The 288,358-nt window shown below is 42.2% G+C and overlaps 2 protein-coding genes and 1 long non-coding RNA gene across 3 annotated transcripts; 2 read left to right on the forward strand and 1 right to left on the reverse strand.

The window, feature by feature from the left end:
- The first annotated feature begins 40,904 nt into the window (after positions 1-40,904).
- On the forward strand, positions 40,905-203,530 carry Nubpl (NUBP iron-sulfur cluster assembly factor, mitochondrial). Its single transcript, XM_051145960.1, has 11 exons — positions 40,905-41,035; positions 41,475-41,622; positions 43,859-43,893; positions 81,331-81,421; positions 97,756-97,795; positions 97,883-97,973; positions 163,329-163,422; positions 177,480-177,565; positions 194,376-194,496; positions 198,670-198,752; positions 203,352-203,530. The coding sequence occupies exons 1-11, from the start codon at positions 40,928-40,930 to the stop codon at positions 203,412-203,414; spliced, it is 960 nt and encodes a 319-aa protein (XP_051001917.1). The 5' UTR covers positions 40,905-40,927; the 3' UTR covers positions 203,415-203,530.
- LOC127189271 (uncharacterized) lies at positions 118,757-120,511 on the reverse strand. The gene is made up of 4 exons (XR_007830642.1): positions 120,226-120,511; positions 119,736-119,910; positions 119,631-119,700; positions 118,757-119,490 (listed from the first exon to the last, which is right to left on the reverse strand). It is a non-coding gene; the product is annotated as an uncharacterized LOC127189271 (long non-coding RNA).
- Positions 203,531-207,562: 4,032 nt separating the features above from the next.
- Positions 207,563-208,033, forward strand: LOC127189245 (NADH dehydrogenase [ubiquinone] iron-sulfur protein 6, mitochondrial). Its single transcript, XM_051145937.1, has one exon. It carries the CDS (start codon positions 207,563-207,565, stop codon positions 207,911-207,913), a length of 351 nt encoding a protein of 116 aa, XP_051001894.1. The 3' UTR covers positions 207,914-208,033.
- The last annotated feature ends 80,325 nt before the right edge of the window (positions 208,034-288,358 follow it).

Raw genomic sequence — 288,358 nt, forward strand, 5'->3', positions numbered from 1 at the left:
AACCTGAGGATTGATACATCTAGCTGGTAGAGATAAAGAAAGTCAACTCACACACACACACACACACACACACACACACACACACACACACACACACACATTACAACAGATACCAGTATTCAGAAAATCCTAAAGACATACCTTGAAAACAGATTTTCCAAATTGGAAAGCTAAAGGAAATGGATAAAATTGTAAATGGATATGGTCTACCAAATAAACCAAGATCCGTAACAAATAAACAGTTTAAATACGTCTATAACAAGCAATGTGATTGAAGCAATAATAATATAAAAAAAAAAAGACAGCTTTCCGCTAAAATTGCCCAGGCCAGATGGAGTCACTGAAGAATTCTACTAGAACTTTAAGGAGAAAATAAAACCAATGTTTCTTAAATTATTCTGTGTGGTAGTTTAAGTGAGAATGGCTCCCAAAGGACTATATATTTGAATACTTGGTCCCCCCTAATTGGTGGCACTGTTTGGGAAGGATTAGGAGGTGTGGCTTTGTTGGAGGAAGTGTGTCATTGAAGGTGGGCTTTGAGATTTCAAAGGCCCACATGATGTTCCAGTTAGCTCTCTCTCCTTCACTGTTGTGTCTCAAAGTGTACGCTCTCAACTACTTTTTGCTTCCATACTCCTCGCCATGGCTGTCATGGACACTGTCTGCAACTGTAAGCCTCAAACTCTTTCTTCTGTAAGTTGCCTTGGTTATGGCATCTTATCATAACCACAGAAAAGTGACTAATACATTCTGTAAACTAGAAAAAGACGGAACCGTTCTGCTCGTGTCCTACAAAGCCAGCATGACACTGAGAGCGAAACTAGATTGAGACACAGACAGTAACCAAAGCCGTAAGATAATCTTCTTGATGAACATTAACATAAAAATTCTCCATAAAATACCTGCAAACCAGATTCACAAAGACATCAAGGACACAGGGAGATAATTCAGCTGGTAAAAAGCACTTGCTGTGTGTCTTAGTCAGGGTTTCCATTGCTGTGACGAAACACCATGACCACAAAGGAAGTTGGGGAGGAAAGGGTTTATTTGGCTTATGCTTTCATATTGCTGTTCATCATTGAAGGAAGTCAGGACAGGAACTCAAACAGGACAGGAACCTGGAGGCAGGAGCTGATGCAGAGGCTGCGGAGGGGTGCTGCTTTCTGACTTGCTCCTTATGGCTTCCTTATTCTGCTTTCTAACACAACCCAATATTCCTGTTTACACTGCCCATGGTGGGCTGCCCTCCCCCAACATGCTTTAATCAAGAAAATGCCTACAGACCTGCCCACAGGCCAGTTTGTTGGAAACATATTCTGAAGTTTCCTCTTCCCAGATGGCCCTGGCTTGTGTCAAGATGACAAAAATTGTCTAGGATAGGGAAAAACCTATGTGATAAAAACCTTAAAACACTGAAGAAATTAAGGAAGACACTAGGACATGGAAAGACATCCAATGCTCATATAAATAATTATTGTGAAAACAGCCATTCCACTTAAAGTAATCTATAGGTTTGTGCAATCCCAATAAAAATTTCAGGGCTGTTCTTTACAAAATTAATAACAGCAATCTTAAAATTCATGTGGAAGCACAAAATATTTCATTGATAGCCAAAGTAACCCTGAGCAGAAAGAAAAATGTTGGAGATATGACCACACCTGATTTTAAGTTATATTACAAAGACACAGTAGTAAAACAGCATGGCATCCACGGGCTCCCCAACAGATATGTAGGTCAGTGAGATAGATAGCTCAGGGAACCCACATAGAAGCCAATGAAACTCCAGTCATTTTTAAAAACTTAATTTATTCTTTGACTATTTCCTGGGTCTAGGAATTGAATCTAGGACCTCAGGCATGATCTACAGCTGCTCCCCCCTGTCCTACAGCCCCATTCTCCTCTTTGGCAATTTCATACATAGATACAACACATTCTGATCACACTTATCCCCCTAACATCTTTTAGTCTTCTCACCCTCCCACCAACCTCTCTTCTTTCCTCCCAGTCTTTTAAGTCTTGTTGTTGTTGTTCTTTTGTCTTTGCTGTGACACAGTGGGTTTAACAGCGGCATTTGTCTGAGCACAAGCATGAAGGATAAATCCACTCAAGCATGGCTGACTCACTAGCAGCTACCTGATTTTTTGACATGGTGCTAAAATATACATTGTGGAAAAGAGCATCTTCGGGAGGGAGGGAGGAATGGGAGGATGCATGGGATGGGATAGCAAATGAGATGTAATATGAATTATTTTATTTTTCAGTAAAAATGTGTTTAAATAAAAAAAAAAAAAAAAAAGAAAAGAGCATCTTCAGCAAAGGTTGCTGGGAAAACTAGATGTCTGCAAGAAGAAGAATGACTCTAGATTCTTATCTCTTGCTCTGAACAAAACCGAACTCTAAATTGGTGAAAGACTTCAATGTAAATCCTGAAACTGCTAGAGATAAATGTAGGGTGTGCACAGCCACACAACAGGCACAGGACTTTCTAAATAGAATCCTGTTCATCTAGAACATAAGGCCAACGATTGAGAAATGGGATCTTGGGATGGTGAAAATTTTCTGTACAGCAAAGGAAACTATCAATAGAGTGAAGAGAGGCATCCCAAGAATGGGAGGAAATCTTCTCATCTATATGTTTACGTTAGTTAGGGTTCTCTAAAGGATCAAAACTGATTGAAAGTATATATGATTTATTGGAGTGGCTTTTAGCATGTGGTCTGGGATAGTTCAACAATGGCGGTCTTATGACAGAAAGGCCAAGAATCCAGTTGTTTCTTGGTCCACCAGGCTGGACGTCTCTGCAGTCCCACTCTGGTGCTTGAGTCCTGTAGGATCCCCGGACAGATGCTAGTCTTTGGTCTGTAGTGGAATTCTGACAAAGCTGGATTAAGACCAGCTGCAGCAACATGTGTGGGAGTAAGTAGGCAAAAAAGCCTGCTTTTATATGGGCTGTGGTCTAGATTTAGGGTAGGCCTTTCTTTTTCTAATAATCTGATTAAGAAAATCTCTTTGAGGTGTGCCCACCAGTTTGGATTTTTGGTTGATTGTAGATGTAGTCAAGTTGATCAGGATTATAGTATCTGACAGAGGAATGGAATCTAGGAAAAACAAACAACTGAAGAAAAAGAGACATCAAGAAAACAGCACATCAAACTGAAGTTCCAGAAATAATCCCACACACCTATGGACACTTGATTTTTGACAAAGAAGCCAAATCCATACAGTAGAAAAAAGATAGCATCTTCAACAAATGGTGCTGGCTTAACTGGATGTCTATGCAAAGAGATCCATATTTATCACCCTGCACAAAAGTCCAAGTGGATTAAAGACCTCAACATAAAACCAGACACACTAAATCTGTTAGAAGAAAAAGTGAGGAAGAGCCTTGAGCTCATTTGCCCAGGAGACAACTTCCTGAATAGAACTCCAACAGCTCAGGCTCTAAGGTCAACAATCAATAAATATGACCTCATGAAACTAAAAAGCTTTTGTAAGGCAAAGGACACTGTCAACCGAACAAAACAACAGCCTACAGACTGGGAGAAGATCTTCACCAACCCTACATCCAACAAAGGGCTAATATCCAAACATAAAGAGCTCAAGAAATTAAATACTATGAAACCAAATTTTCCAATTAAAAATGGGGTACAGAGTTAAGCACAGAATTCTCAACAGAGGAACATCAAGTGGCTAAGAAACACAAAGAAATGCTCAACGTCCTTAGTTATCAGGAAAATGCAAATCAAAACGACTCTGAGATTCCATCTTATACCTACTGGAATGGCTAAGATAAAAAAATTCAAGTGAGAGCACGTGCTGGTGAAGATGTAGAGAAAGGGGAATACTCTATTGCTGGTGGAAGTAAAAACTTGTCCAACCACTTTGGTAATCAATCTGGCGCTGTCTCAGAAAATTGGGAATAGTGCTACCACAAAATACAGCTTTACCACTTCTGGGCATATACCCGAAAGATGCTCCACCATACAACAAGGACATTTGCTCAACTATGTTCATAACAGCTTTATTCATAATAGCCAGAATCTGGAAAAAACCTACATGTCCATCAACCGAAGAATAGGTAAAGAAACTGAGGCACATTACACAATGGGCTACTATTCAGCTATTAAAAACAAAGAAATCTTGAAATTTGCAGGCAAATGGATAGAACTAGAAAAGATCATCTCAGTGAGGTAACTCAGACCCAGAAAGATGTGTATGGTATGTACTCACTTATAAGTAAATATTAGCCCAACATAGATGTCCTCTGAGAGACTCCACCCAGCAGGGGGATTGGAACAGGTGCTGGGACTCGCTGCTGGACTCTGGGTGGAATTCTGAGAGTGGTATGGAAGAATGGGGGAATGGAAGGACCCAGAGGGTTCAGGAGCCCCACAAGGAGACCATCAAGACTGTCAGGTCTAGACCGAGGGCTCCTGCACAAACTGTTGCACCAACCAAGGACAATGCATGCAGAGAACCCCCTGTTCAGAGCTAGCCAATGGAGAGCTCATTCTCCACAGTTGTCGGGGGAGCGGTGACTGCCTCTGACATGACATGAATTCTGGTGCTCCTGATTTGATCACCCTTCCCTTGGTGGGGGAAACCATGCAGGCACACAGAGGAAGGGGATGCAGGTTATCCAGATGAGACCTGATAGGCTGTGTGTGTGTGTGGGGGGGGTGGGGAGAGAGAGGGAGAGAGGTAAAACAACACGCGATATGAAAGCGAGCAAATACTAGATGTAGAAATAGTTAAATGAAAATGAATTGTGAGCTTAGGGAATGGTGGACATGCAGGGGAGGTTAAGCAAAACTAAGGATGTTGAAAAAGCCATATCAAAGCTTATAACTTTATATGCTAACTAGACTTTTTTTTTTTTTTTTTTTAAAGAGCTTGACTAGAGTTATTCTGCATGGTTAGATTATGTTCTTCCAGAAGCCATAGTATTTTAAATGAAAACCCTGGTGCCAGATATGGATTATTTCCATATGTGTGACTGGCCAGAGGCTTGCAAACCAAGACAAGCTATTGCTGTCATTCCTGGCTGCCCACTAGAACTAGACGGCAAAGCCCCATTGCTAAAGACCCAGAGAAATCAAGCTGGAACTGAGCTGGAAAGCCCCGCCCCCTACCACTAGTATTGATAGTGCTGGAAGTTGCCTTGCAGTGGTCTCACCCATTGGTGGTCTCTTCACACTGCGATACCAATCTGCTGGGCAAGATAGGCTCACTGGTGCAACCTCGGTGTCGTTTCTGATTGGGTTTGAGGCCCACCTCATTGGAGGGAAGACATTCCTGGTACTTATAAACAAGATCAAAATCCCATGTTAAGGTGGTCACAGGGCCTAGCAGATAATTTACTGCGGATGCTTTGCTAAATGGACTTGTTGTCAAACTGCCTCCTCAATGTTAATGCTTACACTCACAGCCTCCCTTTGTCAGAGAAGCTTCTTTTTGCAATGCGTTATTATTGCAGATACTTAGAACTGGTCATAGCGCCGAGACCAAGTGACTGTTGTGTGCTCAGCCTGAAATGTGATACTGAGATCATCCCCTCCAGGGCCAATGAAACACTGTGCAGAAGGAGGCGAAAAGTTGTAAGAGCTGCAGAATTGAGATAGTACTGTAAAATGCTGTCTTTTGGATGTGACATGGTGGTTGCAGTCATGAACACACATCTGTCCCGTCCAGCAGGACCAGTAATTACGGGGTCGCGAGGGGAGCCATACCTGAAATGATGGGATGGGAAAGAAAGAGGCGAGACCAAGTAGCGTTCCTATCAAGGTCCGTTTATTGAATCAAAAGCAAAAGCTTATATGGGGTGGAGGCACGAACTAAGCAGCAGGAGGGGCCCGAGAATGTCTCCAGATAATACCATCAGGTCAGGGGAACAGTTTCTATCTTATCTTAGCTAACTATCTCTTGGGAAGTCCCGAGCTAACCTGCTAAACAACATCTGCAGAAGCTGAAAGGAGGAAGTTATGCAGAGGCTAAAAGAAGGAAGTTATGCAGAGGCTGAAAGAAGGAAGTTATGCAGAGGCTGAAAGGAAGAAGTTAGCTCTGGAACGGGGCATCATAGCCAGTAGACTCTTTTAGCCTTGAATGACCCTGGGCTGGCTCCGAACACACATCAGCTGTGGCTCCCTGCACAAGACATCAAAGTAGGAGAAGAATACGTTGGGAAGCCACAGCAGGCCAGCAGGAGTCGAGGATCATGGACGGGGGGGGGGGAGGGGGGAGGGGGGGGGGTGGGGGTAATGGAGGACAACTATAATCACAATGCAGTATAAATGTATAAAATGTACATATTTGCTCCTAAATATTTTGTTTTGATTTTTCCTGCTGTTAATTTACAAGTATGGCCTAATAAATATTTATATTAGGCTAACTATTATTATTGGTAAAAGATTTATTTATTTATTATTTATGTATACAGAGCTCTGCCTGCATGTACATCTGTAGGTCAGAGGAGGGCGTCAGATCTCATTATAGATGGTTGTGAGCCACCGTGTGGTTGCTGGGAATTGAGCTCATGACCTCTGGAAGAACAGTCAGTGCTCTTAACCGCTGAGCCATCTCTCCAGCCCTAGGTTAACTATTATTACAGTGGTATTTTTTTTTTCTTTTTGTTTTGTTTTGTTAGCTGTGGCTGTCCTGGACTCGCTTTGTAGACCAGGCTGGCCTCGAACTCACAGCGATCCGCCTGCCTCTGCCTCCTGAGTGTCGGTGGTATTTTCTAACCTGCTAGCAACCCAATGAGAACACACACATCTGTTATATTTTAAAATAGCCTTGGTTTACCTGGGCCAGGGCACATATTAATTCCCCAAACTACCTCCCCTATCTATTGCCCCAATCCCATGCTATCTGATTCTAATAATTTCTATCTGGGCCACCTCCCATCCATAATCCCAAAGTACTTGCTAATGTTCTGCATCTCTTTCCATGTGAAACTTCAGAGTCCCCTCTCTGCGCCACATGGTTCTATTCCCATCCTATGGTGATTCTCCTTCTCCTCCTCCTCCTCCTCCCTCGGTCCTGTTTCTTCTTCTTCCCAGTATCCTCTCTGCCCAAAGCCTGAGGAACCTTCATTCCATCTCTTCCTTCTGCCTTGACCAGGCGTATTTAATTCAGCCAATCAGAGAGGCAAGGTTCAGAGCAGTAACAAGATCTTGTGAACCAGAAATTAGCATCAGAATACATCAGACCAATCCCCAATAGCTGCTATTATAAATGAAGTTAAAATTTGTCATTGTCCATTGTTAGCACACAGCAGTTTTGCTTATTATTGATTGGTGAGAGACAGGCCTTGCTATGTGGCACATACTGGCCTTGGTCTCATAATCATCCTGTCTCATATTCCATATACCAGGAGTGTGGGCTACATTTTCGCTTTATTTATTTATTTTGCACAGGGATTGTACACAGGGAGCTTGTGCACGCTAGGCAAACAGTACTATTGATTTTTCTATATTGATCTTATTGCTGACATCTTGCTGAAAGGCTTGACTAGCTGTAGGAGTTTTTAGTGGATTTCTTATGATTTCCTAGACATGAGCTCGTGCTATCTGCTAACAGAAATAGTCTCATTTCTTCTTTTTCAATAGAAATTATTACTGATCTTGTTCTTGATCTTGGGGGAAATAAAAGTTTGTGTTAAATTGTATACACACACACATGCGCGCATGCACACACACACACATACATGTACACACAAGTGCACACACACACACGTGCACACACACACATGCCCACACACGAGTGCACACATGTACACACACACGTGCACATGAGCACGATTGCAAACACACACACACACACACACACACACACACACACACGTTACGGTTTTCTCATGTAGTCCAGGCTATCCTTGATCTTGTGATTCTCCTATGTAAACCTCCTGGGGTTGGAATTTCAGGTGTGAGCCTGAATAATAGTGTTAGTATTATTACCTGGATAATAGTGGTAGTTTTCAAGACCGGGTCTCACTATGTTGTCTATGGTGATCTGAAACTCATGGCTGCAGTCCTCTTGCCTCAGCCTCTTGAGAGCTGCGAGTACAAGTGTCAGGCACCACACCTGCATCTAAATTATTTTTATTTCTTGTTCACGGTCTAGGGAAGTGATGGTCTATATTTCACCCCATAAGCATTATGTCAGCTGTGGCTTTACCATAGATTTCCTTTACAAGGGTGTCTGAGAAAGGCAAGACAGAACAGAAGCAATGAAAAAAATGGCCGCTTTCTCTCCGGAGGTTCTTTGGCCCACTCTTGGACAAAGTGCCAAAGGAAATGTGTACCTGATGGCTGTTCAGGTTACCCAAGCAGACAGCCAGATGGTGCCAAGTCCATAAAGGCAGATTAGGCTTCAAAGTAGAAACAAACCTGATTTGTAGGAAAGTAAAATTGTTTTTCTTGCTCACTGAAAAGGTAAGCTGAAATTGTTAATCATAGTTGTAATTAATCAACAAATGGCCTTTTAATTATGGTTTGTTTCTTTTATAAGATAACCAGCAATGAACACATACAGTAAGTTTCCATATTGATTTTTCGGGTGTCTGTTCTGCTCAAGAAGAATCAATTTAGTATTAAAAAGCGAGTGAATTTTAAAATGCTAAAATATTTTTGAATTAACATTGATTTTGGGAGCCTCTTATGGATATGCTGGAGAATCCCTAATTGATTTGGAGTCAATAGTTCATGGAAAAGACAATGCCATTGTATATGGAAATCAATTATATTTTCCTGTGTAAATACTTTTGGAAGGCTGATTGAAAAATTGAGCCTCGAAAAATCCCCTTTACACATTAACATAAACATTTACTCACCTATATGAAATTAAAATTATAATTTTGTATATCATAGAACTATTATAGTAGAAGTAATATATCATACAGTCTTCAGATACACATTATGAGCTTTCTAGGGACAAAATTACTATGCCACATCCTAATTTTCATTATTTTTAATTTTTACATTTTAGAACAAGGTCTTAAGTATCCCAGGCTAGCCTTGAACTTGGTATTTGGCTGAGGCTGCCTTTGAACTCCTGATCCTACTGCCTTTCAAGTGTTGTGGTTGCAGATGTGTACCATAATGTCTGGCATGCATTTTAATTTTTTAAAAGCACATTTAAGTTCTTGAATTTGGCCTTAAAATTCAAAACAAAATTATTTTCTTTTCTACATTTTCAAAATGTTGTTCATTTTGAACTCCATATTTCTTTGTCTCCATGGAGAGGTTACTTCTTTCTTCTTGGAAACTTAAAAAACTGGGGAAAAGTACATTCTTGGAACCAGCGGAACATGATCCTGGCTAGACATTAGAACACACTGAGTTGCTTTTAAAAAATTGACGAACATTGGAGGCTATTCTAGACATTGATATTATCCAATTTCCCTACCTTCTATTCTGTGACCAGCAGGCAGGGAAAAATATATATCTGGTTTTGCCCTAGATTCCAACATAATGTTTTAAAAGATATTTTTTATTCCTAGACAGTTTCTCTCTCTCTCTCTCTCACACACACACACACACACACACACACATATATATATATATTCTCACCCACTCAATTGTCTTTTATAATCCCTGCTTTTCTCCTGAAATCTTTCTCAGTAAACTCCTTGATGTCGTTTTTAAAAATCTCATTGGATTTAATGAGATTTAATGGTTGCTTGTATGAGCAAGAGTGTGGGTTTTTTTTTTTTCTTTTTGATTCTTCAGTCTTTTCCCCCCTTCAAGACAGGGTTTCTCTGTGTAGCCTTTGCTGTCTTGTCTGGATTCGAACTCACAGAGATCTGCCTCCCTCTGCCTCCACAAGTGATGAGATTACAGGCTTGTGCCACGATGCCCTGCTGATCTTCAGTCTTAAAGTTGTCTTCTTATGCTCAGAGCATTTTGTTTCCAACTACTGTTGTAACATCACTGTGTTGGCTGTGTATGCCACCCTGACATATGCTGGTGTCATTTTGGAAGAGGGAACTTCAACTGAAAAAAAAAAATGTCCCCACTCTTGGGCAAGCCTGTGGTGTAAGTTTTTGCTTGATGGTTGGAGGAGGCCCCAGCTTACTATGGGTGGCGCCCCTGCTGGGCTGATGGGCATGGGTGCTAAAATAAAGCAGGCTGAGCAAATCATGGAAAGAAAGCCAGTGAGCCGCGTTTCTCCACCATCTCTACATCACTTCCTGTCTCTAGGTACCTGCCTTGAGATCCTGCCCAGACCTCCTTTGACGATGGATTGGAAGTGCAGCAAAATAAACCCCAACTTGCTTATGGCCTTTGTGTTTTTATCACAGCAATAGAAACCCTAACTAAGACAGAAATTGGTGCTAGGCCATGGGGCATTGCTGTGACAGCCTGACCTGTGTTTTGGGAGGATTGTGGTGGCATTTGAACTTCGGGCTGGAAAAGCCATTGAGTGCTTAGAGCGCAGTGGGCTGTTGAGTGGAGCTTGGGAAACAAGCATGTTGAAATCAATGTATGTTATGGAAGCCTGGCTTGTGAAGTTTCAGAGCAAAGTTTGGAGTCTCTTGAAGATGTGGTTGGGGCTGTTGATATTTTGAATAGAAAATTCTGCTTTGCGGGGACAATTGCTGTCAGCTGGGGCTGAGGAATCAGCTGCGACCAGGAGGCTCAGGCCAGCACAGGACCCACCTTGCCCTGTGGCTGCCTGCTAGGATGGTGACACCACTCGGCCTGAAGGCCCAGTTTGGGGCTTGGAGCCACCACAGCTGCAGCTGCTCCTGCTGAGGCTCATTGGCTCTCCGTGCTGTGGGAAGGAGAGCATGGGATTGTGACCGCACTACCCTCAGCTCCAAACACAAAGGTCATGCCAGAGGTATCCGCAGGGCTGTCAACACCAAGGGCAGGGTGGTGCGCAGCAGCCTGGAGCTCGCAAAGGTCCTGCTCCTGGACACACTGCCCAGCCGCACAATCACCCTGGCTCTGAGCAACAAGCTATCCAAAATGAAGAATGGTTCACTTTCTGGATTGGGCCTCCTCCAGTCGGACACCGGAGGCCATGCTTTCTTCGAGGTCTGTGCTATCGCGGGCTGCTATGGGCAAGGAAGCTTCTTTTGCAGGGCTACCGATGACTGCAGACTCATAACTGAGAATGAGAGACATTGAAGGCTTTGGTAACAACCTCTCCCCCCGCCAGCACCCCCAAAAAGAAACAGTCCAGATGGGAAGTTATTGAAGAGAGTTCTTAAAAATTGAATAAAGATGCTGAAGTGTACCTGTTTGCAGTTCATGGCTTCTGGTAGAGAGATGGGGAAAGACCCAGTTTATGTTAAGGGGCGGGCCACTGGGAATTCGACCATGCTCCAGTGAAAACATGGGCAATACAAGCTGGACTTGGTGTTTTTGTTTATTTTATTTTATTTTTTTTGTTTTGGGGGAGGGCACAAAGATGGGAGGGTGGGCCTGGGAGAAACGGGAAGTGAGTATGATCAGGGCGCATTGAATGAAATTCCCAAATAATTAATAAAAAAGATTATGTCGGGAGAAAAAGAACACATGAATATCATTGAGGTAAAAATCTTCTAGGAAGTGTTTCCTTGGAGCCAGCATACAGAAGATGTGGTTCAGACGATGCCAAGGCTGCACCTTGTGCTGGCAGCCAACCTTGGTAATGTGCCAGGGTCTCCAGGTGGCACTGGTCTTGAGGTCATGGAGACCAGCTGAGGCTTGATGATGGGAGAGGCCTGGAGAGGCCGTTGGTACAGATACAGCCCCGGCTACAATAGAAGGCCCAGGAATAAAAGGTCCATGGAGAGAATTTGAAGCCTGGTACCACTTGCCATGGTCTGAGTCCCCTGAGAGAGATAAAGAAAGGCTATTGGTGAAAGTACACCCACCCTGGACACCTCCCATGCAGCAGGAGACCCCACCATTTTGGAGATGCCAGTGTCATTGATGACTGACAAAGACAGCAGTGGCCATGGAGTGGAGCCAGCTTGAGCCTAGGAGATGAACTGTGTGTGCTGAACAGAGCAGACAGGGAGAAGAGATCTTTGGAGGAGCTCAGAGGTCATGAGTGGATCCCCAGACACTGGGCACCGAGCAATTTACACTGTTAGAGTTTGCCTTTGCTCTGTGTAGACAGTGACTTTGCCCTGGCTCTTCCTTCTTGTAGAAGGTATTTAATTCAGCCGGGCGTGGTGGCGCACACCTTTAATCCCAGCACTCGGGAGGCAGAGGCAGATGGATCGCTGTGAGTTTGAGGCCAGCCTGGTCTACAAAGTGAGTCCAGGACAGCTAAGGCTAACACAGAGAGACCCTGTCTCAAAAAACAAAACAAAACAAAAAAAAGGATTTAATTTAAAAAAAAATTTTTTTTAATAGGATCTCAGTCCAGAGAATTTGAAATTTTTGAGAGACTTTGGGTATCTTAGAGAAACTTTGAACTTTGAAAGAGACATTGACATTTTTAAGGGGACAATTTTTGAAGTGTTTTAATTTGTAAAGACTGTGGGGCATTTAAAGTTTGCAATATATTTTATATTGTGATACTGATACCAATAAAATATCTTGAAGACTACAAGAAAAGAAAGGTTATGTTTTAATAGTGATGTGTGTACCAAGTTGACAAGGAGTCAATTAATTTCACATCAAGTTGACACAAGTTAAAGTCACTTTGGTAGAGGGAATCTCAAATGAGAAAATGCTTTCATTAGATTGCTTTGTGGGCAAGTCTGTGTTGCATTTTCTTGATTGATGATTGATGAGGAGGTCCCTGCTTACTGTGGGCAGTGCTGACTCTGGGCTGATGGTCCTGGATGCTATAAGAAAGCAGGCAAACCAAGCCATGGAGAACAGGCAAGGAAGCAGTGTTCTCCCATGCCTTCTACATCACTTCCTGCCTTTAGGTATCCACCTTGAGTTCCTGCCCAGACTTCTGTGGGTGACGGACTGAAATGTAGATGTGTACGGGAAACAAAGCATTTCCTCTCCAAGGTGCTTATGGTCTTGGTGTTTAATGCCTAACTGAGACCTTTGTAGGAGTACCTTTTACTCCACCCTCTAGTTTCTCTGCCTCAGGAGTGTCTCCTGTGTGGACAGCTGCCTCCATCCTTGGCTTTTTGTTCGGTTTGGTCACTACAGAGCAGGCAGAGGTCTAAGAGAGAGAAGTGAAGTGGCTGCTGTGCCTTTTAACTCTGCGCAGTGCCCTTCAAACAGCTAACCATTCTCACTGAGGTGGGCTCTGCTTCACGACCCCTCATTTACTGCTTCTTCCGTTCTTGTGAGCATCAAGGCCAACTCTGGATCCCTTGGCTTTTCTCCCAAGCTGCCCATATCTCTGTGACTAACCGTCTGTAAAGAAGCCCTGCTTATTCTTTTAACTTGAGTGTATTATCTGCTGCTTTCTATTGGGATTTGACTGACAGATTTATTCATTTCATCACCCCAATTTAGTTATATTACAAGTTTTGGTTAAATAAACATTGCCGATCATAATATAACATAATACCCAGCATAGTGTCCCTAGTAAATTTCATTTCTGATATGGCCTTTGGTTTTTTTTTTTTTTTTTCATAAATAAGTTATTTTTCCTCCATCTACTTATTTTGCTTTGTAACTTTTTTTTTCAAGATTTATTTATTTGTACAGTATTCTGTCTGCATGTATGCCTGCATGGCAAAAGAGGGCATTGGAACTCATTATAGATGGTTGTGAGCCACCATGTGATTCCTGGGAATTGAACTCAAGACCTTTGGAAGAAGAGCCAGTGTTCTTAACCTCTGAGCCATCTCTCCAGCCTTTTGTAACACACACACACACACACACACACACACACACACACATTTAAATTTTTTTTACTTCTTCCCAGGAAGATAATGGAGCAAACAGACACTATATAAAATGTATTTCTTCATGGAAACCTTCCTTCTGGGATGATGGTAGTTTTTCAAAATCTTTAGACATAGTCTAGACTTTCACTCAGTATCTTTGGAGTCTTACGACTTAAGCTACCTTATTCCTTCACTCTGCTGCAGCACATGCTTGAGGAATTTCCCAAAGCATGGCACCCTGGTGGTAAATTTTGATTCCTTGAGTATTTCAAATTGTTTTTGAAGATTGGAGTTACAGAAACTGGACTGAACATAAATTTCCTTTATAGTTTTGAAGGCATAGCTTCATTGATTTCTAATGTACTGTTTTAAGTTTAGAGGTGCAGTGTCTCTGTGTTGAACAGGCTAGCCTTGCTTACAAGCCTCCTGCCTCCATCTCCTGAGTGGCCAGGACTGGAGATGACCCCACTTTCCTTGGCTTTGGTCCTATATTTTTTTTTTGCAAAGTACAATGCTGCTCTAAATTCCTAACTTTTGAATGTATCATTCAAGAAAATTTTATCTTTAAAACTTCGTCATTGTTTTTATTATGTACTAGGGCATTGGACTCTCAATACTGAAGTTATAATATCGAGCCCCACCCTCTGCTGAGAGTATCTAAGTAGTCAGCGGTTGCTGGGCGGGGGGTGACTGTGAGAGGCATGATCTTCAGATGTGCAGCCAGTTGGAAAAGTAACCTTAGTTAAACTCATGCCCTTCAAGCTCTACATGGGTGGAATGGTTTCTTTCTGGGGGGAATAGATGGTTGTTCATCTTCCTGAGAGAAGTTCACGCATGTTGCGATTGGCCTTTGACACACTCTTTCATTCTGAATATTCATGACCTTCATTCTGACATTTTCTTTGCATTAGTATAGAAGATACTTTTGTTAACTTCCTAAGCGTGTAACATGTATCTGAGACAATCAGTTTATGGAGAGGAAAGGTTTGCTTGGCGCAGAGCTGTGGAGGTTTCAGCTCCTAGTTAACGAGCCTGGTGTGACAACACTCTGTGGTGGAGAGTGCGTGCTCCATCTGCTCATTTTGTTGACAAGAGGGAGAGAGGAAGAGCAAACTCCTGGTATACCACCGTCTCCTCCGAGAGCACCATTTAATGACTGGAAAAGCCACTGTGCCCTCAGCCTTCCAGTGTTGTCATCCTGGGTCCTAAGTCTTAGACAAGACCCCTCAAAGGGATGTGGGCAGATACATGCAAAAATTCTAGAAGCAGGGTGGGGGAACGTGACTAGGAGTCCTGCCATTCGCTGCCTAGGCTCTCACCGTGTCCTGTCCAGTGAAGGCCAGCTGCCCAAGGGAACAACTACAGCAGCAAAACCTCACCTGATGCTTAGAACTGGCCAATGTATGTCACATAAATATTCCCATGGTCATTTCTGAACTGCTGAAACAATGTCAATGTGGAATAGAGAAGATACGTATATACAGTGTTATTATGTATGGTGTTTCCACCACACATGTGTAATATCGAAATATAGTTTAAGATATAGCTTTAAAAAATCAGAAGCTGTGTGTCCTGAGTGCCTGTTGTTTCTGTTTTTAATATATTTATTTGAAGTTTTTAATTATCTCTATTATCAGAGTGCCCGGCTAGCAATCTAGCATGATGCAGACACTTGTTATATTTTAAAACAGCCTTAGATAACTTGCCGCAGGGCAGATATCAATCCTCTAAATTACTTCCCATGGTGGGGATCCCCATATGGGATACCTGCCCCAATCCCATGCCATCTGCTTCTAATAACTTCTATCAGGCTATCTCCCATCCATAATCCCATATACTTGCTAACGTTTTTCATCTGGGCCAGATTCTCCATCCACATCGGCCATGTGCTTCTCCTCTATCTAACCCATGGCAGCCTTCTCCTCATCCTCAGGACCCTGTCCTCAGGTCTCTCCCTTCTGTTATTCTTCTTCCCAGGATTCCTCTCTCTAAGCCTGGGAACCTTAGCCACACCTATCTCCTCTGCCCTGCCTAGGTGAGATGGCTTTTTATTAATTAGCATCAAAATACATCAGACCAACATTTATTTAGTAGCATGCTCATGTTATCTGCTTTTAAGATGTGGCTATGTTCAACAGCTGCCTTACAGAATCTGTGGAGGACCAGCTTTTGGTTCTTGTAAAGACCTCTAGAGCATCACTGCTGTTTCTGGGTGATCTTGACCTTGCTGCGTCTGCCTGTCCTTATTACAGGACTTCTATTGCTAATTTTCTCCTAAGACAACAGTTCTGACTTCCTGCAGGAGGCAGGGTGATGCAGGATAAAGATGTCTGTTCAGGACATTGCAGATTGAAGCCATAACAGCGATGGCATAAATGCGCAAAGTAGAGTAAATGTAGAATCTACAGGTGCCTAGCTGGGTTTGGGCAAATCTCTGGATTTTCAAGTCGCATGCCTTAAACTTTTGCACCCCTCTAATGTTTCATGCTACAGATTTCTCCTCTCTTTGCTTCTGCTGTGAAGGAAGTGTCCCTGCTGGCCCCTAAGAGTAGTCCCCGCCGGCCCTTGAGCTGCTACAGTTATCCTTGCGCCCTAACAAGAGAACTTGTTGGTTATCTTCTTTCTCACTCTCTTCGCCTTTATCAGTTTATATCTTTCACATTTCTTTTATCTACTTTAGTGGCAGGAGAGAAATGAGCTGTTCAGTTAGGTTTCTTTAACTGGGAGGTTGCTCAAAAAATACTGTATTTAAAACTTGTTGAATTGATCTAGGATTCCTGAGTGCTAGTACCAGCAGCAATTAAATCCAGTCAATTAACAGGCACCTGATCCTGGCTTATTTTGTATACGACAGGGGCCTGGACCATAAACTGTTTCCTTTATGTTCCTTTAAAAAAGTAAATTTTGAAATTTTACTCTTATAGAAAATATACAAAAACACAGAATATTTTCATATTCCTTCACTAATATTCCTTATTTCTTTAGTAAATCATATTTGCAACAACAAATGAACCCTTATTTATTTATTATTAGTCAAAGTTCCTATTTGATTTTAGTCTCCTTAGTTTTTTCCTGTGTCCTTTCACTGTTTCAGAACCCAATCTCAGTCCCATTTAATTATTGTGTCTCTCTAGCTAGTTCTCAACTGAGACAATCTTCAGACTTCCAGACTTCCTGTTTCTGATGACTTTGACAGTTATAAGGAGTAATGGTCATGTATAGCATGACCCTCCCTCAACTAAAATTCTTCTTGTTTTATGCATCATTAGACTGGGGGTCATACATTTTTGGAGAGATTACAGAGATACAATACTTTTCGCATTATCATTTGGGCACTGAAATGCCACTGTACAATTCTAATGCAAGCCTCATGGAGTTAGTGTAGACACTAGCCTGGTCTCCAACAAGACTGGCTTCACTTTAGTTTCCATAATTTTGTAGCTCCAGGCCACCCATGCTTTTCTTCAGTTAGATGAAAATTAAGGATTTCCTCAAGCCTGTAGTATAGAGGAATCTTAATTTAGAACATGGCTGTTCTGGCAAGAGATCACAGCCAAAGACCTCCTAAGTCTGTGTGATCCAACAGGAATACAAACATGCCTTTAATCCAGGAGACAGAGGCAAACAGATCTGAGTTAAAGGCCAGCCTGGTATAGAGCAAGTATCAGATAAAGAAAAGCTTAGGACCATGTGTAGTGGTACATGCCTTTGATCCCAAAGGAAGGTAAAGTTAGTTTGTAGAAGGAAGCACCCATGTTTGAAAGTGATGTCTAATTGAGTGGCAGAAAGGTGATGAATCAGAGGAGATTTGATAGAATAGGATATGCCCAGTTCTCCCAAGAAGAGAGTAGAAAGAGAAGCCACTTAAGAGGCGGTTTTACAGGGGGAGGAGGCAGTTTTTACCAGGACAGTAATAGAGAGATCCGTTGTAGAGAGAGAACTCATGTAAAGATGGAACGGGCCAGAGAATGAGAGAAGCCAGAAGATTAGAGCAGATTGCTGAGTTACTTTGAGGCCAAGCAGAGCAATTCCAGACACAGAGAGAAGCCAGATTAAATAAGTCAGCTGGGAGAAGAATTTGAGCCAGAACAGATGAGTTGAACCAGCGAGCCCAGAGCACTGACATCCCTTGCCTCGGAGTTCCCAGCCTTCTGATCCGTGATGCCTCACCCCTGCTGCCTGATACTTCTACCATAGGCAGCCTCCATCCTCAGCCATCTTGGTACAAACTCAGATGTGGTCTGAGAGGTTTATGAATGACAAAACAACTCCCATTTCTTGGAAAATTTCAAGGGCTTCACCTCTTTCCCAGGAACCAGGAATGAAGGCTAGCCAAATTCTTTGCTAGAAATAGGTTTGTGCTATCACCCTGACTTGTCGCTGTCGAGGTTACCCTTGATTTCCTGGTTGGGGTAATACCCATCAGGTTTTCTCTGCAAAGTTGTCACTTTTCTACACTTTACACACTCTGCTCTTCTGAGGCTCATTGCTGTGGGCATATAGGACACAGGAAGTTATGGCCAATCTCCTTTGATAGAGAGGAATCTACATTCACCTTTTGAGAGAAAGATTTATTTATTTATGTCACTATAGATATGTGCACATTTTATTCATGGTGTTATAATGTAAGAGAACTGTTACAATAAATTTGTATCAGTTTGGCCTAAGAAGGCTAAATAATGACAAGGAGTCTGAAGCATACTTTTAAACTGTCAGCACTACGTGATGGGCAGAATCTAACTAAAACAAATCTTCCCCTAAAATAAACAAACTACTCAAAACCTCTTAACGTACATATACCCCAAGCACTTGCCACTATGATGGTGCTAGGCAATTTCTCTCTTCATCCTTGTCTACCTCCCTCTCTTCCCCTAACAGGCACACTTTTCCTCCCTTCTCCCCAGAAGTCCCGCCTTCCACTTCCTGTCATTCTGCCCAGCTGATTGGCTAAACAGTGCTTTATTGACAGTTGTTACATCCACTCAGCATTCCTCCACAGAGAACTTTGTTTTGTTGTAAATGTGGGTCCTAGTCTTGGGCACTGTGAGCTTTATCAGATGGAACCCCTTACATCATTGTGTTTGGTTTTGGTTTTCATTTCACTTTTTTTTTTTCAGTTTATTTTCTGTATATATGTTTGTGCGCCACATGCGTGCAGTGCCTGCAGAAGCCAGAGAGGGCACTATACCCTCAGGACTGGAGTTAATAGTTGTGTGTGTATATATGCTAGGAATCAAACCTCGTCTTCTGAAAGAGCAGTTATTGCTCTTAACCATGGAGCCACCTTGCCAGCTCCTGTTTTTTTTTTTTTTTAAATAATTTTTCCTTTGCTAATGTATGAATATTATCACTCATTTTTCCCAAAATTTTCTTTCTTTAGTCCTTTCTTCCTTTAAGGAAATTGGGGAATGGTATTATTCTCATCATTTCAAAGGCCCCCCTTTTCTACATAATTTTTATTTTATTTTATTTTTGGAGGTAATATTTCTAGTCAGTGCTTATTCCCATCCATATTTGGATGTGATTATCAAGATATATAATCTGTAAATCAGAGTCTGTTTTTTCTTCTGAGAGGGAGAGAAAAGAAGAACTTTAAGTAGAAATTGCAGTTTCAAGGATCCAGAGTGTTTCTCTTTTGATAACACTCAAAATCCCTGAAAGTAGTGAAGTTTTTATGTGAAATAGAGAAACACAACCCAAGCATTTGTAAGATGAATCTATGGCAAGGAACTAGAAAAACATGATTTGGAGCCCATGGATTTCATTGCTCTCATTTTAAAAGTCTGTTTCACTCTATGACCTAGGATGTCCTTGACCTCCCAAGCATTCTGAATTTTCAAGTGTGCCCTGCCATCTCTGATTTTACTCAGATTTTTCTAAGACCTATAATTGCAGTTCCATTTTTGTGAGAATTATCTCTTACTTATCATGAAAATGAAACAAATAACAAATTTGAAAGAATTTAACTAAAGTAATTTAACAATGAAATCCATTCACACTACCTGGGGGTTTTGTTAAGGTTTTAAAAAAGAATTTCTTCTCTCTCTCTCTCCCCCCCCCCCCTTGTGTATGTGTATGTGTGTGTGTGTGTGCGTGTGCGTCTGTGTGTCTGTGTGCATGCTCATGTGCAGATGGATGTCTATGGAAGCCAGAAGAGGCCATTGTATCTTTTGGATCTGGAGTTACAGGTGGTTGTGAATCAGCCAGTATAGATGCTGGGAAATGAACTCAGGTCCTCTGTAAGAGCAGGAAGTACTTAACTGCAAAGCCATTTCTGCACACTTAAGTTTGTTTGTTTGTTTATGGTGAAAAAAGTGTGTATTTAGAATTAACCAGCTGGACTCAGTTTAGATGATCCCAATCTTGTTGGCAACATCCAGAGCATCGTAATCAGGAGCCTTCTTCTCTCCATCAGGCCTTATCAGGCTGTCGACTTTGGCTACATCAATGTCATAGAGTTTCTTCACGGCCTGTTTGAGCTGGTGCTTGTTAGCCTTGACATCCACAGTGAACACTAGTGTGTCATTGTCCTCTATTTTCTTCATGGCTGACTCAGTGGTCAGGGGGAATTTGATAATGGCATAGTGGTCAAATGGTCAAGCTTGTTTCTCCTGGGTGCGCTCTTTCGTGGGTATGTGGGCTGCCTCCGGAGCCGCAGGGTCTTGGGCTGCTGGAAGGTGGGTGACACATGCGGATCTTCTTTTTCTTGTGGCTGTGGATGCCTTTCAGCACTGCTTTCTTAGCTTTTAAGGCCTTTGCTTTGGCTTCGGCTTTGGACGGGGCCGGAGCTTCCTTCTTCGCTTTCGGCACCATCTTGGCGAAAGGTTACACTTAAGTATTATTCACTATTTACTCCATCACTCTCATATGATTGTCTATCAGTTTATCCCTTTATCAATTTTTAATTGATCAAATATTGATGACTTTTTAAATTCCAGGCATCAGACAGTTTCCCTTAAATACTTTTTTTTTTTTTTTTTTTTTTTTTTTAGAATTTACTTATTTATGTACATGGGTACTGTATTTGCACGTATGCCTGCATGACAGAAGACAGCATCATGTGAGCCACAATGTGGTTGCTGGGAATTGAACTCAGGACCTCTGGAAGAGTAGTCAGTGCTCTTAACCGATGAGCTATCTCTCCAGTCCCCTTCCCTTAAATACTTTAATCACCGAAGTTCAATATAACATATTTATTTATAGCTGTTAAAAAATTAAATTTTCATACTTGAACTGTGAAAATATGTGTCTTGGTGTATTTTAACAAGTACATATTTATGGGCAATTCAAGCTGTAGTGATGGTTCAAAGCATTGTCCTAACTTGAGAGCTCACCTCTCCTCTTTTCAAATAATTCCTGCTCCCCACCTTCTCCAAAAGATACTGCTGATTTCCTTTTCTGCAGTGAGTTAGTTTTGCCTTTTGTAGAACTTTACAGAAAGGGAATCATGTTGTATATTTTCATAGCTGTTAGGTTTCTCTCACGCGTTTTTTACATTCATGGTGCGTTGCGTCACTATCCTTTTTAGTGCCTTTTACTTGCAGAATACACTAAAACTTTCATCCATTCTTCTATTTGGTTGACCTCTCATTTGTTTTTTAATTTGGGACTACTATAAAGAAAGCTATCACAACTATTTTCATTTAGTCTTGTGAGTCATAAGTTTTCATTTCTTTCAGGCAAATGTCTGGGATTGAATTACTAGGTACCAGGTAAAGTATATATTTCAGTCTTATAACACCAAGGCATTTTCCAAACTGTGTTGTTTTAAATTTCCCCCATAATTGTATGACAGTTCCAGTTACTCTATAACCTTGTCAACATTTGATTTCGTCACTGCGTAAACTTTAGCTATTCTGGTGAGCTAAATAGCGATCTATTATTGCACTTTCCCATCTGGCTAGTGAATTTGAATTCCTAAGTTTCTGTTTGGCACTCACGTAGTTTCACTTTTTGGAGTTGTTTTAAGAACCTTTTACTGGGACAATGTGATGGCTCAGTGGTTACAAGCACTTGCCATTCAAGCTTCACAAACAGAGTTCAATCCCTAGAGTCTACAGTGGAGGAAAAGAACCGACTCCTGAGGGCTGCCACTAGTCTCTACATATATACCATGGTTGGTGTACCTGCAGCCATGAACCTCTCTCTCTCTCAGACACACATAAACACAAACACACACACACACTCACATGAACACACACTACTGATAATAAATGTAAAATAAAAAGAAAGTGTTATGGATGAGCATGGTGGCGCACACCTTTAATCCCAGCACTAAGGAGGTAGGGGTCAGTGGATCTCTGAGCTCAAGGTCAGCCTTCCTGGCCTACAGAGTGAGTTCTTGGTCTTCTAGAGTAACACAGTGAGATCATGGCTCAACAAAGAAAAAAGAAGTGGAGTTACTTCAAGGCCAGCAAGAGCAAAAGGAGACCCTTCTCTCAAAAACAAACAAAACAGAAACAACTTTAGAAACTTGTATTTATTTCTTTAGTTGTATTTCAAAATGTGATTTCTAGTGTCTTTTTCTTTATATTCTAGGTCAGGGACATCTAATATTTTTTTTTTCCCTACATGGCTATCATTCAGAAAACATGGTTATTATCAAATTTGCCTAGAATAAATTAGGAGCTGAGATTTGAACTGCAAATAACTATATGGTGAAATAGTTATATTGGTAGCAGATTGTATAATACAGGCCTAGATGTTTGTCTTTTAGGGGGCATGTTTTATGAATATTTTCTTCCAATCCTGGCTTGCCTATTTGTGTTACTTAAAAAATATATTTATTTTTTAAAACTTAGTTTTTGTGTGTGTATGTGTGTGTGTGTGTGTATGCTGTGTGTGTGTGCATGTGAGTGTGAGTGTATGTATAAAACATGTAAGCCGGGCGTGGTGGCGCATGCCTTTAATCCCAGCACTCGGGAGGCAGAGGCAGGCGGATCACTGAGAGTTCGAGGCCAGCCTGGTCTACAAAGTGAGTCCAGGATGGCCAAGGCTACACAGAGAAAACACTGTCTCGAAAAACGAAAAAAAAAAAAAAAAACCAAAAAAAAAAAACCAAAAAAAACATGTAAGCAGGAACACTCTGAGGCTGGGGTATTGGAACTGAGTGACAGGAACCATTTCTTCAGATACTATTTACATTCTTGCATTTTTTAGTTTGTTGTTTGTTTGTTTTTTTGAGACAGGGTTTCTCTGGGTAGTCTTGACTGTCCTGGACTCGCTTTGTAGACCAGGCTGGCCTTGAACTCACAGTGATCTACCTGTTTGTGCTTCCGAGTACTGGGATTAAAGACATATGCCACCTTGCTTGGCTGTTTGTTTGTTTTTTGAGACTGGGTTTCTCTGTGTAGACTTGGTTATCCTGGACTCACTTAGTAGACCAGTTGACTTTGAACTCAGAGATTCACCTGCTTCTGCCTCCCAAGTGCTGGAATTAAGGGCGTGTGCTACAATGCCCAGCTCCTATTCGTATTCTTAGTGGACTATTTTCCTGAGCAGACATTTCAAGTTTTGATCGAGACTAATTTTTCTGTCTTTCTTTAATTGTTATGTTCTGTGGCACTCGAACAATTTTTTTTTTCCTGCTAAATCAGGAGTAAATCTTCCTGTTTCACTGTTTTTCAAGACTGTTGTTTTAGATGCTATAGGTCCTTTGAATTTGTGAGTTCTATATATAAATCAGAACTGAGATTTTTTGTGGGTTTATAGATATAATTATGGAAGTATCAGTGTTTATTATTAAAATTTGAGATATTTTTAAGATGCACTTGTTTGTGTTTGCTGTGTGTCATGCATGCGTGCAAGTGTGTGCAGGTCAAGGTCTGGCGTCCTCCTCTGTTGCTCTCCACCTTATTTTTGAGAGGCTCTCTCGCTGAACCTGGAGCTCACCACATTGACTTGGCTAGACCAGCTGTGGAAGGAGCTTTGGGGATCCTCCTGCCCCTGCCCCCAAGCATGGCAGTGATGCATGCTTCCACATGGTACTTACTGGGTGTCAGAACGCAGGGCCTCATGAGTGTACACCGAGCGCTTCCCCCTCAGAGTCATCTCCTCAGCTTCCCAGAAAGGATTTTGGTTTATCTTTCTAAGGTTTACCCATTTTAATACTTTGTCATGAAAAGAAAGTCTTCTGTTTTTAACAAAATCTCAAATGTTTGATTTTAACAATAATGACTTGAGAGCCAGATGCTGGGGTAAAATCTTAATAGCTTAGAGAGGCAGAGAAAGCGCCCAGCTGACCTTCCTTCTCAGTCGACGTCCCAGGAGGAGCTCTCCTCCACAATGCCCCCCAAACCCCTCAAACTGAATGTATATCCTTTCTACTTCCTGTGCCTCTCTCTATCCATCCTCTTGACTTCCTCTTACTCTCTATGTGTTTCCTATGTTCACTTCCTGTCAGCTGGTTGCTTGCTCCTCTTGACCTATGGTTGACTTTATTTAATCTGCTTAATTAATAAGCAGAAAGCTCTTGGATTAAAGGTGTGTGCGAGGGCTGAGCCACACCACAACTAGGAGCAAGTGTTTCAGTCAAACAACACAATCTTGGGGTTCACAGTGTGATCAAATATTTCTGCAATAATATTCTATGTTTTAGGATAAGGAGAGGTTATAATAGTGTTTCTTTCATTGTATGTTGCCTATTCAGAAAGGATTTGGGATTATAAGTTCTTTTCAAAATTATTTTAAATTAATTGGATTTGCCATGCATGGTGGCACACACCTTTAATCCCAATCCCAGCCCTCAGGAGGCAGAAGCAGGCAGATCTTGGTGACTATGAGGACAGCAGGTTTCAGGCATCAAGGGATACATAATGACACGCTGTCTCAAAACAATTATTTGAAAGGACACATTAGACTTAAGAATGACACATATTAATGGTGTCACATTGCATGATATTTAAACCTGTTTCCTCAAATATATCTTTATGGTTAAAACATGGGAAATCTGTTACAGTATTTTATATCCGTTTGGCCTACAAAGCAAATGACTGACACAGGGAGACTGAAACGTACTTTAAAGCTGCCAGCACTTCGCCGGGCAGTCTGAACTGATTCTAATCTACTCGTAAACTAAACAAACTACTCTAAACCTTATAACATACATGTATTCCAAATACTTGCCACTGAAATCTTGTCTCCTCAAACATTTCTTCATGCTTAAGCCATGCAAAACCATGTTCTTGTGTTTGAACTCTCAGATCACCTTATTGTGCACCCCAGAATGTCTTGCTCCTATCTAACTGGGATTAATATCTGTTGATGAAGCTTCCTCTCCCTCCTCCCCCTCCCACCTTTCTCAGCCTCTGGCAACACCACTCTGCTTTCACTTTCCAGGAGACCAACGTTTTTAGGTTCTATGTATGAAAGAGAGATGCGGTGGTTGGTTTTTTTTCTACCTGCCTCAGTTTCCTTAACACAGTGATCTCTAATTCCACCTGGGTAGTTGCAAATGACAAGACTGTTTTTAAATGGTAGAACAGTATTCGATTGTGATATGTACCACATTTCTTTCGCCCGTTTGTCTGTTGATGGATACCTAGGATGTTGCATCCACGTCTTGGCTACTATGGAGGGAGTATGGCTGTCTCACTGATATTCATGCTGTTTCCTTTGCATATATACATTTGTCACTGGGGCTGCTGGATTACATGGCATCTGAGTTATGGTTTCTGTTACTGTGATGAAACATCATGACCAAAAGCAATTTGGTGAGAAAGGGGTTTATTCGGCTTACACTTCCCTATCACAGTACATCATCAAAGGCAGTCAGCGAAGGAACTCAAACAGAAAACCCAACGGCAGACTAATGCGGAGGCTGGGAAAGGCTGCTGCCTGCAGGCTTGCTTCTCATGGTTTGCTCAGGCTGCGTTTTGATGGTACCCAGGACCAACAATCAACACGGTGGGCTGAGCCCTCCCACGTCAATCACTAATTAAGAAAAAGCCCTACAGGCTGCGCAGAGCCCGATCATACGGAGGCATTTTCTCAATTCCGGTTTCCTCTCCTCAGGTGGTTCCAGCTTGCGTCAAGTTGACATAGAACTGGGCACCACACATGCTGTTTGTACACTGACATTTTGGAGGAGCTTTCATACTGCTTCTTATTAATCCTCACACCCAACTATTGCTCCGTTCAGGGAGTCCTGCCTTGTTCCCCATTTCCTTGCCAACACTTATTTTTTGTATTTTTGAAAATAGCGATTCTCAATGGAGTGAAATGTATTTCATTGTGGCTTTACCTTGCATTTCACTAGAGATTAGGGATGTTGACTATTTTTTAAACATGTTTTTGACAATTTGCATGCTTTCCTTTGAGAAATGCTTATTTAGATCTATTGCATATTTTTAAATTACTTATTTAATTTTGTGACAAGGCCATATGAAGCCCAGGCTGGCTTTGAACTCACCATGTGCTGTGATGACTAATCCTGGTTGTCAACTTGACTGGATCTGGTCAATTAAAAGGCGTCACTGGGAACTCCTGTCAAGAACTTTCTTGATCAGATTATTTAACGTGGGAAGACTCACCCTTCCTGTTGATGGAAGGCCAGATAGAAGGAGCTGGAAGACGGAAGCTTTGCTTTTGCCTGCTTGTCTTCCTGGTTAATGGCATGTTCATCGATCCTGTTGCTTCTGTATTTATTTATACCTTCATCAGGCTTCCCACATGGGCTGTAGACCAGTGGCTTTCCAGGAATCCTTCAGGCTTTCTGTGACACATTAGTCCGTTGAAGCCTCCAGCCTTGACTCAACAACTACTGGGTTTTTGTCCTCTTCCATGTGCCGGGTCTCCTACGCTGGCAGGTACCCGCAGTTTCCTCTCCCTGGGGGCTGAGTGGGATGGTGAGTGTGCCCGGAGGCGAGAGTCTCGTTGAAGCAAGGTCTCAACTTTATTGTGGTGGGTTTCTCTTATATAGAGTATAGGGAGTGGGCGGGGCATAAGGTATGGGACCAATCAGTTCGTGCTTTGTGGCTGTTGGTAGGGAGGGTTTGCACCAGGATGTGCCCAGATGGACCATGCTGAGTCATTCCTATGCGGAAGTACCCAGCAGAGACTGATGCTGAAAACCAGGCCAGGCTGAGTTTTATCCTCAAGGCCTCAGACAGCTGACAGATTCGGCCATGGGGGTCCAACATCCATGTGGAGCAGCCACCGTTGGATTAGACAGACCATATCATGTAAGCTGACCTAATAAATCCCCCTTTAATATGCGTTCTGTTCTCCTATGGAATATTGACTAATGCAGAAGCCAAGTATGACCTTGAACTCCTGATTGGTCTCCTTCTCCACGGTCTGAGATCACAGGCCTGCGTTCCCATGCCTAGCTTTTAAACTTATGTCCTTATTGGTGTATATATGCACTGTACAGTGTCCTGCCTGTCCTTTTCTCAACTTGGCACAAACTAGAGTTATCTGGGAAGAGGAACCTCAACTAAGAGAACGCTTCCATCTGATTGCTTGTAGATCATTTTTAAAAATTAGATTTATGTAGAGGGGATCTTGTCTGAAGTTTTATTGGGGAATATTATCACTCACTTTAAAGTGTGTTATTTATTTATTTTTGCTATTGAGGTTGTAGAGTCCTTGCATTTTCTGGTATGCAGTTCTCATCAGAGTGTAGTTTGCAATTTTTTCTCTCAGTTCTTTTATACAGATGATTGTTCTCTTTGTTGTATATATGAGCCCTGAGTTTGACGTAACTTCCTTTCAATCTTTGTGTTGCTGTTGTTGTTGTTGTTTGAGACAGGGTTTCTTCATGTTAATCTTGGCTGTCCTGAACTCATTTTGTAGACCAGACTGGCCTCAAATTCACAATGATTCACCTGCCTCTGCCTCCGGAGTGCTCGGATTAAAAGCGTGTGCCACTACGCCCAGCCCTTTTAAATCTATTTTTGCTTTTATTTTCTGTACTTTGTTGAAAAAGCATTATGCTTTTTAAAGAAGTAATTTCAGTTTCAGGTCTTATATTTAAGCCTCCAGGACATTTTTAGAGTGACTTTTATTTTTTGAGGCAGGGTCTCACGTAGCCCAGGCTGACCTTGCACTTGATTTGTGTCCAAAAATAGCTCTGAATGTGGTGGGCAGTCAAGGATGGCCTTGAACATTTTCTGCTCCCACCTCCAAGGAGCTGGGGTTGCAGGCCAGTGCTGCGATACCTTGTTTGAGAGTTGAGTTTTGTAACTGGGGAGAGAAAAGGTCTAATTCTATCGCATGTGGCTACCCTGTTGTCCTGCTCATTTATTGAAAAGGCTGTGTTTTCTCCAGTAGTTTTAATGCTTTCGTCGAGAATCATTTGGGTATAAAGGTCCCTGGCTGAATCCGGGGTCACAGGTGCACACTACTTGGATCACGAAAAGGCACGTCCTAAAAGACAGAACAGAAAAGTGTTTCTGAGATTAACCAATTATGATAAAAGGGAAAAGCCATACACAATATTTGATCCGTGTCCTATTGAATCAAGGCATCTTGTTCCCTTCCTAGTTGGAACCTTTTTGAAACTACTTAGCCAGTTCTTTCTCAAATTTACTTTAGGGGGCAGTGAGCCATACAAGCTTGCTCTCTCACACCTCGTTTTTATTGAATATGAGAAGAGAAATCTACAGGTTATTTAGCAGAATATTTCTTTCTTGTATGGAATAGATAACTGTATAGAGTTATCTGATTTGTCTAGCGCTTTAGCAACATGACAGGCGATGTAGCCTCTTTATGCCACTAGCACTTTCACTAAGTAATATTGGCCCAGTGGCTAGCCTGTCATGAACTTCTGAGCCCTTACAACATGTTTCAGCACTGCTATACGAGTAGATGGCACAAATTATCACTGTAACAATCTCTAGCCATTCAATACCACAGAGTCCTGTGTTAGACAATTAGAAAACAGCAAGAATAGTATATAACAAAGTTAAAGATTAGATAGAATTAATGGTGAACGATATGGATGATTATATTATAGACATAATATTGCACACCATTTTAAAGAAGCCTGTCTGGATGATGACAATATTGACTTGTGACTGAAAATACATCGTATAAGACAGGGAGTAGCAAACTAGCTTAAATGTGGAAAATAAAAGCAGTCCAATGACTGACAGTTAAATCTATGCTCAATTATGAAAATATTAAAGGTTATTACAGAAGGTGAAAAGCAATAGCTGATGAAAGACCCAGAGAAGTCTTTTTGGGAATAGAAACATTGGAGACAGAATTTCAAAGAATGTTAAGTTAGGGATGGTAGAAACTACCACAATCACGACATAAGCAACATTTTAATAAAAAATTTGAATACCTTATAAATTAAAACACAGTCCCAATGTAGTTCAAAGGAAGCCATTAAACATGTTTCTGTACCTCTGAAATAAATTGCTGTTATCTAAAACTAATAAAACCCAAATTTACCCAAGTGCTTAGATGTGGAAATATGCACTGCATGAAGCAGAGGGGCAGGTATCCAGATTTCATTTTGCTGTAGATGAATCTGTTTCTTCTAAGTGATTTTCTGGTGGTGGCCACTCCAAATGGACTACCCTTTCTTAGTATCATGTATTCGTTTGTATGAGGATTAAGAAACCTATTTGCAGCCAGGTGTGGTGGTGCATGCCTTTAATCCCAGCACTCAGGAGGCCGAGGCAGGCGGAGTTTGAGGCCAGCCTGGTCTACAAAGTGAGTTCAGGACAGCCAAGGCTACACAGAGAGACCCGTCTTGGAAAACAAACAAACAAACCCCAACAAAAACGAAAAAGAAAGAAAGAAAGAAATCTGTTTGCTTTTAACAAATTGTCATAAAATAAGTTAGCTAGCCACTCTGATCATTAAGAATAGGCTGTCAAGCATTGCCCCGAGGGCTTAAGGTGATGGCTCAATGAATCAGGATACCTACTAACATGAGAACCCAAATTTGAATTCCCAGAACTCACAGAAAAGTTGGGCACAGAAACTGGGCGTGGTGGCGCATTCCTTTAATCCCAGTACTCGGGAGGCAGAGTTAGGCAGATCACTGTGAGTTCAAAGCCAGCCTCATCTACAAAGCAAGTCCAGGACAGATAAGGCTACACAGAGAAACCCTGTCTTGAAAAAACACAAAACAAAACAACTGGGTAAAGTTATGCATGACTGTTACCCTGAGTTCCAGGCAATGGAGAAAGGCCGATCTCAAAAGTGCACTGGCCAGCTAGCCAAGCCAAAATGGTGAGTTTCAGGTTTAGAGAGACATTGTCTCTAGGGAACACCTAATATTATCCTATGGTCTCCACATTACATATGTACAGATACTTACACACACACACACACACACACACACACACACACACACACACACACAGCCCTGCTGATATCACAGCATGGATAAACCTGAATATATATATATATATATATATATATATATATATATATATATATATGATTATTATGTTTCAATTAAACTTGAAGAAAGTGATTTGTGAAGATTATGGACCAATAAAATTTCTAGCAGGTATTATCATGAGTAGGTCCTGCGACGTTTTCCACAGCATTGTATTGGGGTTATCTCCAATGATCCTAACAGGCATTATTCTGTCCTTGCACAGCTGTAGCTAACTGTACAATGTGTGTACAACATGATCGAATGAGTGTTTTGTATGCACTGAATCATCAGAATAGCCTTCTGTTATCTATGCTGACATATGCATGATGTTGTTACTTAGGTGTCACTCGAAAATCTTGTATTATTTTTATTTATATACTAAATATAAAGGTTTTGATTTATTTTTATAAATTTTGAACTTATTTTAAAATTTTTATTATTTTTATGTTTTGTGTATATGGGTGTTTTACCTGGGTGTACGTATGTGCACCATATGCATGCACTGCCAGCAGTGACTGGAAGAGGGAGCCAGATCCCCAGGAACTGGAGTTAATGGCCAGTTGTGATCTGCCGTGGGTGCTTCATGACAGAGATTATCTGCCCACTACTTCCATGTTGTTATCCCATAGTGGATAGTACTAAAATATAATGTGTAAGGCTTGATAATTAATATAAAATGAAATAATTATTGATAGCATTTATGTGAGGGTTTGCGCTACATAAAGGATTTAAGTTCTTTACAAAACACGTTATTTTTTAAAAAATGACAAATTTTCAAAAAGAATTATCCACAGGAAACTATATCTTGGCTAAAATCTGGGTTACTAAGTGTCTTAGCCAGTGTTCTATTGCTGTGAAGAGGCACCATGGTCATGGCAACTCTTATAAAGGAAAGCATTTAATTGGGGAATTGGTTCGAGTTTCAGCGGCTCAGTCTGTTATCATGGCAGAGAGCATGGCAGCATGCGTGGTGCTGGAGCAGTAGCTGAGAGGCCCATCCTCAGGGACACACTTCCTCCAATAAGGCCACACCTCCTAATCCTTCTAATCCTTTCAAGCAGTTCTACTCCCCTGGTGACTGAGCACGCAAACATTTGAGCCTGTGGGAGCCATTCTTATTCACACAGTCACAGTGAGTATTAGGTCATTTGTTGCTGCAGAACAAGCCACCACACAATTAGTGGTTTAAAATATTTGTTGTCACAGACTTCGTGGGTCAGGAGACTGGGTTCAGTTTAGCTGAGACCTTTGCTTTATGATTTTTCTCACACACAAGGCTCCTATCAAGGTTGGTCAGCCAGGGCTGCGGTTTGAAATTTCATTTCCCCACTCCACTCTCATGGGATTGTTAGCCGAATTCAGGGCCTTAAAGGTGGTTAGACTGAGGCCTTAACACTTTGCTGCCCAGGAGGTTATTCCTTGCTACCTATAGTTTTTCCACAGTGTGGTTTGCTTTATCTAAGCTAGCAGGGAATCTCCTAGCAAGAAAAATGTAGACTTGTCGATTAAAATTGCAGGAGACAACTGTCAGCTGTGATATGTTTGCTTTGTTTGAGGCAAGTCCTAGGTCCGGTTCATTCTTACTGTAGGCAGTTACACAAAGGTAAGGGTGCCCAAGGCATTATTGAGGCCAGTTTAGAGCCTGCTGGGACATTTGTGATTGATTTGACACACATGATAGCTTGTCTAAAAATTAGCTACCTGGCAACAAGTCATACCCAGTGAAGTCTGTAATCAGCAGGAATCAAGGGCAAACACATCAATAGTGTGAAAACTGGGATGAAAGCAACATTGAGTGGAAATTTCACAGCGAGGGGCCTTAGGGCCAGGACTCACGCAGCGTTCTGACATCTGGAAGACTGGAGCGAGTGAACAGTTAAAGTGTGCCTCAAGGTATACCCGGCAAGAGGTTCAAGATATCTGTCAAGAGGAAGTGAGCGTTTCCATCCTGTTTACACATTCTTTCCCTTTGTTCACTGATCACTGTCTCTAGGCCCTGTTTCTCCTCAGCTCGTCCTTCTCACCTTTAGTAGTCCTGAAGGGTCTTGCTCTCCCTACCTCCTTTGAAACACAGACTCAGACCCACGGAGCCCTGACTTGCAACTCTAAGACTCCAAATAAACGCCCTTTTACTATCGTGCTGTCTGAGTCAACCATGCAGATCACAAGCAAGTACAAGCTACCAGATCCTGTGCTACTGTGGTTTCCTCTAACTCTATCAGCGACAAGAAGAGAAAAGCACTACACCAGACCTTGGCAAAACATCAGAGCCACATTTAGAGAGTCATTTAAGAAAAACACAGTGCTTTAAAACGAGTACGCCCCGTGTGTGAGTTTCATTAGCAAATGTGGTTGAACTTGTTAGACTGGTAACTGGAATCTTTTAGAAATGACATATCAGTGAACAGATTGCCAGCACATTCCTCTGCAAAAATTGCTCTGGTTAAAGAGCAAATGTTGTATGTGGTTAGACATTTGCATAGGAATTTAAATATGTAATTGTATAACAAAGTCCTTGACTTTCATTAATAGGCAAAACCTTTGTAGAGTATCTGAGGTTAGTTTTGTTTGTGTGTGTTCTTAACAGCTATCAAAATATACAGAACAAGGCCTGTGTGCACACCTTTGATCCCAGCAGGTGGATCTCTGTGAGTTCAAGGCCAGCCTGAAGCACAAAGTGAGTACAGGATAGCCAGGACTATTACACAGAGAAGTCCTGTCTTGGGGGGAAACAATTACACAGAACAAGAAGGCCCATCCTAACATTTTTCTTATCTAAAACTGTTTTAACTGTTTGGAAGACTTGCAAAAACTAAAAAAAAGTGGTAAATGGGAGGGGTTGGTGATGGCTTCGGTTATATGTGAAATTTCGAGTTATGGTTAGTGGGTGGGTTTTTATATTACACTAGTGATTAATCCTATAATGGGGTGGGAGTAACTTCACTAACTTATATCATGGTGAACAAACAAATCCTATTTTCAAAATGTAATTTATTTGGGTTGTAGAAGTTACCGTAGGAAATGCGCCCAAATTATGCCTGTAATTGCACTTAGAGATAAATGGATGAAAAGGATAAACTTCATCCGTCTCTTTTCTTTTTTGTGAGTGTGAGGGACTGAACTTAGAGTCTCAGTCACAGGGCAGGTCACTACCCCTGAGCCGCAGTCCTAGCTCTAAATGCTATACTTCCATCAGTCTATCCAAGAATGCCATAATCCTTAGGATTGGTGTTGCTTTTCTATTACTCTAAATCACAATATGTAATATATTTTGAGAGATTATTGTGATGTGTAGGAATTCTTCACTGATATAAAAGTATCAGATAATACGTGGATCTATTGTATTTATGCATCTAAATATCTTTGTGAATGGTTAACAAATCCCACATAGAAAGGGTTAATAAATGCAGCAACTAGATTGGGTACCAGGACACCAAATAGATAAAGATATCATCCAAGCCTCATGACTGTAAAGGGCATCTCATGCCTTCTGTCAGCAGTTCAAAGCAGACAAAACTACAGAAAGTAGAACTGCATATTCCCTCACGTGAAGAGTTGGCGTCTTGATAGTCTTTGTCGCTGTCCTTGGTACGTCCTCTAGAATGAGGCTGTGAGAATTCTCTTCTGAATGCACAGTGAAGCAGGCTTTTAGTCAAAATTTGTGGACACTCTAATCTCTAAGAATGGATGACTAGGAAGGGCTTGGGCGCGTGCGCACGCACACACACACACACACACACACACACACACACGCCCCTACATGCGTGTTCTGTACTAAAGAAAACAAAAGAAGAAAAGCATGGGTGTACTGAGGTCCTGTGCACAGCAGTGTTTGCCTTGAGTGACAACAATCCTTCCAGATTCTAATTGCATGGTTTCTGTTTTAAGAAAGGCTCACCTTTGAAGCTTTAAACACAACTCATAAGATGGTATTAAGCTCTGAAGCAAGGCTGTGACCTTTGCCTAAGGTTTTACTTTAGTCTGAGAAATCATAGATGCAAATGTCAAGTCAACTATGATTTATCTGGCTTCAGATATTTGCATTTAAAAAAGCATCTTGTCACATTTTTGAGGCAGATTTAGTCATTTGAACCCACATTTTCAGAAATCCAGCCAGCCTAATTACATATCTTTAAATTTTTTAATGAATAGAATTAGGAACGTTTTTGCTAAGGATAGCTCATGTGAACTATGGTGCTGAAAGGCCAGCAAAGTTTTTGATATGCAAAAATACACAAACTTCCTGGGCTAGATTTTCCACAAAGGGTCAGGTTCATTGGAAAGCTGTTTATTTAAACATACTTATTCTAGATTTTAGTGTGTATATCTATATTAGATTCAGCCAGGCCAGGTTTATGCTTAGAGTTACAAACAAAGGTGTTTGGAAACAAATCACACGTAGTCAAAGTGAGTCAGTTAATAAGGATGCCACTTGCGCCAACCCCCTGGCTGTGGAGAACTGTGTTTTGGTGAGTATGTGGGCAGCATTAGACGTCTTCTTATGAACCAGGCCGGGTGGCTCATGCCTGTAATCCCACCAATGGGACTGGCAGAGCTTCTGAGCTTCAGTCAGTATACTCAATAGAGATAGGAAACTGTCTTTAACATTCTATTCTTTTGTTGTTGTCTGAGGCATGGTCTCAGATAACCCAGGCTAGCCTTAAACTCACTATGTGGCTAAGGATGACCTTGAGCTCCTGACTCTCCTGCTTGCTCCTCTTGAGTGTGTGACACCATATTCTTTCCTAGGGAGCTAAGCCATGGAGTGAGGAGCAGGGTCTCAGTTGCCACCGAGGCACACCTAAGCTTGCAGACAGAATGAGGCTCATTCCTCATCTATGGAAGCACCTGAACTTCCTTGATCTCTTAACAAGGATTCCTTTAAAGAACCCGGGGACAGTTCCAGCCTAGAAGGCTCAACTGTTTCCTTCCTGGAAAATAGTGTAAGATATTACCAGAAGCACAGGCTGGAGGCCATTTTGAAGACTTCTCTCTTGTGATCAGTATCTATCTATCATCTATCTATCTATCTATCATCTATCTATCAATCAAACTCCTGTCAAAACTGTGGAAGCTTAAATCTTGTGCTCTGCAGGTTCTGCCTGGCTTGTAGTTAGGTTTAGGGAGTCTCTGTAATACCCAGATGTTAGCACGATGCGGTGAATTCATCCCCGAGGTCTTCAATTCATACTATGGAAATGCCACCTGCCTAATCATTCCAGTCTGTTCCGTAGACTCTGAGGTCTCCTCAGCATCAGCTTGCCTTCAGCCGGCTGACAGAGCAGCCCAACAGAACACCAAGGGATTTGTTTGCTGGCACGTTTGAACTCAGGGCGGCTGTGATCAAAGCCTCTACAACTGTGTTTCCCTCAGCATCCTGTCATGGCTAAGGAAAAAGCTCACTTCTCCCTGAGGATTTATACACTGTTAGTAATGATTTAGGGGAAGGGAGAGCTATTTTCTTTAGTGGTATAGCCACTTGTGAAGTGCCAATGTTTCTATAAATATTCCCAATGAAACTCACTGGGTCATTAAAAAAAAAAAAAGACGTGAAAGCAGCTGGGGAAGATTAAAGAGATCAGTGGGAGTGGGTAGGGGCAAAAGAGGGATAAAGGATGGTGGTAAATGTGATCAAAATAAGTTATATATATATGCAAATTCCATAGTGAAACTCATTATATGTAATTAACATATGCTAATGGAACACACACACACAAAAAGAATTTGTTTTCCTGCCCTACTTCCACTTCGTTATCCTAGGATACCGGCTTTTGCCACTGTGTTTGCTATCATCCTGTTCTTCAAGATGACTGCCACATTGCTAGGCAAAATATCCACGGTCAAAGTAGAATAATAGTAACAGTAGCACCAACTTTAGTTCATTTTACCAGAAAGGCAAGTGCTTTCCCAGAAGCCTCCAGAAGCTGTTCTTTGACTCACATCAGCTGAATTTGTGCTTAAATTTGCACAGAAGATTGTGCAGTAAGTAAACGTCTTTCTGGGCGGTACAGTCGAACATAGCAAGGAAGGGTAGCTGCTTCCTCTGGTGCAGACATGACTGTCACTGTTTTGAAGGAGAGCAGCCACTGTCACCTGCACAAGGTCCTCACTCTGTCTGGTTTCTCAAGTTCCCTCCTCTGCAGCCTGTCTGAGATGTCAAGTGCTGCTATGTAAAAGGCAAACAGTTGACCGGAGTGAGACTTCTCCAGTGAGACTTCTGGGTGAGGCTGCTGTCAGCAAGTCACCCAGGGGACTTCCCAGTATGTCTGCCTGTGAGTTACCTAGGCTCCTGAACTGACTCTTTGCCTCACCAAGCTGGACTTAGTTGGAACCCTTTGCTCTGTGGGTGCCTTCCATATACAGAGTGCATAGAGAGCTATTTCCTTATTTCTCCCATGAAAGCCAGCAGAAAACCGAGACTATAAAAACACCCAGTTTTTGCCTAGCTCCCCCCACCCCGCGCCACGTTCTGATGAAGTTTCTAGAACAAGTTCTCATTTATTTCACTCACTATTCATCTCTGGTCACCTCCTCCACTGTCTGTTTTAGATTAGACACATCAAAATATGGGACGTTGCAGCTTCTTTTGCACTGATGAGTGGCCATATGATCTTGTTCCATCCAGTTTGAGGTTGCAAATGTGCTTGTGTGTACACTCACGTGTGACTTCTTTTCCTAAGTAAAAGGTAGAGAATCTCACTGAGGAAAATTCTTCACGTCTCTCATGCTCTTCTCTTCCTTTATGAGGCATAGTCTTGCTTCCTGCGGCCACCATGGCCACTCTGAGGCTGTCAGGGGATGGAAGTGAAGACAGCAAAGTCACGTCACTAAAAGAATTGACTTGGCGCATGATGACCCTGTGGATGCATTTCCTCTGGTCTGGAGAGCCTACCTCTGAGCTTTTTGGATAGAATCAGCACGCTCCTATTTGTTCAATGCTTCTTGCAACAAAATGTAACCCAATAAAGGCAAGAGGCTTCAGTTTCGTGTGATCATTTAGATTTTTTTCCACATCTGTTGTTTTTGCCAGCACCACTCCCGTTCAAAGGCAGGGAAATTATCTTTCTCCCTTACATTTTGCGGAGTCAGAAAATGGTGCCACAGTCTCTCTCCAGATCAAGGAAGGCCTGTATGAAGTAGAATTACAGAGAGAAAAATTCTGATATAAAAAAGGTATCTCACTGTAGTTGTAAGCAGACAGTGATCTACCCAAAGTAGCTCAAGACCCAGAGACAATATACTCGGTGGAGGAGAATATATCTGAAGGATGTTAGGAAGCTACTCAGAGGTTCTCCCTCACTCTGTCTCTCATCATCTCCTCTGTCATATTATGTAGGACGTATTTTCTTTCAATGATGGCCATTGGCTTTTACTGCTTGCCTGTTGTACTTAGAGTCATTTAGGCTCTATCAAGTCAAGTGCAAATTTAAACTTAGTAACATTTCTTACTTTGAGTTTCCAAGTTCTCTGGCAGAAAACTCTGACTGGTTCAAGGTTTTTCCCCATCAATATTTCAGCAAGGTATTGATATGGGAATTAAGCCAAACAATGTAGCTCTCTTAGGTAAGGGAGAGTATATTTTGAGAAGGGAGTATGGGTGTGCCTGTGAGAAGAGTGGCTGTTGTAGAAGAAATAGTGATCATCTCCACTCCCTTTCTGAAGATTTACTAGGCTTAACAGTAATTCATTAATGCCTTTGTGTTCAAGTATATCTTGTGGTTTGACCAGACTCACTTTCCAGAACCCGCCCACATCTCCCTTCTCTCTCTTGCTCATCATATTGTCTTCCTCAATACTCCCTTCCTATGTTCGTGTCATATGTGTACTTGGCTCCTTATATGAGAAAAAACCATTCTGGTTCCATCCTCATAATGGTATTTCTAAAACACGAATCCGATCACCTCCTCTGAATCCCACTGAATCCCAGCTAGCCACGCTTTTCATCTCAGCATTCAGGAGGCAGAGGCAAGTGGGTCTCTGAGATGGAGTCCAACATGCCCTAAAGAACGAGTTACAGGAGCCAGAGCTACACAGAGAAACCCTACCTTGAAAAACCACAACCAAACCAAACCCCCAAAGCCTCCTCCACCCCTTACTCAAACACACCACCACCACCACCTCCACCTCCATCACCTCCATCACCACCTCCACCACCTCCACCACCACCTCCACTACCACCTCCACCACCACCACCCACCACCACCACCTCCACCACCCACCACCAACCACCACCACCTCCACCACCACCACCTCCACCACCACCACCACCACCACCTCCACCACCCACCACCAACCACCACCACCTCCACCACCACCCACCACCACCACCACCACCACCACCCACCACCACCATCACCACCAAACCTGTTATATCTGTCCATGTACATCCATCCCTTCAGTCACTCTATCCTAAAAAAATTGCTAAGATTATTTGTAATTCTTGATTTTTGTTCGTTTTATGTCTTTTTGTTTTGTTTTGCTTTGTTTTGTTTGGTTTTTCGAGACAGGTTTTCTCTGTGTAGCACTGGCTGTCCTGGACTCACTCTGTAGACCAGGCTGGCCTCAAACTCACAGAGATCTGCATGCCTCTGCCTCCCAAGTGCTGGGGTTAAAGGTATGCACCACCACACCCAACTTATGCCTTTTATTTTTAATTGACACAAAAACTATACATTTTTGTGAGTGTAAAAATTTTAAAATTTAATTACTTTTTCACTTTATGTCTTGATCATAGCCCCCTCCCTCCTCTCCTCCTGGTCCCACCCTCCCTCTCTCTTCCCCCCACTCCCCCCTCCCCTTCTCCTCAGTCACCCCAGCACATCAAGTTGCATCAGGACTGAGCACATCCTTTTCACCTGTGGCCTAGGGGAAAGTAATTAAAAAAAAAAAAAAAGTAGGCCACAGAGTCCATGTCAGAGATAGCACCAGGTCCCCCTACTGGGGGACCCATATGAAGCCTGAGCTGCCCATTGGGTACATCTGTGTAAGGGGGCCTACATAGACCATGTATTGGCAGTTCTTAACAGTCCATTTGCTGTCTTTGTATATCAACCCCAGAGCTGTTCTTCCAGATAGCTCCCATTTTTTCCCCCTGCCACTCAGGATTCATCCCAGTAGTTTCTTCATCCAGGACATCTCCTTAATTAACTAGGCGCCTCTTGCAGTGCTCAGCATTTTTTTAATATCATCTCACACCATACCATAATTGTCCTTTGTTTTCTCTGGACTATATCTTTTTGGCAGGGATGTCATATTCGATGCACTGTAGAATACTCCAGATGAGTATATCCATTTGGCATACAATGCGTGCTTATAATAAGTAAGCATTTGATTGTGAACAGATTATAGTGATGGCTTATTGTTTTTTTAAAATTACTTTTTGCTTATCATTTATACAAACTAGCTGGAAATAAACCTAAAATTATTTGAGGAAATGTACCACAAAAGAATATGTGAGAGAAGACAAAATGAAGGTGTCAAGACTAGTGTAAGGTAGAAAAAAAGAAATAAAACAAGAACACAAGTTTGAGAGGGAGTAAGTAAGAAGCTGGAGGCCTTTTCAGAACTTACATAGTGGAATACACCTCACTGGTAACATTTAATCCTTAAGGCAATTCTTTGATGCTCTTAAGCCTATAATACAGAGATTAAAATTAAGAATTAGATCAGAGAGAAATAAACTGATTTTGAATCTTTGATATGATAAATACAAATAAGAAGCAAATGAAAGAAATAACAACTCTCCCAAGCAAGTCTTCTGAAGATTATTAAAGGCAAACTGCAACCATATATGCCTCTGGCCCTCTTTGACTGGGTCTGGTTTCTGGGTAAGCTTGTGAGTTATATTTATTAAAGTGATTTCTCCCCATTCTTTCCTCTGTCTTGGATATAGTGATGCATATCTAAATCTATAAGTGCACATTCTTACTTCCACCAGGATAAATCCTACCTCTTTCCTCCCCCAAGCTCTGTTCTTACTCCATTCCCCTTGCAGATGATTGAACCCAGGGGTTGAAAAGAAAGAAGGGGCGTATGAAAATATATAGGGATGATAGAATAAGGAAAACTTAATCTTCAAGTTCCAACATTTCTGTTTTCTGCTAAAATGGGATGTCTTATTAAAATTTCTAAATCTTGCCAGGTGTGGTGGCACATGCCTTTAATCCTAGCACCTGGGAGGCAGAGGCAAGTGGATTGTTGTGAGTTCGAGGCTAGCCTAGTTTACAAAGTGAGTCCTGGATAGATAAGGATACATAGAAAAACCCTGTCTCGAAAATCCAAACAAAGCAAAAGAAACAAATAAAAAAGGTCTAAGTCTCAGTTTTTAAATTAATAAAGAGGATTGGCTTTGTAGCTGTTTGGTAGTGTGCTTGCCTAGTGTGAATGGGTCCATCCCCAGCATAAAGCCACCCTCCAAACATTAAAAAAAAACAAAACAACCAATCAAACCAAACCAAACCAAAAAAAAAAAAAAAAAAAAAAAAAAAAAAAAAAAAACAAAAAAACAAAAAAACAAAAACAAAAACCCTAATAATTCTCCTTGCCTACTCTAGAAGAATAAAATGAAATGTTATATATGAAAAGGCTTTGAGACTATCTGGTCAAATGCTGCAAAAATGTTTGTAGTTGGTGATAATCAGAATTAAAACAAATAGGAGTGCCTAAGCTGAAGAAACACCAATCAGCCTCATCTCTAGGCGGGGAAAGTCTTGGGTTGCCACGTGACGTCATTACTCCGCGCCTGGCGGGAAGTGCTTTGACCCCGGCCCGGGGAAGAGCTGCACGCCATGGGGACCTGGCGGCGTTTGCAGCTCCTTGGCGGGGCGACACTCTGGGGTGGTAGCGGAGCCGCTGTCCCTCTCCTGGGGTGCCGAGCTTTGGGCTGTGGGCGCCAGGTGTGTGCCGAGCGCGGGCGGGGATGGTGCGGCCGGACCGCAGGCGCCTGCGCGCTCCCGCCAGCGGGTCCCCTAGGAGGTGGCTGGGGCTGGTGGTCCCCAGACTGTCTTGAGTATCCAAGTATGGCGTGCACACTTCTCTCTTGGCTTGGGGTTAGTTAGTGAAGGAAAAGTTAAAGAGAAGGAAAATATGCGCAGGGCTTAACTCGGTAAAAACATCCTCACTTGTCCTAGAAGACAAATTTCAGCTTAAACAATTTATCTTTTCAGTTGAGATTTGCAGTCGATAAGTAGCACTTAAAGGCTAAATTAGTGTCGACGAACAGAATAACAAAAGAAAGCCCTGTTAAACCCAGACTCTGGATTGTTTTCACCTGTACAGCATAGTAATCCAGTAATGAGGATGATTGATTTAAATCACTTTTTTTTTTTTTAAAAGTTATTAGGCGCAGAGAGTGAGGCCTTGAAACAAAGAAGAACACAGATCATGTCCCGAGGACTCCCTAAGCAGAAGCCCATAAAAGGTGTTAGAGAAGTGATTGTTGTGGCCTCCGGAAAGGGTGGAGTTGGAAAGTCTACCACGGCAGGTATCGTAAGGCCTTGTTCCCCTCCTGAGGAAGAACTTGTGCTAGCTGTCAACTGCACAGTGATCATTTTTCAGGCTTAGTATTTGTGATGCTTCTGACATGCGGTTCCTTAGTGTTAGGATTTGATAACGGGTGGGAGCCGAACTAAACTCCTTACCAGATTGTCTACTCAATAGAGCAAAAAATAGTTAGCTTGTCTACGATATTCTCTTCACTTAAATTGGGATTCGGAGATAAGCCTTTTCAGAGTACGATATACAAACGACACTAACCACTTAGCCCGGTATCTTTTCCATAGACAGGCTCGGCTACTTTTAGAACACCTAGTAATTGTACACTAAATTGTTTCTGTTCTTTCCCAGTCTATCAGTGTACACATGGATGTATATTTGCGATGAGAATATGTGTTATTGTGTTTATTTTCTATTTATTCACATCGTTTGTACCATTTATAAACTCACCAAAAGTTAATAATCTTTTAAAAATGCTTGAGAAAGTTTAACATTGTTTTAGTGTGTGTGTCTATGATGGAAATCTGTTATCTAGTATCTAAAAATGTTATCTAGTATTTTGGTGTGTGGGTGTTTATATGTGTGCATGTTCCTATGTTCAGGTGCATGTGTATGGCAGGCAGAGGGTAACATTGGGTGTCCTTAGTGTTTTCCGTCTTTTCTGAGTAGCTGACCAGCCATCAAAGTGTTAGGATCTGCCTGTCCCTTTCCTGGCCCTTCCCAGTGCTGTGGTCACACTCAGCTCCTTATGCTTGTGTGACAAGTATTTTACCTGTTTGGAGCCGTCTCCCCACCGAGTCATCCAATCTTCATTTCCTCTGTATCAGTATACTAGTGATGGAGAACCTTTTTTGGTGATTGTAATTTGTCACTAAGATGGTATTTTAGTACCAAATATTATGGGTTCTAAAATAGAATTAACACTCAAGACTAACAGTTATTTCCAAAGGAAATCTTTTATTTCTAAAGAGCTTATAAGGAATAATAACATGAGGAACTTCTTGCAGCCCTACCCAATAAAAGCCCTTTATTGACTTCTTCAGTCTTATTGAGCTATGTTGGCAAGTAAATATTATTTATTGGAAGGTCCCAGCGACACACAGCTCTGTACTGTCAACCTCAGCAGCCTGAGGAGTCCCCTTAAAAAAAAAAAAAAAAAAAGAAAGAAATAAGTCAGATGATTAACCTATTATGTACCTGGAATTCAAAATTATCTTGTAATATATAAGTGGATTTATAAGTACCATGCCCTAGATTAAATACTTTATATACAGTATTCTTTTAATTCTGACAGCAGCTATAAAAGTAGGAGATACTGTTATATTATAGAGGAGGAGTCAGGATTAAACAGTGATAGAAGGTGGCAGAGCTGGGTTCGCCAGATCTGCTTTGCAGTTCATGCTTGCAACTACTTCTGCAAGGAAATGGGACTCACATTACGGAAAACGGGCAGTATGAGAGCCTTCTTATTTATTGGTCTTGCGAACAGTACTTTCTTTCTGTTCTCAGCTGTAGCGTGGCTGCAGAGCTGGCTACTTACGTTTTTGGGATAGTACTTTCTTCTCTTTGTGTCTAGAATCACTGACATAGGCAGTGTGGCTAACGTAGCTTACCCCTCAGTGTTCATCTTCTTCACCTCCTTCTGTGCATTGTCCCAGCTTGTGTATACTTGCGTATGTGTGAGTTAGGTACCCAGATAGCTGTAACAGTGTTTACCTTCAAAAGAAAATGGGTTATATCTATTAGTTATCAAATAGTTAAGTTTTGAAAAAATGAAAGTTGAAAGTAAACTATATATTTCATTAGCATTACTTTAAGAAAACAAATATTTGGTCAGGTGTGGTGGCGCACACCTTTAATCCCAGCACTCAGGAGACAGAGGCAGGCGGATTGCTGTGAGTTCAAGGCCAGCCTGGTCTACAAAGTGAGTCCAGGACAGCCAAGGCTACACAGAGAAACCCTGTCTCGAAAACAAAACAAAACAAAACGAAACAAGAAAAGACATATTTGAACAAAACTGTAACAGACAATAACAATAAATGTTCTATTTAAAATGTTCAGTGTGGTGAAGGCATCTGTTGGTAGATGCAAAATTCTTTTTTTGTTCCTTTGCCTTTGGCGTTCTCTCCTCATCCTTATTCTTTACAAGTGAGGGAGATGCTGAAAGGTAAGGCAGTTTTCACAGAAGGAAAGCTACTAAACTGAATTCTTTCTGTTTCTTTCAGTGAACCTTGCTCTTGCACTGGCAGCGAACGATTCGGTAGGTATTCATCTCTGGAACGTCTTTAAGGCAGTGATGAAGTGTTGTTGCCTGAAGCTGTATAGTCTAGTTTCAGTCAGTTGCACATTTTTAAGGGACTAAAAAGTCTGCCATTAGTACTGCTCCACTTAGTAGCAGTGGTGTTGCAATTAAATGTCGACCGTGTAGCGCACGGTGGGCTCTCATGTCCTTGCACAGAGGCCATCTTTTTAAAATAACAATTCATTGCTGCAGTCTGGATCTGTGGTAGTAGTGTTCTGGATCCAGCTCTGTTTTTTGAGGCTAGGGCCATAGTATGAATCCCAGGCTTGCCTGGAACTTAACTTTGCAGCCCAAGCCAGCTCAGAACCCTTCTGCTTCATCTCCAAAGGCCCTAAGATCACAGACATGTGCTCCTATGCCTGCTTAGTTCAGCAGGAATACGTTTTAACTTATTTAACTCGATAAGAAAGGTTAAAAGATATTCTAAAAGTAGTGTTAGTCATTTGGAGCGGAACTTGAATGGATACGTGTATAATGTAAGACTGAAGGACTGTTCATGCTCTTTCATCCCAAACGGTTAACTGTAGGATGGTTTTGTATGTATATATTCAGCTTTTCATCTCTTCAGATAAATGCAGACTCACACACGCATGCATATTAAGTGACAGCCTTCATCTTTTTTTTTTTTTTTAAGGTTTGTAGTTTATTTCTATGTTTATTTACATGAGTTTATGTCATGTGTGAGTTTGTGTGTGCAGAAGCCTGAGGAGGCCAGATCTCTAGAATTGGAGTTGCATGCAGTTGTGAGCTGCCATGTTGGCTCTGGGAACATAATTTGGGTCCTCTGCAAAAGCAGCAGCTCTCTTGACTGCTGAGTCGTCTCTCCAGCCCTGTGCCTCATGTTTTGGCTGCTGCTTTCCTGATTGATTACTTTTCTTTTGAGTGAATCTTTAGATTGTTTCCCCCCTTTCATACTTATTCCAATTAAAGGACAATAGGATTTACTTTTTTTTTTTTTTTAAAGACAGGGTTTCTCTGTGTAGCTTTGGCTGTCCTGGACTGGCTTTGTAGAGCAGGCTGGCCTCGAACTCACAGAAATCCACATGCCTCTGCCTCCCAAGTGCTGGGATTAAAGGCGTGTGCCACTACCACCTGGCAGGATTTACTTTTTCATGTGAGGTGGAGTCTAGGATTTCATTCATTCTAGGCTGGTGCTCTACCACTGCTCTCCCTAGCCTACTACATTGGCATTGTTCTTTATTAAAAATGTTCAAATAGCAATTTTCATCATATTTTTTCCCTCCACCAACTCCTCTCAGATTCTCTCCATCTCCCTAACTACTCAACTTCATGTTCTCTCTGAAAAAACAAAAACAGGAAGAAAAAAACAAAACAAAACAAAACCAAAGAAACAATGACACTCTACTGAGGAAAACTGATGTTTTTGTTTACAGTGGCAGGTAGCTTCCTGGTTAGGGGTGGGACTTTGTGTCCTCTTCCCTTACTCAGTGCTGGTACTGTGCCTGTTTTTAACTTGTGCAGGATCTTTTTGAGTATTAGCCCTGTTGTGTCTGGAATGCTATGTTTTTGGAGTTATTCATGGAATGGATCTGGCTCTTAGAGTCTTTCTGCCTCCTCTTCTGTGTAGATCCCTGACTCTTAAGGGGAGGGGATTGATGAAGACATCTCATTTATGGCTGAATACTTCAAAGTCTCCCACTCTGCACATTAGCCAATGTGGGTCTCTGTGCTGCTTCCCATCAATTGCAGGAAGAAGCTTGTCTGATGAGGGCTGAGTGATGCATTGACTTGTGGGTGTAGCAGTACACCATTAGGAGTTCTTTCATTGCTGTGTTCCTTTAGCAGAAGAATAGTATTAGGTTTCTCCTAGGTCTATGATCTGTATAGTCTTAGGTTGTTGGCCACTTCAGCAGGATCACGGATGGGTTCCATTTCATGGAGTAGTCCTAATCCAATCAAAAAGTGCTTGGTAACTGTTGTAACATTTATGCCTCTAATGCACCAGTATATCTTCAGGCAGGAGTAGGTCTCAGGATTCATAACTCAGTGAAATTGATGATTGCTTTTCTTCTCTGGTAGTGTGCAAAGTATTTCCCAGTACCATGAACTCCAGTCAGGAGGAGTGACGTTTCTGTTTGGCACCAGTTCTCTTTCTTTCATGTTGAGTGGCATAAGTAAGTGTTGTCTTTGGCCTTAGCTTCAAGCAATGGAGAGTAACTAGTAGCCTTGGCAATAGCCTGTGGTGTTTGAAGGTGTGTGTCTGCGTGTCTGTGTGTCTGTGGGACATCTTTGGCCAACTACTCAGCAAGATGTTACCTGTTCCTGGATCTGTAGGTGGCGTAAAATGTTTAGTTTGGATATTGCCTCCCACATTATATGGTAACTCATTTAAATTCCACATATATTCATATATATGTATATATATACACAGATACATACATACATGTGTACGTATCTGTTCTAGGAAGCTTCTGGAGTAGTAGGTTTCCATATGATTTTTCAAATATTTAGGTTAGCTACTCCTTTTCCACTTTTTTCAATCAAAGTACATTGAATTTCTTTCTGGGACTGGGAGATTGAACCTAGGGCCTCATGCTCTCTAGGCCTCATGCTCTACCACTGAGCCACCTCCTCAGCCCACCACAGCGACATCCATTTATTCCTTTAAGTTGTATTTACTATTATTGTGCGTGTGTGTATGTGCATGTGTGTGCGAACACCATGCATACCATGGGTGTGGAGGTCAAAGGACTTTTGGGAGTTGGATTCCTTCCTCGTTTTTGAGACAGGGTCTCTGTCTCTCTCTCTCTCTTTCTTTCTCTCTCTCTCTCTCTCCCTCCCTCCCTCCCTCCCCACTCCTCCTTTGTGCTGTGCTGCTACATGCTTCAGGCTAGGTGGTTTGCATCCCTGGGGCATTTTCTTGTTTGCCTCCCACCTTACAGTGGGAGTCCTGGGGTTACAGATAGACCCACCATTTTGGTGTTTCATGAGGATTCTGGCATCATTCAGGCTGTGAGGCTCATGTGACAAGTGCTTTTACTGGCTGCGTCAATTTGCTGGCCCTACAATACAGTTGTCCATAGTGTTCTTACATAGTAAGTAAGCTTCTATCTATCTACCTATCTATCTATCTGTTCTCCAGAAATATGCTTTGTCTTTTATTTTAGCTATATTTATAGGAATAAATATATTCTTATTTATGATAGGTGTTATTTGTGTCTTACATATTAAAAATAAAAATGAAAATGAACATTGAATATATTATGTAACCCTGTGAGTTATTAGTTAATAACACATATGTATTTCATAATTTAATTTCTCTTTGATACATATATATGTATAAAATATATTTTCATATGGTTTCTTATTTTCAATTTACTAGTTTAAAAATGTTCTAACATATTTCATATTTACATATGAAATACATATATAAATAAATGTGTGAATATATAAGGTATACATTTATATATGAAATACTGGTAAGAATGATTAATGTGTTTAGTTGTGGCTGTACTTTTCACTTATTTTCTGTCATGCAGTTTTAGTTCCCTGTGGACAGCATATATAGAAAAAATGATGTGTTATGTAAGTGTATTGCTGAGATAGGGATCCAGAATTATCTAGAATGCAGAGCTAAGCATGTTCATGTCTTAAGATTTTGGCTCTTGTTTCTGAAAATGTGAGGATGCTTCACATTCAGGGCCTCTGTCTAAATTTCATTCACTATAGGACCAAGTATCTGGAACTGGGTGTGCAGAGAACAAATAGTGTTTTTTTTTTTAATTTTATTTTTTATTGTTTTGGTTTTTCGAGACAGCGTTTCCCTGTGTAGCCTTGGCTGTCCTGGACTCACTTTGTAGACCAGGTTGGCCTCGAACTCACAGTGATCTGCCTGCCTCTGCCTCCCGAGTGCTGGGATTAAAGGCGTGGACCACCACGCCCTGTTGTCAGTTTTTTTTAAAGTTGCGCTCCTGTAAAGAGGAAATTCTACCATCAAGTCAAAAAACAAAAACAAAAACAAAACCCAAAAATCCATTTCCTTACCGTTCTTTTCCTTGTGAGGGCCATGCTCTCTTGCAGCCCATCAGTCTCGTCTTTTTTCTTGAATTCCTTTTTTGTTTTTCTGGCTCCATCCTTGAATTCTTCTGTTGTTTGGTGGGCAGATTAATAGCTAAAAGCATCTCCATCTTACTTTATGAACCCCCGCCTCTAATGGCAAAAGAGAGTTGGTGGCATAATTAAGGCAACGGTCCTGAGGTAGGAGGGATACTTTAGATTTTCAGCTTAATCACAGAGAAGGCGGGCCAAGAGGCAGACACCCGTGTGAGGAGGACGCTGTTCTGCCTGCACCACAGCTGTCACCCGGTGATGCCCATTGGACTCCTGTGATACTTTCTCAGGAAAGCAGTAGCAGAAGAGTTTGTATAGGAAGTTAGCTCTCCTAGTACATCAAATTCTGAATATATTTCTATATTTGATAATTTAAATGAAGATGTAGTTGTCAAGGCTCAAAGTCACTTTTTGAACTCTGAAAACAATATTCCATTTTCTTCTGAAATGCTAATGAAAATGCCAGCTGCTTTTCTGATCCAGATTACTCTGTAATAGCGTCTTGTTTTCCCCTCAAAGCTTTTAAGGTGTTCTTTATGGCTTTTAAAGTTTAGAATTGTCACAAATATGTGTCAGGTTGTTGGCCTTAAAAGCTGTTGCATGCTTGGAAATTGGCCTTGAGTGTTTTCAGTTTAGTGGGAGCTTCTCTTGAGTGATGTGCTTGCTCTGACTGTGGAAACCCGGCAGGGAGGTTCTGACCCCCACGCAGTTCCTCGCCTCCTGCTCGGTGGCTGTGTTTCCTCTGTGTTTCCTGAGAGTCCTTAGGCTTCTTTGCATACTTCTCTATTCGGTTACAGTGATTTAGCCCTTCTGGATTTTTTAAGTTTGGAGATCACTTTTTCCAATTTTTCTAGACTGTTTCTGCCTTTTAATTTAATGTTTCTTTTAAGGGGTGGTGGTGGCCATAGCATTTTCTTGACTCTGAGTGTGATAATTAGAGTTAATTAAGACAAATATGGCTAGTTTCTTTTTCTTCTCTTTTTGGTCTCCGTTTATTTAGGATAGTAGGATAGTTGCTTTCGTAATGCCCTCTGACCAGCAGAATCAGCACATACACAGTTCAGCCCTACCTCAGACCTTACAAAATCAGGAATCCTGGCTGCAGGAGAGCACCGTCCCATCTGTTTTAACCACCTGCTTGCTTCAGGGCTGAAGTCTGAAATCATGGATCTAGAGATGTGCAGTTTTCTTAAAGACATCTAATCTGCTAATAGCCCCATTTCTGTTTTAATTTTAAAGAAAGGACAGTTTAGTTTAGTTTTCTTGGTTTGTTTATTTTTTAGTTTTTTGAGGTAAGATCTCTCTATGCCTGGTCTTGCTTTGTAAACCAGGCTGGTGTTGAACTCACAGAGGGATAGCTTAGTTTTAAATGACTTTTCCCCTTGTCATTTCAGTGGAGTTTGGAAGAAAAGGAAAATCATCAGTATGTTTAGGTAGATGTATTGAGGTAATAGCCAGTGAGGTAGCTAGCTAATTTATTTATTTATTTATTTATTTAAGAGGATCTTGCTATGTAGCACAGGCTGACCTGGAACTTGTTTTGTAGCCCAGGCTGGCCTTTGAACTCACAATCCTTCTGCCTCAGCTTTCCAAGTGCTATATTACAGGTGTGTACTACATGTTACACTAGTGATATGTTTAAACAATTGTGTGTGTGTGTGTGTGTGTGTGTGTGTGTGGTGCTCAAATGTGTTCATATGTCAAACAGTGGAAATCAAGCTCTGGCCCTTCCTCTCTAACTTTACCTTATATATTACTGACCATGAATATTGAAGATCATTTCTTGATTTTTCTTCTATTGTTTTAAATTATTTTTATTATGGGTTTTATTCTTTTAAAATATGATTTTTAAAAAGTCTTTAAAGCACTGTTTATTTATTATTTTTATGTATATGGGTGTTTTGTCCACCTTTATATCTTTGTATCACATGGATATAGTTAATATCCAGGGATACCATAGAGGGTGTTAGATCCCCTGGCACTAGAGACACAGACAGTTGTGAACTGCCATGTGAATGCTTAGAATCGATCCTGGATCCTCTGCAACAGCAGCTAGATGCTCTTACCTGCTGAGCTATCTTCCCAGCCCTACCTTATAGTCTCAATGCACACTGGGAAAGAGCACTGGTCTGAGAGAAGGAAACACAAGAGCTATCAGAAGCTGCTGCCACGCTCTGTGAGTTTCCTGAGACAATTCATTTGATTTCAGCAAATGTATGGAGTACCTGTAACAGTTACTGCCAGACTCCCTGGGAACATAAAAGAATAAATGCACTGTAGCCTGCCAAGATTACATTTATAAAAGTATATTGTAATACTATATCAATACACTATAAATATATTTATATATGTACACACACAGATCTATCTATCTATCTATCTATCTATCTGTATCTGTATCTATGTAGCCACCTTAGCTCTATCTATTTATTTGTCTTTGTGGGTAGGAATTGAACCCAGGGTCTATTGTGTGCAGCCAGTGCTCTACCACTGAGCTATGTTTTCAGCTCTAGCTATATTTTTTGATGGTGTACAGTTGAAATTATTTTTATAACAGTTTCTTTTGTGAATGAGAAAGTGTTAATCAAAACTATTAGTAAGATTTTATTTTATGAAAAATACTCTATTTTTTGTTTTGTAATAGTAGAAACATTGTGTAATCTTAAAGCTTTATTAAAAAAAAAAACAGCAGGATAAAAGGGAGACAAATGCCTTAAAATGATGAACTAGATCCAAGGGCAAACATGGCAGTGAATACCAGGGAGCAGCTTTTATTTCAGACAGAAGCAGTTTCCCCTTGCAGAGTGTTCTCATGAGTGGAGCTGTGTTTGCTTCTCATGGAAAGAGGTCCTGAAGACTATGCTATGCTGATCAGTTTTACAGTCTTTATTGACTGTACTTTGTCCTGGCTGCATTTTCTCAGCCAGCTCATATCCTTGTCTCAGTTTTGTCTAGTAGGTATCTGTTTCTACTGTTCCCATTGTAATGACAGCTGCTTTTGGCCCGTTAATTCATCCTTCAATTCCTGAGTGCCTACTCCATCTCAGATACTGTGTTTGGATGCTGTAGATATGGACAAGACGCAGCCTTTGCCTTTGGGGAGTCATAGACTAGCACACCATGGTGTGACCCACTTCCTACCTGTGTTCCAATTCCTCCAGTATACCCTGCCAGATCATCATAGCTGGTATGCTCAGATTTTATCCCTCAAACCCTTTGCTGCTGTTCAAGCATTCTATCCTTTTGTAACCTTCTACATTTCCACAGAATGGTCTATGCAATTTTCTACCTATATTCCTATACTGGTTATATTCTGTACAAGGGTGTGGGTAGATGGGGAATCAAGTGCTTATAAAAGTTCAGTTACTGTCTTAATGTGCATCTGTGGGCGGCTTTTAGTGTACACACAGATAATTTATCAGTTAGCCTTTCTCTGAGGGAAGCTCTGTAAAGCTTTCTATGAATCCCCTCCAAGTAAGGGAGGGAAATTCAATGTGTTATGAAATTCAATGATACTTATTATTATTATTATTATTATTATTATTATTATTGTATTCATGTGGTCATTCTATTTTTTTTTTTTATAATAACTAACACTTACTGAACACTTACTTGTACCATTCTTGGTCTAAGGCTCTCCTTCCCACATTGGTGTCCAGTCATGGTCTCTAGGCCCTAAGTCTCTTAATAAACCACATTTTCTAAAGTGAATTATGTGCCAGCTCCTTTCTTGGGCTGGCTGCTGGTGCTTTAGTCTCTTCATTGTTATTTTTAACAGCTACTATTACAATCTCCATTGTAGACAGGAAGTAAAAGTGCATAGAAATTAAGTGACCTGTTCAGAGTCACCAAGGAAGAAAAGAACAGAACTATAATTGGATGACACCTAGATCGATCACTTTTATCCTAGTGCTTCTATTATGCTTTGATTCTTAGCACTAAGAACTGGATTGAAGAGATGGCCTGGTGGTTAAGAGGGAGTACTGCTCTTGCAGAGGACTTGAATTTGTGTGGCTCACAATCATTTGTAATTCTAACCTCAGAGGACTCTGAAGCCTCTGGCCTCTAATGGCACCTGTACTCACATGTACACATCATATACATAATTAAACATAAATCTTGAAAAAGAACACCTGTTATAGCCAATGTAACAACAGTGAAACTCATGTGGCCTGTGCCTGTAGTGTCAGCCATTAGAAGTGCTGAGGCAAGCTGTTTATTGTAGCCATGCATTTGAGGCCAGCCTGGGCAACATACTGAGATGCTATTTTAACCAACCAATCAACCAGCCAACCAGCCAGCCAGCCAGCTAGCCAACCAACTAGCCAGCCAGCCAGCCAGTCAGCCAACCAACTAGCCAGCAAGCCAGCCCGCCAGCCAGCCAAACAGCTAGCGAATCAACCAACCAACCAACCAACCAACCAGCCAACCAACCAACCAGCCAACCAACTAGCCAGCTAGCCAACTAGGCAGGCAGCCAGCCAGCCAGCCAACCAAATGAACATCCACTCTCCCCTATCCCAACTTGGTTGTCTCTAGTCTTGGCTACCTCCAGTCACAGCTAGTATCATGCTCCTGGCTTAGGTGACACAAAGTACATCATCATTGTGTGCTTGAATTGAGTGTGTAGTTAGATTTTGTAGTGTGTACATACACAGCTTTTTTCAGAAGTGATGTGGGATGAGAACATCGGTGATAACTTAATGGCTGTGATGGTTAGTGTTAATTTTCACGTTGGCAGGATCTGGACTCAACAGACAAGGCTCTGGGCACAACCAGGAGGGGTTGTTTAGCCTCTGGACATGCCAGGCTGGGTTTGAACTTGCTGTCTAGCCAAGGATGACCATGAACTTCTGTTTTGGCTGCGTCTACCTCCCAAGTGCTGACTCTTGATTGGTGAATAATGGCCTTGGCAAGAGTTCAGTAAAGAGTGTGCTGCTCCAGCACAAAATGTCCACGGAGGCAAGTGCTGAGGAAGCTCCCTATAGTATGGTCACTATAAATTGTGTGTGTTTTTTTTCTTTTTACTTTTATTGAATGTCTATGATTTACATGTCATGCACCAAAATCCCTCTACTCCCTCCAGTAAAATAAAACAAACAGACAAAAAAATCTTGTCACAGAAGCGGTAGTGTATCACGCAGTATAGCCTTTTGTCCACATATGTTCACTTTCAAATGTTCGTTGCTAGAGTCCTGGGTCTGGCTGGAGGCCTACACCATCGTTACTGCGCCCTCACTGGGACTGCTGTCGGATATCCCGTTGTTGCTGTGTGTCGAGGAGATTCTTCATCTTTGAATCTGCAGGTCCGGCCCCTTCATGTGTTCCAGCAGGTCACATTTGGGGTAGATGCTGGGGTGAGGTTCACCCAGAGCCCTGGATCAGGGCCAGCTCCCTTGTCCTCAGGGCAGGGCCTGCTCTCTTGCTCCCGTGCCATCAAGGCAGGGCCAGCTCTCCTGCTCCAGTGTCATCATGGCAGGGCCTATAAATTGTACTTTTATTTACTGCAAAAAACAAATAATTAAAACCAAAATGAGGTAATACATATAAAATACTTAGCACAATGTCTATTGTATAGTAAGTTGCAAACAGATTTTTAGTATTAACAGATTGACACTCTCTGTAAACAATATTTTAAAGTAAAAGTGTATATTTTACTTGACTATTTTAGCAAAACTCTTAATTTTAAGTTCTTACATTCTATTTTTAGAATGACTCATTAAATCCAATTTTAAATTGGATTTCAAAATGAAAAAGGAAGCAATATTATCTTCAAAGAGTTTGTGTTTTTTGGTTATTTTTTCCATTGATGTTTATCTCAAAATATTTGTCTTTTCCTGTGATCACATAATGCTTTACACGCATTCTCTCCAGATGTACTGCCTTTTTCACAAATGTCCTTTCATTGTGACTAATATTATCCTAAGCCTTTGAAGTTCTGTGATTCTATTAGGATGGACTTGGAAATTTTAGCTCAGGAGTCAGGTTTTGGCTGGGTATGGTGGCACATGCTTATAATCCTAGGAAGTAGAGGCAGGAGGATTAGGAATTTAAGGTCACCCTCACCACCTAGCAGGTTCCACTCCAAGGCCTGCCTGGATTAACATGAGACCCTTTTTCAAATAAACAAATCCCTTAGTTTTGGGGGTTGGGAGAGTTGACCATATTTAATGTCACTCCACTCACAGCAGTAGGTTCTGTATTAACTAGTTCACAGTCTGGCTTTTTGCTCTCAGGCAGTGCTGGGCTGGTTCCTGGCTCTGACTCTCGTACACTGAGTGGCTTTTGCCTCTCCCTTCCTCACAGAGTTGTGTAGTAAGACAGCGCATGCAGAATGCTCACATGCTGTGTAGTACACGGTCCGTGCTCACAACGCTAAGATGAGCTCCTTGTCCTTGCTGTTTAGGGCTGCAGGTGCTAGCCGGACACCCCATCATTTGTACCACAGATGGTGTGGATGTGGACTGGAAGGGTGCTTCTCACAAGTTCACGTGGGAAATCCTGATGCGACCACTTAGTTGAAGTTCAGGAAGTTTGTTTCGTCTTTTCTTTAGCGTCAGTACTGTAAGAGGACTACATTCTGGTTTGTTAACTTATATTTCATGTTTCCATTATAGCAAGGATTTCTGAATGAAAACATTTTGTTTCGGCATCATGTATTCAGTAAGCTATTGTAGAGGAAGGATAACACTGTTTATGTTTAATCTGTAGTTATTTCAAAAGTAGAGGGGAAGCTGTGTCAAGAGACCCAATCCTGGAGGAGCAATTGCAAAAACACTACTTTTGCTTCTTAAATTCAAAGGTAATTCTTGATAAGAAGTGATTTATACTTATAAATTCAGTGAAATTCACAATTATCTACATTTACTGAGAGATTCAGAAAATATTTTTATAATTAGAAGAGTCTTTACAAAAACTGACATACTTTTAGGATAAAAATAGACATTAATCATAACTTTATTTCCTGCAAATATTTGATATTTGTCATAGCTATGCATGCATTCATACATAGTGCATTTCTGATGAGTAACTTTCTCTTATTCTTTAGTAAGTCAGCTTTTTCATGTCTTTAGGGCCTAAAGTCTCCTAGGTTTGGCTCAGCATGGTGCTTACACAACTGAAAAAAATCTTGCTCTTCATCACTTTAGTCAGTTTATAGCCTGCGGGACTATTTAGTAGATTCTCGTTCGCAGTTTACATTGGCTTTCTCCTTGATTTTGACTTGTCTCAAGTTACCCTGTCCACCCCCACCTCCAATGCCTTTTTCTTTCTTTATACTGAGTTTCTCTTTGTCGCCCAGGCTGGCTTTGTGATTCTCCTTTCTTGGCCTCCAAGTGCTAGAACTGTATGTGTGGCCACACTTAGGCCGCCTCGCCTGGGCCCTTGCTTCTCTTGGTGCCACTGATGTTCTTCCCGTCTTTCCTGCTCACAGATCTTCTGTCCCATTCTAGTTGCTTCTTTTCCAGCACATGCCCCTGCTTCCTGCTTCACTGAAAAGAGGCCTTTTATCATAGCCTCTCTCATGTTCTTACCATTAAATCTCTCTTTCTTCAATCATCATTACATCCTCTCCTTTCTGCCTCAGAGAGAGATGTCAGTCCTGATCTTTCTACTTTTGTTCTTTTTTTTTTTTAAATATTTATTTATTATGTATACAGTATTATGCCTGCATGTACTGCATGCCAGAAGAGGGCACTACTTCTCATTGTGGATGGTTGTGAGCCACCATGTGGTTGCTGGGAATTGAACTCATGACCTCTGGAAGAGCAGTCAGTGCTCTTAACCGCCGAGCCATCTCTCCAGCCCTCTACTTTTGTTCTTGATGCTTCATTTGATTCCTCTTTTAGGGGTTTGGACTTGGGACTGTCTGCTGGTCATCCTCACCCTGTCGTTACTAATTCTTTCCCTTAGGACTACTCATACACACAGAATGTATGTGCAGGTAAGTGAATGCTTGCACACACACACAGACACACAGACATACACAGACACACACACAGACACACACAGACACACACACACAGACACACATAGACACACACACAGACACACAGACATACACAGACATACACACACAAACACACATAGACACACACACACAGACACACACACAGACACACACAAACACACATAGACACACACACACAGACACACACACAGACACACACACAGACACACACAGACACACATACACACACACACACACAGACACACACACACAGACACACAGACATACACAGACACACACACACCAGGCACACATAGACACACAACACAGACACACAGACACACATAGACACACACACACAGACACACAGACATATACAGACACACACACAGACACACAGACACCCACAGACACACACACAGACACACATAGACACACACACACAGACACACCATCAAATTTCAAGTAAACTTACAGTTTCGGGTGGACCACTCATAGTTCTCAGCTGTATTTGGCCCTTGGGCCACCAGTTGCACAGCCTATTTCATTTTCATTTGCTTTTCAGTTTGTTTGGATTGGGTCATTTTATACTATTAGGTTTCTGTTCCGTACCCACCAGCAATCTGTCAACTATATCTGTTCTCTTTCTCTCTTGATTCTTGGACTCCTGCTGCATTTGGTAATGTCCACCACAGGGGCCAACACTTGAGAAGGATCTTTATTTCCTGGCCTTCCCAGCATTATGCTTTTCTTGGTTTTTCTTTCTCTGACCCTTTTAGTTTCTCCTCCTTCATACTACTTCATTAAAAAAATATACATTAAATTTTTTTTTTGTTTCCCACACATGTTCCCTTGTTTTAGAAATACCGTTTCTTCAGTCAACATCCATTTAAAAACAAAAGAAAACAAATTCTTTATGTGGTTTATTCATCATCATCTGATTTCCAATAGAGAGATCATATTTCAATAATGTAAATGGAGCCCAAATCATGATCGTTTCTAGAATCTTCTGTCCATGTATTCTATAGTAATTAGCTTACATCTTGCCACGGCCTGTTTGAGTTAATGGTGTGTATCTAGCCTTACTCAGTAAAGCTACAGCCGCTTTAGCGCTCTTACAGTTCCTATGGCCTGGGGATTTGGACAGAGCAGCAGGAATGGTTGGTCATTCTACCATGCTGTAGCTTCAGCGGGGAAGACCCGAATGCTTACTTCTTCATCCTCGAGCTAGGTACTGTCTGCGGTAGCCTGAAGGCTGAGTGCTCCAGGGCTGTTGTTGGGAGTTACGTTCACATACTTCCTACCTATTACCTCGTCTTTCGCAGAGCTTGGCAACTTCAGTGTAGTCGAACCTTTGGCTGGTGAATAAGTGCTCGTCAAGTTGGCGTCCTGGTCATTAAAAAGGAAGCTCTATGGCCTTTTGTGTCCTAGCCGGGTTAGTCAGCCCAGTTGAAACTGACAAGTGCTTTCTCAGGTCGAAGGAGAGGGAACATAGAATTCACATCTAACAGAAGGAGCATCAAACCCTCCCAACGTTCACATTGTCCTCATCTCGCCCAGCCATTCTCACTCCATTCTCACCTGCCTGTCACTAACTGTTGGCCTTTTTAACTGGAAAAAGACCTCATTTCTCTGCTGTTATGAATCTGGGTAAAACTTTAAAATTTTTTCCATGTGCAGAGGCATACACCTACAACTCTACACTTTGGGAGGTAGAGGCAGGGGTCTCAGGGGTTGAAGGTCATTCTCATCTACATATCAGGTTTGAGTCCAGCTTCGGTCACATGAGGCCATGTCTCAACCAAAACAAAACAAAACAGCCCCTCTCTTTTACTTTGGTCTCTTTCATCTCCCTCACCTTGAATTAAATGATGACTTCTCACATTGCTTGTAGAAGTGTTCTTGTTGCATCCTGGTCTCTGCCCAAGTTGTGCAGCTCGGTTCCTAGCTTGGTTAGACTCAGTTTCCACTCTGAACGTGGCTTGTCCTCCCTCTCTGCACTGACTGGATCTTTCTTGCCTTCTTTGCCAGGTCCTGCTGTTGCTCATTGCCCTTGTTGGAGGTTTCAGATCACATCACTTCCTCTTTGTCTCTTCATACGTTCACCTGTCATTAGAGGACCCTGGTGTCAGGGCTGCATCTCAATGAACTGCCACTACTGCCTGGCCCATTGCTACATACCCGGTAAACTCTTGCTGACTGATTAAAAATAGATTACATTTGCTGGACATTTCCAAAGCTTTCAATGAGTTCCAAGGCTTTCTCAAAGCCCATAAATTGTTGATGATCATTTTTGCCTTAGGAGAGAAGCTCATGTGTTTTAGCACCTTTAATTGTCAGTTAAAACATACACAGCAAACTCTCAAAAATTATGTATGATGGTATATGCTTTGATAAGATTAAAGGCTAGGAAAATATATCTGAATTCTGAATGGTATTGTGTTAGGCAGTGGCATTATAAAGCTTTAATTTTGGCCATGGACTATTTCACATGATGGATTTTGTTTCAGCCTGTTTCTTTTTGCTCAGGACATGTACTCCTTCACTTTTGGCAGATGCACTGTGTGAAAGGGCTGGGGTCAGCACTGCCATGCAGAAGTGGGCTAGAGCTCTTAGATGAAGGGGAAGCAGTCTTAAAGAGCCTTTATTTATCGTTGGCACGATCAGACAAAAATAATTATGCACATGAACCTCTGGCCCATGTCTTGCATCCTTTTCCATCTCTCATAGGCTTTGCCAAATTAACCACATCAACCAGTTTTACAAAAAAAATAGGATTGTTGTTTTAAATAGTTCTTTTAGATTCTTAAGAAGCGTCTTGAGAAAGCTGTTCTCTTCACTTGCCAGTTAGAGAGGAGGAGGCATGGTCTGCGCCAAAGAGCCATAAAGTGCAGCCCCTTTCCAGCAGAGCGGGGAGCCCCGTTCCACTGCTGCTGGAAAAGGAGACTCTGTTACCTGGGGACATAACACTAGGTGTTGCTAAGAGCAATAATGACAAGTTGGATTATTGCCTGTGGCTCCTAAACAAAGGAACATTGTTGAAGTAAGGGAGGAAAGTCCTCAGGTGGTCTCAGAGGGCTGCTCTGATCCCTTACAGGGGGATAGGCTGCTCTCTGTCAACAAAACAGAAACCATAAGACTTCTTCAAGCCTTGGAACAACTCTGGCCTTACATCTGTACTGGAATATTATCTGCAGTGTGATGGGGCTCTTTGCTAGTCACCATGGAAACTGATGGAGGTGCTAGTCTTGTCCTGTGGATTCCTTGGGGTGGCTTAAATTAAAAAAAAAAAAAAAAAAAAAAAGAAGAAGAAAACTGATCCTGTTCTTCAGATTTGCATTTTCTTTAGGAATGATTAAAAGGCAGGACCCTTAACCAAGAGTAACTATCTGTACCATGTTTCTAATAGGCTGCTTCCAACGTTCTATGCAGCTGAGGAGTCTCTGGGTGAAGAAATGTGAGTGGAAATTTTTGTTGTATATGAGCATAATTCCTTTGACTTGTGATTTTTATCTGTTGAGCTCTGTGCTTCCATCTGCAAAAGATAGAGGATTTGCCCTAGAAATTATGGCATAGCTCCTGTTTTGTTACATCACTGCCAAAGAAGGTAGTTTAAACAATGATAGAGACATTAAAGCAAAAAGCATCTAAGCAATTAAATATTCATCTCTCTCTCTCTCTCTCTCTCTCTCTCTCTCTCTCTCTCTCTGTCTTTTGGGTTTTTCGAGACGAGGTTTCTCTGTGTGGCCTTGGCTGCCCTGGACTCACTTTGTAGACCAGGCTGGCGTTGAACTCACAGCGATCCACCTGCCTCTGCCTCTCTGAGTGCTGGGATTAAAGGTGAATGCCACCATGCCTGGCTAGATATTCAGATCTTATAGACATTCAGTAAGACATCTTTAAAAAGACCTGTCTGTAGCTAAACGATGAAAGGGTCTATGGTGATTATCTTTGGGAGTGAACTCTGACCATCCCTCTCATTTCCTGTGAGGAACTGGTGAACAGGGATTCTTTCTGAGCAGACCTGGTGCCGGCAGGAGGAAGTGTTTCACTTAGGTAATTTTAAACATTGACACTGCTGTCATGAAAGCAGAGATGTCTTGGTTTGCTTACTGATCAAAGCTTGGATGACTGAGGTTTCAGCTTGCTTTTTCAAATAACATGCTTTCCTTCATGTTCAAAAAAGTCCATGTCTTGAAATGGAAAATCAAAGCAATAGAATGTAGCGCATCTACAGATGAAGCCAATTGTGTTCATCTGGTCATTCCAGGAATTATAGGTACTTAGCATGTTCTAGGCAGTTTCTGGAATCTGCATGTACACAGTGGTCCTCTGTCTTAAGGATCTTACAGTCTAGTGGGAGAGGCGCAATGAATGACTGTTTAGTGGTTATGAGAGTTATGAGGGGAAGGAACGCAGTGTGGTGCTCGGAGATACTCCTTTCTGTGGGGTGTCTGAGGCTAGATCTCTAAAGACAAATTTTGAACAGAGAAATGAATGGAGATTCTGAGATACAAGAAGAGCAAACTTCCCTTATCTTGGAATATTTGAGGAGCAGGAGGAATGTCATGCGAGTAGAATGAACTGGAGGAAAGGCCAGTGGGTGCATGTCTAAAAAGCAATGTAATCAATAGTGGGGATTTTAATTTTGTTTCCTCTCAAGTATGTCTTTTAACCAGGGTTTTTGACATGATTTATTGCCTTTCTTTAAAGGATTCAACCATGATGCATAGAATAGACTTAGGGAAAACAGGAAGACTAGCCAGTGGTTAAGGCAGGAGTCCAGGCTGAAGCTAGTGGCTTGGAATGTGATGATAAAGACATGGTAAGCTGATAGGCTCCACAAATACCTTGAAGGTAGGGCTTGCTGCTAGTAGGCCGAGAATTCGAAGGCAGAGGTAAAGGGGGGGGGCTATCTGATAACATCTCTTTTCTTTAACATAGTAACATACAGATAACATATATTTACCCCTTTCCACGTATAGTTCACTGGCACCAGCTACGTTATATGGCTATGTAACCATCGCCTCCTTCTTTAGCCCAGTCTTTACCATAATCCCCAACTGAAGCCCAGTATGCTTTAGCAGTAACCCTCCTGGCTCCTGGTATTGGCCCATCTGCTTTCTTTCTCTGTGAATTTGATCTCTCTGTATACCTCACACAAATGGAATCATAGAACATTTGGCCTTTTGTGTCTGGGTTATTTCACGAGCAGAATGGTTTCAATGTCATTTATGTTGAATTTAGTTTCTTTTTAGGATTGTTGACCTACTTTTAGCAGCTGTGTGAATGCTAATGATCTTTCTAAGATAGAGACAATTTATGAAGGAGAGACTGAGGATTGAAGTCACTTCTCTCACATGCACCTGAGTGTATGGAGGATGTTCAGAGCTGGTGGGGGTGGGGTGGGGTGGGGTGGCTGGGGTTGTTGGTTGGTGGTGGTGGGGAGGATGGGGGGATGGAGGGTGGGGTGGGGAGTGTCACAGTGGATTTACATGTGTGTGCCATTAAAGTGTAGGTAGCATTTAAGATGACTTAGAAGGAGGAACAGATTTGAGAAAATGGTCTTTTAGCTGTGTCTGTACTCTGAGGATGTGGTGCAGGAACATGTCTATTCTAAGATTCAGCCAAGTTATTAATGAGTTAAAAATGACATTGGTTTTAACCATTCGAATGGCTTTTAGGCAGTTGTTTTCATTATTATTACTTTTTTTAATTCCCTTGCTTTCTTTGGCTTCAAACAGTGGCTAGCTTTGTTCTTTGAGATCTTCTTTGAGGAATTAAAGTTTCAGGATGAATTGGGTGTTGACTAGAGGGATTATTCCCTGATGGTACACAGACTAGAAATACTATCCTGGCAGAGACACTTTGAAAGTTAATAGACGCCAGTGCTACTAGGATAGAAGTGCCTTGTTCATGTGCAGAGTATTGTAGTGAGTGAACCAGCTGCTCACAACTCAAGGTGGCTTCTGTCCAGGGCAGGGCGTTTGGGGAGAAGTTGTGTGCTTGTTCTTTTCTTCACCAGCGACCCTTTAAGTTAGATTCCTTGTGTCTTTCCTATTCCAGAAGATTACGTTTCAGAAGAAAGACTGCAGCACCCTGGTGGGTGGGGCAGGGTGGAGGGTGTGCAAATGCTAGGAAGGACACCGGAGACACTAGCTCTTCGGCTTGTGACCGAGGACTTAGTATTACTTGTTTTTATCCCACTGGTAAAAATCATCTTGATTAGCTCTCAATTTTGTCTTTACAACCTCCATTCCATGGGGCTTGTGAATTCAGGTCTCTAAAAAGTTTGCTCCACTTTCCCCGTTTGTGTATCAAGCCATTGTAAATGCAGTCCAGGAGAGCAGTTATTTACCGTATTAGGGACAGACACAAGGGGTGTGGTTTCATGTTGCTAAGAGGGCATTATGATCAAAGGAAGGGAAATTTGAAAATCGGAGTCTACTAAATGCCAGTGTTTTCAAAGAGGAAATGAAGTCAGGAAAGAAAGGCCCTGTTTGAAAGCAAGTCCTATAAATGACTCACGAGGAGCTAACATCTGCTTCTGACAAGACTGCAAGGCTGGTGCTGCTCGTCCTTGAGCTAGGGCTCTGACATTTCACATGTACTATGAAAATGACTGATAATATAGATTGTGTTTTGTTTTTATACCAATCAGACAGGGGCGATGGGAGGCAGCTGTTAAGTGTGTCTCGAGAGGCTCTGCAGGAACCGTGACAGAAGCCATAGTACTCCAGGGTGGTGGAGCAGGGGAGGCTAGATGACCCTTTTGTTTCTCCTGGTGACTGTTGCTTAGCCCACTCCATCCCACAACCTGACTCACTTTGTGAAACTGAACCAACAAGGGCATTCCTGTAACTGTGTTAGTGACTAGCTGAAGTCTGTCAGACCCTGACGTGGGAATTACAGTGCAGTGGAGAAAAAAGCCACCTGAGCTGCTCACTGAGGTTGGGGTAAGTGTTACAGAAGAGAAGTTCTCCTGTTAGGGAAGCATACAAGACAAACTGACCCTAACCTAGCGTTCAGACACGTGCTGCCCGGGGGAATAATCCCATTACATTCGCCATTGCTTTCTCTCAGAATGCCACTGTGCTTTCCAGGATCTAATTCCTGTCCCCTTCTCTGATTATTTATTTATATGTTACTCAGCTCCTTTCATGTTTCTCCCTAGTTTGAATGAAAACTTTGGGAAGATAGTATTTCTGAATTGGAATTTAGAGTTTCTGTTTTCATAGATTTGACCTTATTTAGGGATGGGGAGTGTGTTTTTGTTTGTTTTGTTTTGAGACAGGGTCTTACTAAGAAGCTCAGGTTGGCCTTGAACTTGTTATATAGCCTCAGAAAGGTTTTGAACTTCTGTTCCTCTCAAGAACCTCAACCTCCTCTATGCTTTGATTATAGTGTCTTTATCTGTCTATTTTAATTTTTATTCTGCATGTATGGGCATGCAGTACTTGTGGAGGACAGAAGAAGGTTCTGGATTAATGGTGACTGTAAGTCATCATGTGGGTGATGGGAATTAAACCTGACTTCTCTGCTCGTGCTCTTAACAGCTAAGCCTATTTGCCTATTTTATGTTTGGTTGTGAGCCTAGCCTTTAATGGCTGAGCCATCTCTCCAGCCCAAATTTGCCTATTTTAGATGTTATACAAAATGGAATTATTTTAGGGTTGGGCTAGTGTAACATATCATAGCGTGAGTGGCTTAGGCAGCACACATTTATTAATTATCATTTTGAAGGCTGGAAGGGCGAAGGCCAAGGTGCCAGCAGATTTAGTAGTTTGCTTAAGGGCTTGCTTCCTGTTCTGCATATTACTTTCTCCTTGTAGCAGATTGGGGGGGCAGCAAGGGAGGAGGGAAGAAGGGAGGAGGAGAGGGAAGGAGGGGAAAGGAAGAAGAAGAAGAAGAGGAAGAAGAAGAAGAAGAAGAAGAAGAAGAAGAAGAAGAAGAAGAAGAAAGGGGGGGGAGAGAGAATGTTCTAGATTCCTTTTCTAGGGGGGGTAATCCAACCCATGGAGCCTCCATTCTCAGGGCCTAAATGTTTCTCAAAAGCCCCCCTCCCCTAAGGGTCTTCACATTGGACCTTTAGGATTTCACCGCATGACGCTGGGGAGAGGGGAGCAAGCATTCAGTCTAACTCAAGAATCGCTGTTTTCAGTTAGTATGACTTTTTATACACTGTGACATAACCTTTGTAGTTTGAGTTTACAGCATCAAAACTGGCTTGAGTTCTTCTTCTCATCCCTACAACTTCAAGGTTAAACAGTTTGTGACCATTTTTTCCCTTTCACATTTATGCCTGAAGGAAGGACGATCAGCTTTGCTGTCCTGTGCTTGGGGACCAAGCACAGGCCCTGTGGTGCTGCCGCAGGTGACCTGATGATAACTGCATCACTGTCCAGTGCCTGCTGGATGCACAGCGTGGTCACAGAGGGCAGAGGGATGGTTCTTGTCCCAGGTGGGTCTGGGTGGGAGGAAGCCACATGGAATGTGATTTTATCATGATGTTCAGATAGTGTGCAGTTTAAAACCTATGAATTATTTGTTTAGAGAATTTTCTATTTACTAGATTTTCTAAGTGTGGTTGACCATGAGTAATTGAAAATATGGAAAGTGAAACCAGGGATTAAAGGGAAATTGCTATAGATGTTAGTATCCCATTTCTTTTTTATTAAGTAAGTGTGTGTGTGTGTGTGTGTGTGTGTGTGTGTGTGTGTGTGTGTGTGTGTTTGTGCAAATGGAATTACAGGAGGTGCTGGGGGCTGAATCCTGGTCCTCTGCAAGGGCAGCAAGTGCACTTAACTGATGAGCTGTCTTTCAGTACCCCTCCCCTCCCCCCTCTTTTTTTTCTTGACCATTTCTGACCTGAGCTTGTTAGGCAACCGGGTGGTGCCCCACTCTCGGGAGATCACCATATTGATGTGGAACTCAATGGGGACACTTGGTTGGTATAGTGCACTGCAGCCCAGAACTCCTGGACTCGAGCAGTCCTCCTGCCTCAGCCTGCCTAGTAACTGGGGCTATAGGTGTGTGCCTGGCTCCTCTTTTCTTTATAGCTATTTTTGTGGGTATGAAGTGGTACCTTAGCATTTTGATTTGCAGGCCCCAGCAGTAGTTTTAATGTGCTAAATAGAGATAGGATTGAAGCAGGGAAGCATATTGGTTAGCGTAGCAGGAATTCATGAGAGTAGAGATTACTGGGCGCATACATATTTTCCAGAGTTGTGTAAGTCTTTCAGTTGTCTTTGTGAATGTCAGTCTTTATGTCTTTATGGTCAGATCTCATTTTCTGCCTATGTTCAATAAGTTTAAGGTACCTCAAAACAATTTCTCCAAGCCCTAAGTATTTTTGTTATGGTTTGTCTATTTTATTGTTTCCTTATTTGCTTATTTGTGTGGTATGTGTACACGTGTGTATACTGTGGGCCCACATATGTGTGTGTGTGCAGGCCCGAAATTGACATTAGGTGTCTTCTTTCATAGTTCTCAACTTTGTTTATTAAGTCAGAATCTCTTAGTTAACCCAGAGCTCAGCAGTTCCTGCCTGTCTAGCTAGGCAGCTTACCCCAGGATTTCTTGTCTCTGCCTCCCAAGTGCTAGGATTCTAGGACACACAAGGCCGCAGGCTTTGCTGTGGGCTCTGGGAATCTCCACTCTGGTCCTCGGGCTTCTGTGGCAAGTGTCTGAACTACGGCTCCGTCTCCCCAGCTCCTGTCTGTCTTTAAGGGACAGTGGCTATTGTTGGCCCTTAAACAACACAGAGAACATCTGAATGGCCATGGACAGAACAAGGCACGGGCCATCTCATGATGGAGACTGTTTAACCATGGAGGTGACTTCCTGTTTGGTTTGCATGCTTCTTTTCTCTTTTAGTGTGTGTGTGCATGTGCACACCATGGTGCATGTGTGGAGGTCAGAAGACAACTGTAGGCGTCAGTTCGCTCCTACCATGTGGATTCTGGGCATTAAACTCAGGTCACCAGGCCTGGTGGCAAATTCCTTTACCCACTGAACCACCTTGCCAGTCTGGATATGACTTTCATAAAACTGCTAGCTATGTGGGAAAGCTGATGCCTATTTGATATAAGAAAGACTGTGGAAAGTGTAGCAGTTGATGAATACAGATTATGCTAATAACAGATCAAGGCAAAATTAATTCTAGTCCTTTGAAGGCTAGGCAGCTTTGTTGGCAGAAAAATAGGTTGAAGAGCTATGTGAGCAAAGCCATAGCAGGAGCTCAGGAGGTGTTTGGGATGGACAGTGCTTCTGTAGCTTTAGGATGGGAGTATCAGGACCAGAGGCCTGGGGCAGAATCCATCTGAACATAGATTGGTGCCAGAATATATGTAGGGTGTTGGATTTTGAATTGTGATAGTAGGGTACCTTAGAAAGTTTTCTACTATTGCAGAGCTCATGCTAGAAACAGGTTCCATTTATTTATTTATTTGTTTGTTTGTTTGTTTAGACAGGGTTTCTCTGTAGCCTTGGCTGTCCTGGACTCACTTTTGTAGACCAGGCTGGCCTTGAACTCACAGAGATCTGCCTGCCTCTGCCTTCCAAGTGCTGGGATTAAAGGCATGTGCCACCACACCTGGCAAACATGTGCTTTTCAAAATTAAGATTTATAATGATACTGAAAACATATGAGACACAAGCACTGGGATTTCTGAGACAGGCAGAGCAAGAATTGAGTTAAAATATTTTAAAAAGTAGGGTATATTATTTCACATCAGAAGTCTGGAAGTCACAGCCTTGTTATTTTCTTTGTGTGTGTGTGTGTGTGTGTGTGTGTGTGTGTGTGAGAGAGAGAGAGAGAAAGAGAGAGAGAGAGAGAGAGGAGAGAGAGAGAGAGAGAGGAGAGAGAGAGAGAGAGAGAGAGAGAGAGAGAGAGAGATGGGGATTGTTGGGGAGTGGGGGAGAATCTGAGAGGAGTTGCGGGAGGGGAACCATAGTCAGAATCTATTGTGTGAAAAAAAAAACATCTCAAGTATATCACGGTTCTGGAGTAGCTTCCTACATTTTTTCTAAGGTAGTTGTTGCAGTCAGTTGCAAAGGAGAAGAGAAAAGGTGTGTCCCCCTGTGGTTGGTTTTGTTGTTATGGAGGAAAATTTTCATTGGTCCTTTCTAGCTTCACTGACTATGACTGATTTTTATGACCATCTTTTAGCTGCAAGAGAGGCTAGGCAAGTACAGAACCCAGTGTTTTTAAAGAAGTAAACTCTGTATGAAAAGGTGCAGGTGGGAGCTGGGGCTGGGGTGGTTTGAATGAAGACGGCCCACATAGGTCATAGATTTGAATGCTTTGTCATTGTTTGGAAAGGATTAGGATGTTGGAAGAGGTGTGTTACTGGGATGGGCTTATGCCATTCTTAGCTTTCTCCTGCTCTCTCACCAGCACCTCCACCTCACGTTTGTGAACCAGTATGTAAGCTCAGCTCCTGCTCCAACATCATGCCTGGCTTCCTGTTGCCATGCCCCTACCATGATTGCCGTGGCCGGTAACCCTCTGAAATCATAGCCTCAAATTAAATGCTTCCTTATAAGTTACCTTGGCAGAAAAGGAACTATGACAGGGACGTTGAATCTAAAGGTAACCACAGATGGCCATATCTCGTTAGAAACAGAATGGCCAGGAAGGAGTTCTATTTAAGACATAGAGAAGAAAGGACAGAGTTATTGAGGACGATTTCAGGTTTTAGAGACGAATGACAGATCATAATGTCACTTACCAAAATGCATTTCAAGTGTGAGGTTGAATTGGTTTCTTCCTCCCTTCCTTGAACCACGTACTCACTTGAGTCTAAACCTTGATGCCTAGGACCTTATGACCTCACTTTCAAATCACCAAACCTAATAGAAAACGGAGGAGGTGGGCTGGAATCAATTTTGAGGGATTTAATACTACTTCTATGACCAGGGCTTGCTGGCTGTATAAGTATCACCTGGGAGCTTGTTAGATAAGTCAGAATCTCTGGGAATTGGCATTTTTAGGTCTGGGACATGCCCATCAATTTTGCTAACAAGCTCCCAGGTGATTTGGTACAGCTAGCTTCTTTGGGGTACTATTGGTAGGAAAGCAATGGCCTCTGGATTCTGATCAACCCAAATTCTGTATGCCAGCTTTTCACTTACTAGCTGCATGAACTTGGGCAGAGAACTTGACTTCTCAGAACTCAGGTTCCTCATCTTGGAAATTAGCAACAACAATAATAAAAATAATCACAATCACAGAATAACAGGTCCTCTGCTGAGATCTGTGAAATGCAGAGACAGCATGTAGTTGATGCTACTGGAATAATATCTAGAGGTAGTCGTGTGGTTCAATAAATGGTAGCTTTTGAATATTTTGTATTTGATTTAGTATAGAAACACTGTATTTTGTACAATTACAAGAGAATAAGTAGTGGCCTATTGTAAATGCATCTCTCGTGGCTTAGTATCTGTTGTAATCAACAGCTTATTTCCTGTTGGCTTAGCTAAACATCCTTTTGCTTCAGATTATGGCTTCTTAAAAATTTCATTAACTGTATTTTTGACTGTATCTGTTCCATGTAATCTAAGTATGCACTTTAAAATTGGCTAACATAATAAAACTCTCTAAACTCAGTTTGTATAAAATGTTACTTATTATTTAATGGAGACTACTTTCCATATCCGTCTCAAAGCTTCAAAGTAGGCATGATTTTTGCTCTTAAAATGGACAATATCAATTCAGATAAAAATAGTATGTGCACTTTAAGGATCATGTTGCTGTTTTCAAGGTCTATGTTGTATATTTTGCGAGTTAGTAGTTGGGATGTTATGTGGGATGGTAGTTTTGTGTGGAAAATAACCACTTGCTGACAGTGAGTGCTTATTTCCCTCCAGTACATAAAGAAGTCTTGGTTGAAGGGAGACATACAGTAACACCATGTCTGTACTTTTGTGAGGACTTTGACTTAGTTTTTCTCTGGAGAGAAGTAGCATGTTGTGGTGGTTACCTGCAGACTCTGAGTGTATGCTGTTTGGGTTCTTACTGTCCCTTCTGGCTGCTGCCTGACCTTGGGAATTACTAATCAGTATGTGGCCTGGTTTCTTCAGACTTACTCTACACCCACTTCATAGAATTGTTATCAGAATTAAACACATTTATATGTGAACAGTTGACATTGCCATTGGTTGCTCACCAGAACTTGATGGTAAAACCCTCTTGGTGAGACACCATAGACTTTGGTCATAACACATGGAGAAATCAACTTCGTACTGACCGAGAGTCTTCCTCCCTGATGTGGCTTTTATACCACTTGATGGAGCTGTGTAGGTGCTGGAAGAAAAAAAAAAAGTTATTAACAGTCTCACTCAGCTGTGAACTATAAAAGTGGCCAGCATGGCAAGATATGCCCAATAGGTGCAACAGTGGTGTGGCTGTTACGGGACCAACCAACCACGTTCTGATTTGATTTAAGGCCCATTTCATAGGAAGAAACACTATCTCGTACTTTAATTCTGGCCAAGAACTAGAATCTCATAGGCCTGGTCTTGAGTCCAGGACAGCCAAGGCTACACTGAGAAACACTGTCTCGAAACACACACACACACACACACACACACACACACACACACACACACACGATAATTAACTATTTCAACTTTAACTAGGTGTTGTTTTTAATTTTAAAGTTTGACTTACATATTTTATGTGTTTATGTTTCTCCTGCATGTATGTGTGTGTACTGTATACATACTTGGTACCTGTAGAGGTCAGGAGAGGGCACTAGATTCTTTGGAACTGGAGTTATGGATGGCTGTGAACCACCATGTGGGTGCTGAGAATCAAACTTTGTAAGAACAAGTGCTCTTAACGGTTGAGCATCTCAACAGTTGGAGTGCTGATATTTTAAAAAGATGCTTTTTCTTAGCTTAAAATATTGCTAGAATATTTAAACATATACTATATTTTGCAATAGCCACTTAATTGAAATAAATTGCATAATTATAATTTACCTGGGCCTAAGTAGTGATAGTTTTATACCTTTTTTGTAAATATTAATTATAATATAAGTTGATAGACCTTTATTGTTATATTTATATTTTAATACAATACAATATAATCATTTGTTCCTCTCATGATTTAGATGCAATCTGTGATTAAGTTGTTTACCAAAATCTTCAAGGTTCATACATTTTATAAAAATAAAAACAGTCGCGTTTGCTGATTGAAAGCCACTAACATTAGTATTGTGTCTATCTTTGCAAAACTAATTCAGTGTACTGCGTAAGGATTTTAACATCAACTACTGAAATGAAAGATTTAAACAATACATAATAAAGAGACAAAGTTTTTTTGTTTAATTTTCAAAAAAGAAGTATTAAGCTTCAACTAAAAGCCAGTCTTGTGAGGAAACTTTGCTCACTTGCTCCTCCTCCTCCATGAGGCCCTGGGTGGCACAAATACAGTAAGAGGAAAGAAAGGCTGTCCTAGGCGGCCTTCAGAGAGAAGTGGCCTGCGGCTTTCTCTAGTGGTCTCCACACGATGGGCACTGCAGAGCATTCTGCACTGTGCACTGCAAACTTGCAAGTAGAAGCAGCAACGACTTTGGTTTAGTGACTTTAAGACACTCTCTTATGGGGCTTCCTGCTCTGTACCCTTTGGCCTATCTTTAAATTTCTTTTAATAAAATACAGCTTGCTGCAATAATTGACTCTCTTACCTTGTTCCAGGAAGTTGCTGCATTGGCTGAGTTAGAGAAATTACCTGAAATTTACATTTAATATAGCCTTCGTTTTCTTTTTTTTTTTTTTTTTTTTTTTTTTGCTTTTTTAAAATTTAATTAATTTATTCAGATTATGTCTTAATTGTTTTCCCCTCACTTGTATCCACCCGTTCCTCCCTCTCTCCCCGCTTTCACCCTACTCCCCTCCCCTAGGCCTTGGCCGAGGTGGACCGCCTTCCCCACTATATGGTCATAGGCTATCTATCAAGTCTCATCCTGGTAGCCTGCTTATCCTTTCTCTGAGTGCCACCAGGCCTCCCCACCACAGGCAAGTGGTCAAATATGAGGCACCAGAGTTCATGTCAGAGTCAGTCCCCGCTCTCCACACAACTGTTGAGAATGTCTGGTCATTTGACTAGATCTGAGTAGGGGTTCAATGTTTATTTACTGCATGTATTGTCCTTGCTTGGTGCGGTAGTTTGAGGGGACTCTCCTAGGTCAAGATCCGCCGGTCATGATGTTCTTCTTGTAGGTTTCTAGGACCCTCTGGATCCTTCTATTTCCCCATTCTCCCCTACTTCTCTCACTTAGAGTCCCAACATCTATCCCAATCTCCTGATAAATGAGAACTTTCGTGGGACATCCCTTTTGGGCTAGTGTCCAATTACAAGTGAGTATATACCATGTGAATCTTTCTGCTTCTGGGTTAACTCACTCAGTATAATCATTTCTAGTTCCATCCATTAATCCATAAATTTTGGGATTTCCTTATTTTTAATAGCTGAGTAGTATTCCATAGAGTAAATGTACCACAGTTTCTTTATCCATTCTTTGACTGAGGGACATTTAGGTTGTTTCCAGGTTCTGGCTATTACGAATAAGGCTGAATATAGTCTTTGTTTTCTGAACTATTGGTAGGTGGCAACACTGTGAGCTGGCCTTTGGATTTTCGTTAGCTAATCTTAGTACTAGCTTATCTGGATTTTTCTTGCCCCCTCCCCCAAATAAAGATTTCTCCTTTTAATTCTTCTTACTTCATAACTTAGTTCTTACCAATTCATTTTTCCTCAGAAACAGTTACTTTCCTCCTGCTCTTCTGCTTACCCGCAGCCCTTCACTGCTCTGTGGGAAGAGTTAGCGCGAGGGTGGAGCAGAGCACTTGGAGTCCTGGTGGCTGCGGTTTTGTCTAGAGTGGTCAAGTGTCCTGTGGTGTCCTTTCCGTTCTTTGTGGGATCTGTTGTCTGCATTGCAGCTGCTCTTGGCCTGTGTTAGCTAAGGGCGTCCTGGGGGCTCTGTAGTGCATTTGCTGGAGGACTTTGTCTCTTTGGGGAAGTCTCAGTTGTTTAGTTATGTTTCTAGGTTCCCAAGCTGAGAATCTATCAACAAAAAGACTAGTTGAAGTCACCAGTTAGTTTATTGTTATTTTTAGGGTTAGTGTTTTCTTGCATTGAGTGTTACCATGGAGATAAAAAGCTTTCTCTATGTTTTTTGTCTGCATATTAAAACTTTACTGATTAAACACATTAATACATTAAAAAAAGCAAGGCCAAGCTAAGATTTTTTCTTAATTTTGTTAATGTATTTCACTATTACTTCTTAAAAGCACTATACTCTCTAGACAAATAAAAATATGGTACTAAAGGCAGTTTCTTCTTGTTTTTGTGTGTCTTGTTCTGTAAAGGGTAAACACAGCAAAACAAATATTTGTAGCCCTGTTATTTTGGAAACCCATTGTACCTAATTTTGCCAGTGAGCAGATTTAAAATGATCTTTCTTAATTAGCTTTTTTATTCTATGTGTGGCTTTACTTTTGAAAATTTCAGGTGGTGTTCACTGTTCTGTCATACTTCCCTCAGCCCACTGTTCCCACTAGATCCTCCCCCATGGAGTCCTTTACTGCTGCCTGGGGAGGTCCGAAGAGAAGTGAAGCTCAGGGAGAGTCTCTGGGGATGAATGTGGTAGTTAGCAGTAGATCGCAAAGAAACTTGTAACCCATTGGAATTTTTTAAATCTTATTTTTCCTTTAGACAGGATCTTGCTCTTATAGGCTGCTCTTGAACTCATGACCCTTCTACCTTAATCTTATAAGTACTAGGGTTAAGCTAAACATTAGCACATTCATATCACCTTTTTATTTTATTTTTCAACAATATTCCAGGAATTTATTACATATCAGCTTGTATTATGAATGTTGTTTTATTCACCATAGCAAAAATACGTTTATTTTATAACCATGAGGTATAGATATGTTTCCATGCTGTTTTCTTCTGGAATCACCTTTGAAGATAATAAAAACATATTTATTACCATATCAGAGCCACGGCCATCAAATTGTCCACATGGAATAGCACAGGACCCAGAACAGTCTCGTCTGATCAGTGCCTGCCTCCCTTGGCCTGGAGCTCTGATTTCAGAGCACAGGTTCTGAACTGATCTCACTTAGGCTTTGACCTTGGGTAAAGTGACCAATGCACAAGAGTTATCCTATTGGTGCTGCCTTACTTGGAAACAATCTGCTGCCTCGTATATCACCTTTTTTAAAATACCAAAATACACACTATACACACCCCTACCTACAGTGTGGGAGGTCTGGGTTTAAGATAAGGCCTCACTATATAGTTAGAACTGGTCTTCAATTTACTTTGTAGCTCTCTGGCTGTTTTTGAACTTATGAGCCTCTTGCCCCAGCCTCCTGAGTGCTGGGATTGCAGGCATGTACCACCATGTCTGCCTAATACCAAGCTCAAGCTTGCATGTATTACCTGATTTTTGAGTCCTCCATCTTAACACATTATCATAGAATTCCAGGAAGGGAAATACATGAAGTCATTGATTCTTAAAACCCAAGTGAAGGGCCCTAGGAATTATATAGAAACCCACTTTTAAGATCTTAATGAGGAACAAATGCAAGTTTGTTTATTCATTCATTAGTTCATTCACTCAGACATTATTGGACAATAGCCCTGTCATCACAGTGCATGATCAATAGTATGCCAGATGGCAAAAAAGGTAGCTTGGGATGAGGGAGAGGTAAATGCATGAGACTGAGTGTGGGTTTGTCATGAACAGAGTAAGCTTCATTGAAAAAAAATTGACGTTTTCAGTAGCAAAGATATGAAGGAGGTGAAAGAGTGTGCCATGTAAAAGAGTGTATAGAAGGCCTAGCTGATGCACAGGCTAGGGTGTACTCTTCAAGAACAGTAGGAAGGCCTCTGCGGCTTCTAGGTAAAGTGGGTCATGAGAACCCAGAGTTAAGAGGCAGGAGGCGCTGGTTGAGAATAGACTAGATTGTGTGAAATCCTGTGAAAGGTAGCGGAGGCGTTGGCTCTTCCACGAAAGAAATGGGGGGAGTGGTGCAATGAAGGGTGTTGAGTAGAATGATATGTCCCAACTCTGATTGAACCATCCTGGCTTCTCTGTTGATAGGTACTGGGTAGTACTACCAGGTTTGACAAACAAAAATATAGGACACTGTCTTAACTTATTTTCTGGTTGCTGTGATAAAAATACCCTGGCAAAGCAATTTGAGGGAAAAGTGTGTATTTTGGCTCATGGTTCAAGGGTACAGTCCATCATGGAAGACAAGCAAGGCAAGAGAAGCAGGAATAGTTGATCACGTCCCATCCACGACCATGAAGCAGAGAATGAGGGATGCATGCTGTTGCTTGTCTCCTTTTCTCCACTTGCATGGTCCAGGATCCCAACCAGGCACTGATGCTATCTACATTTAGGTGAGTAATTCTCACCTCAATTAATACAGTCAAGATGATCCCTCAACAGGCACACTTGGAAGCCTGTCTTCCTGGTTAGTCTAGACTCTTATCAAGTTTCCAGTGAGCACTAATCATTGCAGATAACCTTTTATATTTTAATTTTAGATAATCAATGAATACTTTTGTATACATGTGTTTCATACATTGTCAATTGACTACACATATGACAAAATGGTCACTACCTTAAAAATTTATTTAAAACTTGGCATGTTGGTATGTACTTATGATCCCAGCACTCAGGGGACCTGCTATCAGGAAGATGGTACAAGAGGATTGAGAGTTCTAAGCAAGATGCCTGTACATAGTTAAGCCTAGGCCAGATTGGGCTATATATTGAGACCCTGTCACAAACAGAAAAACAAGCATGCATACATTTAAAGAGAGTTTCTACACAGTTACTTTTGATATCCTTGAGTTATTACTGTGATCCTGTTGCCTCGACAGCTTAGATCTCACAGCAGACTTTCCTCTCTCCTTTCCTGTACTGTATGCATTTCTGCTTTTCACACTCTGTTTATCTTACACCCTAGACTAAAGGTTTTTTGTTTTTGTTTTTTGTTTTTTTTTTGCAAGTACTTTGGGTGCCTTCAACTGATTACTAGTGTATCAGGATTCATGGGGTAGCACACACAATCTACACGTGTGCTTATTGCTTCCTGTTCTGTGTGGACAGTAGTGAACTAAACAAGCAAAATCACCCGCTCTTACGGTATTTTACACCAAGGAAGGGAGTAGTGTTGACTACTCATCTATTTACTAAGAAAGAAAAACTGGGAAAGAGGATAGGAGAAGTCAAGTGCAGTGAAGAGGTATTATAAGCTTTGGGTGGCCAGTGAAAGTCATGTCTAATGCATGAAGGAAGTCAGAGGAGATGAAGTTAGGGGCTGGAGGGTGTAATTTTTTTTTTTTTTTTTTTTTTAATGTTTAGGCTTTGTGGTAAGTTAACGAAAGAGTTGAATCCTGGGCCTGACTGTGACTTCATTTCTGGACCTCAGTTTTGTTTTCAGTTTCTTTGAATAAAGGTGTTTGTTTGTTCTTGTTTTTTAAAAAAAGCATTTATTTTGTGTATGTGGTAGTGGTGGGCATGCACACACCGTGGTGCATATATGGGGATAAGAGGACAACTTTGGGAGTTGGTTTTCTTTTTCCATCAGTGGGTCCCATGGATAGAACTCCAGTGATCAAGTTTGGATGCAGTGCCTTTACCTACTGAGCCATCTTTCCAGCCCATCAGTTTCTTTAGAAGACAAAGGTAACCTCTTAGGTTTGTTTCTGCTCTAAAAATAGTTTCAAGTTAGAAATAATTTTTTTGTTGTCATTTTTGATTTTTCAGCTCTTACGACCAATGACTTTGTGATCTAAGTCTCTGGCACTCCCCGAGAGGCCTCTCCAGCTGTGTTTTAACCTGTTGGATGAACCTTTTCCTTCACAATGTCTTTGTTCCTCTTGACTGAACATGGAGATTTAGATATCACTTTGATGAGCAATAGGAAACTTCTCTCGGTACTTTGTTCAACCACTCATTCTTCTGACGGTCAGATTCTTGTGTAATCTCTGCTAACAGAATCAGGAAACATGCTTTTCTCTAGTAAGAGACTGAACTTCTTTTGAATGACAGCTTGACTCAAAGAGAGGCAGAAAGACGAGAAAGAAGAGGCTTGGATCAGCTCCAAATTGAACAATACCAATTACCAGTTTATGATGACATTAACCATAATATGCAGGGAATTATGGGACTCTTAGCTGGGTACGTCTGTGGAAAGGACAAGCTTAAGGGAAGTCTGAAAGGAATATTTATTTAGGAATAATTGGTGGGAGTGCTCGCAGATGCTGTTTTGATGGGTTATATTAGTAGACAAGAGGGATAAAAGGAACATGTCAGAAGCTTTACAGTCTTCAGGATAAATTCTGCCAGCAGAACAAAGCAGTTTCAGGACTGTTGTTGCTGCTTTTGAAAGTCAACACAAAAAATTAGGACGTGTAGGCTCTCAAATTGCAGCCTTCATGCAGTAGTAATGAAAGAGTATAATCACTCTGAGTAATCCTGCCCCCCTTTACAGCTTTCACAGGCTGGTATGTATTATCAAGGAACAATCCAACATCTAAACCGTATCTTGGGGTTTGGTCTATCTTATGTAATCTGCTAGGTACTGAGACCTGCAGGAGACTCAGGAGAAGAATATATTGTTAGATGACAGTGTGTTTAGCTAAGTTTATGATACTAAAGATGACAATTACATTTTACAGTGGTAAGCTTGCAATTGCTTTTGCTAATAGTGATTTGATTTTCTGGGTGTTTATAAGGTGTTTGTGGTGATTCTTTTGAGTCTGGCTAAGATTAAAGATAAAGCACATCTTAATTAAAGCTTTCTGGAGTAGGAATGGAGAGACGATGGCTCAGAGGATAAAAGCTTTCTGGACTAAGTGTAATTATTCTGGGAAGAAGGAGGACAAGTATTTTCAGACTTAGCTGAATACTGCTGCATACATACATTTATTTGTATCCTACCTTGTTCATCTATTTTTTTCTATAGCACAGAATTGTCTTGAATTTAAATTTTAAAATTAAATTAAAGACTATTTAGATATTTAAAATCTTCAATCTCACAATGGTCGTAGTTAGCTTCAGTTGTTAACTTGACACACCTGGGAAACAGGGACCTTCAGGTGAGGAATTGCCTCCACTGCTCAGCCTGTGGGCATGCTAGCTCTAGGTAGGGGCCTCGGCTATGTAAGAAAGGCAGCTGAGCAAGCCCGTGGAAGGAAGCGAGAAGGCAGTGGGCATTTACAGTCTGTTTTAGTTTCTGCTCCAGGTTCTTGCTTCTGTTCCTGCCATGGCTTCTCTCAGTGATGAACCGTGGCCTTGAAGGCTTTACCCTTCATCAAGAAACTTCTCTTTTCAAAAGATCGAGACCAATACAGAAGGCCACAACCAATCAAAATGCAGAGTTGTGGATCCCAGTTGCAATGGTTATATCTACAAAACATCCCATGGCTTAGGCTCAGGGACGAGAGGACAGAAAGATTGTAAGAGCCAGAGCACCAGGGAGTTTGAGGTGGGGTCAAGTCTCCAAGTAACAACAGAAAATATAAAGTCTCACTAACATGACCGCCCAGATGTGAGCAGAACAAGGCTGTAACACCAACGAACTTGCCAAACTGGGCAGGGAAAAGCCCACAACGAAAGCCCCACGTAGAGAACTGTAGGCAACCGAGGAAAGCCAGGAGCGGGAGAGGACGAGCACACCAATTGGTTGTCCAGTGCCATATAGCAGTCCTGAAAACATACATATAAGTAACATTATACAGACTCAACAGTTATGCTTTGGGAATATATATATATATATATATATATATATATATGCAAATACATATATGCATGCAATAGCAGTTAGTGAGAAAAGGGCCATGGATTTAAAAGAGAAAGGAGGGCTGATGTGAGTATTTGCAGGGAGAAAAGAGAAGGGAGAAATTATATAATTATATTATAATCGCAAAAAAGAAAAAAAGAAAAGAAAGAAAAGAAAGAAAAGAAGAGAAAAAGGAGCTGCTTACTTTTGACTACTAAGGGTAGATCGGTGCTTGGTTGATTAACAAGGTTTTTTGTAAAGTTTTATTGGAACACAGCTATGCTGATTCATGTACAGGTTGTTTCAGCTGAGTAACTGCTGTAGAGACCATATGAGCCACAAGGATTAAAATATTTATGAGGTGACTCTCTGAGAAAAGATGATATTACAAGCTCAAGAAATAAAATAAGTAAAAATTAGCCAATATGATTCTTTAGTTTGAAGTAGAATTATATTACTTTCTGTTCTCTTTTCTCCCTTCAGCCCCTCCCAGCTTCCCTCCCTCAGCCCCTCCCATGTCTTCTTTCCCAACTTGGTAGTCTTTTTTTTTTTTTTAAGATTCATTTATTTAATGTACGTGAGTGCTCTATCTGCATATACACCCGCATGCCAGAATAGGGTATCAGATCTCATTATAGATGGTTGTGAGCCTCTATGTGGTTGGTAGGAATTGAACTCAGGACCTTTGAAAGAGCAGACAGTGCTCTTAACCTCTGAGCCATCCCTCTACCCCTCCAAGTTGGTAGTCTTATTCTGTGATTATTATTGGTACATATATGTGTATGTATGTATATGCACAAATATGCATAAATACAATTTGCTGAAAAAATGTGTTCCCTGTTTAAATCTTTTGTAATTAGATTGTGCGAAGAGTCTGGTGGAGACTGATGAGGCTTGGTTTGTTGTGTTAATTCTGCCTTGTCATAAGAAAGAAACCATAGAACAACTAGCATGCTTCCTGGTAGTGTTAGTCTCCCTTCCTTTCTACCACAGTAGGGACAGCACTAGCATGGCATTGCTGTGAGGCGTCAGTGAGAAATGGAAGTTGTACAGTTTTGTAATCTTGTTGTTCCTCTTGTTTTTTGTGTGGCTGTGCATGTTAGCCATCGTAGCCATGTGTGTAAAGCCTATTCTTGCCACAGTAAATGTGAAAGGAAGTCTGATTTGTTTCATGAGGAAGGCCGGGTTTTCTTCTGCGAAGATAGGATAGAAGATGGATTCTCACAGTTTGAAGGAAACTTGAAAGTCTAGTGATGACGAAATTAGTGCGTAGTCTTAATGTATAGCACGTGGTTATTGTCAGGTCCAGATCCTGGCAGTTAGACAAAAGCCAGAATTCCTCAGGAATTGCTGAAGCCTGTTTGTTTCGACTAAAAGGAGCCAGTTCTCCCTCCCTCTCTTTCTCTCTCTCTCTCTCTCTCTCTCTCTCTCTCTCTCTCTCTGTCTCTCTCGATCTTTTTGAAACAGGGTTTCTCTGTGTAGCCTTTGCTGTCCTGGACTCGCTCTGTAGACCAGGCTGGCCTCGAACTCAGAGAGATCCGCCTGCCTCTGCCTCTGGAGTGCTGGGATTCCACGCCTGGCTTTTATTTTTATTTTTATTTTTAAAGGTTGTTTTGTTTTGTTTTTGCCTCTGTCTCCCAAGTGCTGAGATTAAAGGTGTGCACCACCATGCCCAGGCTGGAGCCAGTTCTTTTATCACTGGCAGAAGGGACAAATGGCTCTCTGTAGTGCCTATTAGCATACCTAAGCACAAGCTGGCCTCCAGGCTCCCTCAGCATCACAAGTACCCATTCCCCATTTCAGAGTCCTTGCTGGCCTCCTGCTCACGGTTTCACTGCCCCTCTTTATTATTCTTATAGCCCTCCTGTTTTGTCTGTGCTATCTTGGCCCTCTTGGTTGTTTCTCTGCTTTTTCCTCTCTTGTTCTCCCCAACCCACTTCTCCTTTCCTTTCATGGCCAAGTCCAACCTGCTGGCCATGTTCAGTCTACTCTCTTCTCTGCTCTGGGCTCTTCCAGAACCCTAGGTGCTTCTTTCCCTCATACCTAGAATAAAACTTCCCGCTTATCCATACCTTGGAGTGTCCATGACCTCAGTTTATACACTTATGGTTTTGCTAGAATACCAATTTCAAAGGCTGACTTATTTCACTTGCCAGGACTAATTAGATCACTTTGAAACTTAGCACCTCACTCCTTCAAGTTACTGTCAAACTAACATTAATATAGATAAGAGAAGGAAAAATGACTTTACATTTTAACAATTGAGATGTTATTTTGTACTAGGTTTTTAGCCCTTGAAGTTGTCACGGAAACAACCCTACCGTGAGTCAGTATTAGAAGCTTGGCTGTATGTGTCAACAACCCCACTCAAAACGATTTTATTCACAGTAAATGTAATTCTCTTGTAGTCTAAGTTCTCCTTTTTGTTAAAGTAGCAGATTTTCTCAGGAATGTTTCCCATTTTATAGCTGCTCCCTCAATGCATACAATTCAGTTTTACTTGTCCTATTCAAAGCAAAATATCCCTCTTCCTTTCTTACTTACTTTAAATTAGCCTGTTATTTCAATCCAGATAGACATCAGTCTCCTCTCCTCACACCCAGGAAACCAAGTCACAAAGGGATACTAAGTAGTTTTCCTAGACCTGCAAATTGAGTCAGTGTAAGATCAGGAACTTAAATGTTGATTTTTATCTTGTTTTGTATATTTATAGGACTTGATGATAAGGGTTGCAGAGTGATTATGCCTGGAAACAGGTATCAGGAAAATTTAGGGTTGTTTCAGTTTCTTGAATTTCTTGTTATTGAGAGATTATGAGTGTTTTCTTGCCAGGATTTGGGAATGGTGGGAGGAGGGTATAAGACTTAGTGAGGTACAGCTAGCATTGACAAGCTTACTCACAGATAGATTTGGAGGCAAAGGGAAAGTTATTCACAAGTAGCAAATTTTGTTTTTCATATCTTGACTAAGTTGTTGCTTAACTATTACCTGACAGAGACCCATAAGGATTTTCTGCCCTTCTCAGCTGGACTAGCAATTAACGAAAACAGTAGTTGGCCATTTCTGACTCCTCCAGAAGGCCTTCTGTAGTTAGCTGTGGTCTGTAAGGGGTGGCCTGTGTTATATCTACCAGTAACCTTGTTGCCACCTCTGTCTCTTGCCAAATACACAACAGAATCCCTTACTTCCTATAGTAGTGTCTTATTTCCATTTTTTTTTTTCATTTTGTAATTTAGAGCCTTTAGAATTCAGTGTTCCATCATCTTGGGGTTTTGTTAGGCATTTATTAATCATTCCAATTTTGTTTGCATTTTACTTGCTAGTTCTCAGACATTATGCTTAGATCAAAAAGGACTTAGTTTTCTTGTGACTGTACAGGAGACCTGAATGAGTCAGCCATCTAAATATAGCACTGCTGGGCAATTTATCCTTCCTGTTGCCTAGGTTATGATTTTAGAATATTTCACATTTTCTTTTTAGTAGGCTTATTGCTGTGTAGCCTTTATTGTCCTATGAACACGATGAGTAATCTTATGCTGAATTTGGTTTTCTCACAGTCCAAGGCGGTTGGCTTGTTAGATGTAGACGTGTATGGTCCTTCCATTCCAAAGATGATGAACCTGAAAGGAAACCCAGAATTATCACCAAGTAAGTACAGAAGGGATGACTGGTACCTGCTGTTTACCTGCCAGGTACCGTGTGTGCTTTATGTGTCTTGTAGGTAGACATGTTGCATCATGTCGAATCTCAGTTCTGCCACTGACCAACTGTGTGGAGCCTGTTGCATCTTCTTGTGCTTCGGCCCCTGTACGTGTAATCAGGTCACAGTCGCTCTGAGGAATAATGTAGGCACAGCATTTAAAACAATTCATGGCACCAGGACATGATAAAAATATTAAGTATCCACTGTGTACATTAAGTATGTACATGTATAAGAATATTTGAGTAGAAAAACACTTGTATTAAATGAAAATTTTATTTTACAGATTTTTGTCAGGTTTTTCTTAGAGCATTTATGAGCACTCAAAAACAATGGTTTGTTGCCCCATAGTTTTATTGCCTTTGGTATAGGAAGAAGTAACTTTTTGAATAAACATTTTTCACTGTTCTTATTATTATGTATTTGTTAGGCTACCAAATATGTAGTTATAAAAATGGTGAAGGCTAGTTATTAAAAATGGTTTTCTGTGAAAAGGTTCTAAATAAAATTGATTTCTACCTGTGATAAATATAAAATTAAATAATTTTTTATAGGTGTATTTTCTGTGAGTCTAGAGCAAGATATATGTACTGATCTATTTATTACATTGTTTTGGTTATAGTATTATTTTATTATAATTAAAAATTGGCTAAACTTTGTTTGCTTGTTAGGGTGGATATGTATGTAATTTATTTTCAGGTATCAGCTATGCTAATATCTGGGATAGTCTATATGAGCAGGTGACCCTAGGGATCTTAGATTGCAAGCAAACCTTTATGCAGTTGTTTCCTTATCTCATGAAAGTACAGAGAAAAGGCTTCTGCGTTGGTGGAGCACAGTTAGCAAACATGTGACATGAACAGCTACGTCAGTGCTAATCAGGGAAGAGTGGTGATGGCTTCAGGCATTCCGAGTGTCTGTGTCTTTAAGGACAAGTGTCAAAACTGACCTACATGACACTGCTGTGATGAGAGCACAGCCTGCTTTTCTCAGGCAGTTTGTTCAGCATCTGCTAGTATGAATGCCTGAGGTGAGCTTCCAAGAAACCTTGGAAAGGTTGAAAACAAACAAACAAACCCACCCAAACTCATTTTGGGCCAACAGGGTGACCTTGGTTCTGTAGGAAATAAATGAGATGACTTAGGTGTTCATTCACAAGTGAATTCTTAACCCTCAACTGTAAGTGATTTTTTTTTTTTTTTTGAGTCTTGGAAAAACTTGCTAACATTGTACTAATAGGCCTCATTTCGACATTTCTAGGCTTGGTTGTATTAATTCTCCCTGTTATACTCTTTTTAAGTTTTTAATAAATATTTTATTTTACTTTATGTGTATTGGTGTGATGGTTTCAGATACTCTGGAACTGGAGTTATAGGTAGTTGTGAACTGACGTGTGGGTGCTGGGAATCGAACCCAGGTCCTCTGTAGTAGCAGAAAGTGCTCTTAGCCAATGAGCCAGCTCTCCAGCCCTCCCTGTTATACTCTTACAGAGAATACAGCACACATAAAATTAGTCAACAATACATAAAAACTGTGAGACACATGTTTCAGCTTGAGAGAGATTCTGGTGAACTGGCCTTGCTCTTCAGGGGCCAAGCTGGGAACCCTGGAGGCCAGACAGCTTCAGTGTTGCCTCTTTTCTTCATTATTATTATTGTTGTTGTTGTTGTTATTGTTGTTGTTGTTGTTGTCGTCGTCGTCATCATCATCATCATCAGTTTTTTTGAGATAGGGTTTCTCTGTGTAACAGAGACAGTCCTTGGCTGTCTTGGACTTGCTTTGTAGACCAGGCTGACCTCGAACTCACAGCAACCTGCCTCCCTCTGCCTTCCGAGTGCTGGGATTATAGGTGTGCACAATCAGGCGTGCTCCACCTTTCATCATTATTTAAACTGATGCGTGATCATGTAGCTTTCATCAGTTTCGGCGGCCCAGTGGTAAAGAGGGTAGATTACACATTATTCCTGCTCTCTTCATGTGTTTTTTCCTGTTGAGAGAATTCCACAACAGTATAGCCTGGCCTACCAAGAGAAAAATTTGAATTTAGTAATTGATGGAAAAACCCATTTGTAATAGTTTTTGGCTTTCTTTTCTTTTCTTCCTTCCTTCCTTCCTTTTTTTCTCTTTTAACTGAAAATATATTCTTCTCTCATACAGTATGTACTGACCTGAGTTTCCTCTCGCTCTACTCCTAACTCTCCCTTATCTCTCCTCTATGTGAGAGCCACGTCTCCTCTGTTTCTTCTCCAAAAATAATCAAGCCTCCAAGAGACAACAGCAAAACAGGACAAAACAAGATAAAATAAGGCAAGGCAAAAGCTCTCATATTGAGGTTAGACAAGGCAATCCAATAGGAAGAAAAGAGTCCCAAGAAGGCACTGCTCCCACTGCTAGGAATCCCACAAAACCCAACAAAACAGAATGACAAGAAAACAGGTTAACCATCAAATAAACTCAGAGGACCTGCTGCAGATCTTTGAAGTTAAACCAAATATTGGTTTGCCATTCTCACACGTCCTGTCCTACCATTGCCTGAGCACATCTTGCAGGCAGAACAGGCTGTAAGTGGAGGGTTTTGTGGCTGTGTTGGTGTCAAGGTTTCTCTTTCTGTAGCATGCATAGTACCTTCCCATACCGAAGAGTCTAAAGTGTAGGTGTGAAGGCTCCAATCCAGCATTCTCTATGTTCAGTGAGCTTTATGGCAGATGTCCTTAACATTGGGCCCCCACAGTCAGTTTTCAGACAGTGATCTTCTGTCCTAGTATCAGCCTGGGTTGTCTGTGGATCTCCATGGGACCCCCTTGGCCAACACTGGAAGCCTTGCCTGGCTACAAAAGATGGCCAGTTCAGACTCCATACCTACCAAGAAAATTGTCCATTTCTTTTAGGTTTTCCAATTCTATGGAGTACAGGTTTTTGAAATATGAATTAATGATTCATTTATTTTTGGTTTCCTTGGTGTCTCTTGTTAATTTATTTTTGGTTTCCTTGGTGTCTCTTGTTATGTCCCCCTTTTCATTTCTGATTTCATTAATTTGATATTCTCTCTCTGTCTTTTAGTTAGATGAAAGGTTAGTTTGGATAAGGGTTTGCCTATTGTGTTGGTTTTTCTCAAAGAACAAACTCTTTGTTTCATTAATTCTTTGTATTGTCTTTCTACTTTATTGATTCAGCCCCGAGCATGATTATTTCCTGCCATCTACTCCTCTTGGGTATGTTTGCTTCTTTTTGTTCTAGGGCTTTTTGTTATGATGTTAAGTTGCTAATATGAGATCTCTTCAATTTTTTTTTTTTTTTATGTAGGCCCTTAGTTCTATGAATTTTCCTCTTAACATTGCTTTCATTGTGTCCCATAAGTTTGGGCATGTTGTATATTCACTTTCATTGTATTCTAGGAAGTCTTTAATTTCTTTCTCATTTCTATCTTGACCTAGTTATTATTCAATAGAGAGCTATTCAGTTTCCATGATTTTGTGGGCTTTCTGTTGTTTCTCTTGTTGCAATCCAGCTGTAATCCATGGTGGTCTGATAGGATGTAGGGGTTATTTCAATTTTCTTTTTTTTTTTTTTTTTTTTTTTATTTTTTTTTTATTAATTTATTCTTGTTACATCTCAATGTTTATCCCATCCCTTGTATCCTCCCTATTTCAATTTTCTTATTTGATTAATTTTAGAGAAAGTTATGAGGTGCTGAGAAGGTATATTCTTTTGTTTTTGGTGAAATGTTCTGTAAATATCTCTTAGGCTCATTTGGTTTATAACATTAGTTAGCTTTAGCATTTCTGGGTTTATTTTTTTGTTTGCATGACATGACCATTGGTGGGCATAGGGTATTGAAGTCTCCCACTATTAGTGTGTGAGGGTCAATGTATGATATATATATATATATATATATATATATATATATATATATATATATTTTTTTTTTTTTTTTTTTTTTTTTTTTTTTTTTTTTTTACAAACATGGATGCCCTTGCATTTGAGGCATAGAGATGTCATCTTAGTGGATCTTTCCTTTGATGAGTATGAAGTTTCTTTCCTCATCTCTTTTGATTAATTTTGGCTTGAAGTCTATTTTGTTAGATAGTAGAATGGCTACACCAGATTGTTTCTTAGGTCCATTTGCTTGGAAAACCTTTTTCCAGTTCTTTACTCTGAGGTACTGTCTATCTTTGACGTTGCGGTATGCTTCTTATATGCAACAGAAGGGTGGATTCTGTTTTTGCATCCATCTGTTAGTCTGTGTCTTTTATTAGGGGAATTGAGTCCTTTTATAGTAAGAGATATCAATGACCAATAATTCTTAATTTCTCTTATGTTGTTGTTGTTGTGTGTGTGTGTTTTCATTCTTATGGTTTTGCTGGTGTGAGATTATTTATTTCTTGGGTTTTCATGTGAGTAGCTAACCTCCTTGCTTTGGATTTTTCCCTCTAGCACCTTCTGCTGGGCTGTGTTTTTAGATAGATATTGTTTAAATTTGACTTTATCAGGGAATATCTTATTTTATTCATCTATGGTGTTTGAACATTTGGCTGGGTATAGTATCTGGACTGGCATCTATGGTCTATTAGAGTCTGCAGCACAACTGTCTGAGCCTTTCTGGCTTTTAGAGTCTTCAATGAGAAGTCAGGTGTAATTCTAATAGGTCTGCCTATTATTTGGCCCTTTTCCTTTGTAGCTTTTAATATTCTTTCCTTGTTCTATATATTTAGTGTTTTGATTATTTATGGTAAGGGGATTTTCTTTTCTGGTCTAATCTATTTGGTGTTCTGTATGCTTCTTGTACCTTTATAGGCTTCTTCTTCTTTATGTTAGGAAAAGTCTTTTTCTATGATTTTGCTGAAAATATTTTCTGGTCCTTTGAGCTGGTATTCTTTTCCTTCCTCTATTTCTGTTATTCTTAGGTTTAGTGTTTTTACAGTTTCCCAAATTTTCTGGGTGTTTTATGTCAGGAATTTTTTAGATTTAACATTTTCTTTGACTGATTTCTTCTATTATATCTTCAGCGCCTGAGAGTCTCTCTTCCATCTCTTCTGTTCTGTTGGTGACGCTTGCCTCTGTAGTGCCAGCTCACATTCCTACATTTTTCATTTCCAGAATTCCTTCAGTTTGTGTTTTCTTTATTGCTTCTATTTTCATTTTCAGGTCTTATTTGAACAGTTTTATTTGTTTCCTCAACTGTTTATGTGTGTGTTTGTTTGTTTTTGGCTTTCTTTAAAGGATGTATTTATTTTTCCAACTGTTTGTGTTTTCCTAAATTTCTTTAAGGGATTTATTCATTTCCTCTTTAAGAACCTCTGTCATCTTCTCATAATTGGTTTTTATCCTCTTTTCTCATGCTTCAGATGTGTCGGAATGTTCATGGCCTGCTGTGGTTGCATGGCTGGGATCTGGTGGAAACATGATGCCCTGGCTTTTACTGTGTTCTTATGCGGGTGTCTAGGCATCTGGGTTTGGGGTGACAATAGATCTAGGTGCTAATTTCTGGGTTTGTCCTTGTCGGGTAGAAGTTTTGTTCCTTGTATTCTGTTTCCTCTCTGGATTTTCAGAGAGTGTGTTGGCTCTCTGTTGCCTGATTTCCTGGCCTGGTCAGCTGTTGTGTTCACAGGGAATGCCTGCTGGTGTTAGAGGCAGGGGGAATGGGAGGTCGGGGAGGTAGTCTCTGAGAATTGGATATGGGGGAACCAAGGGTGTGGAGAAGGCCCATGGGCAGCCTACCTGGCCTTCTGGCCAGTTTTTAGTTTCTTTATCTGAGACGGTTTGTTAGCTAAACATAAGTGGTGATTTTTATGTTATGTAAGATTAGTAGTGTGCTGTCTCTTCAGATTGTAGAAAGCTGATTATACAAGAATATCATCAGGTTGACGGTGTTTTGACAGCCAGGGCATAATTGCTGAAACTTGTATTTATGCTTGAACATAACCTTGTTTTTAAAAAAGAACAAATGCCAATTTTTTTTTCATTTCAATTTTTGAAGTAACATAGTACTCAAAATTTATATTATTGTCTAGCCAGAGCATACTCTTAAGCGTAATTGAGTGGAAAGTTTTCAGTTGAAGTGGCAAATAAATATTAAATGGTAGTTGCACTCAAGGATATGTTGACACGTTTCACGAATTTGTGTGTTTGTGTTTGCCTGTCTGGAGGACAAACACTGTCTTCCTTGATCACTTCCAGCTTATTTTCTGAGGCAGGATTTCTCACTGAATCTGGGTTTCCCATTTCAGCCACACTGGCTAGGCACCAAACCTCCATGCTCCTGTCTCTCTAGCACTGTGGGTACTGATAATGTGCCATCACACCTGGATTTGCCTGGATGGATGTCAGGGATCCTAACTCATGGCCTTACACATGAAGCGCTTTATCCAAGGCCATCATCCCACTCTCCCATGCATTCCTTTTGTAATAAGGTTGAGGTTTTCTAAAATGGCATTTGTTGCTAGAAATGTCTGCTCTCTTTCATATTTTGTGATACTAATTCATTATGAGAATACCTGTAGATTTATTGAGTTTAGTTTTATTGAAGAGTGTCTTTTTAATGTACTGAGCTAATGAAGTAAGAAAAATTTAAGAGCTGCAAGAGAGAGTTTACTAAGATGAAAATGTCAGATGATTTTATTAAGGATGTACAGTGCATATTAATGACTAGATAGGAAGATCCACTCTAGTCTTCTTTCCTATTGTTGTGAGATAGTAATTTTGCACCAGATGTAGTTTTTTTCTGCTTTATCTAGGGATGTGGCTTATGGGAATTTCAAAACTCATCATGAGAAAATAACCTTCTTTAATAACATTTAAGATTATGAGCATGGGACAAAGAGGTTTGTTTTTGTTTTGTTTTTTATTCAGGTAGTTTAAATGAGTGAAGGATGAGAGTTAATTCTAGTTCTTTCTACTGAGGAAAAGATTTTAGGGATGGTGGTAAAGCTGTTGATGTGTCTGTCCCCATGTGACTCCAGTGGAGGGTGGAGAACCCAGAGCTCTGACTCAGTTTGTTTTGGTCATTGGCCTGTAGACTCTGGCCTTCATCTGATGACAAAGGTCCTCTGGTTATTTTGGGGGAAGATTCCGGGGTATATTCCAGAATTCTTTTGATTTTGTTTTGCCTGCTCTTCTGTTCTTTTGTACTCCCAGTGTGTTGTCAAGATAATACTTAACATAAGCAGGGGAAAGACTCTTAAAAAAGATGTTTTGCTCATGATTTAGACACTTTATCTAGGAACTATCTCAGAGGTGAGGAGGGAGGTCTTCGAAGAATTTCCTCATTGCAGTTTATTAAGCCTAAAGTCCACCCATGTCCCTACTTGTGCTCTCTCTCTCCTCCCCCCCTCCTCTTACAGTTTGTTGGATACACTTGACCTAATTACCTGTGTGTTGTGTAAAATGTTTTTCTTTGACATTCTGGAGATAGAAATAGCTAGTTACTTTTTAGGTTTTTATTTCTGCATACAGTCTTAGCTGGGTCCTACAGTTATGAGGTAGCAATGAAATAATTTTATAGTTGTGGGTCACTGCAACACTAGGAACTATTTTAAAGGGTTGCAGTATTAGGAAGGTTGGGAGCCACTGTGTTAATCTGTTAGACAGTTTTTTTTTTCATAAGTTGGCAGCAAATAATGACCAGATCTATCTGTATGTATGTGAAATAGCCATATATTTTTGTGTTTGTGATTAGCACTAGCCACCAGAGAAAACTCTTGTCCTGTCACTTGATGGCTTTGCTCATGGCATCTGAGGCCTCATATTATTGTGTTCCTCATTGTGTGTGTGTGCGTGCGTGTGCGTGTGTGTGTGTGTGTGTATGTGTTTTCCCCTGAAGGTTTGTGACAACTCTTAATTTCTTGCCTTAAGTGACACTCTTGATGTTGTTTTCCAACAGCATGTGAGCACTTATGTCTGTGTTCTAGTAATATTTCAAACTTTGTCATTGTATTTATTATGGTATAATATGACAAATGGTCTTTGTTGTTACTGTTGTTATTTTTGCATACTGTGAATGGTGCATTGAGGCACCGCATATTGAAATTTGACCCTTGGGTGGCCTCTCAGTGTTGAAATGAAAGGAAGAGTCCCAGCTTGCTCACTTCACATCCAAAGCTAGAGATGTTTCAGCTTAGTGAGGAGCCTGCCACTAAGTAAAGGGGCAGGAAGCTGGGCTTCTCTACACCCGACAGCCAAGATCTGAAAGGAAACTAAACAGCTACAACATTGGTTTAAACCAAGGCTATTCAAGACGAGGTCTTACTCACAGGAGCCTGCACAGCAAAGAGTTGGAAGCTCTCAGAGGCTGGCTCATGAGGTTAAGGAAAGAAACTGTCTTCATGATCAGAAAGCACAAGAAGAAGCAGGGAGCCCTGATGGTGGAGTTACAGCTCGCTATCCAGAGGCTGCAGCTGAGCTAATGGATGAAGATGGCTGTTTTCTTCAGCAGGTTTGCAGTATAGATTAAATAGCCTTCTGCTTGGGAACAGAGAGCTAGCCTTCACAGGATAGTGCCTGGCTCCCATATAACTTTAAATTATTTTCTGGTTTGGTCCCTATGAGAACAAACTGTCTTAATTCTGTTTTCTTTGAAAACCTTTGAGATATTTGTGCAGTGTGATCATGGCTTTAAGTTTTTTCTGAGCTAAGCAATTTCAGGTCTTTAGCATTTCCTTATATGATACATTTCTCAGTACACTTTGGTTATCTGCATGACTGTATCACCTTTTACAGTATCACACTTAAATGAGATTGCACAGATATGAACCTTAGTCCCTGGCACCTGCTGAAGGAGCATAGTCAATGTGCTTTTAATCACCCAGCACTAAGAGGTAGTGAGCACCACAGTGACATCAGAAAAGCCTCAGTTCATTCTCTGCCTGCTTTAATCCCTCTTATGGTTTTTTTCCCCCCAATGCTCACCTCAAACTCATTGCAACCTTCCTGTCTCGCCTTTCCAAGGGCTGGGACTATTATGGAGGTGGCACCCATGCCTGACTGACTGCTTTATCCCTTTATGCTTCAGCTTCCCTAAATCCCGTGGATATAGAAAGAAGAAAATGCAAACTGTATTGATCACATTTCTTTCATCATTGGTTATTTCTGTTCCCTACCCCCTCGCCCCTGCCCCCCAAATGCAAGTTCTTTATTCTCAAGGAGTTGTCCAATAGTTAACCACTGTGGAATACTTAAATCTATACATTGCAATTTCATTTATGCATATTTATTAACAGCAACCTTGCACGCTGGAAGACTAATTACTATATTTATCTTCCTGTTTCACTGTTTAGCTAGTTTTACTCACATTAAAAAATGTGGACCCTTTCTCAGCATTACTTAGATATCTAGTTTTCCTTAGAAAGAGATTATCTTCTATCCTTTGTTGTTAGTCAGAAGTCATTCTTGGGAGCCAGGAAATCAATAGGGCAGATCTGTCAGGGTCAGCTCTTGGAGCCATGATTTATAGCATTTAATTGCTGAATATCACTTTTCAAAAGTTATAGCAATAACCTAGAATCTGATTTCTGTGTTGCATCATCTCTGTCAGCAAAAATGAATGTGATGTTGTTGCATTGATCCTAATCAGAAAGTCAAGAAAAGAAAGAGAAAAGCCAGTAAGGCTGGAAGGTGAGTTTGAATAATGTGGAGGAAAATCTCGTCCCTCTCTATCTAGAAAGCTCATACCTGGCTGCATAGGACAAGCCTCCATACAAGTCACATGCTTTTCTTGTCCGCTCCCCATGACAACCATCTATTCTGAATCTGTTTTTGTTGATAACCTTTGAGATATTTCCACACTGTGATCTTGGCTTCACGTTTTTTCTCCACTGAGCATCTTCAGGTCTTCAGAGAATGTCATCAATTGAAAGCAAGCAATTAAAAGTTGTGTTGACAGACTGTTTAAAAAATTGAAAAGGTGTATGCTTTATTGAAGTGCAAGAAAATACATGGATTTCAAAATTTCTGCCAGCATTAGTGGGACTTCAGGATGGATGATCTTGCAATAAGCACCTGAGTTCTGCAGCTCTGTCTTGATTTTCTGACTGATAATCCAGATTCCTAAAGCATATCCTGATGCTCCTTTAGAGATAAAGTCAATATGTACATCACTTTTAACATTTATCTATTAATAACCACTGTGAAAACACCCCTGTCTCTTACTAAAGATTCTTGAAGCCTTTAAAAGACCTTGCTTGGAAAATGTTGACTTTTGTTTGTTTCTCAGACAGGATCTCAGACCAGGCTGGCCTCAAACTAGCTGTGTCAATGAGAATGACCTGGATCCTCCTGGTAGGACCATAAGCATGTGCCGCCTCTGTGCGCTGCTGGGCAGTGAGCTCTGGGCCTCTTGCATGGTAGGCAAGCTCTTTACCAGCAAGCTACATCCTTCAGCCTTGCCTTGTTAATTTTAATTTGAAATGTTTAATTAAATTAAAATAAATTGTATATTAACTGAGATGACATTTAATTGCAAATGAAAGAAAATCCAATACTACAGTACTAAAAACAAGAAACTAATTTGCCTTTCACACGAGAGGTTGGCAGCCATACAGTATTGATGCAATATTTCCATTCCACAAAGTCATCAGGGGCCTAAATCTGTTCTTCTAAACCGTATTATTATTTTTATATTCTCTTCCTTCCTTCCTTCCATTTTTCCTTCCTTTCTTTCTTTCTTTTTGTTTTGTTTTTTTTTTTTTTTTTTTTTTTTTTTTTTTTGGTTTTTTGAGACAAGATTTCTCTGTGTAGCCTTGGCTGTTTGGACTTGCTATATAATCCAGGCTGGCCTCGAATTCAGAGTGATCCACCTGCCTCTGCCTCCTTAAGTGCTAGGATTGAAGGTGTATGCCATCATGCCTAGCTCATTTTATTAATCTGAAGAGGGTTGTAATATGAAAAATGAAAATAATTTGGACAAGCTTTTCAGTGATGTTAGAACATTTAAGATAAGCTGATATTAAGATAATTGGATTTATTCCATCATTAGATTTATTAAATTTACATGAGCTATTTATGTTAGACAAACTTTGGTTGGTGAGATTTAAAGGCAATTGTGTGACACTGTTGAAAAGCTTTAGAGAATTAGTTTACTCAGATTGTAAATGTTGTGTTAAGCAACTTAATTTAACTAGTTTTATAATTGTATATAATTGTTTAGGGGAATTTAATCTATAATAAATTGACTGAATATGCATAAAATACCCAAGTAATTTTTTATTTAAATATTTATTTATTAACTATACTGATACCAAGATTTACATGGCAAACCAAAGGCTTATAAAACAGCTTAACAACTTACAAGTTTGGATATTAAATTCGAAGAACTATATAGTATAATGGTTTGTTTTATTTGTCAAGTTGATACAATCTGGAGTCACCCAGGAAGAGTCTCAGTGAGTGATGTTTGCATCAGGTTGGCATGTGGGCATTCTGTGGGGGTGGTCTTCATTGCTTTAATTGAGGAAGAAGACCCCACTGTGGGCAACACCATGCCTGTGTGTGGATCCCACACTGTAGAAAGTGTCGACAGGGGCTAAGCACAGAGAACACACACCATTTGTTCCTATCTGCTCTTGTCCCTGGGTGATATGACTATGGATTTTTATTTGTAGCCCACCTCTGCCTGCCTTCTTTTGAGAACTATTTTGTTCATTAGCTCAGTTATTGAGCAGATAAGGTAGTTTAAGGGATTTAAGTTTTGTGTTTCTTTATATATTCCTGATGTTAACCCCCTGTCTACTACACCGTTGGCAAAGATTTTTTTTTAAATCATGTAGACTGCATCTTCACAGTGGCAATTGTTTCCTTTGCTGTGCAGAAGCTTTTTAATTTCATGCAACCCCATCTGTCAGTTCTTGGGATTATTTCTTGAGCTATTGGAGTCCTTTAAAAAGCAGTGTTTGCCTATGCGTCTATTTTGAAGTGTTTCCTCTATTTTTTCCCTAGCAGTTTCAGAGCTTCAGCTCTTACATTGAGGTCCAGGTCATCCATGCATTTTTGACTAGCTCTTGAATGGATTATTTTTTTTAGGTGAGGTAGGTTATAGGGTGGAAAAGATGGATCTAGTTTTCCTAGAACCTGCAAGCTTAAGTGTATAATGTAATTTATTTGAGTCAAGTTATTTCCTAATGGTTCCTAATGGAACCTCTTCACCTGAGAAAGTGAATTTTGACTGGGAAACATATAGTTGGGAGAGAAAGTTAATGGTTTCATTGGGAAAGAGGTTGACTACCCTTCCTCTTAGATGGTTGGGAGCTAGTGTGAGATGGAGGGTAGCGAGATGGTACAAAGGGAAACGAGAGGAGAGCTATACTTACCTATGTATATATGGATACATATTTAGAATGCAGTTAGGAATTATGCTCCTTCAATGAAGTGACAGTAGGTTTTCCTTTAGCATCCATGACCTCATTAGTTCAGGTTGCCTGGCTATGCTTCAGTATCAAGCATATTGGTTCCTTTGGGCATGCGTTGAAAAGTGATGTAGCTGGATCCTATGGTAGATGTAGTTTTAGCTTTTTGAGAATTCTCCATTCTGATACCCAGAGTGGCTGCAGTTTACAGTTCTACCAACAGTGAACGAGGTTCCCCTTTCCCCATAGCCTTCCCAGTACTTGTTGTCTGGTTTGTTGATCTGAGCCATTCTGACTGCGGTAAGATGAAACTTCAAAATTGTTTTGAATTCTATTTATTTCCCTAATTGCTAAAGATGATGGACATTTTGGGGAAAAAAAAGATTTTTTTTTTGTTACTTTTGCAAACTCTCTATTTAGATCCCATTGCTTTTTTTTTTTTTTTTTAAATGGGCCATTTGTTTTTGTGACTCTAAATTTTGGGTTCTTTATATATTCTAGTTATTGCTTCTTTGTCTCTAGGTTATTCAGTCTCTGGCTTCTGGCCATCCAGGCAGTGTAGGGCATGGGCTGCCTCTCGTGGCATTGGACCCAAGTTAAACCAGACATTGGTTGGCCACTTCCACAACTTTTGCACAACCATTGCCCTATCACATTTTACAGGCAGGATAGGTTGTAAGAGGAGAGTTTTGTGGCTGAGTTTCTCTTTCTGTAGTCTGCACAGTACTTTCCTGCCCCAACGAGAGTAGAGTGAGGGGTGAAGGCTCCAAGCTCACACCAGCTTGATCTTTTTATGTTCAGTGAAGTATATGGCATTGGGATCCATTTTTATCTTTCAGAGAGTGAAATTCTGTCCTTACATCAGCCTGGGTTGTTTAGGGAACTTCTATGGTCCAACAACTCAATGGAATGCAACTCACCCCACCTCTGGAAGCCTTGCTTGGCTACAGAAGATGGCCAGTGCAGGCTCCATAGCCTCCATTACTAAGAGCCCTCACTAGGGTCATCCTAATAGATTCCAGCAAGTTTCCATTGCACTAGGCTTTCACTACCCCCAATTCCAATTGTCTCTTTCCATGCTCTCTTCCTTCATCCTCTCTTCCTCACCCATCTGATTCCCCCTGCCCACATGCCCATCCCCACCAGCCCTAGTCCACCAGCAAAATTTATTCTTTCCCTTTCCCAAGGAGATCTGTGCATCCCCCTATAGCCCTTCTCTCTCTCTTTTTTTAAAGATTTATTTATTTATTACTTATATAATGTTCTGTCTGCATGTGAGCTTGACGCCAGAAGAGGGCACCAGATCTCAGTATAGGTGGTTGTGAGCCACCATGTGGTTGCTGGGAATTGAACTCAAGACCTTGGGAAGAGCAGACAGGGCTCTTAACCACTGAGCCGTCTTTCCAGCACCTATAGCCCTCCTCTTTACCTATCCTTTCTGGGTTTGTGGATTGCACTTTAATTAACAACTAATATCTACTTGTAAGTAAATACATACGATATTTGTCTTTTTGGGTCTGAGTTACCTCACTCAGGATGATCTTTTCTACTTGTATCCATTTGCCTGCAAAATTCACTGTGTGCCCCCCGGCCCCTGCCCCCCCTCAGCCCCTGGCCCCTGCCCCCCCCCCCCCAGCAAGTAATACTCCATTGTGTAAATGTACCATGTTTTCCTTATCCATTTTTCAGCTGAGGAACATCTAGGTTGTTTCCAATTTCTGACTATTATGAATAAATTCCCTATGAACATAGTTGAGCAAGTGTCTTTGTAGTAGGATAGAGTGTCCTTTGGGGATATGTCCAGGAGCGGTATAGCTAGGTCTTGAGGTAGATCAGTCCTCAATTTTCTGAGGAACTACAATATGGATTTCTGTAATGGCTGTTAGAAAAATATCTGCTGTGCCAATGAGTTTAAGGCTGTTCCTGACTTTTTCTTCTATCAGGTTTCAGTTAATCTGCTGTTATGTAGAGGTCTTTGATCCACGTGGACGTGAGTTTTTGTGCAGGGTGATAGAAATGCATCTATTTGTACTCTTCTACATGCAGATGTCCATTTTGACAAGCACCATTTGTTGATGATGCTCACTTTTTCTAGTGTGTATTTCTGTCTTTATAAAAAAAAAAAAAATCAGGTGTACATATAGGCATGTGAATTTATGTCTGGGTCTTCAGTTTAATTCCATTGATCAATATGCCTGTTTTTATGCCAGTACCATGCAGTTTCTGTTTTTTTTGTTTTTGTTTTTGTTTTCTTTTATTATTTACAGCTCTGTAGCACAGCTTAAAAGTAGGGATGGTATACCTCTAGTTCTTTTATCAAAATTCCAACACAATTCTGTACAGACTTTGAAAGATCAATTCTCAACTTCATATAGAAAAGCAAAAACAAAAACAAAAAGAAAAAAAACCAAACTAAACCAAGCAACCAACCAATCAACCAACCAAGCTACCAACCAACCAACCAACCAACCAACCAAATAGAAAAACTAGAAAGCTAAAACAATCCGGAATAATAAAAGATGTTCTACTTATTTTTTTTGTCAGTTTCTCTATAAATTGGAGAAACATTTATTTTCTTTAAGCTCATTCTTTTTTAAGTTAATTGAGCTGTTTCTTTATTTCTTCTTTAAATGACTTGAATTCTTTGATGATGTTCCTGATTGTTCTTTTAAATTCTGTGTTTTGAGGATTCTCATTGCCAAACATTGCAATGAGACCTAGGCACAGGAATTTCTTTTGTTAGTTCTGTGTCTGATGTGGACAGAATACAGGGTTTGTAGGAGATGGTGGACCTCATGATTGGATATAGTATGGGTGTGATAAAGTCGGGTGGACACAAGGAACTGGTCTGGTATACAAGATGTGGGTACTCCAGTTATAGAGCTTTGGGGTGACTACCTGGGTTGTCAAGACTAGGTCAGGGCATGAGTTGGTGGCACCCATCCTAGATCTGGGGATTAGAGAGGGCACACATTGGGAAGGGTCTGGTAGACTTACTAGCTGGGATGAAGTCAGGTGGTAGGAGGGTATCTCTGTTGCTGGCATCCTGGCCAAAGTCTAGAGGTTGGAGGTAGCATGTGACCTGGCCAAAGCTTGGAGATTGGGAGTAATGCTGCCCAAACTAGGCTGAGGCACCAGGATGTTGGACCTGAGTTAGAACCAGGCATTGGGGAGGGTGTGTGAATGGCGGGATCAGGTGGACTCTCTAGGCTAAGCCTGGTGCAGTGCCTGTGGTAGGGCCAGACCTCTTAGAGGTTTGGTGTTGGAGACAGATGAACTCTTGATACTCTTTGACGAGAGAGAGGCCAAGGATTGTATTAGTTATTTTTCTCATTCCTGTGACAGAATGCATGACAAAAAGCAATTTAAAGAAGGAAAGGTGTATTTTGGCCTACAGTTTGAGGAAATTTAGTTCATTGTGGTTAGGAAGATGTGGCAACTGGAGTGTGATGTGGCTGACCACAATGCAACTGCAGTCAAGGAACAGCAGATGACTGTAGGAGGCCTGCTCTCTAACCCTGCAGGGGTTAGAGCCACCCATGTTCAGAGTGGGTCTTCCATCTTCCTTAAACTTCCATGGAAACACCCTCCTAGACACAGCAGCGTGTTTCCTAGATGATGCTAACCAATCAAGTGGCAAGATAGTGTCACTAGGGAGAATAAATAGAGGAGGGGTTTAATCCAGGCATACATGATTTCTTAATCAAAGGACCATTTAGGCAGGGGATAGTTCCAGTAATCTCTTGTACAACATTATTATGTACTTCAAAATTGCCAAAAGGAGATTTAAGTGTTCTTACCACAAAGAAATGTAAGAGGTAATGGATATGTTAATTAGCTCAGTTTAACTGTTCTACAAACCACAGGTGTATAAAGCAAAGAAAGTGTGCTTATGATGCAATGCAATACACTTGTAAAAGAGATTTTTTTTCCTTCTCTTATTTCAGACAACCTAATGAGGCCTCTTTTGAATTATGGTATTGCTTGGTGAGTGCATTTTTAAAAATTTTGTATTTTCAGAAGAATACTGTCACCCTGTACAAATGAATTGCATTTTTAAAATTCATGTTCCAGTATGTCTATGGGCTTTTTGGTTGAAGAGACCGCACCAGTTGTTTGGAGAGGACTTATGGTGATGTCAGCCATTGAGAAGCTATTGCGACAGGTAAGGAACTGCACTAAATATCATTTTACTTCAGCAGGGTTGTGGTTAATGCATTTGCTGATGTAGGAATTGTTAAAATTTGCAGTCAGCGTGTTTGACAAAGGAGTCTACATGAGAGATGTAAAGCTAATATGGTACCGAGACCAAGTTTCAGCAGCTTAATCTTCCTGTTGTGCATCGGTGTAACGATCTTGTTTTGCTGATATTGTCTTCTAAGTCTTTTGTAGAGAGAGAAAGTCTGTTTTATTTCTTTTTAGATTAATGCTTAATCTCACAGTGGATAGTTATGAATTACAGAGACTGTGTAGAAGAAAATTTTCAGATGTAGATGAATATATAGAGAGCCGGATGGGTCTTGTGATTTAAGTTGCTTTTACTGTATGTGGTTCTGTAGTTGTATGTTTAGTGCATATTCAGTCAGCCTCATTCCTAACAAAGGGCATCACACCTGATGGTACCATCTTAAGCTTACCAGGGGACTATATTTCATTTATAGTTTGCTGAGAATAAACTGTACATTTTCTTGGTTGAGGAGAGGTTATAGTCTTGTTTTAGGTAAATATTAAATCTGTCCTAGCAGCTTACAGTTACCCCGTGTTTGTTCAGATTCTGCACTGGGTCTGGCATCATGCTGTGGGTTGCCCATTGTGATGATGAGTTTTCTGTTTTTATTGTCGGATGGTTGTGCAACTGATGAAATAGGCCCTGCTCTCTCATGCTCGTTTTTCACTGTCCCGCCTTTGTCTTGAAGCATGCTCTTTGTGATCTCCTCTAGACCAGAGTGCTCCTACTGTTGCAGTTGTCAAGCCTTTGGCTGTATTTCCTCCTCTTTACACCATGTGCAGTGGGTTATTATAGTTATGTGACCCGTGTGCCCCTCCTCACCACTTCCTCTGTGCCCGTGACCTCTATTTGTCTGGTCCCAGCCTTTTCTTTTCTCTATTGCTGAATACGGTCAGAAAATATAGAATAACTGTGCTAATTGCCTGCATTGTACAAATGGGATCTCCAAAGTTAGTCACCATCTGAACACTCCAACCAACAGATTTTACTCATTTTCAACATTTGGCAAAAGCTCAATTTAGAAATCTTTAAATAATTTTGGGGAAAAGAAACAAAGTGTACAATGTGTGAAATTTAATCCTTGTATTCCTTTATTACATTTTAAGGTAGACTACAGCATGTCACAATGTCTTTTTTATTCCTAATAATCATTATTTGTTCATGTCTCTTTTATTTTCTATTCATAATCTGTGCTTCAAAGAACCAGCTTTTGGCCTTTAAAATATTCTGTATTCATTGTCTCTTTACTATTTTATTGCTTTTTGGTTTCCTTTTTAAAAATAATTTTCTTGCTTTTGATTATTATGGCTTAGTTTACTGTTCTTTTTTTTTTTAAGCATCTTTTGGTAGACACTTAGATCACTGAGTTTTAATGACTTATTTTTTAAAGTTGATATTTATTTATTTTTTGATGTAAAGATGTAAACCTATATGAGTTTATATGCACTATATATGTACAGGAATCTACAGAGTCCAGAGGAGGGTATCAGATCCCCTGTAGAGTTACAGGTGGTTGTGAGCCACCATGTGAGTGCAGGAAATCAAACCTAGGTCTTCTGTAAGAGCCATCTTTCCAGCTCCCTGGGATACTTCTTCTTTTTCCAATGACAATTTTTTTTGCTTTTGTTTTTTGTTTTTCAAGACAGGGTTTCTCTGTGTAGTCTTGGCTATCCTGGGCTCACTTTGTAGACCAGGCTGGCCTCAAACTCATTGTGATCCACCTGCCTTTGCCTCCCGAGTGCTGGGATTAAAGAAATTTCTTCTTTTTAAAGTATAAGTAATGAAAGATGTACTTTTATCAGTAGGATTTGCTTAGAATCCCACAAATTCTGATTGTATTTAGCTTTTCATTGTTATTCAGTTCAAACTAATTTTTAATTTCCTTTCCTCCTGTTATTTATGGATATATGTTGTAAGATCAGTTTCTAAGCATTGTTTGGTTTTCCTAAGAACTCAGTCGTACTGTTTCTAGTGAAAGTTGTTTGGATAGAGAATGTTTTAACAGGTTTGGGAGCCTTTTTGTGGATCAGTGTATGATCCGTCTTTGTCAGTATTCTGTGTATTTTGGATAGCTCGATGTACTTTATAGTTATTGTAGCTAATGTTCTGTATTTTTCATTTAGATTGTTGTTCAAAACTCTTATGTCTTTATTGATTCCTTTTGCCTCATCGTTCTATAATTTTGTAGCTAAAAGGAGGTTTAGATATTTGCTTCATGTATTTGAAAGCTCTATTGTCAGATGTGCATGTTTAGAATTGTTCTGCCTTCCTGCGCAGTCACTCATTTATTGTAATGACCTGTCCCTCTATGCTTCTGCCAAACTTGTCATTTTGAGATCAGCCTGATACTGACATAGCCACATGAGACTCTTGTGTCTATGCTGGGATGGCTAATAGTGGCTGCCATGACAGGATCTAGCCTCACAGAGGAGCCAGGTTTCTGAGCATGTCTGTGAGGCACTCTGTTGGTGAGGCCAATTGAGGTGGGAAGACCCACACTGAAAGCAGGTAGTAGCACGACCTGTTCTGGGTCCCCAGATTGAAAGAGAAGGAGAAGGTGAACTGAGCACACACATTCAGTTTTTCCTGTGTTCTGAATGTGGCTTTAATGCTACTTGCTGCATACAGCTCCTGCAGCCAAAGTTCCCAGCATAGTGGACCACACCCTAGAAATAGAAAGCAGAGTAAACTCTCCTCCCATAAGCTGCTTTTGTCAGTTCTCATGTATCAGAAACAGTCCTGCATCAAACCCAGGGTCTTGAACATGTTAAGCAAGCTCACCGAGCCACATCCTAAGACCATTAAACATCAGTTTCATGATATATTTTTAACATAATTTTTATCGATTCTTTGTGAATTTCACATCATGCATCCCAGTCCCACTCATTTTCCAATCCTTCCACATCTGCCCTCCAGCCTTGTAACCTCCTCCTAAAAGAAAATTAAAACAACAACAACAACAACAGCAACAACAACAACAACAACCACCACCACCCCCTCCCCACTTCTCTCCATGGAAGCTTCAGTGTGTCATGGTGTATCTCACAGTATACTCTTTCTCCCAAACAGCTTTTCTTGCAGATGTTTATTGCAGTGAGGCATTAGTCTAGTTCAAGGCCTCTGGCTTCTGCTACACTTTCTCTATTAGATCCTCACCAAGATATTTTTAAGACGCCCTGTGTTGCCCTGAGTCATGGACGTCCTGCAGCTTTGGATCTGCAGGACCAGCCCTTCATGATATTGGGCTGGACCATCGCATAGCCTTGAATCTGGGCCTGGTTTTTCAGCTGAGTTGGTTAGCCTGCTAGCTCTCCCACACCCATGCCACCAGGGCCAGCTCTCTCAGGTCATCCAGGTGAGAGGTGGGGCCAGCTCCTGAATCTCCACTGGCACAACTGTACAGTGGCTGGTGAGGCTCAACACAGCCTGCAGACGTAAGCATGGCTTTAAGTGGTAGCCCAGACCACAGATGTACACACGGCCTTTGGTGGTAACATGGGCTATAAACATCGACACACATCCTTGCTCCCATAGGGCCAGGGACACATGGCAGCACGTGCACACATCACCGTGGCCTCAGGTGGCAGTGCAGGCCTCTCACATCAGCCTGTTCCAATTTCATTATATTTAAAGTAGGCCAACAGACATTTTGTTGTGTCTTGTTTTATCTAGTTTAATAAATTTTGTCTTTTAATTGGGTGCTGAATTTATACATGGTGTACTTGTTGCTATGATTGAGTTAAGTCTTCCATTTTGACTTTTCCCAGATTTGTCACATATATTTTTTTAAAGTAATTTTATTTTCTTGTATTCTTTTGGGTAAATGAGATAATTTTCTATATTTATTTAAATGCTCTTCAGTTTTACCTCCTGATATTATTGTGTCACTGCCATGGGTTTATAGTATGTTTTCTTAGTTTAACAAATTCTCCAAGTTGCATTTTTACAATTCCATTTAAGTTATTTTCAGTTTTAACAGTTAGCGTTCTCTAGCTGCTTTAGGGGTTGTAATATATTTTCCTAACGTGTTACAGGTTTCTTCAGGTAATGTCAGCACTACTGAGTGTGCAGGTGTATTCTCAACATCGGGCATCAGTTGTTCACAATCATCTTTGCTGTATGACATGTTTGAGGCCAGGTGCTGATACAGGAGACTGTCTGAAATGAGCAAACAAACCATACTAAAACTGTACTGTGTGCTGTAAAGTTAAGATCTTTGCAGCTCCATTTGTCATTTACTGTATTTCATATATCGTGATATATTTAAATATGTGTACAGGAATAATATTATAAAACACTGCTATATAATATACTTAGCTATGCTTTAAATTAAGAAAACTATTTTATGTTTATTCACAATTTTTTTACTTCAGTCGTTTTTTAAAAGTTAATTAATTAATTATTTTCTATTTTTAATTTATTCACTTTACATTCCAATTGTAGCCCCATCCCTCATCAACTCCCAATCACACCCTCCCTCCCACCCTCCTCCCCTAGTCCATAGAAAGGGGAGCCCTCCTCCCCTAACATCTGACTTTCGCCTATCAAGTCTCCTCTGTGGCCTGGCAAGGCCGGCCCACCAGGGAGAAGTGATCAATGTATGGGGGCCAGAGTCCATGTCAGAAGTAGTCCCTACTCCCCATATTATGGGACCCACAAGGAGACTGATCTGCCTTTCTACTACGTCTGAGTAGAGAGGGTCTAGGTCCACACCTTGGTTGGTGCATTAGTCTCTGTAGCACCCCCTCCTACACTTGGATTTGTTGGCTCCATTGGTCTCCTTGTGGTGCTTCTGACCCCTCCAGGCCCCTCTATTCCCCAACTCTTCCATAAGACTCCTTGTGCTCCATCTCCGGAATTTGGCTGTGTGTCTCAGCATCTGCTTGGATCTCCTGCTGAGTGGAGTCTTTCAGGGGCCATCTATGGAAGCTCCCTTCCTGTTCCTTCTCATCGACTGTTTCTAGTGTCTATTCTATTTGTCCTTCTGAATGAGAATTAAGCATTCTCCCTAGGGTCTTCCTTGTTAGTATCCAAAATATATAAAGAATTCAAGAAATTAAACAGCACCAAACCAAATAATCCAATTAAAAAATGGGGTTCAGAACTAAACAGAGAATTCTTAACAGAGGAATATTGAATAGCTGAGAAACACTTAAAGAAATGCTCAATAGGGAAACGCAAATCAAAACAACTCTGAGATTCCATCTTATACCCATCAGAATGGCTAAGATAAAAAACTCAAGTGAAAGCACATGCTGGCAAGGATGTGGGGAAAGGGGAATACTCCTCCATTGCTGGTGGGAGTGCAACCCCTTTGGAAATCAATCTGGTGCTTTCTCAGAAAATTGGGAACAGTTCTACCTCAAGATCCAGCCATACCACTCCTGGGCATATACCGGAAAGATGCTCCACCATAGCCTTCCCCTCCCCCCACCCCCCCAAGACATGGTTTCTCTGTGTAGCATTGGCTGTCCTGGACTTGCTTTGTAGACCAGGCTGACCTTGAACTCAGAGCGATCCACTTGCCGCTGACAACATGGACTTTTGCTCAACTATGTTCATAGCAGTTTCATTTGTAATAGCCAGAATCTGGAAACAATTGAGATGTCCCTCAACCAAAGAATGGATAAATAGACTGTGGTACATTACACAGTGGAATACTATTCAGCTATAAAAAACAAGGAAGTCTTGAAATTTGGAGGCAAATGGATGGAACTAGAAAAGATCATCCTGAGTGAGGTAACGCAGACCCGGAAAGACACTCCTGGTATATACTCACTTATAAGTGGATATTAGCAAAATAATACAGGGTAACCACACTACAATACACAGACCCAAAGAAACTAGATAACAAGCTTAATTTATTTTTAATTTTATGTATTCACTTTACATCCCAATCATGGACTGCTTCCTCCTTTCCTCCCAGTCTCTCCCTACCACCCTCTTCTCCCTATCTTCCCTCCCCTTGTTCTCAGAAAGGGAGAGCTCCCCTACCAACCCATCTCCGCACATCAAGTTGCATCAAGACTGAGCTCCTCCTCATCCACTGAGGCCAGCAAGACAGCCCAGTTAGGGGGAAGTGATAGAAATCAGGTAACAGAGTCCATGTTATAGACAGCACCTGCTTAACTTACTAGGGGGCCCACATGAAGATCAAACTGCCCATCGGTTACATACATGTAGGTAGCCTAAGTCCAGTCCATGCATGGTCTTTGCTTGGTGCTTCTATCTCTGTAAGCCCCTATGGGTCTAGGTTAGTTGACTCTGTTGGTCTTATAGAGTTCTTGTCCCCTCTGGGTCCTTCTGTCCTTCCCTCCCACTCTTCCAAAGGACACCCTGAGCTCTGTCTAAATGTTTGGCTGTGAGTCTCAGCATCTGATGTGAACAATTGCTGAGGGCACCTCTTAGAGTTACCTCAGTCATTTTCACTGGTTTACATCTGAGTTTTATTTAGTGTCTTTTTTTTAACACTAGAAATTTACTTCTGTATTTTGCTGTAGCATTTATCTGCTGGCGATATCTTTTATCATTATTTCACTTATTGAAAATATATATTTTTCTATATTTTCACTGTAGAATTCTGATGTGATACTATTTTCTCAAGCTCTTAAATGCTGTTTTGTTGTTTTCTATCAATGGTTCTCCAGCATGTTTACATAAAAGAATCACTTGGATTTCAGGTTGCTCTCTGTGACACTCACCTCACACACAGGAATCTGATTTATGCATTGGCAGCTTTGGAGCTCTCTACGTTGTTCTAGTACATATGTGAGTTTGGAATTCTCTGGCTTGGAGAATTTTAAGAATAGCATAAAACAATCAGATGAGGATTGAGATAGGAAAGGAGGGAGTTGACATACAATGTGGCCATTTGAACCTTTGGCAGAAAAAAGCCAACTAGACGTAAAGCGAGAGTGGAGGAAGGGACACATTCTACTCACTAAGTCACATGGACCACAGGAGAGGGATTGGGAAGTGGACAGGAGTTTAAAGAGGAATGGTGTCTAATCAAAGTGTGACACCTCCTTCCTAGAGGACAGCAGACTTTCCCAAGGAACTGAACGATTGCAAAAATGAGAGGAATATTATGAAAAAGGCAAAAAGGAATGGGGTGAGAAGTCAGACAGGTGAAATATTTTTGGGAAAGACGTCTGTAATTGTAAGTTCAAACCTAAAATGGGAAAAGGGCAGATGAGGTAAAAGTACCATTAAATTGCTCTCCCTTGATCTTCCCAGTAGAAGGTGAAGGAGAGTGAGATTGGTTCACAAGCTCCAGTGTTTTGAGAACCACGCAGAGAGCTGCCTCCCTCTCATTTTCCCCACTTGAACATTTTCATTTGTTGGGTTGAAGACAGGGCCATATAGTTAGATTTCTAATTATGTTATCCCAGAGTTCTGAAATTACTCAGCAGTGCTGAGGAAATGCTTTTAACTTCTCCCAGAGGAAGAAAGGACGATAAAGAGATGAGGAACACGTCCCAGTGTAGCAGCCAAGGCCCACTGGACGCTACACAGCAAAGTGTTTGTGATCATCTGCAGTAATGTAGACTACTACATGGACATACACGTTGCTGGATCTCCAGTTAGAAGTAGCAGCACAGAAAATCCAAAGGGAGAAAATATCCAGTCAACTAATAGAGAATCAAGGTAGTTAAGGTCTGGTTTGTGCACAGTCTGGAGGAATCTGGAGCCAGCGTAAAGCTGATAGGATGGTGTGAGAAGTGGCATGCAAGTCAGGGCATTAGAAAACAGAGGCTGTTTTAAAAGTATCTAGAGTTAAATAGAATTTGGAAATGGTGTTATGTGAGGAAAGTCAGGTCTAATACACCGAGGAAGAAGTCAAGCAAGGATCAAGGCATCACACAGTAGAGTGGGAGCCAGGCTGCCAGAGTAACTGTAGGAGATCCAGCTGGTTTGCTTACTAGACATACAAGGGATAATTTAGGGTATGTCCATACTTTTAAAAAACTGATACTTTATTGAGTTTTCGGTAATTTTCCTTCTCTGTCTGGCAGCCTTAGTAGGAGGTGATGCTGTTAATATGGAAGAAAGAAAGAGGCTGGGAGAAGCGGGGTGTGCTGTTCCAGTAAGGCCGAATCCCCTGCCGACCAATTCAGAGTTACACCAAGGACTGCTTACTGAGCTCCAGTGCAGCCAGGAGTCACTGCCCTGCCCTGAGCACGAGTGGGAGGTGGGCAGAATTACATGCCATGACACCCTGCTGGTAGCACCCTAACAGTGAAGGAATGTTTGCCAGCCACTTTAACCAACTTACAGCAGCCTCTGAAGGATATCTTAATTCTCAGAATGCAGTGGTAGAATTGGAATTCTCTTGGTTTCTACATGCCAGTTTCTAGTACAGTATCTGCATATTTCCCCCAATCTTCTTGGAACCTCACTGTTAAAAGGAAGGGAGAAAATTGGTTGGCGAATAAATATGGTATATGGTTGGGAGTGTGTTCTGTGATGGACTGCAGAAAAGCATGTCAGGATGTAAAAACAGAAAACCCGGCAGATAAATGCTGGAGTGTCATTTCAGCACTGAATTTATTACCGTGTGTTTCTTTTTATTCTTCTATTTGAAATAATGTTTTTATTTCCTGTTTTGATCATAATCATTAATGGTAGAAACATTTAATGCCTTTCACTTTATGAATAACTACTGGTTTTTAATTTCTCTGTTAAGATTCCTGAAGGGGGAAAAAAAGAAAGGAAAAAAAAAAAAAGATTCCTGAGGAAGCTTTTTTCTCTTCTTAGAATCTTTGAGTTTGAAAATATAGGATTTTGGGGAAATAATTTTAGTCAGTAAAGAAAGAAGTAGAGAAGGGAAAGCTTCAAAGACTGGTGGATGGGGTTGCCTGCTGCGGCACAGCATAAACTCAGAGCCCAGGGATTTTGGCAGCAATTTCAGTGGTTTTAGTTCAATCTCCAGAATCCCAAATGTGGAGCAGATGCCAGGTTCTTCTCCCAGGTTCTGATAATGGCATAATGAGTGGTTGTTTCCTAGCAACCAGAGAAGCGGTTCACTTTAGCTGATCTGCAATAGGAGTAAGCCATCCATCCCCCTTGGTAGTTGGTATCAGTGACTCCCTGACAATGGAGTTCACTTTAGAGTAAGGTGTGTTCTCAGCCTTGCTTAATCCTGTATTAGATGGGAAAGAAAACGTGTATGCTCCCTAAGTGCCACTCATGGGAAGAGCCAAAGGAGCTCCATACATAGTTTTTCAAATGGCAAGTGACTGTACAAGAAGCTATAATAGTTGAGTTTTTCCTAGTGTTTAATTAACCAAGTTCTTTTCTTTATTTAATGTTTGCAACAATAGAGGTTTATTAGGTAATGACTAATGTGTTGTGGAAATATGTATACAAATTTATTACCGGCACTATTTCAGAATAAAGTCTATATAGCAAAAGCATGCATTGTCGAGTTGATACAAACTGTTTTCTCCTAGCCAGTTGTGGTGGCGCACACCTTTAATCCCAGCACTTGGGAGGCAGAGGCTGGCAGATGACTGTGAGTTCGAGGCCAACCTGGTCTACAAAGTGAGTTCAGGACAGCCAAGATAACAAAGAGAAACCCTGTCTCAAAAAACCAAAACCAAAACCAAACCAACCAACCAACCAAAAAACCCAAACTGTTTTCTCTATCAGATCTGTTATTATACCCAAAGATTACAGGAAGGTACCTATTAGAGTTCAGCTTAAGGTTAGTAGCTGTAAGTATTTGCATTTAACTGAGTTAGATTCTAAAATTCTTTCTATTGGATAGTAGTGATAGCTGCTGGAATCTGTGACTGCTGTGATATATGGAGGCAAGGAAACAGTGCTGCATATAACTTTGTTGTCATTCATAGTCAGCCAGTTTCCAAGGAGATGATTCATTTTTCTCCTTTTGACAAATAAGTAATATAAAATACTTCGTTACACAGTAAGTTTCAAAGGTCCTTAGACAATTAAGCAAAGAGATACAATATTAAATGATAATTTTAAGACAATTAAGTTAGCTGCATCAAAATACACCAAGAAATTATATTGCCTTTGAGGGGTCAGGGTTCTCTGAGAACACATTGCTTTGCAGGTGAAGTCACTGGGTGTCTGACCATATTCACTCCACCTTGTGCCGTTTACTCCAGTAGGTACTCTTTCTATTTAAAGGAGATTTGATGGATCTCTCTGAAGCATAAGTCCTGCAGGCCTCTGCTCTACCAGCTGAGCTATGTAAGTAACAGCATGGTGTAGCACCCAGAGACCCCAGAGTGTGCCTGGCAATCTCAAAGGTGTCCTCAGTAAACCATGTTAGAGCTTGTTAGAGTACCAGTGTCCCAGCCAGCTGGACAATACTGCATGCTATTCTGGCAGAACAGTAAATCCTTAGAAAATGGGGGAGGGCTCCGTTTCCCTTTCCAAATTAAAAGTATAGATTAGAATAAGATTAGAGAAATGTATTATGACTAAAGCAATTCTTGTTTGTTGTTGTTGTTTTGTTTTGTTTTTTGAGACAGGATCTCACTCTGTAGCTCTGACTGTCATGGAACTCACTATGTAGACCAGGCTGGCCTTGAACTCTTAGAGATTTGTATGCCTCTGCCTCTGAGTGCTGGGACTAAAGGTATGTGCCACCATGCCCAACTTCCTTTTTTAAAAAAGGCATTTTAAAGGAAGAAGCCTAGTTTGATTAATCTTTTAGAGATCATGCATTCATTCATTAGCCGATTATTTATTTCGCTGATACCAGCAAAATAATTCCTGCTGTGCTTTTAGTATGTCCTAAGGCTTTTTGCCATTTTCAGAAGTTGCCGTTTGCTGCTTGGGGTGTTGGTTAGATGCTGAAGAAGGAAGAATACACAAGACATAGTTATAGGCATCAGAGCTGTAAAGTGAAACTTTTCAGTTACAAACCTACTATTTACTTTTAAGTGTGACATTCAACACTGTTGGGCAACGTTTTAGTTGAGACAACGAAGATTGGGACTTAGAGGACAAGCTGGGATGGCTGGTGGGTTTGCTGTAGGATAACATGCTGCAGTCTTATTTAGGCTCCATGTCAGAGAGGAAACCCTGTGGTCAGCTTCCAAAGAATAAGCTGCCCGAAGAGGTAGAAGCAGCCTATGGGTATTAATTGCTGGTATTTCTTCCTCCTAAAATGCTCTTTCCCCTTTAATTATCGGAGATGCCTTCAAAGCACAGTGATGACAGTGCTTATGTTTGTAGTTTTGAACACTGTCCTGCACAGTTGTTTCTGCATGTTGCTGTAATAGATTTTAGGACCACAACCCATTACAGTTCTTTTAGGCCGCCACCAACTATTTCCAAGTTGTCTGTGCCAAATTGCTCAAGCATTAGAGTAGACCGGTCATTCCTTCACTAATCTCTGTCTGTCTCTGGCCCCCAGTAAGGCATGGGAGAGACAGTTTTTACCTAGTAAAACTACTTCATGATCTGAAGCACTAGATGGGTAACTTTTTTTTTTAATCAAGAAAGGAATAGAAACAAAGCAAAGCAATCAGCTGTGGAAAAAGGAACATTGTTGCTTTACTGTGCCAGTCACTTCTGGTCCTGTGTAGTATTACGCAGCTTGTGGGACTGGGAGCATGCTGCCTCTGGGAGCTCAGGGAAGGCCATGTGCTGTCTTTCTCATTGTGTTTGCCTGGGCTAGGCTCTGCTGCGCTGTCACCAGTTGGCCTCACATCACCCCACCTTGGCCTCCTTTAGAGATGAAGGCACTTTACTCTAACTGGCCATGGTGTTTTCTCTGGGTTTTATGTCTCTTGAGAGGCAGATCATGTGCTGTCCAGCACACTAAAACTGTCATGTCCTCTTCTGTTTTCCCTTTGGATGGCAGTAGCTGTTTCTTCCCGTGGACTTCTGTGGCATGGCTGCCTTCTTACCCTTTTCATAGTCTTCTGCTGCAGAGCTTTTCACTTCCATGTTGTTTCTGACCTGGTCTTTCCCATGCTTCCCAACCAAAGCCTTTGCTCGTCTTGGGTATAATTTCCAGTGGCAAATGTGTTCTGAGCTGTTGGTAGGCCTTCTCAGGGTGTGAATTTGCCTCCTTATTGCTGACACAGTGCTTCCTAGGGAGAAATGGATTTGGTCTGGGCTTTATCCCATCGTATCAGCTTTCATTCTCAGCATGCTCGTATGGAGAGTCAGTCTTTACCTTCACAATGGATCCTTGCCTCCAGTTTGTCTTAGATACAAAGATATAGGGTTTAACTACAGATTTCAGTTATTGGTGTTTCTGATACATAACTACTCAAGTAAGGGAGATTAGAACAAAATAGAGAATGTGGTCTAATACCAGGACCTAATGTAGAAAACCAACAACAAAACACCAGGAACTCCAAGTTACCAATGTGGTCTCACTACTGCAGACGTCCACATTTCCTTCTCTGTGTACCAGAGCACAGTAATGATGTAGAGGTCTTGGGGCAGCCATTTTATTTTAATGGAAGGTTATAGTTATAGCTCTAATGTGAGTCAGTAGTGTATCTTCTTTTTTATGAGAAATGATAAAATGGCAGTTTCTCCCTTAATGAAGGCCAGCAGTCAAAATTAGTACAAAATGAAGTGTTGTTAGAAACTGTGCCACACCAGTGGGGTCTACTGATCAAAGGAGGGGGAAAGAAGTAGGCATAACTCATTAGCAGCAGGAACCAGTAAGGCTTAAATAATTTCCCTTTGAACTGAATCAATTTAAAAAAGAGGCTAATTGCCAAACCTTAGTAATAGTCCATTTCTCCCTTGGATACATCCAGAAGAATCTCTTTTCTAAGCAATTCTCTTTTTTGGGGGCAGATGTGTATAGATGTTGAAGACTAACTTGGAATGGTTTGAACTGAGTCTGTGTAGCAGGAGAACTTACGTCTTGTCAATGATAATGAAGATGCCTTCAAGGTCATTTGAGATTACTTGCTGATCCGTCAGGAGGGCTTTGCAGAGCTGCGGTCTCTGGTGGACAGGCAAGGGCTTACCTGTCTCTAGGTGCAGATGAGGGCTCAGGGCTCAGGGTCAGATGTCTGAAGCCCACTGGAGTTCCTTAAGTCACATGTAGTCTTGAAAAGATCCTAAGAAGGCTCTGAGGAGTTATGGATGGTGTTGGGGGCTTCATACAACTGAGACTGCTTTTTTCTTCATAAGAAGATACTGTGGTTGTTATTAAGAAACCTTGCCTCTCCCCCTCCCATGTCAGAGGCCTAGGGGAGGGGAGTAGGGTAGAAGAGGGAGGCAGGGTAGGAATGGGAAGCTACAAGCAAGGGATAACAATTGGGATGTAATAGAAATAAATTATAACAAATAAGAAAAAGATACCTTGATTTCTGTTTGTAATACTTCTGAAAGCAGAGTGAATTTTATAATAAATAACATCATGACATTGTCTGTGTCACTGTTAGCATTTTCTTTTAATTTTACCTTTTTTCTTCTTCTTTCTTTCTGGATGCTACATAAAATAGTGATGTATCTTAAGACCATGGTTTTTAGGTTGAGGTACAGTATCTTTTTCTGGTGATTGTTTGAATGCTGATAGACATATATTTGATTTTTATCACGTGTAGTTCAGTTTCTGTTGCTTGGAGAGCTTGGAAAAGAAATGATTTGTCTCAGGCTTTCACACCCCAGTCTATTCTCAAGGGAACCCAGGGCAGGAGGTCAAGGTAGGAATCTGGAAGCAGGAAGTGGTGGCTATGGAGAAAGGCTACTAACTGGCTTGCTCCCCTTGGCCTGCCCAGCTTGCTTTGACTTTTTCTTTTCCAATTTGTGTCCCTTTGACCTCCTTATTGCTCTAGCTAAGACTTCAAATACTATATTGAATAGGCATGAGAGTGGACAACCTATCTCATTCCTGATTTAGTGGAATTGTTTTCAGTTTTTCCCCATGTAAGTTGTTGTTGGCTATAGGTTTGCTGTAAACTACCTTTATTATGTAGAGGTATGTCCCCTGAAGGAGAATTGGATTTTGTCAAAGGCCTTTTCTATATCTAAAGAGATGATTAAGTGAGGTTTTTGTTTTTGTTTTTTTCTTTCAGTTGGTTTATGTGGTGGATTACATTTACTGATTTTCTTGTATATTGAACCATCTCTGCACCAAAGGGATGAAGCCTAGCTCTGGTTGATGATCTTTTTATGTGTTCTGAGATTTGGTTTGCAAGTATTTTATTGACTATTTTTGCATCTATGTTCATTTGGGAAATTAGTCTGCAATTCTCCTTCTTGATTGAGTCTTTATGTCATTTGGGAATCAGAGTAACTGTGGCCTCATAAAATGAATTGGTCAATGCTCCTTCTGTTTCTATTTTGTGGAATAATTTGAGGAGTATTGGCATTAACACTTCTTTGAAATTTTGGTAGAATTCTGTGCTAAAACCATCTGGCCCAGGGCTTCTTTTGTTTGGGAGACTTTTAATAGATTTACTTTTAGCTCACTAGGACTTATAGGTCTGTTTCAGTTGGTTGTTTGATCTTAATTTAATTTTGGTGAATGGTAAGTAGTGAGGAAATTACCTGTTTCTTTTAGGTTTTCCAATTTTTTGGAGTATAGGTTTTTAAAGTATGTCCTTATGATTCTCTGGATTTCCTCAGTGTCTGTTTTTATATCCCCCCTTTTTATTGCTAATTGTATTAATTTGGATATTCTCCACCTTTTAGTTAATTAGGATAAGTGTCAATCTTAAATTTCACAAAGAACCAACTCTTTGATTTGTTCATTCTTTGTATTTTTGTTTCTTTCTTCTTTTCTTAAAAAATTGATATCATCCTTGAGCTTGATTATTTCTTGTCATCTTCTCCTTTTGGGGTATGATTTCTTCTCTTCATTCTAGAGCTTTCTCGTGTGCTGTTAAGTCACTAGTGTGAGATCTCTCTCCATTTTTTAAATGTAGGCACTTAGTTCTATGAATTTGTCTCCTAGAACCTCCTTCATTGTGTCCCATAAGTTTGAAAACATTGTATACTCATTTTCATTCAGTTCTAGAAAGTCTTTATTTCTTGCCCTATTTTTCATTCAGTAGTGAGTTGTTCAGTTTCCGTGAGTTTGAACTTTCTGCTGTTTCTGTTTGTTGTTGATAGTTTTAGTCCACGGTGGTCTGATAGCATGCAGGGTGTTATTTCGGTTTTCTTTCTGTTATTATTTCTTTATGCTGAGCCCTGTTTTGTGTATGTCCCATATCACCAATGTTATTTTTTCCCTTATCACATACTGAAAGGTGGCCAGATAGATTATTTTTCCTAAAGCAAATTCTCCTGTTTTCAGTCATTTGAAAGACTGTCAGTATTACTTTTTAAAAAATTTTTAAATTTTTATTTTTTTGACTTTTTAAATTAATTTATTCATATTACATCTAGATTGTTAGCCCTTCCCCTGTTTCCTCCCATTCTTCCCTCCCTCCCATTTCTCCCCTTCTCCCCTCCCCTATGTCTGTGACCGAGGGAGACCTCCTCCCCCTATATATGCTCTCAGAATATCAAGTCTCTTCTTGGTAACTAGCTATCCTTCCTCTGAGTGCCACCAGGTCTCCCCATCCGGGGGACATGGTCAGAAAAGGGGCACCAGAGTTCGTGTGAGAGTCAGATCTCACTCTCCACTCAACGGTGGAGAGTATCATGTTCGTCGGCTAGGTCTTGGTAGGGGTTCGAAGCTTACTGCCTATGTTCTCCTTGGCTGGTGCCTTAGTTTGAGGAGGACCCCAGGATCTAGATCTGCCTGTCATAAAGTTCTTCTTGTAGGTTTCCAGGACCCTGTGGGTCCTACTATTTCCTCTTTCTTCCATGCTACTCTTGCCTAAAGTCTCAATCAGATGTCCTCTCCTCTGACCCACTTTCTTGGTAAGTAAAGATTTTCATGGTATGTATTCCTTGGACTAGTGTTTTGATATAAGTGAGTATATACAGTTTGTCTCTTTTTGCTTCTGGGTGAACTCACTCATTATGATAATTTCTAGTCAGTATTACTTTTTAAGACAACCTATTTTACTGCTACACACTGTTGCAATAAATTGTATCGGTTTGGCCTATGAAGCCGATAACTGACACAGAGTCTAAAACATACTTTAAGGCTGCCAGCACTATGCTGGGCAGAATCTAAACTGATTCTATTCTACTCTTAAACTAACATAAACTACTCTAAACCTTATAACATACATATATCCTAAGCACTTGCCAATCTGATCTCCCAATGCTTCTTCCTCCTTCACAATCCACTGTCAACCATTCCTCTAACCATCAACTGTCAAATCTTGGCTCTTGCCCCTCTCCAGGAAGTCCCACCTTCCACTTCCTATTCTTCTGCCCAGCTGATTGGCTAAACAGAACTTTATTGACAGTTGTTACATCCACTCAAGACATTCTTCCACAACACACCTTCCTTCAATTATTTAGATTTTGGGAATTTTGCTGTAAATAAAAAAGTTATGAAACTTGGGCCCCAAAGATCCTTTAGTTTACTGTCAACCTACTCTTACAGTTTCAAAACACTGTTAATGTGTGATTATTCACAATTGAGAGTAATAGCTGTGCTATTTCATTCATATGTGTTTGTTAGTTGCTTTACATAATATTGTTGGTGTTTATAAACCATCCAACAAAATTAATGGCAAATGGGCATTTAAAAATTTTTTTACTGTTGTTATTTCTCTTGTATGCCTGTGTGTTTGTCTTACCTGTGTGGCCATGCAAACCAATGTTAGATCTTTATAGTTCATATATTAGTAGAGTCAAAATCTTGAGTGTTACTTGAATGTAGAAAGCATCAATTAAATAGATTGAATTAATGCGCTATCCTCAGGCAATTCTATTCTGCCCAAATTATCTACTTATCAGTAAATGTTTGGTATGTGCCAAATCTCTCCCCAACTCCCCCACCTCCCACCAAGATAGAGTTTCTTTGTGTAGTTTTGGCTGTCTTGGACACACTTTGTGGACTAGGCTCTCCTTGAATTCATAGAGATCTGCCTGCCTCTGCTTCCCTGAGTGCTGGAATTACAGGCATGCGCTACTGCACCTAGCTTATGTGCTAAATCTTATTTTGCTCATGTATAATATTTCTTTTAACCCACACAATTCTAATAATACTATTCTGGTTTTAAAAATGAGGAAACTGAGGCAAACACAGGTAAAATAAATAACTGTGGCAGAATGCATATGGTATATCTCACCAGTTCTCTGGGCTCTTAACTAAAATGTACATCTAAATTTTTGAAAGTTCTAATTTTTTTTTAAAAAAGAGTATAAGCACATTTGCATAATCTCTGAAATACGAATTGACATTAAAATGATTGAGTTTTTTTGTAGTCTGGTTGAAGTTTTTGTTTTATATTTAATAATCTAAAATATTATGCTTATTTTGTGGTGTATGTACCACAATGTATGGAGGCCTGAGGCCTGAGAACAACTTGCAGAAGTTGGTTCTCTCCTTCACCATGTGGGCTCTGGCCATCTGACTCAGGTTGTCAGCTTGGTGACAAGTATCTTTATCTATTGAGCCATTTCTCTGACCCTATACTTCATAATTTAGGTAGCATTTCTGAGAAAGTGTCTTTGTAAATCTCCATACTTTGGTATTCATTACTTAATACTCCATCTTCACTCATTGTCAATTGCATTTTTATTAGCACAGGTAATATGTTATTTGGGGAAGTTTTTATATAAAGGCAAATTACAGTCTTTTCTGTTGTGTTTGATAATAGAAAGCTGATAATTTTTTGTTATTACTTCAGTACCGATAGTAATATAATTCATTTATAAATTTAATAGCTAGGAGATTAAATTTTAAATGTTTCTATCACCAAAGGAAGTATATACAGTAAAGGGTATGCTTGCTAGCTTAACTTAATCATTCCGTGGTATCAAATATGTCAGAATTCTGTTTGATACTCCATAAATATGTAGTTATCATAAATTTAAAAAAACTCACAAAACTGAATTAAAATTGTTTTTACCTTGTTTACTATTTGCACTTGGTTGCATAGCAGCTAGACACTGCATTTCTCAGTTACACAGAACAAGTATTATTCTAAGGATAGAGCAGTGGTGGTAGATACCCACTGTATACTGGATGTGCTTTCTGAATTACTTTTTCTTTTGTTGTGAGAAAGTCAATTAAGGGAGAAAGGGTTTACATTGGCTCCCAGTGTGATGGTACAGTTGTTCCCTGTGTGATGGTGCAGTTGCTCCCTGTGTGATGGTACAGTTGTTCTCTGTGTGATGGTACAGTTGTTCCCTGTGTGATGGTGCAGTTGTTCCCTGTGTGATGGTACAGTTGTTCCCTGTGTGATGGTACAGTTGTTCCCTGTGTGATGGTACAGTTGTTCCCTGTGTGATGGTACAGTTGTTCCCTGTGTGATGGTACAGTTGTTCCCTGTGTGATGGTACAGTTGTTCCCTGTGTGATGGTACAGTTGTTCCCTGTGTGATGGTACAGTTGTTCCCTGTGTGATGGTACAGTTGTTCCCTGTGTGATGGTACAGTTGTTCCCTGTGTGATGGTGCAGTTGTTCCCTGTGTGATGGTGCAGTTGTTCCCTGTGTGATGGTGCAGTTGTTCCCTGTGTGATGGTACAGTTGTTCCCTGTGTGATGGTGCAGTTGTTCCCTGTGTGATGGTACAGTTGTTCCCTGTGTGATGGTGCAGTTGTTTCCCTGTGTGATGGTGCAGTTGTTCCCTGTGTGATGGTGCAGTTGTTCCTTGTGTGATGGTACAGTTGTTCCCTGTGTGATGGTGCAGTTGTTTCCAGTGTGATGGTACAGTTGTTCCCTGTGTGATGGTGCATTTGTTCCTGGTGTGATGTGCAGTTATTGCCAGTGTGATGGAACAGTTGTTTCCATTGTGACAATATAGTTGTTCCTGGTGTGATGATGGTTCAGTTGTTCCCAGTGTGATGGTGCAGTTGTTCTCAGTGTGATGGTTTAGTTGTTCCCAGGGTAATGGTATAATCAATGATGGTGGGAAAGTCATGGCCCCCAGTGTGACAATAGAGATAGTCATAGTGGGGAAGTCATGAATTTGAGGTATCTGGTCACACTGCAGGTGCAATCAGACCAGAAAGTGATAAATCCTAGTTTCAGCTCATTTTCCTCTCATTCAGCCCAGGACCATTTAATAGTGCTACCCACAGTCAGTAACCCTAATCTAGGTAATCCTTCATGGACATGCCTAGAGCCTACCCTTTTCTAGATAGTACATGCCTGGGGACTTGCCTCTGTAGTGATTCTAGATTCAACAAGTTGACAGACAAACATAAGCATCACAATGTCTGTAGTGGTTCCAGGGATTTATGGAAGCAGGTAACCATTAGCAGTTCTATGATTACTTCCTATTGAGGGACAATTTTTAGCTAACATCAGTCATTGGGTCCTTTTCAAATCACTAAGTCCTGTGACTAGGTAGATACAGGGAGAACAGTGCAGATCAAAGCATGAATTAGAGGGCCCAGTACCGACTCTCTACAGTGAAAGCTCAGCGCTTCCTTTAGGTGCAAGAGTTGGCTAGAAGGCCTCACTGAACCTGCGGATAGCTGTTTGTACCACTTCTTATAGTTTATTAACAGGAAAAGAATACATATTAAAATCAGCCAAGGGAAGAGACGCATAGCCTAGGTCTGGTAAGTTACGAGATGCAGCGTTTCATTGTCTTCTCTTTGCAGTGATGTATGACAGTTCCCCACAGGATCTTGAAGGGTTTATTGGAACTCAAGGCTTGAGACATAATTCATTATTCAGGTGGCTGATCCCTGCGGGAGTCTCCTGGCTTTCAGGCATGACTCACGTTACTCTATAGCTAGCTCAGGGCTTGTGAGCAAGCAGAGACCTTAGAGGTCACTGTCAGAGCTGAGCTCAAACACCCATGATTTGTGGCATTCATAGAGAAGGTTAAAGTCTTTACTACAGAGAAATACACGTTGAAGATCTCAAATCGGAAAATTAAAAATTTGGAGTGTTCTAAAATTCAAAAGTTTTTAGTACCTCAACTGGCAATTTATAGTAAACATGTAGATATATTAAACCTATAACACTTCAAACTATGTATATCAGGTGTATGAGTTATATAATGTATTTTATATTTAGACTGGAATCTCAACCCAAAAGTCTCATTATGTGTATGCAGGTATCCTATATTTTGAAAAAAATATGATTGCATGCATATGTGTATGTGCTTTCTTTAGTCTTACTCCCACGCTGCTGCAGGCTACTAGAGAAATCTACAAGTGCCCTTTGGGTAGAAGTATGATTAACTTGTTAAAAATATGAACACTTTTTATTTGCAATATGGCATATTAGTGAATACATAAGATTGTTTCCTTAAATGACAAATAAGACGTAGGTTAATATTTCTCTTTGACTCTGCTGATCACCAGTCCTTTGGGGGGGTTCACTTTCATCATCTAAGACACTGCCATGAGAATGCTGCCAGGTGAGCAGCAAGGACTATTTTGCTAAGTTCTGTCATTGGTCCTGGCTTAGGGTGATCCTGGTCCATCTGACCTGGGTTTCAGTGCTTGGTTGTGTGCGTTTCATCACTTCACACAGGGCCTAGTCAAGGGGTGCCTCTGTGTGTTCACATGGGGTGTTCACAGTGGGGAGGGGAACACTTGATCTCTGCTTTGCAGTTATAATCATCTGGAAGTGAAGAATCTGTAGATTTGTGGCAAACACAAGCTAAAGATGCCTTTGGGTTTGAAATAGTCATTCATGCTTTAAGCTAGTTTCTATTACTTTTCCCATTTACTGCACTGTGTGGTATAGCAAGAATCGTCTTAAGTGATATGATAAAAGATACATGAAAACTGCCTTTAAAATTGGCTGTCAGGAACACCTTGCTTGTCACATGTCCCATTCTAGGATTACTTGCCTTTAGCTCCCCAGGCAGTAGGAATGTGTGCAAGAGGAAGCTGTGACTCTTCCCAGAGAGAAAGCAGAGATGATTGTTAGCATTGCCCAGCAATCCATAGGACATGCTTACTGTACCCCACTTTCCCGCTCCTACTGTCGCACAGTCCATCCCTTTCTGTCATCAGGGTGGTCTTCCTTTACACCTGTTCTGTGCCATGTCTCCCGTAAGCTGAGCTGGCCTCACTGACCTCCCCCTGGTGCACATCCTGTCAGGTCACTTGCCTGACTCAGATGCTTCAGTGGCACCTTGTTTTCTGGACAAAAGTTCAAAATCTTACTCTGGAAATGCAGCCCTGCTTGGTCTGGCCATGGTGCGTTTCCCCACTGCCATTCTGGTCCAGCTTTGAAGCATCCACTGCTTCTTAGTTCCTTTTGCTTCCTCTTGCCTCTGAGTGGTTGCTTCTTCTGGAGGGGTCTCTAGGGTAGCTTCATCTCACACGCATGTCTCAGCCTGGATGCCACCTCCTTTGGGAAAGCGTTCTGGGCAACTCACCCACATAGGTGCTGGTGAGGCCTTGCAGCACCTGGAAAGGAGGTGCACCCTGCTTCTGGAGCTCTGCCTCTGACTGTGGCACCTCTGCTTCTGGAGGTCTGCCTCTGATTGCTGCACCTCTGCTTCTGGAGCTCTGCCTCTGACTGTGGCACCTCTGCTTCTGGAGCTCTGCCTCTGACTGCTGCAGCTCTGCTTCTGGAGCTCTGCCTCTGACTGTGGCACCTCTGCTTCTAGAGCTCTGCCTCTGACTGCTGCAGCTCTGCTTCTGGAGCTCTGGCTCTGACTGCTGCAGCTCTGCTTCTGGAGCTCTGCCTCTGACTGTGGCACCTCTGCTTCTAGAGCTCTGCCTCTGACTGCTGCAGCTCTGCTTCTGGAGCTCTGCCTCTGACTGCTGCACCTCTGCTTCTGGAGCTCTGGCTCTGACTGCTGCACCTCTGCTTCTGGAGCTCTGGCTCTGACTGCTGCACCTCTGCTTCTGGAGCTCTGCCTCTGACTGCTGCACCTCTGCTTCTGGAGCTCTGGCTCTGACTGCTGCACCTCTGCTTCTGGAGCTCTGGCTCTGACTGCTGCACCTCTGTTTCTGGAGCTCTGGCTCTGACTGTGGCACCTCTGCTTCTAGAGCTCTGCCTCTGACTGCTGCACCTCTGCTTTTGGAGCCCTGCTTCTGACTGCTGTACCTCTGCTTCTGGAGCTCTGCCTCTGACTATTGCACCTCTGCTTCCGGAGCTCTGCCTCTGACTATTGCACCTCTGCTTCTGGAGCTCTGCCTCTGACTCCTGCACCTCTGCTTCTGGAGCTCTGGCTCTGACTGCTGCACCTCTGCTTCTGGAGCTCTGCCTCTGACTCCTGCAACTCTGCTCTCTATCCTGCATCCTGCAGAGCCCTGCGATGGGCCCAGTCTTCCTTCACCATGGCAAGAGGGTCTTATCTTCACTCCGTGAAACTGGAAACAGAATTTGTATCCTTATGTTTTAGAAATTTAGACTTTCCAACAGCTCTTTTCTACTTTGTCTTCTCCCTTAATTTCAGCGTTTAAAAATAAAACCTAGGCTCCCTTTTCAGCTTTCTGCTTCTCTAAGCAGACTGACATTGCCCAACTTGAGAATTGATTTAGTGCCAGAAGTCAGCTGATTCTGTTTGTTTAAAAAAAAAAAAAGGTATTTTCAGCTCTCGGCCCCAGCTTCTGAACCTGACAAGTTCTGACATCTCTTCTCTTGGCTGCCTCTCACTCCTTTTCCTGTTTCCATGGAAATGGACATCACACCACAGAAACATACTGTGATTCTGGTGGCTAATTGCTGTGGCAGATTTCTGAGATGTGTTTGTATGTGGTGCGATTATTTCAGAGACTTTGCCTGCTCCATCCTACGTGATGGTAGCCACACATTTGCGGCAGCTTATAGGGTTGAAAGCCATAGTGTGTGTCCTTGGTGTCACAGTGGCATGCTAACGTGCATTCCTGGCATCATTCTCTGGGAATTGCAGTCCTGCTGTGGAAGGGCTCCAGACTTCATGGAAGGAGATCTGGCCATCCTCCCAGGCCTGCTGCCGCCTCACTATTTGACCTCAGTCAGTTTTGTTATATTTATTTAATGAGCCAGTTGCTGCCGTTCATCCCCAGGCTTATTTATAAGAGACCTAGAGAAAAACTGTCCTCTGCCAGTGTGTTTTAATGGAAAAAAATACAAATAAGGTAATAAGTAATTTGAGTCAAGTGAATCAAACTATATTTCTAGTCATCTAAAATGGAAACCCACCTTTTTGTTTGTTTGTTTGTTTGTTTTGTTTTTCTGAGACAGAGTTTCTCTGTGTAGCCTTGGCTATCCTGGCTTTGTAGACCAGGCTGGCCTCGAACTCACAGAGGTCTGCCTGCCCCTGCCTCCCTTGGTGCTGGGATTATAGCCGTGCATCACTGCATCCGGTTGCTGGGAACCCACTTTTCCCTCATTTTTTATTATAATTTATTCAGATTACATCCTGATTGTTATCCCTTCACTTGTGTATTCCCATATTGCAGCCTTTTTCTTTTCTTTCTGGACAGTACTCAGTTTTTGTTTTGTTTGTTTGTTTGTTTGTTTTGAGTGGCTAAGAATATTATTCTGACAGCAGCTTTTTGCTGCTTCCTTACTACTCAGATAAGTACTACCCCAATCTTATAGCAAATTACCGAGTAAAATTAGAGTTAAAATGCATTTTCATTTTCTGTTTAATGAATGGAGTTAATGCATTGCTTGTCCAATTTGGTTTTTTTCCCATTCAGGGATGAGAATGTCAAGACCATTTACTTCTGTGATAGACTTATCTCTGCTAGGTCAAGATTTCTTTGTAACTCTAAATTTAGAACTTGGGAGTCAAGGTTTTTTTTTTCAAGAAAGCTGGCATGTACAAATAAAAAGATTAATATTTGCTGAGCTGCTTCTTCAGCATATAGTGTCTGCTGTATATCAAATGAACTTGAGTAATTGAAATTGAATATGGACAAAATAAATCTTTTTCTTTGCATGACTACACAGAATGAAATAATAGGCTTATACTGCATTCTCTTTAAAGTTGCAGGTGTATGGACATAGCCATACCTGTGTTTGGAGAATTCCCCTCTAAATTAGGGTTCTAGGAGCAGAGTTACTATCAGCTTTATTTAATGGGAAATGAAAAACTAATCCTGAGGGCTTACTGTGTGCCTTTCACAGGATTCTACCTTTATCTAACTAACAACCCAAGGCCTAGTTGTTAGTTGTGATCAGGCAGGAAACATGTTTATACTGGTGCATACTCTTGACATTTATTTGACATCTTCCCAGTTTATGCTTGCCTGACCATGAGACACTGTAGCATAGGGAGCGTGCCCTTGTGTTCTCCCTGGAATTCCAGGTGAAAAGATTTGTTACTTGTGGACTCTGGGCATAGGGGGACTCTTAGCAATGGAGCCAGTCCTGTGCCAGTGGGTCATAGAGAGATGAGAGGAGGGCAACAGGGAGAGGGAAGGAGGAAATAGGTGGAGGAGAAGGGGGACGAGGGAAAGAAGAGCAAGAGGCCTCACAGTGCTCCCTGGCTGTTACCTTAAGCCATTTGAGAAATGGGCTTTACTTCTCGAATCTAGGCAGTAACTATAACTGGGTAGTAACTACTAAGAAATGCTAAAACATTAATAAATGGTAAATTATCTACTTATACATTTAAATTGAGGTAGCTTTTTCTTAAGAGAAACAACTTCCTCCCCTGTCCCCCAACCCCCTGATATTCAGTTTGCTGTGAGTTTAGTTTCCCATGTAGAGCCTGTGATGGGCTTAGGATTTTATTATGTCAGTTCTTCTATGGGGTAGCTATAGACTTAGGAAACTTTAAGGACTGTTTTTAGGTTCAGAGGCTCAAAAAATGTTCATTTTACTGCCTAAATAAAAAATCGCATATTGGTAGTATTAATCAGAAAAATGTTCAAGAGTAAAACATATAATAACCCATGGTCCCAGTATGAAAGTAAGCCACTGTTGATTTTTAGATTCATATTTATCAATTTAAAAAAGGAATCTATGTCTGGAGAGATGGCTCAGAGGTTAAGAGCACTGGCTGCTTTCCAAAGGTCATGAGTTTAATTCCCAGCAACCACACGATGGCTTACAACCATCTATAATGAGATCTGGTATCCTCTTCTGGTGTGCAGTCTTTACACTGTATACATAATAAATAAATCTTAAAAAAATAAAATAAAATAAGAACCTATGAATAGACTCACTTTCCAGCTCCTGTCTTAAGGTAGGAACCCTATAGTTACTCTACCAACACTGTCCATCTCTATGGCCCACCCTCCTACTGCCCTCTCCTGGTAGGTACCCAGACTCACACTGCTGTATCAGCCCATCCCTGCAGTCTGCCCTCTGCTCCCCTACCCTCACTCCACTTTAGACTCACACTGACGGTTCTATTTCCTGCTGCCAAAGAAGTACAGAGGGTCTTTCTCTGAAGCTGGAGGATTGGCCGTCAGTGTCTTCGGGCTTAAAGACCACACCTAGCCCTAGCTGAGCTGGGACTACTTCTGATACTCATTTTGAGCAACAATATTGAATTGTCCCAAGGCTGAACCCTAGGCCCCATTCAGCTGTCTACAACCTGATAAGCTGGGGTAACAGAAAACAGAGATCCAAACCACATTTGCCAAAGGGGAGATAAGATCTCTAACCAAGAGATGCTAAACAACTTAACCCCAGGGCTCTGTGTCTCATAGCAAAACCACAAACAATATGAATAGCCAAGACAGTAAGTCAACCGAAAACCAGTGTTCCCACAGTAATGTTTCCTGAGAAAAGCAACCCAGTTGATGTATAAGGCAGTGATTTTTAAATAGCAATAAATGTTACCAGGAACAAACAGAGAATATGAATAAATGACAGGATGAAGACCATGAAAACAGACAGTTGAATGAAATAAAACTATCAAGATATGAAGACACACACTGGAAGAATGACAGTATCTTCAACAAACACTGCTGGTCAAACTGGAGGGCTGGCTGCACGAAGAAGAATTAAAACAGACCGATATTTATCACCATACATGAAACAACTCCAAATGTTGTAAGCACTAGGAGGTCAGATTCCCCGAATCTGATAGCAGATGAAATAAGGAATAGGCTTGAACTCACTGGCACAGGAAAAGACTTTCTTAACAGAACACTGATAGCCTAGGTACCAAGGCCAACAAGTAATAATGGGACCTCATAAAATTGGAACATATGACAGAGGACACCATCAGCAGGCTGTAGAATGGGAAAAACTTTACCAGTTACATATCTAAAATATTTAACAAACTAAAGAGCCTAGGATCAAGAAAAGAACCCAATTTAAAAATGGAGTACACAACTAATAATTCTCAATAGAGGAATCTCAAATGGCTGAGAACAGTTAAAGAAGCCTTCAGCATCCTAAGTTTTCAGGGAAATGCAAACCAAAACAACTTGATATTTTATCTTCCATTAGTCAGAAATGGCCAAGATCATTAAAAAAATGATAATGTTGGTGAGGATATGGATTAAGGGGACACTTATCCATTGCTGTTGGGAGTGTAGCCTTGTACAACCCCTATGGAAAAAATATAGCAGTTCCTCAGGAAGCCGGAAATAGAGCTATACCACTCTTGAGCATATACCCAAAGGACTCTACACCCTACTACAGAGACATTTGCGTAACCATTTCATTGCTGCTCTATATACAATAGTCAGAAATTGAAAACAGCCTAGATGTCCATTAATAGGTAAGTAGATAATGAAAATGTGATATTGACACAATGGAATATTATTCAGCTGTTAGAAAAGATCATGAATATTGAGAGTAAATGGATGGATACAGGGGAAAAATCATTCTGAGTAAGGTAACCTAGACCTCAAAAGATAAATATGACATGTATTTTCTTATGAATGGGTGTTAGCTGTTAAGCCTTTGATAAGCAGGTTGCAATTCATATGACCACAGAGGTTAGATATAGCATAAAGTACTAGTGGGAAGGGAGGATCTCCCAAGGAAAGGGAAATAGTATATTTAGTAGTGAGGAGACATTAAACAAGAAGGGGAAGGGAATATAGGGAGGGAAAACTAACACTAAGGGCCATTTTAGGGATCATACAGAAACCTGCTGTAGAAGAAGACATTAAAAAGGAGTCACCAAATAGTGTAGCAGAAAATGCCTCAATTAGACATATCTTACCACTATGTGAAACTTCAGGTTCCAGAGGGTCCCATGGAAACTTCAAACAATTGACACTATTACTCTCCACAAACTGATGGTAAGGCCCTATTGCTGAGACAATAGTTATATATTTTATTGAACATGGAGAAGTTAAGCTGTTGTCTAACTAGAAGCTTTACCTTTACTGACTAGTGTTTATTGTATTGGAAAGTACTCTGCATGCTACCAAAGAAGAAAGGTAAACACCAACTTAGCTATTAACCCTGTGATTGACAGAGGTGACCTGCATGCATGATATGCTGATACAATAGTGGCACAAACATTGTTGAGTAACTAACCACTCACTGTCTGATCAGATTTAAGGCCCATGCTGTGAGATAGAATCCATGCCTGACACTGCTCAGATGGTCAAGAACCAGAGATGAGATAGGCCACGGAACTAGGGGAAAACCAAATACTATTGTTTTGCTAAAGGAACACAGAAAAAAAAAATTGACTCCTCCTAAAAACACTCTTCTGTACCCATAGATCAGCGTTTCACTCAGCAGTCATCAGGGAAGCCTCCTTTTGCAGTAGATGGGAGCAAATCAGAGTCCCAGTCTGGACAATGTACAGAGATGCTTGGGACACTCAGTCCTAAATGGGATATTGCTGGCTAACTCCTTTCCCTCAGGGAAAGAGAAAGAGAGAGAATCCAAATTAATAAAAGAGATGGAAAAGGAGATATTACAACATATACTGAAGAAAATCAGAGATTCTTCAGACATACTTTAAAAATCTTTATTTCACCAAACTGGAAAGTCTAAATGAAATTGATGGATTTCTAGCTAGATACGATCTACTAAAGTTAAATCCAGTTGCAGCAAATAATTTACAGAGATAACATTCAATGAGATAGAAGCATTGATTAAAAATCTCCCAACTGAAAGAAAAAAAGTCCAGAGCAGATAGATTCAGTGAAGTATCTACTAGACTTTAGAAAGCAAGCAAACAAACAAAACCCTAAAACCAATACTCCTTAAACTATTCTGCAAAATGGTTAAGGAAGGAACATTTTGAAATTTCTTGTATGAAGTCAGTATTACCCTGAATAAAAAAATCCAAAAAAGGCCCAACAACCACACATTACGGGACAGTATCTTTGATGAAAATAGACATAAAAATTCTTCATAAGATACTTGTAAATTTAATAGCACATCAAAAAGGTGATCTGCCATGATCAAGTCAAGTCAGCTTCATCCCAGAGACCGAGGGACAGGTGAACATACATAAATAAATGTAACTCATCACATAAATAGATTAAAGTACAGACACCACACGACTATCTTATTAGATGCAGAAAACGCCTCTGACAAAAATCCAACATCTCTTCATGATAAAAATCTTGAAGAGTCTAGGGATACAGGGATGTGTGTCACTTAACCTACTGAAGATAATATATAAGATGCCACATTATGCTAAATGGTGAAATTTGAAAGCATATCTATTAAAGACAAGAAGGTAAAGATGTCTGCTCTTCCCCTATCTGTTCAACATAGTATCTGAAGTCTTGGTAGAGCAATAAGAGAAGTAAAGGAGATAAGTCCAATAAAAAGTGCAAATAAGTCCGTAAAAGATACACCAGAAGCCTCCCATAGTTGATAAATACATTTAGCAAAGTAGCATCTAATTGATTATTGATTTTTCTTTTATTCATTTTTGTCATGAAGTCTAGTTTTTCTAATATTAATATAGCTATTCCTACTTGGTTTTGTTTTCTCTTTATATGCAGTATACTTTTCCAGCCTTTCATTTTTAGTCTGTGTATGTCTTTACTGGTAAAGGGAATTTCTGTAGTCAGTATCTTGATGAGTCTTACTATTAATTTTCTTTTGTCTATTTAGATAATACATATCTTTTAATTGAAAAATATAGTTCATTTATATTTACTATTATTGAGTAAAATTTTGCTTCTCTTATTATTAATTTTTATCTGTTTGGTTCAGATATTCTTTGTTCTTTTCTTGGTGGTTTGGTAGTTTACTGTATTGATGAGGTTTCCATTTCTCATATGTAAAAATGCTTTGCTGCTGTATTTTATGTTTTTATGTGATTTTATGGTTAATTATTTTTCTCCTTCTTCTAGATGTATAACCCACCTTAGGCATCTTTTGCAAGGCCATTTCTGTGATAAAGGTGTGTGTGTGTGTGTGTGTGTGTGTGTGTGTGTGTGTGTGTTTGTTGAAGTCTATTTCTCCTTCTCTAAAGGACAGCTTTGGTAGGAAGGGTATTCGTATTTGGTAGTTTTTTTCCTTCAGAACCTGGAATATGTCCTTGTTTTCTTGTCTATGGAAGTATGCTCTCAGACCACCCAGAGTGCTCTTACATGCGTGATGTACTGCTCTTTTCCTGGCACTTCTCTGTATTGTGCTTCTCACAGGGAGATCTGTTCTTGGCATGCATATTTGGATTCTTATCTGTTATGGTCCAGGTGGTCTGTAGTTCCGTTCTCAGACACAAACCCTGACCCAGGTATAGCCACATGATGGCAGAAAAATTACAGGCATAGAGATAAAGTCTAAGAAGAGTGTCTTCCAAGGCCATATGAGCCATAAGGGCAGAGAAGTGGGGAAGGAAGAAATGAGATAAAGGGGTCAGAGAGACTGTTCTCTTAAGCTCTGATTACAATGCTATCTTAGTACCCAGCTAAACAAAATTCTTACATAGGTCAGCGTAAATTACTGTTACATTTAGCTTTATTATAAAATTAGTTTCCTGAATGAGAGCTTATTGATTGGTTTATAGAATCAAAGTTATCCCTATCTTTAGACAACACAGTACTATGGAAAGAACACGGACTCAAGTAAAAGTGTGATCTTGGGAAAATTGTAATTTTCTGAGTGCACATTTTGATATCTAAACTGAAGAACTTATCTTTCAGATAATTGTTATCAATTGTGGCAGTGTATCTCCAGTGCCAAGCATACTGCTTTGTGCAATAGGCATTGGTAAATGTTGTATTCCCCATAAAAATAAATATTGTAAGTTTGAGAACAGTCATTCAAAAATATATTTATCAATTACTAATTAATCAATACATTTTTGTGGAACCTTAGATATTATTTTTGTGTAATCTTAAGGGTCAGTTCTTAAAGGAGCTGCCTGAAGCACTGTAGAATCATATTAGCTTTAAGGAGGCAGAATACAGAGTGGTGTGACAGCTGTGTCTAAATGTGTAAAGGTTTCCATGGACAATAGGAATTCATCTCTCTGACTCCACAGAGTGCAGCTGTGGTGCAAGGGTGAAAGCTACAGGGAAGACTATTTTAGCTCATTAAAATAAGAAATTTCCAAAAATAGAAAGAATGGTGTCAGTGAGACTATTTGTAAATAGTTCTATCAGTTTTTCAGAATGTGTCAGGCTTTGGGGATTTGATTTATATTGAAAATCTTGATAGCCTCAGGTTCGCCAAAACCTAAGCCAGGATCTTGCAGCTCTCGTCTGCTTGGGAACCACAGTGCCCTCAATACGCAGCTGTGCTCTACACATCTAGGCAGCAGATCAGTGAGTGATTATTTTCTCAGTGGTCATTTGGATATTTTACTCCTTTCTTCTACAGTTCAGTACTGATTTTTGATTGGTAGTTCAAATATTTATTATTTATTTATCATAGGGAAGATTGTGCATTTCTAGTTTGCTTTGAAATATAAATTCAAGTTAATTCTTTGTTTTTAGCTTCTTAATAAATGATTTTCCTTGTATACTGATAGAATTTCTTATACTAGGTTTTCACTCTCAACATGCTTTAAAAATCATTATATGTTTCAGTGCAGATGTGAAGAGTTCAAATGGGCTGGTGGAAATAGCAGCTCTGAACTCCTGGTGCCACAGACAGATGAGGCATGATGGCAGGAGCCACAGTCATGAATAGCTGACCAAGAATTCTAGAAGCATTTCAAACTGTGAATATACGTATTAAATTTCTGTTTTTGTCTTAGTCTAGGGTTTAATCATCATGTGATGGTTGTGGTTTTATGAGTCTCTATGGGATGCGTCAGCCATATTGGAAGTGAGCACTTTCGGACCCGGCTGCATTTGTACTTGTTGACTCCATTCCCTAGGATTTATGTTACAGTTCCTGTTGTTTAAATCTAATTTCAAGCGTTTATAAATCTCTGCTTGTATCATATTTTAAATCAGTGCATTTTCTTGTCACATCATACTTTATAACATATTATACTGAGCTGTTCATGATTCTGATTTAATTATAGCCCAGGCATTCTTACATTTTAATATACAACACTTGCATACATACGGTGATGAACTTGTTTCTAAAATACAGTGGTCTTACCAGACATTATTATAAAGAAGCATCTGTCAGCATTTCCACTATAAACCCTAATTTATTTTTAAGGAGCTTTTGACTTGTCTATTTCTAAATTGCTTTGGGCTAAACCCATGTATAGAAATTGTCAGCTGAAATCCAAGTTTTGTTATAAAAAACCTGAAGCTCTTGTTTCCAGCTACTTTCTGCCACAGTGTTTAAGCACTTGTGTTCTTAGTGGATTCAGGTGCTTTAAACTTGATCTTTATTTATTTTCCATAAGCCCAAGTGAGAAAATGGAAAGTGACAGTCACTTAGATAGCATTGCTTCCTTTCTGCTCTGTGCTGTAAACTTTTTGATATGCTTTTTTGAAATATATTTGCCAAGTAGGTGCAGCAGACATTTTGTTGCAACCCCCAGAACAGGAGACTACACAAAGCCTTAGCTAACTAGATCCAGCCTTACTGTGAGCATCCAACCTTGAGCAAGTTTCATCTGGCCAATGCTTATCCTGTGAGTACTGCTGATGCTTTGTACTCATTCTGTCCCTTCTTAGATGGTGTGTGTAGTCCCTAACCCAGCTGTTTGTTGTCACCCCCTTTTTTGAGATGATGCTGTTAATAGTTGCTTCTGTAATAGTATTTCATTGTCTTTTATTGCTTGAAAACCAAAGTTGTTATTGTTTTGAACCTGGGATTTAAAGATCATCTTATAAAAATAAACTTTGTAACTGCAGGAGTTCATATGAACTTAAAAGTCTTGTGAACCTTGTCATAAAGTGAATAAGTTTGTTCACTTATAATTATTCAAATATCTTTCCTTCTATATACAGAATATTTGAGTTACTAAAACACAGTCACAAACTTTATTTTCTGTAATCTAGTAAGGGAGGTGGGTGATATGCAAATTCATAAAAAGTACCCTATTATTATCATCATCATCATCATCATCATCATCATCATTAACATTCCAAAGGCTTACCCCTCTGTAAGTGAACCATGAAACCTACACTTAAGTTTACAGTATTGTTAAAGGTGGGAATGCATATTAAAAAGTGTGACTTTACTTAAACCTAAACTCTGATTTGTATATGCCTCTTTCATTTATTGTGTTTTTATTAGTAATTGGTATTCTGTAGGCATTTGATTTTTGTGTAGTTTTCTCATATCTGACCACAGTGTTGCTTTGGCGGCATTTCAGGTAGGCATCTCAGGTAGGCATCTCAGGTAGGCATCTCAGTAGGCATCTCGGTAGGCATCTCAGGTAGGCATCTCAGTAGGCATTTCGGTAGGCATCTCAGGTAGGCATCTCAGTAGGCATCTCAGTAGGCATCTCGGTAGGCATCTCAGGTAGGCATCTCAGGTAGGCATCTCAGGTAGGCATCTCAGTAGGCATCTCAGGTAGGCATCTCAGGTAGGCATCTCAGTAGGCATCTCAGTAGGCATCTCAGTAGGCATCTCAGTAGGCATCTCAGTAGGCATCTCAGTAGGCATCTCAGGTAGGCATCTCAGTAGGCATCTCGGTAGGCATCTCAGGTAGGCATCTCAGTAGGCATCTCAGGTAGGCATCTCAGGTAGGCAGTCCTCTTCTACTGAGGCTGATCTTTTCATTTTACTTTTTCTACTGCATTGTCTAGCACCAGCAGTTGAATTTTCAGTGGGAGCACGAATCATATACAACCCTGTTGTTTTATGTTATTGATTACCTCATTTCCTCTCTTTCACTATTAAGTAATGATACTTATTATAGATTTATAGTAGTTCTTCTTAGTTATTGCTTTTTGTTGCCAGTTTACACAGATTTCATTCTTCAGGATAAGCATGAGTCTGTGTGTACAGTGGTAGTGAGGGTGATAAAACATGTAAAAGACTTGGACAAAATATCAAAGACATTTTCTAAGCATCTGCGGGAGCCTGAGAGTCTAGAGAAAGAATTCTCGTCTCTCAGAACCCTTTATTTTAAGGATTGCCACTGATCTAGATGACTGGGTTGAAGCTGGCTTCTGTACCTGCCTCACAGGTCAACGTCTGGATTCTGCTGTGGGTAGGAACTCTGCCTCTTACTCTGCACTAGAGCCATGAAAGGCTGTTCCCTGAGAACAGGATCAAAGCAGCTCTTGGCTTTTCCAAAACTTGCAGGATGACTTTCATGATCTGGTGGTTGGGGAATCTTAGGTTTAGAACTTTGATGCAGATATAGGCCTTCCTGGCTGAGGAACAGCTCTGGCAGAACACCTGCTTAACATGTGCAAGGTCCTCAGCTTGGCCATCGGTACCCCGTTAAAAAACAGAGCAAAACGATGTCAGTGCTTCCACACTCTAGCAGCAGCAAATGGGAAGTCTCTATGGAGAGGATGTCCTCATCTGGTGCAGCAGCCTATTCTTTTCACATAATTTATAAAAATACCATGCCCTCGACACAGGCAAAGATAGGGATAGAAAGGAAAAAGAGACCTTGAGTAGCTGAGATACACACGACAGACAAGGCATGTGCTTCAGTGGAGTGGAGGGGGAATTACTAGATTCAGACCTCAAAACAGCTACCTACTACTGTGTTCAGAGAAATACAGCCACGAATGAACATTCAATCACGAATTGGAAACCAGGAAAAAAATTACCGTGAAGATTTAAAAAAGAGCCACATAATCTAAAACCTGAAAAATGTGTCATTTAAAGTTTAGCATTAGATTTTGTGTCAGAGGCTGGAGAAGATTGCTCAGAGGTTAAGAGCACTGGCTATTTTTCCAAAGGTCCTGAGGTCAATTCTCAGCAACCACATGGTGGCTCACAACCATCTATAATGAGATCTGGTGCCCTCTTCTGGAATGCAGGTGTACATGCAGGCAGAACACTGTATACATAAAAAATAAAACAAATCTTAAAAAATATTTTATGTCAGATTAGACATAAATATAAAGAGAATTAGTGATCTTGAAGATAGGTCAGGATAAACAATCTGCAGAACTATTATAGAGCAGTAAAATGTAGGGAATCCAGGAGGAGGGTCAGAGACAGTGTAGAGAGCCAGAGAGCCTCTTGGAGCGCATAGGCTGCAGAATAAACTAGGCTGAAGTGCCTTACTTTTTGTGTCTCCAGGTTCTCACCTTCATTTCTAAAATGGGTACTGTTGTATTAGAGGTGTTCTGACTCACTTAGCTTCTTCATCCAAAGGCTGCTGAGGTTTTCTGCTGTATCTTCTTACTTTTTCATCCAGCCATTAGTGGCAAAGATAAAGTATTTCATATTTGCTAGATGGTATGATAGGTGCTATTAATACATAGAGAAAACAGTTTGCTCATGGAACACTCAAGATCTGCTATGAAGGATCAGTTTGTAGTGGAAAAGCTATGGCTGAATTCTTGGGAATCCCAGAGCCCTGAACTCACGTCAGATGGTCAGGCAGTTAGGAGTCCACGTGGGAGACCTGTCCACATCTGTGAATTGCATTCAGGGATTATATTGACTTCTTTTCTAGCCTTCCTTAGAATAGATTATCACTATATGATATTCTGATTTTTATACTCAGCATGGTCAAATACATAGCTAAGGATGAAGTCTAGAATTTTTGTCTGCTCCCCAGGCTGTGAGTTCTTTGCTTTGAAAAAGCAGCTAAAATCAAAGATCTAGCTTGCTACTGCTTATGCTGACCTCACTGTGTTTTCTTAGTTCTGTAACTGGCAATTTTCAACATAGTTAAATTAGACTCTAGGCAAGTCATTAACTAGTTCATATTTTAGGACTTTTTTTTTTTTTGCAAAAAAATAGCAAATTCTTTTTATAATCTTAGAGCTCTTATGTATTTAAAAGTGTGAAATAAAATATATTCTAGATTCTCAAAAAATCAGGAGGCTTAAATTATACTAATTTGTTCTTTTGAGATTTATGGCAATGATTTGAAAACACATAAAATTGCAGAACTCAATGGACTACATTAGTAGGTTTTTTTGTGCTTTATTAATTTCACATTTCTAGGATGTATCCTTGTCACTATTGATTCAGTGCTTCATATTTTAGTTTAGTATCATGTTAGCTTTTGCTTTTTGTGCATTTACACTCTCCAAATAGGAAGAAACTCTTCCTTCAAACTACCAGGACCAAAAGACTTGGTGTATGAGTGAGTCAGCAGGTCACTTTTCAGTTGCTGGTGTTTCATGGGTTTCTTTTTCTTCCTGTGTCAGTTTTGAACATTTTTGGTTTTTTTAGTAAATGATCCATTTTATTCTAGTTTGAAATTTTTCCTCACATGATATTGAATTTGTTATTTTCTTATAATATAAAAACTTGGGCTACAGACATAGCTGAGTGGATACAGTATTTAATGCTCAAGTCTGCAGTCCTAAGCTTAGATCCTCAGTACCAATATAAACCTACATGCAGCGGCATCCCATGCGGTAACAGTTCTGAGGTGCAGGGGCCTGGCAGCTGGCTGACCAGCTGTTCTTGCTGATCTTTGAACTCCATGTTCAATGACAGAAGTGTCTTCAAAGGTGGTGTGGAAGCAAAGGAACAAGGCACATGTAGTCAGCCTCTTGCCACCACATACGTCACAGTATGCTCACATGCGTGTGTGCACACACACAGACTTTAATAAACCAGGTAAAAATATGCTGCCCTTCTTTCTCTTCTCCTCCTTCCCTCCCATCCTTCCTCTGTTGTGTGTGTTTTTGATGCATGTGTGTGTCTGGGGCATGGCAGACTTCCCCGGGTGCATGTGGAGGCTAGAAGCTGGCATTTGGGATGGTGTCCTCAGTTCCTTCTCTACTTATTTGTATGCATCTGCCTGCCTGCTTGTCTGTCTGTCTGTCTGTCTGTCTGTCTGTCTATTTGAGGTATAGTCTCTCTTCCTGAACCTGGATCTCCTGTTCTGGCTAGCAAGCTCCTGAGATCCGTCTGTCTGTTCCTCCATCTCAGCATGGGGGTGCTGGGGCACACCCCCATACCTAGCTTTTTATGTGGGTGCTGAGGTCACACTCAGACCTTTAAGCTTATGCAGCACGTGCTTTACCCATGGAGCCATCTCTCAGTCACCCCTTTCCTTAGTAAGATTCACCAAGGTGTCATTTTATTATCATTTTTACAAAAATATCTTAGTTTTATTGATTCAATTTGTGTGGCTTTGTTTGTTTTACTGAAATATAACATGAATAAAATGTGAGGATGAGAATTGAAGGCTTTAGTAGATTTTACATGTTGTATGCAGTCATTAGTCACTATCTGAAACCAGATGAGGAGCTTTTCCAATCATAGGAAGATTCTTTCCCATCCAACACTTAATTACATTGACAGATGTAAATCATGTGATCATACATGTGGTGGTCAGATATCACCTACATGTCTTTATACTCTTTGCGGCCTCGCTAATGATGCTCATCCTAGTTGCTTTTTAAAGCTGTTGTCAATTTTCTCTCTTTTGAGAAGTGTGTAACTAGCTAGAGATCATCGCTCTTGGGCTTCTGACATTCTGATTTGCCACAGTTTGGGACCAGTTTTTTATTTCATTTTCATTTTTAGCTGTATGTCTTCCTTAAGAGGTGACTCAGCAGAGCTGGGTATGGTAGCACATGGCTTTAATCCCAGCACCTGGGAGGCAGAGGCAGGCAAATCTCAGTGAGTTTGAGGCCATCCTGGTCTACAAGTTGAGTCCAGAACAGCCAAGGCTACATAGAAAAACCCTAGCTCAAAAATTCAAAACCCCCAAACCACCAACCAACCAAACAAAACAGAGCAAAGAAAAGAAATGGCTCGGTGATGAATTGGTATAAATCCTGTGTGATTGCCTTTATATATATATATATATATTTGGTAGCCTTAATTTTTTGATGACCAATCTTTAAAATAACTGTTGTTGTTGCTTATACTTCACGTGTTCTCAAAACAATACTGAATATATTTACTGTCACTAGATTATCTGGACTGATTTTTACCTTTAGACATATCACAGACACAGCAGGCACTCTAGCAACTACCAAGAAAAGAAAAGAACGGGAAGGCAGGCTTTTGGGAGGGGCAGATAAGAAGCTGCAGTTAATGGGTGTTTACAGAAATTCTTTTCCATCTTCTTTAAGTCCCTTCTTAAGTGTCTTAAAGTTTTTATTCTACAAGCCTTTCACTTGTTCAGTTACAGTTATCCAAAGATAGTTTTGAGATTTTTGTGAAAGGCATTTTTCCCTGATTTCTTTCTCAGTCCTTTTGTCATTTGTACATAGGAAGGCTACTGATTTTTGAGTGTTCATTTGTACACTTTGCTGTATCCTTTTATACCCTTTGCTGAAAATGTTTATCAGCTGTTGAAGTTTTTAGGGTCACTTATGTACACTATGATATCATCTGCAAATAGAGATACTTTGACTTCTTCCTTTCTTTTGTATCTCTTTGTTGTCTTTCAGTTGCCTTATTGCTCTGGGTACTTCAGGTCCTGTATTGAATGGGTGTGGAGAGTGGACACACGCTGTTTTGTTCCTGATTTTAGTACAAGTATTTTGAATTTCTGTTTAGGATGATGTTGGCTGTGGACTTGCTATAAATTTATCTTTACTAGGTTATAATATGTAATACATTTGTTTATAATCTTTTCAGGACTTTTATCTTTTTTTTTTTTCAGCACTTTTAGAATGAAGGGCTGTTGGATTTTGTCAAAGGTATTTTCTGCATCTAATGAGACTGATGATGTGATTTTTGCCTTTCAGTCTGTTTCTATGGTGGATTACATTTATTGATTTACATATGTTCAGTCATTCCTGCATCTCTGGGGTAATGCCAACTTGGTCATGGTGGATGACCTTTTTGATGTGTTCTTGAATTCAGCTTATAAATATTTTATTGATACGTTTTGTATTTATGGTGATAAGGGATATTTATCTATAGCTTGCAGTTTTGTTAGTCTTTGTATGGCTTTGGTATCAGCATAGTAGTAGCTTCATACAAAGAAGTAGGGAATATTTCTTCAGTCTCTATTTTGTGCAGTCATTGGAGCAGTGTTGGTGTTAACTCTCCGAAGATGTGGTAGAGTTCTGCACCAAATCAGTCTTGTGCTTTCTCTATTTTATTGAAGATTCTGAGTCTGTTTAAATTGTTTATTTCCATTTTGACTTAACTTTGGTAGGTTTCGTATGTATGTATGTATGTATGTATGTATGTATGTTATGTATTGTATGTATGTATGTATGTATGTATGTTATGTATGTATGTTATGTATGTTATGTATGTATGTATGTATGTATGTATGTATGTATGTATGTATAGCTCAAGAAATCGATCCATTCTTTTTAGGTTTTCTTTTTGACAAATAAATTTTTTAAAGAAAGATTTATTTATTATTATGTATACAGTGCTGTGTCTGCATGTATACCTACAGGGAAGAAGAGGGCATCCAGTCACATTATAGATGGCAACATGTGGTTGCTGGGAATTGAACTTAGGACCTCTAGAAGAGCAGTCAGTGCTCTTAACCTCTGAGCCATCTCTCCAGGCCGACACACAGATTTTTAAGCATGTCCTCAGGATTCTCTGGATTTCCTTAGTGTCTGTTGTAATGTTCCCCTTCCCTCTCTAATTGTATTGATGTAGATAGTCTCTCCTCATCTTTTAGTTAATCTGGCTAAGGGTTTGTTAGTATTAATGACTTGTGTACAGTATCGAATTCTTGGTTGGTGATTTAAGTATTTTACTTACTCACCCCTTCTCCATGGTGAGCAGCAAACCAGAGCTTTCAGCATGCTTGGCAGGTGCTCCACCACTAAGTCCATTTTCAGCCCATCACTGATGCATGTTTGCTTCTAGTATGTCTGGATATCAGGTGTAATTGTTTGCTTACTTGCTCTGAAGCTGCTGTGTTTCACTGCACATTTTCCTTAAAGGCATTTTCTTTTATGTGAACCTGGGTATGAAATGGCTGCTTGTTGGTTTTTGTCCTGTTTTCCTTTTATCTTGTTTACAGCCACTGGGTTTCATTTCTTTGGTGTGAAATATTATTTTAGTAAGCTTTGCTGTTTTTCTATCATTTCTTCCCCCCTTTTCTTTTTGATATTCCTGTTTCTTGTGGTTTCTTTTTTTGTAGTTACTGCTCATTTATTGGACACTGTGTTTTGTGAGAAAGTCAGTACACACTTTGTGAGTTTTTATCTCTAGGAGCTTAAACAGATTCTTAGAGTAAATATCTGAATGGGAAAAGGAATAAGATGCCCCCTGACCTGAGGGCAGGTGGAAGAAAGCCATTTTGAAATTTAGCAGAGCACTCTGTTTTTTCAAAGAGGGTCTACCATAGAAATTATCTAACCAGGGCCTCACCTGCTGTGTTTGTATCTGAGCCTAACACACCTGAGAGAAGAGAAATATAACCACAGCTACCGCTGGACCCTCAGGGTGGGTGGGTGGCAGTGGTCTGAGAAAGGCTTGTAAGGTCATATTCCATAAGCACAGAGACCTCGCAGGACTATAGAATGCTCACCCACAGTTTACCAGCACATCAAAGGCTTATTTCCCAGCAAGTCTTTTCACATAGTGCATGTCAGGCTATCGAGAAAAAAGTCCAGTCTTCACTGAAGCAAAGGAGAGTCTGAAATGGACAGCAAGGATCAGAAACAGACTTAGACATGGTTAGGATGTTGTAGTGATGAGATCAGGGATTTGAAACAGTTCTGACTAACATGCTCTGACTAACTACAATGGCAGCATGTGAAACAAATAGCTATTAAAGCAGAGAGGCAGAAATTCTAAGAAATAACAAAAAAGAGATGCTAGCAAGCAAAGCACTGAGGGCGGAGGGGGGAGGGGAGGGGAGGGGAGGGGAGGGGAGGGGAGGAGAGGAGAGGAGAGGGGAGGAGAGGAGAGGAGAGGGGAGGAGAGGAGAGCAGAGCAGAGCAGAGGAGAGGAGAGGAGAGGAGAGAATAGGCAATGAGAAGCCTCAGTACATAAAAGTACCTACAGCCCAGCACCAAACAGGGAAGCCCCCCCCCCCCCCAGCTGCCTCTTCACGTGATCTCAGTGAAACTTCAGCTCCTCGTATCTGGCTTTCCTTGAGCCTAAGAGACCTCCTTACAGTGTGTTCTAACGCTCATCACCAACCTTCTGAGGACGCCCTCACTTTTGCCTCCAGTTTCTAGCTTCCCATCCTTGGGTCACAATTGGTGTTAGTGTCTCTGTTTCCATAGCCACCTAAAAACAAAGACACACATTCCTGAAAAGACAAAGTGTACCTTAATTTGTCATGATGTAACAAATGGGAGACCTTACATGGTGCCTCTCCTTCATTGCTCCATACCAGTGTCAGTCTGGCACAGCTTGTGTCTACCCACAGCCTCCTCAGCAGCTGTCTGCCCCACGTTGGGTGCCAATTTGTTATAGTAAATTGTATTGGCTTGGCCTACGACACCAGTAACTGACACAGAGTCTGAAACATACTTTAAGGCTGCCAGTACTATGCCACCCGGAATCTAAACTGATTCTAATCCCCTTGTAAACTAACATAAAATACTCTAAACTTCATATCATACATATATTCCAATCACTTGCCACTATGATCCTCGGGCAGTTTTCTCCCCTGCCCCCTCCTTGTCAACTGTCAACCATCGTTTTTTCTCTCAACTGTCAAACTCGGTTTCTCTCCCTCTTCAGGAAGTCCTGTCTTCCACTTCCTGTCCTTCTGCCCATCTGATTGGTTAAACAGCGCTTTATTGACAGTTGTTACATCCACTCAAGACATTGCTCCAGATTCAGATCTTTCTCTTTCTCCTGGCCAAAGCTCTTTGGCTTTTATGATTGCCTTTCTTCATGACTTCACCAACATCTTGCCTTTTGCTGCTTTGATGTTGGAAAAGGGAAACAGCATGAGACACAAAAGTAAGACAAGTTAGAGTCGCTCATTTAATTGGCTGCATCCTGTAGTGAAAGCAGTGTGCAAAGTGCCTCCTCATACTCAGGTTTAACTTGTGTATATTTTACTCTCTTCCACATTATCTTCATGCATGCTGTCAAGAAACTGCTGCCTTAAGGGAGAAATAAAATAAATGGATGTGTCTATTGAGAACTATTAGCTATCATAAAGGTATGTTGAATTAAATAAAAATATGGAATGTAATGCCTTAGTGAACTGAAATCGGAGAGTGAAATTTTCAGTGATTCTTTGGAGGTGGCCTGTGGCTTATGCAGTTTGTGCGTGTTGACCTAACCCTTTAAATAGATGAGGTCTGACTGTTCCTCAGTGGTTGTAGTGATATCTGCTACCAGCCAGTTCTTTTGCCTCAGCTTTGAACTATTCAATTTAAGAATCATCTTTTTATATGCATTAAAATTTTTATCATATGTATATGTGTCTATATTTGAGTGTGGGTATGTGTACATGGGTACAAGTGCCCATGGATACCATCAGAGCCCCCAGAACTAGAGTTAAGAGAGCTCCCCAACTTGGGTGCTGAGAACAGAACAGTATGTACTCTTAACTGCTAAGCCCTCTCTTGAGCTTCCAGTTCATGAATCCTAAATACTTGTGGTGAGTGACTGTCCTCACTCACCTGTGTGTGGAACTTGTGATGTGATTGGGCAGTAAATACCTAAACTGTGACAAGAATTTTCCCAGGGTCCATAGTCCCTGAAATCCAGGTTCTGTGTAGTTTAACTCATTCAGAGTGCATCTTAGCTATGGTATCTAGTGCAGTGAAGAGACACAATGACTATGGCAACTTATTATAAAGGAAAACATTTGATTAGGGCTGGGTTACGGTTCAGTGGTTTAGTCCACTATCACCACGGTGGGAAGCATGCTGGTGCGCAGGCTGATGTGGTACTGGAGAGGTACCTGAGAGTTCTGCATCTAGATTGGCAAACAGCAGGAAGAGTGTGTGAGACACAGACCTGGCTTGAGCACCTGAAACCTCAAAGCCCACCCCCAGTGACACACTTTCTCCAACAAGACTGTATCTCCTAATGGTGCCACTCCCTATGGGACTATAGGGGCCATTTTTACTCAAAGCACCACAGAGTGGTTGGGGTTAGGCCACCCCACTTCCTAGAAACTATACTGTGCTGACTCTTATAGCACAGAGGAAGCTGTAGTGGAACATTTTTCAAAGGAGATAAAAAAATTGTGATTGGAAAGATTAGAAGATGAATCTTTGTATGCAAGTCATAACGTTGTCTCTTACCCAGGTTAAGGCAGTGAAGATGAGATGGACAGTAAAGAGGTTGTTGGGTATTTACTCTGGGGTAGGGTTAGCCATTAGCTAGAGAGAGGTAAGGAAAGACCTGTAGTGGGGGGCAGAGTGGGAGGGGGAGAGAGAAGGGGTGGGCTGGATGAAAGGTGATAGACATAGAGAGAGGTGTATGGAGGGGGACGGGGAGAGGGAGAGGGACTTGATTTCTACCCGGGGAAAGGAAGTTTAGCATGAAGTCTGAGGCTCAGAGGTTTCATTCAGGCATGTCACATGCATAAATATTAAGAACCTGTTTTGTATTACAAAGAGATGAATAGATATGTCTCCTGTATTTGTACACTCAGAGTTTAAACAAGCAGCTTGGGATCTTGTGACTATGCATTTTTGAATAATTGATATTCACAATACGATTTGTCATCTGTGAAGATGTTTGATGGAACCAATTTGCATTTAAACATTCATGATGGTTCTGAGCAAGAGAAACACACAGAAGCATAAAGCACTTACTTATGTTTCCTTAAAAATAAGTGTCAAGAAAAGCATTTAAAAATAAAACGCATGCAGAATACACAACATCTAATGTTCCGCAAAGGATTATAGAATTACTTTATATGTTAACACATGCATTGTATTGAAAGCATCTCTACAGTTCCCCCCTTCACCACAGCTTACATACTCTTATTTTCAGGCCTTTGTAAATGACTCCAGCCTCTTTTCTTTCACTGGCTTTGCTCTGTCTACCATATCTGTCTGTGTAATTATTGATATTTGACAAGCGAGTTTAGCATTATACTTGTGCTTCTTTTGTTTCCTCATCTTCTCTTGTTTTCAAGAGGTGTGGCTGTTTCTTCTACTCCCTGAGTGAGTCAGCAGAGCCCAGTTAGCAGGGGCAGCGCTGACGCTGAGATGTTTAATCAGCTATCATTTGCAGGAAATGAATCTGTCCTGTGACCTGATTACTATTCAATAGCTATATTCACATGAAAATGCAACTAAAGGCCTCATGGAAACAAGTAGGATGTTTTGAACTATTATGCATAAAATATATATGAATGACTGATGACAGTAATAATATAATTTTAATCTTAATAATTGAAACATGTTATAAATGTGTTTCATCAAAATAGGGTAATATTCTAAGATTTTTATTTGTAGGAATCATTTGTTGCATGTTCTTTTTAAATATGTATTTTTATTTATTCTTTGACAGTTTCACACGTGTATACAGTGTACCTTGACTGTATCTACTCCCCAGTCCTCCCTACTTTTCCCAAGGCCCTTCAAATGTCCTTCTCCTGTCTCCATGTGCGCTTTTTCTTTTTTAAATACCGCTTCACTGATTAGAGCTGTTAGCATGCACAGAGGTATGGCGGCATCCTCTGGAACATGAGCAGGGGTCACACCCCTGGAGAAGGCTGGCTCATCCCTATTGCTCCTTAGCTAGAGGTGGAGCCTCCTGAGCACGTCCTGCACCTATACTGCAGTGTTGGCTGGCTTCATCTCGTGTTGCTCTTACAGAGGCAATCATGCTGTCATGCTGCCTCCTTCTGTCTTACACACACACACACACACACACACACACACACACACACACACACACACACACCACGAATTACTTAGAATTTAGAATTTTGGCCATTTAGAAAGTATTGTCAATCTTCTTTCTCCTAATGGAGGTTGAGCTTTCTTTACCTTCCCCCTCAAACATCCTGTATTCTTCTCATTTGTAGGGAAAAACAGGATATTAACAGGGTGATTGGAATTTTATTTGTTTTCTATTAGGAATAGAAAATTAGCTTCTAAATATGAATTGGTGTTTCCATCTCTTCCAAGAATAGTATGTTGGTATTGGTATTGATTAATTAGTTATTGTTTTGAGTTTCACTCTTCCTTTGCTCTCCTGTATGGCTGTTTATGTAGCCCCTCTGTTTGTGGTGATCTTAGCTGATATGAGGGATTGGGAATCAGGGTAAAAATATTTATTTTTTTCCCTTTCAAATGTTTTTACCTGGTACATCTTTTGTTTATATACTACTGTAGGAGGAAAAGTGAGAAATTATTGCAAATAAAACAGAGACATTGAACTTGTCTTATACCTTTATTTTAGTAAAAACATATATATATATATATATATATACATGCCATCATATATATACATATATATGTATATATATTGAGATTAAAGACATGCAGCACCATACCCAGCTCATAAAAAGTATACATTTGAAAACCATAGAGCAATGTTTTACTTTCTACTTTCTAAACAGATTTTTTTTTCTTTTTTCTTTTTTTGGCTAGGATACTGTCTTACTTAGGGTTTCTGTTACTGTGATGAAACACTGTAAAAAACAAGTTGGGGAAGAAAAGTTGTTCAGCTTTTGCTTCAGAATCACTGTTCATCATTGAAGGAAGTCAGGACAGGAACTCAAACAGGGCAGGAACCTGGAGGCAGGAGGAGATGCAGAGGCCATGGAGAGTGCTGCTTACTGGCTTGCTGTTATGGTTTGATCACCCTGTTTTCTCATAGAATCCAGGACCACCAGCCCAGGTTTGGGACCACCGACATTGAGCTTGGCCCTCCCACATCAATGACTAATTAAGACAATGTCCTACCGGGTTGCCTAAAGCTGGATATTACGGAGGCATTTTCTCAACTGAGGCTCCCTCCTCTCTGGTGACTCTAGCCTGTGTCGAGTTGACACATAACTATGGAGGACAGATACAGACAGGATGACTTGATACAGATCTATTTCATTGCATCAGGTCAAAACAAGGTGGTTTTATTTCCTAAGCCTGGTCTTCCCTGTGTTTCCAATAAGTCATGCTGCTTAAGTCAAATATCTAGGTCTGTTTGTCTGTTTGTCTGTCTATCCCTGCCAACCTCCCTCCCTCCCTCCCTCCCTCTTTTCAGATCAGGACCCCATGTAGGTAGGAAGATACACTCCCAACTATGTTCTCTGTCCTAAGACGCATTCATAACTCTGTACCTGTACAATCTATGGGTCAGCTGCTGGGTTTTGCTTTCCGAATGTGTCTGACGTCTGTATCCTTCATCTTTCCCACTGTTTTAATTTCTTAAGTAGCATACAGTGGTAGTACTTCCCTAAGGTGCAGTCTTGCTTTTTTTTTCTTTTTTTCTTCTTTTTTGTATTTTCATTCTGTTCTTCAAAAAGCTAGAATAGTCATTAAATATTTCCTGGCTACACACCTCATTGTGTTTGCTATAAAACTCATTAGAAAATTTGAAATACACAGAATCAAGTATTTTGCTTTTTCTTTAACAAAATACATGGCTAAAGGAAAGTTTTTCTTTCTAGAAGTATTTCAGCTAAGTAAAGAAGGAATAATATAATTTTAATATCAGTACTTTATAACCTTTAATGAAGCATTATAATTTAATTAGGCAGTAAATATCACTTGTAATACCAGAGAGGTGTTGTAATTTATCTGCTTCCTGGTTGAAGTTCATGACAAGCTGGGGAGTAGTCTTTCAGAAAGTTAAGCCTGAGTATGATTAAACATTTAGACTTAGCTGTGGCTTTACTGGGAATATGTGGGATAACAGTTAAAAACAAAAAAGAGCTGACAAAAGAATGCTTTATATTCTAAAACAAAACAAAAACATATACAAACAAAAAGGAATGCTTTAAGTATGGGATAAACACTATAAAACAAGTCCCTCCCTCCCAAGAGGGAAAAAAGAGCAGCCAAACAAGATAACTGGTAGATTGTAAAGTCTGCGGTCATATTTACAATGGATACATGGTAACATATGAGTATTGATATGCAGTGTGGAGGGTTAACAATGGATACATGGTAACATATGTGTATTGATATGCAGTGTGGAGGGTTAACAATGGATACATGGTAACATATGAGTATTGATATGCAGTGTGGAGGGTTAACAATGGATACATGGTAACATATGTGTATTGATATGCAGTGTGGAGGGTTAACAATGGATACATGGTAACATATGTGTATTGATATGCAGTGTGGAGGGTTAACAATGGATACATGGTAACATATGTGTATTGATATGCAGTGTGGAGGGTTAACAATGGATACATGGTAACATATGTGTATTGATATGCAATGTGGAGGGTTAACAATGGATACATGGTAACATATGTGTATTGATATGCAGTGTGGAGGGTTAACAATGGATACATGGTAACATATGTGTATTGATATGCAATGTGGAGGGTTAACAATGGATACATGGTAACATGTGTATTGATATGCAGTGTGGAGGGTTAACAATGGATACATGGTAACATATGTGTATTGATATGCAGTGTGGAGGGTTAACAATGGATACATGGTAACATATGTGTATTGATATGCAGTGTGGAGGGTTAACAATGGATACATGGTAACATATGTGTATTGATATGCAATGTGGAGGGTTAACAATGGATACATGGTAACATATGTGTATTGATATGCAGTGTGGAGGGTTAACAATGGATACATGGTAACATATGTGTATTGATATGCAGTGTGGAGGGTTAACAATGGATACATGGTAACATATGTGTATTGATATGCAGTGTGGAGGGTTAACAATGGATACATGGTAACATATGTGTATTGATATGCAGTGTGGAGGGTTCACAGGGAATGGGAAAGGCTACAGGCAAGAATGGCTGAGGAAATAATTATGGAAACTCAGTGGTGAATTGTACACAGTCAATTTTTCCTTTCATATATGCTTGCATCTGTCATTAAGTACCAATAAACACACAAAATAAAACACAACACAACAAAACAAAACAAACCCACCATTACACTTAAGGCCATAACTCAAAGCCTCAAGGCTCGACCTAGTCTGACTTGTGCTTTCCTCAGGTTCACCAGGCTTGCCCCTGTTGTCCTTTCACACCTGTAAGTTTATTTCCATCTAGCACAGCTGTGGAATGTATGCTTTCTCTCTGTCTAAAAACTTCCTTCCCAGATCTTTGCTGTCTGTCTCCTTTTGGCATTCTGGCTTTCACAGTCAGTGCTTGTGCTCCATTTTCACCAGAACGCTTATTAGGATTTGATATCGTCTTTGTATTTGGCTGTTGACTGTTTGCACCCACTGGGGTCACAGTTCCATGAGGTGGTGCTGACTTCTTGTGTTGGCCACTGTCAAGTTCCCAGGACTGCATATGGTTGGCTGATAGAGCCGGTGCCCAGGAATCTAGTGAACCAAAGCTTGAAACGCTGTTGAATCTTAAGAGCATTATTCATATATAGAATCAATAATATATGCCACTGTTGCCTGGCAGACGTATTTAAAATTCAGTTGGCATTCTCATTATTAATGTGTTTCAAAAGCTCATGTATGAGAAAATTAGCTCTGTTAGCAAAGCTTCAGAAAAATTTAGAAAATGTCAAATTCTATCATAGCATTTATATAAAAATATTTGTAGTTTGGATAATTAATGTCATATCTTGTCTAAGCTGTTTCTTATATCTAGATAAGTAGAGGTTATCTACATTTATGAGGTATGTTTATATGTGATATGAAAAATTGGCAAACAGTTCTTGGCTTATGTGAGTGTCAATGAAATACATATAATTATACCTTTTACCAAGAGGGAACTAATGCTTTATAAATAAATGCATGGAAAAGATGAGATTGTAAAATTATGAGCCCTCTTATTAAAAGAAAGCACCATAAGGTGTCACCCAGTTATACCTCACTCAGGTGTGGTGATGTGTTTTAAAATGCTGTGTTTAGTAATTTCCTCGTTGTGTAAACATCAATTTGTCCTTATACACACCCAGATGGTACAGGCCTATCGCTTGACTCAGTGAAAGATCAGAAAATATGAAGTGTGAGACTGGGGAAAACCACATACTATCTCCAGTCCCCATTGAAGTAAGAATCTGCTCTACAAAAGACACAAAGTAACTGATAATAAACACACAGGCCGGTAACAGTCGTTTATTATTGGTGTCAGTTGTGCACAGCACATGTCTGGCCTGTGCTAGTTGTGACTGGAGGCACAGTAGGTTTCTTTATACCAGCATCTTCACAGAGTGCAAGCAGTGTGCTCAGCCAGCACATTATAACAGCTTAAGGCATCACTAGGCAGCAGGGGTATTTCAGTTTCATTATAGGCCTATGGAACTACTGTCCTATATGGGGTACATAATTCTGGAGATAGGTGTGTGATTCAGCGATGGTGCAGCTGCCTTGTACCTTCCTCCACGGCATGGAGGATAGTGCAGAGTCTGGCTCGCTTTACCATGGCTAAGGTGGTTCCTCTTCCCATCCACCCAGCCTGCAGGGAAGCTTCTTATGTCATAGCATTTCCACTGGAAAGTGGGACAGTGTCCTCCTTGCTTTCACTGCCGTGTCATGCTGCACATCTGGACACTTATTCAGGGTTGGCCCTTTGACAAGACAAGTTAATTGTAGGCAGCTTTGCTTGTTTGCTCACTTCAAATTTCTTGTTGCTCTGATAAAATAGCCCAATAAAAGCAATGTAAAGGATAATGTATTTGTTCTGGCTCACAGATCAAAGGCGCTGATCATCGTGGTGACAGAAGCTTGATCCGTCTAGGCACACTGAATCTAGTCAGGGCGTGGGATGCTTTCAGTTTAGCAGTTAGTGTGTTTTCCCAACTCAACCAAGCTACTCCAAATAATGCCCAGACTTAGGCCAAGAGGCTCCCGTCGTGATGATATAGATCCTGTCAAACTCACACTTGGCACCTGCCATCACAATCTCCCCTTTGTCACCCTGACCCCTATCAGCACTTTTAAGCATTTGTCCCCATAGACTCACAGCCATTTCATAATGTAAAATGCATTCAGTCTCATTTCAAAGAGCCTCATAGTCTTAGCAGTACCACTGTTATTTAAAATATAAGTACAGGGGCTAGAGTGCTGACTCAGAAACTAAGATCACATATTGCTCTTACAGTAGATCTGAGTTCGGTTGCCTGCACCCACATCAGATGCTCATGCCCTCCTGTGACTCCAACTCAAGCGAATTTGATGTTTTATTCTGACCTCTGCAGGTATTGCACTGATGTGTGTGTGTGTGTGTGTGCACGTGTGCACGCATGCACACACACACACATACAAACACCCCTAAAAATAAAATATACCTTTATAAAGTACAGAGTTTCTTCCAAGACTCAGACAGTGTCTTAACTGTGAGCCCCTGAACAATTAAAAAACGTTCCACTGTTCCACTATAGTATGGCACAGAATAAACATTCCCGTTCCCAAAGGAAGGAAAGGGCACGGTGGCATCAGCGCCCCCTTCCTAACGCTGCGACCCTTATCCAGGTCCTCATGTTGTGGTGAACCCCAACCATAAATTTATTTTCATTGGTACTTCATAACTGTAATTTTGCTACTGCCATAAATTGAGGCGACCCCTGTTGAAAGGGTTGTTTGACCCCCCAAGGAGGCCTTAACCCACAGGTGGAAGGTGATACATTAGACTAAAGCCAAGTCAGCAGGGTAAAAACACCACATGCTGCACTTCCACACCAGGCTGGGTTTGCAAGATCACTTCCTTAGGCAGTTGTTTTTTCAGCTGGACCTCCTTAAACTGAGATGAGGTTTTCTCCTTTCAAATACGTTTGGAGCTTGTCTGCTGGTCATACAGAGCAGGAGGCGTGTCTTCAACAGGGCTAATCTCTGTAAGAGTCACACCCTTCTTGTTTACAGCTTTAAACTTTCTTGTGCTCTTCTCCTCACCAGATTTCATGTTTTAAAAATGTGTCTCTGATCCACCCTTCCCTCCCTCCCCTACTATAGAACTGGTAAGAGTGACAAGGGGCAGTGACATCACAGCCTAAACGCTGTGCTACCCTCAAATACCCTCTGACAGGTTAGCTTCCTACTCCTGTATTCAATCTCAATCAAACTCTTAGCATGTAAGTGAAATGCAGCCAGTGTTTTGCTCGCTTGTTTGTTTTGTTTTGGCACAGTATCACACAGATGTCCCCTAGACCACATTCTGACAGACTCTCTGGTCCTGTCTGAAATCTCACGAGACAAAACTCTGTTTTCTCAGTGTTCCTTTCTTTCAGGTCTCCCTTCACATGGCCTGTTAAGCTCTACATGCAGCATTCTTGTTCACGCCATGATTTGTGCAGTTCCCTTGAGCTTTAACAGTGACTTTAGAATGTAAGTTCTAAGGTGGCAAAGCACGTTTCCACAGTTTCCTGGGAACCACATCATGTGCAACAGTTAAATTGACGTGTAAGCTCATTGTACATAGGAGTATTCCCCATGGCCAAAATTTAAAAGAGAAAACCAGACCAATGCCCTGATTCATATAAGATACATAGAAATAGAATTTAATGCACATTAAAAGGGTTTTTCACCACAATCAAGTTGATTTTAATCCAAGGATAAAAAAATGGCTCAACATATGCAAATCAATGAATGTAATATAGCATACAAACAGAATCAAGCATAACAATCACATGTTCATATGAAGAGATATAGTGGAAAGGCCTCGATAAAAATTCAATCTTGCTTCATGGTAAAACCCTTGAAGACTTGGAGGTAGATTGTTTTTATTTGTGTTTATTTTATTTCTCTTGTCCAATAGCTCTGGCTAAAATTTCAAGTAGTATATTAAATATGGTGATGAGAGTGAGCACACTTGTCTTTCTTGTTCCTGATCTTAGAAGAAATGCTTTCTGTTCTTTACCCATTCAGTGTGATTTTGGCTGTAGGTTTGTTGATTATGGCTTGTATCATGTCAGCCACATTGTTTTTCTTCTTTTCCTTGTCATTGGTTTTTCTTAGGGTTTGTCATACCTGTCAATCATTTCGAAAGACCAACTCTTTGTTGTTTCATTGGTCGTTAATTTGTTTCTTTCTGTTACATTCTATGTTTATTGATGTTTGCTGATTTTTAAATTTAATTTGTTGCTTTGGCTAGCTCTCAAGATCTATCATTAGGTTATTTGTTTCAGATCCATTGAGATGATCATATAATTTCTGTGTTTAAGTCTGTTGATATGATTGGCATATATTGGAGCTAACCTTGCATTCCTGGGATTTTGATGAAATTAACTTGGTATGGATAGTGATGTTTGGATTTAGTCTGTATTTTGTTGAGTATTTTGGCATCTATGTTTATTAGGGAAAGCAGTCTAATTTTTTTTTTTTGAGGGAGGTCTCTGTCAAGTTTCAGTATTAGAGTTATACTAGATTCATAGAAAGTTTGGTAGTGTTGTTGGCAGTGGTCTTTTCATTTCTGTTTTGTAGAACAGTAGAGAAGTGTTTGTATAAAATCTCTGAAAGTTTGTTAAAATTTGGCAGTAAACCTATCCTGTGCTCCAGGACTTTTCTTTGTATAGAGATTTTAATTACAGCCTCAATCTTATTGCTTTTCAAATGGGTCTGTTTAGGCTGTTTAAATCTTCTGGCCTTAATTTAGGGAAGTCATGGCTACTTAGAATTTAAGCCATTTCTTCTAGATTTTCTAGTTTGTTGAAATTAAAGTTTCAGAGTAGTCCTTGAAGATCATATGATTTTGTAGGCATTTTTTGTAACAACCCCCCTTCTCATCTATTTCTTATTTATTCTTTTGGATCTTTTCTTTCTATTGATTAGTTTGGCTAAAGATTTATCTTGTTAATCTTGTAAAAAGAACTAGCTTTTTATCTGGTTAGTTCTAAGGATTGTTCTTTTAGTCTTTATTTCATCAGTTTCTTCCTGATCTGTATTCCTCTTTGTCCACTGAATGAATGTTTGGCTTCCTGTTTCTCTAGGGCCTTTAGGCACACTATGACATTATTTAATTAATTTTTTCAGAGTGCTTCTAAAATTTTAATTTAGTTTAATGTTTTGTATATGAGTATTTTGCCTATGTATGTTTGTGTACTGCTTGGCTGCTTGGTACCTGCAGGGACTGGAAGATGGTGTTAGATCCCTGGAACTGGAGTTACAGATGATTTGAGGTACCATGAGGTTGTTGCATTAAATCTGTAAATTGATTGTGGTAGGATGGTCATATTCACACTGTTAATTCTAGAAATCTGTTAACATGGAATATTTTCCCATTATCTAGTGTCTTTCTCAGTCTCTCGCTTCAGAGACTTGAAGGTTTCTTTGTAGAAGTTGTTCACCTCCTTGGTTATGTATGTTTATCTATGATATTTTATTGCCTTTGATACTATTGCAAATCACAATATACCCATGCTTTCTCTCACATTGTGTTTGCTGTTGGTGTATAAAGAGGTGACTAATTTTTGCAAGTTGATTTAAAATCCTGCCACTTTGCTGAAATTGTTGTTTTCTGATAGAATTTTTTGGATCATGTTTATTATCTAAAAAGAGGATATTTTAATTTCTTCTCTTTCTATTTGTATCCCTTTAATTTCATTCTTTTGTCTCATTGCTCTAGGTAGTGTTACCAACACTATACTGAAAAGAAGTGGAGATAGTGGGAGGCCTATTTTGTTCCTGATTTTAGTGGAATTGCTTTGAGTTTTCTGCAGCTATGATGGTATTGGTTGTGGGTTTCTCATATATAGTCTTTATTATTTTTTATCTATGTTCCCTCTGGTCCTACTCTCTCTAGGACTCCTATTATAAAGTCATGTTGCATTTTGTCAAGGGCATTTTCTGCATCTATTGAGGTGATCATATTATTGTTATCTTTAAGTTCATTTATGTTATTTATTTTGTTTATTGGCCTATGTAGATTGAACCAACCCTGCATTTCTGAACAAACTCTACTTGATCATAATGGCTGATCTTCTTGATATGTGCTTATATTTGGTTTTCTAGTATTTTATTGAGAATGTTTCATCTATGTTCATAAGGCTATCCATATATATTTTTATTTTTTATTTTGTTTTGCCTTTACCTGGTTTGAGTAGTAGAGTGATACTGGCTTTGTAGAAGGAGTTTGGGAGTATTCCTTCTGTTTTTGTTTTGTTTTGTTTTGTTGTTCTTGTTCTTGTTGTTTTGTTTTTGTTTTTTAATAGTTTAAGAAGCATCAGTTATAGATCATCTCTGAAAGTCAGATAGATTTCTGTTATGAATCCATCAGGACCTGGACCCTTTTGCTGAAAGGCTATTTTTTTTTCTAGTTTCAATCTTCTTTGTTATGGGTCTGTTTAGATCGTTGATCTGCTCTTGACTGAACTTGGTAGTTTGGAGAAATCAAGAAATTTATCAATTTCTTTTAGATTTCCCATCATAATGGAGTAGAGGTGTTTAAAGTATTTTCATATAGTATTATGTATTTCTTTTTAGTCTGTTGTAATGTTTTTCTGCTCATTTATGATTCTGTTAACTTGGGTCCTTTCTTTTGATTAGTTGGGTCAGAATCTGTCAACCTTGTTTATCTTCTTGAAGAACCAACTCTTAGATTCATCATGTCTTTGTATTATTTCATTTCTATTTCATTAATGTCTGTTTTTATTTTTATTATTTTTTCTTGTTGACTAGGTTTCAATTTGGTTTGTTTTTTTTTCCAATTTTTTTCTTTTTCTTATCACATTTTTCATCTTTTCCATATACATTTATATTATTACACATATGTACAGTAAACTGCCTATAGCAAGAAGAACCATAACACAATCAGGAATTATATAAATGTTACATTCTTAGTGTTTCGGCTATTTGTATCTGAGAGCCTTGACGAAAACATCTTTCCTATCTTGGTGTGTCTAAAATTCTGAAGGTAAATCAATATCATATCTCACCTTTATCAACTTAAGACTTCTATCTAGACCTAAAAACATCTTAACCCCTAAACAACCACGCTTAATTGTAAAACTAAACTATCTAGTCTTTAGCTCCATCAGAGACTTGAGAAGGAATAAACTTGATTTACCTGAGTAGACAGGAAGTGCAGGTTAGTAGCTTTCCAAATGAGAAGATGACAGAGACAGTTTGCTACCTGAATAGTCACCCAAAAGATGCCCATTTCCTTTAAGGGGGATTGGGTAGATTTTTGGTCACTTTCTTGGGCTATAGAGGGTTATTTTCAATGGAAGTTGGTTTTTCCAAATTTTTGAGCTACATCATTAGGTCATTTATTTGTATTCTTTCTGTTTGTTTGTTTGTTTGTTTGTTTGTTTTTAATGTGGGGACTTAAGTTAGAGCTGTAAATTTCCTTTTTAGAATTGTGTTTTAATGTGTCCCAGAGGTTTTGTTATGTTGTGTTGTTATTTAGTACTATGACTATTTTGATTTCTTCTTTGACCCACTCATCATTCCATTCAGTCATGAGTTGTTTAAATCTCCATGAGTTTATTCACTTATGAATACTTACTAGAGATTTACTGGCTATTGATTTTAAGTTTTATTTAAATAGAATACATGAGATTATTTCAAATTTGTTTGTATTTGCTAAAGTTTGCTTTGTGTTTCAGCGTGTGGTCTGCTTAAACTTCCATATATATATATATATGTATGTATTTTTACATATAGTTACATATACATACATACACGTATGTGCATATAACAATGATAATCAAAGAAAAAGAGGCTACCAACTAGAGGCTGGAGGGGGCCATGAGAGGTGTCTTACATAGGGTTTCTATTGCTGTGATGAAGCACCATGCCCAAAAGCAAGCTGGGGAGGAAAGGGTGTATTTGCCTCACACTTCCTATCATGGTTCATCATCAAAACAAGTCAGGACAGGAACTCAAACAGGGCAGGAATCTGGAGGCAGGAGCTGATGCAGAGGCCATGGAGATGGGCTGCTGTTTACTTGCTCCTCATGCCTTGCTCAAGATGCTTTCTTATAGAACCAGGCTGGGCCCTCACCCATCAATCTCAAATTAAGAAGATGCCCTACAGCTGGATCTTATGGAGGCATTTTTCTCAGTTAAGGTTCCTTTCTTTCATAGAACTGTAGTGTGTGGGTGAAGCTGACATAAGACAGCCAGCACAGAAGGGCTTCGAGGAAGGAGAGGTGGGAGGGGCTGGAAGAAAAAAAGAGGAAGGGGAAATGATGTAATTCTGTTTTGATAGTACAGAGGTAAACAGAGAATTCTCAACAGAGGGATCTCTCATGGCTGAGAAGAACTTAAACACCCAATGATCTTAGTCACCAGGGACATAGAAATCAAAACAACTCTGAGATTCCATCTTACACCCATCTGAATGGCTAAGATCAAAACTAAAGTGACAGCACATGCTGGTGAGGATGTGGAGCAAGGGAACACTCCTTCCTTGCTGGTGGGAGTGCAAACTTGTACAACCACTTTGGAAATCATTCTGGTAATTTCTCAGAAAATTGGGAATAGTGCTGCCTCAAGACCCAGCTATACCATTCCTGGGTATATACCCAAAAGATGTTCCACCATACCACAGGGACACTTGCCCAACTATGTTCATGGCAGCTTTATTTATAATATCCAGAAACTGGAAATAACCCAGATGTCCCTCAACTGAAGAATGGATAAAGAAAATGTACATTTACACAACGGAATACTACTCAGCTATTAAAAATAAGGAAGTCATGAAATTTGTAGGCAAAGGATAGAACAAGAAAAGATCATCCTGAGTGAGGTAACTCAGACCCAGAAAGACATGCATGGTATATATTCACTTATAAGGAGATAGTAGCCATATAGTACAGGATAGCTACGCTATGATCTGCAGAACCAAAGAAGCTGAGTAACAAAGAGGGTCCAAGGAAGGATGCTTGGATACCACTCAGAAGGGGAACCATAATAGGCATAGGAAGCTGATGAAGTGAAGAAAGTGGGTGTGGTGAGGATGTGGTGAGGGGAACAAGGGTGGGGATCATGTGGGGAGAGCTGCAGTGGGAGGTGAGAGGACTTGGCGAGAGAAGGGAAACTGAGGGCGTTGGGCATCTCTGGGACAAGCTGGAGACCTGTGACAAGGTAGGCTCTTGGGAGGACATGGGGGTGACTCTAACTGAGACACCTAGGTAGGTATAGGAGACATGGAGAGTGGAAGTGGCCCCCTCTTAGCCAGGTAGGACTTCTGGTGAAGGGAGGGGAACACCAGCCCATCCACAGAACTTTCAGCCCGAAATTTACCCTTCCTACAAGATGTACAGAGATAAAGATGGAGCAGAGATTGAGGGAAGGGCCAACTAATGACTGGTTTACATGAGACCCACCCCATAGGAGAGAGCCAACCCCTAACACTTTTAATGATACTCTGCTTTCCTTGCAGACAGGAGCCTAGCATAACTGTCCTCTGAGAGGCTCCACCTAGCTGTGGATTGAAACAGATGCTGAGACTCACAGCCAAGCGTTAGACAGAGCTCAGGGAGTCTTGTGGAAGAGAAGGGGGGAATGATAGAAATACCCAGAGGAGACAAGAACTCCACAAGAAGACCAATAGAGTCAACTAACCTAGGCCCATGGGGCTTGCAGAGACAGAAGCACCAACCAAAGAGCATGCATGGACTGGACCTAGGCCCCTACACAGATGTAGTCAACGGGCAGCTTGGTCTTCATGTGTGTCCCCTTAGCAAGTGGAGTGAAGACTCTCTGAAATGGACTCTTTCCCCTAACCAGGATTCCTAGTCTGGCCTAAGTGGACGAGGATATGCTTAGTCCTGATGCAGCTTGATGTGCTGGGGTGGGATGGTGGGAGGGGCTTCTTTTTTCTGAGGAGAAAGGGTGGGGGAAAGAGGAACGAGGGTAAGAGGGTGGGGCCCGGAGGAGAGGAGAGAGGGGGCTTCAGTCAGGATAGAAAATGAATAAATAATTTAATTTAATTAAAAAAATGTGTGTACAAAGGAAACAAATCCCTTATATAGCAAAAGAAATAAATAGGACCAGGTTCTTAAGTGACATTTTCTTCCATTCTTCTCTTTGTCCAGTATTGGTGTTTAGTGGTATAAAGTCTCAGAACAAGACTAACAGCTTGCTTTTTTGGCTAAGTAAGTGCTTATCTTCTGTGGGTACAAAGAATGTCTATTTACTGGGTGGTTAGGTTACATCTGCAGCCTTTAGGGTTGGAGTTGAAACCTGGCCCTGCTCTGTTCCCCGGGAGCTGTGTGTGGGCAATTTCCTCAGTAGCTCACACCTGCATCTGTTGAGCCAGTTCCAGCATTTATGTTGATATAAGTCATCAGGCTCCAGGTGAGATCCAGAGAGGTATTTTAGGAGGGTGTTCAAAGTAGATTGTGGTTCAGTGGGAATTTAAACTTATTTTGTAAAGTTCATCTAACTTATCCAGCAGAATGTCATCATTCCACGAGTAAATTTCTTAACGTGCTAAGTAGGTGGATGAATGTTTGTCGTATATGATGTATTGCTTTCTTGTTTGTTGTGTTTTTTGTTACCTTACTGTTTTGAGAGAAGCATATATTTTGTCCGCTTTTTCTGTTTGCAGTTCTCCACAGGCACTTCTTCATTTTACACAGCAGAACATTGTCACCCTCCTTTTCTTTTTGAAATAATTAAAAAAAAATCTTGATGATCACTCAATTTGGAGTACTATATTTTACAGGTGTAAGCACTAAAATCTAGCCGACTCAATTTTCTGACCTCTAGTCACAAGCTGATTCATCACAATATTGTTACAATGTAGACACACTGTTTTCCCAAACTAGAATTCTTCCTGGTGAATAGGCGCCTGGATTCTCTCCTTACCTGCTACTTTTGTCTGCTTAGCCTTTGTAGACTTCTTTTTATGTGTGCTGGGTTTTTAAAATTAAATTAATGAATTCAGAATTTAAAATGCACAAACCTCAATATAATAGGTTGTACTTAAAATATAACTTTATGTGCAGCGAGAATTCTCACAGTTGGCTTCTTTTAGATGATTTTGATCTTTTCATTTAAACATGAAATTTACTGACCTAGTTTCAAAAAATATGTTCAAAAGCTACAGATATTTTTGAGAAAACTATTTAAGTATTTTCAGCTGTTCTTGTAGATTATTTACTGTGATTTTAGTGATTACTCCACATAATATTCCTATCTAGGTATTTGGTAGAATGACAGTGATTTCAAACAAGATCTGTTTGATGGCAGATTATTGGAAGCTAAAATGTTCTTCATTAGCACAAAGCTTGGAAATTTGTGGCTAGTATTTCCATGGTTACTGGACCTTTACTTTCTAATATAAAAGATTCTCAAGGATCATGTGAGGAACGGATACTGTCTGAATGAAAACAGACAGGAAGAAGGGAGGGACAGAGACAGAAAGATAGAGAGGGAGAGAGAGAGAATATCATTATAGTAAACCTGGAAGGAAAAACAGAGACATACTTCTTATCTGTTTTATATAAATAGCTGACTTGTCGTGTGCCTAAGCACGCTCCCTTATATTCCTATATGTCACAAGTCCTGTGCTGAAAACTCTTTTATGTTCTTGGTGCTATGAAGTTCTGTTAGCAGAACTCTGCAAAGCCTTGGAGGACAGTAATGTCACCACAGTGCCAGGTCTCTCACTCAACAACAGCATGTCCTTGACAAATGTTACTAGCTCATGTTAATTGTCTTTCTTAAAAACAAAAACAATAAATAGTAACTCAAAAGGGCACACACACAAAGAGAAATCCCAGGACCAAAAAACCAGAGTCCATTTGGTGCTGGTCAGCTACTCCTGAAATAAAGCCTGTCCTGGAGTGTGACTGTGTCACTCAATCAAAGAAAATGAAAATTTAAGATTTTCGGGTAAATAGGTATCCTGAAAGAGGGAGCCCAGGCCCAGAAAGATAAGCACTATACATATTCTCGCATATGTGGGTGTTAGTTTTTAAGCTTTGGATATTTGTATTTCATGTAGAATACCCACCCAGAGAAGTAAGGGGCTGGTGAGGGAATGGAGGCATCTTTCAAAGAAGGGGGAACAGAATATAGTGTGATCTAGGGATAAAGAGGAAATTAAACAGGAAGATTAAGTGGGGATGGGAATGGGATGACAGGGTATAGGAGAACATATTGGAAGGGTTACTAACACTAAATTGCTTAAAAATGAAAATATCTTGATTTTTAAAGTAGGTTTATAATAATTTAGGCATCTCTTATCACAGTCCCACACTTCATTAACATCTACTTCTTGGTTATGAATCTCTGCACATATAAGCAGTTGGCTTAAATTGTGCCTTCAGAGAACTTAAGATATTCTTTATATCACTGAGAACAATTACTTTTATGAGGATGCTATTATTTTTGTGTTTGAAAATTTCTTGTTTTACGCATACTATAGGTGCGATGTCCCTATAGGTGCGATGTCCCTATATGTGGGATGTCCCTATATGTGGGATGTCCCTACGTGTGGGATGTCCCTACGTGTGGGATGTCCCTACGTGTGGGATGTCCCTATGTGTGGGATGTCCCTATGTGTGGGATGTCCCTATATGTGGGATGTCCCTATGTGTGGGATGTCCCTATATGTGGGATGTCCCTATGTGTGGGATGTCCCTATGTGTGGGATGTCCCTATGTGTGGGATGTCCCTATGTGTGGGATGTCCCTATGTGTGGGATGTCCCTATGTGTGGGATGTCCCTATATGTGGGATGTCCTGCTTTAAATGTCATTTCAATAATTGGACTCAGTGTGAGCAAAAAGGACCCATGAGTCAGGTTTTGGATAACAAGTGCCCTGAGAATTGATGATGTCTCCAAGATGTCAGAGCCAACTTGCTCTAGAACTCTCCTACAGGGCCACTGCCGAGATACGAGATGATATCAGTAGTTTTCTCCTCTTCTCAAGGCATTATCTGCTCTTGCTCTGTTGGCCTTACAGTGGCTTTGGAGAGATTTATCCAAGTAACCCCCACCTCCATTTCCTATGAAGGGAGGACGATTGAAAATGGATCCGAGAAAATGAAGATCACCCTCTCTGTTGTAATGAGCAGTGCCTTCTTACAATTGTGTGTGTGTGTGTGTGTGTAATAGAAAGTTATAAGGATCCGTTTATTATACTCACTGTGTCATTCATTTGCACCAGTCAGGAGGTCCTCAGCTGAAGTAAAAACTTTATCATTCAGGTTTTTGTTAACTAATTTATATTTCAATAATTTCTCCTTTGTAATAATTTTCTTCTTGCAACCAAAATAAAATGTTGCATGATCTTATACATAAACCACTGGGAAGAGCAATAAAAAAATTATGTTCCACTTTAGATTTTTTGCATGTTAAAGGGTCCTTACGTGGAGATTTTCATTTTAGTTGTATAATATAATTGCAAGTGACACCCTGACTCAGGATTATGCAGCACCTGTTGATTAGGCACTCAGCTATGAGGGAAGACTCTGCATATGGAGATGGAACGTGGCGTGCCTGCCAGTGCTCTCTTCTGTTCAGGGGCGTACTGTGGAAGTGGGAAGATATGTCTATAGACATAGGACCCTGAACATGCCTGAGCGCTTCTGAAATTGAGGAGATAGTTATATAAAAATAACCGTTCTTCATGCTGTACAGGCTGTTTTACATCCTAGAAATATGGAAAAAAAATCTTTGAACTTGCTATTCTGTAAGTTTGACTATGGGAGCCGATGTCAGGTTAAATGCATCTTCTATACAAGTTTTTTAGTCCATTTTCTGTTGCAAAAACAAAATCCTTGAGGCTGAATAACTTATGAGCAGATAGTTATTTAACCCATAGTTTGGGAGGCTGAGATTTCTTTTTTTTAATTTATTTTAAATTTTTAAATTTTTAAAGATTTATTTATTTATTTATTTATTTATTTATTTATTTATTATGTATACAGTATTCTGTCCGCATGTATACCTGTAGGCCAGAAGAGGGCATCAGATGACATTATAGATGGTTGTGAACCACCATGTGGTTGCTGGGAATTGAACTCAGGACCTTTGGAAGAGAAGGCAGCACTTTTAACCACTGAGCCATCTCTCCAGCCCAGGAGGCCAAGAATTCAAGATCAGCTAGTTTTACCTATTTTGCTTCTGGCGGGCACCGCCCTTGTACATCACAACATGGTGGAAGACATTACAGTAGAAACCCATGCAAGAGTATCAGCTCATGGTGAGACAGGAAACTAGAGAGATGGATTCAGAGCCTAAGCTTGCTCCTTTATAGTAGCTCTCTCTAAGAACTAACCCATTCTGTTAGACCAGAATTAATGTCCTTTGACAGTAGTTACATCTGTGACCTAATTTACCTTGCACTGACTTCTATTGGTTGTGTGACTTTTGTGACAGTGGCAGGTAGGGAAGGACATGACAGATGTCTACTCACCTTAGAGGGGACCAATGACATATGAAAGAAACTTCTTTTCCACCTAAAATTGGTAAGCCATCAAGTTTATTGAGTGTACTTACAGGACAACTCACAGAAAACCCCACCCCAGCATGGGTGATGATTCTCAAAAGTTGTATCCCTGCAGCTTCTTGCATGATTCACAGGCAGCTTAGCTGGTAAGAGTTTCCTCTTTCTCGTAGCCGTTACCTTGAAGAAGGGCCTTGTGAATCTTGTTTCAGAAACATCGTGTGACTTGTGATCATTTACTTCCTTCTGCGTTTTAAAATTTTTTCATTTTTTTAAATTTTCTGAGTTTTAATGAGTTTCCTTTCTTCCTCCTAGATATACTTTGTTCTCTTTTTTGAGAAAAATAACTATACAACAGTATCTCTTAAAAGCTCTATGTCTCAACATTGTCATGCTGAGGACTGAGCTTTTAGTGTGTGAACCTTTGGGGAATACCAAAAGGCTGGAGAAAGTGCTATGAATGAGAAAAAAATATGGGCCAGTTTATTCCAGGGACACTTTATATTAAAAATCAGATCAAACCCCTTGCTGGTCAGCTATTGGCACTTGATGGCTTCTGGAGAACAGAAAGTCAGTTTTCTTTAAGAATATGGCCCCCAATGGATAAACCATTCTCCAGTGGGTGGGCCCAGGCTCATGAATTAGGGGCAGCACTGATCAGAATCAGTGACTGTTTAAAAAAAAAAAAAAAAGGACTCAAAGTTGGGAGGGGAAGTTTAGGGGTGAATCAGGGTTTAGTTAGGTGGAGGAGGTCAAATACCATCGAAAGACTTTATATGAATGTATGAAATTCTCAAAAAATAGTGAAATGTATTATATTTTAAAAAATCTGATCAGAATAGCAACCGTTTAGACATCGTTCCACAAGTGCTGGAAACATAAACGTGCTTACAGCTGAGCACTAAGTGTAAACTAGAAAGGACCGTGAACAAATGGCCAACAGTTCTACTCTCGACTTCCTAGCTGGTTCAAGATGTTTGCTACTACCAGCCCCCTCAGAGCACTTTCTGTCATGTGCACTCAACAGGTCACATATAAAGGCCGTGACACCAACACACGCAGTCTCCCAATCAATAGCTGTGGCTATCAGCCTCGTGAATGCAGTTCAGTCCAGTGCCAGTCAGCAAGCTTTTCTATAGAAAGTCAGTATGCATCACACAGGGCCTGAGCCAACTTTTTTTTTCCCCAGATAGTTGGAATTCAATTTCAGACTCATTTGAAATGAACTGTCATAACACTGACATATTTTTAGTTCTGTGAGACCTTAGTTCTCTGAAATAAGAAATGGGAAATGGCATGATCAATATGCTAAGTGGCAGGGAGCAACAATGGTCACTTGTTGGCACTGGGCGTCTGCTGCTCTCTGAAATGGAGAGACTGGCCTGTCTGCCAGTGCTGGCAGTCTCAGATGAGGATAGAGGGAGAAAAAGTGTCCTTTATCTTCCTGGGGAGAGTCTCATAGATGGCAGCTAAGGGGAGCCTTAGGGTAACTGTTTTCCAAACCATTGAAAATCAATCTGTATTCATTACTTTCTTAAAATATGTCATTATACCACTATCAAATACACATGTTATGAAATCACAAGAGACCCTAAAAGGAAAATCACTGTGTCGTGTCAGCTCCTGATGTATCTTTTGAAGAAAACTGGTGTCAGGGAAGGCCAGAGATGGATGGCCGTGGGGATGGGGGCTACTTTAGGAAGGCTGCTCTGCCCTCCAGCCCCCCTTCAGGGTGCCTTGCCACTCTTGTTTCTAGGACTTTTGGCTGGAGGCTTTCCTTCAGATGTCCACATCAGCAAGTTCCTCCTCTCCCTCAGGCTCCTGACCACCTCTCAAGGAGGGCCTTCTCCAGCCTCCCCACTCCCCTCCCTCCTCGTTGAATATTCTTTACCACATGACTGGGGATGAAAGAGAGTCAGAGAAATTCCTTGATAAATCTTTTGCCATCTGACCTTGTAACACTCGCCATCTACAGTTCAGAGCCTAAAGAGGTTTTAAAGGCATCTCTTGCTGTCTGAACAAAATTTCCAAATCAGGGAGCAAATAGTTTTGTACAGTGACGGTCGCCTCTTGTTTCCTTCCTAACATGCTGCTTCCTGACTTGCCTATCTCTGTCTCTCACTAATGTGGTAGGTCCATGACTGAGACCTTGTTGTAGTCCTTGCTTTATCCCAATCACACAGAACAGTGCTGAGCACCTCACGGACCTCATAGCTAATGTTGAAGAAATGCATTACTGTGTGCTGTATGAGAAGCTTGTAAAAATGGTATAGAAAGTCATGCTGTAATTTTTATTATACAGAAAATAGATGTATACATTTCTCTATTGCTTAAAAAAAAACCTCAAGGCTCTGCATTTATTCCTTGTTTGAAGGGTAGCACGCAGCTCTTGTGCTGTTCCTTTCTTGCTAAGGTATTTAAGTCGTTTCCAGCCTCACAAAAGATGGTTCATAAGACAGCAGTAGGGGGACTGTTTGCTTACTTCTGTTTCTGGAAGTCAGTAGGCTCTTCCCTTTTCACCATCTTTATTTAGAACTAGAAATAATGCATCTATTTGATGATTTCCTGCTAATCTCTATATGTTCTAAAAGCCCAGTATATAAGAGTACTTCAATACTCACTGGACAAGGACAAAAGTGGTTTGGTGACATGCACAGTGGGCACACAGTCTAGTCTATAGGAAGTGAATTTTAAGCTGAGGAACAATTATTGAAGAAGACCAGACAGTTTGCAAGAGTGGAAACTCAGGCTTTATTCTAAAAGCAGTAGAAGCAACTAAGTACCAGCTCAGTTGCTGTGTGTGTGTGTGTGTGTGTGTGTGTGTGTGTGTGTGTGTGTGTGTGTGTGTGTGTTGCCAGGGACAAACTGAATTGACAACAGTGAAACAGATAGTGGCCCAGAGGCTTTAATAAGAACAGGTGGTTGCGGCCTTATTTCTTGGCAGTAAAAGGAAGCTGTGGATGTGTTGGACAGATTGCGAGCAGACAGAGTAACTGGCTGGGGGAAGTGAGGGAGAGAGAAGTGCATGAGGTCAGCTTTGCAGTTTAGGTAACTAAGAGGATCCCAGGCCCTTTCACAGCATCTGGAGAAGCCAGGGAGGAGCCAGCCGGGGAGAAAAGGGCACAGGGTGCTTCCCCATCTAAACTTAAGTTGAGAATGGCAGACAGGGCTGTGTGGTGAATCCTTTAAAAATGCCCACAAACAAAGATCCAACCGTTACCAACTGAAACAAATGATTTTCCTGTTATTAAGTTTTTGTTTTCATTATTAGTATGCTTGTTTTTATGAAAGAAAAATAACAAAAATTTTATTGCATAAGAAATGCCATGCTAAAACAAGCCAATAAATATGAAGCAAAAACTCTAGGGGACAAAAGGCTAAGACTTTCTTAGACAAAATGTAAACTATATCCTGACTAGAAGACAGCAGTGGAAGAGGCCACTAATGTGTATGTGTAGGCAGCGTCTGCCATGTACTCATCTGTATGTCCTTAGCCCACAGCAGAGTGTTGGTACCTACAGTGGATTCAAGGGATAACTAATATTTAGATATGCTATTTATATATTAAATGTGTTTCCATTAGCATTCACTGAAATTGTTATACAGTGAGGCTGTCTTTATTATCTTGGCTTTCAGGTCGACTGGGGTCAACTGGACTATTTAGTCGTTGACATGCCTCCAGGAACAGGAGACGTGCAGCTGTCAGTTTCGCAGAATGTTCCCATTTCAGGTAAATCCTAAAAGTCTAATTTATTCCTTCTTTGATGTATTGCTGTTACTATACATGGCATGCCAGTACTAATACTGACAGTGAAAAGACCCCATTTTCTCTAGTGAGTGTGCATTGATTTTATAATTCAAAAGAGTGAAGGAGCTGGTAGAACTGGCACTTTGCATATGCAAGATCTTGGATCCAGTCCTCAAAAGCGAGGACTAGTGGTATCAAACAATAGAAACACTGTGCCAAAATGACAGCCAGGAGAGTTTGGGATGTGTGGCATCATTTCTCTATGTGGTTGTTAAAATGTATGTTCAAGGCATAGTTCTTGGAGTTTAGTTTTATTTAGGCCCAGTGCTATTTCTTTGCAAGCACATCTAAGAAGACACTGGAAGTGGGCGGGCTCCAAGGTTAGTGGGTTGGTTTCAGGCATGGCTGCATCATGACTGTCATCAGTTTGCATAATGTTGAGCAGCCTATCACAGTCATGTTTGCCCTTCAGAATTATCTGTTCTCTAACTATAAACTGAGTTTCCTTTCCCTTTTTATCATTGACATTAAAACTCTTTTAAGATAGCCTGCTCTACTTTTTCTTATGTTCTATAGTCCTCTAAGTCTTAAAACCCGTTAGCCCCATGTCTGTGACTAGACTTCCTGCTCCTTCCTATTAAATGTCTTCACATAAGGTGAGATCCCAACCCTGAAACCCTGTGTCCCTTCTGCCCCCACCCTCACGGCCAGCCCCTTGCTCTCCTCCCTTTGCTGAGTCTGGGTGTACATACATTTGGTGCTCACTCAGAATGTCTTTGCCTTGTGGTCAGTTTTGTGCCCGAGTCCTGCCATCACTTCTAATGCTCACTCCCTGCCTTGGCCCCACCCCCACCCTTGTAGAACTTATTTATTTCCCTTTGAAATACATGTAGCATTTTACTTGGGCCACTCCTCAGCACTGAGACCTCCTTCATTTGGAGCTGCACGTCGTCTGAAGTGCTACCCTCCCCACCACAGGTCTCCTCACTGCACTCTATCTCACCCACCTGTGCATTTCCTGTATAACCAGGTTCACTGCCTTCCTGCAGGTACTCAGGAAGTGGAGCACCGGTGAATGGCTGTTTCTTCACTGTGTGTCTTACCTTTCCAGCTAGTCTATAAGCTGCTTAGATACCAGATTTTTTTTCCTGTTCATCCAAGTGTCTCTTAGATTCTTTGGGCAATAACATGTGCAGTTAATATTGGCAGCGCTAGGCTGACTGGTCCTCACTGTCCGTGTGAAAAGATGACTGTCCTCTTATCGTTTGGCCTGTTCTACTCCCGCTGCTCTCATACACGGGCCTTTTCTGAGTAAGTTAAACAAAGCATGTCTTTAAAGCCAAAGAGAAAGCTAGTTTCATTTTAGGTATTTATTTTGATGTGGATGACATCCTTGTGGACAGTTGATACTGTTTAATATCCCCTTTCTTGTTGTGCTGGGATGGGGAGGGCCTTGTCCTTTGGTTACATGGAGGCTCTGTGTTAAATGGCTGTGAGAATCACTAGCATTGCTCCATCCTAAGGCAAGATGGTCTTCTGCCAGGATGCTAGCCACTTTTCTGATTGTACCTGTCCTAAGGAGCCCTGCCTGTCCCGCAATTTACAAGGATCTAATGAGATGAGAGAAAACCTCTTATCTCAATGCATAGTATCTTTTTTAGAAACTGCTTAAATGCTTTACAAGAACTATTTGCTAAGGGGGGGGGGTATAGTTTGATGAAATATTCCCCACAAAGACTCGTGTGCTGTAGCCGTGTTTCCAGAAAGTTGTTGAGCGATGGCTTGTCTTGAGGATGCTAGCTTCCTCAGGGGGTTAGATAACCCACTTTGCCCCTTCTTTCCTCTTTCTGCAACCTGGCCACTCTGAGGCAGGCAGCTTTGTTCTCCTCACCCCACCAGAGTGCTGTGCCTCACAGCGGTGAGGGACTATCCAGGTCAAGTGTCCATGGACAGAACACTTTGTTCATGAACTAAAATAAACCCTTTCAGTTGTTTTTTCAACAATTCTGCCACAGTGATGACAAGTTGACTGATACAGTGTGTTACTGACATGTTGTGAACTAAAGTCTATATCAAGTTCACATTGCAAGAAATGTTTTGGAAAGAGGCATAGTTTTGGAAATTCATAGCAGACCTGTACAAACAGAAAAATCCTCTTTCTACCTGCTAATTAGCAACTCTGTGTATGTGTTCCATTTTGTTCTGTGGGTAGATGACAAGCTCAGTATAAGAAGACATTTCAAAGAAAATATTCTCTTATTTGTGTTAAAGTGTTGTACAGCAACAAAGATGAATGTATTGGCAGCACATCAGTGAGGAGTCGTGTATGTCTGAGCTTACATGGACTACTAAATTGTTACACACTGTGAGTACAGGCCAGAAACTTCTGTATCTATATTGCAGGAAAGAAAAGGAGGTTGGGGAGTGAGATTGTGACTTTGGAGTTGCTCTTGTCCTGCTGCACTTGCCAACAGATGGCACTAGTGTCGACTTCACTATGTTTCTTACCTTGTTAGTGATGACACAACTTACGGGGGTTTGTCTGGTCCTTTATTTTATGAATTATGTCTTGCTTTGTCTTGGGTTGGGTAGGTTCCAGAGTTGAATTCTGTTTTGTTCGCCAGGTGTGCACTGATACTCTCCTAAGAGTTATTGCCATAATAGAAGAGAACTAATATTTCTTTGAGAACCATGGTGATTTTCTTTAGAAGATTTTGAAAACATATACACTGTTCTAGTCTTCAAATTCTAATATATTTTTCTTTCACTCTTGGCATCAACTGAAGTCTTTGAGTGACCATCTGAGGAACATTCTAGCTTTATCTTGACTCTTAGAATTAACCAAAGAGTGTAAGCTTCATATCAAGTGTGCGAAACATGTTTTCTTTTTCCAAGGACTGGAAAGTCTTAGTAACTTAAAGTGCCATATTAGCAGATGACACATCTTAATTTAATGAAGAGTCTAGGTACAGAGACGTGCGCAGCAGCATTAGTGACACTAAAAGATGCCGAAGCACTCAGGGAGTAATGTCAGGAGCTCTTCCTGCTCCTCTACCTGAGAAGGCAAGACAGTGAATGGTGTTTGTATCCTGTAGACTCTTGGAACCTGTGGTGCTTGGTGGGCGCCATAGCTACCAAGAACCCCCAGAACCACTGCCTGGTAATACCACAGCCTCTCTTTTCCCACAGTCTCATCTCCTGCTGGCCCCAGCTACTGACAGACAGAAAGCGAGGGAGCTCAGGGAGACAGGCCATAGAGGTCAGTTCTCCAGGCCACTGATCACGACAGTAGTGGATGGAAAAGGGCTCTGGGCAGAGACTGATGGGGGAAGGAGTTGGCAAGTGAGTAACTGACACAGCTTTTGTTCTTTGCGGCCATCATCTCATTGCTAATAACACGTGGATTTTATGGCTTTCAAACCCTTACAAGCTAATAGGGACACCAGGAGTAAGTACAGCCAAATTAGTAAAAAGCCTGTGCTCACAAGGCAAAATTGTGATTGCTGGCAATCTTATGACCAGAAGGTTTATATTGTTAATAAAATCAAGTTTATTTTGTATGATGCAAAATAACATGTAAGTTTATTTTGATCAGGTAGAGTTGGGGGAAAATCACTTCGTATGTTAGCAACTGTATCGTCAGCTGAAATTAATCTTCACCTTATTAAGTGAAGATTGATAGAGAAATAAAATGCTGGGAAATTATTCACATGATAGAAGGGACAAAGGCTAAGTGTCTGAGGAAGAGCCATCACTCATTCTTTGTTCACAGAAGAGAGCCAAGCAGCTCTGGTGCGAATCCTGCTTTTATTTCTTATCTCCCGGGCCAGGAGAAGCTGCTGTGTGGTGGGACAGTCTGCTGGTTAGGATTCTGACCATCTGTGGGCTCCCAAGAAGCTGCACAACAGCCTGTGCCTGTGTTATGATAATGAGCCGAGGTCCTTTCTTCCCGTCTAGGACCCTTCCTATCTGGGCCCTATAGACAGAAGAAGGCAGTAGGCTTTTTGTGTCTCATTCATTTAAATGAGCTGGGGTAGGAAATTTAAATTAAGCCACTTTAATATTTCAGTCACTGGTTGAAGTGAAAGGCAGGTGCTACTTATACACATGTCCATCCTGCGCCACAGTGACTGAAGGGTTGACTCATAAAGTTGCCGCGGACAAGCTAGGCACACTCACTCTCTCCTCTTTCTCCTCCATCAGCAGTTTCCTTGGCTTGATCAATTTTTCCTTCTGTCATTATAAAATGAAAATCTGTCTGGGGTTAGTGGATCTGGAAATTACCGCTGCTGTGTTAGTAAGTGAATGCCTGTGGACCACTATTTGAAATACTTCCTTCATTTTCTAGGATTTACTCTTTAAAGCAAAAATAACTGTGATTTCACTAATGTAAGTCACATAAAATCTTTTATTAAAAAATCACAATTCTTTTAAAGTAGTTTTAAATTGGCAAGAGTAAGCCTTTAAAGATAATCTGATTCTGCTCTTGGAAAATTACTGTAAAGTCAAAAAAGTGTTCTTTTTTAATTTTAGCACATTGCTTTCTCTATAATTATATAATTTGTAATGACCTATAACTACAAAGGCAGCAATATGTAGAAGACTTAAGTCATAAATTTTTTAGTTGTCAGAGACATAAAATCTTCATTTTTTTTTAAGACTGACTTATATTTTTATTCATATGTATGTGTCCGTGTGAGCATGGGTGCACACAAGGGCCAGGAGAAGTATTGGATGCCCTGAGCTGGAGTAGCAGGCAGCTCAAGCTGATAACCTGTGTGCCACCCCTCACCCCTAACCATCATTTATGTATTAATTCTAGACTTCTTTTGGGTGTGCTGGTCTTCCATGCGATCTTTGGGTGGCATTACATTAGTGGATGCTGCGCTTGTTCTTTTTCTCATTGTTGTGACAGATACAACAACTTACGGAGAGAAAGAAGAGGTGTGTTTGTGCTCACAGTCAAGGAAGGCATGTTGGTGGCAGCACAAGATGTACTTGGCACACCAGCCACAGGGAGAAATGAATGCTTCCTTACTTCCATTTCGTCTTTTTCTCTTTTTTATTCAGTCTTGGACTCCTACCACAGAGCTAGTTCCAGGACAGCCAAAGCCAAACGGAGAAACCAAGTCTTGAAAAACAAACAAAAGATACACCCAGAAACATAGCTCCTATTTGATGCCAAATTTAGTCAACCTAACAGTAAAGACTGGCTCTCACAGACAGGCCCCCACAGACTGGCCTTCACAGACTGGCTCTCACAGACTGGCCCTCACAGACGGGCCCCCACAGACAGGCCCCCACAGACTGGCCCTCACAGACTGGCCCTCACAGACTGGCTCTCACAGACTGGCCCTCACAGACTGGCCCTCACAGACTGGCCCTCACAGACGGGCCCCCACAGACTGGCCCTCACAGACGGGCCCCCACAGACTGGCCCTCACAGACGGGCTCCCACAGACTGGCCCTCACAGATGGGCTCCCACAGACTGGCCCTCACAGACTGGCCCTCACAGACTGGCTCTCACAGACTGGCCCCCACAGACTGGCCCTCACAGACTGGCCCTCACAGACTGGCCCCCACAGACTGGCCCTCACAGATGGGCCCCCACAGACTGGCCCCCACAGATGGGCCCTCACAGACAGGCCCTCACAGACTGGCCCTCACAGACTGGCCCTCACAGACTGGCCCTCACAGACAGGCCCTCACAGACTGGCCCTCACAGACTGGCCCTCACAGACTGGCTCTCACAGACTGGCCCTCACAGACTGGCCCTCACAGAATGGCCCTCACAGACTGGCTCTCACAGACTGGCTCTCACAGACTGGCTCTCACAGAATGGCCCTCACAGATGGGCCCTCAGTGACTGGCTTTCACAGATACTTAGCAAGAACTGTGTGGTATAGACAGTTATTGTTTTAGTCACTGAATTGTGAAAATAATTTCCAGAATAAATTTCTTTTGTAGTTGGACAAAAACATAAGCAAATATTGAAAGCTAGAAACTGTTTCAGAATTTCATCTTTTAGGGCATTTCTAGTATTTCATTATTTACTTATTCATTGCTGGGATTGACCCAGGCCTTTGCATATGAGGCAGCATTTCATCCATGAGCTTAATTCCTAGTTGGAACTTCAGTTCTTGTTTAGTTTAGACTCAAATTTCTAAAATTAAATGTAACACAAATGTTAACAGCAATGCTTCCTATTAGGGCCATTTAATGTAGCTGAACATACAAGTAGAAGTTATATGCAGCAGCTACCAATTTGATGAAATGGCCTAAGAATGAAAACATTTCTATACTGGTACATGAAGGAGCCCATATTCTGAAACATCTGCAGATGGTTCTAACATAGTTAGCTTTCAGAATCACTTGTGTGAACCAGTGTCAGGTGTTTCAATTCCTAAGTTCCTGCCAGATGCTCACCTCACCTGGCTTGTTGCACACTTTTACCATAGTCCATTCTGTTGTGTTGCTTAGGAGTTCCTGAGACCTTTCTTCATGGTTTACCTGATGGTTGCCATCCCTTTGGCTCAGTGTTCAGTAAGTAGCTTAATGGCCAATGTGTGGTCAGATCCACACTAAAATCTACATGTAAGCCCATTAAACACTGACAAAGAACAAGCCCCACCATCTAAACAGCTTTGCATCTGGTTGTAGGTGTTCCAGGCTCGATGAAAATCTGGAAGGTGTTCTGAGTTCCTTGAGCATCATGTTGTTAGGGACCGCAGCATTCCCCTGGAGAGTCTCGGGCCCCATTCCTCTATTTTCTGAAACATTTGGTTAGTAAAACTCAGCGTAATCAGGAGCAGTCATTCTCTTATCTGGAGTGTCTTTTTAAAGAAAGAATAAAAATTGATATGAGAGCTGGGAAATAGCTCAGTACAGAGAGCTTGTTTGACACACACAAGGTCCCGAGTTAGAGTCACAGCTGGGAAGTGAGCAAACACAAAGCTATGAACCAAGAATGTCAGTACATGGTGTGACCCATTTGTCAGGAGGCTTAGGCAAGGGAATCACGAGTTCATGGACAGCCTGAGCTAAAAAGGAAGACACTCTTTAAAAAAAAAAAAAAAAGAGGTGGAAAAGGAAATTTGTTCAATTCTGAGACAAATGTTGGTGGTTTTAGGGTGGGCAGGTTGAGCCTTTAATGGAATTTGAGATGCAAAATATTAAGTCTTCGGCTTCAGAGCAGACAGATGTTCACAGGCAAGTGAGAACTTTCTGTGTGGTGGAGATAAGTGTGCAACAGGTAGGCTTCCCAAGATGTTGACCAATCAGCATGAGCAAGAAATAAGAATTGTATCATTACTTGTCATAAGAAGACAGGGAGGAGAAAGAGTGAGATATGGGGGAGAAAGAAGAGAATGAGTGAAAGAAAGACACAGATCAAGTGCACATGGCTGAGCTCTCCGGTTCCATCCCTCACCCTAGGATCTGTGATGCTTCCTCCCTCTGTTCCCACAGTCCCTCAGGAGTGCAGCCTAAGTCCCCTGGTTAGTTCTTGGTGATGTTAGCAACAGAAGTATTGGAAGCCCCATACTATCTTGAGTGCATTAGATTTGTATCCAGATTCCACTAGTGGAAAAACGAAGGGATAAAGGTGAATATCCCCTTCTACCAGTTACTTTGAAATAGTAGGGTTTTCATCCATTACTGCCTTGACAGTTCTTTTACATATCAGTTAACAGAATATTTTCCCTCCCTCCCTCTCTCTTTTTCTCTTCCTCCCTCCCTCCCTCCCTTCTCTTTCTTCCTTGTTTATTTTTGAGCCTCCCTGTACATCTCGGGCTGACCTAGCACTCACTAGGTAGAAGCAGCCTGACTGTAAACCTGTGGGGTTTTCCTGTCTCTGCCCCTCTACTTGGATTGCGAGCATGTGCCACCACACCTGGCATGCAAAATTTATTTCCAAGGCTAGAAAAATATGGTAATATTTAAATTAACAAAACATCTGTGCTGTGTGACTCTAGTCAATCATTAACTGGTTGAAGAAAGCTGCCAACAGTGAGTCACCCAAGAAATAGTTATATTTTGAAGCAGTCTGTGAACACAGGTGAGGTGGAGTTGGGTGTAAATCCCATTTTACTTAATCTGATAACTAATAATAGTGGGCATTCCTCGATGTTATAGTAAATGCTGTTTGTAATTCAGGAAGTTCAGATGCTGTGGAAAGTATAGGAGAGCTGACAGCAATGACCCCAGTCTACGTTAGAGTTAATAACAGTTACTCCTTGACTTCATGATAACCATACAAGCTGGGGGGCTCTGCTGTCCTCCTTGCACCTGTAGTGCTGGAGCTCAAACTCAGGCCCTCATGTGCTAAGCACATGCTGTGTCCCCAGGGTACACCCCAGGGTAAGCTGCTTCTCTGGTTCTGTAAGTGTGCATCTAAAGTCAAGTAGACTCAGCAGCAATGAGCACATGCTCTGTGAACACAAGTTCATGTTCCCTGAGCCTCCGTTGGCTTCGTGCTAAAATGCTCAGACCACTGTCATATAGATGTGTCTCCGAGCAGCCTTTGTACATGTTTACTAGCTCCCATGCTTGGGAGTTAGATGCGATCTGTGCTCCCACAGGCTGTGCTGTATGGCTGAGCAGTTCTACCCCACTGTAACCGTGATCAGCTAACCTGGAATAGTTAGGTTGAAATGGTTACCTGCTCTGAACTCTGACCCAAATCCAGATATAGTTATGGATCCTCTAAATAGTTAGGAAACTTAACAATAAATACAATACTCTAAGTAATTATCTTGTGAGGTGTTTTTTATGTTTGTCAGAATCTACCAGACACTTACCCTTTGGTGGTAAATCTCAGCAGATCCAAAACTTTCCAAAGGCTCAAGTTGAAAAGTGTATTTAAACAACATTATATAACAGGACTTAGAAATTTACCCTGGGAAGTGAATAGAGTGTTCTTGATGAGATCTTTGAGATTCTTTTTAAAAAAGTATTTGTTATTTACATTACTACACATATATAAAATAAACTATATATAGCAAGAAGAACCACAAAACAATCAGGAATTACATTCAAGTTACATTCATAGTGATTTGGCTGTTTGTATTTGGCAACCTTGAAGACGTTTTCTTATCTCAGTGAGTGTAAATTTCTGAATGTAACTCAATATCGACCATATCTCATCTCTATCAACTTAAAACATCTATCTAGACCCAAAAACATCCTAACCCCCAGACAACCAACTTTAATTATAAAACTAAATTATTTGGTCTTCAATCCCATCAGAGACTTGAGAAGGAGCAAAATCATCACCTGAGTAAGCATGAAGTACAGGTTAGCAGCTTCCATAGTAAAAACAAACAAATAAACAAAAAATGACAGAGACAGTTTGCTGCCTGAACAGTCACCCATAACTCTCTAAAACATTGAGCATCACCTTTGGCCTTCTGTCTCAGTATATCAGACAGACAATTGTGAGGCAGGAGCTATCGAGGACTTGCTTACCCTGTCTTGGCAGAGTTTGGGCCATTGACTCTGCCTGCATCCAAGCTTGCCAAGTTTTAGGCAGAATTCTGTCAGTAGTTGAAATGAAAACATTTTGCCCCATGGCTGGTTTGCCACATTTGAAACCATCTCCATAAAGAGACCTACAGAATATGGCATTTAAAGATGTATATTGTTTTAATGATTCTTTGACAGTAAGACAGTTTGACTCCTGGTAGCACCTAGTCTACCTCAGGGGTGATGATGATGAGAGAGTCTTTAACATCCCTACAAAATCACACCTTTTGCAAACAAAACACTGTTTGCTACTGCCAACATTTCCTTGTGGTCAGTAGAGGGAGCACAAGGTTTCTACCAGCTCCTCTCAGAGAACTGAAGTGACTGAAGTCACTTGGAGTGGCATACTGGGAGTGAGTTCTAGGTTAGTTCTTGTTGCTTCATGTGTTATGAACTATAAAAAAATTAAATATTGCCAAGTAGAAAGTTAAGAACTGTAAAGATAGAATGTATCACCAATTTTAGAGACCCTATTTTAAGCTGTTGAGATACATCACAAGAAAAGTTTTGCATAATTCCTTTAAAATTTACATTTTTGGATAATAATGTATAGATTGATTAAGGACTAAAATGTCATCTTATTGAAAGTTTTATCTCTTTATGTTGCATTCTCATAAGTTCTGAGGGCCATTAGAGGGCTATTTGAAATGGTTGCTTATATGAAATGCTGAAAATTTTGTGAAAGGACCAAGACAGTGGCCCCTAAGCTGTGTTGGGATTAAGGACTTAATTATTAAAAATAGTATATGTTTTTGTTCAAAAAAAGATTGTCCATCAAAGTATCTTTTATAAATCTGGCTGGTCATTTCTGTGACACAATACATGTTATACAAGCATTTGGTGACTTGGTTTGTAAAAAAGTTATCAATTAATGTTCGGAAGAACAGTCAGCAAAGTTCCTGGTTCCTGTAGGGAGAGAACGGTCTGGGCTTGAGAGGGAGTGCTTACTTCCATGAGGCTAACAGGGGCGGGGCTTAGAAATGCAGTTAGGAGCCAGTGCTTGGTCCTGCAGTCCTAGGAGGCCATGGGAACTGTTTAATACATGTACCAGTTTTACTGTCAACGACACTGAAACCCACGGTGTTCCTGAGTTTCTTGCCCAAGATTAGTCACAGCTAGATGGAGGCCAGAGCTAGGATTAATTTCTTCCATATGACTGGATATAAAGTATATTAATAACAGAATCAAGAAGGTGGCAGATTGTGGAATTACTTTGTATGTGTAGAGAATAAGTTTTATGTAGATGTGATTCATCATCTTTTTAGTAAAGAACTGTGGACCAGCTTTTGGTTTGTTAAGATGAGAAATTAAATAAAGAAAGCTGGAATAATTCGTGAAACTATTTCAAGGGTAGGATGATCTGATTTAAGAGTAGGCACAAGGCAATGATCTTCCTGGCAACTTCTGAGGCATTTTATTAATAATAAACAGCAGTGATGATGTCGTTAATAGCGAGTATCTCTTCCTAGATGCACAGCAACATGTCAGACACTCGTGTCTAGTGGTGCTGCGGCTGTGGGTGCCGCACACAGACTATGTCACTTGTGGATGAAGAATCGGAAGCCCACAAAGATTGAGTGGTTACCTGCACACACAGCACATCAGCTATAGGATCAGAGTTTGAATCCTTATGTATTTGAATCTCAAACTTGAGAATGGATAAGACCTCTCCTTCCAAGGTTCCTTTTAGATTTTAAAAAAATTTAATAAAGAAATACGACAAAAACTAAAAAGCAAACAAAAAAAAACCTTGAGAACAAGACAGACAGCTCCCAGAACACCTTCGAAGAAAGCTTCCAATCCCAATTGGTCCAGCATTTCAGACTGTCCCACATAAGACTCTAATTAAGCCTAGAATTTCTCAACATTTAGAAACTGGACCACAGATGCTATTCCTAGCTTGTTTAACCATTTCCCCAAATTTATTTCGGCCCCTACAAAAGTATTATTCATCCCAAATCAGCCAGAAGAAACCTTAAGAGAATGATGCCCCATCTCCCTTAAGAGGGGGCACCAGGCAGGTTTTTTGGTTGCTTTCTTGAGCTATAGAAGGTTATTTTCAAAGGGAGTTGGTTATAAGTTACTATTGGTCTTATTTAGAGAGAAAACAAGGTTGGACTCAGGGATGTCTCTCTTTTTCTTTATCCTCTATTCTGGTATAGAATTTTGTATATAGATGCAAAGTAAGTTTAATTTTAGATACAGTGGTATAGAATTCAAATGTAAGATTATTCTTCATACACATTATGTATATTTCTACTCTAATATGAGGTATTGTACCCATATAACTCAATTATAATATAAGGTTTACTTCCAGTACTTTGAAAGTGATATTGCAGGCTGTTTAGGATAAATAAGTTATACAAGTTAATTGTTGAACAAATCATGGTCATATCAATTACTAGTTTATTTTTATCACAAGAATATACATCTTAGGTACAACAGATAGATATGATTCTATAGAAAGATAAGATAAAATAGATAAGGTCTTCAAAAACCTCAGAGACATGCAGAATATGGCATTTAAAAACATTTTTATTATTTTAAAGATTCACTGACAATGAGACACCCAGCCTACCTCAAAGAGGATGATGAACATCAAATAACCTCCTTATGGAGATGGCTTTAAATGTGGCAAACAAGCCACTGGACAAAATGTCCTTGTTTTGACGCCATACAGAATTCTGCCCTAAAAAGGGCAAGCTTGGATGCAGGCAGAGTTGATGGCCAAACTCTGCCAAGACAGGGTAAGCAAGTCCTCAATAGTTCCTGCCTCACAAATGTGTCTGTCAGATATAGTGATCCAGAAGGCTGAAGATGATGCTCCAACATTATAGAGAGTGTTGGGGGACTGTTCAGGTAGCAAACTGTCTCTGTCATCTTCTCATTTGGAAAGCTACTAGCCTGCACTCCTGGTATACTCAGGTAATCAATTTTATTCCTTCTCAAATCTCTGATGGGGTTGAGTTGAAGACCATATAGTTTAGTTTTACAATTAAGCTTAGTTGTTTAGGGCTTAAGATGGTTTTAGGTCTAGATAGATGTTTTACGTTGATAATGATGAGATAAGATAGATACTGATTTACATTCAGAATTTTAGATGCACCAAGATAGGAAAGATGTTTTCTTCAAGGTTGCCAAATACAAATAATCAAAACACTAAGAATGTAACATTTATATAATTCCTGATTGTTTCATGGTTCTTCTTGCTGTAGGTAGTTTATTGTACATATGTGTAATAATATAAATGTATATGTAAAATTTTTTAAAATTAATAAAAATGTTTAAAAAAAGGGCCAAAAGATAAAACTTCAGCTTTCTTTATAATCTCTGTTACATTAGTGCCCAACTATACATGGATGAATGTACATTGGCCTGTTCTAATAATACTTTATTCTGAAAAAGAAGTAATTTTCCTGGGTTAAAGACTACAAGGATGAAGAAAAAACCTTTAAAAATCAATGAAATTCAAGTTATTGATATTATTGTAAAAGATAAAGATAAATAAATGTTGATTGCAATAAGAGCTTGTTCTCCTGTTGGAGAAGTGCCATAAGATTTTGCTTGTTCTAGCTTGGTCTGCCTGTCTTCCCGTGTGTGTGCTGTGTCACTTAGTCCTCCTGCCTCTGTCCCCTAGCATTGCCCAGTAGACCTTCAGAGAGTATTCTGTGCTACCATTTGACCTTCACATCACCTAATCATATATTTATTGATAACCTCTCCTCTGTTTTCATTTGCTCAAATAGGCTGTCCCTCTAAACTCTGAAATGTCATGTTTTTATGTATTTAATTGTAATCCAGTGCTTGCATTTGGTCTATAATATAGTTTGTTTACCTGCACACTGTCCCCGGCCATCCATGTGTGCAGGGTGATAGTGGGATCCTCCATTGCCGTCATCCAATGCTGACTCCATTCAAGCTGGCCAGTCTGCCTTTGAATTTCTACCACAGCCCTCGGCTTCACCCTCCACCAGACCATTCACCACAGTGTGGGTTTTTCAGAATACAACATTTAAAACTCAACTTAGGAATTACCTCTTTCTGGACAGTCCCTATGGCTCCTCCTTGTCTTCCACTTCTCCACCCTACACATCAGCCCAGCACCCCCTTTTCCTGTGAGTGCTCCTTCCTGTTTCTCCATTGGAATTTCATGACCTCGTGCACATCCTCTGTCATGCTTGATACTTTGTGTGGCAGTCCTGTTTCCTCTGGCATACCAGTTAGACTGCTGACTTCTGAACAGCAAGGCTGGCCCAGTACATGCCTCGCTAACACAGGTCTGAATACGAAGGGCTTACCGTGTGCCGCCTGTGCCGCTCAGTCAGCTGTGATGTCAGAAGCCACGAGTCAAAGGCAGGGAAGGAAGTGTAGATACCTTTATATTTGCTTGTGTCAACGTCGTGTGACTTGGCTAGGTCCTGTAGCAGACTCTTGAGTATGTGAATAACATCATGTTGACAGCAAGTTTTCCCTGAAGCGTTAAGATTGCGCCTTGCTTTGTTTCCCTCTTGCTCAGGTGCTGTGATTGTCTCCACGCCTCAGGACATTGCACTGATGGATGCACGCAAGGGTGCGGAGATGTTTCGGAAGGTCCACGTACCTGTAAGCATTTACACCCTCTCTGGTAAAAGCATGAGACCTGTCTAGCCTAAGAACCAAGCCATTAGCAAAACATCAGTTCTCTTTTAGTTCAGCCTTCCGTAGAACACTTCAAGAAAATTCTAGATCATCTTGCCAGTTGCTATAAAACATACTTAAGGTTGTAAATATGTCCAAATCATGCTAATCTGCAAGTTTTCTGAAGAGCTTTGCTTTGCTAATTCTGACAGAGTCATGTGAGCATCCCAGGAAATGCTTTCATAGATGAGATCAGACCATCCATGGGGAGGGTGAAAAGGTGACTCTTTTTCCTTCCTACATTTTAACTCTTGATAGCCCATGTTCTTCTAGGGACTGTCTCAGAGTATTCTGTCCGTGACAAAATGATGTAAAAATGTGATAAAAATAGACAAAGAGTAATTTAGATCAGATGGAGCCTAAAGCAAAGTCAGCAAACAAATTCATGCTATTAAAGGAACTTAAATATGCTATGAATTTTCTAGCAGCCGAAGGAAAGAAGCTGTCCATTTGCACATGGTTAAAACAAGCTGCTTGCTTAGTGATGCCCTGCCGAGACCAGACACACACCTTCACTAGATTCACAGGGTCCCCTCTTCTTTACTCTAAGGAAAACATAGGTTCTTCCCTCTAGTGGCCTCAGCAAAGGCCAAGGAATAGTGCCAGAAGCCAGTTAGAGCAAGACCACTGCGATGCTTTTGTCCATGTGGCTCTCCACCGAGATCTTTAAATCTAATAGAAACTGGCCTTTTAAAACTTTTGTTCAAGCCAAAAAGATGGGTCAGTGGTAAAGTGCTTGCTCTGTGAGCCTGACAACCTGAGTTCAGTCCCCAGAACCATGTAAAGGTGAAAGGAGAAAACTGACTCTGCATGGCTGCCCTCGAATCTGCACACGTGCATTGTGTAATGCACGCCTGTGCTCACATCTGCACAGACAAGTGGATTAGCTTCGGGTGCTCATAGTTCTCAATCCACCACACACTGTGGGATGATTTTGTGTTTGGGTATGGGAAAAATTCATAACTTACCTCAAATTCTTCAATGAGACCATGACACCGGATAAAGGCCAGGGATGCTTCCTGAAGTGTTTGTCTCTGAAAGGAGCCTTGAAAGATGTAACACAATGTATGCAGTAGAGTCAGGGCGTCCTTACCCAGGAGCATCTCTTCTCCCGTGGCAGCCAGAGTGGAGCTGTGTATGCTGATGAGACAGACAAGCCCCGGTAAGCCTGAAGGAGCCTTGTAAGAAGCAGACCTATCTACTTTCCTTCCAGGTGACTGGAGCTCAGTGGTGGACCTAAATGTGTGCTTAGTTGGTTTAGAGCCTGTGTTCTATGCTCTGAAATTTAGCTTGGAAAAAAACCTAAAGCAGTGATAATCACATGGCCACTGCAGACAGACACCTTTTTCTATTGCCCATGTTTTGAGCGATATGACTTTGTATTACGTCCTCCAGGATAAACTAGACACATGCAATGGCTGTGCAGGTAACTAAGTAGTACAGCCTCTTACCTGAGTTTAAATAAGTGGCAAAGAGAGAGGCAGCCTTCTACTAGAATTAATGGCCCTGAGTTAACACGTGATTGGTAATCCTTCCTGGCAAAAATGAGGTAAGAGGACTGTTGGTCTGTTAATGTCCTTGTCCTGCAGGGACATGAGTGCTAACCTTGGCTGAAGTGAAGGCAGAGACATACGCCTACTGCACTTGACCTCGGCAAAACCTCCATAGAGATTGGTTTGCAAAGAGCAGTATTCAGAGTCTCTCATCTCTCCTCAGAAATGACTGGTTTTATCCTAGTAGGTCATCTTATCATTTGAGGCAGTAGTGACGATGGGTCAGGCCCTTCGTGGACTCTGTTTATTCAGAGTCTAATGACTGTTGCTGCCACATTCAGCATGTATACTTTCAGTTTTTGTGTCACTTTCCTCTCACACCCTTGACACTTGTTGACCTATAAATGATGAAGAAAACAATCTTCTACTGTTGTGATGGAATTTTTTTTTTTCTGATCTCCAAGACAGAGAGTGGGTCAGAATAATTCTTACAGAACATAATGCTGACTAGATGCCATGGAAGGATAAAAGCTGATGATGCCAACAAGGAAATACCATGGGGAAGTGAAAGGTAGTGGGCCGTGTGGGCTCATAGGACTGCATCCAGGATTGGGGTGGGGGAGAGGAAGCAGCTATTTGGGATCACACCAGTAAATTTAAGTTTGTAGAATTAGAGCTGTTCTGGGTCCTGACAGGGCCAGGATGTGGTCATGGGTGTGTTGGGACTAAATGGCATAGGAATGAAAGTCTCTGGAGCTCTGTGGCTGGTTCTAAGAGGGAAGCAATCATTCCTCCCTCTGGCATTTGGACCTCTGCCTGCTGTATCTCTGTGATAGCCGTCTCTCTATGCCCTGATTTGATCATTTGGCCTTACGGGTAGAATGTCTTAATCATCTCTTAGAGCCAAAGAACAGCATGCATGTGTAGTAAGGCTCTCAGGTGAACGAGAACTTTCCAGTGCTGAGCCCTGTATGCGGTCTGACAACCATGGTGTTGCTCCGTGGGAAAGTGGGTCTCTGTTATCAGTGAGAAGTGAATATGATGCTTAAAAGCCCCAGAGTCTAAGAAATGGCAAAATGGTCAGAATTTAAAAAGTGTTCCATAAATGCAAAGGCGATGCTACGCTGTTTATTCCACTTTATTCCCTTCCCCTGGTTTTCATTTTGTTCTGTTTTTCCCCCTTTTGAAGTGCATTAGTTACCATGGAAACAGTGATGTCATTGGATTTCATTGGTATGGACAGAGTTTAGTGATGTCTGCAAGAACATTTTGAAGTTAATTTAAATGATTTCTTAACTCAATGCATAGCTTGGGAAAGAAGGAAAGAGATGAGGGATTAAATTCTGCCCTCTGCCTGAAGTGATAAAAAAAACTATGGAAAATCCTCAATTATAGCAGGATTTGTAGGTAGACTATTTTTTCAAAAACAAAAAAGAATGTCCAGCCTTATCCATTTTTAATAATGAGTAATTTATGTATGGTAGCCTGACCCACTTCTGATGCCTCCTTTCCAAGAGCGCGACTCATACCTTGCTGCTCTTTCACAGCCTGAATGTTTGGCCTCACTGCGATTTTCTTCCACAGTCCTTTCTTTGGGAATTAACCCAGCTCCTGAAGAATACCCCAATCTCTTATTTCTTAGTTACACAAGGCTCCCTTAACTTTAATTCAACAAACAGTTGTTAACTGACATGTTCATTAGTGTGGATTTTCTGATACTTAGGCCCTCTGTAATGAAGTATTGTGCTCCAGTTTACTTCCTTTTGCTGTGATGACTAACACCAGGACTAGAGCAACCTGGGAGGAAACTGTCTGCTTCCTCTTAGGGGTCACATCCATCTCTGAGGAAAGCCATGGTGGGAATTCAGGTGGGAACCATGGAGGAGTGTGGCTCACTGGCTTGTGTCCCCTGTCCTGCTCAGCTACCTTTGTTACACAGCCCAGGCCTAGCTGCCCCAGGATGGCATGGCCCTTGGTGGGTTGGATGCTGCTATAGTTAGCAATTACTAAGCTGGTGTTTCCTCTTACCAGGTGACTCTAGCTTAGGTTAAGTTGGCAAAAACTACCCAGCATGGACTGCAAGCATCTATGATGACCCCAGCAAGAAAAGCAGACCCGCTTTCTCTGAATACTTTTTCCATCTGTTGACTAACTCTTTGGGGTCAAAGGGGCCCTAAGTTCTGAGAATAAGAAGACTTTCTTTGGTCCAGTGAGGCTGGTGTTGTGGCAAAGCCTTTAGCTTATTTGTGTCTTTTCTCCGTTCTATAATTTTGGACATGGTGGTCTATTGCCTGATGCAGTCACTCCCAGCTTGGGAACCCATGTCCACTTTTCAGATTTCATCTCAGGAGTTACTTGCCTGGGGAGTCTTTTTCCTCCCAATATGACTTGTAAAATCAATGATGCTTCCTGTGAACTCCTTGTACACGTGTCCAGTCAGCCTGTCACCCTACTATAGGTTTATCTGTCAGTCTCCCAGAAGAGGCGAGTCCCTCAGGAACCTGCCTTGAACACCCTCCACGGCGCAGCCGCCTGGCTCACAGGTACACTGTCACCATGACCCAGGGTTCATCTTTGCAGTGGTAGGCTGCTCTGCCCTTTCCCCAGTCACAGCTACCTTGGTCTTCATCCACTTGTGCACATTCCTGCATCCCATGTGCCCCAGAATCGTCAGCACACCACTTTCCTACCCAAGCACATTTTCCCCTCACTTTTCACTTAAGAAATCTGTTTTCATCCTTAGGTGACCAGACTAAACAAGCAGACTTTTCTCTCTGGACTTGGCCTAGTGCTGTTTACTACGAGAGCTCAGTCTTCTTATGGTTTCATTGTGTCTTTTCCCTTTTGCATTTCAGTTCTACACTGTAAGTTCTGTTGATGGAGGGACTGCCTGCCTTGGCCTGTGCTGAGCATGTAGCCACTCACTAAATATATCTTTCCTATTAGATCTAGGGACTTATATGTCTGAAAACTCAGGCAAGTACAGTAGTGTTCAGGATTGCTGTTTGTCTGTAACTGCCATCTGGACTTTTCTTAGGAGGGGAGTCCGTAAAAAGCTGGCCAAGAAGTAGATGCAGTTATGGTGGGGCTTTAAAATGTTTTAACCTGCTAGAGGTTAGTGGAAAGGACAGGCTCCAAGAAAGCACAGAGGCAGGGAGACAGAGTCTGAGCAGTAGAGGCTTCACAGTTCTGGTCAGGATGCACCATTGGGCCTGAATCAGTTCAGTAAAAGATAAAACCAAAGGTGTTACACAGAATCAGCCTAAATTCTTAAGAGAAGTGCCCGTTTGTTGACATTGTCCATATAACCATGCATACATATGCATTTCTAGTGGGTCCGGGGTAAAATGTGGGGGTCATGGCCGTCAGAGCCTGATCCTGAACAACAGCAGTGTGAGGGGAAAGACCCCACAGACTGAAGGAGGGCTGTCAGACCTGGAGGACCTTCCAACCAAACAAGCAGGAGGCAGAGGAACTTGGGGAGTTAGGGAGCTGGCTTTCCGCTCAGTGTGACAACACAGTAGTTTTACTCTCTGCACATTAAGTGGTCTCCAACTGTCTCACCATGCGGTGCTGCTGTGGTTTGTCCCTCAGGGGGTCCAGTACTGGCCTGGAGGCCTGGTTTTCAGGGTAGCGGTGGGACCTTTAAGAGGTGGTGCCTTTGTTAGGCTACTGGGCATGCTCTCAGAAGAGATTGTGGCATCAGTTAATTGTAAGAGTAAGTATGACCTCAAAGCAACCTCTGGCTTCCTGCTTGGGGCTATGATGTCTCCCTCCGCATAAATTCCTTCCATATGCCATAAGATACTCAAGGGAGCTGAGATGATACAGGCACGGCACCCTATAATTTCCATACCTGTGAGCTCTAAGTCTCTTTTCTTTTTAATGTTAGCCTGCCCCAGATAGTTTGTTATAGCAATAAAAAGCAGGCAGATAAAGATATAGTTAAGGAAGTATTGTCCCGAAGAGAACCTTGCCGCATACTGTTTAAATTCTTTTGAGCAGTAGGTGCAGACGTTTGCATATGATGTGCCATCCATGACTTCCTTCTTGACAGTAAGGAATTTCATCATTCATATAAACATATCCTGGGGACATTCGGCATCTCGGCCATAATTACATCTTAGATACAGGATCATCTTTGTCTTTCCACAGGCCTCCTAATAGCTCCTGTGTGGCTTTAGACTAGAGTGGCTTTCTAAGTTAATGAGTTAAGCTCATCTTCCCTCAGAACACCCTGTGAGGTAGAGAACATCGCTTCCCACATTTACAGGGCAGCATACATAGATGAACATCTGCTTAGTGAGGCACTGAGCTCCACCAGTCACGTGCAAGTTCTTTCCAGGGCCTCATCCGTGGCCTCTGCCATTAATCCAGAGTTGAGTTTGGCACTGTGGGCATCATGGAATGTCACAGAGACATTCGAGGGTCTAGTGTTTGCTTACCACTGAGCTTTACTTGTTCAGGTGGGTATGTGAAGCTGGAGCACATGGGACAGTAAGGAGTGGGCTGCAGGTGTGGAGCCAAAGGATCTAATGACAGCCAGGAGACACAGACCATGACTAAGAGAAAGGCAGCAGGGCCGCTCTTTAAGAAGCTTCAGCCTGACTGCATACCAGAGTGAAGGCCAGTGAGAATACAAATCAGGCCTGTCTGTAACTATGCCCTTAATTATTATGGTAAATTGCTCTACTAAACAGTATTGACTTGTCATTATCCAAGGCCACTTGCTTCCATGAGTAAAGCCCTCCCCCCAGTTCATTCGCTTGTCACCCTGTTTCCACATACAAATCACTGACCTAGACTGAAGTTTAGCTTTGTAATTTATTATGTGGCCTAGAGCAAGTAATTCAGCATCAGATTCCTCGTCCGTGAAATAGGGGAGGTAATGCTCTCCCCTGGTCAGAACGGGTGAATTAGAGTGCATATCCAGGACTTGGCATAACTTAGCATGTAGTACTACGACTGGTCACTCTGAATGCTACTGTTTCAGTCGCAGACTTCAGAAGGCAGTATAAATCCTCCTTTTAGAGACGAAGAAAGCCAGGTTTAGAAAGGTTGTACCTCATGGACCATGGCCACTTCTCTGGTCCTTGAAATGTGTGTTGACACAGACCTCTCCACCCATTCTTCCCACATCAGACTTCTTGTGAAGAAACGAAGAAGGGCACCCATAGCATTTAAACAATTACAGTATCCGTATCCATGCTTCAAAAATAGGTGCAGGGCCAATGGAGAGCAGAAAAGCACTTATGGATCTAATCTATTTTCATTACTGCTATTCATTTTTCTACTTAACAGTGTACCCCACCACCACACACACTTTTCTTAAAGCATAGCTTTTAATGCTTATGGCAGGTTCCAGCCAGTGTTTAACCTATTCTAGCCTTGAGAAATTGGATTATAAAGTAGCCTGACAGTCTTACTTGTTGCTTACCTAAAGCAGAGTTTCAAAAAGCAAGAAGAAATTAAATTTATGAGCCCACTTAATTCATTACATTTAGACACAAAAATCCAGTATTCAGAGTAATGTTGAAATTTCAATAGTCAATTTTTAAACTGTTAATAAAAGGAGTTCCCTTCTGAGCCAGTGATGGATAGGAATTATGTAGGAATAGCATATAAGAGGGGATAGCTGATGTTAGCCAGGCATGCAATATTTTCTTTTTTTCCAGAACAACCAGCTGAAGTAAGAAGGAAAAAAGGAGCTTATACTTTGATGAGGCATTAAACAAGATTGAGTGTGCTTACAGCTGCAGCTCCACGGTATTATGTAAATTAAGCCAGAGCAAAGCTGCTGTTTTTAATGTGTTTGCTATCAAAGGACACACACAACAGCCCACAGTAAACACAAACAGCAATGTATGAAGCATTCCCACGGTGTGAGGCTACTTTGTTTTAGTGTGGGTCATGTAGACACCAGTTATTTCCTGTGAGTAGAAGTGGGATATGGGTGTTCTCTGTTCTTCCTGAGTGCTGCTGGCTGCCCTAGTCTAGACCTCGGTGGCTGGCCGGCTGCTGTCCCTTCAGGAAGTACAGTGTCTCATAAGCTCCTGGATGGGTGCTTTCCCTGCACGCCTTCCCATAACTTTCCACAGAGCCATTTGTTATTCAGTCTGCATCTGTTAATAATGGGTTTCTCCTTTTAAAGAGAAAGAATATGGCATATATATATGACAAACTATACATATAGCATTCATATGTACACAATAACATGCTTGCATATATATGCGTCTAAATGACTAGAGAGACTTGACTCCACAAAGTTGTCTTCTGACCTCCATGTGGGACCATAGCACACAGGCATATATATACAATGACAACATTATTAATAATAAATCTAATCAATTAAAGAAAATACTTATAACACATCTCAGAACCTGATAAAATATTTTCATACATCTTTGTACATTTTGACATTAGACAGGATGACTTCCAAACTACAGCTGTGCTCAGATATTGTCCAGGGCAGCAGTGTCCAATGGAAACACAAAGTAAGCCACAAGTGTAACTTTAAAATTTGGGGTAACTGTATTTTTTAATGTAAAAATAAAACAAAATAGGTAAAGTTAAGTTTAACTGTACATTAAAAATATTAATTTGATGTGAAATTCACTTGAATTATAAAAAGTCATCCAAAAGATTTAAAGAAATTTTGCGCGTGCATGTGCACACACATGTACATAATGTGGCTGAGGAATTCCTGTTCCGTGATGCCCGTGGGAACATCAGAGAACCACTTTGTGGAGTTGGTCCCCCCTTCCATCTTTATGTGGGTTCTGAGCATTGGACTTGGATTGTCAAGCTCGTCTTTACCCCCTGAGCGACTCCACTGCCCTCCTTTTAGGAATTCTTACTATTCAGTAAGAAAATAATAGTAGTTTGCAAAAACAGGCAGAATGCCTTAGTAGGCACATTATAGAAGCTGATATACAAATGACCAAAACCCACTTAAAATGTGCTTAGCTTCCTTCAGAATTACAGCAGTGCAAATTCAAATCATGTTAGGAGTGATATCTGGGTATAATCTAATAGTCAGGTTTTTAAAAGGAAATACAAAAGCATCCATAGAATTTTATTTATAATACCCAAAGCTTAGAAATAGCCCATATGTGTAGTAGTAGGAGAGAGGATTATGGAATGTTGGGGCACCATGAAAATGGATTACATATAAATGGCTTAATTAGGTGAATCACATGGAAAGAAAATACTTTTGTTGCATAATTTCATTCCTATCAAGTTCAAGATCAGATAAAATTAATTTACTGTATTATAAATAAGGATTGTATGATTCTTTGAGAAGTATTTTCCAGGGTGTTCAAGGAAACATATGGAGTCCTGCTTTTTCTCTTAACAGAACCTTGCTACCATGAATGTGCTTCCTTCTCAGGTGTGTACAGCTGCCCACTTCTGGTGCGTGTACTTATTATGTGTGTATACATGTACACGCTCATGGTATACTTCCTCTAAAATCCTTAAAAATAAGTAACTTGTGAACCCAAGTTACAGGAATATCTTACTCCTCTGACTGAGGCACTGGCAGCCCAGATTTCTCTCGGTTTACACTAGCCCCATGCAGGGCTTCTTAGCCTCATTTGACTAATGGCTACTATTGACAGGCTGGGTAACTCTGTCATTCAGGAGCTGCTCTGGGGTTAGAAGTCTCAGGCCTGCACTCAGGTCTGCACTCAGGTCTGCACTCAGGTCTGCACTCAGGTCTGCACTCAGGCCTGCACTCAGGTCTGCACTCAGGTCTGCACTCAGGCCTGCACTCAGGTCTGCACTCAGGTCTGCACTCAGTTCTGCACTCAGGTCTGCAGTGTTAGGTAGGAGCAGGAGACGGTCTCCTCCCAGAGCTCATCATAATCTTTCCGTCCCTTCTTTGCTTTTAAGGAAAATTTCCATTTGAAGTAGATGGTTGTTTGCACTAGTCCACAATTCCCAATATATCTTCGTCTTTGTTATTTGTTCTTAATGCTTTAGTACCATTCTTTTCATGATCACCTTCTTTTTAAAGGGTTTTAAATTATGTGCATGTCAGGGAGGAATGGGGGTTATATGCACAGAAGAATCTGGTCTCTAGGAGCTGGATGGAGTTATAGGGGATTGAGAGGCACTTGATGTGGGTGCTGGGAGGCAAGCTCAGGGCCTCTGCAAGAGCAGCATCCGTTCTTGACCACTGAGTCATCCCTTCAGCCCCTAATCACCTCTTTTCTTGAAAACAACTTCAGATTGTGCTGTAACATGACTCCCTAAAAGGCACAATTGTAAGTGCACAGCCCAAGTAATTTTTATTAGATGAACACACTTACTGTTTATATTCAAGAAACAGCAACTAAATGCCCTGAAGTAAATATACACATTTGATATTAAACCAAAATGTCAAGAATATGCAATGAGGAAAGGGCAGTCTTGTCTCTAGATGGTGTGGGGACAACTGGGTAGCCACTTGAAAATAATTCAATTAGATCCTATCTCACACTGTACACAAAAGCAGCTTCTAATATTCTAAAAGCATAAACACATAATGTGAGAATATAACCCTATTAGAAGAAAGCCTGAGAAAAGCTCTCCTGTGACCTTGCTCTGGGCAGGGACTTTCTGGAGGCAACAGATGCAGAAATGGGCAGATGACATCAGCACAGGTAAGAGAGCAACTGACAGGGCACAGGAAAATATATGAAATGGGTAAACATATTTCCAAACTCTGTATGTGATAATGGGTATCTTAGTTAGGGCATCTGATACTGTGGTAAAACATAACCAAAGCAACTTGGAGAGAAAAGGGTTTATTTCATCTTATACTTCCTCATCACAGTCCATCACTGAAAGAATTCAGGGCAGGAACCTAGAGGCACTGACAGAAGCAGAAGCCATGGAAGAATGCTGTTTACTGGCTTGCTCAATCTGCTCTTTCATACCTCCCAGGACCACCTGCCCAGGGTTGGCACCATCCCTCCACCCCCTAGTGAACTAGGCCTCCCATATCATTCCTTACTCCAGAAAATCCCCACCCACCCCCCGCCCCCCAACACTTGCAAACAGGCTGATCTTATGGAGGTACTTTTCTCTATTAATAAGATTCCCTCTTTCCAGGTGTTTAGGTTTGTGTCAATTTGACAAAAGCAACCAGCACAAGGGTATAAGAAGCTACCATCCAAAATATGCAAATAACCCAAAATCCAATTGCAAGGAAAAGGGGGGGAAAAGGCATATAAGTGATCATCATGTATATGAATGCTCAGCATCACCAACTGTCAGAAATGCACAGGAGGACCACTGGAGCACCCTGTTGAGGAGGACGCTGTCCACAGAGAGAGGACAAGCTTGAGAGAAGCAGGAGAGGAAGGGGGCTCCTGCCCATGGCTTGTGGAAATATATATTACTCCAGCATTCTGGGATTTATAGAACTGTTTAAATGTTTAAAGATTTTGGTTTTAACTATGTGTATATGTGTTGAGGGTGGTGTGTGCACTTTAGAGTACAGATGCCAAAGGAAGCCAGAGGAGGCCATGTAAGCTAGAGTTACAGGCAATTGTAAGCTGTAAGTTACAGGCAATTGACAAGGATGTTGGGGACCACACTCCAGTCCTCTGCATGGCGGAACTCGATTTTAACTGCTGAGCCATCTTTTCATACTTTAAAATTATTTTTTAATTAAGAGTAACGCTATATCTCCCAGCATCCCTACTATTGTGTATACATCCTCTGGAGCAAAGTCAGCGTGCTAGAGACATGTCTGCACTCTCAAGGTCTTTGCAGGATTGTTCACAGAATCCAATATGAGCCCAGTGCTGGTGACCATCAACAAATGAGCAAATAAAGAACATTATTTATATGCATAGTGGAATACTGTTCAGCCTTTACAAATCCTGTTGTTTCAACAACATAGATAAATCTGGAGGACATTATTTGAAGCAAAATAAGCCAGGCTCAGAAAGACAAATGCTTCCTGATTTCAGTTATATGTAAAATCTAAAGGTGTTGAACTCACAGGGACAGAGATGGTGGCTGTCAGAGCTGGAAGTAGGGGAGGGGTTACAGCTGAAGCAGGAAAGATGCTGCCTGAAGGATGTAACTCTTCAAAGTAGATAGAACATTCCTAGTAATGCTGAGCCTCCTGCCTTTCACTAACTCCCATGTTGAACCCAAATCATCAAGCTGGACTCTAGCCTGGCCATGAGCTTTCTAAGACTGGGGTCACAGAGTGCTTTGTCTTTATGAACAGTGTGTCTGAGTCATGATCCCAAAATTCACTTGGGTGCAGTTCCTTGACTTGCTGTATTGTGAGGACATAGAAGAATGCATCTGTTTTATTGCGTAGTTTTCCAACTGTTCTGTTGTGATGTGGTCACACCTGTGTGGGCACCTTACCTGGATGTGCCATAGTCTAACTCAGTAGGTGCATATGGCCCAACAGTTTTACAGGGTGGCCAAAAGCCAAAGAACAGCTGTCTCACATCATCCCAGCCTTGGGTGGGTGTTTGCGCTTTGGTTTTGTTTTGGTCATTCTGATGCTAACTTTTTTCTATTCAGATGTGCTTTGGCTGTTTCCTTTGATAGAGTTTTTCATCATGTGTCTGGCTTTATTGATTTGTCTCATATATTTCAATAAGAACTCTATCACAAAGCTTGTGTTGTAGAAGTCATGTCCTGTTCTATAGTCTCTCTGTCCTTTAAATGGCATCTGTTTGTTCCTTAATATTATTAAAGTCCTATTTGATGAAAATTCTTTTTTTTTAATATTTTTTAATTAATTTATTCATATTCCATCTAGATTGTTAGCCCTTCCCCTGTTTCCTCCCATTCTTCCCTCCCTCCCACTTCCCCCCTTCTACCCTCCCCTATGTCTGTGATTGAGGGAGACCTCCTCCCTCTATATATGCTCTCAGAATATCAAGTCTCTTCTTGGTAACTAGCTATCCTTCCTCTGAGTGCCACCAGGTCTCCCCATCCGGGGGACATGGTCAGAAAAGGGGCACCAGAGTTCGTGTGAGAGTCAGGTCTCACTCTCCACTCAACAGTGGAGAATATCCTGTTCGTCAGTTAGGTCTTGGTAGGGGTTCGAAGCTTACTGCCTATATTCTCCTTGGCTGGTGCCTTAGTTTGAGGAGGACCCCAGGATCTAGATCTGCCTGTCATAAAGTTCTTCTTGTAGGTTTCCAGGACCCTGTGGGTCCTACTATTTCCTCTTTGATGAAAATTCTTAAGCTTATCTGTAGTGTTTCTTTGTGTCTTCCTCCGAGGTTGCAAGTGTACTCACTTGTTTTCTTCTCAAAGTGTTGTCTTTCACATTAAGCTTTTTGTTTGTATGAAGTTAGTATTTGTATGGTGCAAATGGTGGGCTAAGATACGCTAGTTCCCATGTGGCTACCCAGTTAACATGCAAGCACCGTGCCATTCCCATTATAAAGCAATGGCATTCATGCATAGGCCTATTCTGGCCTCTGTGCTTTTCCTTTATAGCCACTTTGCTGTTGTTAATATTGAAGCAAAGTGGTGTATGTGTGAAGTTCTTGAGACAGATTCTCGAGTCAAGTGTAATTAGCTTACTTGGGTGAAAGATGAGCAGTATTAGGCACTGATACTCATGCTGGAAGAGGTCACGTCTTATTAGTGCAAAAGCTAAGTGATGTCAACTTTCACTTGAAGTTTTAAAAGTTTCACTTTTGTGATTTTGTCAATAAATGGTGCTTTGTGTGTCCTAGTGCATATTTATGCTTTATATATGTGTGTCCATGTTTTATAGCACATGTATATTATGGTATTATTATATTATTTTCATTAGAAAATTAAAAATTGACATTACACTGTAGCTGGACTTTTTGGCTACACTATTGGGTTCTTATATCTACCACCCTTCTCCAGCACTGTACCTTCCAATCCCCCAACACTAGGTAGGCAAGAAAGAAGGTTAGAGGAGAAAGGGGGAGTAGACCTCTTTAGACTACTTCCTGCTGGTTAGGGGCATCAAATTCCTTGGGGCAAGTCTAATCTTTGTCATCAGAATGTCTCCAACAAGCAAACAGCAATCCAGCAATCGCAAAAGCAGCAGCAGGAGCCGCCAGCAGCAGCAGGAGCAGCAGCCACCTCTTTGGAGTGCATTTGTAAGAATCCCCAGAATTCCTCGGCTGGCAAAACTCCCCTCTGCCAGAGCATGAGATACATTATAGTAAGCTGATGTGACAGTCTGAAGCAGCCCTATATCCCACACCTGGATTCAAACAAAAACAGATTCACTTAACATAACTGGGTTTTAAAAAATTCTCATTAGATTACACAGAAGTCATAAAATAGAAATTCTCGAAAGAAAATTATTTTCTTCTGTGTCCGCTAAAGTGGGTGGTTTCAGTCAACAGCAGTCGGCTTCTCTAGTGCAGCGTGTCTATTTTTCTCTGCATTGTACTTAACTATGGCATCAATACTGACCGAGCAGCTGTCTAAACACCAGGACAGTGAGGTGAGAGTGTGGAATTAGTCCCTAAATTTCTACTGTAAGTGACACAGGTACTTCTGCTCACATTTCTTTGGCCTAGACAGACTGCATGTCCTCACCTAATTGGAAAAGAGAAAAATCCTTATTTTGTGCCCAGGCAGAAAGCTGGTGATCCCCTCTCACATGATTGATCTTGGAGCACATGGCCCTGAATTTGGGTTTGTCTAAGAAAGATAAACACACAAGACAAACTCATCTTCTTCCCCACTATATCACGTTGTTTTTAAACCCCTGAGTAAGATTGCTATGAGTACAGGCACAGATGCCAGTCCTATCGAAGCCTTCTGTGCTTCTCTTGCACAGCAGAACCCAGACATCCAAATACCCGCTGCATCTCATGCCCTCGCCTGCCAAGGACTCACTGCACCTTCAGCCTCTAAAGGGAGCCATGTACTTTCTACTCATGCCTTGCCTGGCTTTTCTGTAGCTTTTGGGTCAGATCTTTCCTCAGAGAAACCTTCTGTGATGCTGGAGTACACCGAACCCTCTCCTCTCGGTGCTTTACTTCCAGGACAGATCTTTTTGTTCAATCCATTTCTTCAATTACAGTATAAGCTTTAATGCTCCCCTCACCCCACTGTAGACTCCCTTGGGTCTAGCCCAGTTACTGGCATGTACGCGCACATTAAATGCTATTTGGTTATGTGTGTATATTTTATGCCTGTGACATTTATGCAGTCTGCAGAGAATGTGCCTGGGGTGTTTCTGTAGTCCACAGAGGACAGTTTGATCATGAGAGTGAATCACATAACCTGCAGGTCCGTTCATGCCACACCTCTGTGCCACAGGGCTAAGAGCTTCTCGTTTAAGAATGCTTTTCCTGTTCTCTCTAAATTAAAATACAGCACACCCAGACTTTCACTTTATTTAAGGGTTTTTCGTATTCTCTTTTACTGAGTAATGTTTTTTATGTTTAAGTTAAAAGCCCTACAGTCAGGGCATACATAACATTTAACATAAATGGCAGTTAAACTGCCCAAGCAATGAGAACATTATATATCACAGTCAATAAACAAATAAACCCTGTGATACTAAGCTGTGTTTTTCCCCAGCTTTCTGGAGGTGGCACCGAATTACCAAAACATGGTGTAATTTCATTTTTTGTGATACTTTGTGCCAGCAAAAGGATGTGTCCGAGATGCTTTGGAAAGCTGTGCTGCACAGGACTCCTTCCCTGTTTGCTTGTCTTGGTTTCCATGTGTGTGTAGACAGTCTTCATCATCTGCTCCTTCTTTCACAAACGATAATAAATGTTATCGCCTTTCTGTCCATCAGTGTCATTGTGGGCTCTTGGTGCTCTTCCTCATTTAAGATGCAAATGATGTAATAATCTCCCACAGTGATGACCTCATGATGGAGCAGATAGGATGGCACAGACACAGTTATCTCTGTGCACAGTGGTGCCCTGCATTCTTATTCCAGAAGAGAGTCGCTGCTTAAACCCGTACGGATGTGAGATGAAAAGGTGCATGGATGCAGATTGTATTTGCAGACTGTGTGCTTACTCAATGGTACTACTGAATAATAATGTTTCTTGAAGATCAATTTTGTACCTAAAGTCAGGGAAACTTAGAAAGCGATGGGAACTGGGTGAAATGTTAGACTGTTATTCCAATCGCAGCAGTAAGGGCTGAAGTGACTCTCCTGCTAGCTTCAGGTTTCTCCACTGAAGAACGAGAATGAAGAAGGCCCCCACTTTTCAGGGTTCTTCTGTGGAGGGACTGACGCCTTCCAAGCACTTGTTCTAGTGCATGACTTAAAAGAGCTCAGAATACGTGAGCTGCTGCAGGCTGTAAGGCTTCTGTCCTCCATTACCCTGTTCTTCTTTTTCCCCTCTTGTTCTTCAACATGTTGTCATCTGAGCTGCATTGTCACAGCACCCTTTCGCCTACCGCCACCTCTTTTCAACTTCAGAAATCTCTGTTGTTCCCGCGGCTCACGAGCATGATTGTTCTGTCTTCTGACTTGTCACTGCTCTCACGGCAGTGGCCAGAGTACCTGAAGAAGAATGGAAAGGAGAGGTTTAGTCTGGTTCACAGTTTCAGAGGCGTCCGTCAGTCCGCAGGGCCTCCACGTGGTTGGGGAGCATGTGGAGGAGAAAGTTGTTCCCTTTGTGTTGGGTAAGACAGAGGTGGGAGGAGGGGAGAGAGCCAGAGGCAGAGCAGAGGAGAGAGGGAGAGAGAGAGAGACAGAGACAGAGACAGAGACTGAAGGGGCTAGAGCCCCAAAGAGCACCTCCAGTGATCTAATCCTTCAGCTGGACCCCACTTCCAAGAGTTGCCAACACCTCCCAAAATAGCATCAGCTGAGTAACAAGTGTTCAATACAAGAGCCTCTGGGAGACTGAATACTTAAAGCCTGAGCCCATATGACCGTGACCATCCTTATTAGACCCCTGGGACCCAGCCACTAGGTTACCAGGCAGCTCCAGATTTTACCATCTTGGCTGTGCTTCCGCTGTGTTTTTGCTGCAGGCATCACCTCCTCTTCAGGGGCCCTACCCACAACCTAAAAGAACAGTTCTGTTTGCACAACCCAAAGGTTCTTCTCATTCTTCCCAGGCCCCGTGTGTCACTGTGTTAGTTACCATCCTCATCGCTCGCTAGCTTGTGAGTCCCATGAGAACAGAGCCCCGCCTCACTTGACTGTTGTCTTACCAATAGGTACTCGGTAATACTGTGTTAAAATCATATACCATGACCCACTGTAATTTTATTTTAATTTCAATGTGTTTGTATTATTCTAGGTTCTTGGTCTTGTCCAAAACATGAGTGTCTTCCAGTGTCCAAAATGTAAACACAAAACTCACATTTTCGGAGCTGATGGTGCAAGAAAACTGGCACAGACTCTTGGTCTGGATGTTCTTGGTAAGATCTTAGACTGCTCTTTCACAGGGGAAGTTGCAGGAGGGGAAATGGCAATGAAATCTTGTGATGAAGGGAAACAGTAAGTAGTTGCTTGGGGTTTTTGTGTCTTTAAAGTGTTGTATAGTGCTGTTGTCTGTGTTAAGCTTGTTAAGATTTAAAGCTGTCTATAGATTCAGTTTGAGGAGAGAGAAGTGGTCTGAGTGCCATGGATTGAAGTCATATTTTATAGGATGGTGGTTACTACCTTGGTTGCAACATGTGACATGGACATTATTGTGTAAGTAGGCGTATGTAGACATGCTTGGTCCATGTGTCCCAGCACATGCTAAGAGTATGTTCTTTGTGCTTCATGTGTCTCAGCATACTCTCAGAGTATGTTCTTTGACTGTGTGTGAATGCCTTCATGAGAAGATCTTTGCTTGTCACTTTTTCAGTTACAGAACAACAGTATCTCCTCCTGAATATTGTGATATGCTATTACCATTTTTATAAAATATGGCACTTGAATTTTAATTATATATATTGCTCATAGCACTGAGTCAAAGAACTAAGTACTATAGGAGGAAAACAAAATCATGTTATAAGTGAAGAAGCAAAAACAGATTTTGGGTAAAACATGATTTTTCAAAAACTTCACAAGCAGGCTATGGGTGCTTAAGACAACATGCTTTTTATTGTAATCACAAATGAGCTTCTGTTCTGGGCAAAGACAGATGTTACTAGCTTCAGATTGAAAATTAAGATCCTTTAGAGATGAAAGGATTTCAAAACATTCTCTATTATAATTAGTTTCTGGAGTTAGTACTAAATGGATTATTGTTATTCTGCATTGCTCTGTAGCAGCAACTACAGTGCCAGGTGAATGCTAATGATATAGTTTGATACATTACTGTAATTATAGCCACTAATTATATTCTGAAACTGTTTTTCATTTAACTAACCTAGAAAGTTCAATTTTCCAAATCTGCATAATAACATAACAGATTGACTTTCCCTTATATAATGAAGTAAATGTGTAATTATCATGGCATTATTGAATTACACTGGCAGTGTAACCTCCTAACTTAGAACAAGAGGGACAGTCTTGTAAGTCATTTATTAGATGTTTGAAGCCTCCTGTAGACTGAAGTTCCCTCTTATGCAGCTGCGCACAAATATATGATGACCTCGAACAAGCCAGAGGTGCTGACCGCTGGGCCCTCTATAGATGAGATCTCAGCACTGTTTACAGGAATGATAATGTCACGTTCCCACTCATCTACTTAATGTAGTGGCGGAACCCCAGAGGTCTTCCGTGGTCTGCAGCAGGAGCTGCGCTTATAGAGGATGGGACTGGGATAGCTGATCTCTGCTATTTTGTGTGTTCTTCTTTTTCCAACCTCCCTAATGACCAACAGCCACCTACACTGCTCAGGACCTGAGCATTTATGTACCCTGTGAAAAGTTCTCAGAATTTCAAGCATCACACAGTCACAGAAACTGTATGGAGCAGACAAAAACACACTTATTCTGGAGCATGAGGCAAATCATAGTCAGCTGCTGTGGAGCCCACATACCTACACCTGAGATTAAAATGAAAGCACATTCTTATAGTATTTATGTGTTTTTTAAAGAACCCAAAATTCCAGCATTCTCAAAAATGTCACTGCACACTGGGGATGAGGAAGTGAAACCAGGTAGACCTCCCTCAGCTGAGGCTTTCTGCTGTTTAACGTCCCCACCCACCCCCACGGTTTTATAACCGGTTGGGTTGATTATTCCTAAAACAGATCTTTGGATATTTTAAATTATATTTTAAAATGTGTTTATGTCACGTGTGTTATGGTGAGGGGGTGGTGATATGTGTGCCATTGTGTTCATATGGAGCTCAGAGAACAACTTTCAGGAGCCAATTCTCCCCTTCCATGATGTGAGTCCCTGAAATGGAACTCAGGCAAGCGTCATAACTGACTGAGCCATCCCTCTGGCCCGAAGTGGCTCTTTAGACCCTTATCCATGTGAACTGAGTTGATGCAAAGCACCTAAGTCTCAGACCATCACAAAGGACTCCCAGCATCTAAAATGTGCCCTGGCTCTTCTCTAAGATGCTCTTCCCTCCCAGACTTCTTCTTGAAGTTTATTCCCATTCCCACCGTGGCTTCCCATGGCCCTCTATGTCTGCATGCTGTGCTATAACTCTCTGGAGGGCAAATGCCATGTCAGAAGGTGACTGTATAAAATACATGGTTGGCCTATTTTACTCTATTTCTACAGCAGAAGCCATCTCGGTTTCCTTGCTATACATAAATGAAGATAAAAAACTTCCTGGGTTTCTAAGCACTTTATGTAACATTTACCCTGTCTGCTCCTGTGAGAATCCCCTGCTGCCTTGTATTGATCTGTAGAAGGGACATCAAGTTTGCTGCAAAGCTAATCCTTAAATGGATACTGAAATAATCTTATTTCCTATATCTATCATTTGGGTGTTAGATATTTTATTAGTCATGATTCTCTAAAGGAATGGGGGCTGAGAGGAGGGGGGGAGAAGAGAGAGAGAGAGAGAAAGTGTGTATTTTTATTAGAGTGGCTTACAGTCTGTAGTCTGGCTGGCCAATCAATCAATATATCTATCTATCTATCTATCTATCTATCTATCTATCTATCTATCTATCTATCTATCTATCTCCCCTCTACCAAAAGGCTAAGAATCCAATAGCTGTTCAATTCATGAGGCTAGATGTCTCAGCTGGTCTTCAGTCTGTGTTGGAATCCTGGAGAAGTAAGTTTTAATACCTGCAAAGTGATTTTTCAGCAACAGAGTATAGATGAACCTGCCAGCAAGGGTGAAGGGAACCAGGCAAAAAGCAAAGCTTCCTGTCTGTTTATGTGGACTGCCACCAGAAGGTGCGGCCAGACTTAACCTCAGATGATCCAGTCAAGCAAATCTTTCACAGTGTGCCCAGACGCTTGGTCTTAGTTGGTTACAGATGCAGTCAGGTTGACAACCAAGATCAGCAGCATGAATATCATGTGAGCGGAGTCAAAGTGTTATAATAAACTCATTTGTACATTAACAAATATAAAAATAACTGGATTTAAAAAATAATAAATATGGTTGCAAACTTGGCTGATAATAGTAGCCTGAAATACCTGTCCCTCTGCCATGCCATAAATTTCAATATTTTGTGACATAGATGTCTTCATTGTTTATATTTCTTGGCAGGATGCTGTGTAAGATATTGACAGAAAACACACATGTACACATGTTTTGGTCATCCTTGTGGGGATTTGAGGTACTTCTGAAAACACTGAGAGGCACAAGACAGTTCTACTGCATATTCTGGTTCTCGGATGTCAGGAGACTGGGCCAAAGCACTCTGCTTGTATGTTCTCCCATGTCCTAGGACAGTGTGGTCAGATGCACATGGCTGCTTCCCAAGAACACACCCCGCTCACAAGTTATATGTCATGCTACATGGGTTGGCAATAGTAAAAAGGAACAACGTGTCAAACCATGTTGATAGTGGGATACATATCTGACTTACTTTTTAAATGGGTTTTTTACACTTCTTCCATGTTTGTGTATGAGTGCAGGTACCATGGGCCATAAGTGGAGGTCGGAGAACTTGAAAGATTCTCTCCTTCTACCATGTATGTCCTGGGGATTGATGTTGGGGCACCAGGTTTAGGAGCAAGCCCCTTTACCTGTTGAGCCATCTTGCCACCCCCAATGTACTCTATGGCAGTCTTCGCTCATCTGGCAGCACCAGGAAGACTCGTTGGTGCCTCTTTGGGACTGCTTTGCATCTGCATCCATCTCCTCCTTGGCATGCAACACAGTATGTCTATATCAGCTGTTACAGGAGAAAGTCACTTATAAATGTCCTCTTAGCTATTTCTTACCTGGAGATCTGCAGCAAAGAACAAGTCAGAAGCCTCATTTCTTGGCTGGTTGCCCCTGAGCTTGTACCTATGCATATATAGTCACTCAACTGCCTTAAGTGGGATTTTTCCACCCTTAGTTTGCACTTGAAATTCCTCTTTTAGGCATGCAGCAAATTGAGGGTAGGTATAATCCAACTTAGTTTGAGAGACTTTACTGAGGTCTTATTTCTTTCCAAAGGTGGACTTGTGAGATTGTGAATGCCTGTGTAAGCATCCCTGGCTCTGACATTTTCCTGTGGGTTTTTGCAGGAGATGTTCCCTTACACCTCAGTATAAGGGAAGCTTCAGATACGGGTCAGCCAGTTGTATTTTCACATCCTGAAAGTGATGAGGTAAGTTTCATTTTTGTATGTCTTTCTTTTTGTGGGATGTATTTGTGATATATAAAGAGGAAGGGAGATCAAGTCAAACTTGCTTGTGCACAGGGCGTGCGCGCACGCGCGCGCGCGCGCGCGCGCGCACACACACACACACACACACACACACACACGGAAAAAGAGAGACAGAGGCAGACAGACAGAAAAAGGCTACACACATTGGTTTTTAAGTCACTTGTTATGCCCTGCACTAGGCTGTAAATGTGGATACCAAACTCTCAGTTCAAAGAACAGACAGTTGACCTCCCAGCAGTTTTCTCACAAAGAAGCCCATAATGAAACTTATAAGGTTCCTATCTTGCTGGCTGGCAACTTCTGCCTGCTCAAGAATATGACACTTCAGTATTATGCCTTCAGTTGGTTACTGAAAGAAAGGAGCCTGATGTGAGGAAGTCGGTGCATGAGTACCCCGTCAGTAGGGATGAGAGAGTCACCGTGTGTATGCATATGCCTGGGCAGTAGAGCAGAAAGCCTGGTAGCATTTCACTAGCCAGCCTCATGAGGGACATAACTGATAGATTTTCAAAGTTGCCAAAATATGGATTTTTTTAAAGGATAAAACATTTTTTTATAATGACTTCTGAGAAACAGACCTGAAATCAGTCACGTATATAACCTTCCCTGCTTAGTCCGTGCAGTTGTCATCCGTGCAGTTGTCATCCGTGTATCAGCTCAGCTGTAGTTTTCGTCTCCCCTTCCTCGGCAGCCCAGTTTCCCAGCAGCTCTGTCCCCCTCCAGCCACTCCTTAGCAGAGGGGAATGACCCGTCCACCCATAGCATCTGCCCTGCTCCTTCTTGCCCACGCCTCTAATCTTCCATGAACAAGAAAGGAAGAGAACCACGCCTGGTTAATACTGTGAGGAAAGTGAGAGTCGGTCTGCTCTGGAATCGTGGCTAAATAGCACACTCCGTGTGGAGTTACCCTTTGGCGGGTGCACAGCACCTCACCCAGCCTGAGTGGCAGCTGATGAGCGTGACCTTTGACTAAATACAATATAGTGCCTATCATTACTTTCTTTTTTTCTATCTTTCCGGTATTACATTTCCTTTCCACTTTTCCTTTAAAGAACTTTCAGATAAGCAAAACCATAAGTTTTTATTGCTTTCATATTAAAGTATGGTAATTTCAACTGTCAAAAGTATACTTTCAATATGCAGTATATGAAAAGTTTGAAATGAGGATTTTAAAAATAAAGTATGCACATGTAAATGACTTCCAAGAGCAGAATAAAGGTATCCTTTGGTGATTGCTACAGATAGTGGTATTTACTATTAATTTCAATTAAGACTTGAGATTCTAAGGTATTTCTACCTAGAGTCATTGCCGAGCCTGCCACTAAGTGGGACCCAAAAATGATTTCCCTAAGCTCTTGAATCTTTCTCCCCATCTGCATGCTGATGTCATGGCGAGAGGGTTAAATAAGGTACGTGAAATAGATCACAGCTGCCTGAGAGCTTGCTATGTAGAATGTCCCAGCCGCCAGATGCCGGGGCTGGCCAGGTCCGTTTCTGCCCTCACCCCGAGGTTGCACCAGATAAATGCTACCCTCCTGGCACTACAGTTCAGGGTGGCAGGATCTGAGTCATGAAGGCAGGGTCCCCTGCTTCAGCATTAATGACAGTAGTTCTTGATGTTACAGGGCTTTATTGAGTCCTGGACTCGGCCCGTAGCCATGATGACTCTTGCCTACAACAACTCCCTTTTCCCCTATGGCGCAGTAAAGTTGGCCTCTGCAAGTGAACTCTCCAGCAGTGTTTAGCATTCAGAAGGGATGAGCACCCCAGTGCTGGTGATTCAGGAAACGGTGTGGCTCTGCTGAATTTGAGGCATCATTTAGAAAGTTGGAAGGGCTTGTGACACAAGTTAAGAGGAGCTAATGGTTGCCAAACTTCTGCCGTATGCTCCAGTTAGGAAAGAAGACCGAGGGAAACACGAAATGAATGGTGTAAGAGCCAGAGAATGCCGTAGCGGAAGGACAGATGGTGGGGGCTTTGAATTCAGAACTCTAAATGTCATAGCATCGCCTCATGCTGGTGACATTGAGGTTGTTGACCTTTGCCTTTGACTGAGACCAGTACACATGCAATGGACCAAGGACAAATGGTTTTTATGGTTTTATTGTTTGTATAAAATAAAAAATTAGCACAGAGAACAAGTCCTCTTAGAAGTTATTCTTGGTGAAGATTTTCAAATATAAATGGAAGCTTTATTATCTTAAAATTTCCAGATTATCACCCCACTGCCTTACTGTGAACTAAATATGATAAAGCAACTGCAAATGTTTCAAAATAAAAATGAAACTAACTTCTATACAGTATCGTTCACTCTGGTCCCATTGTTCCCTACTACCTGGTAGTGACAGAGCAGACAGTGTCTTCAAATTACCTATTAAACAGATCTGCAGTAAGAGCAAGGAAGTTGAGTTAATGAATGAGGCGTATTAACAGCTCGAGAAATGTATCTGTGGCTTTTATGCTAGATGAAGGAAACACAGGGATTTCGTTATTCTTCAAGAGGCAGTACCTCCAAAAACATTCATATAGATTCATATAACTGCTCAAACTGTCCTCTGTCTCTCTCTCTCTCTCTTCCCCCAACCCCCCTCTCCTCTCTCTCTCTCTCTCTCTCTCTCTCTGTTCCTCCAACCCCCCTCTCATTTTTGAAGTTTTGGGACAGAGTCTTGTGTAGCCCAGTCCTGTCTTGAACTCACTGTAGCAGAGGATGACCTCCTGCCTCCACCTCCCATCTGCTGGGATCACAGGTGTGTGCCACCATGCCTGGCTGTTCATTTCTTAGGGGCATAATGGTAATAGCAGTGGCCACTTAAGCTGTGTGCACATTCTGGCCAGCACTTTGCATGCCATCTGAAAACCCTTGGAAATGTGTGCTGGTCCCACAGCCATTTTACAGCTGTAGAAACAGCCTAGGAGAGGACATCAAACTAGCCCAAGGCCCCTCAGCTAATCAAGAATGAAACCAAGCCTCCAGGCCCAGCCTGTGTGGCTCCACAGCCCCAGCTCCTCTGCCATGAGCTGCCCTGCCTCCTTCTCAATCTTAACATCTCACCGTGCTGCAAATGCAATTAGGACCAAGATGGATTCGTTGAAGTGATACAGCATTGCCCCAAAAAACATCAGTCTCAACACTTTTGCACAGATCAAAACTGTTGAAATCAGCACGTTCAGGAGCATCACAGCAAATGCCAATCTAATCATTACCTTGAGTGTGATGCGCTGGGAGGCTAAGCGCCACTAAAGAGCAAGGCTGAGTGTGAGAAGCTGAATTATTCTCGAGTCACCTAGACGTTTTGCTATTGTGGTAGGTTTATGTCTCTAATTTAACATAGGCAAGTGCTAAATGATTATGGAATGATGTCCTTGATCCAGCTGTGGGGCTAAGGCACAAATCATGATGTGTGACATATGCTTGTCATTCAGCGAACAGAGGCAGGGCCTCTCTGGAGTATGGAGGCTGGAGGCTGGGGCCAAGAGGCTGGTCACTTTAGCTCAAAGTCCAGTTGGTCACCAAGTAATCATAATGTTTTAGACAGTCTTCACCTGTGTAGGCCGTGGTTTCCTCATGGGAAGGTGAATATAGAATTTATCTCTGATAACCTTGAGGTAAGGAAAAGCCTGGCAAATAGGAAGCTGGCTAGTGTTTAATAATAGTGATAGCACGCCTATAAATATATTGAAGTAGGAATTTCTGCTTTTACAAAATCTTAATATGGGTATGGTGGCACATGCTGAAGTTTTCGCACTGGGGAGGCTGAGGCAGGAGGATTATAAATTCAAGGCTAGTCTGGACTACATGGTGAAACCTGCCTCAAAAAAACAAAGTCGTACTGTTTCATGGTTCCTGTTTATGAGTAAGAGCAGTGGTTACCATTGCGCTTATTTAAGAGAATTCTTCAAGTTCAGATCTCAGGGTCAGTGTTGTAACCAGAACAAAGGGCTCTGTGCCAGCCTGTGTCTTCACATTCATTCTTAGCAATACTCTGTGCTGGGAATCCCAGAGAAGATGTATGTGCCACCGGAACCAGGAAGTGTTGAGAATGCCCAATTCACCTGGAGAAGAGCTGCTGAGTGCTCAGTGCTGGTGTGGTGGACTATCCCAGGGAGAGTGGAAAATGCTTTCCAGAGAGAAAACATGGGTTGTAAGAAATAGCTCTCTTCCAATTGGCTAATTCCTTTTATGCCGAACAAGAATTGGCAGGATCTATCTCAGGATTTCTCAAAGGAAGAAGGTCAGATTTTTATGCAACTCAATTAGGTTGTTAATTTGCTGACGTTGGAATTAGAATTTGGAATACAGCAATTTCTCGTATTGATTTTTTTTTTTTCTTCAAACGTCACCTTCTAAGTACTTACCCTCAAATAGTGAGAGACCTTTTCTCATTGGGCCTGGCTACCATGTGCCCACCCAGCCTTACCCTCATGGTTAAAAGTCTATACCCCAGTCTGCTGCTTTACAGATTGATACAGCAGGCGTCCACAGTGAGCAGTTCAGGGGTCACCTGGGAAACATGGAACAATGAGTCTCTTTTCTTCTAGGCCAAAGCTTACCTGCACATTGCTTCAGAAGTGGTAAGGAGGCTGCAGTCACCTCCAGAATGATTCCCAAGTGCCCTGGAAAATGTCCTGGTGCCTCATAATCATGGACTGTCAAAATGAGCATTGTGGTAATGTGGAGTCCACACAACAGTGACAACCGTGATGACTTTCTTTCATTTCTAAAGTAGTGTCTCGTTTTCAGATTTGATTTGACAACCTATGACTCACAAATAAATTTCATGTATCTGTGCTGCCTGCTCTATTCCGGGCTTTTGAAAGCTGGTGTGTGTGTGTGTGTGTGTGTGTGTGTGTGTGTGTGTGTGTGTGTGTGTGTGTGTAGCAGTGCTGACTCTGTATTTGGGGCTTTGAAAGCTGGTGGATCAGCTGCAATGCACTCCTTTCATTGAACCATCTCTTGAGAAACTGTGACTTCATGGAGCTGCAGTCCCAGGCCTGGAGAGAACCGCTGGATCACGGCTAGTCACTCGGGGCTTTACTAAATGTGCATGTGTGTGTAAGCATAACACCTTGCCACCAGGCGGTTTGGCTCTTGCCTGTAGTCCTGTCTTAAACATGTTCTTGTGGAAAAGGACTTCTACTTCACGTGGCGTAGACTTGCCCAGACTTGATGAATCTGAATGTCCAGGATGGGGCCGGGGCACATAATGATTTTGATTATGATAATGTCTTAGTTAGTGTTACGTTGCTATGGAGAGACACCATGACCATGGCAGCTCTTATAAAGGCAAGCATTTAGTTAGGATTGCTGACGTTTCACAAGTTTAGTCCATTACCATCATGGAGGAAAGCATGATGGCATGCAGGCAGACATGGTGCTGGAAAGGCTGCTGAGAGTTCTGCATCCAGATTGGTAGGCAGCAGGTAAAGAGAGACAGTGGGCCTGGCTTGGGCTTTGAAACCCTAACGTTCACCCCCCAGTGACTCACTTCCTCCAACAGGGCCACAACTACTGCAGCAAGGTCACATTTCCTCATCCCTGTCAAGTAGTGCCACTCCCTAGTGACCAAACATTCAAATATATGAGCCTATGGAGGCCATTGCTATTCAAACATAATAAGCTTAATAATAAAAATAACTTTTATCAAGTGATTTCTATAGCCCTAAAATCTTTCATTCATACCAGTGGGCACTGTTCATTTATTCACTTTATGAATTAGAAATGGGGTATGACAAAGGTGAGTGCCTCGCTGTAGGTAGGTTCCTGTTTCTAGCAGATGATGAAGCTGTGACTGAGCCACTTTGGTAGTTTCCTGCTAGAGTCCTTCCTTGTACCACATGAAGCATTTTCTGGCTGCAAAAGAGGGGCTTAGTATTCACTGTGGTCATGTCATCCCAGCCCCCTCCTTAGGAGTAGTTTGTGGTGTTTATGTTTCCAAGTATATACTTTGAGAAGCATGTGTCTTGTCTAATTGAAGCGCAGAGCCAAGGCCGTCCCAAGATCAGTGGCTGTAAAGCCGCAAGTACTGATGAGAGTGCGGGAGTACACCCGTGGTTTATGGTCAGTTATACAGAAGTGGTCTGCATCCTCTGGCAAAACCTATGATGTCCTAAGCTGCTGCTCTTTAAGTGGTAGCTAGAGAGTTAACCAAAGGGCAAAAACATCTTCAAACAAACATCTACATGGACATAGCTAGCACCTTATATGGGAGAGCCAAAAAGTCAGGTTTTCTGCAATGAGTGGATGGTTAAATGGTTATAACACATCTATACCATGAAATGCTACTCCATAGTTGAAAATGAGAAAACTGAGAATTTCATGAGACAATCTCAAAAGACAGAGAACCATATGTTCCGATTGTAAATGCTTTTGAAATGAAAAAGACAATAAATGAACTTGCAGCCATGTAAAGAAAGGGCGGAGACAGAATGTTGACTGTGACTATAAAAGAGCAACATGAGGGATGCCAGTAAGGATGGCGGTGTTTCCCCCACGGGGGTACTGGCGGTTGAACTTAGTGCTTCACACATGCTAGGCAGGGGCTCTGCCACGGATCCACATTGCTAGCCCTCCTTTTTCACTTTCTCTTTGAGACAAGATCTCACTAAGTTTTCCAGGCTGACCTTCATCATGCTGTGTAAGCCAGGATGGCCGTGACCTTAGGTATCCGGCCTCAGCCAATGGCACAGCTGGACTACAGCCCTCATCGCTAGGTCGGGCTGGTGGGAGTCTTTTCCATTGTGCTTTGTATTGCTTTGTTGTGATTTTGTTTTCCATGTCTTACTCACCGAAAGAGCTTGAGTTATGCGCACATGGAATCTCTGTTTTGCTTCTTAAAATGGCATGCAAATCTGTATTTACCTCAAAACAAAGTAAAACTTTAATTAAAAGAAGTCTGTATCTAACATGAAATGTGTGGGCCAAGTTATCTATAGTAACTCCTGGAGAAAACTGTGGGCCTTCCCTTCAGTGTTTGGGTTCCAGGGATCAGGGTTGGCAGGGTTGGCAGGAAGCACCTTTACCCACTGAGGCTTCTCACTGGTCCCAAAAGCTTTTTAAAAGGGTTGGTGGGAGCTGTTGTGCATTAATACACAAAACCCCGAAGACAAGCACTTGAGATATTGCAGTGTTTCCTCCAAATCCTGCCATTCTGAACTTTCCTGGACAGTGTCTTGTTGTCCGTGGATTTCTGCTGAATTATTTAAGAGTGGAACTGTAGACAGTTGTTGCTGATAGGTCATTGAGTTTTAGTTTGAAATCCCCCAAATACAAATGAGTTGGAGCAACTTTATGTACACTTCCTGGCTTATTGAGCAGTCTCTTATGTAGACCCTTGCCAACGCTCTTGCCTGTTCGTGTTGGAGTTGTGTTGTTGGCTCGTTTGTCAGGTTTATGTGTTGGAGATTTCTTTTCCTGTTCTGTGACTTTCCTTTTCTTCTGACTTGTTAAACAAAAGATCCTCTACTGTTTCAACTTTACCATACTTTTTCCTCAATGTTGACTTTTGTGACATATCATAAGACCATGAAAACACTACTTTGGATGGATATGGGTGTTTGGCTTTGTTGTTCTTCTTTTCCTTATGGACATCTGGTTTTCCAGTGTCACTGGCAGTGCCTTTTCCCCGTTGCTGCCACCTTCTATAGACAGCCAGTCACCCTTTGTCCAGCCTCTATTCTAGTCCACTGGCTTGTTTGCCTTTGTGCCCTTTGTTTATCATCCGTGTGTTCTTTGGGAACATTTTAGCAATCCATGATTCTTCCTTGCCTTCCCATATAAGTGCCTTCTGAGGTCTAAGGGCAGCAACAAAACTGAAGAGAATTTCAGTTTGGCTAAGGATGGGAGGAACAATGTCACAACCATGCTTAACACAGGGAGGAAAAGTATATGAACGACAGGGTTTTAATTTTCTCAAAACCACTCAACAACTGAAGTTATGTATGGACCCAAGCTGACCTTCAGGCTCTAAGTGGGCATGTTCTGCCCATTAAAATGGCCCTCTGAGAGTTGCCACATCCTGTGATAAAAACACGTGGCTACACCATTGCAAGTTCTCCCCACTCCTTCCTTGGCCACACTTCCTAATATAATACACATGGATTCACCTCAAAGAAGTGGCTTTCTTGTATTTCTTGTAGTTTTTAGCAGAGTTTTGCTTTTGTACATAGGATTTGCTCTGTAGATAAGGCTGGCCTGGAGCTGGAAATCCTCCTGCCCCTGTATTCTGAGTGCTAGGACCTAGGAGTGATCATCGTTATCTAGTGCCTTATTTTAAATCACTCTAAAAGGCAGCCATGTACATTAAAAGTGATGTGAGTATATTGTGGTTTTATAACAAGTGAAAACAAAATATATGGTAGTCGCATGTGTGGCACAATGGTTAGTACTCGGGAAGTACTACTTTAAGACACTTACACGAGAAGCTTTGCTTGAAGGTATCTCAGGAATAATTAAAGCCAAACAGTATGAAGTTTAGAGCAACTTCTAGCTTTTAAAAAATAAGATAAGCCAGTAGTAGAGATAAAATGGACTTATTTAAAACGTACATACAAACAAATTTGATCCAAAAGCAAGCAGAAATAAAAATACAGAAGAGAAAATAGAAAATCAGTGGTGTGCTGATATGTTTTAACTCAAATGTGTCTACAACTTCAGTGCCAAAACTGCCCAAGCATACTAATGAAAAGAAATTGTCAGACTGAATAAAAAGAAACACCTAGCTCTATACTAAAAGAAAGCCATCTGGAGCAAGATGGCGGCGGCGCTGACCTTCCGCCGGCTCCTGTCTCTTCCCAGGGCTGCACGGGGTTTCGGGGTCCGAGTGTCGCCGTCCGGGGAAAAGGTCACCCACACTGGCCAGGTTTATGATGAAAAAGACTACAGGAGGATTCGGTTTGTAGATCGTCAGAAAGAGGTGAATGAGAACTTTGCCATTGATTTGATAGCAGAACAGCCCGTGAATGAGGTGGACCATCGGATCATATCCTGTGATGGCGGGGGTGGTGCCCTGGGCCACCCCAAGGTGTACATAAACTTGGACAAAGAAACAAAAACAGGGACATGTGGCTACTGTGGCCTGCAATTCAAGCAGCACCATCACTAGTGTGGGCTGTGTCCTGGCCCTCTTACGTCTGTAGAGCATCTCCACATAGGTGTTTTGGTGTGAGGTCACTGCTCTGTGGATGGCGTCCCTTGTTATGAATAAAGGATGCTGCCACCATGGAAAAAAAAAAAAAAAAAAAAAGAAAGCCATCTGTCACCCATCCCTCTAACCACTCCCAACCCTGTCTCACTTTGTTGTCTGGACCGGTCTCTAACTCATGGGCCCAAGTGTTTCTACCTTGAACCTTGTGATCAACCAAGGCTACAAGCACACAATATCATACCTGTGTTCTTACTATGATTTTCACTAAATTCTTTGAGAATTTCATACTATGTATTTTGACATATTTATCCTCTGATCTCCCTTGTTCCAGCCCCTTCTTTTTTTTTTTTTTTTCCCTAACCCATTGATTTCAGTCTGTGCTGTCCAGATCTGAATGTGGGGTTGACCTGGAAGCCAACAACTGTCCACAGCACCTCAGTTAGAGATGGAGGCTCATGAATCCTTTCTACTCTATACTGGAATATTAGCTGGCTTGAGCTAAATATAAAATACAAACAGATTAAGAGAAAAAGATGACAAGGGTATACCATGTACACATTAATCAAAAGGCAAGTGGAGTGACTGTAGTATAATCAGATACCAGATAGATCTCAAAGAATAGATTCCATGAAATCTATAATTAGATTTCAGAGCAAGGAGCGTTACCAGGGATGAGGAAAGGCACCACGTAATGATAAAGGTACTGTAGCCAAAAAGATACTATAATCCTAAATCTGCGCCCAGATAACAAGACAGGCTTCAAATACAGAAGTCATGATTTGGTAAACTAATCATAAATAAATTTTAATCCTCTGCTTGTAGCGATCAATGGAGAAGAATGAAGAATCAGTGAACACTGAAAAGCCGACCGTCTCTAACAGTCAGCAATTATGGGTCACTCTAGTCCCAAACACCAAATATGTATTACTTTCTTATGCAAACAGAACACTAATCATGGTGAACCATATGGCATGTTTAGAACAACCTCATTTAAAACAATTCTTTTCTCAATTCTAAATTGTCCGTGAGTCAAAAGGCAGAAAGAAGTAAAGTTATAAAATGTGTTGAGCTGACTAGAGATGACCCATGTTGATGAGATGCAGCATGAACTTTATGATATGATTTCTATTCAAAAGGAAGGAGGTGCATCCGTGAAGTAACCTTCGTCTTAGTGACCTAGAGACAAGTACAAGTTAAACCCAAAGCAGCAGAGGAAAGGGAAGGAAGATGAAATTGGGAAGAAAAGCTATAAGGGAAATACTGAAATCAGATGTTGGCATTTTGAAAGGATGAACAAAATCAATAAGCTGTAGTCAGATTCACTAAGAAGAGAGAGGACGAAGACATAAACCACCCAATCAGGAATGAACGAGGTGGCGCCAAGGTGCTACCGTTAATTTAAAAAAACAATAGGAGCTGTTACCAACTTTATGCCTGTAAAGTTAGCAACTTGGTGAAGTAGATAAATACCGTGAAAGAAGTTATCAAAGCTCCTTCCAAAAATAAATAACCTGAACAGTGTAAATCAGAAGTAAAACTTCAGGCCTCGATGACATCACTGAAAGTCTACCCAACAGTGAAGGAGCAAACAGGACCAGTTCTAGACGCAGGACTTCAGAAAGCAGGTAAGGAAGCAGATCCCTGCTCACTTTGGAAGCTGCCGTTGACCTGATGCTCAAGCTTGTCATAGATAGCACAAGCATTCAGCCAAATGCTCCTCAGAAATACAAGCACAAAATTCCGTAGACAGGACAGGGTTCAGCTGGCAGGGGCCCTTGCCTTGCCAGCCTGACAACCAGAAGTCAATCTTGGAACCCAAATAAAGGTGGATGGAAGGGAATGACTCCATAAAGCTGCCCTCTCACCTGCACATGCGCACTGTTGCCTGTGCATCCCTCCCCAAACACACACATCATACAGTAATAACAACAACCACAGTTATAATAAACCTTAGGAAAAAAATCTTTAGTTGATTCCGGCGTCATACTTAAAGAGAGAGGTGTATGACTGTAATGGTTAATGTCAATTTTCAGCTAGATAGAATCTAGAGTCATCTTGGAGACAGGCCTCTAGGTGCGCCTGTGCAGGAGTATCGGGACTCACTTCACTGAAGTGGGGAGACCTGCCCACTGTGGGTCACGCCATTCTCTGCCTGGGGTCCTGGACTGTATAAGAGGAGAAAGGGAGCTCTATGAACAACAGCATGCGTTCGTTGCTCTCTGCTTCCTGACTGGTGTCATGTGACCTGCATCAAGCTCCTGCACCTTGACTCTCTCATCATGATAGATTATACCCCCGAACCAGGAGCCACATAAGCCTGCACTGCTTTATCAGGATATTTCATCTCAGCAACAGGAAAAGAAACCAAGATGATAACCAGGGGCGTGTTTGCTTTCCTTTTGTTAAATAGCAATAAAAGGTTGACCAATATTTGAAAGTCAACCAGATTAAACAAACAGGATAAACTAGAATGGTCTAAGAAAAAAAATGCCATGTTTATCCCAATAGATACCAACATAGCATATGATGAAAGTTCCTCATTATTTTATATAAAAATATTCTCAGCAATGTAGAAATAGAAGACTCTAGGATTTTACTTTGAGTGTGTGTGATCTGGAGCAACAACTTACTTTCACATGTATTATTTTTTACATGATTTGGGTTAAAGTTTCCAGTCAGTACCAAAGCTTTATGGCTTGTGTTCTATAATCTCAGTAGTTGAGAAGGCGAGGTAAGCGATCTCCACAAGTTCAAGTCTAGCTTAAGCTACATAGTGCATTCCAGCCTAGTAGGCTTCAGAGTGAGACCCTGCCTCAGAATTTTTTTTTTCTTAGAGTCTAGTGACCAAAGAACTTCAGACATTTTCCTAATTTAAAAACTCACATTTAAACAACATTTATGCCCAGTCATCAGTTTCAATTTCCTGGAAGTGCCTGAAAGCTTTGTTGAACTCAAATACCTGAGACTTATAAACTGTGGGTCATGGACCCACACGTGGGTGTTATACAAGAATTGGCAATTGGCAATGAGTTCCTGAATGTACAACAATGAGAAATTAATTCAAACTCTAGCACATAATGACTCTGGAGCATGTCCGGCAGTGCTCGCCTGCTGCATGGCACTTCTCTGCAACCTTGGTTCCGAGCAGTGAGTACACTTTGCTTTGCATACGCCATCGCCCACACAGAACCACAGTATGCTGCACGAAACATTGTATGTTATAGTTACAGTGGTTTTACTATGCATACCAAGGTTTCGGTCTTAAACATTAATAATTACAGAAAACAAAGACTTAATATTTTCCTACCATTCCTCAGCACATATTAAATTAGTAATTTTTGGATTACATTGTGCTAGAATGTTTGATTTTTAAAAATTTTCTACTCGAGTTTTGCTGACAAGTTTCATGTTTAAAAAGTTGAATGGATATTAAACCAGGCGTGGTGACACATGCCTTTAATCCTAGCACTCGGAAGGCAGAGGCAGGCAGATCGTTGAGTTCAAGGCCAGCCTGGTCTACAAAGCAAGTCTAGGACAGCCAAGGCTGCACAGAGAAACCCTGTCTCAAAAAAACAAACAAACAAACAAACAAAACCAACAACAGCAACAACAAAAAGTTGAATGAATTTTGTCTTGAGATTAAGACAGAATTTCTAGTGGTTTCTGAGATAGATCTAAACATACACAAGCTGTTTTGTACTGCACACTTGTGTTCGGTGTCCTTCTTGGCACTAACAATTCTAAGTCAGATATTAATCCACTCTGGGAAATGTTGAAGATGGTTGTGGTGGTTTGAACAAGAGCCCCCTTACACTCACATATTTGAATGCTCGTTTCTCACTTGAGCTCTCAGCTCCCACTCCAGCACCGCGCCTGCCTGCTGCTATGCTCCCCACCATGACGATCATGAATAACCCTGCAATTAAGTGCTTTCTTTATAAGTTGCTTTGGTCATAGTGTCTCTTCACACCAGTTGAGCAGTAACTGAGACAGCGCCTTATGTCCTGGAGTACCAGATATTCAGCCATAATTCCTATAAAAATAGACAAACCCGCTCACCTCATTCACATGTAAATTCACTTTAAAAATCTTTGTTACATGGTAAAACTATATGTATAGCAAAGAACTGTTTAAATAAACTTATTTATTGTGTTACCGGTAAATGTCTGATTTGTATACCTGTTGGTTTTGTTTTTATTTTTAATCTGTATACCCCAAGTCACATAAAATTATATTGGGTGGAAGGGACCACACATGGAAATAGCTGAGCAAGCTAGTCCGTGTGTTCATGATGTGTCACATTTCTAGCTCTGTGACATTAGTCGAGGTTATAACTTGATTAGAATCACCATGGACGCAAATCTTTGGGCATTTCTATTAGGGGTTATCGAGAGTAGGCTAACTGAGGTGGGAAAACCCACCCAAAAATATGGACAGTACCATTCCATGGCCTGGAGTCCCCAGATGACTAAAAGGACAGCGTGAGCTGGGCATAGCAGTCCTCTGTCTCTGCTTCCTGAGTGAGAGTCAAGAATCTGCCCGGGGCACCTGCCGCCATTACTTCCTCACTGGGACCCTTGAGCTGTGTGTCAAAAATAAATCCTTCTTTGTGTTGTTTTGCCAAGTATTTTGTCCCAGGAACAAGAAAAATAACTGGTATCAACTCATTCATTGAAAAGGACTATTTCCTCCCCGAAGATCAAGCTAGTAACACCTGATAAATTGGTTAATAAAAAATGGATTTTGTTTTGCTTGGCTTGTTTGTTTGCTTGCTACTGGATCTTGGCTGTGTCACCCACACTGGCCTCAAACTTCTGATCATTTTGTGTCACCCTCCCAAGTACTGGGATTATAGCCATCGGCCACCACACCCAATTGAAAAAAAAAAAAAAAAAGGATTTTAATACAAAATAGTATTATTTATTTGAAAGACAAAAAGAAGTTTTTACTGATGCTTATCGTTTTTAACCGTTCATATATATTGAAAGTTTAGCAGTTGATCTTTGTTTTACCTTACCAATACCTGTTGCCTTTGGTAATTTGTGTCTTGAACACCAGTTGGACATTTAGAGTAACATCAGTTTCTTTTATCAATTAAATACACACAGCTAAAATGATTTGCATTTCATTTTAATTGATGAATAAGATGAAAGTAAGTACCTTCAAGTGTATCTGTTCCAGCCATGAAGCCACTTTGGAGACCATGGGTGTTGCAGCTGCTGAGCTGTTGTTTCAACATTATCTCCCACACTGTGCCTAATGGGCTTTAATTAGGGCTCACACAGTCGTTTCTTATCATCTCTTCAGATGGAGAACTCTACAGATGCAGTGTAAAGCTCTATGGAAACATATTATTACGCTGTCTCTCTGATGAAGGTGGTGTTGAACTATGCTGTAAGACTCACTTGCAAACAAATTCCATTACACATTGGCTTCCTCTTGTAGCTTCTTAATCACTGCTGCTCACGTAGGTTAAATACAACAGAGAGTCCACATACCCAGACTCAGGATTCTGTAACTGCAGCCAGAGAATGGCGATAGTGACTAGTCTAAGGCGCATTTAATTTTTTTAAAAGAATCATTGGAAATATTTCTTCAGCTCTATACTTCATCCCAGGAAACACATCCTTTAAATGAGGAAATCAAGCATCAGAAGTGAATGAGCCAAAGTTTGCCTTCTAGGATCTTCATTGTTTAAAGGAAGTGGATTGAAGAAAGAAGACCTAGAATTAGGCTTGAAGGATGGGTGGCTTGAGTATGCAGAAGTGATAGTGCAAAGAAATGCAGGCTGTTGGAATGTGCTGGAAATCACAGGCAGAGGGGAGCTTTAGAGAAACCAGTCCACTGAGAGACAGTTTCTTATCTGCAGTTAATGGCACGTCACATGGTGAAGCAGGAGCAGCTAGAGTATAGGGCATCAAGTTAAGCTTGACCTTGACACAAAGATAGCCCTAAGATTTAACACACACACACACACACACACACACACACACACACACACACATATAAGTAGTCATGGTTGTGCATACCATAAACCCAGTGCTTGGGGGACTGAGACAGGAGGGGTGAAACTTGAAGTCTAGTCTGGACTACATAGTAAGATATTATTTCAACATTTTAAAACAGATTTATTTATCTATTCATTTGAGTGTGTGTATGTGTGTGTGCACGTGTGCTCTTGTGTGAGGGCTGCACATGCTTGTGTTTACCTCTAATTCACCACCTATTCTATTTGAGGTAAGTCCTTTCTCTGACTCTGCTCCCCTTGGAGTTTCATTTACAGTGTGTGTGTGTGTGTGTGTGTGTGTGTGTGTGTGTGTGTGTTGCTCATCTGATTACATGGTGAGCTGCCCATCTTATAGCTGGGGTATGGTGCCCAGCTTATTGCATGGGTGCTAGGATCAGAGCTTTGGTTCTGGTGGTCACACAGCAAGTGCTCTTAACTTATGAGCCATCTCTCTAGATCCTCAAAAAAGGTTTACATTTATAATGCATGCCTTTGAGATTAAATTTAAAGGCTTTTTCATTAAATATACTTCTCCATTTTAAAAAATGCCTAATATATTGATTTTATATTTTATGTGAAGGACAAAGGTCTAAGAATCCAGAAATCTAGCCTTACTGGAATATATTATAATTAGGCATTTTGGTTTGATGTAGGGTTAGAAGATTGAAAAAATAGAAAACCTAGGAATAGTTTATGCACTTTGAACACTTGAGCTATGACAAAATGGTATTGCTGAGGCATGTAGAAAGAAAATGAGCCCTGTCTCACGCTATGTAAAATCAATGTTTAAGGCAAAGATTTAAAGCCCAGAAAATATAGGAGAACTTTATGACTGTGGGAAAGAGGGATCCCTTAAATGGGTTACAAAAGACACTGACCATTAAAGAAGAGATTCCATCACAGTGAAGATGCCTTTTCAATAGAAGAAAACATAAAGTGAGCACACTGGACACAGAATAATTCAAGAACTCTTGTAAGGTAATAGAGGAAAAGATGTATTTCAACTGAAAACTAATTAATTGCAGTGAATAGTTTCATAAAAAACTTGGACAGCTAGTAAGCATAAGAAAAACTCGGTTCCAGGAGAAATCATGCAAACAAAAACCACGGAGATGCCCTTTCACACCCACTAGATGCTAAAAATTCACAAGTCTGAGCAAGGGAAGGGAAAGATGTGACTTGTCAGGGGTGCAGAAAGAACACTGTGGAAATGCTACAGTCAGGCCTGTAACCACTCTGTTCCTGGGACACCTGCAGATGCTTACCCATGTCACTCGAAGACACCTGTAATGTTTATGGCAGCACTGCTGAAAGTTGCGACGTCCTGCGCACAGCCCAGCTTTCTGCTGCTCTTGTTTGAACATGTATGCTGTTCTCTATTAGGCTGTAGTTTCGGTGCCTCCAAGGGTCCATTGTGATAGTAGTCTGGTCCACAGGGGGGCACTGTTGGGGGAGGTCCATGGTCACTGGGGATGGTGACTGGGGATGGAGGTGCCTTCATGCTATGCTTCTTGTGGCCCTTCTTGGTAGCTCTCCAGCACTAGGCACCTGCTTCACTTACTCCTGCCACTGCTGTCTCATAGAATGTTATGCTGCTAAGAGCTAAGCCTATGGAGGCGCCATGCCCTTGAGCTTCCAAAACTGAGCTAAGTAAGCATGTTTCTTTGTAAGTTGTCTGTTTCATGTATTTCACTATAGTGACCAAAACCTGATGAATGGATGCTTCAGAATTCATATGTTGACATCTTAATTCCCAGAGGGACAGTATTGAGAGGTAGGGCTTCTGGCAGTTGGTTAAGTCACAAGGACTCCAGGGGGTATAGTGCCTTGTGGAGAGATCCCACCATTTGAGGTTACAGTGCAGTCTACAATACAGTGGTGGGCCCTCGCCAGACAGCTTTATCTTGGACTTCTCAGCCTCTAATTTCTAATCTCTGCATCTTAAACAGACTAAGACATCTTGTGACAGGAGAGTGGGTAGACCCACTGTAAAGGTCACACATAGCACTTTACACCAGTGGAATTTTAAATTTGTATTTTATGTGTCTGAGAGTTTTGTCTACATATATGTCTGTGTACCACATGTATGCCTGGTGCCTTCAGAGGATAGAAAAGGACATCCAAGTCCCTGTACTGGAGTTACAAACAGTTGTGAGCCACATGAATATTGGGAATTGAACCCCGGGCCCTCTGCAAGAGCAGCCAGTGCTTCATCACTGAATCACCTCTTCAGCCCCAACCAGTGGTACTTTTAAAGAAGGAATGAGCCGGGCATGGTGACTCACGCCTGTGATCCCAGCACTCCAGAGGCAGAGGCAGGCGGATCTCTATGAGTTCAAGGCCAGCCTGGTCTACAAAGCAAATCCAGGACAGCCAAGAGCCAAGAGCTGTCTCGAAAAACAAAAAAACAACAAACGAAAAGCAAAAATAAAGAGTGACTCTCAGGAACAAAAAGAAAACTGTTTACTTACTGTTACACTATTTGCAATATATCATTTTATAAAATTTAAATCCAAATCATTTCTGTGTGAAAGGAAATTTATAACGTAAAGGAATGATAAATAATAAAACAATGCAAGAGTGCATCAGAAGCAGGCCAGACCAGGAAATCAGATACCAGTTATTTGGGGATGTGAAACAGAAGCATTAGGATTACCTGGCCTCCAGACACCCATGAACATATGTGTTTACACAACCTGTGTACACACACACACACACACACACACACACACACACACACACACACACACACGAGAATGAGGCAGCACAAATGGTCTGGACTGGAATAATGAAGCAAATGGGGAATGCTGCAGTTTTCACTAAAACATGCACATTATTGTTCACCTTTGTAAGATTACCAAGAAATTGGCACTCATAAGTTCTTGACTCTGACCTGCCTTATAGAAGTTGTATTTTTTTAAAGAAAGTTTAGAAAAAGAACTATATATAGGGAATGAGATGCTAGTGATGGCACAAGAGGGTGGCAATCAATGACAAGACCAGCAGAATCCATCACAAGGCTGCAACTGTGAGAGGGCAAGGACCCGGAAGAGGTGGGAGGTTGTGGAACTACACGATGTGGTGCAGCTTTGCCTGGGGAGGCGTGAGCAAATGTCTTCTCATGCCAGACAGGAACCAATGGCAGGGCAGACTAACCATTCCACCAAAGTTTGGGGCATCAGTGAATTTATTAGAGTTATAGGAGTTTTGGTGAGGGGTTAGTTACAGGAGTATAAATGAATCAAAGGTAGATGTGTCACTGAAAGCATAGGTGACATCCTATGGGACAGTGGTTCTCAACCTCTGGGTCAATTGACCCTTTGCCAGGGGTTGCCTAAGACTGTCAGAAAACATTTTTATATTACAATTCGTAACAACAGCAAAATTACAGTGATGAAGTAACAATGAAAATTTTATGATTGAGGGTCACCACAACATGAGAAATTATATTAAAGAATTGCAGCCTGGGGAAGGTTGAGAACCATTTCCATGACAGCTGCATACCTGAAACCCCGTGCACAACTTGGAGGCAGCTGGAGTCTCCTTGCTAATAGTTGTTTGCTTGTCTGCATAACTCTGGGGACGGGTATTTCTGAGTGTTTAAGTCTCAGGAGCTTTCTGAAACTTGTTGAGTTTTGTTTACTTCCTGATCTTGGAGCCTTCAGGGGCCTCTCTCCAGGATGGACAATGTTACACAGTATTCCAGCTTTTCCTCAAACTCTTGCATCCTTTCTGTCTCTTCTTCCACAAGTGCTCCCTGAGCCTTGAAGAGTATGGTATAGATGTCAGGTTATTTTCCTCAATCTATGGCTGAGTATCTGACTTCTGTACCACACTAACAGTCTCAGGAGACTGACCAGTTATGAGTCTTTGCAGAACACTTATGATGCCTGATTGATACTGACAGCAACAATGATTTATACGTATAAGCACAAATGTTTAGAAAACAGATTGATAAGCCTATCACAGCAATTCAAGTAAATATTACCAGTTGCTTTTCCAGTGGGTTCTATGACCTCCCCAGTCACGAGCTTTTTCTGTCTCTTAAAATACAGTATGCAAGCTCCTTCCTGTATAGCAGGCCTTACATCCCATTGTGAAACAGTTATCTGTACCCATAACAGCCATGCCACTATTGCACCTGTGGGTACATCTTGCCTTACATGTAGCACACAGAGTCTATAACTAAGTAGGACTATTGAAAACACTCCCCTCACAGCTCTTATGGTGCCTTCTGGTACTGTGAAAGCCAGCCACCAGGAAGGAGTTTCTCATTCAATCCTGTCTTGCTTTCTCCATGTCCTATAGCCAAAACATGTAAGGTTGTGGTGGTATAAATAGAAATGGCCCCATAGGCTCATATATTTGAATGCTTGGTCATTAGGAAGCAGTGCTATTTGACAGGGATTAGGAGGTGTGGCCTTGTTAGAGAAAGTGTGTCACTGGGGGTGGGCTTTCAAATGCTTAAGTTAGGCCCAGTGTCTCTCTTCCTGCTGCCTGCTGATCTGGGTATAGAACTCTCAGCTACCTCTTCAGCATCCTGGCTGCCTATGTGCTGCAGGCATGCGTTATCATCATGCTTTTTTCCATGACGATAATGGACTAAACCTCTGAAACTGTAAGCCAGCCCCAAACAAATGTTTTTCTTTATAAGAGTTGCTGTGGTCGTGGTGTCTCTTCACAGCAGTATAACTCTGACTAAGATGTCATCAGTAATAATAACCCCCTTGGTTTTTAGGGCCTCAGGAACTACCCTGGCCAATAACTCCTAAGGGCACATTTGTTCCCTACCTGAAATGAGTGGACATTTGTCTCCCCAGGAAAAGTCACACAACACAACTGGCACCCAAACAGGGACCAGGAGAACCAAAGGATAGCTCGGGGAGGACTGGATGCACGGCCCCTACACACTGGCCTAATTACTGTTGTCAAATCCAACAGTCTAAAAGGTCCTATAGCAGTATGTTTCAGACAGACCTGTTAAATGCAATTTATTTGACTATTAATGACCTTTAGATTCAAGGTGTGATTATGACTTCTCATATAAAAATGGCCATCAGATCTTGTGGAATTTCCTTTTATGTTAGTGTCACAGGGGATGAATCCTTGATTTGTTCTATAAGATACTCTTTGTCCTTTCATCATAATGAGGACTTAATTGATCCACTTTTGGTGAGAGTTTAAAGACATTTGCCTCTTTGTGTGTGTTAAGCAGCCATGCCCCTCATCTAATTAGGCTTTCGCTCCAAGTGAAAGGAGTTTTAAGCCAAAGGTGGGTATTAGGTTTATTCTCTTGACACTTACAATTAAATTTAATGAAGCATCTATTTTAGTCCATTTGGACTAATATAGCAAAGTATACCAGACTGAGTAATTTGTAAATAATTGCAGGTTACTTCTCAGGTGGCAGGAGCAGAGAAGTCTAGTGTCAGGTCACCAGCAGATTCTGTGTCTGGTAATTAAGATTGCCTTTTCATTCCCCTCTCATCCCCTCTCATTCCCCTTTCTCATTCTAAAAGTTCCCTTTCTGTTTTCAAGTCTTTTAAACAGTGTGTGTAAATTCTTTTTCATAAATATTTACAATTAAAAATTCCCCTCCAGTCATTCTCCTCATTTCTACCTTAATAGTCCCCCTTTCTAAGAACCCCCATCCCTGGACACCATATGGTTATTAGTCTCATGAACTCAGAGTAGCTACTTGCATGAGATGAAACCAACCAAAGTTCTGACAAAATAGGAAAGATAGTGTCCAGGCTCTGGCCCTAACAAGTTTTGGCAATGACTATCTGTTGGAAGACAGGAAACCACTCTTCTTTGAGGATGTATTAGGTTTCCCATGCTCCAGTGGATAGTCCCATGTCCTTGTACATATGGACAGTGCTAATTGGACTTAGTGGGTTATCAAAAATATTTTAATTGGATTTTTTTTTTTTTTTTGAGACAGGGTCTCATGACCTTGTCTCACCTCAAACTTGCTGTGTAGCTGAGGATGACCTTGAACTGAGTCTCTTGTCTTCATCTCCCATGCTCTGGGATGACAGACTTTCTCCATCATTCTTGGGGTTTATGTGGTGGAAGGCATCGTCAGGGCTTTGTGCACAGTAGGCAAGCGTATACCACAGACTTACATCCCCAGCCCCTCGTTTTTGTTTTGTTGTTGTTTGGTTGGTTTTTTTTTTGTTTTGTTTTGTTTTGTTTTAAAATCTAGAGTCTGGATATAAAAGAAAACATGGTATTTGTTTTTCTGAATCTGGCTTTTTATTTTAATGTGATGATTTCTGGTCCCATTTTTTTGAAAGGGGACATGATTTTGCTCTTTATGGATAGACAATGCTCAATTGTGTATATACTGCACTCTAGCCATTCATCTGTTGGTGGGCACATAGGCCCATTCTGTAACTTGGCTATTATGAATCATGCCAGGCTTCTGTTTTTAGAAGTCTCTGTCTGCCTCTCCCCAGCCCCTGTGTGTGTGTGTGTGTGTGTGTGTGTGTGTCTGCATGAGTTTATGTGCACCGTTTATATGCAGTTGCTAGGGACACATTCCAGGCACAGCACACCATAAACATTGCCTCTTCCCAGCAGCTATTCACTATGATGTGGATTTTTGCACATTACAGGAGTGTTCGTCTTTCCTAATCTATCCCCTCAAACACACATGCCTTTCTACTAATTGTTAGTAGAGTGCCCTCTCACACCTCTCACTCTCATTTCTTCTACACTTCTGCCATCATTGCTGACTGTTCAGTTCCTTGTTTTGCCAAAATGAAGCCTGGAGTTTGCTGCATTGATTTGTGTGTGACCCCTGCCCTCTTCTCAGGACCCTCAGCTGGAGTTGCCACTTGGGAGAAGTCAGGTGCTTGTTGGGGCGCCTGACTCTTCGCTCATCTGTTGTCCATTACCTCATTTATGGGACTCTGAAATCCAACTGAAGGTTCCTCTCTCATCCCACTGGGGTTTTCTTGAATTCGTGTTGTTTCCTGTAGCTCGGATTGTCTCGCTTTTCCAGCAGAAAGACTGGGGAAGGATCTAAATGCTTCCTGCAATTGCATAAAGTTTATTTTGGGAACTAGAATCTGAGGTCTACCCCCTCCTCCTCCCCCGTGTAGTCACTGTTTCCTTGCAAAAGAACCTGTAGAACTTAGAGGGGTGCACACTCCTTTGCACTGACCAGTGTTTCTCATATTGACATGAAGTGTGCCATGACCTTGTGCTTTAAATTCCTGTCTTTGTGCTATTTGGAGGAGTATGGAGCATCCTGTGCTATTTTATAAGCATTACCCATGACATCACCATTAAGGAAAACCATCCAAACCCATCATTAGTTTGTTTGTGTTTGTGAAGAAAGATGCTTCTCTGTCTTGCATTAGCGATTTCTTTCTACTGACCCAGGAATGCTGCTGTCCTTCCTCGGGAATGATCTTATATAAGCAGCCCTTCTTCATCTGCCTCAGGCTTCTGAATAGTTGTTTTCATTATGTTATCAAAAATGAAAAATCACAATAACTCCTCCCCTCTGGTATGGAACAGTATAGGAGGAATGCTAAGTCGGAAAGGGATGCCACCTCGGTACTGAGGCTAGGATGTGCATCACCTTATTTCAGAATGATGGCCTTATTGCTGGCCCTTTTAGGGTGTTTTTGCATCTCAGGCTTCTAGACACAGTGTGGCTGTGGCTTACTTACATATTTCTAAGAGCATATTTTCAAACAGCTCTGTTAAGAAAAATCCTTGTTTTAAACTAATTTTCTTTGACAAATCCTAGCACCCCTAACTGGCTATTATTTAAATAATAATAGAGTTATTGGTTGCCACTTAAGCAAGAGCACTAAAATTGGCTGAGGAAAAAGGGGACATTGATTTCTTGATAATAGAAGAGACCAAATTATGAGTATAATTTCCTTTTTGTGTGGCTAAGTTTTCTGTATTTTACCATACTTAACAATATGGACTTTTAAATTGTTATTTTTGGAAAATTGTATGCATGTGTAGAATGTATCTTGCTCATATCTACCCCTCCCTTTCCTTCCAATATCTCAGGGCTTCCTCCACAACACACCTCCCTCCCTACTTCATGTTCTGTTTTTTTTTGTTTTGTTTTGTTTTGTTTTTTGTTTTTCCTTTTTAACCCACTGAGTCCAATTACTGTCACACATATTGATGTGGGGTCATCCACAGGGACATGGCCAACCTACCAGTAGCTATGCCCCTGCACAAAGTGACTCTCCTTCCCCCATTAGCTGTCATCAGTTGGGGAGGAGGGAGCTTGGAAGCCCCTCCCCACTTCAGGTTGGGATTTTTACTTGATTTAATATCACACAGGCCTTGTGCAGATGGCCACAGCTGCAGCCATGTCATTTCCAGAGGACAGTTTTCCCCAGCACTCTGTCCCTCATCCTCCAGCCCTTCTGTGATGCTCCCTGGGAATTTGTGGAAGCTGGTTGATATAGATATTCCATTCCCAGCTAAGCACTCACAATTGCTTATTTCCAGTGCTTCCAACAGTAATGTGTCTCTGTATTAACCACTATCCACTCTAAAAAGCTTCTCTGACCAAGGTTTGGAGCAGTACAAAAACACACGTTTTTAGAAGGAATTTTGAAAGCATGACCATCTGGCAAAACAATATCAATACACTCTCACCTTGAGGCTATAACTTCCCTCGCTATGGACCATGTTTATAGTAGCAGACATGAATTCCATCCTGTGGAGCAGGGCTCAAATCCAACCAAGAACATGGTTGGTTATACCATACTCTATCTCGCCACTATTGTGCCAGTGAGCACATCTTGCCTAAAAGGTTAGTATTGCACAACAGGGGCCAGTGTTAGGCAATACCATGGATGTTTTTTCTCTTGCCGCAGCCTGCATAGCTCTTTCCAGGACTATGAAAGATAACCATTAGAGAGAGTTTTGTAGTCAAATCGAGATTGGTTTTTTTTTTTTTTCCATGTCCTGCAATCCAGCAATGAGGTTTTGTCATCTAGTTTTGGTGGACACCCAAGAGCAATGGAAGTAACCTGTTCTGTTTGGATTGCTTTGGAGGCCTCCCTGGCCAATAAGTCATAAGGAGGTAATTCCCTACATGAATTTTTCCCCTTATATTTCCTTTATTTACTGTTAAATATAAGTTACCTATTATTTTCAGATGGAAGAAACAAGCTTAGAAAGGTCCATCAATTCACATTGGTTCAACTATCAAAGAAAATGACATTCAGGAATTATGATGAGACTATATTCTTTGGAATAGTCAATAAGAAGAAATGGATATCAATTTATGGATTGTTTTGTTTTGTTTTCTCTTTGATGTCTAGCATCAAACCAAAAGTCTTGTGCAAGTACTGTACCACTGAGCTGCCTTCAGCCTCTTGTGGCTCAGATACCATGCACATTGCCCCATGCTACTTAGCAGTTATCCCTTGGTTTACTTCTTGGAGTATTAACTATGAACTTGAAGAGAAAGTTTAACTCCAACAAACTTACTAAATAAACTGTAAAACCTTCGTGCCGTTCTTTTGAATTAAATACTAATCAAGAATATAGCATTTACTTATTGTTCTTCCTCACTGAAAGATTTACTGTGCAGCTTACAGTAACATTTTCTTTTTCCAGCTTTACCTCTCAAGTGTAACTGGTTTTTATAATGGTGTTGTGAAAGTTTTCAATCAAGATTGGCATCCGGGAGAAATGAGGAGTTTGTCTCTCGGTTCTACCCTCATAGATGCTCGTGGAGAGGAAGTGTGGGATGCTTAAAATGATTAGATTTTCTGGGCCATCTGGTCATCAGGAAAAGGCTGTGTTTTCAATTTCACAGTGAATAAGAAATATATTAAGGAAATAGAGTATTTAGTTTAAGGAAGAATACTTTATTTGTGCTGCTAAATTCTTCAGCTTGCTTCATTGTGAAGAGAAGGGTTAGCCAGGGAAGACAGACCGTAGCAGGAACGACATAGTGATGGTGTCTATGCTCCGAGAAAACATAGTGGCCACGGTCTGGGAAGATGAACAAACATGCAAAGGGTAGCCACTCGCAGAGGAATTGTTCTTAATGCTCCTTTCTTGCCCCAAGACAATTTTTATGGAAGGAAAGAATGAATCACAGGGATGAATTTTTTCTCGTACCACAAAGGAAATCAGACCACCACCTGGTTCCTTAAGGGTGCTGCCAGAGCCTCTGATGTGTGTGTCAGTTGGAAAGGGGTGAATCAGGTGTGTTTGATTAACATCTGTGCACTCGCTATTTATTGTACTACCTCATGCTTCAAGCATTAAAATCAGACTCATGTTTTATTTACTACTCTGTAAATAAAACACCAACTTCAGGAGAGGCTTAGAAAATCAATACAGAAAGCACACATCTGTCCTAAACATTGAAGCTGGAAATCTGGTAGAGATGATGGTAGACACGATTATGAAGGGAAAAAAAAAAAAAGAGCTTGGACGTGACCCCATCCGCCACCTGCTCTTTCACATCGTCATCTTTGCAAGTCCGCTATGTGCTTCCCTTGTGCCACCTAACAGACACTCAGAGAGCTCACTTCCTGGGATGTGCCTGGGATGCACCCACCCACAACGTTTTAGTAGATTTGTAGGTCTGCAGCTGCACAGAAGATGAACTTCACTTCCTTCAGAGTTCACTTAGTCAGCAAGCACAGAAACATTGGTTCTTGATTATTGCCCAGATAGTCCTTGGAATACTGGGGGTGCTTGTAATTTGGGAATCCTCCTGGGCTTCATTTGAAGCCGCCATATGGAAAGCAAGGGGTGAGGCCGGAGCAGAAGGCCAGCAAGAATGCAAAGTCTTGACAGCCAAGAGTGTAGTCAGCTTCCGGTTGAGTGCAGCTAAAGTCAGGCTGGCCTGGAGCTGCGCCGAGCTGAGCTGGGAGGCCCAAGTCAGGGAAGAAGGGCCCTCCTCCAGTGTGAACACGTTAAGCGTTAAGCCTTAGTCACAGGTGCTAGTGCAGAGTTTTAACAGGTACTGTCCCTGCCTGAGATGTGGCTCCCAGGTCCTTTCCGAGCCCGTCGTTCGAAGTGAGGTGCACCTTCTCTGAGCTGGTCCAGCTGCAGGAGGAGCGCGTCCAGCACGAGCCTCCAAGGCTTTTCTCATGTCCTCCCCACTGCTCAGTTCCTGTGTGCTCTGCGCCTCAAACCGGAGCTTAAGGGCTCCTGGCCTTCCTGCTCCCAGCAGCCGTTTCCTGTGGGGCTTCTGGTACCTTGCTGTTCCTTCCGCACTCTCGTGACTTGCTTTTGTATTAGCTGGCTTCTTTGGAGAAGCAGGCTATGTAGAAAGAGGTAGACGCTTATTTTAAGGACTTGACTTCTCAGGTATAGAGACTGGTAAATCCAGATTTTGCAGGTGGGCTGGTAGGCTAGAGACCGAAAAAGGACTCCAGGTTACCGCTCTGGGGTACAGCTGCCTGTGGGCAGAATTCCTTCATGTTTGGGGGAAACCAGTCTTCTTTTGCTAGGTTTTCTAAGAACAGAGTGAGTGACATTATGAGTGACAAATTACTCAGAGTCCACAATCTCCACTCATCTGCCACCCAGTCACAAATATATCCCACATTGTGTTTGACCAAGTATTTGGTCCTTGTAGCGCACACTGATCATCACACTGCCAGCTGCAACCCACACAGTGAGGCCCCGCCTTTACTTACTTCTCTCTCACTGTGGAAGCACTGCATCCGGTGTGTGCCTGTCAAAGCACACAGCACTTCTCAGAGCTGCCTTTCTACTGAAACTGCACAGGGGTGCTGGCAAGTGCATGCTTCCCAAGGCAGCTTCCTCCTTCAGCCCCGAGAGCTCTGTGGAGTCTCTCTTCTCCGCAACTGTGCAGTGAAGCTCCTGGCCTCAGGCGACACCTCCTCAATCCGGGGCTCTTTCGCACTGCTCCACCCTTGGTTCACCTGCAGCAGACAGGTCCAGAGCTGAGCAACCCTTGGCTTCAGAATACCCCCAGAGCAACTCTGCCTCTTTTCCACCTTTAGTTTCCTGGTGACTGATTTCCTACCTTTCATTTTCCACATTAAGTTCTCACAAGCCAATCAGCATTCTCTCCCTGTGCCAACTTTTGGCTTTTGCACCGCTCAGGGTGGCATGTTTGGTGGCTGCTTTATTCGGAAACCCAGAAAATGACAGTAGCTGAGATGCCCTGGCATCAATTGCTGGATCTCTGTGCCCCACCAGAGAACACAGCTTATCAGAACTGTAGAGCTCCAAAGGGCTGAGGAGGCCTGCATCCAACCTGGGCCCAAAGTCTGCAGCGGTTGAAGCACACGGCGGGCCACTTCCCCTATGCTCTGCTGCAGTGTTCTCAGTCTTGCTAATGCTCTACCCTTTGATACCGTTCCTCTTGTTGTGGTAACCCCAACCATAAACTTACTTTTGTTGCTACTTCCTAACTGTAACTTTGCTTCTGTTAGGAATCATAACATTAGTATCTGACATGTGACCCCTGTGGAAAGGTTGTTTGATCCCCAAAGGGGTTGAAACCCACAGGGTGAGAACCATTGCTCTCATGCTTACTACAGGGTCTCTTTGGAGGCCAGAAGCCATTACCACCTGACTCCTGGACTCTTTACCTGCCCATCTCATGGTTGTCTGTTCCGTCTTTCAACTGATCTGCCAGATGTCCGTCTTTCACTTCTACATCTGGCCTGACAGCCCGAGAGTAAGGGGCATCCAGGGAGTTCGGAAGTGGTAAGGGCATGGTGATCTGGTTAGGCAGCTCCCACCGGGCACAGAGGCATGGTGGACGGAAGCGGAGCTGGTGTGTTGGAATGGATCTGATGGTGGGTTCGGCCTTGTTAATTCTTGGATAATAGCGAAGCACGTGTAGCTGTTGTGACCTCAGGACTTTTTATTATGCATAGATCAATTCCTGCCTGAAAGACCGTGGGGGTTCAATTTTCACCTGAAAGGTTGTCTAAATGAAAAGGGGGTGTGATAATGTCTTACTCCTAGTCAGGTACACAAGAAAGGATTTCTTCTATGTACCTAAAAAGTCTCTCTTCCAGCAGGTATGTATGCTATGCATACGCCTCAGAGGGAAGCCCGGGCCCCAGCAGGTCAGCCTTCTCTCTCTGTAATATCTCAGTTACCATCTTTGCCTAAGTGCGGCGTTCTAATGCTCATTGTACAGGACTCTGAGGTCAGCGAGCTAAGAGCAGACGGGAAACACCTCATATCAGCAGCCAGCACGTCCTATTATTTGGCCGAGTGTATAGTTTCTGTGAAACTACCCAAAAAGAGTTCTTGAAGTGGAAGTTTCTGGTTTCTTTGAAGGCTCAGTTGTGTCACGTGGTGTTTTGCTGGGAGCTGTCTTGTGAAAGGGTACATGATGTTTGTCTGGAAGATGACCTGTGAGAGGGCATGCACTGTTTTGCTGGGAGCAGACACATGAGAGGGTGAGTGATGTTTGAAAGGGCTAAATGGAACTCCACAGACAGTGGAGTTTTTGCGTTGCTTTTGCATTGCAACTCTGCCATGCGATGCCTCACTGACCTTCGCTTCATGGAGAGAAATGTTCCAGAGAGCCTCTTGTGGTCCTCCGGCTGCTTCTGCTGGCTTGCACCGACTCGGCAGAGCCTTGCTGTTTCTTCTGGACGGTGACACCGCTACCAATTTGTGTTGCTGTTTGGTGTTGGCTATTGGGCTCAACTGCTGGTCTCCTGACAATGCAGGGTAGAACTGGCCCAAAGAACCACATCTAAACTGGTCCACAACCTCCTTTTCCTATTAACATTCTTTCTCCCCTTCATCTGGTCGGTGGGTTAGAAGTGAGGTTGAAGTGTTTAAGAACCATAAATAAAGTAGGTTTTGAAAAATGTAAGCCAACAGGCTCCTTTAAAAATGCCTCTCTCAAAGAGAGAATAAGCAGGCTACCAAGATGAGACTTGATAGCCTATGACCATATAGTGGGGGAGGGGAATAGGGTAAAAGCGGGAGGGAGGGAGGAACGGGAGGACACAAGGGATGGGATAACAATTGAGATATACTCTGAATAAATTAATTAAAATTTAAAAATGCCTCTCTCCATCTATTCATCAGTTTTTCTGGGCATGTGATACCATTGCTTTTTCAGAAATGTTGACCAATGGGGAAAGCAACAAGAACACACAGGCACCTAGAGAGGCCATCACTGGCCACTGACAAGCTGGTTTTGCATCAAGACAGGCATGAAAGGAAACACTTGCTCAGACATCAGCATCTTGTTCCTATCCTGTGTAGAGGCCCAGCCTTCACTGGCATTTCTTGAATCAGTGACAGCAGATACTAAGTTTTATGTGTGTGCATATGACTCGGTGGCTGAGCATTGAAGCAGGTCTTGCTCCTCTGACCCATCACAGAAGCAGCGTTAGGATGGCGGGCGCTCACACATGGAGTGCTGGGGGCTGTGGTGGAAGATTTTGTCTAAGTACTTTTCACTTTTTTTTTTTTTTTTTGGACTCAAATGCCTTTATGTCAAAGCTCCAGGAGATAGTATGACTTTAAAAATAAGGGATGTGGCCATTTCCCACCCCACCCGCATTATTACACTCTTGTGAACGCTCAGCTCTAAGGGATCAATAACCTCTTTAGTGGGACATTGTAAAGATTTAAATGAGTACTATTTTAAAACTACTGTCAGTTTCAGGAAGACTGGAGAGGTCCTCTAGATGTCTTACAAGCCTGATCCATGTAGCATTTACACCCACCACCAACAGAGTCAGTAGGAGGTGAAGAAAAATAGAAAATTCAGCTGGCCTACTTTCAAATACTGGACTACAGGTAAAGGTACACCCAGGTCCAACAACGACAGAGAACCAGATGGGGACGGCATGAACGAGTCAGTCAGATCACCCTGGAGTGAGCTGGGCTCTGTGGGATGCCCCTTCTCTTCCTGGCCCACTTACAAATTACCGCCATGTGTTCTAGGGCCTGAGGGCTTCTTGTTGTTTCTAAGATGGAGGTGAAAAATGATGGTGCTAACATCCTCATTAATTCCTTAGCTAATTCTGCCAAAGAATCATTGTCACTCATCCAGTCTTTCTCTTTTTCTCTAATATATAGAGTCACTCCACTTAATATATGCTTGTCACTCTTTCTGTGTGTCAATATTCCAAGAGAGGTGGTGTCCCTGGGCCAGGAGGCCAATCTTCTGAAGCTGGTGACAATAGATTTTGCATTGATGAAACCAAATACATTCTGCTGAGAATATTGATGAAGCTGTCCACTTCCACAGAGGGCTGTCCACACAGTCTGATAGTCGACATAAAATAAATATGGATGATCCTGGCATCATGGCCTTTGACAGCTTTTTATTACTTTAATATTTTTCCATAGGTATGGATGTGTGCCAGATTGCATTGATTCTTCCCGTACTTCCTGGAATCGCAATGGTTGGTTTTATGTATTAATTCTTAAAGGATAATGTGCTTTTCTCTGTGACGATGTGGTATTTCAACTCAATCATGTGACCTCTACTTTCTAAATATGTTAACTTTAATTAACAGAAATGCATGTTTAATGAGATATGGGGATTTATTGAATTATTGGAACTAGCCCAAAGAAAAATTTTATCCTTGCCAGTCTATTCTATTTGTCTTCCTTTGATTAATCTGCATTTTGTCATGCTTTGGGATATAGCAATCATTTACGTTTCAACTGTAATTAATATATATATGCATATTTGTGCATATACTGAGAAAGTAATTCTGTTCTCTTTATTTCCAAAGTAGAGCCTCATAATTGGAGCCTGAGCGCTACTAGCTGCTGCTTCCCCTTGGTTTTCCTTCACTCATCTCTTTAACGTCAGCGCTCACTGAGCCCTGCCTCAAATACAATTTCACTAGGGACTTAGTTGCGGTTTTCAAATCACTCTTAATATTTTTTTTTTATTTCAATTGGAAGTCAGGCACTTTAATAAAGTATGTTTAAGTGGCTGACTAGGCCAAAGAAATGAGGGTTTCTTAAGTCTACCAAGTTTTTTTTTTTTTTTTTAAGAACTAAATCCTAAATTAGATTACCTTAGATGTGAGCTACCTGGTGATTGACTAGTATAGTATCTGCTGCCTTCCGCCTACCTGCTCTTTCACTGTTGAGGGAAGGAATATTTACTAAGTGTCTACAACCTGTCAGAAACACGGCATGCTGGGAACATGAGGACAAGCCACCATTTCTGCCCTAAGTTGTATGTAAAGGCTAGCAAGGCTGTGGGGGGTTCGCTGTCTGATGGAACCAAGGCTGGATTTCAACTTTCTTGTTCTCTATCAATTAAAACAAAATTTAGGAGTTCTCCTGGAAAAAATCAATCGTGCTTGTGGCTGCTAAAATTTCCAAGGGGCTTGTATAAGCTTATTGTAAGTCAGTAGTTCTCACAGCTGCAATGGGCCTAGACTCCCAGGGGCCTATTAACACAGTTCCCATGCCTCGCCCCAGAGTTCTGATGCAGCAGATCTGATGTTGGATTGGTATGAACTTCGGTGCTAATGCACCCACAGGTGGAGTGATGTACTGTAGGGTGCGCACTTTGACCACACTTGCTCTAAATTATCTAGCTGATTGATGGTCTGTTCTCAGTGACAACAGTGATGTTGATAAGACTGATGAGGTGAGGTCACATTTAGCGAGCTTTTGTGGAATGACCCACCCTTCTATTCAGCCCTCGCAGCAGCTCAGTGAAACAGGTGTCACTACTTTCTGTAGCGAGAAAATAAGGTTTAGAGCTTATAAGTGGACTAGGTGGGGGCTTGAATGTTAGCTCATGCCTGTGCTCCAACCATCAGGCTCTCCTGCCTTCCTGTGATGGCCAGCACATCTGCACAATGGTGAACAGTGTGGCAGATGTGTGGGCAGCTGCTAGACCTGTCTGCACTCACTCCTGAGCCTTGTGGGATTAAGAATAGATAGCTTCCCAGGCTTTTATGGAAGACCATCACTTAGCTGTCTACCTACTCTAATGGCTAGGCAGCTTTAATGATAGGAACTTTTGTTTAATTGGGTAAAATGTTTCCCTTTTACAGAATTTTTAAGGCTAAATGATTAAAAAGAAAATAGCTATAGCACAGCAGAGAACTGAACTAAGAACAGCTCTAAACCAAAGCAAGTGTGACCCAAAGGACTGGAACGAGGTTGGCTGCCTTGTCTGGAAGGTCAGACACCCTCTTCCAATCCTTGTCCACATTCAGCCTATTGACAAGGTGTCTGCAGGCAGGCTGCATTTCCTGACCTGCCCCTATTAAAGTATGTTTCTGTTCCTCTCCTGATGTAAAAATAGCAGGCGTCTGCCATATTAATTAACAGTTTTCTCAGGAGGGTTCAATGACTCTCCTTCCTCCAGGGTGTGAGAAGTCAAAGAATGTGCTGGTGTGTCTGTCCATCAGTATCCTAGGAAAGGTGTCTTGTCTCCTGGCTAGAGACTGTGGTTTTTGCTGCAGAGTTGCCTCACCAGAGCCCGCTCCCACCCACAAAGCAGGGGCGCCCTTTCAGGTGGGTGCCCAGAAACACACTTGGTGTGTGACTTCATCCTGACTCCTCCCTTTTTCCCTCCACATTTTTATCCTTTTATTTTTCCACAGAAGATCACTAAATCCCATCGCTTTACAAGGAGGTACATTATTTCCCATATGCAGCAGCCGATGGGCCGATGGAGCAGTCTCTGTGTCTCTTGTCTTTTCAGTGATGGCGGCATCCCTGTATCGTCTTTAGTGGAGACTGGCCCTCTTTGTTACAAGATTCCATGCCTTAAAAATCCACTCCTATCCTAGAGACTGTTTCATAGCCTGTCATTCTAGCTGATAAGCTGTATGGAGCCTGTGAGGATGATGACGATCGATATTAAGGCGTGGGTACAGAAAAGGCTGCAGAATGACTTATGACTGACTGAGCTACTCTGAATTTAAAGATCATGAAAACGTGGTCCAATCAAGGAACCGAATTTCGCCACTCATCCCCTCCCATATGCCTCATTCCTTTGTAGGTCCCTCTATCTCAATAGAAGTAAGTGTATCCTGGCTGCGTCATAATAGTTGTGTTTTCATGGTGTTATTCAGTAAGATAGGAGAGCAGGAAAGACAGATGAATTCCCAGGAACTCTCAGCATCAGTAGCCTGGTGTATGTAGCAATGGACGAAAGAGATGCTCATCTCAAGGTAGAAGGTAAGGACCAACAACACTTGAGGTTGTCCTCTGATCTACACACACACACACACACACACACACACACACACACACACACACACACGCACGCACGCACACACATACAGACAAACACATATACACACAGGCACACACACACAGATGCACACACAGACACATGCACACACACACAGACACACATGCATGCACACACACAGACATTTCATTTGCATTGACTAGTGGCGTAGTTCATGGAGGGAAAGGGTAAGTGCTCATGTTTCCATTTCTTTGCTAATTCTCGAGGTAATTAATTAGTTCTTTATCGTATTTCAAAGTGTATGAATTCCTTTTTAAGAAGACAACCTGAGAACTCATGGGTGGAGCCTAGAGAGATGACTCAGGAGTTCAGAGCACTTGTTGCTCTCATAGAGGATGAGGGTTCAGTTCTCAGCAGCTCCACTGAGGCTCACCAACACCTGTAACTCCTGGTCCAGGGGACCCAACATCTGCTCCTGCCTTCTTCAGGCACCAGACATGCATGTAACAACTGGTACACATAAAATAAATTTTATTTAAAAATACTCATGGATGTAAACTCGTTTAACAAATTTCAATATTGCTTATTTGCTACCACACTGGGGCTTATGGCTCTAATTCTGTGACCCTCAGAAGTGTCTTCACAGTGCTCCTGAGTCCTCTGACATGATCTGCGTGCTTAATGAAGCTTCCCCACTTTGGCTTGATGTTCTAGGCTTACCTTTTAGCCTTGCTGTGCTCTCCCTGGAATCCACTGTTTCTTCACCAAGGCTGGTTGTTAGGTGGCAGATTGTGCCTTCTAACTGCTTCTGTGCAGGGACGCTCTGCACAGTGGGGGAACCATTCCCGCTTCCCTGAGCTCCCTGCACTGGAGATTGCGTGATCTTTAGATACAGTCAGCAGCTGGCTTTCTGCGTGTTCTGGTTCTGGTCCTCTGTCCTGCTTTCTTCTCAACTTTGTTTCCTTTGCTTCCGTCTGGTTTGGATCCATTTGGAGTATACTCTCAGTGGCTTTTTTTTTTTTTTTTTTTTACCAGTGTGGGTCTTAAGATGTACTAAAGAGGAGTCTTGCTGACCTGGCTGTGGGGAGCCCACAGAGATCTCCTCAATGCTGTAACAGCTGGGAGCCATGAAGGAAGGAATGCTTCCTGGTTTCAACTGGTTTCAGATCAGTCTGCCATGCTTTCCTTCCGGGTAAGCAGCTGTGGGCCTGTTAATGGACTTATCAGATGCCCCACTGCTCTCTCCTCCTCTTCCTCCTCCTGAACTGATGAGGAGGTTTTATAATATAATATTGGTAGCTTGACTCCAACCACTTAGGGTTTGGTGTTCATCTAGTTTTGCTGAAATGTTACATTGAAAAACTATGCTTGCCATCACCATTGTCCTTCTCCTCTGTCTCCAGTGGGGACTTCTTGAGAAATGTCCCCATAGACTCCAGTTTCCTTCTCTCTTTAAGAATAACAACGTTTTAATCTTTGTGGTGGAAATCATTCTAATCTCCCTACCTCCACCTTTCAAAGCCTGGGTGTGCAGGCACGCACCACTTCACTAAGCTTTGCTGGGTTTTGGTTGCTTGATTTGGCTTGCCTTGGTTTGGCTGGGTTCATTTCTTTGGTTTTGTGTTAGGGAGTAAACCCAGGGTCTTATGGATGTGGGTTTGAGTTCTGCGGGTAAGCCAGGCCTCCAGGCCTATGTGGTGGTTTGGATGGGTTTGCCCCTCCCATTGACTCCTGTGTTTGAGTGCTTGGCCCATGGGGGGTGGCACTATTAGGAGGTGTGGCCTTGTTGGAGTGAGTGTGTCACTGTCGGGGGCAGCCTTTGAGGTCTCCTGCTGCCTGAGGATCAAGACGTTGAACTCTCAGCTCCTTCTCCAGCACTATGTCTGCCTGGATGCTGCCATACTTCCCACCATGACGGAAATGGAGCAAAGCCCTGAGACTGTAAGCCAGCCCCAATGAAATGTTTTCCTTTATAGGAGTTGCCTTGGGGGCTGCTGGAGAGATGGCTCAGTGGTTAAGAGCCACTCTTCTGCTCTTCCAGAAGACTCAGGTTTAATTCCCAGGACCCACATGGCAGCTCACAACTGTCTGCAACTCCAAGACCTGACACCCTTTCACAGATATACTTGCAGGCAAAACACCAAAGCACATAAAAGAAAAGAAAAGAGAAAGATAAAAGGAAAAAAAGAGTTGTCTTGGTCATGGTGTCTCTTCACAGCAATAAAACTCTAAGACACTTTGTTTTGCCTTTCTTTGGCCTGCTCAACACCTCCTCCATCTCTCTCGTTTTCCCAGGCAGGTCTTAACAAAATGGAAAAAAAAAAAAAAAAAATACCTGTTTTAGAGCCTAGAGTATAAGATGGAAGTTGGAACATGTTGGTCTCCAGAACTGAACTAAAAGATGAGTGGTAGCAATATGTTCTGGGTATGAAGGCTGCCCCTGCCACACCCAGGCTTCTGTCATTCCTCATCAATAAGAGGGAATCGTTCAACATCTAATCACCTTCAGGCAGAGGCATGTGGCATTTGGCCACGCCAGCACTGTAGCTCAGGAGTGGTTTTCTTTTTAAAATGTATTTTTGTTTATATGCACATGTGTCTGCGTAGGAACATGTGCACACCAGTGTGGGTATCCACAGAAACCAGAAAGTGTCAGATCCCTAGAAGCAGGAGTTACAGGAAGTTGTAACCCACCTGGCGTGGGTGTGGGAACCAAATTCAGTTATGAGCAGGACAAGGTTTTAGCCTCTGACCTTCTCTCTAGCCCCAAGAAGTGTTCTCAACACATATATTCAATGGAGAGAGTGGGAGAATTAGGACTTACTCTTTTCTAAATGAAATGGCCCCTCATGAGTACAAAAATGTGGACTTACTCCAAGATGGCGTCCTCTCCTCATTCCTGCCTCTGAAGGAAGGCAGCCCTGAAATTGAAGTCGACTCTCTCCTTTTAGCCTGGCCGCCTCCCTCCCCTCCCCCCATGTCCTCCGCTGGTCAGTAAAAGGCTGTGGTCATACCCTCTGCCATTTTCTGAGCAGGTGCTGGCCATCTCTGGAGAGCCCAGTGCTGTCCTGCTTGGAGCTATTGCCGACAGTCAGGGTTGCTTCTGATGACGGGCCAGGCCAGAGGCCTCCTTTGATTGGCGTTTCCTTTATTAGCTGGGAACATTGAAACAATAGGCTCTTCTATGTGTGCCAGCATTTGGTGTTTGGCCTGCAAGTGTCTCTTGGTGACCTTTATTTGCATTGGCCTGCAGATAATAGTCAGTTTCCTTAGTGAGGAGGAGGTGGGAGGAGGTAAAATTCACATGTGATGCCTAAGTATTAGCTGTGAGGACTTAAGTATAGGATGTTCAGCGGCTGTGGCAGCCTCAGTTCCGCTGCCTTTTATGAAAAGGACAAAGGCTGTGTCATTAGCTCCACTTGCCAGGCACCACCACTGGGCACCGATGGTTCAAAGACTGTAGAGATTAGATAGCCAGGGTCTTCGAGAAGTCCTCAGAACAGGGGCCACACCTGATAATTCAGGGAGGGGTCAAGCTTTGCCAGTTGCCAACCAGCAGCAGCCTACAGATGAGTTTTGCCTGGCCTTCACAGAGTTAAAGATATTTAGTTAACTGCCAACATTTAAATATCAGACTTCTTTTTTTTTTTTTTTTTTTCATGTAAAGAAAAAGGTCAATTTCTAGCTCCCCGAGAAAGCAGAGGCCTGGTGGTTACACTAGGCAGGTGCTGACTGGCGGCCACGCCACCTCTTTCATTTAGGCAATCTGGTATTTCCTGAGGTCACAGCCCTGTGTCCTCTTTTCCCTGGATTGCTCCTGTAAGCATACTGGTAGCTCTCCCTTCTTTAAAATAGAAATCATCAAACTCCCCATACTGCACATGCCCTGTGCATTTCTGCTTGGCTTGCTTCTCTTTGCGGCAAGAGATCAGAAAGAGGTGTCCACTCTCAGGAAGCGGACACTGCTCCCACACTCGCTGCCATGCTCTGCATCCAGCTTTGGCCCACAGGCTCCTCCCTCCTATGGCAACCTGGGAGCTGTGTGTGGTGTGGCATCCCCCTCCTTTCATACTCTTGCTCCTGCTGCGGCTCCTCTCAGGCCCCTTAGCTTAGTAAGGCTCTGTCTGTCTGTGCATGGCCTCCGTCTCCCGCTTCGCGTTGGGATGGTTTGCAGATGTGTGCCTTTGCCATGCCTGCTGCGCCCTGGTTCATTTCTGTAGAGCCAGCTGCTCGCATGACACTCTTCGTTATGTCTCCTAAGGCTCTTGGTCTGACACATCCGAACTGAAGTCTCAGCCTCTCCCGCTCTGGTGGCTTCAGTGTGTTTTCCCACCGCCATGCTCTGCTTCTTTCCTGTCCCTTCTCTGCCAGGGTGAAGCAGGATGAAGCAGGGTGAAGGGATTGTATGCAGGCTTCCACTTAACAAACAGATCTCAGCAGACAGACGGGGGGGGGGGGGCAACTTGGGGTGCTCATTCTTCAGGGTGGCCCAGGGAGGAGTGTGTCCCTCTTTCAGAGGTAGTTCAACACAGCCATGTCTCAGGATTCTCTCCAGTCTGGACTTCCTAAGTTTCCTTCAAGCCTAGGGTGGGTCACAACCCCACTGTCGCTGTTTGTGGGGGTGGGGGTGGGGTGGGGAGTGGTATCATATTGTGCCTGGCCCTTGCAGTAATTTATTCTTCGGACTGTATTATTTGCAGATGAAGAAAAGAGGTCACAGAATCCTAGAACCTGCGGGTAAAGTGAACTCTGCCCACACCTGTGTAAACAGCGCCTTCATTAAGCCCTCAAGCCCTTGGTAAATGATCTTGCTCTGAGTACTATCTGTTGCCTGATGGGCCTTGACTGTACCCATATAGTCACCCTTCCTATGTGAAAGCCAGTGGCTCTCAGCTGTGTAAGGACAGTCAGACACGCGCGCTCACCATTTCCTTTTGCTGGAAGCCTGGGGAGGATAGAGCCACGTGTTCATCCCAAGAGATAGCTGTCTGAGGCATTTTCCCAGGACAAGTGAGAACCCAGAGGTCAGTGTACACGAGCTCAGGGCCTCGGATCAGGCTTCTACAGCCCGTATCTGCATGCATTCCAGGCGAAGTGGTCGACTCCAGCTGCGGGCATGAGTCCTAAGCTGCGCTTCAGAGAGACCGTCAGGGAAGCCTGGGACTGCGTTCCTGTGCACCCCCTGCCATGTTTTACCAAGGCAGTGTGGTAGAGGTCCTCCTCACATCTGCATAATTTGAATTATGGGCACTAATTAGCCGCCTCCGACAGGAAGTATTATTAACTTATCTGCAGGCACTTCCCCAGGTCACTCAATAAGCAAGAAGACTGAGAGGCTCCTGTTTTGTTGAGACCGTTGTTTACTCTCGCGGATGCTATTTATGGGCTCAGGAAAGACTGAAGCAACATCTCCACTTTTTGAAGCTGCTGCTTTGCATTATTCTACATCTGAAAGCACGCGGTGTGATGGTCCCTGTCCTTGGGGTGGTTGGGGCGTTCAGGGGAAACTTCCGCAATAAGAACGTTTGAAGCAGGCAGAGATTTATTTTAACTTCATGTCCATTTCCATGGCCTCCTCCTTGCCTCTGGACCACTTTACCTGCAGCTGCTAAGATTCCGATGCGACCTCTTCTTTTATTTTGCAAATAAAACAGCGAAGAATGTATTAACGTGAAAGCTTGAGAGACAAAAATCTATAGACAAAGGGGGCATTTTGTTTTTATTTTTTATTTTAATTATTTATTGATTTAAATATACAGTGTTTCACCTTCATGTATGTCTGCCCACCAGAACAGGGTGCCAGATCTCACTGTAGATGGTTGTGAGCCACCATGTGGTTGCTGGGAATTGAGCTCAGGACCTTTGGAAGAGCAGGCAGTGCTCTTAACCACTGAGCCATCTCTCCAGCCCGCATTTTGTTTTTAAAACACAAATAAAAATGCTATAAGGAATCCTATAAAACATCAATCAGGATAAAATAAATATTGGTTATTGTATCATCTAGGAAGGTCAAAATTATTTTTTAAAAATTCTATTTTGAAGAGGCTTAGATAAAGAGAATGAAAGTAGAAAAGTCAAAGATTTACATCCGTGGGTATTTGCTCTACAACTATCTTTGTATTAGAAACCACAAAAATATTCTGTAATAGAGGAATATATATATATATATATATATATATATATATATATATATATATATATATTAGCTAAATAAATTTTGCATACACAAATGCACATCAAGCATTATTTTCTCAATTTGAATAAATATTTGGATGAATAAAAACCTGTTAAGGTAAAATGTTAGGGAGAAAAAAATACAACTGTATGTTTATTACTGTTCCTGTTTTAATTATATATATGTACTCCTATATTATAGCTAAGAAACTGAATGCACATGTCTCAAAATATTAGCAATGCTTATCTCTTATATTAATTAAATTTCTAGTCCTGAGGAAAAAACACCATAACCAAAGGCAACTTGAGAAGAAAAGGTGTTATTTTGTTTCACTTCTACATCACAGTCCACCATCATTAAAGGAAATCAGAACAGGAACTAAGGGCAGGAACTTGGAGGCAGGAACTGAAGCAGAGGCCACAGAGGAATGCTGATTTGCTTCCCCATGGCTTGCTCAGCCTGGACCACCAGCCCAGGGATACAGCCACTCACAATGGCCTGGGTCCTCTCATATCACTCATCTATTAAGAAGATGCCCCACAGGCTTGCCCACCAACACTCTAGTGGAACATTGCTCAGTTGAGGTTTCTTCTCAAATGACTATGTGTGTCAAGTTAACATAAAACTAGCCAGCACGCCTTTGGATGAGAGTGCCATCTGGTTGCTTCACCATTTACATTTTATTTTAACTAAGTTTTATTTATTTAGCATATGTGTGTGCACTTGTCATGGTACACATATGGAGGTCGGAGAATAACTTGTAGGAGTCAGCTCTTCCTTCTGCCATGCAGTGCCTGGGGATTGAACTCAGGAAGCCTGGTTTGGTGACAGATGACTTTACCCTCTGAGCCATGTCACTGGCCCATTTTATATTTTACATATTCTTCCCAGTAAGCATACGAATATGTCAGCTGAATAGTTAAATGTAAAAAGTAACTCTGGAAAGGAGATGACATTGCCTGTGGCATTTTAGGCTACAAGGAATGGGTATTTTAATGTGTCTTATATTTCCCATAATAGATAACAGTAATTGCCAGGTTGTATGGAATAATAAGTAATGAACCTTTATTGCACACTTGCACTTACAGGTACTATGCATCGACACACTTTGGGCTGACTCTATTACACAACCTCATCCATGAGTTCTTTTTTCGTTCTTTTTTCTTTTCTTTGTTTTTTGTTTTTTTTTTTTTTTTTTGGTTTTTTTTTTTTTTTTTTTTTTTTGGTTTTGTATTGTTTTCAAGACAGGGTTCCTTCGTGTATTCCTGGCTGTTCTGGACTTTGCTTTGTCACAGAGATCCAACTGCCTCTGCCTCCTGAGTGCTGGGGTTAAAGCTGTGCACCACCACCTTGCTTTCTTTTCTCACAGCACCATGAAGCAGATGCTCGATTTGCCAGGAAAGGCAGGTGGAGTTTAGAGAAGTTAAGCATACTTGTTGAGATCAGGCCAACACTGTAACACACCCTTATTTTTAAAACCGTGTAACATCCTATTGGCAGCAGCATCAGGACCAAGGGTGAGTCTAGTTTTCCACGCTGTACTGATGGAGCATCTGCTGGCCTCTAATGATGCTCTACACATCCCCACCAGGCCAGCGGTCAGGATAATTGAGACAACAGAGGCCAGCATGGTGTCACTCCCATCCACATTCCAGTGTCTAGAAATGAGGCAATGTGGTCCCTGCTACCTGCAAGGGAAATTAGAAAGTCTGGTTGTTGCCCCAGAAGGAAAGAAACGGGTGTTAATAAATCTTTGCAATGTGAGCTGCCTTCCTAGAGTAAATGACAGCAGGCTGTGAGCGTAGTCTGAGGTTGACAGCTTAACTGCAGAGCCAGACGGCCACAGTAAGGGATGAAGCATCTGCTGATGGTGCTGCCCCGCTCACAGCCAGCCAGCCTCCTTTCCATGTCAAGGCCTACCCCCTCATCCAAGGCCTACCCCACCACCCAAGGCCTACCCCACCACCCCAAGGCCTACCCCACCACCCCAAGGCCTACCCCACCACCCAAGGCCTACCCCACCACCCCAAGGCCTACCCCACCACCCCAAGGCCTACCCCACCACCCCAAGGCCTACCCCACCACCCCAAGGCCTACCCCACCACCCCAAGGCCTACCCCCTCATCCCAAGGCCTACCCCACCACCCAAGGCCTACCCCACCACCCCAAGGCCTACCCCACCACCCCAAGGCCTACCCCACCACCCCAAGGCCTACCCCACCACCCCAAGGCCTACCCCACCACCCCAAGGCCTATCCCACCACCCCAAGGCCTACCCCACCACCCCACTCCTAGTGCCTCTTAGCTAGTCTCATTTTACTCAGTATTTTCATTTAAAACAATTGTTTGACTTACCTGTTTTACTTTTCGTGTGTGACTATGTTGCCTGCGTACACATATGTGTGCTGCATGTGTACCTATTGGGTCCTCTAGAACTGGGGAGCGGCTGTGATCTACCATTTGGGTGCTGGGAACTGAGCCCAGGTTCTCTGTGGGTGCTGGGAACCAAACCTGGCTCCAGCAAGTGCTTTTAACCACTGAGCCATCTCTCCAGTCCCCTTTATTTAGCATTTTGGGGGGCGGGGAGGATTGTTTTAGTCTTCTTCAGATGTGCTTCAACTCCAGTTATGCAAACTCAACTTCTCCACTCTGCAACTTTCTCTTTTAAGCATGCACATTTGCTTCTATTACTTCCTGGCTTGTAAGTTTCAGTAAGCTCCCTAAATAAAAGCCAGCATGCTTGTCTAGCAAGGCTCTGAGAATACACACCTGCCTGCCCTTCTGCTGGTCCTTTTTGTAAACCCAGACAGTTTTCTGAACACCTTGCTCTCTTCTTTCTCTTTTTTGGCTTTTGGCTGGACTCTATCTTTCTCCTTCTCTGCTTGTCTGAATTATGTGCATCCTTCAAGAGCCATCCAAGTGCTGTCTTCTCCTGGAAGCCTTTCCTGACCACCTCCAGCTAGCACTAACCGTCCCCTTTGATTCACTTAGGGATTAGTTGCAGCTAACAGCAGTCAGCTGCATCTTCTTAGCTAGCTTTAAGAAAAGCCAGGCAGTGGAGAGGATTAGGTGCCCCATACAATTACTGGAAGGAGAGAAGAGCAGGAAGGCTGTAGGCAATTTCCAAGAACAATTGCCAAGTTCACACTGCAGAACTTGCCCACCAAGGGCAGATGCCTCTGCCACAACTGGAACTCTAGAAAATACAGAAGGAACTGAAGGCAGGGATCTCAGTGAGAGACTGAGCCCACATCCCTGCTACACACCCACATGCCAGTCTTTCTGTCTTTGCTGCTGTTTGGCATAGGCAAGGTCCATACATGATGCTTCAAGGAACCTAGAAATGCTGCCATTTGTTTCCTGGTCCCTACCAGTGGAAAGGTATGCTAGAAGGAGGTTGAAATACAAGGGCGCAAGCCCCTGCAGGCAGCTTCCTGCTCCTCTCTCACCTCCTGCCATCAGACTATGGTTCTGTGGTGTTACCTTCCACTCAGTGTCTCCTTAATTGCCTAACTACCTCCTGGTCTCGTTGAACAGACTGTAACCTTCTTGCAGGCAAAAATTATCCTTGTCCATCTGTGAACTGTGCCTGGCACAATGATAGATACTCATCAAGTAGTCATCGAATGAATAAATGAACAAGAAATATCAGCATTATTTTAGAATCTTCCTTCTCACGAGCAAAATACTCATAAATTCCAGCCCCCGCCCAGCTTCCCAGGGAGCCGCCTTGGCCTCTCCATTGTGATGACTTCACTCTGCATTTGCTCCATTCTGCAGCATAGACTCTGTGTCTCCGTTATGCTCCCCTTTCTAAGTTGTAATCTTACCATCACTCTTAGAGATTCCAGCAACTAATGCTTCCTTTAGGAAAAGTGCAAATCCCTTGGCTTAACACTCAGTGGTCTTCTTCCTGTCCACCAGCGCTTCAGTGCATACCATTGTCTGTGCTGGCTAAGGTGCCTGACTACCTGACTTTGCCCAGTTTCCAGCAAGTCTTTTCACATTGAAGTTCTCCATCCCTGGTTGTTAGGGCCTTGGGGCTCCTTGGGAGTGTTTCTAGGCCCTCTGAAGGGACTGAGGGACTAAAAGAAAACACTGCAAAGGGGTGTTCTGACCTCCCCACCATCCTTCAACTAGTGCAGCTCTGCTCAGGAGGATTCACCTGTTATGCTTCCTTTAATATCTGTTAACACAAAGCTTACATTTATATGGAAAAGAAAAAAATACTTTGAAATGGAAGTTTGAGTGAGGTATGTGTGTGTGTGTGCGCACACGCGCGTGTGCTCATGCATGCTCACATTTGTATAGGTGTGCACACCCAGAAGTTATGTCTGATGTCTTCCTCTGTCATTCTCTACTTTATTTTTTTATGAAACCTGGAGTCTGCTGTTTCAGCTAGACTGGCTGGTCAGCATGTCCCCAGAATCAACCTGTCTTCTCCCTCCCAACAGTGCTGGGGCTGGAGGTGCCCCATCCTCAGGCTCACATTTTTACATGCCTCTTTGAAAGGAATGAAAACTTGGGTCCTGATGCTTTACTCACTCAGTCATCTCCCCAGGCCTTGATAGCTTTTGTTCCTGGTACTAGGAATCGAACCCCTGACCTAATATGTAATAGGCAACCACTCTCTTGCTAAGCTACATTGCCAACTCCAAAGTGAGTTTAAAAGGAGTTTGTAGATATAGCACTCATTCTTGTGCATGAGTGTAATTGTGTGTGTGTGTGTGTGTGTGTGTGTGTGTGTGTGTGTCACAGCTTTGTCTTGCTTTCATCACCTGTGTTCAATCAGAGAGAGGTATCCATTACCCATGTGTTCATTTGGATTGAAGGGAAATGCTGCAGACAATAGGCATCAAACCATGTAAAGGGATTCTTTGTTTCAATTTCCCCCTGACAGCTGAAGTGGCTCCAGAGTATGTAAGTCCTAACACATCCCAACAAATGCCAGTTGCACCAAGCAGTGAGAGACTGCCTTCCAAGCCCTCCCTCCCCCTAGCGAAGGGTCATCACCAGGAAGGACACAGCTCTCACAGCTGATACTGGGCCTTCCACAGAAAACCCTGCAGGTCCTTTTGACCTCAGTGCCCTCCCCCCCAATCTCCTGTTGTAATTAGAAGCAAGCCACACTGAGACTCCAGATGGCCCAGGCTCAGGATTTTTTTGAGACTGTAATATCAGCAGTATTCATTTTTAACTTGGAAAACAAATTGGTCTGATGCCTTTATATCCAATTGCTTGTTGTCTGCCTCTGACTAAAGGTCCCCTGGGGGACGTTTTAGAAAGGCGGCCCCAGGACTGCTGTGTCTGGTCCTTGAGCCAACGCAGTTCCTGAAGCCAGGTTGGCATCTTCTGGGCAAAGATTCGCTGGGGCAGCACATTTAGAGGAAAATTTTACAGCTTTTGCTCCTTTGTAGTAAATGGGAACTCACTGGAAGGCAGTGGTGGATTGTGGGGCCCTTTAGCTGTCTCTGTAGGTGAACAGAGGTGTTTGTTTGTTTGTTTACTTGCCTATTTCACATGTACTTTGACGGTAGCTTGAATTTTCCAAACACTTGGAAGTTCAGTAAACATAAATTTCATTCCCAGAACAACTAGCTTTCAACAAGAAATCAAGAAGATTGCTTTTTACTTCCTTGTCTTGGGACCTTCAATATGGGCTGGGAAAATTAAGGTAATCCTAGAATTGCCACAGTTCTAAAAGAATTTTGACACAGGAAAAAAAAAAGAATTTTGACATAGTAAATTTAGAAACAATTTGTTTGCTCACTTAACTGGAACAAATGTCAATCTTTTCTGGAAATAGTTTATAAGATGAATAAGTATTAGATGTACCTTGATAATTTAGTTTTATTAGTAATATTAATATTATTTAAAGTAATTATTAAATACCTGCCTAATGTCAGAGTCATCCCCGCTCTCCACATAACTGTGGAGAATGTCCTGTCCATTGGGTAGATCAGAGTAGGGGTTCGATGTTTACTACTTGTATTGTCCTTGGTTAGTGCAATAGTTTGAGCAGACTCCCCCTGGGCCCTGATCCACCCATCACGATGTTCTTGTAGGTTTCTAGGACCCTCAGCGTCCTTCTATTTCCCCACCTCCTATATCCTCATCTCTCTTACCTGGAGTGTCAGTATGAACTCTGGTGCCCCATATTTGACCACCTCCCCTTGGTGGGGAGGCCTGATGGCACTCAAAGAAAGAGTAAGCAGGCTACTAAGATGAGACTTGATAGCCTATGACCATATAGTGGGGGAGGAGGTCCCCCTCGGTCTTAGACCTAGGGGATGGGAATAGGATGAAAGTGGGAGGGAGGAACGAGAGGATACAAGTGATGGGATAACAATTGAGTTGTAATCTGAATAAATTAATAAAATTTAAATTTAAAAAACAAAAAAGAAACAGATAAATGGAAAAACAAAACAAAACCCTGGCTAATGTCTTCAGGGACAAATAGTTGGCCCAACTAATTCATTGAATGTTTTTTACCTTTCTATTTCCAGAGGTGGTAGTTTAAATTAAAAGCTAATGGCATCATGTTTTTGTTAATAAGGAGAAGTGTTTTAGTTTATTGCTTTTGTACATTAGATTAAGAAAATAGACTCAACAAATCAACTTTGGAGAACTTACCTTCATATCAAGATAGAATATTGTTCTTAATCAGTTAGCCTTCTGATAAAAGACTGAGCAGAAGTAGAATGTATGAACTACACTGTAGATATTAGCTGCCGTTGATGCTCATCTTAAGTACATTGCCTATACATGTGCTGTAGACTTGTGATCATTAGAATGGTTTTTCCGTAGCTTACTGTGTCTACTGCCCCTTACTGGTTTTATACATATGCAGCATTCTGTTTTTGCTTCCTAGTCCTGGTTGTCACCCTGCTGCCTTTGAACTGGCAGCTGTGAGTTGTCTCTTTTTTACATTCAACCACTGTCCTATACCTAAAGATCCTTTTTCAAAGTCTGGTAAAATCATTAGGTATTTCATAGCTTAAAGTTGATGCTTCATTAACAAGATAGTTATTTAGCATTTCCAACTTAGTGAATAAGAGTTTATTTAATTGCCCATGTCTTAAGTTAATAGGATTAGAAACCCAGATAGTAAATGCTATAAGCATATGGCCCCTTTTTATGACTCATCACTCAAGATGTGTAAATGGTGTCACCATAGAAGCAACAGAAAGAAATATGAAAATATGTGATATAATTATGTTTCACAAAAGAAAGCCAATTATGCCATCCAAGATCAGCTCTAAAGGAATCAAGAAACTCCTTGTGTGTGGCTAAGGATAAAACAGTGCTTTATTTTGTATGCTCAAACAAATAAGTTCCAAATGCAAAGTCCAGGATTAAAAGGACTGCCATAAGGGATGCAGAAATGCTTAGCATAGACGCAACCTTTGATGCAAATGTCACAGTTCCAAAAGTCGCCTTGTAGCACTGGACAGCCTCCGAAATTTGGTTCATATGTTGGGCTTGTCAGTACCCTATCCATTCTGCCAGAGGCTTAAAGTTGGTCCTTTTTTGGTTCATTTGGGATGGTTGAAGGAATGCAAAAATTGTTGCTCATTCATCATGTGAACAAGGCAACATCTGTTCCCTGCTAATGTTTTGCTTGCATTTCTGCTCTCTGAGTACATTAGGTAACCATAGAAATGAACTTTCTCATAACCTGAAGGTGCAGATAGGTAGGCAGACACATAGCTTGGACTAACATCAGCTGAGATGCTTCACTGTGAAAACGCAAAACCCTTCCCTATGATAGGTAAACAGTTATGATCCTGATGCCCACCTTCCAATGCTACTAACTCTGCCTGTCCTACCCCTATGTTAAACTCTCTAGACCTTCTGTTATAGAGCAACTGAAGGGACAGCATCTGCTTCACGAGAGGCTCCAGTAAGCTGCTGGAGTAGTAACGGTTTTTGCTAGCACTTTGAATGTTACTAAACTTCCTGGAACATTTCTACCCCTCAACTTGGAGCAATATAGCATCACCAAGTTATGGTCCTAACTGGAAAGATATGACATTTAGTCAGTGTTTATTTTGGGGGGAAGCATTTAGGAAGCTATGCATGGGTTGGTGTAGGAAAATCCCATGGAAACACTGTGCAGTAACCTGTTGCTAGGAGCAGCAAAACTCTCCTCCCCCTGGGCCCTTTCAATAGAGAGAAGTGAGTTCAAGCCCAGGAAACATGGTTTCCTTGAAACACGAAGCATCATAGAATGCTGAGATTCTGGTTGGGTATGGAATGGCTTTGGACAAGGCCATGCAGGAGCAATGGACAGTTACAGAGGACTCTCTCCATCATATCCACATTAGCAAAGCCTGGTGTGTAGCTGGGATCCCCACTGCCCACTGCCCATCTGTAGGTTGTGTCTCCTGGAGCAATACTGAGTGAAGAGGGTAGAGAATGGCCCTGAGAGAACCAAGGAAAGACACTAGCCCATCATCTATCTAATTGTCCTGTGAAAATTTTCAAAATAGTGCCTTTCCCTATCCCACATGAAGTGTTCTACACGTCCTAAGGAGGAAATGGTGAAGATTTTTCTTGTTCCTATCATTTTAGATTTAAAAAACGGATCTTTGTTTTGCTAACTCTCTTTATTCATGGTATGCTTAACACCAAGCCAAAGACAGATCTGCCAAGTTGATCAATACAATCGACCAGGTTTACACATCATTTCAGTATTAGGATGCTAACTAACTAACTAACTAACTAACTTACCATCTTACTAAGTTCCAGAAACCAAAATGAGATTGAGGCAGTAATCATTTATTCTCAGTAATGTTCAGGAGAGTCCCTATGACGTCTCCAGTGTACAACACACTGTCAATCTTAAGAGGTCACAGTTACTTCTGACCAAACTGACTCATTTTCTTTTCCATGCAAGAGCAGGCAGTCTGCCTATTAGAACAAGAGATGGATTAAAGGCCCAAAGGACATTAGCTGCTGCCTCCTCTTCTCCTTCACTCCTCCTTTTTTTTGCCCCTGCTCTCCTCCTCTCTTTCTCTTTTCCTTCTTCCTTTTCTTCTTGTTGAGCCACAGCTCCGCAGTGCTGACCACACGGGAGCCTTGACCAGTGCTGGATTACATTGCCTGCTATTGGCCTCCAGGTTCCCACAAGTTACTGTGGCCGTGAGTTCCCTGGGTAGCTTTGGTTCTTGAGGAGGCATCGAGTGATGGAACTCCAGTGTCCAGTGGGGTGGACATGGCTCTGGAGGTGGGGTAGAGAAACCTCCCGATAGCCCTTCAGCTAGGCTCTACCCAAATGGGAATGCTAAGATTCCGTCTCTACAGCTGGTGAGCTGTAGATTCTGGTTGATGCATCATTTATCCTCTTGCAAAATCAGGGCTCTTATTTGACGTTGATGCCCACTGGTGGGCATAGTTGCGTGCACTCAGAGGCCCAACTGCTTGAGAACTGTGGCAAAGTGAGCCCTTAAATCCAAGAGTTTGAAGCCAGCCTAGGTAGCGTGGCAAGACCCCATCTCTTAAAAAGAAAAGCAATTGATTCAGAACTACAGTGTCTGCGCTGGCTAGAGGGACCACTTTTCTTTTCCCAAGGTCCTAAGAGGCCATGTTTACTTCTTCCTTATCTGCAGCTTTGTGTTCATGGTGATGTCAGCCCTCCTTGGCATTGCACTCAGGCAATTATAATGTCCTCACTTCCTAGGGCTGTAATCTAGAGCACAGACACACAAACAGCTTTGTGTTCAGAGAAGTGTCCCATCCAGACAGAGGGGGAAGGAGGGTGAGTTTCAAAGTTTCCTAAACAATGAGCCCCGCCCCCACCAGCTCTTTGTCTCAATTGTATAACCAGAGAACAGACGGTAGAAAAATTATAAAAAATTCCAATGCGTTAATTGTGAAGGACACACTGGGGTGCTAAAGCAGTGATGAGCTGTGATGCCCAGCTTGGCCTCAGGAAGCTCAGAGTCTGCTAGGACAGGAGAGTTACACTCGGGCACACAGGGGGAACAGGGGGAACAGGGGAGGGGATATTCAGCTGTTAGAAGGAAAGAAACAGAAAAGGTTTCTTAAAAGATGTGACACCTGAGATGGACGTTGCAGGATGAATATCAAGCAGAAGGCTGATCGAAATCATCGAGTGTGGAAGACTAAATGGTGTGTCCAAAGAAGGTGTGGATAGGAGGATGGGGGTGGAGGGTAAGAGCCGACCCAGTGCTGGGGGCTTGGCCTTTATCATTCAGTGGAGAAGCGGCCATTGTACAGCTTTAACCAGGTGCAGGGAAAGCCAGCTCGACAGCCTCAAAGCTATCAGTCTCGAGTGTGTATGGGGAGCAAGCTAGACATCCCTGTTCTAAACATGGCATTGGACTTCTGCTTATACTAAAATGCTTTGTAATTTGCCTTATTTTTAATCCACAACAGAATTAGCTGCGTATCAGTTGGGAGACAGAAACCACATTCGTTATTTTAATGTAGAGACTTTAACATAAATTGTTAAGAAAATACTGCAGAACTAAAGGGCGAACTGTGTGGTAAATTCCATGGTTCCAGTTACCAGAGGAAAGAGCAGCAGCCTTGAGGTTGGGGAGACATGAGGTCAGAGTCATCCACACCTGCATTTTTCATGGTGACCACTCTGCAAGATCAGAATAAATTATAGCTCCTTGAGTAGAGCCTGTGATAGTGAGGGTGGAAAAGTGGGCCTAGGGAGACCCAGGCAAACAGAACACAACCACAAAGCAAGCAGGAAGAAAATGCGGCCTGTCTCCCCATACCCCCCGCCCCCAGCCTTACCTTCTCTGTTCAGTGCTCATGGTCGAGCTGAACTCTGAGCTCAGGTCAGACTCCCAGCACAGAACCGCAAAGCGAGAAGATTTGAGCTGAGAGATTATAGCTAGGCATCCAACAAACACCTGGTCCCAGGGTGTGTAGCTCTGCTGAGAGGAAATGGGCTGGGCATCCCAGAAACAGAGATTCCTAAAGCATCAGTGGCTGATAAATCACCTTTGGACTTATTTTCATTTTTAGCGTGGGAGTTACAGTTGTGGCCTCATAATGTTCTTTGTCTTCGATGTCTTAGGAACTCCTTTTTTTTTTTTTTTTTTTTTTAATGAATTCATTGATTTTATTTTCAGTCAGAGTCACACCCTGAGGCTCAGTTGACTTGAAATACATGGCAGTCTTCCTTTCCGGTAGCCCCAGCAGTGCTGGGGTTATAGGCATGAGGACCCATGAGTGCTGGGGTTTAGGCATGAAGGCCCATACCTAATGTTCTTAGGACTTCTTGATCAAGCCTTTGGACTTCCTCTGTCCCAATCCCCTGTCCTGCAGAACTCCAGGGAAAAGATATGCCCAGCATTGTCTCCAGTGGGGGAGTGTCGTTTGTGCAAGTCTTACCTCACCCACTAGATGACAGTCTTCTCAGCCTAGATCTGCCTGGTGGCAATATGAGTTTAGTCAATAGAATTAGGTTCACATCCCAGCTCTGATACGGAGTAAATGACTGCAGCAGTGACATAATCTCTGAACCTCAGCTCCTTGTTTGCAAGATAACATCCACCATCTGTTCTCGGTGTGCTGAGGTATGAAGGGGACTGGTACAAATACAGAATCGGGTTCTTATTAGATATTCAGTAGATCACCTTCTCCTTAGTTGGTGTCTCTGAGCATGTCTCATGTGAAGTAACATTCAGGACAGACTTACCAAAACAGAGGCACTTAGTCCTTTGTGGAGGAAAACTGAACCATCTTTACACAGTTCTCCTTCTCTCAGGGCATCTAGAACATTGGGTATACCACCAACAATTTTAAACACACACACACACACACACACACACACACACACACGTATATATGTATATACATACATTTACATACATAACATACATATATATATGTACATATATAAAATGGCTGGAAGTTATTTCTGAAGAGGAAGGTTGTCTTCAGCATCGTAGACACCAGCGGCCGGATCCTTTGTGAGAACAATAGCCATTCATTATGTTTCAAAGCTGGCACCAGCAGCCAGTGTTCCAGTGCCATTCCCACACAAACAAATCCCCAGCAAAATTTCCATGACCTATGGCTTGGTGTAAACAGCTTGTAGCAAGTGTGTTCTACCTGCCCATGCTGCCCATGAGAATGTGAAGTATTTTGGAGGGCGCCTTGCAAGCACCTTTTAAGCATTAATGATTTGTAACCAAACAAAACAGAAAACGGATTCTCACCCACCCTGCTGGCAGGACTGTGTTTGGCTGCAGAGGACACGTGGGAAACAGACCCTTCTGGCAGAGCTGCGGATAGAAGATGTAGCACACAACTGTTTAAAGTCACCAAGGCGCTGACAGGCTGCCAGAGGTTCCAATCTCTTGGGCCAACGAATAAAGACAGGCCTTTTCTCTTTAAGTAGTAGTTAGAATTTGATAGCACTTAATATTTGCAATGACCTTTACAGCTATTGTCATTAGCTATTCCTCCCAAAGGCTCTTTGAACTAAAGGACACAACTATTTTTACTTACCTACCCCTCTCCCTCCACTTCTGCTGTGAGCCTGGTGAGTTCTCTGCATGTGGTACTGACATTGGCCTGGAGGTAAGCTTCATGTCCCTGTGGGCAACGGGCCCAGGGATAAAGCTATTTTCACATCAAAACAATATTGAATACAGTGACTTCATTTGAATACAGCATAAATCGGCTCATGTTGCTTCTCTGCTTAAAATTCTGCCTCGGTTTACTATTTTGCTCAGTGGGAGGTCCAAGTCTCAGGAGTGGTTTGAAAGGCCAGAAACCACTCTGTTCAGCTTACTTCCTCCTCCTGACATTGTCCTAGCCGGTTACCTCTTTGCAGCAACTCCTTCCAGCAGGCTCTTGGCCCAGGCACTCCTGTTGGATGATTCCTGGTCCAGGCGCTCTCTTCCTCCAGGTATGGCTGCCCTCCTTTGCCCCTTGCGGGTCTTTGCTTAGACGTCGCCTTCTCCATGAGGTCTCTCCTGCTGACCCAATTTAAAACTGCAGCTGTCAAGTCCTCACTGCCTCCTAGGAAACCACACACCCCTTGCTTGATATTATGCTCCCCGGCTATTTTCCCTCTCCTAGCCTGACACAAAGCAGGGATCTTTGCCTGAGTAGTTCGTGACTGCACACAAGCACCTAAAGCAATAAATGCACGCAGAAGGCATCTAATAAGTATTTGTCAGGTGAACAAATACTAGTTCTTTAATGGTTGTTGTCACCAGGTTTAACCCGTGGACTAGAATTTTCTCAGTATGTGCTTCATGTTAATTTTCCTTGGTGAAGGCTTCTAGGCTTGTTTTCCACCCCTGACAAACAATTTATTCTGATAGCAATTGGCTCCAGCTAAATTAAATACTCCAATTCCTAAGGTTGGAAAGAAGTGTGGAATCTCAATGAGACAGTAAAGAAAATTCCTGTACAGAGCTTCCAGCCCTCACTGACCGCATCACCTTGTGGCAGAGTTGCATCAGGCCTCTGAAGGGAGGGGGCACGCACAGGGCTCGAGGGAACAAGGCCTACCGATGCGTGGTGCATGGTGAGTTCCTAGGGTCCATTGCATGATCTTGAGCAGCACGTTAGCCTCTTAACCTCAGTTATCTTTTCTATGAAATAAAGGTAAAGAGGCATTTCCTTGTGCCACAGGGGGCAGAAACTACAGGTACCTGTGGATGTAAGGATAGACATTTAGACTGTAGTGAGCAATTAGGCTGGTTTAGTAAAGTGGCAGTGTTGCAGGATATGTAATCACACTGTGAACCCTGAGGTTGTGAACTGGAAAAACCTGTTTCTTGTTTGGTGTGGCTCAGCCCTAACACACATCTTTAACCCAAGAGCTTTCTGTAAACAGTGTTAAATAAAATTAACCCTAGGTCAAGAGGCAGAGCAAGCAACCAGATTGACAGGAAGTGAACATGCGGAAAAAAGCATAGAGTGAGATGAAACCTGGAGGATGGATAGAGAGATGCACAGGAAGTAGAAAGGAGGAACACTGAATTCAAGGGTATTTAAGACAGTGGGGAGAAGGGGCCTTTTCCTCCTGGGATGCTGGCTGAGTAGAGAGGTCAGCTGGGTGCTTTCTCTACCTCTCTGAGCTAACAGGCTTTCACCCCAGTAACTGGCTCCTGGGTCTTCTTTGGTAAAATTGGGATTTTTGTTTTTATAAAACAACAGGCGGTTATAGGTTTTCCTTTATATGACTCCCATCAGCCCTGGGCAGTTGGTTCATCTTTTTGAGCAGATCCTTAAGTCCAATTGGAAAGCTATTAGCTTCAAACCAGGTATGTGTGCCACTACTGCACCATCCTGGTCATTTTGTGGTTCATAAGCTTCATAGCTGAGCAGGACTGTTGGCTGCCTCCCTCCTTTGGAAGGTTGCATGGTGCCTTCTGATGCTGTGAAATCTAGTCCTCAGGGAGGAGGTGTTCAGATCAGTTCCACCCCATGCCCTATGGGTCCTGTCTGAAGTGATGGTGTCTTCAGCAATAAGATAATTTACCTTTCACATCTAGAGGCATCCAAGGGCAACAGCCAACAGTGTTTTAGAAGTCTCTTGGACAACCCTGACCAACAGCTCAAAAGGAGGTTTCTCTCGTCTGGTGTTGGGGTCCATTACGGAAAACCACAAGCAATCAAAATGCAGAGAACAGGCAATCATATGATGCTCAGCCCCAAAGGATACATCAGCAGCACACTTCCTACACCTAAGGCTCAGGGGTCATTGTGTAAAGGGAGGCAGAAAGACAAGAATCAGAGGAATACGAAGTTTGATTTGTGCAATTTCAGAGGGAAGTTGAAGCACCCCTTAAAGACTCCTGGGCCCAGTCAGTATCTTTTCTGGGGGGGAGGGTTCAAGACAGAGTTTCTCTGTGTAGTCTTGGTTGGTCTGGACTCTGTTTATTGCCAGGCCGGCCTCGAACTCACAGAGATATGCCTGCCTGCCTGCCTGCCTGCCTGCCTCCTGAGTGCTGGGATTAAAGGCATGTGCCACCACGCCCGACTGGTCAGTATCTTGAATTAAGAATTTGGCTGTTCTGGTCAGCCAAGGCTGAATAACTGGCTATGATTAATAAGAGACCAGACCACTAAAGTGAAATCTTTGCTTTTTCAGGACTGTCAGAAATTGCCATCATAGTTTCTTGTTTTTACAGGGTCTTTGGTCTCTCTCTCTCTCTCTCTCTCTCTCTCTCTCTCTCTCTCTCTCTCTCTCTCTCTCTCTCTCTCCCCCCCCTCTCTCTGATGCTTGTCTTAGTGCCATGTCTGGGTACATGCTCAGAATGCAGACAGCTCTGGGATGTCACTCATCCCAGCCTGGAGACTCAGATGCAGCAGCCAGGTGCTCTCCTATCTCTGCCCTATCTCAGACTTTCATTTCCTCTCGGCTGGCGTTTTCCTTTTCTTACTGGCACAAAGATTGTTCTTGATAGAGAAGATGGAAACCAAGTAAGAATGGAAAAATTCTGTTCTCATGGTGTCATCTCTAAATTAACTGTGTCATCTACTCAAACAGGAGGCTACTGCTTCGCCTGTTCTTTTTCTTGTCCTGAACATAGCCAGTGACCTTTTGTGTTGTCTGTGTGTTACCCCGCAAGCCAGTCTTTCACTTCCCTGACTTTGGATCTGTTCTTGACTGCAAATTCCTTCTTTTGGTCTTAGTGCCTTGCTGACATGATGATGTTTTTGTCTGGCTTCCTCTCTTCTTCTTCTCCATAATTATTATGAATGGTAAGCTGAATACATTACTTGGAGCCTCCAGTCCTTCTGGAATGAAGTTCTATATGACCAATGTCCATGACTAAGGTCTCACAGTGCATCTGGCCTCAGGGTATGCATGGTGGCACTAATAGCTAACCTTTGCTGAGCATTTGCCACAACCCAGGCACTGTATCGAGGCCTTTCTGTGCCCATTTCATCTCGTTGTCAGTCACTATATGATTGGTCTGACCACTTGTGACTTAAGGTTAGAGGTAAGCTCTGTATATTTGTAAGAACAGAGCCCAACTCCTGCTTTCTCCATGATCCCTGTGGTGAATTTTTAACCTCCCCAGGATTTAGTCTTCCCATCACTTTAGTTTTTGTGGACTTGCCGAACAATGCTTTCTTACAGTCTTGAGACTGCAATCTGTTCGTATTCTCTTCCCTGACCCCTATATGTCACATGATGACTGAGTCTCTTTTCAGTCAAATGCCAGTCACCCCCACTCTACTAACCATCAAGATGGCCAAGAGATAGTCCACACAGCAGCTCTTGCCACCGTGTCCTTGTCCCTCTGCAATGTAAGACTGTTAGCAGAGCAAGCCTGAGTTAATTGGATGCTTCTGGCAGGGCAGGGCTCCTCGCCCTCTGCATGGGTCTTCCTTCATTCCTCCGCCCACAGAGCACAGATCCTAGCAGGGAAATGACAGGTGGCCCAGCTCTCTGCTCCATCTTCTGCCCACTGTGCCTTTATGCTTGGTGACTACTGCTCTGGCTTGAGGGGTTTTCTCCCAGTGTGATTTATATAGTGCCTTTTAAAGAAGAATGCAAAATGGTTCATGATAAAACATGTCTGAAAGAGGACAGTTAAAACACATTTTTAAAAAAAGACAGACAGAGAAAGGTCAGAAATCACTTGGTTTAAATTCCTGACAAGAGGTTTTATAGCACAAATGTATTTGGTCAATTTCTGGTACAAATGTCTAGGTGTGTGGGGATGAGGGAAAAGAAAACCACTCTGCAGTTGGGAGGGACCTAGAACTCCTCAGCCAGCCCCTTCTACACATGTATCTAAATCAATGGCATCCTGCCTAATGGCATCTGTGGAAATGCACTACCTCATCATAGAAAGTCCCTCGGGAAGACAGCAGAGGACATTCCCAAGGTTTGTGGCAGCCAATGTGCCCAGAGGTCAAAGTTCCAGCAATTCATCACTGTCACTGACGAAGGACCACAATAAATTTGTCTTTAAATATTAATGTCTAATTCTCATATTATACAGATAGAGCTCACATTATCCATTTATCTCTCTGTTTTGAAGTGCAGAAATAGTATGTGTTATAATGGAACTTCAAAAAAAAAAATCACCACACTTGCTTCAAGAGACACTGGTTCCTTGGCTTTGTCTGTTAAATAATTTTTCCAGGAGGACATGGATAAGCAATGAATGGGTGAATGACTTCACGACCAGTATCATGACTTCCTGATACTAGTGAACAAATGAGCCTCATATTAGCTGCTCCTCCGCACACTCACTCAGAGAGCCAGGCTTGACCGCAGGCAGCCCTCCTTGTTGTGATGTGGGCTGGCACTAAAGCAACTCGGAGTCAGACTCTTAGCTAGCAAGATGCCACAGGGCACCACAGGCCATGGTGAAGGAGCACAGGCATTCTCTGACCCCTGGCTGGACACATCCGCACCCACCCTGACAGTTTTACACACGACCAAGACTATCCTACAGCTACATGAGAAGACAGAGGAGAAACAATGTTAGTGACGGAGAACTGGCTGCTTCCGGAAGTAAATCAGAAGGAGACGCACTGAGACTCCAGTGGGCGCTTTCCTTCTTCCCTGTAATTCCATGGGGGATTTTCCTATTCATTTTCTTTTCATGTGTATGTGTGTGATATGTGTGTGTATGTATGCATGCTTGCACCTGTGTGTACACATGTGAGTGTACATTCAGTACATGTGCATGTGTGTGTGAAGGCTTGGGGTTGATATTGAGATGTTCCCTCAATTTCTCTTTACATTATTCTTTGAGGCAGGATCTTTCAATCCAGCCCAGAACGTTCAGGTATGGCGAGTCTCACTAGCCAGCTTGTAGCCAGGATTCCCTGTCCCTGCCTTCTGGGGCTGGGACCAAGGCCAGCTGCCATGCCCAGCCATCACCTCCATGGGTTGTGGGGACCTGAGCTTTGGTTCCCTTGCTTGTGCAGCTTTAACTACGGAGCCATCTCCCAAGCGCTCCATAAGGACAAAGGTCGTAGAACAGAGTCAAAGTACTGAGACGACCTAGAAACTAAATATTGACAAGCTTCAGCTAAAAGCAAATAAACAATACAGTGCCAGCCAGAAGATCTTCCTGAAGCCGTGCTCTTTCTGTAGTGTGAGGGTCCTAAGGTTGCAGGTGTTTGTGGGAAGGTAGCCGATACTTGAGCTACCGGAAGTCATTACAGATGCAAATGATTAGGACAGGGAACTGCCCGTGGTGAGCCCCAGTATGGCTATTTCTTTGTCACCTAGAATTTGGCAATTTTTATATTTTTATATTTATATTTAAAATTTTATATTTTTAAAATATAAGCCTGGATTAAAATATGTGACTTAAAACCCTTGAGATGTTATTACACACATGCATGTAGACACACACTCACATAGGTACACACGCAATAGTTCCACAATCTCCACCAGTGTAGTTCTTCATATTATTATTTAGTCTATAAATTCACTTGATTAACTAAATATTGTGTCACCTTAGTGTTTCTCTCTCTCTCTCCCCCCTTTCTTACACCACCCTTCTACCTGTCATTCACACAAAACTTACTGTCTTGAGCAACATTACACAGCTGAACTGTGACCCCATAGTACCCTTGTTGTCAGGATTCCTGTGGAAGAAGACCTATCTAGCCCTCAGTGACTTGGAGCATGACTATTTAGGGATGGTGTTTAACGAGATACTTAATGAAATGAGTAGAGTTGGCTCCCAACCCTCTCTGGCTGGTGTGCCCTTACAAAGCAGGCACGGAAAGGCGAGACCATGGGAAGGAACAGAGAGCCACAGGGAGCGTTCACAGGAGATGTCAACCTGGGACATCTTGGTCTCAAACTTTAAGTCTTTTCTTTTTCCTGTGAGAAAAGAAATGTATTAAGCTACCCAGCCTGTGGCATTTTGTCATCGTATTCCTAGAAAAGTATTCACGCACCTACAGTGTACCAGTGCCTGTTCCAGATGTGAACAAAGTATGCCCACTGCCTCCGGAGAGCTCCTGATCCACCCAGTGCAAAACAGACTGAAGCATCTGGACTGGTGAGTCACACGAGTGCGGTGAGAGGCCTTAGTCTAGAACGCCAGAGTCCTCTTCCCCGTTGGTTTGAGTAGAGACTATGATTGACAAGTGCCCCATTTTATTTTCTCTTCTGAACCAAAGCACTTCTAGTGAGAGAGGGGTGCAATTGGACCGTCATGGGGCATTTTTGTCAGCCACCAGGTACTACAACCTGAAAATATGTAGGAGGCTGTATTTGTGCTTTTAATTCACGAGGCATCAGTTAGGCCTCAACCAGATTTTAAAGCATGTTCACTGCGTTAAACTCATTGGAAATCTACTCGTCACTGCAGGATCTCATCTTTGCAGCAGGTCTGTTTGCTCCCAGCACACATGGCCTGGGCTGATCTTGGAGTGAGCAGAAGGTGAAGCCGTGCCAGCTGGCAGCTTGGCCTCTTGCACTCTGTTTGCACACTCTCAGTTCACACGGAGTTACTTGAACTCTGTTTGCACACTCAGTTAGATGGAGTCACTAACTTAAACAAGTCACCACGTGAAGCAAGGTGGGGGATGTGGAGCAGGGCCCTGTGGCTTGGAAGTAGAGCACGGCCAAACACTCAAGGTGTAACATGATCCAAACTTTAGAAACATGGGGTCTAGGAGCTGTAAGGGCATTGAATGCTGTCTGGCCAAAGCCCTGAATGTTCAGATTTGGAGTTAAGGACACAGGTTAAATGTTAAATGATTGGCCAGAGGCAGGGCGGGGGCACTAGCGTGTTGTAGAAATAGGACGAGGACACTTGTCTCTCCCTTGAAGTGCAGCTTTCTGTTCTACTATAGGTCTGGGTTTGAGAAATTATAATTCCTGATGGAATTCGCTAACAAATGCCACTGCATAGGGAATGCCACCTATTCCTCCACCTTGGTCTGAGCAGCTAGGCTTCCTAATGACGGAGTGCATTGAGTCACTTAGTATGGCCTCTGTTTTCTATTCAGAGACTAGAGCTGCTTATTAATATCACAGGTGTGAAAGATATGCATGTTTTGGACATCAGCTGTGTGGCAGGTCCTGTACTAGCCCACCTCAGCAACTTACATATGAGAAAACTGCGGGTCAGAAAGATTATGTCTTTTGTCCAATATCTCACAAGAAAAATAGTATCAGAGTTGAGAAAGGTGAGGTGCACACCTACCCCAGCCCTTGGGAGGTGGGATGTGACGGAGCTCTATCCAGGCCAAGCAGAGCAAACATGGATCTGGCAGGGCCCATTCCCTCTGCCTTGTAAAAACCATGAGATTACATTCCTAAAGCTAGCCCCCAAGTTCTATTCCCTTACTAGCCACTTCCTCCTCCTGAGGCTGACTACCAATGTATAGCTATCAAAGTATCGAAGTCCAGCAATCAAAAAGCCCCCCTTCAGTTCACCTAATTAACATGCCTGATTAAAATTAAATACCTCATCTTAACACAGGGCTCCCCCTTTACCTTTATAAACTGCCATTTTTTTTTTTCTATCGGCCACATCTGTCTCCTCTCTATCCAGAGGCAGTCCTTTGTTGTGTGGGACAAATATCCCTTCTCCTTCTCCCTCATCAGCTATCTCCTGTCTTTGTCTCTTAGTCCCTGCCCTCTGTTCCTCTGGGGCAAATATATCTCCTTTGTGGGAGACTTGTCTTAGGGTGTCTTGTGCCTATACCGCACCTTTCAGGATCTAACCCCAAAACTTAGGAGGTGGGAGGAGAGTCAGGAGTTCAAGGTCATCCTTAGCTACCTAGTTAGTGCAAGGCCAGCCTGGGCTATGTGAAGACATGCCTAAAAAAAACAAAGGGCCACAAGGTTTGTTCTGTCCTGGAGCTTGCAATTCTCCCACTATTCCAAATTCTGTCTGTTGGTGGGCAGGAGGTCCCACTAGCCCGCCTTTCAGGCTCCTAGCAACCTCTTGTCTTCTTACCTGCTGCCACTGCCAGGTGCATGCCAGGTGTGTGCCCGATAAAAGGACCCCACCCGCCTCCCCAGCTCTCTCAGTCTCTCTCTCTCTCTCTGTCTCTCTGCTCTCCCTCTTTCCCCATGTTTTCTCTCTCTATCCTTCTCTGCTCTCATGTCTCTGTCTGTCTGTCTGTCTGTCCATCCAATCGCCTGCCCTAACTCCTCTCCTCCTCCTCCCAAATAAACTTCCTTATGCCAGAAATGTTGTGTGGCATCTCCATTATTATAACACTGTCCCTCAACATAATGAATAAGCATTGCGAGGTCTGTACTACAGGTGTAGTGGTGAGTGCGGAGCTGTGTCTCATTTTGAAACTTAACATTCCCAGTCATGATTGCTACAACTCGGATTCTATATCTAGGCTGATTTTGAACATCTTCTGATCAGGAATTTGTCCAGCAGTCTAACCCTTGAGCAGATTGGCATCAACACCCTTTGGAGGGGGCTCAGAACATGTCTCAGCAGTGAACACACTTGCTGTGCAAGCAAGAGGACTGTAGTCCAGACCCCGCCCCCCAGAACCCAAATAAACATCATGGGGTGCATAGAGGTCTGTCTATGACTCTGTGTGTGACAGTTTCCTCAGAGATTAAAACACTGCACCAGAACAGAAACTCCTTAAGCAGGAAGGCAGACAACTCAAAATAGCTTCAGGAAGTCCCTAAAACTGACCAGATTTACGAGGCTCCTTCTTCCCAAGAGTAAACAAGCCAAGCCACTGAGTCACTCTCATACAAAGCAGGCCACACAGAAGACTCTGGGACCAGCAAAACTGCCTAGAGGTTTAAACCAACCTAATCACCCAGAAAGTGCACTCTCCCGCCTGTTACACTGCCCACAGTATGTGTGGGGGGCTCCAGGTTCCCAGCTTTTGTGAGCTGTTCCATGTTCCGGGATGGGCTTTGAGTCATCTCTGCTCCTGTAAGTAATCGCAAACCCATATTCTGTAAGTCACCCCAATAAAACTTATTGGTTCACCAAGTTGGACATTAGTGGTTGGACAGACCAAAGTCTGTCATGGCCTCCCTATTTGGGCTGGGAAAAGTCTTATCACACAACAAATTCTAGGCCCAGAAAGTAAATACAGAGCATGCCCAGAGCAAGCTAGCTAAAGAGACTAACCATGTTGGAGAGCTCTGGGTTTGATAGCAATAACCTGCAGCAAAGAATAAAATGATGTCTGCTAGACTTAGACCAGTGCCTTGCTCAGCCATCATGAGAGTGGGAACAAATACAGAGACCCACAGCTGGGCAACACACAGAGAGGGAGAGATCTGGGAATACTCAATCCTAAATGGGAATGCTTCTCTCTAAGCAGGAATCCCTCCCCTCAGGGTTTAGGGAACTCTGCAGAAGAGGAAGCAAACAGATCATAAGAGCCAGTGGGATGGAAGACACCAGGAAACTTCTAAACACAACAGGACTGATGCACATATGAACTCACAGAGACTGTGGCAGCAAGCACAGGGCCCGCACAGGTCTAAGCTAGATGGTCCCAGAACTGGGAGGGGAAGTGTACACAAGTCCCACCCAGAAGCTATCTCCAATTGATAACCGTTCACAAAAGAGCAATTAGTTTTCTCCAACACAGTCTCACTGAGTACACAAACCACACTTCAGGGCAGACCTCATGGCGGCAGTAGATGGCCAACATAAAACTAACTCAATGGTGGTTTTGATTTTGTTTTTGTTTTGTCTTATAATGCTTTGTCCAGGCATACTGGTTTTTTTTTACTTTTCTTTCTTTCTTTCTTTTTTGTTTAGTTTAGTTTTGTTTTGTTTTTGTTGTTGTTTTTGTTTTTGTTTTTACTCTACAGGATATTTGCTCATATATTATGGTTTCCAAAATGTTGTGTTTTATGTGATTTCTCTGTGTGGTGGTGGTGGTGGTGGTGGTGGTGGTGTGTGTGTGTGTGTGTGTGTGTGTGTGTGTGTGTGTGTGTGTGTGTGTGTCTACAGCTATATCCGTCTTTTGTGCCCTTTCTTTGGCTCTTTCTTGTTTCTTTGCCTTTATTTTTATTTATAAGATGCCTCTTTGCTTTCAAAATGAGAGGGAAAAAAGAGAAAGGATGTGGATTTAGTAGTGAAGAGATGGGAAAGATCTGGAAGGAGTTGAGGAAGCAGAAACTGTGATCAGAAAACTATGTGAGGAAAGTCTATTTTAATAAAAAAAAATAAGGTGAAAGAGAAAACAAAATTTCCACCGACATTAGGTTTCTACTTGCACAGATGTGTACATGAGCCTGTACACATACATGCCAACATATGCAAACATGTCACACATGCACTCTACACACATACACACTAGAAGAAGAAAATACTTCAGCAGACATTTTCCACTTGTCTTCATGCATGGTAAAAATGAAGACTGACCATGTCTCACAAACCAGATATGGCTTCTGTTTTGGCAAAAGCACACCTCCTCTCAGAGGAAGTCATTTTTTAGAGAAGTTCATGGGAGTCAAGCCTTGTTCTCCTTAGAAACTGCAGTGTTTCTTGTCCTACAATTTGTTTTTTCTTCCATGGGCAGATAAGAAAAAGAAAGACTGCAGTGTAAACAGAGTTGTTTTCTATTTGAGGCCTCCCTTTCCCAAGGAGTTAAAATTTACTAGATGTTGATGTCCTGGGCACTGTGTGGTATTCCTGGCACCACACTCTTTTTATGGGTTGTCTCCTTTAAGATTTGGGGTAATTTTATGCTGCAAACCCCTATTTTACAAAGATAAAAAGTATGGCGGTAAATCGGCATTGTCAACTGTATTGAGAACCAACTGGGAGACATTCGCGGGGGGCGGGGGGGTCAGCAAGGTTTCTCCACAGAGGAAGCAAGCAGAGCCTCTGCATCCACTGCCCCCTGCTTCCTGGATGCAGACACAGAGCAGCCAGAAACCTCACACTCCCAGCACCATGCCTTCCCCACCGTGAGAGATGTGAGAATGGCCCCCTTAAAACATGCACCAAAACAAACCTCTCCTGCCTTGAGTTGCTTCGTGTTAGGTGCCTAGTGACCACAATGAGGGAAGTGGCTGCTTTAGGTCCAGTGTGTCAGCTTATGCTGCCACCAATAGGCAGAGCAGAACCTTGAACCCAGGCGGAGCTTCCCACCTCTGTGCATGCTGCCTCCCTGCTCTTTGTTTCTTGGTTTATTCTCAAAAGGGTTTTCCTGGGCTGCCCATTGCTTTCCACAACTCTTGCTCATTGGGCAGATGATTTCCAAGGCCCCTTTGAGAACTGAGATTCCATGACTGATCAAAGTTGTAATTTACGCAGCTTGATTAATTTGCACCAATGCACAAGTTCATTTACCGTGTTAACTTTACTGAAGGTTCCAGTAGGTTTTTAGTTTATTTACAGCCCTCCTTCTGATGTGAAAGGATCTATACCACTTTTCCTAGAATAATATTTAAAACTCCAATTAAAAATGTAGGCTTTAAGAACATATATGACTTTTTTTTTTTTTTTTTTTTTTTTTTTTTTTTTTTTTTTTTTTTTTACCATGTACACAACATACCAACTTTCCATATGGACAAAAATAGTCACTTTAAGCGTCTGTTCTCTTGATCTTCTCTCCCTAGCCTCACATGGTCGGTGCTAATTGCATGCGGCTTCAGGCCCTTCCTAACATGAGGGAAACCATTTGGGCAGCCCAGGCTGAAATACCGCATTTGTTAGACCTGCCAGGGCTGCTGATTGGCGTTGGCCAGTTAGAATAATAAACCCAGGCACAGATCAACTCAAGGGAGCTTCAGGAAGCTTCTAGATCTCCTGTGGCACTCCTGGCATAGTCACTCTACAGCTGAGACATCTGTGGGCCATGCTCAGTAGCATGAAGTGATGGCCTGTTTGGATCTGTATAATCGGGCTGTGCTGGTTGAAAGGTAGTTGCAGAGGTGGTAGTCATCCACAGACAGCCGGCTGGGCTGTCTCCAAGCATCTGGTAGGCTCTTTGCAACTTGTGATGGTTTGAATAGAATAACCCTCATAGGCTCATATATTTGAATTCTTGGTTCCCCAGTTGGTGGAATTGTTTGGGAAGGATTAGGAGGTGTAGCCTTGTGGGAGGGGATATGTCACCAAGAGCAGGCTTTGAGGTAGAAAAGCCCACTCCATTCCCAGTTTTTCTTGCTTTGCCTGGGGTTGGTGTCTCAACATGTAGCTCTCAGCTGTTGCTCCACTGCCCGCTTGCCTGCTGCCATGCTCCCACCATGACAGTCATGTACTAACCCTCTGAAACTGTAAGCAAGTCCCAATGGAACGTTTTATTTTATCAGTTGCCTTGGTCTCAATGTCTCTTCACAGCCACAGAAAAGTAACTAAGACCCAGGTGAAGGCCAACTCCACTTGCATCCCTGAAGAGTTGGCTGTGAAGGCATCGTGTGACAGTGCAGCAACTCTCTGAACAGCCTGTGTTTAATGTGGCCACCAGTGCAGTCAACATCTATACAGTACTATTTTTGCTCCATTCCCTTAGTCCCCCATGGCACGCGCCTTAGAAAAATACTCATGTAAAGTAGCAGTTGAAGATCACTTATGTAGACGCAGGACGTGCGCTTTCTGAAGGTACCCAGGACAAGTTGTATTGTAAAGGCAGCAACACTATTGTTTTCATTTAGGACTTTTTAACATTTTGTGTTTTTAGAAACTGAGACCCTTACTCAACCCATAGGAGTCTAGCCGTGAGGCAACCATCCTAGGTCTCACAGAGCCACTCCTTGCTATGTTTCTCCGGAAGCTTGGCTTCTTTATCGGCGCCTTTCCGGGACTGACTCCTTTTTAAAGTAGACAACTTCTACCAATGGTGCCAGAAGCAGCCCTAGCCCTACAGCTGCACAAGCCTTGAAGTAGAATGTTGAAGTTGGCGGGTCGAAATGTGCCTGTCAGAGGACTAGCAGAGGGAAAGGGGCTGTCCTCCAGGGAGCTCCTGAGGGCTGCCTTGGAGTGAGAGTGGTTTTCCAGAGACGGAGTCCCCCAGAACAGCCATGGGTAGCATGTGAATCACACACAGCACATAGGAACGAGCAATGATAAGTGTTATTGTAATTGCTACTGCTGTTATCACAGCTCCGGTATGTTAGGCCTTCGCTCCTACAGGACTTTTTTTTTTTTTTTAACAAGCTGCCTCAGACTTTGTTTTCACTAAATTGGCACCACTGCCTGGCTCCAGAGGTGCCCTGCTGGAGTACCTGGCCTCATGTGTCTGCCGTGCACCATGAAGAGATAAACATGCTGCCGTGGATTCATCACATGAGCTGGGGGAAATGGCAGACTAAGTCCACACTGTCTGTATTTAGTCTTTAGAAATCCAATTATGAGAATACACGTCTTGTATCGCAACTTTTGATTGCTGAACAAGATAGCCCAGCCCCAGGTCTGGGTGACTTAAAACATGGGAGAAATGGGATAGAAAGAGCCCAGAATACATAGGTCTGAATGTTGGCTGGGGAGATGGGGAAGAGTCAAGCATCCTTCTGGGATGCCAGGGCTGCGGACCGGACAGCCCGTGTACCTGTTCTCCCCTTCTCCCTCTCCCAGGACTTCTCCCTGTTTCTAATTTCAATAGCCTAGAGAGCCTCGGGTCCTAATGACCTAGAAAGAGGGCAGGGAGATGCAGTGAATCCCAGGAGCCAGACACCAAGGCCTCTAGTGGGCGCTCTTGCTGCCTTGTGAAATGGAAGGGCTGGCCCTGGACTTTGAGCCCCAGGCTCCTATTCCACCTGGGTGTGGCCCTTAACATAACCCTGGAGTTTCCATTGCTTCTCTGGGAGGCGGGGAGAGAAAATGAAGTTTAGGGCTGCATTTCCAGGAAATAGAAAGTGACTCAGAGCCTATACAAACAAGGACGGTTGCTAGCCCACTGATGCTTCTTCTCTGCCCCACAGCTACGTTTTTGTCCTGTGAACCCGGCCAACCGGCCCTGCTTGGACACCATAGACTGTGTCATGGGCCTTACAGTGGATGGTCCCTTAATCTGAGGTGCTACAAAAGAGAAGCGTTCCTCCCAGTTCTTCCTGTTCCCCAACATACCCATGTGTTAAACTAGACTTTAATATAATGAGAGCGATGGTCACTGTTTTATTTTTGCTGTCGGTAGTCAAGCATGAACTGAAGACAGAGCAGGTCTAGAAGCCAAGGAGGGTGGCAGCTGTGGCATAGTGACTGGCTGTGTGTGGGATGTTGTATTATCCCAGAACATCAATGGCCGGTGCTGTGGCTTTCCTGCCATGTGCTAGGAAGCCACTCAGGTGGGCTGCTGCACTGTACCTGGATGTAGGGGCATCCGTTCCTGGGATTGTGATTGGAAATGCTTTCCAGGGATTCTCATGGACTGTCCTAGAGACAAAGCAAGGAAGGGTACCCAGGAATATACCCAACTAAAGGCTCCGAGGCTCCAAATGTGTCAGCTCACCTCCAAATGTGTCATCTCACCTCCAAATGTGTCACCTTGTCTCTACAGGTATACTAATAGGACTGAAGGAAAGTCATGGCCAGCAGCTTTCAAGTTATGCCCAACTTTGAAACCAGATCTGCGGATTTTAAATATTAACTCTGCCATGGCTGGGTATATAGCCCACTGCTTGCCTAGCATGCATAAAGCCAGTTCAGTCCCCAGCATCACATGAAAGTGGGTGGTGTAATCCCAGCAATAGGAGATGAAGGCAGGAAGATCAGAAATTCAAGTCCGTCCTCAGCTGCATAGTGAGTTCGAGACCAGCCTGGCCTAAATAAGACTAAAATATTTTGTTATTTTAAAAAACTTAAACCTGCTGTCATTGTGTGGATAGACTGGCTAGTCACACTGCCTGGTGTGTGCTTTTAAAACTTTACACATGTGATAAAACTTCCAGTTCACTAAATGTGACTGTCTAGACTATGTTGCTGTGTTTGAAACCTATTTGGCAGACCTTAAGTTAACGTAAAGGAGAGGGAACAGAGGCTTCTGGTTCCTTGCTAGCCACTCTCCTCTCAGTGTCTACAAGGAGCAGCTGTTCCCTGTGTGAGGCCGGTGGCTGGCAGTCAGCTGACGTTTACCTTTACAATGGCGTGTTCTCTGCTTACACATTGGTATCAATGAGGTCTTCCCCCAGTACCTGGTCCCCCGCTGTCCCAGAGATGCTGATGTGTTTCACTGGGTCTATGATTTGGGAAGTGGGAGTTTTTACATTTTCCTGGGTGATGCTAATGTGCAGTAAGGATTAGAAATAGTGCCTTGAGACGGTGATCCCCAAAATATTCAAGTTCATCAGAGTGCAGGAGATGGGTTACAGCACCAGCTGCTTGGTCTTTCCCCACAGCATCGAGTCCAGGGTTTCTGGATCCTACTACTTGACAATCTGTTTCCAACAGGGTTCTGTATGATGAGATGCTGACGTTCTGGACGGACCACAGGTGGAGGTCAGCCATTCTATTCTGCCGCTTACTTTTCCACATGTAGCAAACATATTTTAATATATCTATATATACAACATAAAATGTAACACTTTAATCATCTTAAGTGTATGTATTAACTGCATCCACACTGTTGTGCATCCGTTTCCACCATCCACCTCCACAATGGTTCTCGTCTTCCCACGCTTCCCCCATTGCACACCACTGCTCGTGCCTCCCTGCTGCCCCCAGCCCTTGACCAGCAGTGTGCTGCATCCTAACTTTATGAATTCGAGTACTCTAGCTGTTTGTATGTGTGGAACACACAGTGTTTGTGACTGTCTTAACACCATCATGGTTGAGCCTTGTAGGATGTGTCACAATTTTTTTTTCAGAATTGATTGTGTGCATTGCACTCTTTTTTTTTTTTTTTTTTTTTTTAACATGTATATCAATAGATGCTTGGGTAGTTTCTGCCTTTTGGCTCTTGTCTGCCAAAAATGTGTGTGTGTGTGTGTGTGTGTGTGTGTGTATAAGAGAGAGAGAGGGAGGGAGGGATGGGGGAGGGAGGGAGGGAGAGACAGAGAGAGAGAGAGAGAGAGAGAGAGAGAGAGAGAGAGAGAGAGAGAGAGAGAGAGAGAGAGAGAGAGAGAGAGAGAGAGAGAGAGAGGAACACAGACACTGCCCCTCTTGAGCACGCCTTGTGTTTGACTCAGAGCTTCTCGCTTGGCCTGGACCTCACCAGTTAGGCGAGGCTGGCTGGCCACAGGGACCCAGGGACCCACCTGTCCTTGCCTCCCACAAGGTTGGGAGCATAAGTGTGTGCCACTACACCCAGCTTCTTTACTTGAGTTCTAGGGTTTAAATCGGGGTTTGAACTCTGGTCTTCTGGTTTGTGCAGTAAGCGTTTTACTAACTGGGCCATCTTCCCAGCCCTGCCATTTACTTTCCACTTTTATTAATAATAGATTGTGGCCATCGCTCCATGTGAGTTCTTGTACAGCCATCTCATTCTTCTCAACGGCTACTTAATAGTCTATGGCATGAAAGTGGCATGTGGCAGGAATCCAAACCAGTGCTTTCCAGCTTCATGGCTGAGTGATTTCTTGACTCACCTGGAGATAGAGCGATCCGTGTATTTCGTGCCATGAGCTACCACATACTCATCAAGGTATTATGCTAGGCTCAAAATAAAATGCTACCATTTTATTAGGTTCTGAGGATCTGATAAACCATGCGACAAACACAAGGGAATAAAACCAAGTGCTGGCTTAGGAGAGCTTGTCCTGACCCCTCCTGCCTCACAATGTCGCACGCTTTGGGCTGATGATGACCTGGCACCTCTTGGGAAATCATCACAGTAGCATCTGCAGGCCAGAAGAGACCACTGGGTTCAATTTAGTCCAACCCTTTGTCTTAGGAGAAGAGGAAATTGGAGTGAGAGATGAGCCTGACAAGCTCTTTCTGCCTCCACTAAGTGGGTGTGGCTGCTAGCTAAGTCACATTGAACAATATCCTACATTGTTTTCACTCCAGTTTTATTGACTCACAGTCATGCTGTTGATGCTACAGACCTGTTTTCCCAAGTGTGTTATCTGTACTGCTCATGTCTCCTGTACACACGTATCCTAAGATTAGCCTGCCTAGCATTATTAAAAGATATTTATGTTTTCTGTTCACTTCCGCTTCCTTCCAGGGAGTGGGAAAATCAATCTGAGTGTCATTAAGAAAAAATTCTCTGCAGAAGGTTGCGGGTGACAGTGGATCTGTCACTTAACTTGCTTTCTCTTACTGAATCACTGGGATTTCTTCCACAGGGCGCGAGGCCTGGTGTTATTTCACTGTCAGGTGCAAGCCGTTTGCTCACTTGCCAACTTCTCATTCCACCGGCACAGGCCATCCGCAGATCCATCTCTACACTTAGTTTCCAACCCCTTCATATTGACCTAATGATAATGGCTTGCTCTATTCGTGTCAGGAAACTTCTAAGAGTCTTTTGTGTAGACACGGAAGAGCCGTCTTTTTCTCCTGCTCTGTTGAAGATAGCCCTCTAGAGCAGGAGGTGATCCTTCAGGCAGTTTCTTGCACTGCTCGGAGTAAAAGCAAAAATGATGGCTGTGCTCTCCCTGCCACCAGGTGGACATGCTGCTTGGTAACTAGGTGGGGTTTTTGCATCTTCTTCCTGGAACCCCTTGGGACTGCTGTCTTTGCCCTGCTGGAGGTTGTCTGAATGGTTCTGGGCATCAGACATGGGCCGTCGAGGTGGAGCCTGCTGCCTGTCCAGCTTGCTACTGGGTCATAGCAGTCCCACAGTTCTGAGATCAGGCAACTGGATTTATAAACGGCTGCCTCCTTTGTTCGGCTTTGATCCTCTCAGGAGAGACTGGAGTAAAAGTCTCAAAGCTGAATGTTTTCTAATGTGTCAACAAAGAAAAGTGGATGGAGAGAAAGGTGCAAGAAGCCAGAAAGGGGAAAGGATGTGAGCTAAGAGTAAAATGCCTCATAGACTGTGGTTACTCACTGCCTGGCTGGAATTAAAATTCCAATAGCCGCTTTCTCCACCAGCAACCTCCAGGATATAGAGAATTTGTTTATTTAACACAATTAGACCCTTCCAACCAGCTCCTCTATACATGCATACTTACGATGGCTTTCATGACAGGGTTCAGGTATGCTCTTAGGATCTCAAAATCCAACAAATCTATGACTCCCTGCCTGCCTAGATCAGGCTGACCAGGCCCTGGCCCTGCGGCATCTCATACATTCTCCATCAGACAGAGTCAGAACTGCTGCCGGAGCCAGCCCATCCCCCTCCCAGCAGCCTCCCAGCATGCAGCAGAGCCCTGGGAGAGGCTGCACAGGCTGCTGCGTTCAGCTGTTTCATTTGTCTTCATTAATGTTGCTTATGGCCGAGGCCTTTGTCACATATATGATTATGTGAGATTCAATTCTCTTGAATGTGTAAACACAGAGCTCTGGTGTGAGGCTCCAGGCCCGCAGCGGCCTAAAGAAATTTCCTGCCACTGGAGGCAGGGGTGGCCTGCGCTCTCAGCTGCAGGGATAGGCCCACCCTGGGGGAACCTTTGTCTCTAATCTCTGCCAGTGGTTCTTGGAAAGATGAGAGCCTAGAAGGCGACAGTTTGCCTTGCTCTCCTGTCCCAGGGCCTGTGCTCTGCACGACAGTCTCCCCATTGGAGTGTGTCCTCCACTCTCCTCCCACATCTGTCACGTTCACACACACACACACACACACATGCAAGCACCCACGCACGCGCACATATATCTCACAGTTAGGAAAGATCTCTCCTCAGCCATCCCGTCCCCTTTATCTGAGGCCACCACCACCTCGTGGCTGGTTCCTGAACAACCACACTGTTCACTTCTAAACAACACCACACACACACACACACACACACACACACACACACACACACACACCACTGATAGTGTAATCTCTGTAAAATCTGTGTTGGTTTAGATCACTGTCCTCCCTCGGAAAAGGTTAAACTGCTTGGGCGGTGGGCATTAGCCCTCATGCGCTTACAGACTTCAGCCCCTCCAGTAAAGCCATCTCCTGCGCTGATACCCCCTCCCAGCCCCCCACTGCCTTTCTGGGGGGGGGACACGGTTTCTGCTCTGTCCCAGGGTTTCCCCGGCAGCTTCATCTTATGCCTAATATCTCAGGGGCTTTCGGACCAATCAGATTTAAGATTTTTGACTACTCTACTTCTCTGTTTCTCAGATTAAGATAAGAGAATGTTAAAAGGGGGTGAATAAAGTGTCTAAGCCATTGCGCTAAGGTACTTTGTGCTCTAAGGACGGGAGTTTCCTTTTCAGGCCATCACACCCAGGCCAGGTTAGACACAAGAAAAAGAATGAGGGACTGGAGAGATGGCTGAGTGGTTAAGAGCACCACCTGCTCTTCCAAAGGTCCTGAGTTCAATTCCCAGCAACCACATGGTGGCTCACAACCATCTATAATGTAACCTGGTGCCCTCTTCTGGCCTGCAGGTAAACAAGCAGACAACAATGTATACATAATAATAAAATAAATCTTTAAAAAAAAAAAAAAAGAATGAATTGCCAGGGGAAGGGGAGCGTTGCTGGGGGCCCAGGGAGGTGTGGCTCAGGAACAGAGGGCTCTGGAGCCCGCTCCCCTCCCCTTCCCCCCCCCCCTCCCCTCCCCCTCCCCTCCCCGTCCCCTGCCAAGCTTGCTCTCTCTTCAACTTTCTTTCTCTCCCTCAGCTTTCTCTTTCCGCTGTCTACAACCTAAAATGGCAGGCAGGTGTCAGGGGCCATGCTGACTTCCCACCATGACTTCCCGGTTCTCAGAATCAGTGGCTGCCTTGCTCATCTCTGAATCAGGCTAGCCTGTGCGTTGGTTATCTAGACTGGGAACACTCCCAGACCCCAAGCTTTGACAAGGGAGTTGTTGTTGGTGGTGGTGGTGGTGTATCCTGCACTTTTATCAAGGGCTGGGGTGGGTCATCTCCAAAGACCCCATTTTAAAATAAGATCCCATTTGCTCATAGTGGGGTTGCGGTTTTACCATACCTTTTAGGAGACACAATTGGACTCAGCTCCATAGGGAGCCTCCCTCCGGTCCAGCCAGTGTGGCCAGGAAGCAGAAGAAAGGCATCAGATTCTGACTGCAATCCGAGGGAGCTAGTTCACTCCAGGCACTGTGCCTCACTGCTCCCCAGGCCAGTAATACAACCTTGCTGTTTTGTAAGGGTTCTAGGAAAGACTATCACAAAACTGGCTCCTAAATGGAAAAAAAAAAAAAAAAAAAAAAAAAAAAAAAAAAAAAAAAAAGTAAAAACTGAAGGACATGCCTGCTCTTAAGTATGGTGGAGAAGACATATTGTAGTTAAAAGGGAGCACATAGCTAGAGGCAGGGACATCTGGGAGAATTCAGAGTGAACATGACTGACCCTGAGCTGGGGCCATATGAGGAGCTGTGTGTGTGGGGGTGGGGGGGTGGGGGGTGGGGGGGTGCGCGGGTGGGAGTAGACTAAAGGGTAAAACATAGGAAGAAAAAAAAAAAAAAAAAAAAAAAAAAAAAGGACCCGGTAGCCAAAACGGCTGGATTATATAGGAAAAGGCAGCACAGCCCCTGGGCTGGAGAAGTTTAGGGTAGAGGGCGGGATCTGCCAGCCAGACTCTCTGACAAGTAGGAGCTGAGGGATGCTGGGAGAAGCTGGTGGCCAGGCCCACTGTGATGTGTTTAAAAAGGCACCTCAGTCGGTAAACTTTAAGCCCCTACCCAGATCTAGTCAATGGTCAGAACATTCTCCACAGTGGAGTGGAGAGTGGGATATGACTTTCTCACGTACTCTGGTGCCTCACATTTGACCATGTTCCCTGGAGGGGGAGACCTGGTGGCACTCAGGAAGGACAGCAGGTTGCCAAGAAGAGACTTGATACCCTATGAGAATATACAGGGGGAGGTAATCCCCCTCAGGAACAGTCATAGGGGAGGGGAATAAGGGGAAAATGGGGGGGGGGGAAGGGAAGAATGGGAGGATACAAGGGATGGGATAAACATTGAGATGTAACAAGAATAAATTAATAAAAATAAATAAATAAATAAATAATAAATAATAAAATAAAAAGGCACCTCAGGCATTTGTTCTGGGTTTGAGACCTAACAGTCCCTAACTCCTATAGTAAACTATTAACCAGCCATTGATAATAACTACAGTGTCATGCTAATATCAGTGCCTTGGGATAGTCAGCACATTGACACACAATGCGCTTTATTAATAAATGTGTTGTTGTTATATGCCTCAGCTTCCTCGTGTGTGGAATGAAAGCGGTGATGAGTTCTATTAGAGGTTGCTGCGTGGGTTAAACGCACTAACAGCTGTGAGGGTCACCAAACCCTCCAAGGGCTGGCCTGCATGGCTCAGGGCATGGAGGGCAGACTGAGCCCAGAGAGGAGGTGCCTCTCCCGGCTAGCTCCCTCTCTGTGTCAGTTCACTAGAGGCTCACCCGGCACCATTTTCTTTAAACAGTGTTTTCATTTGCTTTGTTTCCTGTCAAAACTATTTTGTCTTTTATTAAAGTTAGAGTAACTTAAGAAAACACATTTTAGGATAAAATAACCTGCTGGTCCTTACTTACGTCTCCAGCATGTGAAAGACACGCAGCGCAGTCCTTACCAGAAGAACGGGGACGCATACACCTACATGTGAGCACATACATGCATGCACACGCACACAAGCGCGCACACACACACATATACACACACACAAAGCACACACTTTTTATAATTAAAAGACATGAAACCTGCAAGAAGCCTCCTTTCCAGTCCCTGTGTCAGGCCCTCTTCTGTTTCCTCTCTCTTCCACCTACTTCCCTCCTAGTTGTTGGAAACACCCCTCCTTGCACTTTCACAGATCTCCAGAACATCTTGGCTTCTCCAGAGACTGCTGGCGAGATGAAGACTCAGATGGATGTGATTTAGTAGAAGGTATTTTTTGGAGGACCGGTGTGGGGGTGGGAGTGGAGAGGTATGGAGAGGACCCATCCCAGTGTGCTCTGGAAGAGCATCCACACCAGGGTCATTCTCCCAGAGGACTGGAGGACTGGCTGAAGCAGGTAACAGTCACCTATTGCTAGAAGATTCCTCTCCCGCCTCCCTTACATGTGGGTTCTGGACCCATCCCAGTGTGCTCTGGAAGAGCATCCACACCAGGGTCATTCTCCCAGAGGACTGGAGGACTGGCTGAAGCAGGTAACAGTCACCTATTGCTAGAAGATTCCTCTCCCGCCTCCCTTACATGTGGGTTCTTGGGTATCCCAGTGGTCTATGAGCAGACCACTTCAACAGCAGGGGCTGGCTGCTGGCCACAAAGGCCTAGTCAGTGTGCACAGAGAGAGAGAGAGAGAGAGAGAGAGAGAGAGAGAGAGAGAGAGAGAGAGAGAGAGAGAGAGAGAGAGAGAGACCTGCTGCCAAGGCTCATGGCGAGTCCTGGAGTTCTGGTTCCCAACTCTGTCCTTCAGTGCTAGTATCAAGGCCTGCAGATGAGGGTCAAGGGAGTCTTCCACCCTTTCGTGGACCATCTGCAAACTACAGACGCCTTCTTTTGCTGCTCCCACGCCCACACTGTTTCTCCTGGCTGAGCTTTGATATGTTTCATGTTTAACAGTTTCTGGGGCTTTTTTTTTTGTTTTTTAAAACTTGTTTTTAACAAATTTCAGGAAGGGGGAAATGATAAGAGTGAAGGTGGAGGAGACCTCACGGAGCCATGAGTATTGATGCAATTAATTATATTTTAGTTAATTTTATATTTTTTTATTTTTTTACATGAAAGTATAGCCTGATGAAGGAGCTTTTTATGGTGATTGAGCACATATCCCAGGCCCACAGGCCTGCTGTCTGTCCTCCTTGGAAGGTTCCCGACTCACTGTCCAATGCCCGCCAGTCGCTGCCATGACCTATGACTACATCATATCTTTCGTTTTATTTTCCTTCCTTATCATTTCTTCTGCCTATAGCTGACCTGGATTTCTTCATTCCCTTCTTTTCTTTCAAAGCCATGGCTAATCGTAGGGGGAAGATGCCGCAGGTAGTGACTTGAACACACAGACTCTATCATACGGGGGACCAAGGTTTTATTTGATGTGAGGAAAGACTACGTTTCTCCGTGGCAGGAATGAAAAACTGTGACCACTAATGCTAGCTAGAGGAGACAGGACTGCTGCCTCAGGTTGTCAGGCAGCTTCTTCAGGACAGCACACATCCTTTGGAGGCGGAATATGGGTTTCCCGCCAGTGAACTCCAGAGTGGCGCATGGCAAGGAGGCAGCTGTGAGCGGCCATACCGATGACAGGCAACCAGGTTGCTCACTCTGTGCCTCTTGGCAGGAAGGCAGAGAACCTCCTAACGGAGACTGATGGAGCTGCAGATAATTAGCTGAAGCAGGATTCCTTTCTGCACTGAAAGCGGGGGCGGGATGTAACGAATACAGTTGTCTCTGTTGCGCCTGGAAGCTCTGCCGTGCATGGGGCTTGGTGAAATGAGGCTTTCCTTGTAAAACAACAGATTGTAAGGAGAGGAATCTATGTTTAAATTGCTGTTCAACTAAGCTAAGAAAAGTCAAGCAACAGCCTCCCTGCTCGACAGATTAGTCCTGGGAGCTGGGTGCCCAGAATTGCGGAAGGGCGTGAAGACTTCTCAAGTTTTCTGGAAACCTGACCATCAAGGTCATTTCTCTGGATGGAACAGCACCCAGTCAGAAGCAAACGTGAGGCACTGTAAGACCTTCAGGTGTAAGCACTTAGGAATCTAGATATTATTTCCTGGGTTAGAGGGTGGGCATCAATAAAATAGCCCATTAATGAAGGCGCTGTTGGGATGTGTATCTTCTGACAAGGAAAAGTGAGAAGTCCAAGGATCCTGGGTTCCTGGTGTAACCTCTGGCACTGCAGTGTGCGAAAAGGACTTGGCCTGGATCCCTTTAAAACTGGATATTGTATTTATTCTTTTTAAAAAAACGATGATATTCCTATTATAGCATTTGATATTTGCATCGTTGCTCACTGAATTTTTTACTCTTGCCCTTCATGCCTCCCATAGTATGTACAGGGTATGGTGAACACAATTTTGCATTAGTTGAGTTTGAATTTATAATTATGGGGTTATAGGAATACCCTACATATATAAATTACTTCCAAAGTCCACAGAGAGTTCTAGTATATAGGATCTCAGTGTTAGCAGCATCTTTGTAAGGAGCCTATTTTCTCTCTATTTTCCGGCTGAGGAGACTAAGATGCACAGGGATTAAAGGATGCATTCAGCCTTATGCTGCTTCCTGGCACGTGTTCAGAAGCCAGTTCTCCTGGCTGCAAATCTCATCTTCTCTCCTCTGGACTTGCCAATTAGACGAATTCCTTCATGGAGTAAATACTCATTCTGCCAGTGTGAGTCTCCGCATACATATATACATGTGTGCGTAAATATTCATTTTTATTTACCAAATTACTTTTAGGTAGGGTATACTTGCAGTCAGTCAACACTGAGTAACTTCCAGCTACTGCTAAAATAAGGATTAATGTCCCTATATTGTAAGAAAACAAAAGAACAAGTGACTTGGTGAAGGTTGGTGTCAGCCTCTTTGGTAGTTGGTGTCAGCCTCTTTGGTAGTTGGTGTTAGCCTCTTTGGTAGTTGGTGTCAGCCTCATTGATAGGCTTCATGTTCATGTTTTGGATTTGTTGCTTTGGTAGGCTGGTCATGGCATTGCCTACAAGAACATTTCCAGCAGAAGCATAATATATGAGCTTTCCGGAAAGCCCAGAAGCAAGTTGCACAGTTTAGAAGACCAGTTTCAAGAAAAGAAAAAGAATACAAAATGAAAGTGTCTGCAGCTTCATTAACTTCATGGTAAATTCACTTCTGCCAATGCCTGGCAGGAGCACTCTGGTGCTTGTATCCAGTCTGTCACCACAGAGTTGATAGTCATCCATGGCCCTGTGCCCTGAAGAGGTGGGTGAATCCCCTGTTATGGATATTGAGAGCAGACTATTATTTTAAATGCACTGAAGTCTGTAAGATCAGATAAATTCCTTTCAGACAACAACAACAACAACAAAATAATTTAAATTTACAGCTGAGGAACTGCTTGTAACAATCCTTTAAGAAGTTACCAAGGAATAAGTATCTGTTGCCCTGAGTTTCAGAAGTAAATTCTGTAAAGCGTAGGCTGGTGACTCTTGTGTTAGTCCCAGAAAATTTGTAGAGCAGTCCATCAAACAAATAGCTCACTAAAATGTGAAAAAGGCATATATAGTAACTGGGTCCTAACATGGGTTCGCTAAAAAGAGATCATCACAGATTAGGTTAATTTCCACTTTTAAAATAGACATATTAAGCCCCCGAATCAGGAGAATACTTGAGGTCTTAGGTATTCAGTTTGGCAGGATCTTTCATGATATAGTCACCAGCCAGTTGGGGAAATGTGTTTTGAATTATGAATAATTCAATGGATTTGTTTGCTTGGCTGATAGAGACAGATAAACACACACTGAAGTGGAAAGTTCGAAGAATTGCCCATTTCTTTTCAGCTCTTTGTTGGGGACAATGGAGATACGGGGATGAGTAAGAGAGCAGTCCTGCCTTCAAAGGCTTGGCAAGAAAGGGATTTATAAGCAGCTAGCTGTGATTTTAATAGAGAAGCCGATGCTGAGGGCTAAGAAGTAGGACAAGTGCTAGAGGCGGCTCAGGGGCTAGGAACACGCGCTGCTCTCATGGAAGAACCAAGATAAGTCTGGTCCAGGGGGCTTACGACCACCTCTGACCCCAGCTCCAGGGCATCCAACGCCCTCTACTGGTTTCCATGGGCATCTGCATGCATGTGCTGCACTTGCATGTATGCAGGCAAAACACTCATACACATAAAGTAAAAAAAAAAATTTTTTTTTTAATGTGGGGTGACAGGAGAGGCACCGAGGTGAAAGGCAAGGGACCTTTATGGCAATTAGCTATGGCCAGCTGTTATATAGACTCTTACCAAGTAGGGAGGGGGGGGTTTCAAATAGCAATAAGATTACTCCTGAGAAATATCACTGGAGATGATGGACCACATTTCCAGCATATTCTGAAGGTCTGTGTCTAGTCAGGGTTGAATCTCAATGGCTGGTTGGTCTCTGCACAACCATATCTGCTTGGAGCTTGAAGCATACAAACTCATGGCGTGGTGGCACATGCCAGTAATTCCCACAGATTGGAGGCTGTGGCAGGAGGATTGTAAGTTCAGGGTTAGTCCGGACAACATAGAGACCCTGTCGCAAAAAGAAAATAAGCAAGATAAAGGAATGAGAACTGAAGGGAGAGCCCGGTGGCTTAGCAACAGAAACAGGTGGCAGAGGCTCTCCATTCACAAGGGCTCCGCTTCCATGTCTGAGCTGGCCTTAGGATGCCTGTCTCATCATCGTAAGCTTTCCCCAGATGCTGGGAAGAGTGATTCTGTTTTTCTAAAGGATGGTGGGAATTCTTTGTTAATGTTTATGAGAAAGAGTTCTGCAATGAGCCTCAGGCTTTGAAGCCAACCTGAATGAGGCACGTCTTAAGGCTGGGAAGCCTAATACTGTCCGCCATGTTTTCTGTTCAGAGCATGGACTAGGGTGAAATTTTCAGCCATCGAGTCCTTGAAGCACCTGGAAGCCATTCACACAGGACCAGGAAGGATTTGTTAGAAAGACACATCTCATTCCTCCACCGCAGAGCTTGCGGCTCACGGTGCAGCTGTGCAACAGAGTTCCATTGGAGTCCACCACTCGCAAATGTTCTGGCCTAAATTCTGCCCAAGAATCTCCCCTCTACCCCCAAAGTCGCTGTAACAAGATCACCACACATCCTCAGACTTCTTTCTAACTGCATCCCCCCTTGAGACTCACCATTTCTCAGACTGGCACCCTCCTCTGAGGACAAAAACTGGGCATGTGGTGTGAGCAAAGTCCTTTTCATTAGGCCAGCTCTTAATTACGCACAGCCTTCCCCAGTGTTCCCAGCGTCAAAGCCCAGCAAGCACAATTAACTCATGTTGCAGGGCTGTGGATAATGCCAGTCATTTAATGTGGCTGAATATCGCAGCCAGGGCCTTCCTGTTTCCAAACCCGTCAATAGAGTAGTGAGGCCCTGAGTGTGTTTCATAGCCTTTTGCCATCCCCACAGAAAACAAAGAAGAGTCTGAGATCTGTGCTGGGAATGCTTGAGTGTGAGATGCTGACGTCTGGCCACTCGCTGCACAGCAATGGGAGGCCGTGGTGTGCTGATCGATTGTGGTAGTGCTCGCTTTGCCTCCATGTCCGCTGATCACGATGTGACCAGAAATGTCTTTAGTTACAAAGTGTTATCCATCCTCCTGTGTGAACAGATACCACACTCCAATTCCTTCAGAAACAGAGAAGTATTTGTTGAATTTAACCATCCATTTTTGCACTGAGGCATTTCATGTTTTATTTGTAAAAACCAGTTGTGTTCTTTAAATTTTAATGAAACAATATTAAATAAATAACCCAGAAGCAGCGTGATAAAACACTGGCACGTCTGAGCTGTGACTCTTGAGTTCAGGAGAATGAGTGGTCTGCACATTCTGCCTTCTTTCTATTTGGGGAATGCACTGCCCAGATTTTTACACATGTGAACACCCAGCTGGGATGGGCCTCAGCCCTTTGGCTCTCAGTAATAGGAAGGGAGTGAGTACAGATTTGTATGGAGGCAGCCTCTTCATTTTGTTCATAATAGCTTGGCAGTCAGATTGTTCCCACATTTTGGTTGAAAAGGAAGTGCTATGAATAGCAATAGCACCGGGAACCAGTGGCCAGGGGGAGTGTGCAGTATGGGAGCATCTAGTCCTTTCCTCTCTCCTCCCTCTTCCTCCCCACCCTCCACTTGTAAGCAACACCACCCCAAACATCTCAGGCAGCAGAAAATACATCCCCCAGCTTTCACTATGGTCCCTTTGAGCGAGTGAACAGGTCTTCCTGGTGTATATCTGGCTACCTCACTTTACTCTATCTCCAGTCCGTACTCGCGCTTGTGGGTCCAGCTGACTCTGTTTCCATAATGACTTCCATTTAAGCAAGATGTGACCTTAAGTCATTCTATATCCATTTTGGATCAAGGTGGAGAATGTGTGTGTGTGTGTGTGTGTGTGTGTGTGTGTGTGTGTGTGTGTGTATCTAGGAAATAGGTATACACAGACGATTGTATTACCATTTAATAACTTTACAACATAAAAGTAAGTCTTAAGTAGATGGAGAAAAATTAAAGTGATATTCTTACCAAATGACCAAGCCATGCTAAGACTCTTCTAGCTATTTTAAGACACTTTTTTTTTCTTATTTTAAGATGTACTAACTCAGAGAAACCTACCATTATGCCCTAACTCTGTTAGGTGCCTTCATTATGGTCTCTCAAAGCATGCTATCTGTTCCCTAGCAAGTACCCTCGGGCCTTCCTGGACTGGAACTGCTTGTTAAGCTGTCTATCTCATTTCCACCAACCTAAGGTCTTCGCCTGCCTGTCTTTTCCAGGTTCTGATCGCCGGCACAGACTGCAGCACATAACAGACAGCCAATAGGCATTTGTTGTATGAGCGAATGGGAATTCAGGATCACCCTGGACTTGGAAAATCAACAAGTATGAATTATGACCCTTTCTTGTCCGTATGCTCTGCTCTGTCCTGATTCTATGGAGGCCATGGAAAGAGGGACCTTGGTTTCCAATCCCTTGCATGCTAATTAGGTGGAGAGGACAACCAGAAACTCATTAAGAGCCACATTCAGCCAGAGGAGAGATCCTGGAAGCCTAAGGGGACCGGGGAGGCCATAGGTGGTCCTGAAGAAACAGAAACTGAGTGGGCAGAGTGAGAAGGGCTTTGCAGGGAGAAGGAATAAAAAAATGGAGGCAGCGATGAGTCCAGTATGAGGAGGAGCAAGGAGGAACTATAGGTGGAAAATCTGGAGGCCCCCACCCCCTGCCCATGAACCCCAGAAGTTTGGCTGGGTTATTTGGAAGATTTGAGAAGCCAGTTGTACAGGTCTGGCCTTCAGATACTGCCTAGCAGGACATCAGTATAGAACCCTGAATAAGAGCCTTCAATGCTTTTATTGAAGGTTGGGAATGAGATGGGATAATCTAGGCTACGGGATGAATGAATGAGGAGAAATGGTGAAGACGGAAGACAGTTTGAAGAAGTGGCAGTCTGGTCTCTGCCAGAGATGCACTTTAAAAGCCCAAGCTGCAAGTTCCAGGGAGTGTGTGGCTACCACAGGGTAGCAGGGAAGGCGGGAGGCTTGATGACAAGGGTCCTTCTGCTGTGCTGACCCCCTTGTCTTCCCTAGGCCTGGGTTCCTCTGGACTTTCTGCTCACTCCCCAGGCAGCTGCTTCTCCCATACAGGTGCCACCTGCTCCCTTTGGTATCAGTGTTATATTCCAGGTAGGCCTCAGTCACAGTTTGGATTGAAATATCCTCCAAGCTCATGTGCCCAAGCCCTGCTTTCTAGTTGGTGGATGGACCCGTTGATGAGTTCATAGCTGGATGGGCTGTTAGGAATTAAGACTAGTTGAAGGGAGTAAGTCACTGCAAGTACAGGAGCCTTGGAAGGTTATTTCTTGTCCCTGGGCCCTACCTGCTACCCTCTCTGCTTCCCGGCTGCTGTGAGATGAGCAGCTTTTTTTTTTTTTTTTTTTTAATTATTTTTTTTTTATTAATTTATTCTTGTTACATCTCAATGTTTATCCCATCCCTTGTATCCTCCCATTCCTCCCCCCCCCCATTTTCCCATTATTCCCCTCCCCTATGTCTGTTCCTGAGGGGGATTACGTCCCCCTATATATTCTCATAGGGTATCAAGTCTCTTCTTGGCTACTTGCTGTCCTTCCTCTGAGTGCCACCAGGTCTCCCCCTCCAGGGGACATGGTCAAATGTGAGGCACCAGAGTATGTGAGAAAGTCGTATCACACTCTCCACTCAACTGTGGAGAATATTCTGACCATTGGCTAGATCTGGGAAGGGGTTTAAAGTTTACCTCCTGTATTGTCCTTGGCTGGTGCCTTAGTTTGGGCTTCCTCAAGACCCAGCTATTCCACTCCTTGGAATATACCCAGAAGATGCTCCAGCACACAGCAAGAAAATTTGCTCAACCATGTTCATAGCAGCCTTATTCATAATAGCCAGAACATGGAAACAGCCTAAGTGTCCCTCAGTAGAAGAGTGGATAAAGAAACTGTGGTACATATACACTATGGAATACTACTCAGCTATTAAAAACAAAGAATTCCCGAAATTTGTGGATAAATGGATTGAGCTAGAAATGATCATAATGAGTGAGTTAACCCAGAAGCAGAAAGAATCAAATGGTATATACTCACTTATATCTGCATACTAGCCCAAGGGGCATGTCCCACGAAAGCCTTCACTTACCAGGAAACTGGGACAGAGGGGAAGGCATCCTATTGGGACTCTAAATGAGAGACGCATGGGAGAACAGCAAAATAAAAGGATCCAGAGGGTCCTAGAAATCTACAAGTAGAACAATATGATAGGCAGATTTGGGCCCAGGGGTCCCGCTCAAACTAAGGCACCAGCCAATGAGCAGCTTTTTTGTACATGTCCTTTGGGCTTGGCAGTCTCTGCCTTGCTGAAAACCCTGTCCTTTCCTTTTCCTGGTGCCCTGAGCCAGTGCACTCAGGGTCTTATCTTAAGAAATGCTGACTCAGAGTACAATCCTAAGAGCAATGGAGCCATGGACCAAAAGTTCTGAGGCCATGAACTAAAATAAGCCCTTCCTCTCTTAAGTTGTTTATCTCAGGTATATTTGGCCAGTGATGAAACACTAAGTAAGGCAGTGGGTTAAGGGTCACTAAACTCTTGCTGCCTTACAGACCTTTGAATTCCTTTTGGCCTGAGTATAAGACCAGTCTCTTTGAAAAGGAGTGATAGGGCTGGAGAGATGGCTCAGTGGTTAAGAGCACTGAGGTCCTGAGTTCAATTCCCAGCAACCACATGGTGGTTCACAGCCATCTACAATGTGATATGATGCCCTCTTTTGGCCTGCAGGTGTACGTGCAGGTAGATAGAGCACTGTATATATAGTAGTTAATAAGTAAGTTTTTTTTAAAAAGAAAAGGAGGGATAACTTCACTAGAGGGTGAATAAAAATATTTGTTGTTGTTGTTGTTGCTGTTTTTATTTTGGTTTTTCAAGACAAGGTTTCTCTGTGCAGCAGCCCTGGCTGTCTGGAACTCACTCTGTAGTCCAGGTTGGCTTCAAACTCACAAAGACCGGCCTGTCTCTGCCTCCCCATGTGTTGGGATTAAAGGTATGCACCACCACATCCAACTTTATAATTTTTTTTAATGTGCCAGCTCTTGGGAGCCATCTCTAAGGCTTTACAGTCCTGCCTTCACAGTTTTCCCCAATAGCTTTTATTTTTTGTTTATTATTGTCTGGTATGCTGTGCTTGTGTGTGTGAGAGAGCATGCATGTATGTGTGCCTGTGTGTGTTTATGTCTGTGTTTGTATGTATATGTATGTGCAGGTACCTGCAGAGGCCAGAAGAGGGCATTGGATTCCTTGGGGCTGGAGTTACAGGCATTTGTGAGCCACCCACTGTGGATGCTAGGATCTGAACTCAAATTCTCTTAATGAGCAGAAAGTCCTTTTAACCACTGAGCCATTTCTCCAGCTCCCCATGGCTTTTCTTCATGGTCTTAGCAATCTTCACCTTAACACAAAAGTCATCACTTTTGGAAAAACTTTGCTGGGAGGGTGACTGTACTGGTGACCCTCGAACCAGCACTGCCAGCTCAGCTTCTGTTCTGGGGAACCTGGAGCCTCATTGTCATGAATGGAGCCTTGTGCATCAATGACATGATTCTGGTGTCATTCTTGGACAGGCCACCTGCTTCCATAGTTCAGTTTTTCATCATCATTTTTGGGCTGTTTGCTCAGCCTTGCTATTGCTATTGCAATAGTGTTTTGGATCTGACCTCCTGGCAAGGACTTGGCTACAGAAGCTGCCAGAGGCTGAGCCTAGCTGAGGGGTGGGTCCCAACCTCGTGAAGAAGGAGAAGAGGTTGGGAGTGGGTTCTGAGGCAACCGTAGGCTTTCTGAGCCAGAAAGGGGATTCATAAAGCAACCAGCCTAGCTGGCTTTTTGGAGCACTCCCCAATGGCAGTGATGGCTGTCATCATCGTGGTTTGGCTTCCTCTTAGTCTCACCTTAATCCCCATCGCCCAACAGACTTTCGTGCTATTGTGATCTCCCAGTAGCACACTGTAGCTGTCTTCAAGATATATGCCATCTGAAGTAAGCTTCAAGGCAGCCCCGAGTGTGTGGCACATGTCTGTGTTTCCATTTAGAAGTCAGGGTCCTGGGGGGGGGGTGTCAGTGGGCCTACCCCCACTTTCTGAGTGTTTCCCTCATTCCCTTGCCCTAGCTGGAGGCGGGAGTGTGTACACCATGTCCAGCCCCCCTATAGTGGGTCTTCTGATGCTTATTCAAACAGTATTAATCAAATAATATGGGAAAGATGTATGAATACTAAATGCTTTCATTTATCAAGTTCCTTTGTTGCAAGGCAAGAAGATACTTCTAGCTCTCAGAGGCAAAATGCCATAAAAATTAGACACATGGCGGTTCGTACCCACTTCTCTTCAGGCCTGTGCTGGTTACAATGATGTCACTGTTAGGCATTCAGACGTTCAAGGATGTAGCAGCCTTTCTACCGTCAGCCTAGGCCAGTCAGCGCTGTTCAGTGGGAATAGCGTCTTGACAAAGAGAGCCCGTGTTCTGATCCCAGCTGGCTCAGTGTACATCAGAGGAGCAGTCGTGTAGCCTGACTGGCTTTCAATTCCTGTACCTCAAAAGAAAACTGAAACCGCAAGTCCCCCGGAGCCACGCTGAAGACAGGTGTAAACATTTCAGGCTCACACAAAAGGCCGAAGGAAGGCCAATCCTCAAGGTTGAGCCATCTGTTAAGAGAACTACACCGCTAGATTTTTTAACAATCCTGTGAACATCACAGCATATACTCAAACAAAGTAAGACAGCTGCAGTGTCCCTAGGTGAGAGAGACTCCGGGACTACCATCTTGTGTGCTGTCTGCTGCTTCCTGAAGTGCTAGGCAGCACGTGGCTGTAATGTTCTGATGTCTCCTTGGAAGTCAGGAGGAGAAAGACCTCTCCTTAAATCTGCTTTCCCAGTGCTCATACAAGAAGCCTTCATCTTGAGGCCTATCCTCCCCACTGTCACAGAGGCGGATGCAGCTAGTACTATCAAACTGTATCCACCTGTGTTTCTGCATGGGCAGCGCATCCTCAGGAGTAGGCAGCTTGTCTCCGAGGCAGGTTTCCTGGGAAGATGCAATTATTCACCCAGCTGGTAAGAAATGAATACTATTTATGTCCTCTTCAGCTAACTGCCTCCTCCTCCACACTCAGGTTTAGAAATAATTGGCTTCGTTGGGTCACCTGATTTTTAGGCTCTGGCTGTCTAAGGTCCCTGGGTCTCTGGGTAAATGGGACCTTTGCCTGCTTGGACCTCAGATCCAGCCTGAATGATAGTCCTTGAGTTAGAATGAAGTCGCTCTTACGTGCAGACAACAGTCTGTCCGGTAGGCTCTTCTCAAGTGCCCCTTTCCCTCAAGATGACCTCATGGGTTTTCATGACCCTGTCCTTCCTGGGGGCTGATAAATTACTATGTATGTTTCCTCACCAACCACACAGGGACAGCCCTATGACACAATGCTAGTGGTGAGTCTAAAGTGAAGCCTGGATTTGGCGGAAACACCCTGCCATGATTGACAACATCCTTTCTAGGTGCGGAAGGCGGGTGGGGTGGGGGGGGGCTGTCATGCATTGCAGGTATTTGGAGCCTCTGTAACTGTGCTAACAGCCTGGCTCTATGGTCTTATTTAGATCAAGTGTTTTACAGCTTTAAAAAATCTTTATTCAGTTCACAGATTTTCCTCTTGGATGCATTGCATAGCACCATTTCTCCCCCTGATAAGAATAGCACACTTAAAAGTACACATTAACACTCTATTTTAACTCTATTTTAACTTCCTTTGTAATACAGTGATTTTTAGAGAAAGGATATTTTTTTTAATGTTACAGAGTTCTGTGGGAAAATATTAGAAATAGGTACGTGAACATTTTCACCCAATAAATAAGGCTTTACTGGTAATTACTATATGCCAAGCATATAAAAATGAAATGACACAGACTCTCTTTGCAAAAGCTCATGTTCTGGGCTGGAAAAGCCACATGCTAACCAGTCCTATAGCCGTGTCATGAAGCGTTCCCTCCAAGGGAAGCTGCTATGGTGTCCTTGGAAATAGAAGTGTTTTCCTCACTCAGTTTCATTTTCTAAAGAGGCTAAGCTGCTACAGGAAGATCTGCATCATCCCAGTTGTGTTCCATCAGCGAGTCTCAGCTCAGAGCGCAGAAGATCCCCTGTGCCTTTACAATGCTTCCAAACACCAGCCCCCGAACTGCCTGCTGGGTCCAAGCTAGGTGGTGGCAGGTCTCAGAGTCATCTGCTCCACGCTGCTGCTTTCCTGGGCTCCTCATGTGAAGTGCTCAGCTGCCTACCTCGCTCCTGAACAGCCTGCTTCCTGGCCCTGAGGCCTCAGGCTCCAGTCTCACCTCTTCATATTGGGAACTTCCTCTGAAACCAGCCCTTCTGCCCGCTCTTAGCGCTGCCCACTCAGGCTGGTCCTGATCCCCTGAGTGATCTGGCATGCCCAGACCCATTTCCACGAAGAGTCACTGTGTCAGGAGTCACCCATGCAGCTGTGACATGGTGTGAGAGCTGGGAAATGCCTGGGTCTCTTTGGCGATGTCCAGGTATTTCACATTTGTTTTCATAGTGATTCTGGGCTGAGTTACAGTGCTCATCAGTATGTTTGGCAATACAGAGCCACAGCCTTGGCCTGGGAAGGCTTCAGCCATCTGTTCTTTTAAATACTAGGAAGGATGAGACTGGGTTTGCTAGAACTTGGAAAACACAGAGATGCTTTCTGGGGACTATGGTCCTGCTGGAAACTTGGCTCGTGTGTGTGTGTGTGTGTGTTTGTGTGTATGTGTGTGTATGTGTGTGTGTATGTGTTTGTGTGTATGTATTTGTGTGTGTATGTGTGTGTGTGTTTGTGTGTGTATGTGTGTGTGTTTGTATGTGTGTGTTTGTGTATGTGTGTGTATGTGTGTGTATGTGTGTGTTTGTGTGCGTGTGTGTGTGTGTGTTTGCGTATGTGTGTGTGTATGTGTTTGTGTGTGTATGTGTTTGTGTGTGTATGTGTGTGTGTTTATGTGTGTATGTGTGTGTTTGTATGTGTGTGTTTGTGTGTGTGTATGTGTGTGTTTGTGTGCGTGTGTGTGTGTGTGTTTGCGTATGTGTGTGTGTATGTGTTTGTGTGTGTATGTGTTTGTGTGTGTATGTGTGTGTGTTTATGTGTGTATGTGTGTGTTTGTATGTGTGTGTTTGTGTGTGTGTTTGTGTGCGTGTGTGTGTGTGTGTGTGTGTGTGTGTGTGTGTGTGTTTGCAGAGGTACCTACAGCCATTGGGTGGTGCTCAGAAATCTATGATCAGAAGCAGAACACAGAGACTTGGTTTCTGAGGACTTGAAGAAGACAGTGGGAAGTTGGGATTAATGGCTACAGAGTGTTTTAGAGTAAGGTGATACAAATATTCTAAAATTAGAGAAGTAATAATTGCCCAACTCTTCAAATACCCAGACCCACTGATTCATATACTTTAGCACAGCATACCTACCCCTTACCCTAAGTGATAAAATTTAAAACAGAGAGTCTTCTATTGAATAGGAAGTATATCTCAATAACAATGTTATTTATAAAAAAAGAAATCCATTATTTACAGCAAAAAGTTAGTTCTGAAAAGTTATTTCACATTAACAAGGCACCTACTGTGTGCTGACTTTGCCTGCGTGATCAGAGACAGGTGAGAGGACTGAGCCTTTCTCAAGTGAGAGCAAGGGGTCTGTAGCGTGCAGTGAAGCTCCTGCTCAGCGCTGTTAGAGCTTCCCCAGAGCCCAGAGCCTGGAACCCGGAGCCCAGAGCCCGGAGCCCGGAGCCCGGAGCCCGGAGCCCGGAGCCCGGAGCCCGGAGCCCGGAGCCCAGAACCCGGAGCCCGGAGCCCGGAGCCCGGAGTGTCGGCCCCCAGTGTTGGCCACAACGCTCACCTTTGGGCTTCCTTGCAGGCAGACACAGCCTGTGCAGTAAACCCACAGGTCCTTTCATCTCTAGGGAATGTCTTTTGATGAGCTGGTGTGTCTTAGTGGTTTGATGGTAACCGCAGAGAACAGAGCAGGCTGCAGTGGGTCCTTTTCCTCCCATATTAGGCCTTTCTCTGAGATATACAATGCAGAGGTTGGGCAGTGTAAGCTCGGAAGCGCTGCCATGAATGGGCAGCACTCCTGCGGTGCGCCCAGCTTCAGGCGTCTCAGTAGGTTATTATGCCAAGTTTGTATCCTCACTTTGAGGGGTTAAGCCTGCTGGAATGGCAGGTATGCCCTGGACACAGAGGCCCTACCTCTACTTTCTTTCTGGAAGACTGGATCTGTCTTTGAGAGGAATCATGTTGTTCATGTGAAATTGCCTTCAGCTGAGGTACCTGACCTCAACTCCACCTATGACCAACATCAAAAACGCTCAGGAATGATCCTTCTACGCTCCATGGGTTATACTTCTTAGCTTCCAGAATGTTCAACACCTGATCTTCAACCTTCCCTCCAAATCTGTACAAGGCCAGTCCCCGAATGACCCCGACAAATGCAACCCAGTTGTCCAACACCCACCTCTCTCCTGCAGAACAAAATCAATTACAACCAGATGAGAATTTCCATATGGGCCAAGTGGACACCAGGCAGGAGAACAGAGGGACAGTGTTGAAGAGATGTCACCTAGTAGGGAGGGAGGCATAAATCCACTTCCTGGGGACCCGCTGCCTGTGAAGTGCTCTGAGATATGTGTATCCCAGGGGAGGGAAAGCTGTGGAGGCCAGCAGAGCTTAGTGCTGTGTTTGGCAGCTCGAGGAGGAAACGGCTGATGGGAAGACAGGAAGACTCATGGCTCCTAGAAAGCAGACACTTCCCACCAAAAAGCTGTCTGGGGAGTTGGGTGGGGACTCATGAGGCTTCTGCGAAGACCAGGACTGGATGGGAAGTTCATTTGACAGAGAGAATAGAAACAAGACAGTTCATTTTGGGTTTTGATGAAGTGAAACTC

Source organism: Acomys russatus, chromosome 1, assembly GCF_903995435.1.
Source record: "Acomys russatus chromosome 1, mAcoRus1.1, whole genome shotgun sequence".
In the NCBI taxonomy this organism is placed as follows: domain Eukaryota; kingdom Metazoa; phylum Chordata; class Mammalia; order Rodentia; family Muridae; genus Acomys; species Acomys russatus.

Coding starts and splice junctions, on each gene's coding strand:
- Nubpl (XM_051145960.1), top strand. CDS start 40,928: ATGGGGACCTGGCGGCGTTTGCAGCTCCTTGGCGGGGCGACACTCTGG. Junction 163,423..177,479: donor GCAGAATGTTCCCATTTCAG/GTAAATCCTAAA, acceptor CCTCTTGCTCAG/GTGCTGTGATTGTCTCCACG. Junction 177,566..194,375: donor TTCGGAAGGTCCACGTACCT/GTAAGCATTTAC, acceptor GTATTATTCTAG/GTTCTTGGTCTTGTCCAAAA.
- LOC127189245 (XM_051145937.1), top strand. CDS start 207,563: ATGGCGGCGGCGCTGACCTTCCGCCGGCTCCTGTCTCTTCCCAGGGCT.